This window comes from Psittacula echo (genome assembly GCF_963264785.1).
Source record: "Psittacula echo genome assembly, chromosome: 5".
NCBI lineage: Eukaryota > Metazoa > Chordata > Aves > Psittaciformes > Psittacidae > Psittacula > Psittacula echo.
This window is the reverse complement of record NC_137739.1, coordinates 28,678,065-28,966,422: the sequence shown is the minus strand read 5'-3', so window position 1 is coordinate 28,966,422 and position 288,358 is coordinate 28,678,065. Positions and strand designations below refer to the sequence as shown.

The window sequence follows — 288,358 nt, the reverse complement described above, 5'->3', positions numbered from 1 at the left end:
CTGAGCAGTTCGTTCTTTATTGAACAGACCTGGTATGATATTTCAGGAACCAGTCCTTGAAGAGATGAAGTCTGGCCTCTGACAAGTCTTTCCTGTGTTATGGATGATAAAATGAAGATTTGCAGGTGGCTTGCCAAGCAAGCAGCTGTTACTTGTGTTATAAGGTGATTGATAGGCAGAAATATAGGAAGATATTTTCCACAAATCTACTGTGAGTTCAATCATTAAAACATACAGTTAATTTACAGCTATGGAGATTTTTAACTCTTTATTAACTCAAGTAGCTAGAGGGCTTCTGGCAGGAGCTGTGATCCTATGGGGAAATCTTGCTTGAGGAGTCCATTAAGGAGCACAGTCTGTGGAAAAGCCGTAAGGTGAAGAGTGTGAGGAAGACAGAGCAGCAGACACACAAAGCGTTACGAACTGTCAATAGGCCCCTGCACTGCTGGTGGGGGAAGGAGTTAGAAGGGTTGAGAGTGAGGTAGAATCTAGGAAGAAGGGAGGAGTAGAGGGAAGCTGGTTTTAGATTTGCTTTTATTTCTCATCATCATACTCTGATTAATTGGCAATAAATCAAAGAGATTTCCCTAAGTCAAGTCTGTTTTGCCTGTGATGGAAATTGCTAAGTGATGTCGCTATCCTTATCTCAACCCACAAGCTTTTTTGTCCTGTTTTTCCACCCCTGTCGTATGAGAAGAGGGGGAAGTATAGAGCAGCTTGGTGATCACCCAGCAGCCAGCCAAGGTCAACCCATCACAGTCTGGTGCTGCAGAAAGCCCCTTCTCCCTGAGAAAGAGTTTTTTAATGGGTATCCTATTATATCACTGCTCCTTTTATCTTCCTCTGCATGTTTTAAACCAATTTTTCACTCACCTCCTCCTGGGTTTCAGGATGGAATAGATACACTGTTGTTACAAACAGTCCAAAAATTCCTCCTTGTTTTCTTTCGATCTTTTCCTAAGCAAACAAACTATGGAGATCTGTAGCAATTTGTTCAAGCAACCTCCCATATTGCCATTTCAGTCATAGGTTTGATAATTTATTACAAATTTAACCCCATTCGAGTCCACCCCATGCACTACTACTAGCCTAATTCTTAAAGAGATTTGGCAGGATTTTCCCTGGTACCCACTCATAAATTCTTTTCCGCCTTGCTCAGGCTTGTACATTTCTGGTGCTCTTAATCTCGGATTGAAAGGATTTTTATTCTAATTCTATAATGAATACAAAAAGAACATCAGGTAGGCTATGACAAAAGAAAATATAACTTTTAAGTTGGTTTCTGTGAACTAGTTATTTCAAAACATCTGTATTACGATGACCATTCAAGACAATAAGAACTCTAATAGCATACTGTAGCACAATACGAATGTATTCACGATGCAGAAGGATGTGACATTGGCCTATGCAGTATATGCTTTTATAAGGAAGGAACTGAAGGGACCCACATCCCCTTTTAATCTCTGTCAGAAGTGTCATATCTTGAATGAACTCTGCTGAGTTGTTTGATTTAACATTCTCCAGGTAGCTTGCTATAGCCATAGTGGGGAATAACATACATGTAGCTCTGTCCATATAGGACAGATATATAGGTCTTGCATTCATCTATGTACAGCACTTATTCCCAAGGGCATAGCTAACTCAGCTTACTGCTCTTTAGCAATGTTGAAAATCTTGGGCTGAGAAGCAGGGCTAATTCACCTGTGAGGAACAGATGTCTCTGTATAGCACTTCATTATGTAGTGCAGACAGACCTGTAGCACAACAGGAGTCCAAGACCCTTTCAGAGTGTCGGGGCTCAGTGCACACGCGCTCCACCCCTCCTGTGGATTTTGCTGTTTGGGTTGAAGGCAGCTTAAATATGGTGCGGGTACTCTTTGCTTAGGAGTAGTTTTTCATCTGAAGCTCTCATACACAGTCCTTGCCTAATCTGTGTTTTAGCCATTCCTGTACCTGGCTGATAAAGACCCTGATTTTGTCACTTGGTCTTGACAACCTGACTTGATCTCAGACCTGCTTCATTGCTCTGAGCTTGTCTGGAAATGTGGACTGCTGGCTGAACCTGGTTACCATCATTGTACCTGTTCTGCTCCTCTTGCTCAGGTACTGTGGGACTGTGTCCATTTCAGTGTGGACAGTGCCCCTGGCTTCTCACCCTCAGCTCCCAGCTGCTTTCCCCTGAGACTTAGCCCATCCTTGCCGCTCCCTGTCACATAGTGGTTGGAAAGTGAATGATTTTGCAACATAAGGCTGAAGTTTTCCACCTGCCCTGACGGTGTCTCTATGTGCTAGGAAGCACCCTCTCCCCCTCAACCCTCCCCCATCTTATTAACAGGCATCTGATGCTTTGCTTTGTAGGAGAAGGTTTATATAAACAAGTTACCAACAATAGCAAAGGACTGAACTGGGTGGGCCAAGAGGTTTATGTTGTCTACTACCCCTGAAAGTAAATCCTTTAACCTTGCTGTGCAATTCTGCATGCTCACTGCCAAGTACTGTCTAACTACCGTCTGACCTGCCTCTGCCTGTCTAAAAGCTGCTTATTCTTGTTTAGCTGGCTCTGGTGAGAACTACAGTATTCTGAGAATCAGTCATGGAGTTCAAATCCAAGTGTTGGGCACCCCATAGGTAATTTAGTTTTTCCCTGTTCATCTGCTTAAAGGCCACTGCCTTGTTACCAATACAGGTAACAATTGTAAGGTGTTGTAAAACTTAGAGAGGTTAAACTCAAGATCTTTAAATGGGTCAATGAGGTCAGTAGAAAGGAAACAACAAAGTTACAGAATTATAATTAAATCTTAAGTGAGAAAAATAAAATTGAAGAGGAACAGAATATGTGAGCTTGTTTTAAGGAGAAGAGGGGAAAAAAAAGCCTCGTGAAAAAGTAGACTAGCTGCTCTCCTGTTGTATATATGTTTTAGTTTGCTGATAACACCAAGCTGTGTGGTTTGGTTGATACGCTGGAGGGAAGGGATGCCATCTAGAGGGACCTCGACACGCTTGTGAGGTGGGCTGATGCCAACCTTATGAAGTTTAACCATGCCAAGTGCAAGGTCCTACACCTGGGTCGGAGCAATCCCAGGCACAGCTGCAGGTTGGGCAGAGAAGAGATTCAGAGCAGCCCTGCAGAGAAGGCCTTGGGGGTGTTGGTCGATGAGAAAATGAACATGAGCCGGCTTCAGTGAGCACCCGCAGCCCAGAAAGCCAACCGTATCCTGGGCTGCATCAAAAGGACCGTGACCAGCAGGTTGAAGGAGGTGATCCTGCCCCTCTCCTCTGCTCTCATGAGACCTCACTTGGAGTATTGTGTGCAGTTCTGGTGTCCTCCACATAAAAAGGACATGGAACTGTTGGAACAAGTCCAGAGGAGGGCCACGAGGATGATCAGGGGGCTGGAGCACCTCCTGTATGGAGACAGGCTGAGAAAGTTGGGGCTGTTCAGCCTGGAGAAGAGAAGGCTGCGTGGAGACCTCATAGCAGCCTTCCAGCATCTGAAGGGGGCCTACAAGGATGCTGGGGATGGACTATGCATCAGGGACTGTAGTGACAGGACAAGGGGTAACAGGTTCAAACTTAAACAGGGGAAGTTTAGATTGGATATAAGGAAGAAATTCTTTACTGAGAGGGTGGTGAGGCACTGGAATGGGTTGCCCAAGGAAGTTGTGAATGCTCCATCCCTGGCAGTGTTCAAGGCCATGTTGGACAGAGCCTTGGGTGGCATGGTTTAGTGTGGGGTGTCCCTGCCTATGGCAGGGTGGTTGGAACTAGATGATCTTAAAGTCCTTTCCAACCCTAACTATTCTATAATTCTATAATTCTATATGCCTAAGTGAGAATTTCTTTGTTGTTAGACAAAAGGAAATTGCTGTGGGACACAGTGGTGTGATTTATTTTTTTCCACTAACTTGCTACCTTCTGAAGAGATGACAAGCACCAAAATCGCATCATTAAATAGTCTTTCTTCAGCGTGAAGAACTCCCACATGAATAGGGAGTGATTTATGAGTGGAATCCTTATGATGAAGAGCTCATATTAACCACAAATTAGATAGCTAGAAGATGACTGAATTATTACTCACATGACTCAGTCACGTAATTATAACAGAATTGGTGCGATCTTTCTACTTCATTTGGTCAAGGATAAAAGGCCCAATTCTAATACTTTCAGTGGAGGTAATCTTTGATTGTGCACATAGTGCCTTGACTTTACAGGGGATGACTTCTCACTTAGAAGTAATGAATGATTTTCATTATGTTTCTTGCAGAACAGCCAATGTAGAATACTGTATTCTGTGAAATCTGTCATGGCTAGAAGTGTTTGAGTAGAATGGGAGATTTACAAATCCAAATTCGCCCAGGCTTGGTTCCATTGATCTGAAATACACTTTAAATTGTCATACTGTTTTTCAAGTATCAGCTTATTGTCAGTAAAATCTCGTAATAAAAGTGTTTTTCCATATAATAATTGTTGAGCTACATGATTAGAAATGAAGTGTCACTTTATGTGTATCCTAAACTCATTTCCATCTTCTGGAAATTCTTTCCATGCAGCTTTAACACCAATGTATTCTTTGGAGTCCACAGACACTGATACACAATGTTTAGAAACACTTTTCTGCCAATTTATCTGAATTATTAGATAACTGACTTATTCCTGGGACTGACACACTGCCTCCAAACTTTCATATCCAAATGTATGACTTTCTAAATTAATACATTTGCCTTTGTTGTGGTTTAAGCCCAGGCCGTAAATCAGAACCACGAAGTCCACTCCCCCCCCCACCTTTCTTCCTCCTGCTCCTGGAGGGACGGGGAGGAGAATCGAAAGAATGCAACTCCCACGGGTTGAGATAAGAACAGTTTAATAACTAAGGTATAACACAAATCACTACTGCTACCACCAATAATAATAATGATAAAGGAAATAACAAGGCAAGAGAATACAACACCTCACCGACCGATACCTCACTCCCCACCCAGCAGTGATCCAGCCCTTCCGGGGACTTTCAGTTACATCCCCGGGCATGACGTGCTGTGGTATGGAATACCTCTTTGGCTAGTTTGGGTCAGGTGCCCTGTCTCTGCGTCCTCCTGGCTTCTTCTCCTCCCTGGCAGAGCATGAGACTCACAAAGTCCTTGATCAAACCAAACATCAGTGTTACCAGCTCTGTTCCCAGGCCGAAAGTCAAAAACACAGTGCTGCAACAGCTACTAAGAAGGAGAAAAAATGACTGCTACTGCTGAACCCAGGACAGCCTTAAAATTATATATATATATATGTTGGAATTTTTCTGGTGCTTTTGAACACTGGAAGCTTTCCCTCCTTGAAGTCCACCAGGATTTTGGATGACCAGTGTCTAATATCCTGCATTTCGGGTTTGAGGCCTCTCAAAGTGAGTGTATACTTGTTCCAGGTTAGATACTCAGAGTCACCATCATGTCTTTAAGGGTGTAGAGAGTAAGGACATGGGATGGTCTATATCTCTTCCCTCTGTTTAGTTATGACCTGTGTGCTGTCTAAATCTTACAGTCACATCATGTCTTAATCACTAAATTAGAGGATTTATGACACCTTCAGACACACGCAGAAAAGGTCAGACCCAAACACAGAAGCTAACGCCTGTCATCTTCACCCTATAACTTCCTGTCACTGACTGCAGTCGCACAGCTTCCAGATTCACAAATGGGACCTGCAGGATCATCTGTTGCAGTCAGCTGGGACCTCTTGATCCCCTCTTCTTCTTTGGACTCCGTGATGAGATTGCCTTTTCTGAGACCTATGTATGACAGTTGTGGCTATGATTCTTTACATTTGATGAGTAGTCCTAACTTGTTTTACAGACATCAAATACTGCAATCAATGGGGTACTAGAAAAAGGATTGTTTAGAAAGATGTCAGTGTCAAACAATAGTTTCTGCTTCTGGCTAATAGGGAAATTTAGCTCTAGATTTACATTGAAGTGATCAGTGATCCATCACTTGAATGAAATTTCAGGTCTCAGCTGCACATTTTCCGCTTGTTTTCGCTAGTTATTTGAGTGAATGATAAACATTATATAATCATCGTAGAATGCTTTAGGTTGGGAGGGCTTTCAGAGCTCATCCAGATCCAGCCGTCTGCCACAGGCAGGGACACCTTGCACTAGACCAGGTTGCTCAATGATACAGTGCTTACTGATGCGGTGGACCACATTATTTTTGTGTCTGAATTTTCAAAGCTCATAATTCATTTTTAAGTACAATTATGTATCTTACCTAAAGTGGTGTTCATACTGTGGCCATCTTGTTTACATTTGCCAGTACCATTTTACTATTATTTGTAACTCATTTTTTGAGAAAAGATTTAAAGGCACTTTTAGAGCCCAAATTCTTTCAGCCATCTTTTTTCCAAGATAGTGAGTCAAAACCACTTCCTGCAGATAGGAGAGTAATGCTAGGTTTAGTTGGGACAGGCATTCAGCATAGGAGTCTGCAGGAACATCACATCTGTCCTATCTCCTTATTTCACTCATCCTGCTCCTGAACTAACACTTCAAAGAAATACAAGTCTGTCTATACTGGGATGTCCTTTCTTGCAGACATCTCTGGGTTTTGTATCTTCAAAAAACACCTTTTTTTAATGTTGTTTATCTCAGTATGTCTTGAACATTGCTATAATAATTCCCTTTTGAAAACTATCCCCATCCCCAAACCTTCTTGCACATCAGTGGTTATCAGGGAGCGGTATGTGCAAACTGGGTCCCTGAAACTGAAGCCCTTTATTGCAAATATTCAGCTTTGAACTTCTGTCAAAGTCCATGTTGTTAGTCCACAAAAGCAAATCTAGGAATCCTCAGTGTGGAGAACAGTAAGTTGCAGAATCCAGAGAACAAGTGCCAAAGGTCTGACTGTCATAAAAACTTATGCCTAAATCCAGATGTTCCCTGTCTCATTCAAGTCACCAACCCCATATTCTGCTGTTTAGATGCAGCCTGGGATTGTTGTTTGTGAGGTGATTTTTATTTTCTGTATGTAATTTATTTCTCTGTATTTAAGCTGGTGCTCTGACTAGCAAGATACAAAAGTTGCCTCAAATAACTAAAAATAGGAAATATTCTCACCCAGTCCCTTGATGAGATATTTATAAGAAAACTTATTTGCACTTTGAGATTGGCACTAACAGAAAGACATACCTCAGAAGCTGCCCTGTAACTTCTTGATAAAATTGTTTTCTAGAGAGTGGACTACACTGTAATTTTTCCTATTCATAGTGTAAAACAGGAGTCTTTTCCCCATTGTTTCTCACTAAAACAATGATAAAGCATCCAGACAACCACTGCACAAGACTCTTCTGGGTTTTATTACCTGACTTATGTCCTTGATTTTTGTCATACTAATAGAAGGATGTTTTTAAAATAACAATATACAGTGGGTATGTATGTATCACTTAGTCACTGCATTTCTCTCTGTTGATCAGTACACAGTGTTTTATTAGTTCTCTTCTCCTGCTTTCTTCGTCTTTTCTAAAGCAACTACTGTTCTTTGCAATTACAACTCCAGGTAAATCAGACATTTGTATGTCTCTAAATCTGTTCTGTTAGGCACTCTTTATAGAGTTTTCTTGTGGAGCGCTATTACCACCTTGTGGCCATTTAGGCCACGTATTATTGAAGTCCAGAAGAATAGGGCTTGATATACTGCAGCCTCCTAAATTGGCAGCCTTCTCTGCTTCATAGTTATCCTTTGCTTTCGTCTGGCTGCACAAAAATAAGAGAACGAAAGAATAAAGAACAAACAATCCTAACATGTTCTGTGTATTATTTGAAAATCAAAACCATTTCTTTAAGAGAAAAAAAAAGAGAAAAAGGCCTTAAATCTTGATCCTGCAAATACTTGAACCTTTTCTTCTGGAACCCCTTCCTGTGTTTTCCCCAAAGTTTAGCATGTTGTGGTCATTTGCCTTTCAGAAAAGAATCCAAAAGGGTTGTAAGAAATGGCATAGTAACTGTCTCAAGACATTCCGAGGGTTTAGTAACAGCAAACGGAAAAATTATTCAGAGAATCCTCACAGAATCTCAGAATAGTTTGGGTTGAAGGGACCTCAAAGCTCATCCAGTTCCAATCCGTTGCCATGGTTTGGGACACCTTCCACTAGACCAGGATTCTCAAAGCCACGTCCAACCTTCTCATGTCTGTGGTCACTAAAATACGTGTTTGGTAGAAAGGCAGAAAGAAAATTTCAGTTCTGTATCAGGAAATGCTTTCTAATCAGAAGCACTCACTGGCTGGTTTGTGCAGACTTTAACACTGGAGGTCTTTCAAACTGGCACTCTTGAGATGTGGTTATAAGCAGCTGATCTTGGAGAATAATTTAGATGACCTCGCGTTCGTTTCCTGACGAACAGTTTATGATCTGAAGAATTATTGGATTTGCAAGTGGTAAAAGAAGTCCCTCTGTGAGGAGTTCTTAGCATTTCTTTGGTAGATTGGTTGGCTTGATTGTGTGTATGTTGGGAAGGATACAGTGACAGAATAATTTCTTGTTATGTAAGAACTGGCTTCTGAATGAAATGAAGTTTTGTCTAGAATTCTTCCATAGATTTCTTCTGTCTTTTTTTCTTGTATAAATCAATAAGTATAAGGCTACCAAAGCTACAAGAAAGAGTTACCAGGGGCTAACTTCTTACTTGTGTTAGAGCCATAGAAATTTCCTCTTGACACAACTTTAGTAGCTGTATTATGTATCTCTCACCAACACCAGAGTCAGTCTGCAAGATCTCTCTCCTCTGCTAACTTAAAAAGAAATTGTCAGCCTCAAGGTCAGCACAAAGTTAAGTCCCTGCTGATACACACTTACTTCTAAATACTGCAGTTTGAAGACTATTTGTAGCTTTGTCATTGAAAAAGATATCCAGAAACCACAGGCATGGCCACCTGTGGATTCCCAAAATCCTGGCAGCACAGTGTATCTTCCAATTTCAGCTATAGGGGCTTGCCTCTGCTGAGGCTAAAACCCCAAAGGGACAAATAATCCAGGTAGCAGTATGAAGTCATTCTGTTTAACAGCTGTTTGGATGAAACGTCTGCTCTTACATTACCTCTTAACACTGGCTTTTCAACTGGTATAAATCCATGCTGTTTCCCAGAACTCAACACATTATTTTAGTTTGTAGCATTCCAGCCATTGGCGTTCTAGCTCCTCAGCAGTTAGCTACCAAGCAAGTGGAGCAGAACCCTTGCTTGGCTGAACAGGGATCTTCCTCTTGAACTTAGGTGGAAAACGAAAGTTTATGGACATTGGAAGAAAGGACTGGTGACACAGGAGCAACAGAGACACTGCCACTATAGGGAGAAAATTCGCGCAGCCAAAGCCCACTTGGCTGACTGTATTTGACAGTGCAAGGCATTCTGTGTTGTGGAAGCAAAAGCCCATGCTACAGGTGGGCCCAGACCTTGTAATGACGATGTTGTTATGTGTTTACTCTGACATTTTGCTAGGAGGTTTTTGTCCTTGAGGTGCTGGCGAGATCATTTTATTTGCTGTGAACATCACATATGTGCTTAGATATATGTAAACTAATAGTAAGACCAGCTTTTGATAGCTCAAGTTAGTAGTGTTCTCCAGGCTTTCACTTATAAAGGGTCAGGGTTTTGACTGTATTTTGGCATCCTAGGATTCCTATTGGTATCAGGTTGGATTTATAAGAGCGCACAATTTCTTGCTTTAATAATGGTTGAGGTTGCATGTGAGTAATTAAAATGTCAAATTTTTTGGTAGGTCAGCACCTGACCTCTTTTCCCATAAGTCCAGAAAAGTGTGTTCTGCATCTCAAAATGAATTCATGCCTCCAAAAAATCTGACTTTGAATCACTTTTGAAAGCAGGGGAGTAGAATCCTTTATTGCTTTGATTCTTGTGAAAAATCTATCTCAAGTCTGTCCACAGGTGTGATTCCACTGAGTTCACAAAAGGTAATGTGGTAAAAATTGTTTTGTTTTATTTTATTGTGGGGGGCTTGGCTGGGTTTTTTTGTTTTGTTTTTTGGTTTGTTTTTTTTCCATAGTGGAAAACATTCTTTCTGTCTGTCTGAGGCAAAGAGTAATGTAAATGAGTAATACCTACTACAGGTCATAAAAGGAAAAAATGTGTTACATCTGCTTCCTTTTACCCAGCCATGAATATCTGGCTTGTCAACATTGTCACAAATATGTATTGTTGGTAATGACTGTGCTTTATGCTAACAGACAGCTACAGTGGGAAGAAGAATACCAAAATAATGATTAACACAACTGAACTATTATGTTTAATCAAACTGAGTTTTGGAAACATACGTTTGAGGGCTGTGGTGAGAGAGAAAGTACTGACTATAATGAGCTCTGAAAAAGGAATTCAAATGAAAATGGACCAAAAGGCAGAGAATAATGTAAATATATTTTTTAAAGGGGTTATATAGTTTGAACTACAGAAAATTAATTAAGATTTCACAGGTGTGGGGACACTTCTAAATAATACACAGACACAGTATCATTTCATCATTTCTTTAATAGCTAGAATCACTACATTGTTCAGAAGGCCCAAAGTGACAGAAGGATTTAATGAAGAACGCACTTTGCAGCAGGCAGGCAGGGGAAATGTTGTTTATGAAATAAGTGTGGCTGCAGCTTTTAATTCTGAAATTATGTTCAGATCTGAGATTTATTAAAATGAGGGTTTTTTTAATAACATTGCTCCACTGGATAAAGTCAGTCCTTAACTGACAGAATTAAACCTGCTTTCAAGGTCATCACTACCACTAGACTGAGTTTCTTAGGTCAGGATTTGGTACTCGTATGTTGTCTTTGAAGAGCTGTGACCAAGTATGTGACCAGGATGAAAGCCAAGCAGGCACAATTTGCAGAACTGTGTATTGAAAAGTGGTGCAAAAATGTAATGCTTAGCTGTAAAGCCACAGTTATTTTTCCAGTCTGTTCCTACTGGTCCTCTACGTCTTAGGGCCTAGGTTCATTATGCTTGATTGGATGAAGCAAACCAAAATGCCTAATTTAAATGGTTACTCTGGATTTGGGGCCAAGGTGCACACTCCAGCTAGCAGAGAGAGAAGGTGATTCAGATCTTCGCTTAGCAGAACTAATGTTCAAGTGCCTAGAGCTCCTGTGAATAGTCCTATAAAGAGTTACCCAATATGTGTCCCCAGACACTGGTCTGCAGAGGAGGTACATAAATTCTCACACAATTCTTTGTAGACTCCTTTGAGTAGTGTTTTAATAGCTGCAGAGAACAGTAGATGTGAAAACCACCAGAAAGCTAATGATTCCTATATCTACTATCTTTTAGATTAGGAGTTCTAGAGAAATAGCACAACCCTAAGAAACTGAAGAGCTTAGGGAAGCAGGATGTTATTCCCCTACACTGACATCTGAATAAAAAGTAAGCAAAAAATACTCATTCTACAAATATGACATAGGAACTCATATTGAAGTAAGTAATCAGACCCTCAGTTTTGAATCGTGTCAAGAAATACCACCTCTAATATTGATAAATGTAAATAATAGTAATAATATTAATAAATCAGATCAATTATTTTCAAATAGAATGATTTCTTATTAAATAATAGTATAATTTCAAGGAATCATTTGACCTCATAAACATTCTGAAAGGGAAATGATAGAAGCAATCCATTCTGAATTAATTATTGAAGTGTAAGTGGTAAATAGTCAATATTTATATTAGATACTGTACTGAAGGAAAAAAAATATGCAAAAGGAATGGAACATTTTATCTTGATTTGAGATAGGTAGCATTTTAGAATTTCCCCTCAGACAGATACTCCATTTGAGATTCATGTCTCCCAGCACTCAGGCTGTATGATTTATATGTACTTAATTAGTAGAGAACCCATGGAGATTAATTCAATTAGAAATACCACAGATGACAGAACATGCACAACTTGAATCTCAGGAGAATTCGATCAATATTTAGGAATAATGTAGTGCTTTGCAAGCAATGAGATTAATTCTCATCTGCAGCTCAACTCGAGCTTTTTAAAGCTCATTTCTGGGAGGTGCCAAGTGTGGCACATGAATTGTTGAAAACCCTATGCTCTGAGGTATTAAAACTCGTAACAACTGACATCTGTATACCCAGCTACTGAATCTGAGTAATAGAGCAATCTGTGGGTTGCAGTTTTCTGTGGTTGGTCCCTATCATGCTCAGTCCTCACAAAATTAATAATAAAGAATTATGTCAAGCCCATTATCAAGCCTCCTCAGACATTTTCAGTATTCTGAGTCCTAGCTAATTTTTCTATGCTAATTTTGCATTCTGACCTTTACATAAGTAGACAGGTGGGAAAATACATGTATCCTGTCATCTGCTTAATGACTTCCTAATCTGGATAGACTGATGTTGGCTGTGCCACCAGGATTTTCCTTTTTTACACTGCACTGATCTTCATTTAGACAAGTTGTAGTGAGACTTCCTGACAGGTGAAGCACTGTGTGAAATTTTACCTTTCCAGTTATAGGGAATATTCTTTTTTCTGCAAATTTTTACCCCAAAATGTGTGATTTCAAAGTTTCTTTTGTAAGTTGGCATCAGATGCTGTGTAGCTGAAGCCCTATTTAATTTATTTCTGAATTATGGATTAGGTTGTTTTATAGCTCTGTGTGCACATGTCCATAATGTGTTCTATAAATCAGATTTTTTGAGGTAGTGGTTTCATTTGGACCTAAAAGGACTTTTCTTCCGTGAATAGAACTGTTTGTTTCCTTTCAGAACCTGTGGCCTCCACAATGTTCTGTGCCTGTCAGTGCCACAATTTCATCATGACATGTATGGAAAATGACTTATTTTTCTGAAGGTGGAGTTTTAAAATGTTACTTTGTCATTTTATCAAGTCATCACTAAATCCTGGGTTACAAGAAATAGTGAATTCTGCTAAGCACTTTTACCACAACATCTAAGACTCGTCAACTCTCTCCTTACTAGTCTCTTGCTAGCTGAAGTTACAATATGTTTAGTCTTTCTCTGTGTATAGAAGTTGCTCCCTGTCGCTGAAGATATTTATCACTTCTCTCCACAGCTTTTCTGATTCTGCAGTGGGTATCATTTTTGCAATGAGCAAACTGCAGCTGGTATCAGCGTCGGGAACAGTGGTGTAATGATGTTTTCTGGTTTGGGTTTGGTTACTTTCATTATAATTCCTAACATTTCATCTGCCTTTCTAACTGCTGCTTAGGTTTAAAATGACATTATTTAGAGGACCATGTACCAGGAGTCTAAGCTATTTTTTCATAGATAATTCAGGCCATCATTTTGTGTATGCAAAATTAGAGTTGTTTTTCTCTGTGTATATACATTACTTGCATCAGCATTTAATTTCATCTGCCATTTTGCTGTCCAGTCACTCAGCATCATGCAAGCCTTCTGTTCATTGTCAGAGTTAAATTTGCATGCTGAGTCATTTCAATTCTGGTAAATACTATAACAAAGTTTGGCTCAGTTTTTAGACTTTGCCTTTAGCCTTTGGTGCAGATGTGTGTTTCATCTAATCCTACACAAAAAAGAATACAATGTATGGAAATGAGAAAATAAAATCATAGAGAGGAAAGGGTTAGGGATTTTTTTGTTATTTTTTTTTTGCTGGAACTTGTGACATCTTTTTATTGTCTCTTCCTGTGGAAACTAATTGATTTCAAATTGTGGTTTAAAGGCCATCCTTTATCAGGTGTTTGAGAGGCTGATTATAGAGATATTCCAAATATCTGAAGAATGTGGGTCTGAGATGTAGTGATGTAAGACATGTTTTGGATAAATAAGAATGTTAATACAATAAAACTGTTACTGAAATTGATCTAGAAGGACGCCCCTTTATTGTTTTTTGCTCCTTTGTTTTCGCAAAGAGCTCTAAAGGGTGAAGAAACATTCTGAAAACTTTACCCCTCTATGTATTTGGAATATTACCAGTATGTGTTTGAATGCCCTAATTATTAACTGAAAGGATAAGGACTGCCTTTAATAATTAGATTATAATGATCCTTTGTGGGTTTTATAATGTATGCATACAGCACTGCAGCACAATGAGTAAGAGCTTTTGGGCCTCCCTGCTTAGACGGTGATGCAAATTTTCCAAGGAACTTGATCCTATGAGTTTTCAGTATTTCAATCTCAAATTTCATAATTTCAAATAGATATTCTAACAAGACCATTTCAGCTATAATGAGCTAACAGTATTCTAATTTAGGTTTCAACTTGAAAGAGCTGGTAATATGCTAATTTTATGTAACTAATAACTGTTTTCTAATTTAAAACTTAATTTCTTATCTTATTTCAACAGAAAAAATATTCAATGCTAAGATTTTGTTCTTTTTATTTGATCATAGATTCAGCTGCTTTGCCATAGAAAGATGATTTGCTATTGAGTTTTGCAAATGGATACTAGTACTCGACAGTCAATGAACCAAAGTCCATGGAAATCAATGAAAAGAATGCCTCTGTATTTTAGTGAGCTCTGCTACAAGTTTATGGTGGGAAATGTGGGCATTACTACTGAAAATGAGCATTAGGAATTACTGAACTCTACTGATGTAGAGAAATTAAGTTTGACTCTACTTTTGCTTTCACATTTTTGGAAGCCCATAAATTTACCAAATAATGCTGAACTGGCAGCATGTGTGGTACCCACAGTGCACACTTTTTTATCACATAAAAAAAGAATAAATCTGAAACAAGCAAATCAAGCTTAATAAAACCTTGTCTGAAGGGCTTGTTCAAAATCTCATTGGATCTGATGAAAAGAATATTTTATACACCTTGGAAAGTGAACAGCAGACATTAGTTCAGAGGATGAGTGATTATAAGAAGAAGAATGCAGGCTGACACATTGAAATAACCTTGGGGGCTCAAATTAAACATTAGCAATTTAGCATCTGGGATGTATTCGCTATGCTAAATGTGAGATTATGTAATAAAGTTCTTAAAAACTTGTCGGTCTCTACACTCCAATGCATAGCAGCATTTTTAAAGGATGACATTTTGTTGTGCTATGCATACAATGAAAGTCATCTGCATGTGAAAAAGCTAACATTCGGTATCCTCTCAAACCTTCCCTCATTCTTAATGTGACAGTTATTGTGTATGGGCCTAGCTCTTTTGTATGGATTAAGCATGTATTCAAGTGATTGCTGGACTCAGACTAAAGCATCTCATAAAACATGTTTTTTAGAGTGGACTGAAGAGTTTCTTCATTAATGAGCACAGATCCACTATTCTTGGTGACATAGAAATAGAAGTCCTACACATAATTTTTGTGTAAATCTGTTAATTTAACCTGGGCTTTGTCTATGATATATGGTGTGCTGGTATGTATTTAATTTTAAAATGAAACAATGTAGTTGCTCTTTATTTTTATTTTAGCATTTCCCTACAGAAAAAACATACCAAGGAAAAATTTCACACTATAACATTACAGGGGGCAAAGATGGGGGGTAAAGAGGAGGCAAACAGAGAGACACAAACAAAACAGAAGGCAGAATGCTGTTTACAACTGACCAGATTAATGCAAACAATATTTCTCATCTTTCTCTCCTTTGGATCTTCTGTTTAAAATTCAACCTAAATCTACACTACAACAAAATAAAAACACGTTCTTCAAGTCTGGTTTGTTTCCTCTGATGAAGGTAGCTTGTCAGGTGCTCCTACCTCTGCAAAACGGGAAAAATAAAAGTAGTAGCACATATATAAGTACGCATATTAATCTTGGCAATTACCTAATGAAACACAATTTCAGTAGTATACACATTCATATTTTTCTTCTCAGCTATAAGAGGCAAATCCGTGAACTTCTCATATTTTAATGTATAAACTACTGTTGTTTTTTTTATGTTAATAATTTATAATCTGATAATAATTATATCCTGATATAATTTCACCTTTTTAGATACAGCAATGACAGAATGACAGCATTTCAAAAGTTTAATGTTATCCAGTTATGCCTGCCATCCTACAGCCTGCTCCACATGGGAAACCTTTAAAGCTTGAGGGAACGATTTTTAAGAGCGAAAGCTGAAGGCCACTTTTAATTATCACAAAAGTACTTCTTAGCAGCTAAAATGTTCACTTCATCTTGCAGATCAAAATGCATTCCTGATTCTGAATGCCGTTAGTGGGAATTTGTCCCCTCCCCTCAAAGGAACATAACTAATATATCTAATGTAGTAAAGTTTCATTTGAGCAAAAATACTAAAGCATCTCTACCATAATAAAGCTTGGTTTTTCACCTCCTAAATCTACAGTTCTGATTTTGTCTAAGAGTCAGTACTGGGTCTTGCTAATAAATATTGTTAAGGGATAATATAACATTCTGTGTCTTCTGAAACCTGGGAATACAAGAAATACTTCAGGGAAAAGCCATTTTATATAATCTGGAGATTCTGTTATTTATTAAGCCAGATAATAATACCATCTTTTCTGAATAAAGACAGCTGTTTATCATCACTATCCTAAACAAGCAATTGTTACAATGCAACTTTCTTCACTCATTTGTCCCAGGGAATAAGTGATTTGTATTTCTTCCTTTCTGTTATTTTCTTTGCAAGCCTATGTTATATTTTTGAATATTTTGTAGACAGTTTCAGAAGGGCCAAAAAGATTTTTAAAAGCTCAGAATTTTGTTTGAGTTTAGCATAGTTTGTTTTAAATAAAAACTAACGACAACTCAGAAGCAGCCAGATTTCTCCTTCACGTAATGCTATAATAAAGTATACACCATTCTTATAGAATCAGCGTAAACTCAGTTTTACAATTTCTGTCACAATTTTAAGACTCCACAGAGTTATTACTAGCAGCATTTTGAGCTGTTTGCCAACACTGAGCTTACCATTCCTGCAATTTCATGATGTGATTTTATTGCAGAGCACATGTGAAAGGGAACTGTATTTCTTTTGTCACCAACAAGTCTTTCAGGATTTCAACCAACTGTTCTTGGCATTAAAGTGAAATCTTATTGAATTGATTTATACTAACTCCCATGTAATCTGTCTGTATTTAGTTTGTATTCACCTCTTCTGAAAGCTGAGTCCACACAATTTTAATGGTAGCTGTTATTATTTTCACAGTGTCCAGAGTAAATTAAGTGATATTAGAACCCTGCTCTATTGGATATTCATTGACCTGCAAATTGGCAGGACCACATGCACTCTTTAAATCACGCCTATTCCTAAGTGCACTAAACTGGAATTAACAGTTCCTCACTGCCTCGAGAGATGTTGCTCTAAGTCTTGCACACTCAAATCTGTAGCAGACATGCACGTTCAAGCATAAGAATATCTTTCCACTAAGTTTCACACCAGAAAGTGAGAAAGATTAAAAAGATATTCACTAACCTTTAAGATGCAAGTAAGTCAAAAATTCAATTATTGTGCGCACAATGTTTTCATCAGCCAGTGGTCTTCCAAGATTCTCTATAAAACAAATCGGTTTTTACTTAATGTTAACATGGTAAAAGATCTGTTGTATGTGACATTGTGGTTAGGTTTATGAGTACTCTGAAAACAAGGCTATCTGAAGTCTCTTTTTCCTTAAAATCCTTAAATGAAACACCTCCTTTCACGGAAGAGTAAAGCCACATAAAGGTAGGTAACTGCAATTCTCAGAATCAGAATTGCCCAGCTTGGTATGCTATTGCTGCATAGGAGCTGCTTTGACACCTTAATGGTCACGATGTTTAAGGCCTTATGAGTTCTGCTGCAGAAAATTTATCCTCTGTTCTCCACTCCCTCCTTTATGTCCACTAGCCTCAGACTGAAGGGAAATGTAAATTTAGCAAAGTCATCAGCTTTGCAAAACAGAATTTCTTTGGGTAGTCTTTGTTCCAAATAATCCACTCATGATAAAGGAGTGAATTGCAGCCCAAAAGCTCAGAAATGTATGTTTTTGTATCTAGTACAACATACTCCTCTGATCTTGTGCAAGTAGACCTTTTGATGCTTTTTAAATGGCCCAGTTTATCAAGCTCCCTGGGAGCTTGTTATTGCACTTTGGGAGGTGGAGAAGTATGCTTTCTGTGTCTACTAAAAAAAAGAAGGGGGGGAGGGCAGGGAGAAGTAAGATATCTTGCTTTTTATCAGCAGGGTGAATGATTGTTCTATATTGGAGAACAAAGGAGAGGTAATTTCCATAAGATTTTTAGTTCTCTACATACTGATCAGATGGGTACAAGTATCTGGCTGACACTCCATTATTACATCACTGAAAGTACCATCACTTGATATTACCACAGGGAATGTGTTTAATCTCAGAGAAGTCTGAAAGACTGACTTTGCAGCAGGGGGAGTGCTTCCATAATGGAAAGGAAGATTTTAGGGCTCTAGTGGCATACAGGTCAAAAGCTTAGCACAAATAAACAATATTGATGGGGAACTGTGAGGGACACAGAGGTTTCCAGTATGTAGAGAATCAGCATTTAAGAATGTATTTAAGGAATTTGCATCTAAAAGTCTTGAAATCTAGTCTTTGAACAGACACAAAGATGTTCTTATTACATACATTGATAATACTTGTGGTATTTGAAGCTTTCCTTAATTTTTATTCCCAACCTAACCTGTTATGGGTCTTTGTTATGATTAATCATTATATCAGTAGGTTACTGACCCAGAATTTTTTACCAATTCATATCTGTTGGATGAATATTTTTCTTTAGTGACTCAAGCATATTGTACATGAATATTTCTATATACTCTATTGACCTTAATTCTGCATGGCAGAATAGATACTTGCAGGTTCTAGTAAAGAAACAGCTATGCAATTCTTTGCATGAGTTCTTTTACAGTAATAACACGTTAAGATATTTTTAAGCAATCAGTAAAATTTAGCTTAATAAAATTTCTTCTTTTTCAATTAAAGTAAGAATCCCGAGTTCCTTACCCAAGTTTTATATTCAAATATCCTTTGCTCTATCATAAACTTCATAAACTCTACCATAAACTTCAGCTTCTAAGAAAATTTTGGTGAGAGAAGAGCATCTAAAATTATGTTCATAACAGAGGCAGTTATATAAATTTTCGGGTTGCACCCAGACAAGTTTGATTGGGTTTACTTGTAATTTTAGAGGTGTAGCAGTACCTGGCAAAAAGAGTTCCATAACTCCTAAAAATCATATTCATGTAAAGGAGTTGGTAGTATACCCCCAAATGGCAACATGCTGCTACGTGAACTGCTCTATTAGAATACAAATGCCTTCCTTTCACACTGTTTCTGACTGCCAAAGTATTATTTTTACACCAGTGTTTGAAGTAGGTTCTATTTTTTTCTTTCCTTTTCTCTTAAAAACAAGAACACCAAACCACCACCACCAAAACAAGAAAACAACTGCCTCCAATGCAGCTACACTATACAGCTATGTACCAGAAACAAACTGACAGACTATTCAGAGAAAGTAATAATTAGGAACTAAATTGACAGTCATTCTGAGAATATAACAACTAGGAAATATATTAATGTTACTCTTCTACTTACAAAGTAATTATGACCATAAAGTTATAATTGAGCATATTTCATTTATGAACTTACTTAGCATTAGACACATTTACATTTTGCTGGGTGGATTTAAAATAGCCTGCAAGAGCTCAGGGGCTGGGACTTTGTCTTCCCTCATTGGTGCAGTGATGAACGCACTAGTACTGAAGTAAGCACTGCTTTCTTCAGCTGAGTGAGGAACAGGTCACTCTAACAGTCTAAAGATGAGGTTCATCCCAGCCCACTTTAGAGGTCTGCAGCAAATTCACTTTCTTCTTAGGAGAAATAAACTGGGTTGTTTTTTCCAGAACTTTCTATATCTTATTCTGGAGGAGGCTGTAAAAATAAATCCTAAGAGTGTCAGCTTCTCTTCCTGAGGGAATCTAGGCATATACTGTAGAGGTCCAGCTTTGGATGATGAATCCAGAACCAATGAAAAATCCTTTTCATTGTCATTTATTACACCCTGATACATGCAACCTCAAAACAATATGTTGACTTGACTTCGGTTTTGACCAGGTTTTCAATCTCTTGATGAAGATAATCCATCTTGCTTAAGTATAGGAAATATTGAGACTTAATATTGACTTCAAGGCAATAAAATCTCTTACAACATGCGCCATACAGCTTTGGAGTCTAGTTTCAGCTCTCAAGTGTGGAGGGAGAACCAAAAATAAAACCCAACACACACAACATCCCAGTTTCTATAGCTGTTCTTACTGGAAGATTTCTTTGTGGCTCACTTTGGTGGAAAAAAAATGTCTAGGGTGACATTTTAAATACTTATTCAAACTTATGAAAAGAAAAATCTAGGTTTATTCAAAGTCATATCATAGAATCATAGAATAGTTAGGGTTGGAAAGGACTTTAAGATCATCTGCCATGGGCAGGGACACCCCACACTAAACCATGCCACCCAAGGCCTCATCCAACCTGGCCTTGAACACTGCCAGGGATGGAGCATTCACAGCCTCCCTGGGCAACCCACTCCAGTGCCTCACCACCCTCTCAGTAAAGAATTTCTTCCTTATAGCCAATCTAAACTTTCCCTGTTTAAGTTTGAACCCGTTACCCCTTGTCCTGTCACTACAGTCCCTGATGAAGAGTCCCTCCCCAGCATCCTTGTAGGTCCCCTTCAGATGCTGGAAGGCTGCTATGAAGTCTCCACGCAGCCTTCTTTTCTCCAGGCTGAACAGCCCCAGCTTTCTCACCCTGTCTTCATATGGGAGGTGCTCCAGTCCCCTGATCATCCTCATGGCCCTCCTCTGGACTTGTTCCAACAGTTCCATGTCCTTTTTATGCTGAGGACACCAGAACTGCACACAATACTCCAAGTGAGGTCTCATGAGAGCAGAGAAGAGGGGCAGGATCACCTCCTTCGACCTGCTGGTCACGCTCCTTTTGATGCGGCCCAGGATACAGTTGGATCTATTATACTTTAAAAGCAACATAATTGTACTTTTCCCTAGGCACCAAGATGTCTTAAACAATGACCACGTACAAAGAGCACACTGAATGACCAAATTTCATTTTTCTCCTTTCAGGTGGCTATTAGGATTTCTGTTAAAGCCTTGTGCCTAAGTAGTCAGATAACTCAGTAACAGTGAATAAATTACTAAACATGCAAACTAAATGAAAAATATCAGCTTTCAGAACTTCATTACCGGGTTTAATATCCTCCTCAGGCTGTATTTCACGTTTGCCAGTGAAACCATATTTGTCATTAAAAGATCTGTGGTTATCTACTGCATCTGGTAAAGGAAATATCAGAAGAGTTAATTGACTTAAAAACAGCCTTCGCTATATTGCTTGCTTTTCATGGATTTCAAAGATCACAATGGGGACTTTTGATGTACGAAATGATGAAGCAGGAATTAATACATCAATAAAGAACAAATTCAGAAGAAAGGTTATTTTTTTAATGATTCATATAATTTACAGACCCTGACCTGTACTATGCACTTGCTGAAGCCATTCAGAGGAAGTTGTAAAGAAAGTGTAGGTTTGTACATTCATGTGTAATTTGGGAAGTTACTTTTACTACTCTTTCCTTTAGTTTTAGAAAATGTTGCCAGTAAGTCTGCTTAAAAGAAAACTGCAGATAGATAGTTTTTGAAGGTTATTCACATAAGCTATCTTACATGCCCCTGGTGCCTCTTCTCTCCCCCTTGCAGTGGGCATTTCGTTTATCAGTAAAAGCTGATCAATACGACCTGCAACAAAGGATGATTCCTATTATCCAGTCTTAGATAAATGGCATTTTGACAAGTACATTTCCCCACAGTGTGTTAGATCTGCTTCAGGGCAAATATACTTTCAGACATTTAGAGACGCAGTTAATATGTTTAAGATGCATTAATCCTCGTTTTAGCTAACTTTAAGGATACTTACTGTGACTTTGCATTCTTTTTTTAAGGTACCTGTAGTATTTGTCATACATAACAGAGTGAAAAATATAGAAGCATTGCTAATGAATGTTATTACATTAACAAGAAATAATGGTAGAAGGACAGATGTTTGAGACAGCTTAGCACTGCATGTCACTTTTCTTATGATCTACATTTGCGATTCTCCATCTTTGTAAATCAATGTGTTCCTATATTTTAAAAACCTTGTACAGTAACTATTTTTCACATAGTGAACTGTTAATATTTAGTTGCGAGTTTGTATGTTACGGTTTTAATTTGGTTTGCTTTAATTGGGAGGGTGAGAGAGGGAGTAGTATAGAAAAACCAGGCAGCAAAGCCATTTTCAAATAGAATTAAAGGTGAAATCTGAAATACTTTGAGAAGTTCCAAAATACCACATTTTGTCATTCTTATCTTCACATCTAAGGCATTAGAACACTTTGGAAGGGGGATGGTATTTGTCATATGAAAATTACATTTCAGAAGCACAAAGAGGGACCAGATGTGCTTCTGGATATAAAGCATCACAGCACAGCCCTGTTTTAGAAAAAACAAGAGCTGGCCAAGATAATTCTATGATATGTGCAATAAATATCTAAATGAGTGCTCTCAGAAATTAGTTTCTTCAGTCTCTCAGGTTTAGATGGAATTACGCTATTCATAGGAGAGTAATCAGCACACTAAAGTAAACTGGTTTACAAGGAAGAAAAAAGCTAAACTTCCAAATTTTGAAATGACAAAAACCACACAAGTGCTTGACTTACGTGGCCCAAGCAGGTAACCAGCGCTATTCAAAGTCCAGCCCCTTTTTTCTTTTGCCTTAAAGAAAAAAATGCAGGTATGCTATTGCATGAACTACATACACAGTGCTTCCTGAAGACAAAGCAAACAGCACCCAAATTGACATTCTTTTCGCAGAAAATATCTTCTGAAGGCTCCAAATCAACAAATATTGTAGAAAATAAAAGTCAATCTTGAAGCAAACTGTGAACTCTTGCCCTCTCCCCACCTAAGTCAATGATTCTGCTATTGACAACATGTGGTGTGCAGATTTCACACCACGTAAGTGAAACTGCAAATCACACTTTGGAGGCAGAAATTTTGACTCTACACCCCCAGTTTGTGTTACTACCTGATAATCACTTTAACAAACAGCAATGTTTTGTTTTAGTTGTGTGGACTTATACATGAGTCTCTATAAAAAAGTCCATACATACACCATCTTTTCCAAGTCAGATGGGACATTCATTCAATTTTGTTCTATAAACTAGACACTCCTTTCCCCCTTTAGTCATATTACTTGTTTACAAGGGAGCTAGTATTTAAAATCCCCAAATTCTTAACTAAAAACCTGTTGTACTCAAAACATTTTTAAGTGCTGCATCTTGCCTAACCTCTACGTAAAAGTACAGTGCAAATCACTGCAGGGTTTACTGTTACTTGACAGCTGAAACATGAATGCTGCCCAATGGATCAGGACCTCCAATGGTGAAGTTAGTACTTACTGAAAAAACCAGTCCAACTGTTTCTGACAGGGTGGCACAAAGGATTAAAGACAGAAACAGGAAACCAGTGCACCTCTGCATCTGGAAAGAAACAGTGTTATAGTAAGTGCTCCGAGATACCGCTTTTCCTGGATCCCCCGGGGCAGTGCGAGCATCCCCGCCGCGGGTGCCGATTTGGCACCCAAATTCCCACCGGGAAAGAGGCCGAGAGGGGAAGTACCTTGATCTGGAGCTCGACGGGTTCTCCCTCGCAGCGGTCGCCGGGTACTGGTGGCAGGGCTGCAGTCCCGCGGATGGTCGCTCACTGCATGGCCGCGAGTGCAGACCTGCACTCCCGACCAGGGCTTCCTCAGCGCTTTATGGGCTGCAGCGCGGCCGCGCAGGAGGGGCACCCCCAGAGGGTGGGAGGGGAGCCAAGAGCCGCCCACCCCCCTGTCCTCCGCCTCCCCTGGGTCATCTTCCCCTCGCCAACCCACCGCATTAGGAAGGGCAAACATTATAGCAATTCAATTAGCGGTATTTGGGAGCGCGACGCAGGCTGCAGGGAGATAACAGCCCGGGCAATTACGGCTGATTACGGCAGCCTTGGGCAGGCTGGTGAGCAGCGAGGGGAGCTCTCATCTGGGCAGCCTGGCCTGCGCCTGTCACCTTCTGCAGCTTCAGCAGGGTTTGGGTTGGCATCAAAATGCATAGAGTGAATACAGGTCACTTCTCAGAGACCGGGGCACGGAAGCAGAACTGAAGACAAACATCTGCTTGTGATGCTGGCGTACAAGATTCCGTGTCTATGCTTTGCATTTGGGAATACTGAGGATGTCACACACCCCTGCTCTGTTTGTGATCACCGGAGCTCCTCTGGTTCAGGCCCCTCACAGTCCCTTAAAATCCCTTTGACTCACACTCTGCTCTAGCATCAGAGCAAAAGGAGTTGAGTCAAAGCTCTGTTGTTGCACTTTCATGCTGCTTTGTAGCTCAGATACTTTTTTTCTTTTCTTTTTTTTTTAATGTTATATGTGAACGGGTAGGAATGGGGCTGTGATTAAACTAGCCCCAGTCTGTTAATTCATAACCAGTGAAGTTTCACCAGTTTGCTTATCTAAGTGGTGGTTGCAGCTGGCACCAGGGTGTGCAAAATTGAATTGCAAGGCAGAGATTTCGATGTTAGTCCCCTTTTTTTCTACTCCAAATTGTATTTTCTTTGCAACAAATGAGTTTAGTCACCACAAGCCTCTCATATTCATCTTTCAGTAAGCAAAACATCAGATGTTGCACAGCATAAGTTATACTTCCAGCTGCTTTTCCTGAAGCTGCTTCAGATTAACTGCAAACTTTTACATTAATGTGGAGACAAGATGGCTATTAAATAGTGTAAAACATCTATCATTCACCAGCTTTAAAGCAAGCAATATTTTAATTCAATGTAGCATAACGTTCATAATCCGAGCTAGAAGCAGAAGCCTTGTCTTGTAGTTGTGTTTCCTACTCTCTTTTGGCAGGAGCAGTACAGTTGTAGTAATCCAGCCATGTCACTGGATCTCTAACCTAAAACTGCTCAAATAAAGATTATTTTATACAGTTCTTACATGCTAATACATACAAATGGGAAACTCAAATTTGCAGGTTTCATTTGATGCTTTTTAGCATTGCCAAATCTGTTACGTCAGCCATTGCATGATCCTCACCCTTCAGACTAGACAGATCTGGAAAATAGCAATGTGATTTTTGCAAATTATTGTTTTCCTTCACCTTATCAAAAATGCATTTCTGGATGAAATTGCCTGGCTTTCAGCTCTTAACTCCCCAAAAGTAATTTCTGAAACTTGAAGCTTCTGTGACACAGAATGTTTTCTTTGTGTTATTCGAATAAAACCACAGAAGTTATATCGAGATGTCAAAATTTGCATTCAAGCAATAAGACAAAAAACGTGTTAATTCTGTTATCTTGGACCATAGTTTATTCTTCAGGTTCCCATAAAAAGTATCTGAGACCCTATATTTTAACATGTAATTTTCATTCCTATTTTTCATCACAATACTTGCATTGTCTTGTCAAATTATAGAGTAAAATGGTCTCTTCATCTCCACTAGAGTCAGATGCGAAAGAAAGCCTCTTTGTATACTCAAAGGCTTAATCCTTCACTTGCCTATCATACTTTTTGTCTAAATCTATCTTTAAGTTTGTGTAATTTAAATAATTTTATCACCCATTCCTTCAACTGATATTCTCATTCTCTCAATTTTCCTTGTCAAGAATGCTATTAGTCTTTTTCTCTTCCATAGGAATTTTATATTTGAATGCTCAGACAGAATAATTAGAATTGGTTTGAATCCTGCCTTTTCTAGCCTAGCTTGAAAATAGGCATCTCTATGACAGCCTGGTTTATTCTCTTATTGAGGTGACTTTTCAACGTACTAATTCCTCCACTGATTTATTTGTTTGGTTAATTGTAAAGGCTGAATGCAATTTGCAGTAGCTGTTGGGTTATGCCTAGTCCTCACCAGAGGTTCACCATCAGACAAACTCACAATGAAGCTCATCTAAAATTTACTCAATAGAACAATAAGCATTGATAACAAACTGTCTCTAATGTCTCTAAATTGATAGATGAGAGACAGGATTACCATTGGCTGTCTCACACAAGAACATGTATTCTGTTCTAGAATTGTAACTGCATTTCATAATGATTAAATGAAAACAGAGTTTAAGTACTGTTTTCAGCCAGAACAAAAATCTTTGATTTTTTAAGGAAATAATAATAATAATAAGGATTAAACAAGATAGAGTATTGAAACATTGGGCTAGGGAAAAAAATTAATTGCATTTTTGTCACTGGAGATTTAATTTTGAGAACAAGGATACTATTGCGTGTTTAATGGTAAAAAATTCCCTTATATACAAATGATGAGGTAGGATGACCTATCTTATTTTTAATTAACAAAAGCCATAAACCATCAAGAATGGCTACTTTTCATAATATTCAGGAAAACCACTGAATAAAAGTGGATTTTGTGATATATTTGGAAGGGTCTGGAGTAGCAGTGGCTCCCTTCACTGTCCATTCATTACTGAGAGATAATGAATGAAGCGGGAAAAAGCGTGTCTGCTATTTCTTTGTTGAAGCTGTAGAATCACGTTTGGTTTCAGCAACCCAGCAATGAATATCAAAATCAAATATTAAAACCCACTTCATCCACAGAGTGATGTCCATCTGCATGAAAAAAATGTGTGAGGCTTTTTCCCTACTTCCTAGCTTCCTAATTCTAGGCTAGGGAGATATGTTCCAGAAAAAATGGTCTCCCATACACTGAAGTAATTCCTGTGAAACACTGACATTACAGAAGGTAAAGGCTTTATTGGGGGAGTGTCATCTAACTAGACACGAAATTTGAAGATGTCTATCTTTGAATCTACTTCAATATTTACAGAGGACCACTAACATTCAGTGTCACCAGTAACTCATGTTACTGTTTTTTTCTTCATTGGAAACAATCTTATATTTTTGAGATCAGTACTTTAACCCTGAATACAGAGGTATATGCCATAACTGAGCATGGAGATCACAAATGCAATGTTTTCAATGGCTAAATCTAATTCTGAGTGGGAAAGGAACCGATTTCTTTCCAGCAGTATGGTCATTGGTAGATCTAAGCATCCAGAATCAATGAGGCATTCCAGCTGCCAACAGGGCTGTGGATTGCTTCACTGAGCTGAAGATTTGGTGCTATTTTGTAGGTAAATGAGGACACTGTTACAGAGCTGAAAAGTTAATGTAGTGTTTCTTGCTGTTTAACAGCATTACCTCGCCCTTCAATATTCGTATTTCAGCTGCTCATTGTTAACCTGAGCAGAGATAAGTTGCGGATGACACTGCTTGCCTTTGTCTGAAGATGACATAGAACTTCAATATGCAGCTATCATTTTGAAAGTAGTTCGTTCTTTCAGTTTCAAGAAACCCCTTAATTATTTTTCCCTCCCATGTATAAAACTTGTTTTTTCTTTAAGAGCAGAGAACATGTTTTGTTTTGTTTAGATAGAAATAGAAGGGTCATTCTCCTCATCCTCCCAAAGCCTTTGCTATTATTTTCTTTGTTTTCCCATTTTGTAATTTATGTAAAATGTAAGTAATTTTCACTGAGTGAATCTTTTGCCCATTTTACCACCTGCAGCTCAGTGTTAAAGAGAACTGAATATTTAGATAGCTTCTGAATGAAAGGTTTTCTGTTCTGAATTACACTGATATGATGGGGGTTGGAACTAGATGATCTTAAGGTCCTTTCCAACCCTAACTATTCTATGATTCTATGATATCAACTAATAATTTCCTCTTATTACATCAATCAGTGTGCACAACATATATCATTTCAACATTACTGGCTGTCACATGTTAATTGATCTTATATGTTTTAAAAGTTATTTTGGTTCAAGAAGCACATTGATTTTAGACTGTTTATAAAAAAGAAACAACATAATGAAAACTTCAGAGGAAAAAATCTGAAAGTTAATTACTATGCACATCAATAATAATTGTGAGAAATGAGAAAAACCACTCAGTCTTGATTCCCACTTCATAAATCTTAGAGGAGAATAATGTATCTGTCCTATTTGGTTAAAATCAGCCAACAGGTTCAAACCTATCAGGACAGGTTGCTAGCCAGTACAACCACACAAGCTTCATATCCTGAAGAAGTCAGACTAAACCAGCAGTTCTCTTCATGAGGTTTATCTGTGAAAAGCACTGAGAATTTGAAATATCCTATGAAATACCATTTGCATGATTTCCAGTTCTGATACTAGTGGATCAATACAGATTGCACACCCTACTGCCATTTCTAGTCTTATGCATCCCCAGACCACTGCTATCTGGACCAGGTGGCTCTATGCAGCCTTACTGAAATTCCAGGAGAGCCACTGCACCAGCAATTCTCTTAGTAGGCCGGGGAGAAGGATGGCTTCAGAGCCACTGCCTCAGCTCTGTAAGAGGCAACAGCACCTGGCTCTCAGCTCCTGCTGAGGTTAGAGCTCAACTCTTTGGGAGGCACAACTCTGAGTCCTGCAACTTCTGGGAACCTCTGGCTCAGAGAGCAGGTTCAGGACTTGCAGATGCAGAGGCTCCTTTCCCAAATTCTGAATTCTGATGCTTGCCTGAAGGAAGTTGGTTCTTGGGTTAAGCTTCCATTTAATTCCTAACTTGCCAATGACTTCCTCCACCTTTGACAGTAAATGCAGTGGAAGCTCACACCTACCAAACACAACGGAGCTGTTTCTTCTCCTGCAAGTTCTCAGGAAGACTTACTGCCTACCCACTGATAGAAAATGATGTGAGGAGCAGCTCATGACAGCTACCTGTCTCCTGGTAAGCAATGTCTAAGATGATTACCAAAAGTTTTGAAACTTCTCTTATTTAGAAGCAAGAGACCTGAAGTATTTTGTCTCAGTGTCCTACTCAGTATGAAATTATATGCTTATTATATCATTTCTCATTTTGATTACTAAGGGTACATATGTGAATAGCTCTACCCAGATGCACTATGCCATATGATACTGTGTTTTTTACATCAAGTGAAATGAACTTTGTGTATTTCGTCCTTTAATGTTAAACAATCTGAGATTTTTCTGCTTTTAAAAAATCTTGCCTATGTTAAAAATAATATTTGCTCTTTATTTGAAAACAACATCATCATAACACAATGAGGATTTCTGTAGTGGCTTTGATAGCTCAAAATGTGCTTATGAGGCATCATGCAAAAGATTTCTACTGTTAAATTATAGTTTTGCATTCAAATCAGAATTCTGCAAATATTGTACATTTTGCATGGGACTTTATTTCAGCATCTCTGGATAAGTATACAATTCTGCAAAATATAAACAATTACCACACATTTTCTTAAAGTGTAGTTTAGAATGGAGTGTTACTGGTTTACATTTTGTTAAAGCACAAAATTGAATTAGTAGGATGATATTACGCAGCCTTCATTATCCTACTTTAAATGCATCCAATTAGTCTTTTTCTGCTTTGATAAGAAATGACCCATTCCATCTTACAGGTTCACTGTGTAATCTGAAAATAGGTTAGGAGAAATTTGGTGGGTTGCATTGTATTCCAGAAATGGAAAGGCTTGGAACATTTGATATCAGATCAAATACAGATCAGTCCTGTACGAATTTCATGTGTTCATATGAATGTTAAGTATGTTCTCTTACCTTCTTTCAACTTCCACTTGTGCTTTTAAACTAGTACTTCATTGCTTTGAAGGTTAAACAGCATCAAGGGCCTGTTTTTCTATTATCACTGCAGACAGATCATGCTGGTTCACTTTCTGTCATGCAATCCAGGAAAAATCATACTCTTTATTCTTTGGCTTACAGGTTCTCACAGATTTGTTCAGTTTACTGTATCATCCCAAGAAATTAAGTGAAAGAGGCTTTCTAACTGCTTATAGACATGAAATTTGAGTATTAGATGTCAACTCTTTAATATCAAATGAGAAAGGGTTTCCAGGAGTCTACTTGTTCCTGCTTTCTACTGTGAGAGAGATGAGAGCCACAGAGATGATTAGATGACAATCAGGGGTCTGGAGTATCTCTCTTATGAGGAGAGACTGTGGGAGCTGAGCCTGTTTAGTCTAGAGAAGACTGAGAGGGGTTCTCATTAATGCATATAAATATCTCAAAGGCAGGTGCCAAGAGGATGGTGCCAGACTCATTTCAGTGGTGTCCAGTAACAGGTTGAGGAGCAATGGCCATAAACTAAAACGCAGGAAGTTTCACCTCAACATGAGGAAGAACTTCTTTATGTTGAGGGTAGCAGAGCACTGGAACAGGCTGCCCAGCAGCGTTTTGAAGTCTCTCTCTCTGGAGACATTCAAGACTCACCTGGACATGTTCCTGTGTAACCTGCTGTAGATAGCCCTCCCTTGGCAGGGTGCTTGGACCAGATGATCTGCAGAGGTACCTTCCAACCGTAATGATTCTGTGAGATATTTAAGTCTAATCTTAGGTCTGCCATGACTCTCCTTTCATCAAAAGAAAAGAAGTTACTGGTGTAATAATCATAGAACCTTGTGAGTTTAATGTAGCTGAGGGACTAAAAGCCTCTAACGGAGATAGAAGACCCGAACTATGTGTGTGTATTATACAGAAAGGACATAGGTACATATACCCAGCTTTAGATCAGGGACACTCACAATGGTTGGTTAAACTTTATGTTTTGGAGAAATCCCAAGAGCTTTTATAAAGACCATGTCAGTAATGGATTTATGTCAGTACATTTCCTACATTTTCCTATTGAAGTTTCACGAAAAGAAAGAAAAGCTTCAAGTCATAGAAAAGTGCTGATATGACATGTATTATGAAAACCTTGCAGGGTCCTTTTATCATGTGAATTTAACAGTTTATTCTGTTCAAGATCACATAGTTTGTAGGTTGACACATTGTACACCTCTTACTTCTCTAGACTCTTGTTTTTAAACTCCACTTTGCTAACTTTTCTTGTGATTGCTTTGGTCACATAAGTTATAGAGGTGACTTCTGTAAATACTCAAGTTTCATGAAAGAAAGAAAAAGCAGCAATAATTGTCTTCTCATGTTAAGATATTCTTGATGTATTCCTCAGAAAAAATTATCTCTGTCAGGTCTTTTTTACATTCTTTTACATTCTACAAAAGCAGTTTAGAAAAGCATTGAAGAGATGATTACATATATATGTACACACAAGACAGCAATAAAATAAAAATTTTTCTTAACTGCAATAGACTCAAAAAGTTTGTAAAAGTAACTAAATGGATTAATTTCTATAGACGTTTTGCATATAAAACTGCTAGATTTTCTCTTCTGGCTCTCCTCCTACTAGGCAATTTAAAAAGGCCCTTCAAAGAAGGGTGCTCAGCCAAAGAGTTACGAAGGATGTCTCTGAACTGTGGTACAGTTCACTATCATTCTTCAAATCTTGTTTTACCTCTAGATATAACCCTCTATGACCCAGAATTTTGATCATGCTTGTTGAAATTCTTTAAATAATAAGAATAGAAGAAATGTTGCTTTCTAGAGGAAGGTAAATGATTTCTGTCATTTATCATACCAACTTACAATCAGAAGAAAGCTTATCGTCCAGGTTGTTGAATAAATTCTTGTGTATATAGGAGGGAATGTCTTTTGATTTTATGATGATTTCAATTCCCAAATATAAAGGGATTTCTGTTAAAAGTGTTGTAGGAATACAATGCAATCTTTGTCCAATTTTAGTAGAACTGCTATAATTTAATTTCTTCATCACAAGGGGGCCTGACTTCTTCCTTCATATCTTCACACCTTTTTCAATCTTTATTTCTGCTTCTTAAATGGATTTATTTTTCTTTTTTATATTTCAAAATTTATTTTGTCAGGTTAAAGGTAATTTTTAAAACTTACTTTACAGTTCAGTGTGCAAAAACCGTAAGATCAGTGTATCATATTTATCTTCATGGAGTATGAAAGAAATACTGTGACAGAACTTGTGAACTTTGAATACAGGAAAAACTGCTTGGCAGAGCAACTTATTTGTTACTAAGCTAATCGTCTTTCTTATAACAACACCACCACCACTAAACCACTGCTTCTTCCTGAGTCAGCTTAACCTCTCTACATAGAAACTGCAGAAGCTAGCTCTCTGTCTCAACAGTTCTTTGCTTGTAATCTTCTGGAATGCAATTAAACTTTCTTATGGCTCACCTAAGAAATGCTTCCAGGAACCTGATGATTCAGGATTTCAAGGAACACCTCAACACAGAGCAAAATTAAAAATAAAATTTAAAAACCATACCTTTTAATGTGCAATATGAATTTGCTCATTTGGAAAGACTGATCATGCTAGATGTGATATTCCTTTGTCTTGGCTCCTCTTCTCAGATGCACCTACAGTTGCTAAAATTTGAGCCGATATAATTTGGACTGCAAATGTAGTGAAAGATGTCTTCTGGAGAGATTTCTATAGCAGAAACCTTTGCTGTTATTGAAGGGAAATAAAAACATCTTTTACTGAAATTTCAGTCTACCAAATATAGGTAAGTAGCTTAGATAAGAGTGGGAAAGGTAAATATATAATATCCTCACAAGTGTATGATATTAGAGTCATTTGGCAGTAAAACTACAGTTAGGATGATTCAGAACTCTTTTGGAACCATTATTTCAAGCTATCTATAGTTTCAAGGAGACATTATTGCACAGGTCTTGATGGCTGTATTCAGAACCATAGCTTTGCCCTTTTCGCTAAATGAGCTTCAGGCAATCTAACTTCAGTTGTATAAGTACCTAAATTAGGAAACAGTGATGCCTCAAGAAAGTGATTATGAGTATTTGTTAGTAATTTCTCTCTCTCTGCTGAAAATATGGGCAGCTAACATCTTGTGCAGCTAAGATGCTTAAGTCTCATTTAGATGCTAAAGGAAGACAGCATGAATGCCTCTTTACGCGTAAGAATCCACTTGCCTACATTACCTAGAAGCTTTTAAAAATATCTAAATGGTTTACAAAAGTACAGGTTTGTTCTTCAGGACTTCAGACACAAATGCCTGACTTTATAAGCCATTTCACTGTGTTCTACTTTTTATTTTTACATAGAATATAAAAGGTTTATTCTTCATCTGAAATTTTAATTCACTAAATGTACAAATGCTGAGGAAAAAGAAAGGGTAGTCTTTCTTCAGATCAGTTCAATGGTTAGATTCCTTCCCTCCTTCCTTCCTTCCTTCCTTCCTTCCTTCCTTCCTTCCTTCCTTCCTTCCTTCCTTCCTTCCTTCCTTCCTTCCTTCCTTCCTTCCTTCCTTCCTTCCTTCCTTCCTTCCTTCCTTCCTTCCTTCCTTCCTTCCTTCCTTTCCTCTTTCCTTCCTTCCCTTCTTCCTTTCTTCCCTTCCTTCACTTTCTTCATTCCTTCCCTTTCTTCCTTCCTTCTGTTCAATTATTACTGAAAATTTACAGACTCCATTTTCCCTAAATAATCAAATAAAGCAAATTGAATAAACCAGAAAATCACAGAAATATGCCTGGCAGACAACTAGCTTACTAGTTTTCTTGTATAATTGAATAATATTTATCAAATAAGCTTCTATATACTGAAAAACCACAAAACACTATAGACTTTTAAAATACTTATGCCTGTTTTTCGTTAGATATCTACTGTCTTGAAGAGGTAAATGGTGTGCATTAACACTTCAGGAACAGAACAAACAATTTCATAAACATTTCTGTAAAAAATACTTGTATCAAATGAAAATGGCTTGCTCTAGTCCTTGAAAGTTAGGAAATACAGACTGGTGAAGGTTGAAAGGAAGTGTTTCATAAACAAAGCCCTAATACAATACTGAAAAACCGCACATTTTTGATATTCTGTGGGAGGGAGAGTGTTTATTCAATAGCAAGTTTTAAATTACCAAGGATTTTGAAGATTGTATCTGGTATTTTGAATTAGGAGCAACAGGTGGGGGAGCAAAGTGAATTTAAGGAGGGCAGAAGGAAAAATGTTTCATTTTTACTTGCAGACATATCTCTAGGCTAAAGAAAAATATATTCGAAAATTTACTTTGTCAAAATATGTGGAAAAACTAGGGGTAGGATTTATTTTGCCCACCTACTTTTAGGCAGATGCATATGAGCTACTCAATTATCTTAGCTCCGCTAGAGTTAAGAGACCTCTTCAATATGACCATTGGAACCTGGAGTGCAAATACATCTAACTGTAGATAACTGTGTACTTTAAGATGAGATAGGTCATTTTCTAGACTCCACTGACTAGCTGTCTTCCAACTATAACAGTAGTTTGAACAACTAGTTCTTACGTAAAATACCTACACCTACACTATGGACATGGGAAGTTACTTACAAAGGGGTCAAAATTATATCTTGCAACATGCCAAATACAATTACTTTTTGGAAAATGAGAATATAATGCTTGTTTAGAAGGGGAGCATTTTGTGCTCTATCAATCAGTTTTCGGTTGTCTAACTCTGACTTGTTTTCACTTTTGTAGGTGTACAGGTTTTGACTGGGGCAGATTTTATTTTCTTCAGAGCAGCTCATATGGTCATTAAGACACCAGTGTTTCAGCTACTGCTGAACAGTGCTTGCACAGCATGGAGGCTTTCTCTATTTTCTTATTCTGCCCCATGGGGGCGTACAAGAAGTCAGGAGGGGACACAGCGAGGACAGCAGTCCCCAACTTCAATACATGTTCAATGTATTTCAAATATTCCTGAGATCTGACTGGCGTGGCAGCCTGTCTGCACTGGCTTCCTGAGCGACTTTCTCAGAAAGTTTGTTTAGTTCATGCAAATGTAGCCTACTTTCAAAAATTTTTACTGGTAATTGATGTTCTGGTCCTGTGTATTACTCTATTGGTAATATGCTTACCCTTGTAAGCAGAATTAGTACAGCAGCCAACTACTAGAGGAAGTACGCTCTATATGCTTTGTAAGTAGGCATTTATTCTCACTGATGAATTCAAGACTGAGGTGAAATTGGACTTCAGCTGAATGTAAAGAAAGATGATGGATGAAAGATGATGAAATAAGAAATCTCAGGGTATTATCTCAATTTAGCTTAGAATCTTCCATGTTCTGTGTATTGACGTTAAAACAGTATTTTAAGTCCTGGTGGCAAACAGCTGGTAAGTACTTGGTGAAATCCTTGGTATTTTAAGAGCTAACCTTGAAGCACAGCGGGTTGGAAGAATTCATTATATAGTGTGAGGAAACGATGTAAACGCTTTTGTTAGCTTATTTAGCAGCAGACATCTTTTGAATATATTGAAGAACTTTCTTTGACCTTCCTGCAAGGTAAAAATAAGACAACGCTTTTTGTTTGCTCCCCTTCAGATAAACTGAGATGTCTCAGTTTTCAATTAGGTTACTCCAGGTTTTCACTGGGAAAAGGAAACACTTCAACAATAGGAACAGGATGGAAGGATGATCACTGTCCAATCTGCTAAGTGGCATGTATGTCTTGATTTGACACTATGAGTCACCATTTTTGCCTTATTCATTTACCATGTAAGCTAACTGAACTGCAACAACACCTTTACAAAGTAATTCTGAAAAATGTTACTGCCTATTAAATCATGTTTCTGTTAGCAGGCTTCAACCTGAAGCAAACTGGCTTGTTGACAAAAAAAACCCCTAACCACAATGCTGAAAAACCTCATTTTGTGTCGTCCTAAGGTTTCATTGGATTGTTTCAGTTCATGGATGTTTTATCAAATTCCAAGCAGCGCTTGTTAAAATCGGATGTTTTCCTTTTTCACTTCTAACCCAGGTATGGAAAAGTCAGCTAATGAAAACAAAACCAAACCCCAAACCTGGAAGATTCACTGACTGCATGAATAGCACAACTTGTCACATATTGTATCTAGTTTCTTTTATCACAAAGGTCCTACGGACACTGTGTACATAATACTGGCAATTACCGCAGTTTCTGAAGACTAAGAAAAACCTGACCCTTTGAAGTGGCATTTCTGCTTTTTTTCTGATCTGAACCTCAGCTATTAGAAATAGCTCAACCATTTTCTTTTCCATGATTACTGTCACCACAGAGATGTTGCTTTTGGTTTCAGAAATTCTTACCATATCTTTGAAGAGTGTCCCATTTTTCTGTCAGCTACCACTGTATGGCCTGGAGTTAGAAAATGATTTTCATAGTTTATATAAATGAAATTTACTCATTTTGTATATATTTATGGTTAGCTTGCTTATTTTATTTTCATTTTATTCCTGCATTAACTCCTATTTGAAGAATGTATGTGATATTTAGGGAAATTTTAATGCTTTGAAAGTCATTTCAATATTTAGAGGTGTCTAAAATATTTTTTATTAAACTTGTGTAAACGACGACCTTTAAAATGCAATGGTGCCAACCATGGAGCCTTGTGAGTCATTCTGGGCCATTAAGAAGCAGACTCATCTTTTTTCAAGATAGCATTTTTATAACAAAGTACTAAGTCATAGACTATTCAGAAAACATTAAATAGTAAACCAGTCCTCTCACTGGCAGAACAATTCCACTGTAAGCAATGAGAATTATATTCATTTGTGTGCATTTCCCTGTATCCTTATCAGTCTGTTTTCTGGATGCTGTTTTATTGTTCAGTCTGGCTCCCTGGATACTCTCCATATTGAATTTTGCTGAAACAGTTCTTACCCTTTGCCTTTTTCCTTTTCTTTTATATGTTCTGAACTTTTTCCTCTTCATTCCTTAACCCTACCATGCCAATATGTTCATAAAGCTTGAGGGAATTGAGCAGGACTTGGCTTAAGAATATATTAACACTGGCTAGGGGTGGGGGCTATGGAACTATTGTCCCAGTCTTAAAAAGAACATCAGTTCTTTTTAAATAAACATTACCCTTATACCAAATGCAGTACGTGGAGGCGGTAACCACCAAGCTTCCTTATTAAGCAGTGTTTAAATACGTTTCAAATTCAAAAAATAAAACAAACAAAACCCCCTAAATTTAGGGTTCTAGCTCTGTATTTGGATACCTCAATATATTATTTGATCACCTATATATTCTAATTAGCCTCTTCTGCATCCATGTGCCTGTAATATTAAGTCTTCAAGAAGTGGTGTTTGTTGTTTGTGGTTCTACAACTAGTTGGGATCAGACTAAAAAAAATCTAAACCTTCAACATGTGCCTAACCTTATTTAGGAAACCTCTCCAAGCAGTTTTACCTCATAACACATTTATAAAGCATTTATAATTTATGTAATTTAAAACTGTTACAGTCAGATCTAAGCAAAAACACAGGATTGCTTTTCTTTCCATGAATATGGCTTTGGAAGGAGAGCCATCCTAAGAATCTTTCATTCTTTCTCACTTTCCCCTCCTGCAAAGATTTTTAAGAAGGCAAATCAGGTGGGGATACAGTTCTTCGTGTGGTTAGGTTATAAATTGCATTCACTGGTGTTGCTTTTTCATGACATTCACTTCGATGCAGCACATACATAAAAGCACATAATTTGATAATACATCTTTGTTAGGCTATTGACAACCATATCTGAGTAGAAACTGCACAGGAAAATTGGGATAAACTATAATTACTCAGACTGGCCTTTGAGCAAGACACAGAAATCCGTGGTGTGTTCATGTGGTGAGTATTATGGGATGCTGATGAGTGCAGGCACACAAAACAGCTCATTCGGCAACAGAGCCACATGAGCTTCCCCTCTTTGCCTGTGAATGCTTACCACACCCTTTAGCAGGGAGTCAAACTGTAGCTTTTCTACCTTAGCAGTGGGTGCTGGGTATGAAGCTGTGTTTCTCCATGCACCCTGAATACAGCTCTTGTGCAAGCTTTATGGTCCCAAGTTCCCTACAGTCATTCAGCTGTATTGCAGACTTTTCCTTGAAACCACCTTCACCCTACACCTTTTATTTTTAGCATCTTTTCTCCTACAAAACCGGCAGCCTCTAGCTTTTGTCTTCCACACCAGTTTTCTCCCACTGAATTATTTTTTTGCTGTATTTCCTTGCCAGTTATCTTTTTCTTTAATTTTTCATCTTCAAACTTTGCCCATTCTGTTATGGGTATATTCCTATCATAGATGTTCATTATTACTTTTTGTACTGTGTGAGGATTTGGATTCAGATCTCCTTCAGGTACTGTAAGCCCCAGGATATTAGAACGTCTCTGGTACACATCCAGAATTATCTTTTTGAGAAATATGTTGGGATGTAAAAGGCAGCAATCCTTGGAACCAATACTGAGCCCTTCTTCGTTTTTATCTGACTGACTTCCTGCAACTTGTAGCTGCAAACAGGCTGACATTGCTCACTGCTGTGAGTTGTTAGAGGCGACATTGTCCACCCATATTAGCTTTGAGGTTCAGCTTTTTCGTCTTCAGACTTCACCACCATTCAGCCTATTCCCAGATCTGTTCTGGAAATTCAATTATTTCATCCTCAGTATCCTCTATTTTGTGGCATGGCTGCTGGACTGCTTATGTAATTAGAGAAAATGTTGTGGCTCTGATCCTGAGTTACTTCTTGTATCTCAGGATGAGTAGTTGCCCAGTGAAGTATCAGCTGTGACCATTTACTTTCTATTGATGGCTTGTTGGTGTTTATTCCCCACTTCAACCCTGATTCTTTTAGGGGTCTGGTGAGACTCTTTCCTTTAGTTGGAGACCCTATATAATATACATCTGAGTTTCAGTACCACCCCCACCACACAGGACAATACTTTAATGCGTAGCAACCTAATTGCCAGTACAGTTTTCACTAACATTTACAATTAACGTCTTTTAACAGAACTGGGTTCACAGAACCAGGCAAAGATTCCCCTGTCTTTGTGTGTGATGACTGCTTAGACACCAAAGGGCCTGGATACCTCTATTCAGGTTCTGTAAAACTGGTAAATAGGTTGTGTCTTATTTACCAGTAAATATTTGTTGTGTCCTATTTATTTCAGTAAATAAATTCTGAAATATAAGTAAAGTATTATAAATACAATTCAAAGTATTATAAATACAATATATATAAAGTATTATATTATAAGTAAGTAAGTAAACCTGGGACTCAATCTGGGAGGCCAGGTCTACCGGAGACGGTTGGAGCTGGTCTGACAACGAAGGGGAAGAGCGGTTTTGGTAGGAGGCTTGCCAGGCTGGTCAAAGATGCTTTAAACTAGATGTGTTGGAGGAGGCAGGCATAATTCCACCCCAACACACCCAGTCAGTTGCCAGCACTTATAATAAATGCTTGGAGCAATGCAGAGATATTCCAGCTGCTCCAGCCAATGAGCCGGCTTCATTTGGAGCTCGGCTCAGATGCCTCTATACAAACGCCCGTAGCATGGGGAACAAACAAGAGGAATTAGAGATGTGTGCATGACTACAGGGGTATGATATAGTAGGCATCACAGAAACATGGTGGGATGGCTCCTACGACTGGAGTGTTGGAATGGAAGGTTACAGGCTCTTTAGAAAAGACAGGCCTGGCAGGCGGGGAGGGGGAGTTGCTATTTATGTTAGGGATAGGCTGGAGAGTATGAAACTCTGTCTGGGGATGGGTGAGCAGTCAACAGAGAGTTTGTGGGTCAGGGTTAAAGGGAGAACAGCGATGGGGGACATTACTGTTGGGATCTGTTACAGACTGCCTGATCAAGAGGAATCTGTGGATGAAGCGCTCTACAGACAGATAGGAACGGCCTCACACTCGCAGGCCCTTGTTCTCATGGGGGACTTCAACCACCCTGACGTCTGTTGGAGTGAAGGTACGGCCTGGCACAAGCAATCCAGGAGGTTCCTCGATTGTGTGGAAGACAACTTCCTTCTGCAAGTAATAGAGGAGCCAACAAGGAGAGGTGCCACGCTTGACCTCGTGCTCACCAACAGGGAAGGGCTCGTTGGAAATGTGATGCTCCAGGGCAGCCTTGGATGCAGCAACCATGAGATGGTCGAATTAGAGATCCTCGGGACAGTGAGAAGAGCGTGCAGCAAGCTCACTGCCCTGGACTTCAAGAGAGCAGACTTTGGCCTCTTCAGGAACCTGCTTAGTAAGGTTCCATGGGATATAGCCCTAGAGGGCAGGGGGGCCCAAGACTGTTGGATGAAATTCAAGGATCACCTGCTCCAAGCTCAGGAGTGTTGCATCCCAACTAGAAGGAAGTGCAGCAGGAGGGCCAGGAGACCTCCTTGGATGGATAAGGAGCTGCTCAGGAAACTTCGAGGGAAAAAAGAGGATTATAAAAGGTGGAAGCAGGGACAGGCGGCCTGGGAAGAATACAGGGATGTTGTCTGGGAAGCAAGGGACCAGGTTAGGAAAGCTAAGGCCCAGTTAGAATTAAACTTGGCTAGGGATGTTAAGGATAACAGGAAGGGATTCTATAGGTACATTATGAATGAAAGACAGACTATGGACCATGTGGGCCCTCTCCGGAAGCTATCAGGAGAACTGGCTACCCTGGATTTGGAGAAGGCTGAGGTTCTCAATGACTTCTTTGCCTCAGTCTTCACTGGCAAAGTCTCTGACCACACCACCCAAGTCCTGGAAGGCAGACACAGGGACTGTGAGAATGAAGACCCTAGGCCCACTGTAGGAGAGGATCTGATTTGAGACCATCTTAAGAACCTAAATGTGCACAAGTCCATGGGACCTGACGAAATCCATCCGCGGGTCCTGAAGGAGCTGGCGAATGAAGTTGCTAAGCCACTGGCCATAATATTTGAAAAATCATGGCAGTCAGGTGAAGTTCCCAATGACTGGAAGAAGGGAAATATAACCCCCATTTTCAAGAAGGGGAAAATGGATGACCCGGGGAATTACAGACCAGTCAGTCTCACCTCTGTGCCTGGCAAACTCTTGGAGCAGATTCTCCTGGAAGGCATGCTAAGGCACATGAAAAACAAGGAGGTGCTTGGTGACAGCCAGCATGGCTTCACTAAGGGGAAATCCTGCCTGACCAATTTGGTGGCCTTCTGTGATGGGGCTACGAAACTGATGGACAGGGGCAGAGCAGTTGACGTCATCTACCTGGACTTGTGCAAAGCCTTCCACACTGTCCCACACAACATCCTTGTCTCTGAATTGGAGAGACATCGATTTGATGGGTGGACCACTCGGTGGATAAAGAACTGGCTGGATGGTCTCATGCAAAGAGTTGTGGTCAATGGCTCCATGTCCAGCTGGAGACCAGTAACAAGTGGTGTCCCTCAGGGATCGGTGTTGGGACCGGTCTTGTTCAACATCTTTGTCGGTGACATGGACAGTGGGATTGAGTGCACCCTCAGCAAGTTTGCTGATGACACCAAGCTGTGTGGTTCGGTTGATACACCAGAGGGAAGGGATGCCATCCAGAGGGACCTTGACACGCTTGTGAGGTGGGCTGATGCCAACCTTATGAAGTTTAACCATGCCAAGTGCAAGGTCCTACACCTGGGTCGGAGCAATCCCAGGCACAGCTACAGGTTGGGCAGAGAAGAGATTCAGAGCAGCCCTGCAGAGAAGGACTTGGGAGTGTTGGTCAATGAGAAAATGAACATGAGCCGGCTTCAGTGTGCGCTCGCAGCCCAGAAAGCCAACCGTATCCTGGGCTGCATCAAAAGGAGCGTGACCAGCAGGTCGAAGGAGGTGATCCTGCCCCTCTACTCTGCCCTCATGAGACCTCACTTGGAGTATTGTGTGCAGTTCTGGTGTCCTCAACATAAAAAGGACATGGAACTGTTGGAACAAGTCCAGAGGAGGGCCACGAGGATGATCAGGGGACTGGAGCACCTCCGGTATGGAGACAGGCTGAGAAAGTTGGGGCTGTTCAGCCTGGAGAAGAGAAGGCTGCATGGAGACCTCATAGCAGCCTTCCAGTATCTGAAGTGGGGCTATAGGGTTGCTGGGGATGGACTATTCATTGAGGACTGTAGTGACAGGACAAGAGGTAACGGGTTCAAACTTAAACAGGGAAAGTTCAGATTGGATCTAAGGAAGAAATTCTTTACTGAGAGGGTGGTGAGACACTGGAATGGGTTGCCCAAGGAAGTTGTGAATGCTCCATCCCTGGTGGTGTTCAAGGCCAGGTTGGATTAGGCCTTGAGTGACCTGGTTTAGTGTGAGGTGTCCCTGCCCATGGCAGGGGTGTTGGAACTAGATGATCTTAAGGTCCTTTCCAACCCTAACTACTCTATGATTCTATGATTCTATAAATACTAAATATGTAGTAAAATAATTTATAAAATAAGTGTTCTTCCATCACCTGCCTTAAGGATGAAATTATGGAATCTTTGGCTCACTCTGAAGAATGATCCCAAGTTCTGATCATACTTAAGGGCAAAACTAAAAATAAATAAAGAAAAGGAGTGGGTGTTATTCCTTTTGAGTCTTTTTTAAGAGACTGCCAGAATCTGGCAGATTACTATCCCTGACTTCAGTATGATGCAAGTGGCTTCTTCTATTCCTCTCTTCTCTCTTTCTTTCCTTTCTTCCTGTTAGCCTGTCTTCCTTTTTCTCAGCCGATTCCACCACTTTCTGGACTGCAGGTCAGATCCTGACCTATTCTGCCTTTTTGTTTAGCTGTCATCTGTTATTATATCTGCTTTTGATAGTGTATTTCCTTCCCACATATAGCTATAAATTTTCCTTTTATTCTGTAGTTATGCCTTAAAGGAACTATATTCATTTTAATGAATGGTGCCAAGTTTCCTAGAAACATGTCCTGGTTTTGGTTGGGATAGAGTTAATTTTGTCCCTAGTAGCTGGTGCAGTGCTGTGTTTTGGCTTCAGCCTGAGAAGAATGCTGGTAACACACCAGTGTTTAAGCTGCTGTTGAATAGCATTTACCCCAATCAAAGACTTTTTAGTCTCTCATGCTCTGCCGGTGAGGAGGGGCAGAAGAAGCCGGGAGGAAGCAGGGACAGGACACCTGACCCAAACTAGCCAAAGAGGTATTCCATACCACAGCACGTCATGCTCAGTATATAAAATGTGGGGGAGTTACCCAGGAGGCACAGATCACTGCTCAGGTTGGGCTGGTTATCAGTCGGCAGGAGGTGAGCAACTGTATTGGGCATCACTTGTGTTTTTTCCCCAGGGGGTGGGGTTTATTCCTTCTTCTCTATTATTATTATTATTATTATGCTGTTATTTCAATTATTGAACTGTTCTTTCTCTACCAGTGGGTTTTTACACCTTTCGCTATTCTCCCTGGGTGTGAGGGAGCAAGCGGCTGGTGGCAGGGTGGGCTTAAACAGTGAAAAAACACTTTTTTATTCACGATTAGACTCTCACTTAAAGTTACACAATATGTATAAATGCAATAGAGAAAACAGGACCAATAATTTAATTAATAGGAATGTTAGGGGGTTTTATGTGCTGAATGCAGGGTGGATATCAAGCATTAGCCCTACTGCCTAGTCCTTAACTCTCAAAAATACTTCCTACTCCCCAGACACATAGCTTCTAGAAAATAGGGTTCCTACTATGTGGGTTCATCTTCATAAACCATAGTTATTCCTATGACTTAGGTAAATATTAATTATAGCAGAATATCAGGTACTCTCTGAAACAATGTTTGGCAATTTAGCATATAAGAATAATAAAGAAATGTTTCATGTCAATGGAACATCTATATGTAATACTCCTATAGTAGTCACATCTTCCCTGTGAGGGTGGTGAGGCCCTGGCACAGGTTGCCCAGAGAAGCTGTGGCTGCCCCATCCCTGGCAGTGTTCAAGGCCAGGTTGGACAGCGCTTGGAGCAACCTGGTCTACTGGAAGGTGTCCCTGCTCATGGCAGGGGGCTGGAACTGGGTGGGCTTTAAGGTCCCTTCCAACCCAAACCAAGTCTGTGATTCTGATTCTATGGAGAATGACTCCTGAATCAAGCTCAAATTATCTACAGACTTAAAATATAGGAAAGGTGAGTTTTGTCTTTTGAATCTATTAGCTTTTGACTTAAGAACTAACAATTTCAAGTATACAATAAAGCCTTAGGAGAAACCCACAAAGAAAAAAAAAAATCTTAGTTTGAATTCTTGTTTCCAAAACATCAACATTGTTTTGTAGCAATAGTTTTGTGAGCCAGTGTGGTGGTACAAATGAAATTAGCTCGTAGTTGCAGCTCTGTTTCATTTGCTATAGCGTTTCCGAGTAAATATACTTGCAAAATGACTCTTTTTACATTTTGCTAATGAAATTATGAATATTCCACCCTTTTAAGATTGTATTTTCATTATGCAAATTTGTATGAAAAATTATTACTTGTGCCACACGTCAACAAACATCTTCATATGATAAGAAAGGAAGGAATAAGTTCTGTGTTTCTTGTGCAGCTTGGAGTATGTTGGCTTGGGGTTTTTGTTTTGGTTTGTTTTTTTTCTAGGTACCCTTAGCCTTATTTGTGCTGCACACCTTCACAGGATTTTTTTTGCATTGCTACCACCTAATGGTCATAATGTCTTGCCTTAACTCTAATGGTAGTAATTTTGTCTTACTCATGTACAGCTTTCAGACAGAAATCATACAATGGCTTTTGTCTTTTGATCAAAAAATAAAATAGTAGTAAAATACTAAAATTACTGCCAGACTTTCATCAGCCAATTTTTTTCTGTTTGCATGGTACAGTCTTTTTTCCTCAGTGTTCCTGAATTTCTAATGATAAAGAGGGTCATGATTAATTTGCAGATAGAATAGCCCTTTTCTAAATGCATACTACTCAATAAATGAACAAGCTGCTAACAGTAATTAAAGTAATGTCATCCTGTGCTAAAATTGCTTGTGCTAATAAAGTTAATTTGCAACAGAAAGCATTAACTCTGATTAGTCATATGCATCTAATGTCATCACCAGTGCCTATAATTTTCTACGTAGATGGAATTTCACATCTGTTTTAAATCACTTGTCTGTTGTCTGCCTGGGTGTTCTCTCCTATATTATTGTACCAAAGATTCTTTTACTACAATAGATGATAGAAAAGTTGATTTTCTGTTTCAAAGAACTGCACAGCAGAGCACAAGATACGAAGCATTCCCAAGTCACTTATTATGAAATAAATGTTTTATTTCAGATAAATTAATAAATCTGCATTTTCCTTCTTTTGCATATAGTCTGACACCTATTTCTACAGCACATATATTATTTCCAACAGAACATTCATCTAATCAACTTAGACCCAAGCTGTATTTCACAGTAAAGCAAATGAGTCAAAAGATCCATTTTGCATCTGTTATGGAAATTTGCAAAAAATCACTATCAGGAAGACAATCTTTCCAGACTTTTGCATCATTTATGATAGACAAATACTTAGCCACAAGAAGAACACTAATTTTTTGCTGTGTCAATCCAAAAGGGCAGACCTTAAGTTATCAAGAGCCAGGTGGCTGAAAACACAGCTTTAGAGACCAAAAATTTACTACTTACTTTTTTTGCAGCATTCTTTTTTCATATTTGAAGATTTCCTCCTCCCTTCGGTTGTTTAAGAGTTCATCAATCACTTCTACAAGTGCTTTCCACAAATTACATTTACTAGGCCTAATTCACACAGCTTTCTTTGTTCTCTGTCCAAATGGGTACCTTTTCCTAAAAACAAAAAGGTGTTCTCGAGTTCTTCAGCTGAGGATTTTTACCTGTGCTGAATGGAGTAACTATTTCATCTGACCCCCACCATTGGCTACACTTCCTAGTTTCCTTTTATCCAGCTGCTTAGAATTATGGATTGCGTTCACCTGACTATGTTTACATTGACTATGTAAAATGTAGAGCTATCATATCACCTCAGGATCAGCAAAGGCAAACCAACTGATTTCAGCTTGCAGAGAGATGTATAGATAAGAGTAAAGGGAACATCTGCTCTTTGAACAGCTCCAATGAGCCTTTTTTTGTTTTGCTGCAATTACGTGGCTTTTTCCACTTCAGATTTCAGGTATACGTCCATTACTCAAAAAGCTACCTCGCTACTTGGGATGTTTTTTTAATCCCATTTCAGAGCATGACTTTTTTTCATTATTCTTAATTTTCTAAGACTAGGTTCCAGATCTACTCATAAAAATGCTCATAAGTTTGAAATTTGTCACGCTATTACTCATATGAATTAAGATGCATCACTACGACCTGCCCTGTGGTTAATGTGACATTAATGTCAGTACCCTCACTCTTTCACAGAATCATAAATTTCACAAAATAAGTTAATTGTAAAGATATGAAGCGCCTGATACTTACCCATATCAAAGCATTCTTAATCAGATTCAATTTCTTGGATTGTATAGACCACAAATGATTTTGTTTTGTTGAGTTTTCAGGTTTTTTGAGAGATCCAGTAGAAATCAAAGATACAAATTTGAAATCCCACCTAGAACTACAGGTATTAACATTCATTTTATCAGCTGACAACACAACCTTCATGATAATTTGTTCAAAAGTCCGAGTGACACGTTTGGGAGCTCAGAAGAGTTACCATATTGGCTCACTTTTACGTGTGCTTCTCAATTTCAGAAAACGTTCTTTAACTTTCAGATGACTTAGTTGGCAAAATCCTCCCATTTCTGAGAGGCCAAAGTGGTTCTGTTCTGGTTTTGGCTGGGATATAGTTAATATTCTCTCTAGCAGCTGGCGCAGTGCTGTGCTTTGGCTTTAGTCTGACAACAACGCTGATAACACACTGATGTTTTAGCTGTTGTTGAGTAGCACTTACCCCAATCAAGGACTTCTCAGTTTCACGCTCTGCCAGTGAGGAGGGGCATGAGAAGCTAGGAGGAAGCAGAGACAGGGCACCTGACCCAGACTAGCCAAAGGGGTATTCCATAGAACAGCACGTCATGCCTAGTATAGAAACTGGGGGGAGTTACCTGGAAGGCCCAGACCACTGCTCAGGTCAGGCTGGGTATTGGTTAGCGGGTGGTGAGCAATTGTATTGTGCATCATTTGTGTTTATTGGGTTTTATTCCTCTCTTTTTCCTTTTTGTTACAATTATTATTATTATATTTTACTGTTGTTTTAATTATTAAATTGTCCTTAACTCACAGCTTTTACCTTTTTCTGATTCTTCTCCCCATTCCATTGGGGCAAGCAGGGGACTGAATGGCTGCATGGTGCTTGGTTGACAGCTGGAGTTAAATCATAACAAGTCCACGGAGATCCTGGAGATTTCTAATTTTTGACAGCTTGGATAAATTTACAAGTACCCAACTCCTTTGTAATGGCAGCAGTATGCATAAGAAATAGGCACCGTGTCTGTTTGGGCACATACAATCAGTAATACACCTCTGAGAAACCTCTAAAAAAGCCCCAAGCTTTTGCCTGTGTATACCAAAGAGTAGTATGCAATTGTTGTTAGAGCTCATGACCACCACTAAAAACCAGTTCATCCACTGCAGTGAACTCAGATACTGACAAACCCTGCCCATGGATCACGGTTAGGACTTCTGGTCTTGTGGCTGACAGAGCATTTGCAAAAATGTTTTACAACCAAAGACTTCAGGACCCAAGTTTAGATGCTCTTTCATCTCAGTTAGAGAAGTATATGATCACTATATGGGCCATATAGCTAACAGGTGGACAATTCACCAGATTTTTTAATCATTGATCAGAACTGACATGCGCCTGAGGCATGTTGTAGGATAATCATATAGTAGTTATTTAATTCCTTGGCATTCTTCTCATCACTGCTTCTTCATATCACCCTTCTCAGATTGAAGTTTTGTAGTTTTATGTTCTAAAAGCTTTCTGGTTCTTGCCCTCACTTCAGATCTTGCATCCTACATATTTATCATTTACTGGTCTAATGGATAAGTATAGCAGTAAGAGGCAAATTGACCTGCCTGAGAAAGAAGAGTAATACACTGCTACCTATGTAACTGCTGCTCAATTTCCCAGAATATCACTTACATTTTATTTGTATTTATTGTTCTTCTGATTAGTAAGCAAGAAATTTGCAAGTGTAACTACAAAGCCTGTCTTTCTCTCACATTGCCTAACATAGATACTGATTCAGTCTATCATCCAAAGATTGGTGGAACAGGAGTAAGGAGTATTTTAGGGAAGAAAAACCAAATAATTTTTGATGGAAGAACTATCTGTATAGTTCAATTTTAGTTAATGCAACTATATGGCCACATGAGCCAGCTATTACCCTAGGCTTTCCCAATAATCACTGGAGAGGAAGGTTCCCCTGCAGGAACACTGTGTCTACCTACTGCAGGTCATGAATGCTGCCTTTTAAAATATAAAAACAATTATCAGACTAAATAAATATGAGAAGGTATCAATAGATGCTAATTAGACATCATTCTAATCTTTAGAATCTATTAATATGCTAAAGCTTAGACATCACTCTAAGCTTTAGATATGAAAAGTGTCAACACAATGTCACCAGTAAGTAAAACACAAAAGTGTTACCCTGGTCGTCATTTAAATGTATTTTCTACAGCAAATGTTTCACCAACACAAAAGTGACAATTCTGACTAAACCTCAGCTTAATTACTTTGTTAAGAGCTTTTATTTAACTGCATGGGGAACATTACAAATTCCCTGACAGAATTCCAGCATTACAGACAAGACTGCTGATTTTTAGGGCTTTTTTTTGGTACTTCTTTTTTCACCATGGAGTTAGCCCACACCAGGCAGATGATTCTGGTGTACTTCATACAGAGTTTAAAAACTTTTCTTGTAAGATGAATCGTCCAGCTTTTCCTTATTCTTTCATGACCACGAATGCCATAGATTGGTATGAGTGATTATAGAGTGTGCAACTGAGGAGTTTCACTATGCTGTTTATTATTATTTATTATACTAAAAATCTATGAAAAGGAGGGATTTTCCCTACACTGTTTATGAAAGGGCAGGTATATCTTTTAATATCAAGTTAACAGCTGTTTGAGAACATGCCACCCCTATTGATTTTCTGAAGTCATTAACAGTTCTAAACCTGATGGAAAGAACAAAAGCTTTAATCTCAAATCCATTTAAATATTGATATTTTTATTTAACACCTGTAACCTATTACAAACAAGTTTTTATCTTTAAACTGAACAAATGTCTTCATTTAAAGTAGTAAAATATATTATAGGAAATGCTTTAGAATACTTTAAATCCTTAGAAAATGGGTAGAAATGCAGAGTGGAAAGAAAACCAGATTACATGTAATGGGACAAGTGGTCACGTTTTCCCTCCTGGTGACAGTGCAACTTGGCTGTGCAGCTCAAAATTTTGAAGTGTTGGCTCCTACCAAAGGGAGCTATTGAACTGTGCTGAGCGTCAACTTCCGTGGGGCATGAGGACCCTGCAAATTAAAACTCAAGCTGAGCATTGAGAGTCACAGGGGCTGGAAATGTGGGGACTCTGCCATCCCTTAAATGTTCTGCATCATCTCAGGCATCAGGTCTCAAGCAGGCCTCTTCCCATTGCCCAGCTGTCAGTTCTTACTCCTCTTGCAGCAGGACAGGCCCTTTTCTTCCTCATAAATGCACAGGGTCCCACACCGGAAAAATACATCCCATTTGTATTTCTACCATTTTGCTAGTTTTCAAGAAGTGGGCAAGGGAGGAGAAATAAACAAGAGTTTAAGCACAGATTACCTGGAATTGTGCTGTTTGTAACTCAAAAGTTAAACCGAGCTACTCACACAGCATGTGACAGTTCGAGAGTTCCAGCTGATCTGGCATGCCTAAGTGGGTTACAGAGGGTGAAAAGAAAAAACACACCACCTCAGAATCTAGGGTGCAAGAAGTTTGAGTTTAAAGGCTCAGCAGTAGGCAAGTTCTGGGTTGCTAGAGGACTCCCAATCAGTGCTTAGGTATTAGTTTTATTTCACATCACTATTAGAAATAAACTAAGCAGTTCTGACCTAGCTCCTCATTGTGACAAATTAAAATTGCAGTATACCAAATCATATCTAAGAAAAAGGTAAGTATAATGCATCACAGATGTGGTGATGTACACAGGTTTCTGCTTTTGCTTTGCAGATGCAAGGCACTGCAGTTGTACTGATAGCTGGTAAACTGAAGATAAAAGATGTAGAAATTCTTCTGGCATAATTTAACTCTTCAGATACAGGGTAAGAACAGCTTTATTTCAGTTAGATCTACTGCCTGGATATGTAGAATATAATATATGCCACTTCCGAATTTTAGACCTACTATCAATTACAAACTGGGGTGCTAATAGTGCATGCTTTTTTGACTGTTACTAGTAAGTTATTTTATCCAGATCTATTAAAAGCCTTCAGCTAATATAACTAATGCTCACCAGTCTGAGGCGAATTACTGGACACAAAGCATGAAGTGAAATTGCAGTCTTTGTTAGACAGCTCTGTAGAAGAAATGTTTTGAATTGCATCTTTCAGCTTTAGACATACATGCTTTTCCTTATCAGCCTTCATCTCTATTTAGCTTCTAACACCCATTTACTTCATAAATACCTATGTCTTAAATACGTGATTTTTGCAGTTCTAATAACAGTTCATTCTATCTTTGCAGTCCCTAGTCTTAGTTCTGAGAAATTTTCCAGGCAGTATCAGGCAAAAGAGAATGCCACATACCACACTGCCAGGATTCTTAATACATAGAAAGCATGAGCTAATCAAACTGTACAATATATCTGTCACTCTATTTGCAACTGTCATCTTTTGAGTGTAGAAACGCCCTCATTTCTGGCACTGCTCTTTTTCCTGAAGTTCTGTAAGAAATTATCCTGATAAAGCCCTCACACAAAAGGGACTTAAGTACCTTATAATGAAGGGTACTAGGCAGCGTTGACATAGATTCTGCTCTCTCCTCCACTACTTAGAGTAAGAGGAGTTTGTTTCAAAGTTCAAGTACTATATATCCACTGCCACTATAGATACTACTATGACAGCAGCAAAGCAGTGAGCAACCCTTACATATATATTCAGTAAACCAAAAACGTAATAAATGTATAGTAAATATCATTACTTTGTTTCTCCTCAACAGAAAAGCTGTAGTTAATAGAAAAGTTTATGTTCATATTTGAATTTCTAAAACATTCTTAAAGATTTGTAGCACATCAAGGCCCTTCTGTGCTTACAAAACAGTAATTCTTGCCCCATTATGCTTTCCACTCTGAGGTCAAAAAAGCTTTTTTGTCATGAGAACATACAGTGAAGATTGTCAAAGGAAGCAGTATGCAATCAGAAACATACTAGCTTGGAACAAAGGTGGAGCTAATCAAAAGTCCAGAGGCCATATTAAGTTCTATAGTGGAATACCTTGATGATACATATGGCTAGGTGTTATGACAGTCTCAAAATAATCTTAAAAATTAATTAATTACCTTTTTAAAAATGCCATATTATCAGTTGAAACATTTGTGATATGTAAGACTAAATCTGCAGTCCTCATAGCAAGTCTAGAGAGAAGAGTCTCAAGACTATTGATGTAATTAGAAAACTGTATAACCCTGTATTTTTTGTCTAGCAGCAGCAATCATCTGAATTTCTCCATCTTCACATTCCAAAGGGTCAGATTTCAGTACATAATTCCCAGCCCATATATAGAGCAGTAAGGGGCAAACTGACCTGCCTGAGAAAGAAAAGCAATACACTGCTACCTGTGTAAATGCTGTTCAGTTTCCCACAATATCGTAAAATCGTTTTAATTTCTCAGTCTTCACATTCCAAAGGGTCAGATTTCAGTACATAATACTCAGCCCATGCCATCAGTATAAGTAAGAACAACTTATTCAGAGGATTCAATTACTTGGCATCCTGCTTCTTTTTTCTAGTGCATCTCACAACTTCATCTTTTTCCCTAATTAACTTGAGACAAGAATCATGGCCATGAACTATCTGAAGAAAGTTCTCCCAGGAGCACATGTCCATCCTGAGGTTCTTGTTTACATCATTTGCTCATTATTTTACTTAGCCAGCTAGAAAGATTCAACTTTCTTTTTCTAGCTCATTTAAAGTATTGCAATGATCAAAAAGAAACAAAATCTTTCTTGAGATCAAGATCTCTGAATCTCCTTCACCTTCCCTCAAAGCTTAACTTCATAATTTATCTCCCTTACTTCTTTCAAGCCAGTATCTTGACATATGCAATACAGATGATCTTCTCATTTGACCGTGTTGCCTACCTATAACCTTTTCGTGGCAGACTTTGAACATTTGTTAACATGAAGAATTTCTTGCTCCTAATGTAAGTATGTTTTAGTGTAACTGACTGATCTAATGTCTGTATGAATATGCCACACTACTCCAACACCGCTTTCCTTATTCCTCTCCAGACACGTGGCACAAGAATGCATTTGGAAGTACCAGCTACCCCTCTCAGTGAAGGAACTGTTACTTTGTCATTCAGAACATAGTTCACACTTTCTCATCTAACAGAAAATGTTGGACGACAAGTGAAAGAGCACCAAGCATCCTCATATGCAAATTCAAGTCTAACATAACCATTAACCTTCACCTACTTTTATGATGAAAGCCTAGTTCTGATATACTCTGGTCTACATTGTAATTGGAGACTTGCACTAATCATGCTTTACCATGTGGAGAAAGCTTCCTCCAGAGCTGAGCCATCTAAAAGGCGGGGGCAGGAGGTCCCAAATGCAGTGTGTTATCTGTAAGCCACTGGTCTCTGGACTTAGTGCAAAGTCAAGGGCAATTTGTCCTTCCAGCAGAGGCTGGGAAACTCCTAGAGAACTACCCGGATGAGTGTACTTCATCTGGACTATTTTCAGAATTCATTAGACCACTCTTTAGAACAACTGGAGGCTTCTTCCACCACATCAGAGACCTTCCTTTCTCACACAGGATGTCAGGATAGCTTACATCTGTGCAACACCAAATTCAAAAATGTTCTTGAGGACAGCGCTGATGGCAGTTGCTGATGCAACAAGGTTTCACCATTGAACTGAGAATTTAATGCAACTTGCAGAAGCACAGCAGTTAATAGATTAACAACATCAGTGCAAGTTTACAGATGAACCACTGCCATTCCATCACTTCTGGTGGAAGCCAATAGTGTTGATTCAATAATTACAATTATAAATTCTTGGCTTAGTTTCTGGGAAGTTATAAACACATCAGCAAAAAGGCTCAAGTAGTTGGACTATGATGGAAACAGAGAAATCTTCTTTAACAGAAGGTGAAGCTGGTGTCAGAAATCAGAGACACCAGTTTCTTCTCCTGTGATGTTACACTCAGGCTGGCTAGAGACCACTGATAGTGTCTACACATGTAGGGACGGGACCTTAAAAACATTTTATACTTACTGAAGCGCTCCAGAATGGGCTGTACCATAGGCACAACTACCTCTTTCTTCTTCTTAACATTCTACAGATCAGGGAATTCAGGAAATGCACCACACACACTGCAGCTAGACATGTTAAGAAGAATATACCCTACCTATTGATGTGTGCGCATACAAGTCACTACCTATATTATACAGCTTAGTTAAAATCTGTCTTAAGTGCTTGGACATAGCAATCAATACAAATTATGTATGGATCACGTAAATTACACACTTAAAACAATTTAAGTATCTTGAAGTCACCCACCACTTCCGAGTTCAATGACTTGTTTTTAGAGTACTTCAAAATAGACAGCATTGAGAAGAGCTACACACTTCCTCAGCCCTTTTACCTTTTTAAGCTACTTAACTCCAAAGAGACCCTGGAGAAAGAATAGGACCCCAAAATCCCGTGAACATCTCACAATTCTTAGTTACTACATTTTCTCATTTGAATGCTGGCTGATCAATATGCACAGTCCCCCTGCTGTGCATACTGATCAAAAGCAAAACCCTTCTAAATAAAAAGCACGTGTCAGAACGACGGCTCAGCAGTGACTACAGAAAACCCACCCTCTTTAACAGCACTAACAAGTGTTTCTAGAACGATAAAGCAGGAAAAGTGTTCTGGAGAACTCTGGCAAAAACAAGGTCACTTGAGTTTTAGCAGACACTCAGTAGGCTTATCTTAGCAATCTTGTGCCACTGTCTGATACAAATATCAGCAGAAGACAGCCAACATCTTTACTGATTATCTGGATGATGGGGTCGAGTGCACCCTTAGTAGATTTGCAGACACCACCAATTTGTGTGGGAGTATTGATCTGCTGGAGGATAGGAAGGCTCTGCAGAGGTATCTGGACAGGCTGAATCCATGGGCTGTGGCCAACTGTCTGAGGTTCAACAAGGCAAAATGCTGGGTCCTGCACTTTGGCCACAACAACCCATACAACACTCCAGGCTTGGGGCAGAGTGGCTGGAAAGCTGCTCACTGAAACGCACCTGGAGGTGCTGATTGACGGAGCTGAACAGGAGCCAGCTTGTGTCCAGGCAGCCAAGAAGAAGAACAGCATCTTGGCCTGTATCAGCAATACTGCGGCTCTCAGGACTACAGAAGAGACCATCCCCCTGTACTTGACACTGGTGAGGCTCCACCTGAAGTCCTCTGTTCAGTTCTGAGACCCTCACTACAAGAAAGACATTGAGGTGCTTGAGCGGGTCCAGAGCAGGTCAACAGAGCTAGTGAAGGGTCTGGAGCACAGGTCTGATAAGGAACAGCTGAGGGAACTGAGAGTGTTTAGTCTGGTGAAGAGAAAGCTCAGGGGGCACCTTATCACTCTACAACTACCAGAAAGGAGGTTGTAGCAAGATGGAGGTTGGTCTCTTCTCCCAAGTAACAAGCGATAGGACAAGAGGTAACGGCCTCAAGCTGTGCCAGGGGAAGGTTTGGATTGGATATTAGGAATTTCTTCTCCAAAAGGGTGATCAGGCATTGGAACAGGCTGCCCAGGGAAGTGGTGGAATCACCATCTCTGGAAGTGTTAAAAACCCAGGTAGATAAGGCCCTCAGTGATACAGTTTAGTGGTGGTCTTGGCAGTTCCAGGGTAATGGTTGGACTTGATGATCTTGAAGTTGATTTCCAACCTAGTTGATTCTATGAACGAGATTCTTTGAACCATCCTGTTGTCTTCTCAGTGACTACCTGTGAACTCACTGAACAGGGGGAATGCTGGCTTAATTAATGTTAGTCAAGAAGACTGTTTACATTTTTACTTAAGTAGAATAATCTTGCTATAAAATCAAGTACAACACTTACACTTAAAGAAGTTTAACTGGTTAATAGGGCATGAATCATGAACTCTGCCAGGTAACAAGAGATATGGGTCTGAAAAGGCAATGAGCCTCTTGCAATGCACTCTTGCTTGAGTAGAAGAGCTTTACCAGAAGAGGGCTGTTGCCCTCATCAACTGACATTTTTATGTATTTATGCATTTATTCCATCTTCCTCAGTTTGAAGTGACTGAGCCTCTACGCATTTCAAAGAGCACTGTGAAATGTGCAACGCTTATTTCATCCTAGCTGCAGCTAAATGCTCTGTGCTGTAGGAAGTCAAACCTGTACAAAGGTATTGGACTTTAGTCCATCTCGCAAATGGATTAAAATGCCTTTTAATAAAGACAACTCAAATTCCATTGCATGCAAGTAAAATTTCATCAAACAGGTTGGGTAGCACAGCCATTCAGAAGAACTATGAGCTCTATGAACATAGAGCTATGTTCAAACCTTTGTAAGCCTACCTGAGCAGCATAAAGTGTTACTAAAAGACAGCAAAAGGCGCGTGTACACCCTCCCCTATCTGCCATAAAACTTTCAAAACACACCTCCAAAACTTTCTCTTCAAGTTCAGGATTCCTATACAAGTAACAATAAAGTTAGCGGGTAAAACACATCCTACATCTCCTCAGAACAAACTCTCACTACATCAAATCTAGGTTACATCCCAGGCTTAAATTCCGTCCCCCCTCACAAACTGTTAAAACCAACAATAATTGCAACAGTACAGGAAGAACTTCTGAATAGTACAGGAATTAGCATTAGGTAAGCCAACCTAGTTTACCTCTATTGCACCCTTTAATTAGAAGGCAAACTACACTGAAAGATGAATTCCACTCACCACCACTCCTCACACCTCCACTCAACTGGTATTACCTATCAGGAATGGAGGGAAGTGGGACAAAATTCTCCCCTTGTCAATTTTGATTATTCTGATTATTCGATTTTGAGGTTATTAACTGGATAGTGGACGGATATGACCATTCATTAGCAGAAGAAAGGACAACATACTAGAAGACTGTGCTGAACGGCAGACAACAGGGCTGAAACAGTTTCAAGTCATTTGCTCCTAATATCTCCATCACTTTTAATAGCTATGAAGCTAGATAATTCAACTTGTTTGCAAGGGACAAATAGCTCCACTGGAAAGGACAAAAGTTTTGCTCCTTACAAGAGTCACTTCTGTAAGCCAACACACTGCTTTTCTGTATTTGGAATTTCTACTTGGATTGCAATTCATATGTTGAAATGAGTGGTTTTGCTTCCAAACCTGCTTGTTCAATAACAGATCAGAAAGTGGTAAGAGGACAGCTGCCAACCTTAAAGCTAATACACAGAACATTTTTGGTCAAGCTGATCTGAAAGTAATTCTGAACTAAAGTAAAAAAGCAACTTAGAAACCGATTAGATTTCATCACCTATGAAGAACAAAGAAAAGGACAACCAGTTACCAGTTCCATCTGTGATATTGTGGGGTTTTCCCCCTTTCAATTTTCACACAACTTCTCAGTTTGCAACAATTTGCAATGACAAGTGGCACTGAAATTTAATGTAGAAAATGCAAGAGGAAGCAATAAGGGCAATGCCATTATACATATGTAGTTTTTGTTTGTTTGTTTTATTATTTCTGTATGCAATGTAATGTTTAGGCACGTTGCTTGGGACGCCTTCTAAAATAAATCATTGGCCATTGTTTAGAGTATCCTTTTGGCTTTAAATACTGGTCAAGAAAACAAATGATGTAAAAAATAAATGAATATAACTATTACAGAAACAAAAAAGGATTTGCATCTAAAAGTGCAGGAGGTGAAGTACTTGTAACCCTTTCACCAGACAAGGTGGCAATATACACTATATTGCTTCTGTTTGTTTGAGAAGGCTGTTGGAATTTTACACTGACATAGAAAATTATAAATTACACAGAATTAGTTTCCATAATCACTATATATATATACACAAACCAGCTGAGAAAAAACTGGTTTAGAACATACAAATGAAAGCCTCACACAGATCAGTACAGTGAAAATAACAATTAACATGCTCTGCTGCCAAAATTTGTATTAAAAACACTATATACTTTCAAAATGCATGTACTGTAATTGCATTAGCAGCACAGGCATTTCATTTATCTGACTTGTCTAAAAGGTTTATAGCGTTTTAAATACACAGATTGTTCTGAAATGTTCCATTGTATAATGCTTGGTATTAAACTAAATCTTGGTGAATGGGTTAAAAGGCAGGTGAATCACAAACACAACAAGCCATGTGCACTTCAAATATTCTAGTGTTTCACCTGTAAGGTATTGTTTCAAGCAAACAAGACTTAACAGAACATATGGCTTTACAGTAACATCAATTTGTCAACTAAGTTGTAGCAATAAATACTTAAAATCTCTACCAATAGACTTACATTTTTGATCTGTTCTGAACAATACAGAAAACAATTACCAATTAAAAAACCTGTTGTAAAATGTTGAACACCAAAAAATTCTTATGTAAATCACTTTTGTAAGCTAAACCAACCAAAATACATTTATAGGGCATTTCAGTTTCAGAAGAAACATGAATTAATTTTTTTCTTTTCTTTTTACAAGGTGAAAAATGTATGAAAACCGCTAAATACTTTGGTCACACTAATTGTCAAATAGTAATGTCTCAAATACATTAGATTTGTGTATCCACTTTTTTTTATAAAACTATTCTTACAGCCATTTTAACTATAGTAACACTACTGTCATCATTACGTGGGTAGCAGGATCTTATTTCACAGGCCACCCATTATTTAGAACAATACAATATAAACATACGCAAAAATTATTGGTATTTCTCAATGTGCAATATTTTTACACTTATGAATTTCTGTACAACGTCTTAAAATCTAGAATATAAATGTTGCTGGTCCTGATCCCTTGCGAAATTAGTGCAGCAGTGACTGGCTTCAACAGGGTCTAGATGAAATCCTCAAAGAAACACTCAAACACCTGGATATCAGTTCATTTTCTTCAGCCAAGGTAGTAGACATCACATATCATACAGGGCCATTAACAGATGCCTCTCCTAAATGGGTGTGTTGATCAGTCCTAAGAGGCCAAAAAAAGATGTAAGCATACAAAAGAAAGATTCAAAACAAATTTCGGTAGATGCAAAGAAACCTCCCCCCAAAACAACCACCCCAGATCATGCGTAGCATGACCCTTGAGCTGGAGCATTAGCTTATTAATAGCTTATGCTTCCTCTCATCCCATTTATTTTTCTGAAGTCCCCACTGCCTAACTAAGCATAGCACTTGAACTGAGCACACCACTGCAGAGTGTTTGGCCTTTATTAACTGAGCTACTAAGTGATCTCTAGACATGTGATACCTCCCCAAGAGAGCCACTGATAAAAAGCACATTTATGATAGTTCTCCAAATCTTATTGCAAGGTAAAATGTAGTATCAGGAGTATTTAAGGTTGCATTTCAACATAAGCAGCTAAGACAACAGGAAAAACAACAGCGTCTTAAGAAAACCCCAAAATCCTGCTCTAGTTCCTAATCTAACCTACAAACTGCTACTTCACAAGTACTTTGAATGTCAGTCCATTAGCAAGAAAAGTTCAGAAGTACGGAGGAAAATAAGGAGCAAACCTGCAAAAGTGAAAACAACAACAGTATATACATTTCTAGATAACAAGTTAAATGTAAACGTGGGCTCAACTGCTCTGGACTAACACAAAGATTAAATCAGTAGTGCATGAAAATATTAAGAATTGTACGCAAGAAAGGCAAAAAAATCTCAACTTCCATTCAGTACAGCCTACTGAATATATCTGAAGTGTTCCTTATAAAATATAAACCCATTTGGAACTAACATATGAGAAAAGTTACCTGTAACTCCTGTTCTCTGATGGTGTACATCACACAGAAGCCACTCTTGGGTCCGTGCTCTACATGCACATGACCAGCAGGAGTCCCCTAGCTAAGTCTTTGGCTGCTAAGCTCTAAAAACACTTTTTAAGAAAAATATGTACACATTAGACAAATGACAGATAGAACTAGACAAAAGTAAACACTTTTTAGGGAAACCAGGAAGGTAAGAGTAATTGCTGCATGGACAGGAAGTCTGATGGTCTGCATAGCAGTAAGTCACTTGTTAACTGGAAAGCAGTCCATGACAGTCCATCTCCTTGCAGATATTGCTGGCCACCAGCCAAAGACCTACCTAGGGGACTCCTCCCACTAATCATACATGCATGGAGCCCCAAAAGCACAATTATAGTCATCTTGGTATTTATACTGCGCTTATACGAGTTTCTGCTGTGACAGCCACCTTTAGAGAAAGCCCTGAGATCCACTGCAGTCAGCGGGGCTCGAGGGCAGGAATCCATCGAGATTCCATTCGACTCCAGAGCAGCGCAGCCAAATGCTGGCTTCGAGCGCCCCCTGTTGGTTCACACAAGCATCGTGACTCAGAAGGCAATTGGCTGGTACCCAACGGCTTCTTCCCTACAACTTGATGCTTATCAGCATTAAACCCACTGTCTTGATAAAAACAGTACCTCCAGATAACAAAGAGGCTGTGAGAGACAGTTTAGGGGTTTCCCACTTTAACCAAGGATACATGATTTGTTTGGTTTTTTTTCTTATTGGAATCCACTTCTTGATTAAATTCATGGGATTTATGCAGAGCGGGAAGTTCTGTCTTACAGGAGAAGGTATCAGAGTTTTAGCATAACAGCCAGTACCACAGAGGTAAGACATACTAGCCCATAAACAATCCTAAAATCCAGAACTTAAATTTGTCAAACATGCTTGCATCTTTCTTAGTTTGCACACAGTATAACCAGAACATGTAGTTCTTCTGGGTTGTAACTAGAGCTGTACTCAGTATCTTTGCTTACGAAAGCATTTCAATTTTACCTTCACTAGAAATCCAGACACAGTGCCCACAAAGTCTTCAAAATTATTACTTTCACAGGATTTGTGAGAGAAATACTGCATTTCTCTAATAGTTTAAAATCTATTAAAGTCAAGAAACACAACAGCTTTTAAACTATTAAAAACATCTAATTAAATACACATTTAGAAAATGTGTATGTATATTCTGAATTCTGATTTTCAGAATCATATCCATGTGACTCCAATAATTGCTTCTAATTAAGTAAAATCCTCTCTCCCTTCAGAGCATCCTCACCTCCTCAAAAAGAAGGCAGCATACCCAGCTCTGACCCCTCAAGCCCTGCCCTGCAGGAAGAGAAGCAGACCTTACAGGTTATTCAAGAGTTTAGTAAATACACACTTAGATTTTCCTACACAGGGTTTTCTTTGAGATAGCACAGTTCCTCTGGGCACCCTTAAACTACATCTCAAGCAGGAAAAGTCAGCATACTCCTCTTTGTCTTACCACCAAAAAAAGCAAGCCTATGGGATTGTGCCTGACGTTCAATAAGCAGTTGGTAGTGCTAGAAAACCAGTGAACTCTTGCCTAGATATTAATTTTAAAGAACTTAGGAATACTTAAGTTCCAAAGCAAGGTCTTCACCAAATATTGCCTTCAATGGTCAAAGTCTTCTCACCTACTTTAAGCTCTTGATTATTTCAGGCTTTTAAGATAAAGATGAATCCTGCTCTGACTAAACCCTAGAAAGTAGCTCAGGTATGAGATATCTGCATTAAGCATTTAGAATACTTGGTGATTAATGTGTTGCCCTATGTGCATTTGATTTTGATGAAGCCAGTTTTAAGTTGGGAGGCAAAAACCACCCCAAAAATTTATACTGAATTACTATTCTCCAAGACTGCACTAGCAGCCAGAGGCCAAAAAAAAAAAAAACTAAACACCAAAACCAACAAAGCACAAACCCTTCTTTCCTCCAGTAAGTGTGCTGAGCAATCCAGGCTGCTTCCATATTTCAGAAAAGTTTTATTTGAAACAAATTATTTATGTACTTTGAAAAATCTTCTCATCTACAAGTATTCAGATTAACCTCTGATGAAGACTAGGGAACAAACAACAACCGATTCACAATCAAGCAAGCACAACTTAAGGCATCATTTCCTTTCCATACAGCTGAACTAGTTAGTGGACATCCCCAAATTGTTTTATGGTATAAAACGCAGAATAAAAAAAAAGGTAGACCTAAATTATATACATTTTCAGGACAAAGTTAATCATATTCCCCTAATATTTTCTTTTAGATCACCATTTTCATAACTGTATCTGTTCACTATTCTAACATCACAAAACAGAACAGGGATATTTACAACACCCTGCAAGACAAACAGTACAAGGCAAATATATTTCTGACAACTCAAGAGACTTAGAATCAACAGTAAATATAAATTATGAGAATTTTATAAACAGATGCAAGTACATGTTTATATCAATCCAATGACAAACAGGAATTCATTAATCTCTTTACATTGATCCTATTAGAAAAAGTTGCAAACTGATATTTATAGTATTGAAAGCATCCTTGAATGCAGTTACCTCTGTTCTGGACTGCTGTTAGTAGGCTGCAGAGCTGAAGAAGCCTCTTCCGTAACCTCTGCATTCTCTTCTACTACATATTTACAAGAAGCTTCCTGCGAGGTAGACAATTTTCCTTCCTCACTTAGAAATAAAGAAAGAAGTTATTTAGGTTTACTTGTAGGGAAATTTCAGGCAACAGGAGAAAACTCGGAGACAGGTCTGTATTTCACATGCAAATGGATTTTAAGTTATGATTGCAACATGAAGATCAAGCACATGGCTCTAGACTTTACAAACACCTAATAATGAACCAGTGTTTATGTCCATTAAAACTTGGCTGGGTAAAAGGGCAGGAAATACATTGATTTTACAAATACAAATCAGAAAAGAAATAAGGAATGTGTGTGATGCCTGAAGTGGTAACAATCACAATCATGATCCTTTACTATACATACCGATAGGATTTCAACACTCTGAAGCCAGAAGTATGCAAAAATGGAAGAAAGTATAAAAGAAATCAAGATTCCCTCAGAAACTGGCATTAATAAAGTCTGTCCATGGAACATATCAGCAGAATCATTAACTCATCACCATCTTCATTAATCTCCCTAATAATTCCACAGTGAGATACGATGTATAGGTTATGAGGTACTAAGACTGCAGCCCAGACTATATCATGAACATCCCCACGGAGACAAAATCAAACAATTCAGTGAAAAAGCAGTACACTCACACTACAGAAGGCATTACCATGTAACTAGGCAGCTTCAAAAGTAATTAGCAAACAAACACTTGTGTTTTGCCTCCAATTCAAAGCTTTTCTGCCTCTATCCTATACACTCCCACCTCAGCCACACCATCATGAGTGCACTACGATACAAATTTGACCATCTACAGGCAAGAGAGAGTTACAAGGTATCTCTGAAGTAGACACAAACATCAACCTTAAACTTCTGTGGCAACAAACCTATTCATACAAGGAATTATGAACATCTTAAGGCTACTGATTTTTCTTCCTATTCTTACATTCCTCCTTTCAACTGATCCTTTAAATTTCAATTAATCCTTTTTCATCCTGTGCCTCCTTGTATCTGTAGAGCCTGCAAAAAACAGTCTTTTGCATTGCAATCTCTCATGAAGATCCAGTTTTCCCCACCTGAGCTCTCCATCTCATTTGCCTTAATGCTCTTTGCATTTATTTGAAATAAATCACTTGTCACCATCAGAATGGATCCCCTAATTTTTATTTTTTTAAAAAGGCATACTCTCTACTAGCATTCTTCACTTCATTTTGAACTCAATTCAGAAACCATACTCTTGAACTTTGCAGCTTTCCACAAAAAAACCCAACAAACAAATCCTAGTGTGCTTATGATGCTTCTCCTTCCCTCAACACTGACTTCAACACTATCAGTTTCCTATTGGCAGAAACCTATATAAAATTTGGGTCTGGAAGCATCCACTTTGCCAGGTACACAGGCCAGAGTAGGACCTCCTCTCGCTACTCTACTTGTCTCTTAATCTAGAATCCTGCCATTATTTTACAAATTTATTCCAAAAGAAATACTACTTTTCTATCCCATTTTTGTTTTGGCATATTTGAAAGTTGAAGAAATCCACTTGAGCATTGACTCAGTAAGAGATCGCATACCTCTATCGCAGTAGAACAGCCTCTGTATTTAATACCTCACCTTTCAGCTTCCTACATTCCCTTTATTTCCCCTTACCAACCAAACTAAGATCCCAGCGTCCAATGAAAATTGCTACAGGTTTTCAAGATGTGACTGGACAGAGTGCTAGATAATTTCACCTGGGATCCCTTTTCCACGAAAGGTTGGAGCACATTACCTTTTGAGATCCCTTCTGACCTGGGTAATTCTATGATACTGCCTTCCTTTGCATCTCTGTATCCTTTCAACTACAGGAATTGATGTACTTACACCACAGCTCAAGCAAGAACTGGCACCACATGCTTACTCCTCACCTTAATTTCTGCACCAGTATCAGAAGTCACAGAACTTTAAAGTGCGGGTGAACTAAAGCAGCTAAAAAGAAGTTAAAACCACCATTGATAACTAAATCCAACTGTAAACATCTAACACAATAGCAGTGCAGATCATATAAAAGTGTTCCCATAATACAAGGATAAACTGCAGAGCAGGTGCATAATTTACTAAGTCAGCAAGGCACTACAGTTCCATGCCACAGCCAGCACTGCATCACAACCCTCCCCTAAACTGCTTTGGTTCAATTTCTCTAACAACTCCTTTTGATTTGTAAGGGCTGTGCAGCCATTAACACTCCCTTCTCTACACTGAAAAAAATACCAAGTCAAGTTAGGTGTTAAAGACTGGTGGTGTTATTTATTGCTTTGATAATCAAAAGGATGGAAATGAGAGTAACTGAAAGCTATCCAAAACAAATACTACTTATCTAATAACACTAAGTAAAATGAATTTCAAATAAGGACAATGAAAGGACAAACATTGGGAATTTTTTTCTACTGAAATAGACTGACTTTTTTTTTTTTTTTTTAAACAACTTTCAAAATACACAATTTCTTTTCAATCTTTAAAGCTAGAATAGGGACAGATACTAGGAAATTATCCTAAAATAATGAGAAGACAGTTGCATGTCAAAATGCTAGTTGTATGTTCAGATTTGTCAAGACTAGGGGAAGTGCAGGAATACACCAGCTCAAATTAATATGGGCATTAATTATTTTTGCAGGTCAGACTTGGTAGCTTCTGTTTCCCTACAGAAAGATTTGATGCCACATAAAAAGCACCTGATCATTAAAGTCACAAAATCTGAGTGGACAAGATGGAAATGTGCTTTATTCTCTTGAAAAGATCAAACATTGATATATGCAATATGGAATATAACCACATTGGAAGTCAGCTATTTCTGAATCAAGCATTTTGTATCAGAAGACACCAAAATTAAGGAGTTTGTTCTTCTGGTTATTCTAAAATTCTATGTACCATCAGAACCAGAACAGATGTGTTTGCTTTTCTGTTCATGATGTGCAGGCTTTTTAGAAGTAACAGTAACACTGGTTCCTGTTTTAAACAGGAAATGATTTTAACTAGTCCAGAACAGATTTAACACCATCATCCATACCACCAACAGTGATCATCCCAAATGTCTGACAAGTTACTCAACAGCAGTGCCTGGCTCGCCTTCAACTTCTGTCCTCCATCCTCCTATATGAAAGGGATATGGAGTTCCAATCCAAATCAAACAATTCAGTGCAAAATTCAAAAAGCTTAGCTTTGACATGCTATCAATGGCATGTTAAAAGAGTAACTGTATATAAAAAAAAATGCACAATAATGTCCATTAGGGTCAAAAGTTAGCCAGTCTTCCTCTAATAAGCTTCCACTAAAAGCTTGATAAGGAAAGCCTTATGTTATAATAACTAACTGAAAGGAAAATTTCAAAACAATTACTTTGGACAAAGGTTTCTAGTTAAAGCCTCAGGAATTACCACTTGTAATGAGCTTTTTTTGATGATGTGCAGTGTTCCATCAACAGTGCTTATTTGACAAGGGTGGGAAGACAATAAATAGGTACTCTTACCTTTTGAAAACAGCTGTTTCAGTTTTAGCATCTACAGTAAGGCTCAGTGTCTCCTTCATGCTGCCGTTCATTACTGTTTCAGTTACCTTGTCTGCATTTTCTATATCGTCCTCTCCATCTGAGCTGGCCTCCATGGCAACACTTCCTGGGGCTAGATACACAGAAATAACTTAGTACATAGCTCATTACTTAATGAGGAAGCACAGAAGCCAATATACCCAGAACAATATTTTTGCAGTTTTGTACACTTGAATTCTTCCTTACAGAGAAAGGCACCTTTCTGCAAACTCCACTACATATATAGATATATATATATATATATACACACACATATACAGAGAGAGAAAGCTTGAATACCTACAGATGCTTAAGTCAGGTTCCATAACTATTTTTCTTTGCTACTGCAACAGGTTTGCCTGAACAAGGCTTTAGCAGGATTACAGTAACGTATTTTTCTGTACAGTCAAATTTGTTACACAAGCCCACACAGTACAAATGTGACAGGAAGCTTTCAAAGTCTTTGGGAAGTCAGATGAGCCTTTGGGGAAGTCCAGTCTCCCTGGACTTCTCATCTGCACTTCTCATTCTGTTTGCTATGCATGTATAATATACACAAAAAGCTGAAAGCCAAACATGCTAATTAACCAGTTCATAAATGAAGAAAGAATTATTGCATCCATAATGATGGTAACTTGGAAAGAGATGAGCAGGAAGGGGAAATTTTAACACACTGAGACTACTGGCCTACTGCCACATAGTAGGAAACTAACGGCTACCACTTGTCTCAGGCATCAGCTCAGCTAATGAAGCACTGATACAGGTCAGGATTTTTTAACAGAAAACACTCAGCTTCTTTGTAATGCTTTTCTGTTCTTGAAGTGCAGGCTTTTTAGAGGTAAAAGTAACACTGTCCCCTGTTTCAAACAGGGGACTATTTTAACTAACAGTGACCACCCTAAATGTCTGACAAGTTACATTGGCTCTGGTTTTAAATAGGAAATTCTTTGACAAGTCATTTTCATTACCTGTCAGAACAGAAGCAGAGCCAAATGAGAGGTCTCTGAAAACCCAAATTTTAAAGTTCTTTTTGGGTGTAAGTCTTAAAAAACAATTTGTTTGCATTTTAGCATACTTACTCTCTAGGTGTGTTGCAAGAGCAGTTACATTTGCACTCAAGGGATCAATTGGGTCTGTGTTTGTTTCCATTTCCACAGGAGAATTACTTCTTAAGGAATCTTTTGAGCTTCAAATACAAAGTAAAAAAACTTTAGAAACACTTCTAAACAGCAGAATGAAGTGTTCTTAAAACAGTATTTTTAGTTCTGTATCAAACCTATGAGGCCTACAACTCTACTGAAACTAAACGACACCAAGTTTGTTTGCAGGAGTCATGCTGAACAGAAGTTTAGTAACGCAAAATCCACCAGACCTGAACTGAGTGTGTGTGTTTGCTGCTAGGTTTATTTTACCTTTTATTTAGTTTGATTACAAGTAGTAACAGACATGTAAGTAAGATGTGACTCGTTGTAGTGTTTCCAACATTACATGAAACTGACTTTCTAAACGTACTCTTTACAACTTGAAAGATGATTCTCTGCTGAGACTGCCAACACAGCTCTCATTGTCCACTACAGAAGTAATTTTTGTAGCATAGCTATGAGTTTTTCATTCTGAAGGAACGCAAAAGACAAGATTTGGCCACTTGAAACACTTCCCACCGTTTACAGAATGTCTTTCTAGTCGCTAAGGTGGCAACTCCACGACTTTATTTTCTAAACCCTTAACACTGTCATCAACATACCTGCCTCAAGCAATAAACAATACACTAGTTTACACTGGTGTGTGCATGTGTGTTGAGTAATTCTTTTATCTCTAAGCTCTTTAATGCCTGAACAGACAATTAAGAGCCAGATATATAATAGGAAGAGTCTGACTGGAGAAGGAATCTGTTCTTGACAGCTAGTATCTGGCCACACAAAATCTGCATCTATATGATTAAGTATTACAAAGCAGACTTCGGTTATGTTTCATATGGAGTTCAAGCCAAGAACAGAAAACGTACCACAGGCATTCTCAAAACACTGCGGAACTGCCTAACCTAGGTATCACAGCTGTATAACCATGCAAGTTTAAAATAAAAGAGAACACTGACAAAACCCCAAACCTGTTTGTCTTATCCATGAAACAGAATCATCACAGACATTTTATAACCCTTAAAGCCAGATTTCACTGGGCTCAGTTTAAACTAAAAAATTAATTAAAAAGGAAAAAAAAGAAAAAAAACCAGTCCAAATTCTGGTCAGAGATCAATATTAAAAGACCCAAATATTCTTTAGAAACCCTCTAAAATAATGACACATTAGCATTTGCCCATCCTACAGACATGGGGCCCTTTGGACACTACACACCTTGTATTCCACCAGAATACTATCAACACAGGCTTGGGTGGAGACAGACACCCCGAGGAAACCAAGCTTGCCCTGAATCACTAGCAATTCTTACCTCAAAGAGGATGCAAACTCAGAAAAGGAAACCCAACCAGTTTCTTTTGCTGGCATAGGTTCTTCTGTACTCCACACATCAGACCCAACAGAATCCAGACTGGCACCATGTGCTGTCTCCATGGGTACATCAAAGTTAGCCGACCAGTTTGGTGCTGAAAAACCAACAAGTTCATTAGGAAGAAATTTAAATAAAGGACATGAGTGCACATACGCCCAACTCACTGATTCTCTAAAATGTACATTCCAAAAAGAGCAGCAAAATTCACAACTAGATTTTAAAGCACATGCAGAAGAATCCTCTTTATACTGTTAAAAATGAATGCATTTCCCAAAAGGGAATTCTGCTAGTAAAGCAGAATTTTAAAAATAGTAACTTGGAGTGTTCTGTTAAAACCTAATATAGCTTCTCTGAAAAACAAAAACAATAAACCGTACTAGATCAGAAGTATAATCCCACTTCAGTCTTTAACCTAGCAACATTTGTTATAATTTTTCAAAACAGATATCTTTAATAATAATTAAAAAAAAAAAAAAAATCTTAAGAGCTTTCAACCCTTTTTTTGGTTTTCTATGCACATTTTCCTGAACACAGAAAATTAGCATGTCAATAATTTCTCATGCACTAACACCACTGCTAAGTTTCAGAAAAGTTTAAGGCTTTTTACAACCTAAAATACTTATTTGGATTTTAAATTTTGGAATAACTTAACAGCATCTAATTTAGGATAGGTCAATTCAAAAATACTTCACCTACCCAAGGGAAACATTTTTGTTAACACTTACATACAAAAAACCAGGCTGTAAAGGAAGCTCTGACTAGCAATTAGAAATTCCAGCCCAGACAGATATGGGAGGAGACCCACATGGATCAAAACTTGTTTGACACACAGATGCCAACGACACCAATCTGACAAAAGAAAAGAAAACCCTTAACTTTTCCTTCTATTTTAATTTAATTCAATTCCTTACAGTCTAGATAAACACAGGGTTTTTACCTACTGATGTTGCCAGTTTAACTAATGCCAATTTAGTCTACTGTGACTTTAACAAGGAAACTTTAAAACCAGTTACATCAGTTAAGATTCCATGTAAGAGCCTACTGACTCACATCTTTCATTCACATATGAAACCAGACCACTGCAAATTCACTTGGCTTTGTGTAGGAAGTCTTTCAGAGAACATTGTTAGATGAAAAGTTGGTCTGAAAGGCTTCCAGTAAAAATAACAAGGTGTTCGGTTTGACAATTAACCTATTAGTTTTTGCAGGCATTCAAGATGTATAAATGATTACATTTCATCCTTTCCTCCTTTTTTCCCCCCTCTTTAAGAGTAGAAACATGCATCTTAGAAAGACTAAGTAACTTGACTCAAGACATGTAAGAATTCAAACTTCCCAACATTTGCATGCTCTGTTGCAAGCAGTCTTTACAGTGGGTAAGACTACTTTCATAGAATCGTACAATCAACTAGGCTGGAAAAGACCTTCAAGTTCAAGACCAGTCGTTACCCAAAACTACGAAGTCCACCACTAACACTTTATTAAGATAGAATAAAAATGGTAAATGAGGAAACTACTACAAAATAAGACTGCTAACACTTCTATAACCCAAAGCAGCTGGGAAAAAAGCTACGTACGTTCACTTAAGTCTACTTCCATTTTGTCCTCTGTATTGGTGTGTGATTCAAACAAGTCTTGTTTTGTTCCATCCTCTTCTTCAGAATCTGTACTTTCTTCACTGTCAGTGCTGCCCGAACTTAACATACAAAGGCATAGTTTATATTCTGTATTTAGTATCAGATCCTAACCACAACGAAATACTGGAGAGTTTGAGGCTAAAGAGAATTACAGCAACTAAAATTTCCGATAGATTAACAGAGGTATAATTTGTCAGATGCTAATATTCCCCTCATTTCTCTGTCAAAAACCCAGGACTAATAGATTTTCACTTGATCATGTGAAGAGGCTGTCTCGTTTCTCCCCACTTTTAAGACAAAGACTGGTTCTATTCTTGCCATGGAAAAGGGAACAGAAAAGGAAAGAAAGGAATCAGATATGTTTATAGAAATTGTTGGTCTATTTTGTTTCTTCACATTAAACTGAAGCACTGAAACACAAAACTTTGTTCAAATTATATCTAAAAAGATATAATTGACTTACGGCAACGTATCTAACAACAAATCTAGTAAATCTATTTTAAAGTATCTCCCAACTGTACTCCAACTACATACATGCTTTAAACACTACCGGCACCCCTCTCTTTCCTGGTGAGCACAACACAAAAAGTGTGGTAATGCGAGAAAGTAGGGATGTTCCTGAAACACATCACAGTAAGTAGCCAGAATACCATCAGACAAAACAGTTGATTTTGTAAAGAAGGTATTTGCAACATGCATTTCAAAGGTTGCAAGGGAAGAAGAGATTAGGTTTGTGACTAAAGCCATAAGAAGGTCAGAAAAGCCAAGACTACTGTGGGACAAAGTTCAGTAGATATTACGGAAGGCTGCAGAGCCCTGAGAGCTTTGGGGACCAGATGCTCCTTTCCTTCAATGCAGTTTCCTATGCAGGTTTGTCCACAACCACTCCAGTACTTAGAAAGGTCAGCAAGCTCTGTGGACTGTCTTGCTCAAGGCAAGAATCATATAATGGTTTGGGTTGCAAGGGACCTTAAAGCCTATTTAGTTCTAGCTTCCTGCCACGGGCAGGGACACCTTCCACTAGACCAGGTTGCTTCAAGCCCTGTCCAACCCAGCTTTGAACACTGCCAGGGATGGGGCAGCCACAGCTTCTCTGGGCAACCTGTGACAGTGCCTCACTACCCTCACATGGAAGAGCTTCTTCCTAATACCTAACCTAAATCTCCCCTCTGTCAGTTTGAAGAAATTTGCCCTCGTCCTATCACTACACACCCTTGTAAAAAGTCTTTCTCCAGCTTTCTTGTAGGCCCCCTTTAGGTACTGGAAGACTGCTGAGCCAGAACAACGGCTGAGCAGATCAAAAAGCAGCAGGAAAAAAAAAAAAAAAAAATCAAACCCAACAAAACTAACAAAAGCTGAAGTACAGGAAGTGCCAGGGAGGCAGGGCAGCTGTTGTCACATTCTGCAGATTATGGCTGGAAGACTAACAGTAGAGCAATCGCTCAACTGATTTCTCCACAGAATGGAAATAAGCTAGTTATGCTGGACAGCCTGTGCTAAAAGTCAGCTTGAACCAAAAGACCTGCTCAGTACTGATGTTTCACTGCAGTGTTGTTCAGACGAGAGAAATATTTCTCACCTGGAACGCCTCTGGGACTCTGGTGTAAATGCAATATGTTTTTCTTCCCAAATGTCTTCTTCATCAGAGCCACCATCATCAAACTGCTGTATCCGCTCCTTACAGCATGCCTCAAACAAAGCTATATTGCCCTAAATACGTCAAAAGTAAAAAATCCGTATTTATGATTAATCATTCTACTTACATTAGTAAACCCTTTTTATACTATATGCCTGTTCTGAAAAGAATCTTAAACCAGTGGGGGTGGGGAAAAAAACCCAACAAAAAACCAAGCCCAAAACATTTCTCTAAAAGCAGCAGAAACACAGAATGTCTTAACGACTTAAAGCTCATCAAGAAAATATTCAGCGGTGCTTGTTTTACTCAGATACTAACAAGCTGAGTGGGCTGTCAAAGAACAGCTAGGATTAAACATTATGTTTAAGAACAGCATATAAGAATGACACTGAAATACTTTTCAGATAACCAGGACACCAAGTACTCCAGCTTTACTTTCTGTACCTGAAGTTTTGTTCATTACAGCTCAGTTAACAAGTAGTATCTAGAGTGGAAGTCTCTGTCCTTAATTTCGTGTCACCGCAATCCCACTGGAAGACTGAAATAGCTTCTATCTGTAAGTGTGCAACATGCACAAGTCAGATTCAGGCCTGTTCTTGAACCTGGCCATACAAATTAGAAGCAATTTTGTTGAATAATGATCTCAAAGAATCAAAACAGTGTCTTCCAATTAGAAAGTCTCATGACACAGGAACAAGGTAGGGTAGTTATGTTCCAAATATTACACAAAACAGTAAATATACCAACCACTGCCAAAACTTTGAGGCTGAAGTTTAAAAGAGTAGTTCTTCAGAGAGTACAGGAACACATACTTACACTTTCATTTGTATTGAGGGTAAAGTTGATGTCTGAGACTCGATCAAAAGAAACACTACAAAAAATAGCAGATGTATACAATAAAACAAGTTGTTGTATTATGACATGAAGACATTTCATGTCTCTTATGTTTCTCATTTTCCAATAATCTAAAAAAGTAAGATTAAAGACAAAGTAGTTTCTAAAATTAACAGAGTCAAATTCCACATTGAGGAGGCCTGGCATTCAAGTGTGAAATATGCTAAACAAAAATACAAGACAATGTTGTCTCTACCCTATACAGTTAGCTGTGAAAATTCAACAAGCCTAAACAAGCATAACTGAAATAATATATGCAAATCTCAAATACTGTACTGTTATGCACTGTGGAAAAAAAAGTAGATCTCAAGAGTGCCTAATCTGACTATATTCTACCACAATACAGCTCAAAACCCTGCAAAGATCAGTGTTACAGTTCTAGTACCTTCTAGCTCTATACAAGGACCTTCTCAACAGGAAGAGAGAAAGTGGAAAATGTAATATCAACTCCTGTCTCCTAAAGAAAAAAAAATGATTTTTTTTTAACCAATCATTGCAGTTTTTTTTCAAACCAAACACTAACTACTAGGTTTTACACATCTTCATGTATTATCAAGCAGTTTCACTGAAGTGATTACAAAAATGTCTTTGACTAAGATCAGCATTAGGCAAACTGATTTTCTAGGGGAAGCAAGGCTATACAGTACCAAGGGCATGATCTTAAAGAAATTCCAACTCCTATCCTTGTCAAAATCCAGCTGCTTCTATCAAATTTAAAGTTTAGAGTTGCTTCCTCTCCCATCATATCTTAATCTCAGAAGATTACGTGGTATAAAAAGGCAGCAATGACGACACATGTAAGCTTCAGTAAATGATCACTTACTAAGCATGTTTCACAGAAGAACACTGAGACACTTTACTGTATTTTACCCTCCTCGAAACTATCGTGAAGCAATGCTTTTTACCTTTATCTGTATGTTTTTGCATCCCAAGACATGAATTCTTACAAGAATCAGTATCAACTCTATTTTCAGGAAGAACTCCCATTCTTTCCCTTTCCCCTTATGGCATCAGTTTATTTAGAACTGAAGAAATATCACTTTGCGGGGGGGGGTGGGGTGGGGGGGTGTTTTTGGTGTTGGTTGGGTTTTGTTTTGGCTTGGTGATGGTTTGCTTTTCGTTCTACCTGACCAATATTCTCCTCATTTCTTCATCACTTACCCTATTTGAAGAAATGAGTTTCAACTATCTTGACCCTGAAAACAACAGCAGATTTACATGCCCTTCCTTAACTCTCCCCTACAGAAAAATACACTCACAGATCTGTTGCTCCTGTCATCTTTTCCAGGAAAACTTAAAAGTAGAGCTATTTATCTTTTCTGGTACATAGATTCAGCAGAGAGGGGATGGGGAAGACAAAATCACTTCTGAGGCACAGAGAAAGTGAAAATGCCCCCACAATGCAATGGCATTGGACTGGCAGACCTTACAAAAGATAAGTTATATTTTAGCTATTTATGCACAAGTGCTGTGTTCTCATGTAGGCAAAACCAGGACATTGTAAATGGAAGATAAGCTGCTGCTTTCCTCTGCAAACTGTTCAGGGAAGCTTCTATCAATGCACACAGATGATACAGAAAGACAGGACTGATTGACAACTGCCTCACATGAGTAAAAGCTTGTATTTATCCTCAGCAATAATACAGCCAAAAACACATTAAGAAAGGAAACTCCCAAGACTACAGTCAAAGCCAGTATAACATTATACTCACTTGCCGATGTCATCTTGATCAGCAAACTTCTCATCGTTGAAGCCAAACTGGTCAATAAAATTGGACGTCATTTGTTGCATCTGATAATCAGAAAAGGCCTGGCAACCCCAGGACCAACGACAGTGATATAATGATTCTAACAATACTCTAAATCCTACTTGCCCATTTTGCTCCAAAGACATAAAAGTCTCTCTAATCATAACAAAGGACAGGAAAAGGATTTGTCTTAACTTCTGAATTTTAACTGGTAACGCTGACTACACACCTAGTTACATCTACTGCCTTGAAAGGTAATAGCAGCTCTCAGTAAGAAAGTTAAATCTCTAGTCTGGCCTCCTGTTAATCAGCACATTTCCAAATGCACCCCAAAACTAGTGAAACACAATACACTGCACAAAAGATAAAGCTGTCTTTGTTCAAGATAACATGGATTTATAAATGGTAAGAATTAGAAAATTACATCATATATAGGTACTACACCACACCTGCAAATTTATCATGTAGTTATCACTAGAAATATCAGTCTCAGTCACACACACCAGCAGCGTCTATTCAGTATCTAGAAGAAGGAAACTATTGAACATTTTACATCTCAATGCAGTGTCACTGACTTAACTGTGCCTTTTTTTATTTAATAAAGATGCCAGGGTCAACTGCCAGCAGATGGCACCCATTAAGGTACACATGGGCATGTTCTCCTATTCATAACAGTAGTTTTGTCCCTTATTAATGACAGTCTTGGGAAAATTATCACACATTCTTTAAGGACTTCTAGTAGTGTTATTTCCATGGGTAAAGCTAGCCAGTGCTAAGATATCCCAAGAAATGTAATTGTCAACTGTCCTGGTTTCTTGCCCAGGGAACTAAACGGACAGAGTATATAGCCAAAACCTCTGAAGAAGGTGGTAAAGCTGAAAAGTCTGGATTAAGGCACTATGAAAACTGGACGAATAAGGAGATCTATAGAAGGATTAGGTACACAGACATGATCAGGGCTGGGAGCAGGTCTGAACAACCCTCATAAGTGGTAGGGCTAAACCAGGCCAAAACAAGAACTCTTTTGCATTTTGATCCTAAATTTTAAAAATCTGATAGTTAGTTCTGATCAGGACTTGATACTCACACAGTTTATCAACATTACACAGGTAGACAATCAATTACCAACTGTCTTACCTATAAGTCTTCTGCTTTCCACTAGTTTGAACTCTCTTTTCCTGTAAAGTATATTCACTATTCACAGATATTAAAAAGTGCATGTGACTGAAAGACATTAGTGAGAATTACCTCCATGGGAAGAAAAAACCCATGTAAGTTAAGCAGACTTGTTTTGTTTTACAAAAGGTATAACTATTAAGAACACCATTTTACAGGATAAACAAAATTAAAGAATTTTATTACATCAGTTAGTTAAAAATTAATGTGAAAGCTTATCGCTATGTCAAAATTGTATACAGGAAGTATATGAAATGTAGTTCTTAAACTGTTAGCATATCTCAGACTCTAGGCAGTACCATCCTAATCTCAAATCTCCCTCTCGTGTCTTTTCAATGCTTAAGAGACAAAAAGTGATACTGAGCTAGTGGAAAACAGAGGAGCAATGCTGTCCTGGAGTAGAAGTTTCCAGAGCCACAGCAAGACAGCACATCAAATGCTGCTGGCACAAGAAACCTTACAACCCTGAACAATGTGACAGAACATTTTCAACAATGTCGGTTTTGAAGTGTTATTTAGAAAAAGTGTCTCCGAATAAAAAGGAGAGGAAAAAAAAAGAAACCTTCCTTTCTGGAACAGAGGGTCTTCATTAGAAGACAACAGTATCAAACTAGATTTGGAAAAGAAAGAAGGCATAGCAAATGTAATTCTGCACAGGCAGAAGTTAAATTTGACAAAAATAAACCAAAGATGAATGAGTTCCTCAGTTTTTTCTCCCCTTATCCAATTCCTAATGGGTCCACTTGAATTTTGAAAATCTAGCTCCCATTTCCTCCCGTAGCTACTGGTCTAGAATAACATATCCTAGCTGAAGCCAGAGACACCTTCATGAATGAATTTGTACAGCTGGAGAATGCTCTAAGTAATTTCAATGCATTTCCCATCAGGGACTTATCTTGGCTAGTATCATGCTTTCTTCAGAAGGCCACTTTAGAAAATATATTTCATAAACAGAGTGGGGCGGGATGGGGTGGGAGGAAGACTAAAGAAAGTGGTGACAATCTTGAAAGAGAGAGTACTTCACCATCTGCATTTTTCCAGATTAACTACCTGGAACTGCGGGGAATGCCCAGGCACAGCAGACATTAAGTGGATGCAGAAAAAACAGAGGATTTGAGGATTTTACTTTCTCACTGGAGCTGCTACAGATACCACCCAACTTGCCAAGTTTGTAGTCAGGTGCACCTTACATGTACAAATAAAAATAAAATCACTGAATCAGATAAAAATGCATCAAATTCTTAAAACTTCAGCCACCACCCACAACTCAAGTTTTGACAAGCATCTACTAACTATCAAACCGTAAGATGCATAAAGTTCCAAAGCCAGTCTTAGGCTAGGTATTTACTACACAGCTGTTAGTGAGTGCTGAAAGATTTTGATTAATAATATGTTTGGTATAAGAGATCTATTGGCAGTCATGTGCCATGTGGTTCCCCCACTTTCACCACCAGTGAAACAGTTGGAAGAGATGCATATTACAAGTAGGACAGCACGATTACAGAAATGCTGTCATTCTTCATCAAAATGGCATCCAGGTTCTCCATAATCACTCGCTGCAGAAGTACTGTAACATCATATTAAACATGGTGTAGTTATCCATTAGTCAGCTTGAAAGCATTAAAACTTGAAGATGGACACAAATCTGGTTGATGGGAAAATTCGCTAGGCATTCTTCTTTTTTTCATAGTGCCAAATGATAAATAACTCCTTGAAACACTCATAAATGAGTTGACAAAAGCATATACTGCACTAAAAAATAAGGGATCAAATTGATCAGAAATTTAGTTCAGGAAGATATGGCTATGTACACTCACCAGGTACGAAGTTAAAAACACTCAAGCTGCTAGATACAACCTATAGCAAAAGCAAACTGAAAGCCAGATTTGCTTTCACAGCAATTCAGACTTGCCAGAAAACACAATCAGAAGCCACCATTTCAAACTTCTGCCTCTAGTAAGAACTGAAGTTACTATAGAAATGACATCTAACTTGGCCAGACAACTGGCATATAAAAATGTGTTCTTAGGCACAATGAGCAGAGATCTGCATCCACAGTATGATCCAAGACTAACAACTGGAAGGAACACCAAGATAGAGATGTGTTAAAAACCATACCTCTCTGATCACAGTTGTGTGCATGCATGTCTAAATAAAGCTTTCTAGATTTGTATTTGCTTCTGATAGAAATACAAGTTCCACTGTTTTTTAAAAAAGTCATTTATTTTTACAAAGGGAAACTTATGCTGTTAAAAGAATTCAACTCACCTGCTGCAAAGAAGAATCCTGTGAAAAGCCAGTTTCTTTAAAGTCAATTTCATCATCACTGGAAGAATGAATGTGGCAGGTAGTAACCTATACAAAGGAATTCAGTCATTAGCACAATATATGACAGCCATTCAAGTATATCTGTATTATCCAGCTGAATCTTCATTTTTGTACCAAAACAAGAAACAGTTATTCTCAGTTTTCCAAACTGCTACACTGCATAAAACAGTCCCTGTAATATACAGGGTGATATGGTCCTCTCTGAGCCTTCTGTTCTCCAGGCTAAACACCCCAGTTCCTTCGGCTGTTCCTCATCAGACTTGTGCTCCAGACCCTTCCATGGATCTGCTCCATAGCATCCATCTGCTCTTGTAGCGAGGGTCCCAGAATGAACACAGGATTGGAGGTGTGGCCTCACCAGTGTTCACGAGCAGATGATCATTTCCCTGGTCCTGCTGGCCATTGTAGCAGAACCTTTTATTGGTTAGAAAACTGCTCTGTAGCAGTCAAACCTTCTACCAGAAGGACAATCAGCAGTGGAAAAAAACCCCCACAAACAAACCCAAGAACCTTCCTGTAAAGTTTGTTACATGTTCTGAAGTAACAGAGATAGTTCTGCTACATGCTCACTTCTAAATCTCCAGTTACTGTTGTTTTAGAAAACGTAGTAAGAACTTGTTTGAAAGACAAAAAAGCCTACAAAATACTAGTCTCATGGCTATAGCAGCAGTTCATTATGCAAAGGACCCTAGGACCACATACCTTGTTCTATTACAGTAAAAGAGTAATCTTTGTTGAGCACTAAATGGCTGAAGCATTGAAAGTATTCATGAGATCAGTTATGTCCATAGCCTTCACACATCTAACTTATTTACATATCTTTAAAATAAACTACACAACATAGGAGTATGTATACAGACCAGATCATATGAGCATAGTAAATCCAGTAAATTGACTGAAGAAGATCACATGTAACAGTAGACCAGTGCAACAGTTCTGCCACTCAGGTCAGGAACTACGTGCTTAACTATTTGTATCACCCACGACTAGATTCTGCTCAACAGCTTGCTTAGGACAGGAAAACCCTGCATCAAAAAAGTCTACCCATCTACACAACAATAACTTTAAGGCTAATCTACAGAAAATTAAGAAAGGTGTGCTTAAGATCTTACTCTGGAGACATTATGAATTGGCAATTTAGATTAGATATAAATACTAGTTCTAATAACTTTTGGTTTAGCCCAGGATACTTTCTTCAACTTTAAGAGCTCAAACACTCAGATATACCTAATTGTCCAATTTATAGGTGGAGAGTACATATCTATGGAAACCTAAGCACGGAAACATGGCACAGTACCTCTGGGAAGAAATACTGCAGGGCTGTGCTTTCAGATGTACCCACACAGTAATCGTAACTTAAATATGATTCAGTAAGACAACAGGCTCAGTTTTCCATTAAGATTTGTCTTTTAGTATCTCAAACATCACACTGCACTATACATTACTGCTTATCTTTGAGCTAAACGCTAATCCAAGGCTCATGAGAAGTGATCACACAAGCAGTAACAAAGCCTCCAAATTCATAAATTCAAAAGACACAGTATTTTCCAGATGGCATTTTAGCTACAAGAATTTATTTTAATGTTTTGTGTTTCTACTCCACTGAATATTGTGGAATTTGGAGATAAGTTGTAAATGAGGTTTTACTGCTGTTACATCAAGTATGTCCAAGTAAATGATCACACACCTAAAGATCTAATTATAATGTTTTTAACTATATATCAGCTTAAAATTCTGCCTCTTCAGATGACTTGACTCTTGGCCTTGATGACGAAGTAGCTTCTAACAAGAGGAAAAAATCATTATTCTAGGAGCACTATGAACTTCTTAGCATTTTTGCCATGAGGCTGTGAATGCCATCTGTACTATCCTGGTCATGTCCACAAGTTACACAGTTTCAGATTAATTTCCTATTGCTTCTATTGCCACACACCGTGTCAGCATTATGTTCCAGTTGCTATATTGTGCTGAAATAGCAAATTCAACAGACTATTAGTATTTCAGACCAAATATAGCACCAGAACAAGTTAAAGAAGCCACATGCAAAGCACTCCAGTCCTGGAGAAGTCAGGTATACTCACTAACTCATCTGTTGACATCAGAACCAGCCTCTGCTTATTAAAGTCTCCAAGTGATTACTCTCAAACTGTAGCTTTAACATGAGCACACAAAACCTCTTCATACTTACACTTCAGTTTACCTTTTTCCTAAAAGTGGAACCACTACTGCTGTGCACATAAATGTAACAGATGCACAACAGAAGTATGCAAAGTTCCTTAAGCTAGGTCAGTGACATATGCAATGGGATGCAGGTAGCATTTTCCCATTAAATTTACATAGGCTCATTTACATATTGTCAATAAAGCAATTTAATATCAGCTCCTGCACTTTCAGTTTGGATTCTTCAAGCAGACAGAAGCCTTCAAGGTCACTCACTTGAAGCTGTATAGAAAACTTCCTTCTTGGTCTGGGATAAATGATACGAACTGAGGTACTGCAAGATTCCCATGCAAAATATTAATGATACAGTGTGAAAAGTAAAATAATTATCAGCTCAGCAACTAGATGTACTTGTTGACACACGTACATTGTAACTAGAAAGACTGGTTGTGCTGCTGACAAAAAGAAACTGGTCCCAAGTAAACAGCAGCAACTTCGATACCTTACCCACCCTTACTTACCAGGTCCACTGTATTCCTCTTGTTAGTTTCTCCTAAAGAGTTTGTGCAGAATGTCTCCCATCGCTCTCTGACCTCCTCTGGAAGCTCTAGGGTAGGAAACAACAAGACAACCTCAATTTGATACTACTGACAATGGAGCATGACTTTAATTTTGTCTTCTGCTGTACCAGAATCCTCTTAAATCCTTAAGGATTATTTAATCTATTTAAGTCTAAATAAAGTAGGTCAGCATTTCATTGCATTTAAGCATATATTTAAGGGTCATAGAATCATCACAAAGCCATAGAAAGGTTTGAGTTGGAAGCGACCTTAAAGCTCATCCAGTTTCAACCCCCTGCCATGGGCAGGGACACCTTCCACCAGACCAGGTTGTGCCAAGCCTCGTTCAGCGTGGCCTTGGATGCTGCCAGAGATGGGGCAGCCACAGCTTCTCTGGGCAACCTGTGCCAGCGCCTCAGCACGCTCACAGGGAAGAATTTCTTCCTAAATCTCCTCTCTGTCAGTTTAAAGCCATTCCCCCTTGTGCTGTCACTACATTCCTTTGTAAAAAGTCCTCCAGCTTTCTTGTAGGCCTCCTTTAGGTACTGGAAGGCTGCTTGTTTAAGGACATCTTGTTTTAAACAGAATGTGTCAAGAAAGTTTTCTACTTTTACCCAATAGCTGCCTTTAATTTACATTTGATTCATTTCCTCAAAATTTGATAATGAAAGCCATAAAGACAAACATAAGGCCGTTAACATTACCTTTAATGAGCTGCTGAACTTGTGTACTGTTTGGCCCCTTATCTGTACTGTGCACAATGCAGTTTGCTATCCGTGTCAGATGACCCATATAGCCATATCGTCTTCCTCCTTCAGCCCTGCAAGAGACAAAAGGAATTCAACTGCCCACATTCAGAGCAACTGTGCCACTGTATTTCATTATGCAACACTCTAGCAGAGTCAAGAACCTACCCATGACAAACACTGCAGCGGTTCTTAAACAGAGGAGTTGTATTCTAAAACCAAAGGCTCCCAAAAGGCTCAGGAATTAAAGATACCAACTGGTTTGACTACACTAAGCCAGTTTGGAAGACTTACTTATTAGGAAATTTCTGTTGCTGAGAGTATTTTTCTAAACCCCAATGCACCAAACATTCTCTCAGAGCTTTAAGCTGTTGACCAGAAAAGAAAAAATTCTTAAATCCTAGATGTGCTCCTAGCACTGCAGATTTTACCATTTCATTTAGCATACAGAGCTTGAAAGGTACAACCAACTGAAACTTGTTTAGATCACTGTTTTTTTAGGAAGGACATTTAAGTAACATACCAAAAGTACAATTACAAGGCAGTCCGCATATTTTTTTGTAACTGAACTGCTTTGCAGACACAGGAATTACCAGTTTTTATGATATGATGATGATCAGGTGGAGCCATCCTATATCTGATTGAAAGAGCTAAAGTGAGAGCTCTGACTTAGACTGAATTTATAGCATCGAGCTATAAACTAACCAGACATTTGCTGCATCAGCTTTTTAAGGTTTTGTGGTTTTTTTAAAAAAAAAAAAAAAAAAATTAAGACAGACCCACTCATTTAGCTAGACAAATCTCCCATAAACTTGATTGAGATCTTTATAAAGTGACAGCAGTCCAGGAAAGAGATTATATAAACACAAATGACATTTCTTGATTTTCCACCATTATAATCTAACACAAAGTAACTGAAATCATGTTATGTCAGTGCAAGATGCTGTAAGTAAAGCATTTTTTACAGGAATAACTTGAGAAATTTCTGTCTTATTTCTACAACTGCTAGGTCACAAGTACATTCAAAACAAGCAACATGTGATGATGGCAAAAGGTTGTAATTCCTAACACATGATATGCCATAAAGAGTGCTCGAACTGACTTGTAATTGCCTAGCCAAGAAATCTGGAATATGATTATATTGTCTATCAGCAAATGATTATTAATACCAGTGAAATAAATAGTTTTTTACTACGTCACACTTTCACCAGCAGAAAGCAGTCACTCTCAAACTTCTAGAGCTGCTCAACATAAAGTGACAGAATAAAAACGCATAAAAGAAATAATCAGTTTCCTGGAGCAGCTAAGCTAAAACATACCTTCATATTACCTTACCGACTTATATTTTATATTTGGAGTCTTACTTGTACAAAATTGGATAAAGAAGTGAATTACTTACAACAGTCTGCTCCCTTCTCACAAATAAAAATTCTTTCCGGATAAAACCACAATCTGAGGTTGATAACAACATTTTCCACATAAATATTTGCAAATGTGAAATTATATGTTTCATTCATCCATATGGAAAGTGCTGGATCAAGGACATTCTTACCCAAAGAGTAATTTTAGGTTGCATTTATGGAAATACCTTTCCGTACTTCTCTCCTATGGGAGCCTAATTGGACTCTAAGACCTCATGAGAACAATAAAAAGAAAAATTTGGAAGACATTTGGGAAAGCATGTTTTCTACAGTTCAGTTGTTACATTCCCTTACTTTTGTACCATCCTCTTCATACATACTTGAACATCCTTATTTTCAAGTCAGTTACAATCGCCATGTATTTACTACATGATTCACATCAAACAGAAAGAGGAATATTTTGAGGAGCAGACCTGTCTCAGATAACACACCACCAAACCAGCAACACTATCCCAGCCAGGTAGTTCAATATTTTGACAAGTTAAAGTTAACATTTAAAGTTCAGTGTTTCCTAAGCCTTCAAGAGAGCTGTTCTATCACCTCAGGTGAAGACAGAGGTGTTTTTTCCTCCTGCTACAGTTTCAGATAATGTTAGCTACTTGAAACTTCCATCCTTTCACAAACATGCACTTTTAGAACATATTTCATTGTCAAGGACTTGGCTTCTACTACTTAGGACTCTGTTGCTCCCCAGTATGTAATATGCTTTGATGTGTTTATGGATAATTTTCAACTGCTTACTGGAGGAAAGTATTTCGAGAGCAGACTTTGGCCTCTTCAGGAACCTGCTTAGTAAGGTTCCATGGGATACAGCCCTAGAGGGCAGGGAGGCCCAAGACTGTGGGTTGATATTCAAGGATCACCTGCTCCAAGCTCAGGAGTGTTGCATCCCAACTAGAAGGAAGTGCAGCAAGAGGGCCAGGAGACCTCCTCGGATGGATAAGGAGCTGCTGAGGAAACTTCGAGGGAAAACAGAGGCTTATAAAACGTGGAAGCAGGGACAGGCGGCCTGGGAAGAATACAGGGATGTTGTCCAGGAAGCTAGGGACCAGGTTAGGAAAGCTAAGGCCCAGTTAGAATTAAACTTGGCTAGGGATGTTAAGGATAACAGGAAGGGATTCTATAGGTACATTGTGAATAAAAGACAGACTATGGACAATGTAGGCCCTCTACAGAAGCTACTGGGAGAACTGGCTACCCTGGATTTGGAGAAGGCTGAGGTTCTTAATTACTTCTTTGCCTCAGTCTTCACTGGCAAATGCTCTGACCACACCACCCAAGTCTTGGAAGGCAGATGCAGGGACTGTGGCAATGAAGATCTTGGGCCCACCATAGGAGAGGACCTGGTTCAAGACCATCTTAAGAACCTGAATGTGCACAAATCCATGGGACCTGATGAAGTTCCCAAGGACTGGAAAAAGGGAAATATAACCCCCATTTTCAAGAAGGGGAAAATGGATGACCCAGGGAATTAAAGACCAGTCAGTCTCACCTCTGTGCCTGGCAAAATCTTGGAGCAGATTCTCCTGGAAGGCATGCTAAGGCACATGAAAAACAACAAGGTGCTTGGTGACAGCCAGCATGGCTTCACTAAGGAGAAATCCTGCCTGACCAATTTGGTGGCCTTCTGTGATGGGGCTATGGAACTCATGGACAGGGATAGAGCAGTTGACGTCATCTACCTGGACTTGTGCAAAGCGTTCAACACTGTCTCACACGACATCCTTGTCTCTGAATTGGAGAGACATCAATTTGATGGGTGGACCACTCGGTGGATAAAGAACTGGCTGGATGGCCGCATGCAAAGAGTTGTGGTCAATGGCTCGATGTCCAGCTGGAGACCGGTAACGAGTGGTGTCCCTCAGAGATCGGTGTTGGGACCAGTCTTGTTCAACATCTTTGTCGGTGACATGGACAGTGGGATTGAGTGCACCCTCAGCAAGTTTGCTGATGACACCAAGCTGTGAGGTTCGGTTGATACACCAGAGGGAAGGGATGCCATCCAGAGGGACCTTGACATGCTTGTGAGGTGGGCAGATGCAAACCTTATGAAGTTTAACCATGCCAAGTGCAAGGTCCTACACCTGGGTCGGAGCAATCCCAGGCACAACTACAGGTTGGGCAGAGAAGAGATTCAGAGCAGCCCTGCAGAGAAGGACTTGGGGGGTGTTGGTCGATGAGAAAATGAACATGAGCCGGCTTCAGTGTGTGCTTGCAGCCCAGAAAGCCAACCGTATTCTGGGCTGCATCAAAAGGAGCGTGACCAGCAGGTCAAAGGAGGTGATCCTGCCCCTCTACTCTCGTGAGATCTCACTTGGAGTACTGTGTGCAGTTCTAGTGTCTTCAACATAAAAAGAACATGGAACTGTTGGAACAAGTCCAGAGCAGGGCCACGAGGATGATCAGGGGACAGGAGTATCTCCCGTAAGAAGACAGGCTGAGAAAGTTGGGGCTGTTCAGCCTGGAGAAGAGAAGGCTGCGTGAAGACCTCATAGCAGCCTTCCAGTTTCTGAAGGGGGCCTATAAGGATGCTGGGAAGGGCCTCTTCACTAGGGACTGTAGTGATAGGACAAGAGGTAACGGGTTAAAACTTAAACAGGGGAAGTTTAGTTTGGATGTAAGAGGAAGTTCTTTACTGTAAAGGTGGTGAGGCACTGGAATGGGTTGCCCAAGGAAGAAGTTGTGAATGCTCCATCCCTGGCGGCGTTCAAGGCCAGGCTGGACGGAGCCTTGGGTGGCATGGTTTAGTGTGAGGTGTCCTTGCCCATGGTATGGGGGCTGGAACTGGATGATCTTAAGGTCCTTTCCAACACTAACTATTCTATGATTCTATGATTTCCTGTCCTCTTAAAATTTACAGTGTGTTCCTGTAATTTAATATACATGGGTAGACTTTAAAGTCTTTAAATATCATAGTAATATCTTATGTATGACAAGAATGACAAACTAGCATATTTTCCAACAGTCACGGGAAAAAGCATTGCAATACTATCAAAATATAGTATGAGAGAAAGCTTTAATCTAAATATTAACATTTGAGTGGTTTAAGAACACTGCCAGTGCAGCTATGAATTAGTCATACATCCATTTCACAATTCAAGTCTTATGTAGACTATTGCAGGTAATAAGAAAACTAGTTACTCACTGTTTCTTCTCATTCATCTCCCATGCTTCAAGTATTCGTTCTATTAATTGGCACTTAAGGAAGAGCTGTCAAAAAAAGAGCAAAGAATGCTTAGCAGCAGTAAAGTGGAATGCTCTAATGCATTTTACATTTGCTTTTAACAAACACTGAAGCCTTACAAGACATCTAATTTCAGGTTCAGGATAAATAATTTCAAAGCGTTTTAAAAGTTCAGAAGCAGCAGTCATATTCCAGCCAGAAATCTAAAAGCTACACCTACATTATTTCGACTTCTCTTTGCAGTTGCTGAGTTGTGGTAGCATAAAGCTACTGAAATAGCAATTTTTATTCTTAAAGTAAGAGAACTCCTCCTTCAAGGAAAATAAGTATTTGCAGGTCTGCACTCATGCCAACTTCAGGGCAGCAAATCTACCTTATGGCACTTTCATGTTTAACATCCTAAATGGACACAGTAAGGGAAAACAGAGAAATATTCCTGTTCATTCTATAAATAAAGTAAAATCAGGGTATTTTTTACATAAGAGAAACTGCTACCACAGCTGGAAGATAGGAAAATTCAAGAGATTCCCCAAAACCCAGAACTTACATGTTTCAGCAAGAGATTGTCCCCAGTGGAATCCTGATCTGTAATTGTGCCATTTTCCGTGCTTTCAAGAGGATTTGCAAGAATCAATGCAATACAGATTTCTACTTGTGTATGCAAAAAGTTATTCCATGTGTACTTAAAGAACATGTCCTGAAAAAACAAATTCAACAAGGTTTACACAAACCATAGTCTTTTCATTAAACACAACCAACAGTCTCGCCCCAGCAAGTCATCTGTATTATTACACAGAAACAAATTCTGTAAGTTTTACAATAAGTATTATTGTGCAAGAGAAACCTTGTAACCTACAAATAAAGTTAATTATTGTGCTTGCTATAATCTGAACACAAGGACTAGAATATTGGATCAGAACAAAAACTCAATTCTTAATTTTAAGCTGTGGTAACCAATAATGCATGTTCAGAGAATGAAGGGAGTAATGACCTTCCCTACTTACACTGCTTTTAGCTGCAGTCCGGAGTCACTACAAGTCAGAAGTATAATTAATGACCTGAGCAGCCCTTGAGACTTCTCTTTGAGTTCACTTAACCTTCTAGCATCTACAACACCATTTATAATGTGTTCCCCTCTTCAGTGACATTCCTTACAAAATTATATCTACCTGTTTTAAACCCATCATCCACTAATTTTATTCTACTATTACAGAAGGCTACCTCAGATAATCTAGATGCAGTTTAAGATTATTAAATGCATTACACAAGACAGACAAATACTGAAGTTGAGATAAAACAGTATTCATCTAGTTGTATTCCTGGCTCTCCACATTTTCCCTCTTAAAGATTTTTTCAAGCTCTATGTCCAGTTATTTTAGACTACTACTAACTGCAAAACTCAAACTACTGCTGTCAGTAGTAAAACAAAATTAATATATGCAGTGATTGAAACAGTATTAAAAAATTTAAGTCTCATTCAAAACACAGCTAAAGATTTCAAATCCCTCCAAGTTTCTTTCAGTCCTCCTAAACTAAGGACATCCTTCCATATGCTACTAGAGCTAAACAATTACTTTTCCTAACAGTCAAGTCTGCACAGTAAAGCATTGGTGTTGCAGCAAATAGCATGAAGCACCAAGAAGTTTATATGGCTATAATTATTTTTTCTTTCTTTATATAAAACCTTAATAGAAGAGCATGTTCAAGCCTCACTGAATTTGGTTTACAAAATAACCTCCTTATAAGAACAGGCAGGTGTTCACAACACGTAAATTCCCATAGACAACACACCCAGGAAATAGATTATGGCGAGCTTAGCACGTGGTTGCAAACCCAAGTTATGCAGAGGAATTTCAATGAAGACATTATAAATGTAGTTGTTGGAACAAAAAGTGATTTTAGACTAAAACCATTTGGGGCAAATGGTTTATACACTGGTACTTACACTGTAAGTTTGCAACTGCCTACTTAGAAGTTTACATATTGTATTCAGAAGCTACAGTATAAGTTCCAGCATTTTTTGCTGGTTATTTTTTTTATCCAATTACCAACATTTGCATTGTTTTGGTCAACCTAAACACAAAGAGTATGTCCTGCTACAGCTGAAGTACAAAGCAGGAAATACTTACAGCACACAACCAACATTTGCAAAAAGCGAGCTAACTGACTGAAAGTTTGGTGTGCAACATATTGGTTTTAGAGGACTGAAGGCATACAAGCCACCAAGAATATCTGTCCCTTTATAGGACAATGCCGAGATATCATTTGATGTGATGTGTATTATTGAGAGGAAAAAAGATTTTGAGGGAACAACTTAGGAAAAGAATGAGAACAAGCAGGGGAAGCCTTGAACATGGCTGAAAACTTGAGAACATACAGGTGAAAAAATAAGCCTGTTAAGAAAACCACTTAATGTATTTATGAAGACGTAGAGGATAAGAGCAATTCAAGTGGTCATAGGAAAATTCATCTGTCAGAAGTCAACATTTAACAGTAAAATCCACTATTAAGGGTTCTTCAATGGTGCAACAAAAGCCGTAACAGTCTGAAAAATTAGGCCAGTAAATTATCTGCAGTGCCAGAAAAAAATACATTAGATCTTAATAACAATCCATAAAAATAAAGGCAGCATAAAGTTCTTACCAGTATTACTCCTATGCTGTTAAGCTCTATAAGCTCCTGATTCACACTGCTTGTATTCATCTGTAGAAGGCTAGATATTAATCTAATCACATTTAAACGGGTGTTTCCCACAGGTGGATCCAACACACCCCAGGTTGTCTTCATGACACTTTTCTGAAAAAGAAAATTGCACATACATAAAATCCGTTAAAATACCAGCTCATCATTACTATGCACGAGAGAGTAGTGCTTAAAATATATATAATTAGTCCTTAACTCTTGCCTTCACCCTGCAAACCCCCAATTTTTTATTCTGAACACTACAGCTTATTTTAACTAAAATTAGCCACGCAAAACAGTAAAAACAGACACGAGACAAAAAACATTGTAAAAATTTATTGTTGACTACAGAGAGGATCTCAAAGTAGATGCATTCTACCCAATCCTGAAAGGAATTAGGAGATACTTCCTAGGAAATGCTTCTTGCTAGTCAATCCAGCTATAGTCTACATTGCTACAATATACACAAAACAGCTAAATGGAGAGTCTATGAATATTGTAATGAAATATTGTAAGAACTCAACAAACCAACCCTAACTTAAGAACAACTTCAGCAAGCAACAAGCTCCTCTGGTGTCTTATTTTCATTTTAGCCAGTTACATAAGAACTGTGTCACATAACCAGCCAATAAGAAAAACTGGTATTAGCTACTCTAATTAGACCTAAAAATCTTTACTATTAGATCTAAAAATCTTGTAGAAAATATGCAATGGGCAGGGAAATTCATAATGAAAATATCCTCCTGTCTTAAGGTACAAACACATTTTGACAAGACCACTATCACTGGATATTATTTTTGCCTGACCAGTGCCACCCCTGCACCAGAAGCTGACATCCTGCTAGTTTGTTTATGCCATTCCTTCCATACGACAAAAATCTAAGGATGCTCAAAATGAGTATTTTCTGATAGTTGGACATAGCTTTTGAATAAGTCATCTAGTGAAGTCACTGAATATGTTGCTCAAGTATCTAATGTGACCCTGCTTTTATTTTAATATAGACCTGTACCTTGCCAGGTTATTGCAATAAAGACAAGACAGTTTCTTTATTACCTCTTCAGCATTTGGAAATTCTGAGGTCTCATCTTTTTTATGCCAAAATAACACTACTTTGACACACACACACCACACCCCCCCTTGTGGTACTTCATGCACCTCTGGTCTTTATTTTCACTTTGGCACACAAGTCCTTTTCCCTTACGGACTGTGGAATGCAGTTCAGGGCACTGTGCTCCAGCTGAAATTCTGCAGTGACAATGGATCATAGGCAAACACCCTGTTTATGCATCCTGTATTAATCTTTTGCAACAGCATGACATAGGTGAGCTGCCTGAATCAGCTAAAAAGTCTAAAGAATTTAACATGCTTAGACAGTGCAGGGTATGTGCTGTGGAGCTAGTCTACTCGAGTTGTGAGCAAGTGTAGGGGAATTGTGCAGGCCTCATCTGGGCGATGCCAACGTTCCCAACAACTACTGCGTCCACAGTCCGTATTTCTTACTCAGATCAGATTTCCAAGCAGAAAGCAGGACCCACCTTAAGCATATATGGCAAATCTCTTTTCACTGCTTTCTGAAAAAAGTAATTGCTTCAAGGTTATTCTGCCAATTAAACAAAGTTTAAACTGGAAAAGCATATCAATTAGCAGAACACGTTGGCTCAGGGACAAGAATAATGAAAGCAAAGCTCTCAAGAGGCTAGAAAAAAGCCTGGGCACTTGCCCAAAACTTGTCAAACTGGGTTTGTTTTGTTATTATCACCTGCCTGAAACACAGTCACACAGTGACAGTCTTGTCTCAATTTGTTAACACAAGGTTTCACTTACTTTTGGAGGCTCAAGTAGGAGTTCATGGAAGGATGAAAGTCGTGCTTTTATGGCTTCTAAAACACTTTTATTGACTGAATATTTTGAATTGCTCATGCCAGGAGGACAGATCTCTATATGGCCTTCAAATCTAAAACACACAATTAAAATCTGATAATTAATATCAAAACTAGTTATAAAACATCTTTAAAGTATTGAGTGTGTCATGGTTCTGAAGGCATGTGAGAATAATGAAGAAGCAAGTAAAAACGTAAGGTTACAAACACAAAGTGTCAAGTAACAGCTGAAAAAGATCTTTCCAAACACTAGCCCTAGTATTTTTAGGTTTATTGTGCTTGAAATCTCCAATACGGTTTTGAGATTATACGTTACACTTGTTCTATTTCCTCTTCTGAGGCAGATGAAGAGTTTCACTCATCTATCATAAATCTATGATATAGTGGTACATAAACAAGTTGAATGTACCACAGAGAACAGCAGTTCAGCAGTTTCTCAACATTAGGCTGTAATAAAATCAGAAATAACCTTTTTAAAAGTCAATACCCCCTCACTGTACTGTATATATTTTCATCAAATTCTTTCTGTATACAAGGTAGACAGTAATGTAACTAGCCTGAGCTGTCAAGTGGTACAAACTAGCTTCTAGAAAAAACAGCAGAAAGACCAATCATTTGGTGAAAGCGTAATAATGCCAACTGCAATCACTTGGTTTGCTCTTTTACCTCTTCAGTTACAACAGGCCACAAAAATGATTCAGTCATAAGTATGTGAAGACACTATTGCTGAACAGTAGCTACATTATGCAGGCATAATTTAAGTGAAAAAAAGAACACTTACGTCTGTCGTCTTGTCTCAAGTAAAGTCAATAGTATTTGGATTGCACTGACTATTGCAGATTCATTTTTTTCTTTATGAAAAATATTAGATAGCAGCTGCTCTATGATTTCTTGCCTGAAAAGCAAAGTATTGGCATCAGATAAAACACTGCCTCCAAATACAGCTGTAACAGAAGTAGCTACCAGTTGCGCATGTAAAATTAATAAAGGAATAATACAGTGAAAACCAGTAGCTATTTCAAACTAGCAAGTACCACTAGGACAATCACTCCCATTCTCACTGTCCTGATCATATTTTCCTATTCCTTCCATTGATCTAGGTTTAGATCCTTCCATAGGATCTACTGAGAAACAACACTACAAAAAGGAACTTTTCAGTCAGACCAAAAAACTGATTCAGCTTCCCACAACAGCCTCACAAACCTAAACCTATAACCAGCAAAAGGAAGAAGGGAATATAGAAGAATCTTCTCTGGCAGAAACACACACTTGGATTAATTTACAACAAGTAACAGATCAAAGCAAAAGTCTCCCTTGTATACTCTGCAAAGTGTCAGGCTGACCTCCACGTTTGATCCCACTAACTCTGGCAAAGCAGGAAATATTTTAATGAGACACATCTCATCCCAAGAAGTCCTCCAGGTGGGCTCTGCTTACTTGCTGAATTATTTTGCACTACACAGATGAGAGTCAAGAAAATTAAACTGAAGAGTGGAGCTTGCCATTTCTAATGGTTTTCATAAAAAGGTTTTTAATTTCTGACCTTGAACTGTAAATACAATCAGGAATGGAGCAAGCCAACTTACTTCTCTAGACTTGCAAGCAGTGGATCTGGTTCTGAACTGTTTTGTACTTGTAACATCTGGTCTCTGCTTAAACGAATAATTTCACAGAGTGACTGTGATGCATTTGAATGCCTCTGGAACAGAAAAATAAAGCTATTCACTGTAAGAGTAACAACAAGCTGGACTGTAACTCTTCAACTAAAAAAGGTGGAAGTTCCACCTCAGACAAATCTCTCCTACACAATAAACATTCAGACAATAGCTTTATGCTGTAACAAAACCTTAATAGGACAAAACAAACTTGAAGCATTAGGCAAGAATATTTCTTATATTAAGGTGGCAAAACTTAGAATATGTACAAGGCTTTGACCTGGATTGAAGTGAGACCAAAAAGGGGGAAGGGGGGGCACAGCTTACTGAAAAGAAGGGCAGAAAACAGTAAACCCAAAAAACTCTAGTACTATGTTGTACAGCAACTTGCTGAAAAGACAGACCCAGAAGAGCTTCAGACCAATACTTACATCTTCATCTTGAGATGGATGCACAATTTCCACAAGTCGCTGGATAATTCGCTCCTCATTTAGCCACTGTAAAAGTGTTTGTGAATCTTAGTAAGAATTCTATCCATGTGAATGAATTAAAATTAACAAAATTAAAAGTAGTCATTTGACAATTGCAACAAGTCATACTATCAACATTACTAAACAAGGACTAACAATACTTCAGAAATAAAAGGTAAAAGTCAGTGTTTCTAAGCAATTATGAAAAGGAAAGCCTTATTTTTAAATAAACAGCCAAAAATATAAAAATATGTTCACTGAAGTCCAAAACTTTTTTAAAACTGCATCTGACACTTGTAAGTTATATATTAAAAACCAGGGGAACAGATCAGCCTCTCGGGTTCTAAGTCATCTCCACCAGCACAGTGGCTGTGCTGGAAAACTACTGGCAGCTCCATGAAAAAACAAGCAAACAAAAGCAGCTGAAAACCCCACAAAACCAAACCAAAACCCACACACTGAACTTCAGCACACTGAAGAACTAAACTTAGTAAACCCAGCAGAATATAAGCCATTTTACAGTTCACAAATGTCAGATGAAAATCCTTTGAGACACTTTACTTACATTTAACACTTCTTGCCGAGGCTGAGGAGGTTCTATGCAAGTCAGTAGCCTGAGCAGCAAGTCCATGATAGCAGAGGTCCCTATGTGCTTAATAATGAGGTCTACAAAATCATGTTTCTTCTTTAAAAAATCCACAATCTAGAAATTAAGAAGAATTAAGCTTGTATTTACTTATCTCTATGTTACATGGTAAATTATACCAACCAGATTAAGCTTCTCTCTCCTAGCAAATGGAGAAAATAAGTAAGAAGTTCTTAAGACACTTTTGCTACTTAAAGCTTGCAGTACAAGGCAAGATAAACTAATATACATGTATAAAGTAGCAAAAGCGGCACAGGACAGATCCATACAATGTGCAGTGTGTCTTGGACCTCCTCTCAAGCCTAACTGGCTGACCATAAACTACTTATAATCCAGTGCACTGTCAGCTCTCCTTTTTGGTACAAATTACTCTCATTCCTGCTTAGCGAGCAAAGCCTGACACAGCAAGGCCTTAATATAATGCAAAGAAATACAGAGCTTGCTAAATTACGGAACAGTCATAAACTTAATTTTCTGAGGTCTGACAGCCTGTCATTGCAGCTCTTTGCAGTACTGGGCCACATGAACAGTTTAACAACATTTATGAACAAGGACTCCAAACATCTGTCAACTTGTTCTAGACCAACTCTTCACACCAAGTTGGATGCACTCCTACCGATTTAAATCACTTACCTTCACCTTTAACAATTAATACGTATAATCACATAAAATACTGAGCTAAGCTAAGCCAAAGGGTAAGTACTCTTATATTGATCGCACACATAGCTCAGGCAAATGCAAATCAAGTACATCGTACTTATCCAAATACATTTTTTAATCCTGTGCATACCATTAAAAATGGTTAGCATCTTCAGCTAGTATAGAAGTTGAATGCCCTCTTTTGACTTTGCTGCTATCCTTAAACAGGTAGTCTTTAAGCAGCATTGCCAAATACAACTTTATTAGAGCACTTGTTAAATTGGAGAGGTTGCAAATATTTACCTCTTCCGGTTTTCTGCTTATAAGAATACTTAGCACCTTGCTGAAGAAACTGGCCAGTAAAGGGTTTAGAGGAGATTCATTTAGGAGGAAGCTGTACAGTTTCATAAGTAAGGATTCTTCTTCTCCCAGCCTATCATTGATCTGTGAGACATCTGATGTAAGCAGCTCACACGATATGTTTGGATATCTGGGGAAAAAAAAAACAAAAAACAAAAAACAAAAACCACAACAACAACAACAACATACTGTTAGTCAGACTTCAAAGTTGTCATACTCCCAGCTCAGAATTCAGAATCTGGTAAAGCTTCTGACCAAGTTTTCAAGCAGGGTTGGTCTGCACTAATTAAAGCAGCAAACTACCGCACTGTAACGTAACTGTACATTCAGCATACAAACTCTATTCTTTCATTTAAGAAATGGACTACTCTGTTCTTTAGTAGCAACAGGACAATACTAGGGAAGTGGGGAAAGGAAAGGGCAAACTTTTATCTTAAGATCTACTATTAAAGTCTTCTGTTCTATCATTAAGCCTATCTGTTCAAGTCTTCTTGCAGAAGCAACTTTTTTTGATAGGAAAAAGTTAGTTATCAAGAAGTTAAGCAGACTGAAGTACTGGACTAATACTGGGGAAAAAACTTTGTGTTTGCCTCTCTCTGATATAACAGGGATTATACTAAAATGGTCAAAAGGAGTAGTTTCAGGATATTAAAATATATATATACATATTGCAGTTATGTAGAAGTTCAGTAAACTAGTCAGTCTGACAAAACCTGCAAAACTAGCTAGTACTGCTTCATGACACCTAAGCAGAAGTATAGTTCAGAACACTGAGTAATTCAACCAAGAGGCACACAAGACCAGTAATTTCCTGCATTTGATGTACTATCACCTACTCAGACTAAAGACAATTTTGACTGACAGCCTAAGGTTTTTAAATGAAAGAAGCTTAAGTTTCAAATGCTACTAGAAACACAGGAGGCTTGGTTTACCAGAAATGGTGAAGTGCTGCAACTAACAGTGTAGCGTATTATTCTTCCCCCCCAACCCTTAAGAAAAAAAGCTACTGTCTGCATAGGCAACTCTAAAATAGTCCCAAAACAGTACAAATTCTTTTATACGAACTGCTAGATTGACTTTTGAGTTTGAACCTTCTCAGCAAGCTAGCTGAAGTCATGGCCATAGTTAATTAATTCCTACAAAGGAATTCCTACAATTCCTCTGCAAAGGAAAACACTAGTAATCACATGTTAAGTACATTCTTCCATAAGCATCTTCAAAACATCTTTCCAATCATCAATAAAACAAAGCCAAGCACTTAACTATACTACCAAACAGGGGTTTTCATTCAACTGTTTCCTTAATCATCACAACTACAAGATTCTTCATGAGAGCTCTGATATTTTTTTTATTTTTTTTTTTTTTAATTTTTTGTTTAAACCTCCTTTGGACAGCAATTGGGTTTGGATGCATTTGTGGATAAGAGGTTTCCATGTGAAAAAAATGCAAATACTAGACTGATTTTTAAGTTCTACAAAGCCTCCTGAAAAAAAACTTGCTCTAAAGATAATGGTATTGTACTGGCAAGTACAAATGCAAAACACACTATCAAATTAACCAGAGTAAGATACCCTTCTTTCCACCTTCCCAAGTCTCCCCCACCCCAAAAGTTTTCCTACTTATATCGAATTTGTTCATCCATGTCTTGAGGTGGCTCTTCGATAATAAATGAAACCAAGTCTTCCAAACATTCTAACTTCAGTAGAAAATCTATAAGTTTGCGATTCTGAGCCTTGCACTCTTGCAGAACATCCTCTTCATCCATCAATTCCTTCAGTGTTACATCTTCTCTCTCTAGAAGTGTATCTATGTGGGATGACGAATGGAGGTCAAATTTCCAAAACATGCTGGTCTGGATAAGAAGAAAAAAGAAGAAAACAAAGCATTAAGTTTACAAATCTATTTAAGCAGTATTTGTAGGTAACACTTCATACTTTATAGCTTCTAACCCCAAAGGTACCTGCATGCATAGAAACTTCTAGAACTCAAAGGAGACACGACAGTAGATGCTGACAATCAAAAGCTACAAAATCAGGCTTGATTAAAGATGACTGAATACTCTAGTAATTTTTGTACCTTCAGCAATGGCCAAAATTCTAACATCCAAATATAAAGTTAGACTGCTCCAGGGTTTTACTTATGTGAAAGGAACATGCTACTCTGCATTAAAGAAATAAGGGTAACTTTATTTTTCACCTATGGACCAGGTTTCAGGTTCAGAACCACGTGCTCAGCAATTAATAGAGCTGGGAAAGATAAAATGAGCACTGCATAAATGCACTTGAATACTACCCCTACCACTGAAGGACACACCTATGAAGGTGAAGGAATTATAACACATTTTAACTTGCCGGCAGTACACATCAAAGTGCTGGAACTAATTTCAACACAGGACCTACTCACTCACTGCAACTCCCTCCACAAACTTGACACAGGAGGAATAACATAGAATCATGGAATAGTTAAGGTTGGAAAGGACCTTAAGATCATCTAGTTCCAACCCCCCTGCCAAGGGCAGGGACACCCCACACTAAACCACGCCACCCAAGGCCTCATCCAACCTGGCCTTGAACACCGCCAAGGATGGAGCATTCACAACTCATCAGGAACTGTAGTGACAGGACAAGGGGTAACGGGTTCAAACTTAAACAGGGGAAGTTTAGATTGGATATAAGGAAGAAATTCTTTACTGAGAGGGTGGTGAGGCACTGGAATGGGTTGCCCAGGGAGGTTGTGAATGCTCCATCCTTGGCATGGGACAATAAAATATCTTATGCAAACATGTGCAAGAGCAGTGGCCCCAAACACAAACATTGCAAAAGACCATAAGAGAAATGGGTAAGGATGAGCATCTTTACCCTTCCTTATAAAAGGCTTTGGCATATGTTAATTCTGTTGCTCTAAGACACTTCACAAGCAGTTTCTATCGAGATAACTGTGCTATCAGAAAAGAATATTTCAGTCTATGATAGAGTCTGCTTTCACTTCACATAAAGCTCAATACAAGCATGCACTCCACCCCCTCCTATCCAAAACAGGTCTTGGATACGACATTTAACCTCTGACACAATATCAGCTGGTCTTACATGAACGCAGAACGTGGACTAAAAGATACTACAGATACTAGAGTGCAGCAACAGAAACTTTCCTTTCCTTACAACTGGAAGCAGTAATTGGTTTTTAAGCAGTACTCATAAGGAAACATTCCCTTTGTTCCTTTAGTAACTGCCTTCCAATTCCATCCATTAGTTACTGCTGTGCATTAGCCACATCAGCTGTGAGGACATGTGGTTACTGCAAAGAATATAGATGAATAATAGTATTTTAGCAAGAATACATCTGTAAGCTGCAGGGGGTATGAGGCAGCAAGCTTAAACACTTTTGCTGTACATTCTTATAAAAACCTACTAACCTCCCCCCAAAAACCTATCTAATTCTTATGCAAACTAAGATAAAGACAGCTTTAAGCATTTATTTCCAAGTTAAAAGTGGATTCAGCATCCACACTAAAGCTATTTAGAACAGTGAAGTGTCAAAACTTAGTACTTGAGCAGTTTAGAAAACAGGTAAAAGTCCAAGCATCCAGCAAACCCCTTATGATTATCTTCAGCAGCAACACTGCCAGTATTTGGCCTAAACACAGAAAAGCCTGGTATATTCACTATAGAGAAGTTTTAATTGCTTTCAGGATTTTCGCTGTTGCTTTAACCATTACACACTGATCACTTAATGCCATGTTGTTTTGCTTAGCCTTTTGTCAGAAGGCATAAGTATACATAACTGCCCCTAGATTACATAGCTTTCTGTTTAAAGATATGGGAGTCAAACAAGTCAGGAAAAGGTACAGCTAATTTCAGTTGCAGTATCAGTACTTATAATCATGTGAGATCTCATGCAAGGATTAAGTGGTTAAAAACCAGAGAAATTATTTTCTAATAAAAGAATTAGTAAATTTACAAGTAGGGTTCAAAACATCTGATCTCATGAATTAGCTTAAATCAAATTATAGAAAGTTGTTAAACACACTAGCTTGTGGGTGGGTATTCAGCCTACACACAAACTTACTGTAAGCAAGTGAAACTAAGCGCACTATTAGTCATGGGATAAGTTTTGTTTGGTTTGCCTTTTTTAAGCCTCTAGAAAGCGGATCAAATCATTCCCATTGCCACAATTAATGAAAGCAACATCTTTACAAGTAACAACCATTAATGCTAATTCCAGGTGTAAATCCCTCCGCAGTGAATAAAGCTCATTTCAGTAGCTTCAATGTAATTCTCAGTTACTTATTTCAAGAGAAATTCAACAATGGAAAATAGGAAAAAAAAAAAAAAGAAAAAAAAAAAAAAGGCATACTACTGCGAACATGTTACTGCGTTATTTCACAAATTGTCTCGCAGGCAAGCTCTTTTAGAGGTGCTCCCTCAACATGGCAGGTGCCGGCCAGAGATTATTCCGTCACTTTTCAACAGGAGCCCAGGTCCTTTGAAATAAGGAAAGATAAACAACATAAAATGCGCCAAAGAGGAAGTCCAGGAACCCTGGAGGAAAGAGAATTTTCTTAGGCGTTATCATCGGCGATAATCTAGTCGGTCTAACATAGCTCTGAATGGAAATTTAAAAAACAAAGTTGTTATTCTTCCCACAGCCTACTTTTCTACCCCCCCTCCCCAAACCTACCAATTCTGAAATTCTTAATTATCTTCATGTTTTTCAAATTTCAGTCCCATTAACGTAGTCACAATTACACCTGATGTCCACAAATCAGGAGTGCTCCTCCTAAATTTCACTATCTGCAAAGATAAACTCTGCAAGTCAACTGGGTTGTGGTACTGCCAGTGTTCAACTTCACTACCAATATGAGCAGAAAAATCACGTTTGGATTCAATTAAAGATGTAAGAGACTGCTAAATACTAGACATGCTCAAGATTAGATACTTCTAGAAGAAAAATAATCCAGGATAATACTAAAAACTCTCAAGTGTAGAAAGAAAAAGACAGTAAAGGTGCTGCAGATATTTGTCTTTTGTAACTTGAGTTAGCTTTCCATAATCTCTGAAAATTTCCAGATAGCAAGACTAACAGACTTCCAATTCATGGAAACAGCACTTCTGAATGTTCACATCAACTTGCTGATGTACAAGTTATGTCAATTCAAGATTTTAAGGAACACCCAGCATTCAGAAAAATACTGCTTTGTTTCCCTGGTTAATACTGTTTGCAGATTCTTCTCTGAAAGAATGCTGAAATAACATTCCACATGGTAAACACCTAACTTAAATCTGAAAAGAAGAAAGCATCCCACCAAAATGCAGAAGGCCTGCCAACTGCTCTGAGGTAGAGGCAACTGAAATTCTCACTTGAACTGTTTACTAAAGGGAAGAAACAAAGCTTAGAAGCAGTTCTTTCAGACCAGAAAAAATTTGAAGCCTTCTGCCTACTACAACTGAAGAAAACCACACGGTATTTTGTTTAACAGTAATTAAGTCTGTGGCTCTTTCTAGAGGCCGAAGGCTTAACTGGCATCTCCATCAAAACAAGCTGGTAACAAGTGTCTCAGTAAGTTTCTGTAGCTTCCAGTCGACACAGCTATCTAACACCTTTCCTGAACACAGACATTTCTGCTTTCAACCTACAGGATGAAGATACAAATTCCAGTCAGACAAGCAATGTGGACAATGTCTCCTATACTGAACTTTTTACAAAGCAGACACATTACTTTAAAGCATCCAGAAGTCTCTTAAGCAAATAAGAAACCTATTAAAGTTAGCTGCTCATTTAAGTTTTAAGCATCATCCTCAGGTAAAACAAACACAAGAAACACACTTTGCATGGAGTTACTTACAACTTGGTGCCTCATACCTCTATGTAACAGGTGGGTATTGGTAGCTACAAGGGATCTAGACCAGTGCAGAAGGAAAACTGAGGGACCTCTGCTAGTCAGATGAAGGCTGGTTTTACCTGACAACTGGATGTTAAAAGCGTATAGAGCTTCCAGTAGGAACTTCATAGATTTTACAGCAATACCTAGTTTCATTTTTCAAGCAAGAGAAACTTCTAAAAGAAAAACCTTATCAGTGTCAAGCTGAAGATTCCGCAATATACCAAAGTCTGAAAAATACTACATGGAGAGTTGCAACAAAGACTGTTATAAAAAAACTAACCTGTCAATTTTTTTTATGTAGCAGCCTACTTTCTTACTAGAGGGTTCAAGTGCACAGATGATTTACATCATTTACTTTTGCAACAGCAAACTTTCCCGTGACTAAAATACATCCTAAATTATTCTGCCTACTTCAGCAAAACAGGGATTTACAACTCCTGTGTAGCAACTAACAAAAGACAACTTAGTAGTTGGATGCAAGGAAAGCAACTAGCAAGAAAGTCCCTGGTACAGGCTTTCAAGAAGGTCTTGTATTTCTTAATGATAAAAGCATTTCTGATGCAACAAATTCATTGCATTCTAAAAACCAGAGAGACAGGTAGGTTTGGGGAAGGACAAAGTAATGTTGAAGACAAATTATTACACTTTTATCATTAAAAGAATTTACCCATCTTTTTAAGACCTTTAAATGCGCTAAATTTCTTTAAAATGCTAAGCATGCCCTTCTGCCAGCTTCAGCTTCATATAACCTCAGTTAGTCTTGAGGTACCTTTAATTAGTTTCCAGTTCAATCTTTCCCCCCCTCCTTTCTCCAAACAACAGACAGTAATTAGGCATCATAATCATTTATAAAGTGCTTATGCTTACACTGGAAGCAGACCATCTGTTCAAAGCAAAGCTAAGCACAAGTGCATGTCTCAAAAAATTTTAGAGCTAAACAGAATTACCAGTCACCCCAATGGAAAGAGAAGACACTTGAGTGGCTACTTTTCAAACTGTATTTCACTCAGCCAGAGCATTACCCACTATAAGTCTACTGCCTACAACTGCCTGTCCTTCAAGCACCAAGAGGGGAGGCAGAGAACAGTCCCTGTACCCAAGGTGCAGCAAAATGGCAAAGGGGAGCAATCCTCAGGAAAAGAGCCCTCAGCCCACCTGAACCTCCTCCTCCTCCTCCCATGCGAGGATCTTTCAGACCACTGCCACTCCTCTCCGCTCCCAGAACAGTCATATTTGTCCGCATACATTGCCACCACAGTGGCCCACAGATGCCACAAGCTACCTCTGCCTTTTGTTCCAGGCCCTATAAATACATAGGCCCTGACAGCTGGTCCAGTCTGCTGAACTTCAAGGCCCTCAGATTCAAGGATGATTGGAACAAAAAGTTCCCAAAGCAGCAAGGTGAGTGGCTGCCCACTTTTGCATGGGGAAGGCAGATGGGTAGTTGCAGGAGACACAGACAAAGAAAAGGCAGCATCAGAGGGAGTACACCATGGTAGAGCGATGGTCATTGCTCATGCAGCTGATGGTGTGTAGCCCATGGAGGTGGATCCACCCAAAGACCAAGAAGAAATGATGGAAATGGATCTACCTCCAGCATGGCTCCCCTGGCAACACTGCATCACGCCAGGGCTCTTTTCCATAACACCATAAACACAGCATCACCGGAGTACTCAGCCAGCACCCACCAATCAGCACAGACTCTGTACCTCTGGAGGTACATGGTACTCTGTACCATGGAGACCCAGCCTCCATGCCTGGCTGCCCTGAAGGCTTACCCATTCCACTTCTTAGCATTAACAACTATTTTATTGATTGCCACAGGTCGTACAAGCCCTTCTCTTTCCCGTCCAACATGCTTCTGAAGGAAGGCTGGACTAGATGAGCTTTAAAAGTCCCTTCCAACCCAAACCATTTTATGATTGTATAATCATCTTAGTGAGACCTCACCATCGAGTTGTAGCATTCAGGAATTGTGGGGGAGCATTCTTTGCACATAAGCTAGCAACATTTCAGTGTTTTGAACAATTTGCAGGTAAAGTTTCACTTACACCAAAAAAACCCCAAAAAACCACCAACAAACAACCACCCCCCAAAAAAAAACCAAACAAAAGCAAAAAACCAAACAAAACATCACAACCCATGGTGTGTTAATAAATTAGATCTTCATTACCTGAAATAGGTACAAATTAGACACTGATCACCCCAGCCCAAATAAAAAGGATGAATTATTTTCTAGTAACTCCACTTCAACAGCTGAATATTCACACATTTAAAACATTCACTGGTCACAAAATTCAGTTATATTCTTATTTTGAATTCTCCCAACTATATTCAAAATGAGCTGCACTTTCAGAAGACAGCTCCATAATAATATAAAAAGCAAGCTAAACAGTGCATAGCTATTCAGAGGACAATTTGACACTGAAGCATGCAGTTTAGTACCAGAAATTCAGTTGCGAAAGACAGTATTACCACACTTCAATATTATAACCTATAGTGCTAAATAACATTCATACCTAATGTATGTCAGTTCATGAACATATTTGCTTTGAAATTCTCCTAAAGATGAGAAAGTGGGCAGCAATTACACCTCCTGGCACAAAAGCAAAACACTTTAAAACATATTCTCTGTAAAACAAACAGAATAACCACAGCAGTGTGTCTAATGACCCTTGATTCCCATTGTAAGACCAAAGCAGGGCTGAGAATGAATATAGTGTAACAGCAGGGTGGATTAAAGACAAAGTTAGAAACAGTCAGCTAGAAAGCAATCCAACAAAAGCTGCAAGGAAAGGGAAGGAATGGGCACAAAGTCTAAACTGCAGAAGGAAGAGCAGCTTAGAAGGTTGTAAATGTGAACCTACAGAAATCAGGTACGTAAGCCTTTAGTGGACATCAGGAAGAAGAAAAACTTGAAAGCACTCAGGAACCACTTAAAATGCAAGGCTTTACAGATGCAGAAGCTAAATCTACTGCTGTAGGTGAAGTGTAAGTTTCTTACCTGTAAAACACAAAATTTTTTTTTAAAGTTAAAAACCAGTGATTTGTATTCTTTCAGGCTCCTTGCCCATTACAGGGGATTCTGGCAACAGCAAAAAATTTTTCAATCTACAGTATTAGCAGATTAGCAGGACTGAATTAGCAGTGAATTAGATGGAGTAGATTTCTTCCTACAACAAAAAAAGAAATATTATAATTTGATACTGTTTAATACTTATTTTTAAACCAACTTGAATTAAACATTCCCCTTTATTTTTGGGAGACAAACAAAGAAACTTCATTGCCTCATTGAAATAAAACTGCCTTTAAAATCTGTGCTTCACTGTGGAACCTAACACAAATCCAGACTTTTTTTAATAAACAATTAGCAATTGCATATGAAGTAACATATTCAGAGCTAGAATAGACATTATTACTAGTTTTTTTCAGCAGTCTTTTATTTCCTTATAACTATTCTTCTTATATTAAGACCCAATCTACCCAAAAATGCACAGAAAAAACCAAACATCCAAACATTAAGAATGCCAGTTATTTTGGTGTAAGTCTGTATAAACAATTCAGCCAGCTTCAATTTGAAAGCAGCCTGACTTGGAAAGAAACAATACAGCCCACATACGAACTTATAACAGAACCGCATTCAGTCATGAAGCCAACTTGTGGTTTTTAGAGTTTAATTCTTCCAGCGTAAAGCAAAGTACCATTAAAGAGCTTAATTAGATACCCATAACTGGTTTCAGAGTGCCTGTGCTTTGGTCAAAACCAAAAAGGCAAGAAAAAGCATCTGATGCTTTTGTCTGATGTAGCTGTTTCTGGCAGCTGGAAGATGAATTTGTAACACAAAAATTCATCTTGCTTTTCCACCAGTTACATAGGACTTTTTGATTTTGTTCTTCAATGTAGGTTTTAAGCAAGACAAGATGTTTATTTCTTTCGAGAAAAAAAAGGACTAGCAACTAAGGTGGCTAGCAAAGATTTTAGCACATTCATTAATTCATGTCCATGTCTACCTAGCACTTGGCCAAAAAGCTCTGCTATCAGAGTTTGTCATGAATGTATCTCCAGCTAAAAAAGAAATAAAATATTAGAAAAAAAAATACAACCAAACCACCACCACCAAAAACCACAAAAAAAAAAAAAAAAAAAGAAGAAAGCACCACAACAAAACACAAAAACAAACAAACAAAACAAAACCAAAAAATAAACTACACCAACCCATATACCTTAAAAAAGCATTTCAAGTATCCTGCCAAAAAGAAGAATTATTCTTTTTCTGACTTGAAATACCAGGTTATGAGCTCCAACAGTTCTGGAATCAAACCCAACACACACATATTTGCATTTTTTTCACAAAACCACAAGGACTCCAAACCTTTGTACACAAACACTAAACACAACATTTTAATGCTATTTTAGTAACCAGGAACCTAAAGGCAATGTAATATTCATTATAAGATCATATAAGATGATGCTTCTCATCTGCAGATCTCTAGGTCTGTATGTCTGGTAGACTTGCCAATCCCTTGTGCGTCAAGTGCCTAACTAGAGAAGAAAAAGTAAGGGAGTTTACTGGACTTAAGTTTGCTTTACTCAAGTCTCCTTGGTTATCACTTCTGCATTTCAAATGCACACCTATGTTCAAAAGTAGAGCTCCAAGAAGGGTAGTGTCCAGGAAGCTAGGGATCAGTTCAGGAAAGCTAAAGCTCAGTTAGAACTGAGTCTGGCCACAGATGTCAAGGATAATAGCAAGGTCTTCTATAGGAATGTTGCTGCCAAAGAAAGACTAGGGATAATGTGGGCCCTCTCTAGAAGGAAATAGGAGACCTGGCTATCTTGGATTTGGAGAAGACTGAGGTTCTCAGTGAATTCTTTGCCTCAGCCTTCATGGGCAAGTGCTCTGACCACGCTGCTCAAGTCACAAAAGATGTATGCAGGCACTGGGCGAATAAAGCCCCTAAGCCCACTGTAGGAGAAGATCAGGTCTGAGATCATTTAAGGATTGCCCAGAGGTTCTGAGGGAACTATCAGTGAAGTTACTAAGCCACTGTCCATCATATTTGAGAAGTCATGGTAGTCAGGCAAAAGTTCCTGATGACTAGAAAAAGGGAAATATATCCCCACAGACCAGTTGGTCTCACCTCTGCCAGGCAAAATTATGAAGCAGATTCTCCTGGAAGCCATGCTAAGTCACATGAAAAGCAATAAGGCAACTGGCAACAGACAACATGGCTTCACTAAGGGCAAATCCTGTCAGACCAATTTGGTGGCCTTGTATGATGGGACTCCAGAACTGATGGACAGAGGCAGAGCAACTGACTTAGTCTACTTGGACTTTTCACAAGTCCCACACAAGACAGTGTCCCACACAACAGCCTTGTCTCTAAACTGGAGAGGCATGGATCTGATGGATGGACTACCTGCTGGATAAAGTGGCTGGATGGCCACACCAGAGAGTTGTGGACAACTACTCAATGTCCGTCTCCAGACCAATAACAAGTGGTGTCCCTCAGGGGTTGGTGTTGGGACCGATCCTATTCAACATCTTTGTCGGTGACATGGAAAGCAGGATTGTGTGCACCCTAAGCAAGTTTGCCAATGACAACCGTTTGGTGCAGTTGACATGCTGGAGGGAAGGAATGCCATCCAGAGGGACCTTGACATGCTTGAGGGCAAATGCAAACCTCATGATGTTCAGCAAAGCAAAGTGCAAGGTCCTGCCCCTAGGTCAGGGAAATACCAGGCACAGCCACAAGTCGAGCAGAGAAGTGATTCAGAGCAGCCCTGCAGTGAAGGACTTGGGGGTGTTGGTCAATGAGAAACTGAACATGAGCCAGCTTCAGTGTGTACTCACAGCCCCGAAAGCCAATCATATACTGGGCTGCATCAAAAGGAATGTGACCAGCAGGTCGAAGGAGTGATCCTATCCCTCTACTCTGCTCTAGTGAGATCCCACCTGGAGTACTGTGTGCAATTCTCAACATAAGAAGGGTATGGAGCTGCTGGAGTTAAGTCCAGTGGAGTGCCACAAGGATAAGGGGGCTGGAGCACCTCCTGTATGAAAACAGGCTGAGAAAGTTGGGGCTGTTCAGCCTAGAAAAGAGAAGCTGTGTGGAGATCTCACAGAAGCCTTCCAGTATCTGAAGGGGGCCTACAAGGATGCTGACAGGGACTCTTCATCAAGGACTGTAGTGATAGGACAAGGGGTAACAGGTTCAAACTTGAACAGGGGATATTCAGGTTAGATATAAGGATAGATACAGGGACACTGGAAAAGGATGTCCTTGTTGTGAATGCTGGCAGCATTCAAGGCCAGGCTGGACAGGGCCCCTGAGTGACCTAATGGGAGGCTGTCCCTGCCCATGGCTGGAGGTTGAAATTAGATGATCTTGAAGTCCTTTCCAACCCAAACCATTCTATTATTCTACATAGAATGTCAGGTAGTAGATGCTAAATAGGTGGATTACCTGATCAAGACAGAGACAACTGAATTGAGACTCAGTATCTTCCAGAAGCATTCTACCACCATTTCTGTCATATAAAGTGGTAGAAAGCCCCCTGCCTCATGTTATTTAAACAATGAGCACTTAGTGAAACTACAGATAGTGGCATGACTAGCTTTCCTTTTCTGAGAGAATCAGCTTACAAAACTAAGTAAAAACTGCTTTGAATAAGAAGATTGCACCAAGTCTGACCTACAGAAGTTAAATGATTTATAATAATTTTTATCTGGGTATATGCAAAAATAAATTCTAGAAGAGAAATTAGAGACCATCAAAACAACAAAAGTTCACTGACACACAAGAGTTGGAAATGGCTATCAAGATTATCTTTCTTCCTCCTTTCCCCATACCCCAGGACAATTCATACTTTGAGCAAATCACTCTGGCAATCGAAGTTTTGCCATGCTGTGCATTTATAAACGATACATATTGCAACTACACCACATTTTCAAACACAGATGTCTCTGGTACCTCCACTGAACAGAAGTATGACTTTCCCACAGAAATCTTCTACTTTGATGGACATTACTAGAAAAACCAAGACTGCCTAGCAGGAAATCTTTTTCTAACTGCAACATGCACCCTACTTATTAAGAAAAAGTCAAAAAATCATATGGAAATACCAGATCCACTTATTCTGTTTTCTCTGCAATCTTAAAAAAAAAAAAAAAAAAAGAAAGAAAAAAAAAGAAGTATCTTTTTAAGCTCTAGTTCAGTGCTTCTCTCTAGAGTATCAGAAGAGTAAACATGTTACACAGTGTCTTTCAAAACTTTACCATAGCTGCAAGTGGTAAATACAGGGCAAGTCTACCTCAAAGATTTAGTAGCATTTCTTAAGAAACCTGTTTTCAAAGGGAGATTACTTTCATACTCTAAAACTTTCCACTGAAGTGATCATCACCTGTGCAATATTTTAAGTGATCAACATGTACATGCAAAGAGAGTTTAAAAAAAGCCATTCAAGCAACATGTCATAATTTCGGGGTACAATCTTTTGGAATGACCCTTATTTGAACTGGCTATGTTTCCTCCCATTTTCTTCATGCCTTTTCAAGACAGGGCTACAGCAATTCACAAAAATACTTCTGGCACCCATTCCTTCCTACAAGTCCCTTCTTTAGCTCCCAACACATCTGTCAACAGCTTTCTCCCACTGCAAGAAGAGGTCTCAACTTTCATCAAGAAGTGCTACTTCATTAACTAGAAATTACCAAAATAATGTTATAATTAATCCAAATGCAAAACAAAGTTACTGAAAGTTACATTCCTATGTTATAGGTATTGAAAACTACTGTGCTGCATGCCTAAAGCAAGTAATTTAAAATGCTAGCTCAAAACTTAAAATGGTGAAGTATTTATTACACCATTACACAATTGGGCCCTAAAAAAGCAATACCCTGCTGGCCAAAAACTTGTAAGTCAATTTACTTAAGACCTGAACTTAAGTCTTCTATCCTTTTAAGTAATATTCAGAGTTCCATGCAGATTTTGTCAACTAAATCTTATTACCATTCCATAAAGTGAAATCACTAGGGCAGCAAGCAGCACAGAAATGAAGTTAGTCTGAAACATTTGGAAGTCTAGACACAAAACTTTACAGGTGGTTTAGCCACAACAAAAAAAAGGCAGTTTCAACTCTCTCCCTCTCCAACACTTTTTTTCAACTGCCAGTTTGCTTTCAGGGTTATTTTGGGATGGATTCACTGGCTGTTGCTTGCAGTTAATACTAATAATAATAATAACAAGAAGAACACCACCACTGCTTTTCATTTTTCCTCTACAGAAACCCACTCTGCAGTAAAACACATTTACCATTTTCACTTGCATTCTGCTGCTTTGTAGTTCCACTATATAGCATCATAGTCACCAATTCACATTTCCAGAGAAGACCTTAATCTTCACAATTTCAAATTAAAAAAGTTATAGACATGGAGATAATCTATAATCCCTCCCTCTCATACAGATCAGTACTGTAGCTGAATGTTACTGTTGACTCTATTACAACTTCAACATGGTAGGGAATCGGAGGGCTGGAGCACCTCTGCTGTGAAGAAGGCTGGGCTTGCTCAGCCTGGAGAACAGAAGACTCTGGGGAGACTTTAGAACAGCTTCTGGTACATAAAGGGGCCAACAACAATTCCAATCTGGACAACTGAATTCCTTATTCCTTAACTGGAGAGCAAGGGATTAATTTATATTTATAAATTCCATTTCTGAAGCAGAGCATCCAAGCAGCATGGACTCAGCTGTGTTAAGGTTCATTTGAGTTTTTTGGTTTTTTGTTTGTTTGTTGGTGTTTTCTTGGGGGTGTGTATGGATTTTTGTTTTGCTGGGTTTTTTTCTTGTTTGGGGGTGTGCTTTTTGTTTGTTTGTGGGTTTTGGGTTTGGTTTTTTTTTGGTTGGTTTTGGTTGGTTTTTTTTTTTAGCTTTCAAAATAAATAAGTAATACTGAAGCACAGCAGGAGAGCGATGCTGTAACAGGTAACAAAGCCACAGGAAAAAAAAAAAATAACCAATATGCTCATCTATGACTGAGATTATACTAATAAGACAACTGCACCTGGCACAACTACTGAGAAATAAAAGCAATAAAACATTTATAATGGGTCGAGAAAGAGCAAAGTTGCAAGTTCAGTCCTCAATCACACACTACTGGTTTCACAGCATAATGTGTAAGCTTTTGGATTATAAATGACTCCAGAAGAGAGCCTCAGCCTGAAAAAACAATGATGCTACAGAAGTAGAGAAAGAGCTTTCATAATCTGATGGCAGAATAGATCCCTTTTAAATGAGGGAAGACATCCCATAACACCACTGGTAAAGCAACAGGAAGGACTCAGTAATTTCACAGAAGGAATTGTGAAGTTTTACAAGTATCTAGCAGTTAATTAAAATTAAGCACTGAAGCTACTATGAACTCATAGCCACAACAGCAATTATCTTTTCTTGCAATCTACAGAGCTCAACAAGTTATGCAGTGGTCTCACACCAACTTTTATCAACTGCTGCATTTTTACCTGTGTTGCCTTTAAATCTTCCTTCATTTCCCTTCTTTAAAGCAGTTGTTAAAACAAAACCAGCACACTAATCACTACAGTAAAGGCAAGTAGCATAAGAAGATTCATTTAGTTCTTTATGTTGACCATTAAAAAATGTAGACCTTTCATTAATGTTATCTTTACCACCTCATCAGCCAAATTTCAGCTAAACAAACTCAATGTTCAGCATACATGTTTCTGCCATTAAATGTGGCTTGAAGCTGTAACAATGAGCCCATCGCAAGTACACACACAGAAGGATCCTTTGATGGAATGCTTGCTTGTCACTTTCCTTCTTTTTTTCAAGATGTTTGGTGACAGCAGCTAATTTTCTCAAACAAATGTCATCTACTACTAGTTTTCTAGAAGTTAGCTTCCAAAGATACTTGGGTATTTGGCAAGTTTGCCAAGGCAGTAACAGAAGAAATAATGTGAATTACTGCAGTTCGAACCAGTCCTAAAGGTTCCAGCTAATCTCTTTTATATTAGAGACTGGTCAAAGAAGTACATGATAAGCAAGAACAGAATATGAAGACAGTCCTATGTCTGTTCTAAAGGCAATGTTACAGTGTATTTCACAAAAGAAGAGTTTTTTTTCCACCAGGGTTTTTTTTCACCAAGGCCTTACCTATGACTTTTACCCTATTGTAACTTAGTAAAAAACACCAAACAACTCACAAGACAGAGTTTCCACCATAGTTACACAAAATAAAAGCTAATAGCATTGTATTTTTACAGTTTCTATGTAAGAAACACTAACTATATAGACATTCTGGTACAAAGATGCAGAAATCCACCCTCTGGAGCAGTGGCTGATACTCCAGGTATTGAAATAATACCAATTTGTAGCAAACCTAGCCGTTTTTCTGTCTATTACTCCTTTGTTTTCTGCTCCAACTCAACCCCTCAAACCAGTTATGATACATGATTAAAAAAACCAATGGAGTCACATCCATACTAGCACTGCCCACTACTTGGGCTTTCATTAACTTGCTTTTTGATTTATCAATTATGGCACGACTACAGTGGGAAAAAAAGTGCATCACCTATGCAGGTACTAGGGTCTTACACTCTGTTCTTCTAGAGGTGACTAACGTACATTTACAGGAAGCATCCTTCTCTCTACTACTAGTTTGGGAAACAAGGAGCTTCACTCCAAAAAAACATCTAGAAATTCAAATCAGGACAATAGAATTTTACTTTATATACTTGGATCCAGTTAGAAATCCTGCCTATGGTCATTGAAGGTAGGGACTTGTGGCACTGCACAGCAGGGATAAAAAAAGGCCTAGGATTCATTTCATACATACTAAAAATGAGAATGCTTTTAGTATTGGAAATGCTATATTCTAGAACATATTTAATAAACCTAGGAACAAGTCACTAGTTTGTACTAAAAAACCCTAGGAGTTTCCATCCTCAATCCCAACCACGTTTTGCTACCAAACTGGAAGTCACATGGCCCTTTCACAAGCCTCACCCAGGACCTGCTTTGTCATCATTAAACAACTTTTTCATGTTTAGAAATATATTTCAGCACAACTGACAAGCACTGGCCTACGGTCTTTCAGTGCTCATTTTCCAGAAGACTCTGTGAACACAGGATGGAGACCACTAAGCCATGTACTCCATCTCCTTGCAGATGCGCAACCTAGACTGCATCACCAGATTCAAAATTAAACAGAAATGTTCTCAAAACTTTGGCCAAAGAAACTAACCCTTTAATCTCACTATGGGGGCATTTCTGCTTGTGTGTACATATATGGTTTTTTAATGCAGCTCTGCCTCCCTTCATGCCTTCAACCAAACTCTCACTACCAATTTCACAGGTTCTCTCCTTAGCCGTTTTGCCTAACAACGTATACCACCACTTCAGTACAGTGTATTACAGCTTCACAGTTCCATATGGTTGTATGCTGAGGTCCTCTTAGTACTTTTTTTCCCCACTGCTGGCATGCAACACATTGTATAGATAGGTCACTGAGCATTTTAAGTTCTTAAGTCCCATGGAAGAGGAAAAGATACTCCCATTTAACAGGATTAGCGGTTGACTACAGAGAGTAATGAGAGAACAGTCAAAGGATCAGTCAGGAACTTTTGCTCCCACTCCAAACCACATACACCACTGCAAACATGTTTCTTGACACTTTATGGAAGTTACTAAGTAAACACAGGTCGTGAAGACTCTTGCATTTTACAGTAACAGATATTTTTCCCAAATATTATGTGAAGAACTATTCCATAAACAAGCAAGCTGTTAATAGTTTATAGATCTTTCTGATCCTACCAATTCAGTCTATCCTATTTCCTAAGAAATGTCCCAAACTAGCTATAGAGCTGCATATAATATCCAAGATTAGAAAAACATTTTATTTTAGCTGCTTAGTAGCATATGGTTTCTAAAACAGATACTGGCACCCTGACACACCACAATTACACATGCTGTGCAAAGTTTTCAACATTATGTTTGTACTCTCTACATATTTTTTGATTGATCTTTCAGGCTTGCCTCCCACCCCAAAGTATCAGGATCAAACTTGATCACTAAGTAGTTTTCCAAGTTCTTTACTCTCTTCCTCCAACTTGACAAAGGAAGATGAGACAAGCAAGATATTATTCTTATTTATCCCTACATGTTTTATTACTGTGGAAAGTTTTTCCACAATGACTCCCCATCTTGCTCTTAGGATAATCCAGTCAGACATCTGGTCTTCTAGAATTTGGATGTGGTGTCTACTTTGGAATAACACACTATTCCTAAACCTGACATATGAAATAACATAAGAGTACCCAGCAATCTTAAGAGTCACAAATAAAGGTGCTACTATAAGAACCAAATCTAGACAGCAGAAAACATGCTTAAAACATGCTACATTACTACAGAAACAGATCATCATGCTCATACCAGTCCCTCAACTGTGCAAGCAGAAAAGGCATGGTTTTCATCATAACTTCCAAAGGCCACCAATAAACCCAATTATATGTGAGAAGTGAATACACAAGCCTCCTATCTACAAGGATGTTGTGTAGTATGCTAGAACACTGAAGCTAGAAAGCATCTTATTTCAATATACTGATACTAAGTAATCCTAAACTGCAGAGTTAAGTAAACACTTCAATGCTTTTTAAACACATGGATGAAAGAGGACACCAATGGAGAGAAAGGAGAGTATACCAGACAGTCCTTCAATGCATTTCTCCCTTCCACTGTTTCAATCCCATGCTATTTTTTTTTTGAGCCAGCTTCTTAGTATTGCACAGTACATGCATTTCAAGCTTAAGCTGCAAAGCTGTTGAGCCATAACAATAGACTTCAGTCTCTAACAGCCTGTTAATCTGTTAATACTAAAACTACATACATATTTTTCTGCTTTAATACTGCTAAATCCAAGTTCCATTAATTTGAATTACACTCGTAGAATATCATCTGATTCTCTGATTGGTATACAGGTTATAGCATCACCTCTGTAAGTGCAACAGAGAAGGGTTCTGAAGGAAACAGTCATATCTGCTCACTTCAGTATATCCACAGCAGTACAGTGAACAGTTTGCAGGGAGTGTTGTGAAGAAACATGCAAACTACTCAGTATCTTTAGTTTCATAGGGAATAAAAATGGCTAGTTGATTTATGTTTAAAAGAATCTAAAGATATTACAGTCACAGCAATTTACATATAAATCTAACTTGCTTACAAAGAAACTATAATGCACTACCCTGCTTAAAGACATTCCTGTTAGGCTGTTTTTCCTGAATTTCTAAACTACAACTTTCAGTTTAACTCTGTGTTTGCCTGAAGTTCATTGTAAACAAACCTTTTCAGCAGTTTTTCCAGCCAAAATAAAGTCTAAAAGTTGTAGAAGATAAATTTCTTTAGTACCTCATAAAGTGCAGAATTCAATACCACATATGTATTCTGCTTTCACTCAGAAAGCATCACATACGCTCAAGCAACATCACAGGTAGAGAAAACAAATCACTTAAGTGAATTTAAACAAGCACTACAATTACAAACTGGTAAGAAATAAACATACAGACTAGATACTACATTTGCATGAAGTCTCGATAACAAGTTATATATAAAAAATAATTCTGTATAGTTCTTTTATATATGTACAATAAAGACTATTGCAAGCTACAGGGAGTCCATGCCTCACTACTGAAACCATAAATAAGTAATACATAATCACAGACTCTTACCAGAATGTATGCTGTACTGAAAATACACATTGCACTTCAAATAACTGCAGTAATCTATTTGGAACGCTGAAACAGGGACACTTCTCATCTTTCATCATTCCAAACGGGGAAAAAAAAAAAAAAACAGAAAAAGAAAGGCACACGTACTTGTGCAGTTCACAGGTTACTTTACTACCTGGAAATCTTAAGCCAGCTTAATAGTCATCAATTAAAATAAAACCAAACCCACACCATACACACCCCGTGCCATTACAGGACATTTAGAACCCTTTCCCTGAAGATTTTAAACTTAAGAACTATCACTAGCAGTAACTTCATCTTTCATTTCTAAGTTGTCAACATCTCACAGAGAATATTTTCTAAAGCTATCCACCCACTCACAAGTTTCCTGTACTCCTCCAGTCAGAACAATTTCTTTAAAATAGCAACACACCTATAACAAGTATCCTACTGATCTAACTTACCCTCACAGACGTGATCTTTAGCCTCAGTTGTACTTGTCAAAGAAGCCTATAACATTTTATTCCCGTTTACACTTCAAAAAGTTCTTAGCGACTAAAGCAAAACAAAACCTGAAGAACTTTCAGAACCCAAACACCGCTATGTTCTTAAAAACTTCTAACTGAAAAAATCTGTCTGGTTAATAAATAAATGAAACATCACAAACTCCCCCAAAAAAAACTCCCTCACGTCCCCGACAACAAAAAAGCAGCTACGTACTCAGAGAAATACTGAGGCACTGGTTTTGGTTTTAAAGAAGGAAAGCAAATGCAAAATTTCCTATCAGTAACGCTTATCTGGTTTATTACGGGAGAGATAACAGTAAAGCCAGAATAAAGTTCTCTAAGTTAAAGAAACAGCCCAAGTGACTGCCGGGCGACAGAGTTCTGCAGCCAGCCTCCTCCACCACTTAGACGACACCATTCACCGCGCTCGGATCTCCTCTGCTCTACCGGGGAACAATGCGCCACCCGCCAGAACCAACCGCGCCATGACCCGCTCCCGCGCTGCCCGAGGCCGCCAAGGCTCCGCGCCCAAAAGCTGCCGTGGAAGGGCCGCGGCGTCCCCGCCTCCCGCGGCTACCGGCCGGCTCCCCAGCCGGGTCGAAACCACAAGGATGCCGGGAAGAAGCTTCGGGGCAGCTGCCGGAGGACCTAACGTCACGGTCGCGGGAAGAAAGAGGCAGAGCTCCCTCCAGCGCGGGCTAGGCCTTCCCCACCGCGCCCAGGCCCGCAGCAGCCGCGCCGCGACCCGCCGCGCCTGGCCCAGGCACTGGGTGCTTAGTGGGCGTGAGCGAGGCGGCGCCGCACGCGGCAGGCCCCGGTAGTTCTGCCAGCCCGGACCCAGCGGCTCCTGAGAACCGTCCGCAGCTCTCTGCGCGGAGCGGAGCAGGCACCAGGCCCGCGCCGCCGCCTAAAAGTCACCACCGGAGCGCTGGTCCGCCCGAAGCTGCGGCAGGGAGAGCTCACCCACCGCCAATCCCACCCGTACCTCGGCAAGCACGTCCCCCCGCCACAGGCCCCAGGCTGCCTCCGGTCAGGCCAAAAAACCACCACTTGCCACCATCACCGACGCTCCAAGATGGCGGACATATCAGCTCCTGGGAGCCCTCCTCTCCGTCCGCCCCGCCTGCCAATCATACCGCCCCAGCTCCACCCCCCTCCTCAACTCACGTCTTTCTACTGGGCAGTGTGCGGAGCTCGGCCTCTCACTGGCAGTCTGGTAGATGTCAGTCACTCAGCTGCGCGGCTGCAACTGGGTACGAGGGGCGACGGCGGCGGGCTCTCGGCTTCATATTGGCCAATCATCGCATGGGGCGGGAGCGTCTGGCTACCCACCTTCCTGACTTAGCAACAAGGTGACGTCGCCTGACGGGCGTTCCCCTCACCCAATAGAAAGAGCAGGTTCCTGTTAAGAATAAACCCTCTCCGCCCAATCACGACAGGCGGGGCTCAGGCCCGGCACCAGCGGGAAGTGCGGGCCCTCGCCCGCCCGCCCGCTTGTGGCTATGACGTCTCCGTAGCCTCGCCCCCCCGCCTAGCCATTGGCCAGCGGGCAGAGCCCCGCCCCTCAGGGCGCGGCGCGGGCGCCAAGCTGCCTGACAACAAGCGGGTGAGGTGGGGAGGGGGGTTCCGGTGAGGGGAATTGGGTCAGGCGGCAGAGCCTGCGGGGTGAGTGCGGCAGAGGCGGGGGTCGCGGTCCTTGGTCTCCCGGTGGACTTCTGCCTGAGAGCCTGCAGTGTGTTTTAACGGCAGCGCACCAGGATACACGTGTGTGAAAGCCAGAGGACGTGCAGGCGCCCGGGCCCCGGCCGCCTTACCTGCCTGCCGCCGGCGGTGCTGCTGGCTAAGGCAGCAGCTTTGCAACACCTCTGGCAAGGGCTTCTAGTTGGAAGCTTGGGCGGCAGGTAGCTGGGCAGGTGGCCTTGTGTGTCCCTCAGCTGGCCAAAAAACACTCATCGTGTGATTCACTCCATGTGTCTTGGAGGGACGAGTGCACTCTGGCCACGGTCTTCCCTCACAAACCTTTCCGAAGTGCTGACAGGATGAGGGGAACGGCTTTAAACTGACAAAGGGGAGATTTAGATTGGTTACCAGGAATAAATTCTTCCCTGTGAGGGTGGTGAGGCCCTGGCACAGGGTGCCCAGAGCAGCTGTGGCTGCCCCATCCTTGGCCGTGTTCAAGGCCAGGTTGGATGGGGCTTGGAGCAACCTGGTCTAGTGGAAGGTGTCCCTGCCCGTGGCAGGAGGTTGGAACTGGATGAGCTTTAAGGTCCCTTCCAACCCAAACCATTCTGTGATGCTATGAACTATCTCTTATCTAAAGCGGCAGTGACCCCTCTGGCTGCTGCTCTTTCACCCCTCAGCACAGATCTCTAGATTTCAAACTGACAGGATGAGATCCCAATCCCTGGAGAAGACTACCTCACTGATCAACAGTTCTTCACCTGTGGGCAGCACAAGTAACCACTGTGTCTGGTTGCATTTTGTCTGGTTTTGGTGGGGTTTTCTCGTCCAACCTGCCCTTGAACACTTCCAATGGTAAGGTAGTTCTTGCAGGCACCTTACATCGGACAGATGAAAACTGAAGAGTAGCACAGATAGCTCTGTTTATTTCATATACCAAAGTAAGGGGAAGACAATACATTTCTTTGACTTCATTGTGAATCAGCAATTTAGGATGAAGCAAGTCTCCTTTGAATAATGTATCTTCACATCTTTCACATGCTCATCTGACATACAAAGTTAAGCTCAGTACAACTGTACTTACATCCTATTGTAAATCAATGTCCAACTCAGCAGATCTGCTCCCATTAAAACAAAATTATTAATATTACAAAGAGACATAAATATTGAGGGTGCTGCTGCAGAAAGCAGTTTCTTTTTCAGGAGACAAACAGTGAGTCAAACTAGAAATAGGCTCAAATTTTGAGCTACAAGACCTGTCTATAGAGACAGGTCTTAATGGGAGCCTGTCTCTGCATGAAACATCTTCAAGTTGTTTTGTGGACAAAGGGAAGATGTAACTGGTAAAGCTGTGTGCTTAACTTTCTGTGTGTACTCTCTTTTTCACAGTAAGGACTGATTTTTACCTGCAAATCAGAGACAGTCCGCATCTTCCAGTTCACACTGGTATTGTGTTGAGGAAAACTTTAAAGCAAGACATAGGCTGCTCGGTTTTTATCACTTTAAATACAGAAAGACAGGTTAAGATGCCTACTTCTAAAGAGTAAGGTAGCCATTAGATTTACAACAGCTGCAAAATGGCTAACATGTCCTGGTCTTTGTGCTGTGTCCAGGCACTCACACAGCAGAAACTTGCCAGCTACTCAGGTGCTTGGTTTTGTAATGCCTGTTGCATAAAAGGCTGGACAGAGTGCCAGCTTGCTTTTTGTTCCTACATCTTTCCCACCAGATGACCAAGCTTTGGCTCCTGTGCTGTCTGTAGGCATTCCTGGTTCTCCCAGAGATGGACTCACAGCACACTTTACCCTACTTGTTCACGTTACCCACCAGTGTAGGATGACACATCCTTATTTCACAAAACATCTGTGAACAGAAGACATCCCCAAACCATGGGCCCACTGGGTTGCTTCCCTTAGGAGGAGAATGTTGGCTGCCAGCTCAGACACATGATCATCTTATTCTGCCTGAATAAGTTAGTAGAGCTGCAGCAATTATGCATGCGTGTGATTTTCATGTGTCGGAAACACATGGTAAAAACGCAGCAGTGTGAAATGTATTGATCCACAGAGTTACACAGTTAGGTCTCTGAGTGTGAAGCTTTTTTTTTGTTTTCTTTTTCACTCTAGCAGATTTATTTAGTAAAATATACTGAAAATGTTTATCCTCAAAACAACCAGCATGAAATGGGACATTGTTTCTTTTTTCACTATTTCAGCTGGTGCTCAGTCCAGAAAGCTCTCTAGACTGCATTTGTTCCACATTTATTTTAGCTGTCTTCTTTTTCTTTCACTGGGTCTGATTTTTGTTTTGTTTCATCTGTGTCATGCCCCTTGCATGTTCTAGCAGTGAGTACCTGCATTGACTACAACAAATGGAGATTTCACAATATAAAGTGTATAGAGGCAATTCTGGTGTATTGTCAGTTGTCAATGACAGTCTATAGGAGAGATATTGTACTGGAAACTGAGAGCAGGGTGTTAATAGGAAAGAATGGTGAATGAGTTCAAATAATGAATAAATGAGAGTACAAAGTTAAATGTCATTCTCAGGACAAGCAACTAGGTTTTTAAAGGGGCAGGATGATGTTTGTACTGGCACATTCCTGGTTTCCAAGGGCTTTATAACCACCATCTCAATTCTGAAAAGGTTTGGGGACAGAGTTCCTGTCAACATATTTGTAAATCTTGATTTTGTATAATTCTTTTTTAAAACTACAACTGTCTAGCTGACACTACCATTGCCATAGCAGTTGGTAATGCTAGGGTGCTACTACCTCAAGGCAAAAATACTTCATGTCTACAAGGAGGATCTCAAAGCACTGCTGAGAAGTTGAATATGAAGAGGCTACATGGCTTACCCAATGTCACACAGTAAGCTGAACCAGAGGCAAAATTCTGAAATCACAGTCCTGTATCCCTGGGACTTGTGTGTGCAAATTTGAAGACCTCCACACCATTCCTGTACCTGTGATTACAGGCAAATCAGATAAAAAAAAAAAAAAACCAAACAAAAACCTAGCATGCTTTGTGTGGCTGTAGCATTGAATCACTGGCAGAGAAACTGAGAACTTACAGGCATGGTCTGTGACCTGAAACTTGAGAATGTTTTACTAAATGGGTTATTTGATTGCAAATGTCAGTATCTTAACATTGTGATGGCTGCTGCCTGTTGCACTTCCAGAGACAGCCACTTCTGATGGGTTCCTCTAATAATTCAAGTCAGCCACTTCCTCAAGATAAAGTGGTATGCAAATAAAAAAAACTATGAGCTTGCTCAGTCACCACCAACCCATCAACCAATGCTGAGCATGTTTGCTCACTGCACACCATTAACCCTCACCCATAGCTGCTACTATCTCCTACTATCTCCTGAAGCTGGTTGGACCCAAGTACAGAGGTGCCAAACACTACAGGGAGCTTTTGCTGGGGGCTCTGTGACTCAGCAGCTCTGCCACACCTTGGAGAACAAGCTTATCTTCCCAAGCAGTGGCATAGGCTGCCAAGCCAACTCATCCTGTGGCTTTGCAATTGCTAGATAATGGCACCAGAGGAGGGGAAGCAGGACTGTACCCCTTCAGCAGCATTGCACCGCCAGTTGCTGCATAGCCATAATAAAAGACCGTGAGCATGTGGTCTCCTGTGCCACCTATGCCAGGATGACCCTGGTCCTGTCCCTATCAATGTGTTGTCTTCCCTTTGGTCATTCAGGACAGGGGGGTACCCTGTGAAGTGTTACTGGTTTCCAGTTGGCAGAGCTTGCAGGCTTGAGTTTCCCCACAGGAGCAGGCAGTGGGAGCACCTACATACAGGTCTGGAGCTGAACTTCCCCACTGGTGACATCTGGCCATTTGATCAGCTCAGACATGAAACCATAATCTAAACCGGTTTTAATCTGATTGTAGTTAATTATTCTGGGCACTGACAAGTTCCACTTATGGAACAGACCTAGAAAGAGTGGAACAATTGGGTGCCTTGCACCAAAAGGTCCCCAGCTGTGTTAACACTAGATGAATACTTGTAGAGTAAGGTCAGCTGAGACACAAACACATCTGATTTAACCATAGCCCTTACAAAATCGTTTATCACCCTCATAGCTCAGGAGAGAGTAAAGCCCTTTAAAGAATTTTAATTACTTAATGTTTAGCCCAACATCTTGTTAAAATTGTGAAAACTAAGTAGCTTTAAGAAGAGGAAAGGAGCATTTCTGAACAATGATTTCATAGTTATGCTCCTGAGGGTGAACGTGGATGTTTGGCTGTACCAAACTCACAAGTTAATCCATTTAGTTGAAACAAAATGTTCAAAATTCAGTTTTCTAATCTCATTCCCAGCACTGATCCTATTAGCATTTCTGAGACAAATCTGTTGGGGAATAGGATGGGACCTCCATACCATCCCTGTGGGCCTGCTGGAGAGAGCATAGGCATAGAGGGAAGCTTTGGCATCAACCCATTTGATTTTAACCTGAGCCTTGAGTGTTTTAGCCATCCCGTTTCCCTCACTATGGGAGGGATGATATCAATGCTATAATTAAAGCAATTACATTGCCATTGATAAGTGCCTGCAAGTATCAGTATGTCTAATCCACCTGTAGAAAATCCTCAGTGGACCAGAGACTGTGATGTCTTTTATCTGGTAAGTTTAAGGGCTGCTCAGTATGCTAGCAACAGTGAATTGGACTGTAGTAAAGAGCTGTGAGGGATCCTCTGTCAGGTTTGACGCTGTCCTGTTGCCACAGGTGTAGTATATGGTCTTTTTAAATGGTTTGAGCTCTCTGAGGTATCTTGTTTTTGCATGCTGGTTGTGTGCACATACATATGTGTGGTCTTTCTTGCATGTATTGCACAACTAGGAAACTTAGCTCAGTACCTCTTATGATCTCTTCCCATCCATTTTCTAAAGGAACAGAGGAAGCAGGGATGTAGTGGGTACAGCATGGTCAAAACCTGTGCAGCACAAGGCAGCATGACATAGTTTGTTGGAGACTCCTTGTACTTCATTGCATGGTAAAATGGATGCAGAAATAGAAGTCCTAGCATTGCTTCCTGTGCTACCACCGACCCCATGTATATATGTCAGGGTGGTTTCACTTGAACAATGACCTGTGGGGATTTTTGTCCAGATAAAAGGACTGGATGTTTACAGTTTATCTCCCATCCAAATGTAATAGTGTTAATTAGAAATCGTGGGGAGCAGGGGAAGACCCTGTTACATCAATTATTAACGTAAGAACCAAATTATGCTAACAATAAAACAGATTGTGCTGTAAGCAGAATAAAGAATTAAGTATAGTTTCCAATAAACCTCTGAGGTTAAAACCTAAGTCTAGGGATAAAGGTGAGCAGACCTGAATTAAATATCCATTAAACATTCAGCAGAAAACATACACTTGCAGCACCCAGAGTAGGCTCAGGTAGTTGGCTTCGATGACTGGGCTACAGCAGCACTCATCTTACTCTGGTCCTGCTGGCCTGACAGGAGGTTGGCAGCACATTCCCATATCAGGAGAGCTTGTAATCTGGTGGTTATAGGTACACTGCAGAGGTGCAGGTTGAAATTCCCATGGGCAAAGAAGGAAATGGGAACTTGGTATCGTGCAGCCTCGTTAGGTGGACTAAGACCTAGACTTTTGTATGTAAGGAGCACCCATCACCTCTTTCTTCTCCCTGTGGCTGTGCTTCAAAAGAAATCATTGCCAAGGACTATAAATTGTGAAGAGTCCAGTACCCTGGAAGCATGCCTAGGACCTGGGATGCTGACCAAACTGAGCTCTTGGGGACCCAGACTAGGCAATACAGAGTTTCTTCATCATGATTCAGATGCAAGTTGCTTGACCCTCTCAGAGCCCTCACAGGGTTTTTTGATACCTCAAAGCTTGTACAGCAGCTGAGCAGGAGGATTGCAGGATTGTAATTTTAGACTGGAGTGTCTTAATCTCAATTCAAGCAGTTAAATGCTTTGGATATAGATACTAATATCACAGAGGAGAAAAAAGGGAAGAAAGCTGCTAAAGAAATAATTGAATGCAGATTCGGGGAGTGCTCATTTTTCTTTTGCTCCTTTAGACGTGCAGTGGGCACTGTTTTTGTTATGTAGTTACCTATTAAAAGAAAAAGTAACACTGAGTTCAGCAACAGTGCTAATTACCAGCATAACCACATGACCATGCTGGGCTAATGATAGCCCTAAACCCGTGTTATCTTTTAATAGCTAAGCTGATTAAACTAGCAGAAAGGAAAAACAAGTTAGAGAAATTACCTTCATGGTCCTTCTCCTAGGAAAATGAAGGTGCTTTCCAAGTGTGCAAAGTGCATATATCACATGTCATTTCTCAATCAGCCAAGGTAAAACTGCCTAGTAACTACTGAGTTCACATTTCTGTGAAACTATAGCACAGGACTGAAAGAGATAAGAGAAACAGGCTGGATCACCCAGGCAAACTTGTGAACACAGGGAATAATCATCTAATCCCTTGCATGACATAAGCAGCAGTTTCAATTTATTTTTGCTTTAAGTTTTCCTCTCCCTTCTCTTTCTCCCCCTTCAATTCCACTCCAGAAAAGGGTGTTTCATCCCCCAAAGTGGTTAAGATAGGAGCTTGTACAGAGTTTAAGTACTGCAACCTTGAAATACAAAACCAAACTCTGGTTTTACCCCCATGTTCTACAGAGTAGGAACAGAAGAAAGAGGAGGTATTTCACTGTTCAAAGGCCAGAAAGGACAGCTATGGTCAGCTAACACATCTTTTGGTAGCTGGAACGATTAAACCAGCACAGGAAATACAAGATGAGAAATTACCTTTTATGGTACTTCTAGGAAAATGAAGATGCTTTCTTTAACTCAGCCCCTTTCTCTCCCTATCTCTCTTAACCAGCTGCCCTCATAGTATGGTACATATAGGCAAACATGAGGGGTGCCAATCAAATGGATTAGGGTCCTAAAAAGTGTAAGTGATTGCAATTAACTGTACAGGTAGTTTCCACCTCTGTGATAGGGAATGCCCTGCAGAGACGTCATGACCCACTCGGGCAATGCTATTTAACCCTTTTTAAGTTACAAAAGAGGGACAGACATAGAAAGGATGCCATATCCAGTCTGAACAGAGCTTGAGCTAACCTTGGCATGGATTAAGACAGATACCAGGATGTGAGGGATAGTTTTCCAGCCTCTGCTTGAGATTTTCATGAGCAAATATCTCCAAACTCAACTGATCTCACTAAGGACTTGACTTGTAACAAATGTGAAACACTTACCCTTTGCCCTTCAATCTGGCCTTCAGATATCAGATTTAATCCTTTGTCTGAGGATTTCATGGGACAGCATCTTTCCCAAGACTAATTTGGCTGTTGGTGTGAAAGAAAAAGGAGGACATCAATGGGTAAGAGTTTTGAAACTGAGCTTGGATCATCCTGCACCAGAGAGCTGTATAGAGTGCCTGAAACCGTTCTGTGATACCCCCAAACAAATACCCCCCCCCCGCCCATGTCTTCTGCAGCATTTAAAATTTTTCAGAAGTTTCTAATTAATACCCAGACTGCTTTAAAAATCTGTGGAAGTTACAAATATTCTGTTTTCTGAAAAAATTGACAAATTTAATATTTCTGAATAAATTAGAGACTATAAATACTGAGTGACTCCACTGTGACTTGGCCAGAGAAACCCACCTAACTTAATGTATCTCATCTCCGTCTCTTCCCGTCTCTCCTTAAGTGCTGCCCTCCTAGCATGACACAAGTACTCAAACATGAAGCTTGGCAGTCAGAGGGATTAGGTTCCTAAAAACTGTACATGATTGCAATTAACTGTTCATGTAGTTCTAACATCTGAGATAGGGAGTGCTTTGTAGAGACCTCATGACCTGCTCAGGTGATGCTGTTTAACCTCTTTTTATATTAATAGAGACCTATGCACACCAAAGACTACAACCTCAGAAGGATTTGCAATTTTCTGTCTTCCAAACACTCTCAAAGCCATCGACAGGAATTAGTGCATAGCCTTGAGAATTTAGGCCAAAATTATGTGACTGAGGGTGCTGAGGAAAACCTGAAATAAAGTTTGTATCTGTCCAAGCCTTCTACATTGGTAGTAAGAGAATTTCTGCTTTTTGGGGGTTTGAAGTTTTTGAATGTTTTTTAATGTCACTACCTTTTTCCCCACATTATGTGACTGTATATATGTGCAGGTAAAACCACATTTTTTAATTAGACAGTCTTAATTAATAGATGTATAAGGTGTGTTAGAGGAGCCATGTGTACTTCAAGGATTTCTGTCAGGTTTCTGAGAATTAGTTGTATTCCCTGGCGTATTTCTTGGCTTTGTTTGTGCACTGATGTGTTGGTTTTCAAATTGCTTCCCACCCCCAATCCCTTTCCCAGCAGTAATAGGTGACCTACTTTCAGCCCTGGACATCTGCTAACTGTAGCCCATCACTCCCTCTGTCCTTTAACCCCTTCTTTCCTTCCTCCCTCCCTCTCTGCAGAGCATCTGCCATCTCTCAGCCCTTCCAGGGAGCTGGGGCTGTCCTGCAGACTGCTTTAGGGCTGGGGGCAGAGACCTTGAGACACTGGCTGCCTGAGCAGGGGTTTCTGAACCCCACACTGAGAGAGACTTTTGCTTCCCCACAGACTTCTTAGGCACCCTGTCCCCATGCTGAATAGGGATGCTGTGTTTGCTCAGCAGTGGTCTGGTCAGCAGCACCCATGAGGTAAAAATTCATCCTGCTTCTCATGAATAGAACAGTTCACTTGGATGGGACTACAGTGAACATCTAGTCCAACTGGCTGACCATTTCAGGGATGAACAAAAATTAAAGCCTGTTTTGAAGACTCTCCATGCAGAATTCTCCCTTTTACAGAGGCAGTGTTTCCTCCCAGAGGCCTCCTGTGCCATCACCACTCTTCTGAAGCAGCCCTTGATGCTGCCTTGCAATCTGCTTCAAGACCAGTTTGTCTTATCCCTCCTAGCCGCTTCCCTGCCCTGTGTTGGAAACCCTCAGCTGGAGGCAGCAGTAGTGTTTGCTTGCTTTGCAGATTTTTCAGGCAGTGCCAGTTGTGTGCCTTGGTTCTGGATGGTATGGTGGTGGTCTGTAAAGTTGCCCAGGCTCTGCCCTTTCTCCTCCACAACATTTGCAGATCAAGAGCATAGTGTTGCAGTGTGCTTCTTGCATGGCGGTAGAGAGCAGGTGTGGTACTTGTGGTACCCCGGGCCTTTGGCTAGTTTCTCAATGGAAATATGCTTCTAGTTTCACTAGTTTATGTACTGGCTTTATTGACTATACAATGTATGCTTCTAGTTTGGTTAATTTATGCACTTTCATTGACTATGCAATGTCTCCCTTCTAACGAACAGTAGGTGGCATGTTTGGCTCAAAAATGTATGTGCTCTGTCAGGTTTGCGAGGCAAGGGAAGATGCTTAGGGATTGGGAGGGAAATAATGCAGTACAGATGCCATTTCACTGATTTTTTGTCGTAACTTCAATCTGCAATGGTAAAGGTCAATTCTGGCTGGGCAGTCCTGCCTCTTCTTGCTAGCAATAGTCCAACCTAAGGGTAGTGTTTCCCCTTGCAGCAGCCCAAAGGCATTCGGGGGATAGCGTGAGAGTATACTCATTCTGCCATTGGAATTTGCCCATGCTGATGTACTGCTGTTGCTTTCTAGTCCTTTGGTGAGGTTTGATGGAGAAAGCCCACACAATGTACAGAAGGAAATAAGAAGAGGGACCAGGAGTAGACACTGGGCTCTAATTACTTCTGTGTTCTCATGTAAGTAATGCCTCGTGGACAGGGTATGAGTTCACAGACATTTCAAGCTTCTGATATCCCATGCAAGGAGGAGGAAGTCTACCATTCTTTTGTCAATTAGAAAAAGAAAGGCCACTCAAAGCAAATCCTGCCCTTTGGACTGGAGAAGCAAAGCAGTTCCAGAAATTTGAACTCATTCTTTTTGAAATGAACTGTGGGCTTACGCAACTGCATGATAAGCACAGTATAGAGCAGGCTTTGCTTGGACAGACTATTTGCAAGCGCCCAGCCCTGAGTCTGGTCACTCCATCTCCTGCCAGCTCCCGCAGCAGCCTTGAAACCCCACAGAACTGTACTCATGTCCCTCAGGCCTGATCTGCCCCATGCATGAAGCCTTCACTAAGGAGAGGAAGCTCAGCAAAGCCATTTAAGCCTGTGGCATAAAGCAAAACTCAAAAAAAGGACAGTATAGAAGTGATGGACAGGGAAATAAATGTACATTTTCTTCCTGGAAATCTGATCTGGCTTGGGGAATATGCAGGAGTAGATTTCAGTGGACAGAGTCAAGGTTAGTTAGTTAATACCCCAGTATTCCCAAGCACTCCCATCTAAGCATATGTAGAATTTAAAACTATAAATCTAGAGAGATGTAATATATGTAGAGATGCTGTATATATAACCTCAAAAAGGGGATAGTACAGAAGTGAGGGACACGGAAGCAAGTGTGTGTGTGTATAGACGTATAGACAGTAGATACTTACTTTCAACAATGCCAAGGGATCAGTTGTCAGAACTGTTTAAACACCAAGCACTAGTCAAGAGACACATCATTGCTGGCTGTCTTTCTGTTAGAAGTGACCAGGAAAACAGGCTGCTCCAGACCAAAGGACCAAGGTGTCTGTGGGCAGGTCAGGCACTGGTGTATTTCCTGTTACAGACAAGCAAAAATAAGCGGTGTACATGACAGAAATTATTTCTTCCTGCTGCCAAACAGTACCAGGCCTGCAAACAGAAGTCTGCACTTACCCTGTGGCAGCTGAGAAGAACAGAGGGAAAGACAGACATGCTGATGATTTGCTTTACTGCGTTGCTTCTTCCTGGTGATACTAAATCCCCCCTGTGCCCCTACCTCACACAGGTGTCCCTGCAAACAAGGGATATAAGAACAGCCTCTTTTTTTTTCCAAAAGATCCTTTGATCCTTCTGGCCTTTTCATGATTCTTATACCTGGATTTCCGTACCTTCCATGTTTCCATCCAAAGAAGAAAATAAAGGAGACAGATGATTAACTTGGTTTTAAAAATCTGTATTGATCTCATTATATTAAAGCTGAAGTCAGGCACCAAACAAGTTGCTGTTATAGCTACACAGATAAAGCTGACTAGCAGATGTTCTGCTTCCACCACCAAAAAAGGGGTTTTACTGTTACAGATTTTCTAGGGCTGAGGAAAATCACCGAGAGCAGCAAACTGTCTATTGGCATGTAATGGCAGGGCTTTATTCTGTAATAAAAATCTCATTCTGAGAAATCTACAGCCACCATCAGTGTTTAAAAGGTAGTGCAAGGGGAGGAGACAGGGTAATTCCCTGTGGAAAAGGGCAGCTCTGGAACTGTGCTTCCCTTGAGAAATGAAGTTTGGTGAGCAACTCTCCACACCAGATGACTGTGCCACTCGTGGTTTACAGTTAGTGTTAAGCTCTAAGTATTTTGTTTGTATTTTTTTGATACGGATGTCTCCCTGTAAGTGACAGATCTAGTGAAACTGCAAGAAAGTAGTATTGTGAGAAAGGCAGTAGGAGTCAAGAGCCAGCTCTAGTAACTACAGTTGCTGTTCCTCCCATCCCATATTAGTCTGCCGATATGCCCAACTCAACCTACTAGCTTAAAGGGGGTCAAACACTCGGTACGAGTAGTTGCCTGCCATGCTGGAGGCAAGGCAGTTTATTCTTGGTACTTCTTAACCTGAAATCTTCGAGGTCAGATAATCTTTGGTCACTGCAGTTGTTTTTTAATATGTCACCTGAAACTCCATCCCCTTGACAGCAGAGGCACCACCACAAACCATCACCATCTCCGTGCTGCTTTTGCTCAAGCAGGTGCCTCCTTGATGTCCAACCTGCCTGCACCAGCTGGATTCTGCTGCATCCTAGGAAGGCACATGGGAGAGCTCTATAAAGAAAAGGCCAGCATCTGTTTCAGTGGCCTTGAGCTTGAAGTGGAGTATCCCTGGGACCAGGCTGTGTGCATGGACAGAGGCAGTCTGCCCTGTCTGCATATCAGATGAACAAAGGCAAGGCCAGCAGAAACACAGAAGGTGATCCAGCCTGTGAAGTGAGGTCACAGAGCCACATCAATCACAAACAGAAGAAAAGTCACAAAGTCTTTCACCTTGCAGTGTGACCCAAATGATACTGAATGCTCAAAGACCAGTCTCTTCTCTTTAAAACATGCCACTGGCTTGTCCTAAGTAGTGTTAGCACACATAAGACAGGCCAGGAGTTGAACTGCCATTAACTCCTTTTGTTGTTGTTTAGGTAACTAAGCAGCCAGGCAGTGAGCAGAGGGCTTGCCTGTCCTGGTCAACTGGTTACAGATAGTGAAAGCAGCAAAAGGGAAAAGCTGAAATGAAAACAAACAAGCAAAAAATCACTCCCACACTTCCCTAAGAAGAGGAGGAAATTCTTCATGCTGATTAGCTAACTTTAGGAAGAAAAAACCCCACATCAACAGATGCCACCAGGTGTCCCAGCCAGTCAGGAGAGCACCTGTGCACTGACCTGTGAATGCATGTGTCCCACTGCAGCTGAGACTTTAAAGGGTGATGTATTTCAAACATCCCATACCTTGGGATGTTTAAAGATTTACAGAATTTACTTGTAAAATTTCCACTTTCAACTGAGGCTCCCACTGACAGACATGGACATCTCTTACGAGCTTAACTACCTTTTTTTAAGGGTCTGCTACATAGATAGCTTCAACATAGCCATATTGGCATTCTTCTGTTCAGGAAGAATGACTGTAGGTTAAGATGGTAAATTTCACAAATGTGAGACCACCAATATTGACTAGAGAAATCAAGACCAAACTAAACTCACTGGAACTGGTTTTGAAGTATATTCACGATAAACACATAACAAAAAGTCATTAGTTAAAAAAGATTTACTTTGACATCCTACAGCATCAATTTAAAAGATACCATACAATTAAAAAAAGAAATACAGAGCTGACCAGGTCTAATCAAAACACAGAGATTATTCCTTTGTAGTGTAACATTTTTGATAAGGTCATGATGCTGACAAACTTGTGGGAAGTTCTATAGCTAGCTAACAATTGTAATTCTAAGGGCGCTAAGCTTTCCAACCAACCTCTTTACCTACTTGTTCTTGCTGTTATTGTATGTTTTAAAATAAAAACCAAGGACGCAACAACACTGCCCTTAGGTAGCATCTAAACGAATTGTGATACTGGCTGATTGTTTCTACTGTAGGTGATGAAACAGTTTCGCTCATAAAAAGGGCTGCTAACCGAACCTTTTAAAAGTATTTATTATAAAATCTACAGAATCTATAGTACAAATGCAGAGTCTGTTATCTGTACAGATATTTATACAAAGTATCAGTTACTTCAAACAAGACTTTGGTTTTGTTAATATAAAGAAACACTGCAGTTTCATGACCAGAAAATTGTTAACCTATAATGGTCTGAAGTGATGAAAGCCTCAAAGAAGTTTTTCTTAAGACAGTATTACCAAGTTCATTTGTATGCTAGAAAGTCAGGCTTGAAAAAAATACTTGGTAAAGACTTTCTGTAACACAAGACAGATTTTATGGCTCTAATGAAAAGTACTGTAGTGAAAAGCTGAAAATAGCATCAATTTAATCCCCAGACACATCAGTGTCAGTGACTGGATTTTTTTTTAATGTTACGTATTTTTTACAGGTATCGAGACTGCTGTTGGAACAGATCTGAGTGCATAAACCAAAGTTCACTTGAAATAATACATTTGAGAGAAATTCCAATATATTACAAATTCAAGACATGCATGCTCTAAAAATTTCAGTTGTCAACTTTCAGTTAGTTCCAAAACTTTTTATGTATTTTAACTGAAGAGAAACCTCAAGATGATACAAAGTTTTGTTAAAACCAGTGGAATACAATCTACATATGATTTGGGGGCACTTGTGATTTAAGGCTTTTTTTTTTCCCCAGTTAATATAGTGAACTGTTTAAAACATGCAAGGCACTGAGGTACTGGGTTTGGTTGTCTTTTGTAGTAACAAATGCTACAAAATGATACACATGCAATACTGTAATTGTTAGGCTGTTTGCAGCATACACATTTTAATAGAAAAAAGATTGTGTGAGGATTTTATTATAAAAATTCTTGGTACTCTTTGTATATTCATGTACATTTACAATAGCAGCAATTGTGATACAATTAGGTAAGTAAGAAAGCAGTCTGGGTTAGAGTTTTGTTTCTGAGATTTGTGATCCAAATTTCACATACACCAGCACAACAATCCTCCCATTTTCAACAGTTCATGTTTTATCTCTGTAGGTGGATGAATTCTCTTTACAGGTATTGTGCTTGTAGTTACAACCAAAATACTTTCATACTTATTTAGGCACTGCAGGATCTTTGTATGAATAAAACTGGAATATCATTCCCTTTGTCAAACACAGCTACCTTGGGAATACTGTCACAGGAGCAGCATCATTCTTATTTAAGAAAGCTACGTAACTGAGGAGTATTTGCTTTTCAAATATGTGAATGCTGGTGAATTAGTCATTTACTGTAGCTGTCAAACTTGCTTTTCTCCCCTGGTAAGTCCTTCTAGGCACATTCCCTGCACATATGTTGTGGACTTATTTAGGAATTGCCACTGGGGTCTTCCATCCACCAGGATTCTGTGTTGGCTGGAGAGAACCCAGGCCCAGACTGCAGAGGTGGGCTGAAGGTCCATGCTGGGAACAGCCAGGATGTGGCAGCATGCCGTCACAGGTGGCTGGAGCACTGCTGGCATGTCAGGACATGACACTGAAGGATTTTGTGGTGGAATGCAGAAGCCGTTTGTATCAGACTGGTTTCCACCATTCCTATCAGCACGCTTAGCATTCAAGGCAGGGTTGGACCGGGCCTTGGGTGATATGGCCTAGTGGAAGTCGTCCCTTCCTGTGGCAGGGGGGTTGGAACTAGATGATCTTGAGGTCCTTTCCAACCCAAACCAGTCTATGATTCTATGATTTAAACCCAATTTTTCCTTTTTTTTCCCCTCCAGGCAAGTATGATCTTATGTCAAAAGGCCCACAGCATAGTTGGCCAGCCTCAAAATATATAAACCAACCAAAAATACTCTATACAGAAACTAGAGTAAGTGTTCTCAGGAAGGAGAGCTAGAAGACCTGACAGGATGGAATATACCTATGTATATTAATATTTCTTTTAACATGTGGTAAATACCTTAAGCTGTTTAGCTGAACTTAGAGTAGCTGAAGAAAGGGATTTTTGCCTTTAACACTGAGCAGAAAATATTGCAATTCCTAAGGGAACAGCTGCAGAACCAGACACTTCTCATCATTTAGGATTCAGCCTTCCCTGAATCTTCTACAGACAAGCCAAAATTATGGCAAGGACTCCACTCATAATTCATAATGGAGTCATAATAAAACATAGAAACAACTGAATAACTGATCTGTAAAAAACTACCATTGACTGGGGCTTGTCTAAGGCTCTGTCCACACATGGACATTTATATAATGCCCTCCAGCACTGTAACAGCAAATACGTTACTTCCAAGTCAGGGCTCCATGCCAGACACTCTTGTGTGTTACTAGTTATTGGGAACATGCTTGCCTTCTGTTTTCATTTCCTGACACTAATGGCTATTACTTGTAGTACAATTATAAGCACAGCTAACCCACTTGGATGGACTCAACATACACTCCACCAAAATGACTGACATCAGAGAAGACCTGCTTCTGAAAGTGCTAGAAGCAAACAGGACACGCAACTTCTGTGGTTTGACTGACCACAATTGTAAAGTAATACAACGTGCTACAGAGGCTCTGATGAAGGGTACCACAAGAGCTCTCCCTAGGAAAGGGATCTGACCTCTCAGGCAATGGAGGAACATTCTTGTGACTGCCACACCAGACCAGTGTGAACAGACCTTACGGGGTGCTCCTGCTTCCAAATCCTTTCTCACTGCTGTACACAGAGGTTCAGAATTTTGAAAGCCCCGGAATCGAAGAGGCACCAGATGGCATAAAAATGGAGATAACTCAATGGGTCCTACTAGTATATGATCTTCTAGATAGCAGACAGAAAACAGGTCTAGGATAAATGGGCCTCGATATTTCCAGAAGGCCCAACCTAGGTGTGTAGAACATATACTGAGGGAAGAGACCATTTAGTCATTACACTGAAAAGAATCAGAGCTTTTAGGGAAGTGCTTGCACTTTCTGCAAACCAGAGAGATCAACATTTATTACTGAAAATCAAACCCACTATTCCAAAAGAAGAACCTTATTTCAGCCTTCCTCTTTAGAATATGATTATGGCACAGTCTCATTTTTAGACTTGGAACACTTTGTATTATAACACTATCCTAAAGAAAACATTATTGGTCATAGATACAGGTTTAGCATTATCTTAGCCTAAGTGCTCTTTAGCGGTCTGTCCAGACATAAGAAAACCAGTAAGACAGCTGGGAAAGTGCTAATGAAGTTTCCTCAAAATCATCCAGCAATAATGAACAAATTAATTACCTCCGTTGCAAATGTCAGGGTGTGGTGGCTGTTGACCAGTCTAGCTGAAGTCAAGCTATAATTTACACAAAACTTTTGCTTGCAAGTAAAGTATACTTCACTGTTGAAGATCATGACTTGTCCATTTACCTTACAGCTTCACACTGCTGCTACATCTGGCCTGCGGACAGGATAAATCCTGCAAAAGAGAAGATGACCCCAGTAGCTGCTTTTACAACTGCACTGGAAGGCAGGTAAGGTGCTCTCTGCTAGGACAGCTCTGCTTTAAATCTAACACAGAATCAACCATATTGTTTGCCTGTTACTAGCTGTGCTCCAGACACAGTTCTGCATTACACCCTGAGCAGTTTCAAGTGCTAATATGCAGTCATATTGGGCTTGGAAAATAGTGGCTGAAAACACTGATTCAAATACTCACAAACACATGGGTTGCCCAGCCACATGCACCCCCTCTGCAGGTTCTCAGGGGAGAAGTCAGCTTTCTCATGAACAACTTTTGAACTGCTAAAACTATGCCTAAACCTCACCAAAATGCAACTCTACCCCACATATTTCCTATTCAGCCACAACTTGTCGTATGCATTCACTAATTCCCTGCAATTCTTTCATCCTGACCTAGAAGAAAATGGCACCTACTTTCTACAATTTTGCCTGAAAGTTCACAGGATGGAAACCACCAAGAGCACTCTGAGGACACTTCTGGAGAGAAGTAGCTCCTGTCACTCAAATTTTCTTTCTGGTCTTTTCTAACTCCAGGAGGGCAGTCATCCTTTTAAAGTATATAATCTACAGCAATCAAGAGTTATTATTTAAACATTAGATAGATTTCTATACAAATTCGTTTTAGAAGAGGCTTTTAAAGTCAGTCTTATGGAGCATTGTGGGGCTTAAATTTTGACCACCAAACTTCCAAGTGCCTCAGAGGAGTCAATTTCTTAGCAAACATCAGCAGCAAGAGGCTATGAATGCTCAACTGAACTGAAATCAAAATGTACATGCCTAATTTACCTCATTCAGTAAATTCTTCCTTCCTTTTGAATATCTAAGCTCCAAAAGACTTTGACTCTTATGATAGTTTAGCTCTCAGCAAGAACGCTATTTTCTTGGACTCAACTCCAAAGTTTGGATATAAGTTTTCTGATACAAGTCTTCAGATGAAGTGGTTGGGATTGTTAATAGTTGTGGCTTTCTAAAAAAGATCAGTGGTTTAATGAAATACAAAAAAAAACCCAAAACCACCCAACCCAAAACAATGTAGTTTTGCATTCAGTGTCATCACAGGGATACAGGAAAATTAACGTGGTATGTCTCCAAGCTAGACATGTAACATGAAACAACTAACCTAATGAATTAATTTTAAACGGTGAATAATTATCATGCAGAAAATTACATATGATATGAAACTGGTCTACCAACTGCTGTAATGCAGAACAAGTACTTCTTTATGTGATCAATGTAGTACATAAGGTATCCTGTGGACCTACACTAACTTAGTTGACTGAAACATGATCACGTGAGAATTGCTTTGTTTCACCAAATCATTAACAGTTGTTCAGAGACCTGCTAAGAGTAACAAACCATGGCCTTGTCCCTCTTGGTATACTATAGAATCACAGATGTTGATAGGGGATGGGGAAAGAACACATTCTTACAGTTCAAAGCTGTAATCTCCAATTCTGTATTTTTCTCCTAGAAAAATGGTGGGCATCTTCTTTGTGCTCAATGTCTCAAATGAAAATTTAGACAGGAAGGTAGTAAAAGCTACTTTAAGAGTTTTAGCAACACACCACTGGCAGCACAAGTCCTGTCCTCAGGAACAATGCAGACAGAAAGAACAGATCTGGACTAATAAATCTGAAAGCACGAACTGGATCAGAACACTGTGGTCCCAGCCCCTCCACCACCACCACAAAGACCTCTGTCCTGGAGTTGCACAGTTCCTCTGATGTGCTCTCAAGTAACTTGCTAAAAAGACCCCAAACCAAGTACAGTTTAAGTTCAAACAAGAAAAAAAGCTTGCATTGTTGCCAACAATATTAAGGCTGTCAAGAGCCCAACACATATTATTCAGCAGCTGCAGAAACAGCTGAGAATCTACATATTCTGAACTTTCCTCAAATCTCCCAAGCAGGCGCTAACATTATCATCATCAGAGCTGAATATATGAAGTGCCATAAAACACCCAATCCCTTTTGTTACAGCAAAAGAACAAGCAAAACAAAAATTTATCTTCTGTATTTTGAAAGGGACTGATCCTAGCCACCATTCCTTAAGTAGTTTTTTGGTAGGAGTTGGGAATATGAGCACTTTGCTGTACATGATGTCCTTAGGTTACAGCAATTTGTATTAGACTTTATTTTCGTTATTTCAAATGAATTAGAAATAAGTATTTGTCTCCTATCCTTCCCCTGCCCCTTCCCCCTTTTCTATTTCTAAATCTGAACTAATTGTGTGGCTAATTTTATGAGATCTAACTGTTTGAATAGCAGATGTTTTTGCTTTGAGCTATGCAGATGCCATTTTCTATGAACACCAATTAGAAACCAAACAACTTTCCCCATTTAAATGCATGAAAGTGACCATATCATTCCTCTTTGTAACATGAACATTAGAAATGAAGCAATTCTCTGGTCAGTCAATATAAGTGAACATCTCAGAGACCTGTCACATTGAATTAATGGACTTTTGGAAAAAAGAGAACTTGCCCTGTATTACGAGAAGCAGCTGACTATTACAGCCTCTTCCCAGATAGTCATCAAAGGAAGGACGATGGAATTTGGTTTCATTACAATTCAAACAGTGAGTCTGACCAAATATGCACTTTTTGCAGACATTTCTCATAGCTGAAATACCACTTTACTTGCCCCTTCCTCCAACCCACAGGTCAATATGACTGCTTCTGCTACCATTCGCCCACTCAAGTGGGGAACTGACTGGTGCTAAACCAAGTTTTTTAAGGCTGGTTATCTTTTTTTAGCTTGAATAATTTCCAGAACTAGCCATGTGCAGTGGCACTGACATGAGGCATGACATGACAGCTTAACTAGGCCTGTGAGCCTAGTTAAGCTGTAAGGTTTGGCCAAAAGAAGTGTTCTTCCAGTTCAGTCCCAAGCAAAAGGAGAGAGAGGTTTGAAATCCAGGTCTCAGCATGTGAGTTCTGCTCATGGGCAAACAGGAGCATCTAAGGGTTGTGACCATTGCATGTGTTCTCCCAGTGGTGGGAAGGGGTGAGATACTGACAATTTTATTTAAATATCTTTTTCTTTTCTGCGAATAAACTTACATCTTTCTTTAGACTCTTCCACAGGCCACTTTGCTTTCTTGTCTCACATTAATAAAAAGAATTACATACACTTCGCATGTAAAAAGGTGACTTAAAAATGCAAGAAGGCTCAACATTCCCTCCCCAAATCCTTTGGAGACTGAGTAATTTTTATGACATCAAAAAGGCAAATATGGCACAAAAGAATGGAAATTAAGTTAAAAAAATCAATTTTATAAATATTCTTCCTCTGTACAATTTTTCACAGCCCCATCCCTCCCACCCATTTTATTCACATTTCTTTTTTTTTAAATTCCCACCCCAATTTATTTTTAAATCATAAAATATATATTTTAAATCTGTTCATATTTTAAAATATTTACAGGAAGAGTTCCTTCTGTTGAGGTCATGAGGAGTCTGTACAAGGAGAGGGTGGAGGGGGGTACAGGTGAAAATAGCTTCTTTCCGTGGCAGGAGACGGAGGGCAACTTTCTTCTGCTGACATGTACTGACTGCGAGGTGTGGGTGGTGGGGGATAAGGGTCTGAGTCTGAATTTAAATCGATATAGTATTTATTGGCCTTCCATCGACTAGTAGTATAGTCACTGTCACAAACATCTGTGCTGCATGGGGTTGTGGGTGGAGCTATCCCTCGTATAATGTATGGCCTGCAGAAAGAAAATAAAACAAACAAAACCCCACATGCATTAGTTGCAATCTAGGGAAAAAAGAAAAAAAAGACAGATTGGAAATGAGTAGCTCTGTGTCCTCAGTCAGAGTGCCTGCTCATGAATACTGTTGTGAACCTTAACTCATATTTTCATAGGAAAACAAGAAGAAGTACCTGAACTGTGTTAAATTTGACTGGCACAACTACAACTACCCTCTGCCAGCAGTACATTCTTCCGGGCCCTGACCAGCCAGAGGAGACCACCAGGAACATTTAGCCCAGTCACTAACAAATAGTGTGACTCATCAAAGAGTTTTATGAGGAGCTTGAGGAACTGAAAAGAAACCACCAATTTTCTCTATACAGGATGGTAAGGCACTTACATAGCAATATAACCTACATATATTTCATTATTGCCCAGCAACACTGTATTGGAAGGCACTAAACTCTGTCATGTCAAAACACGAAAATAAAGCCAACATTTAAACTTAAAACTGGCATAAACTCCATTTAAATGGTCATTTATTAAGAGAAGGAAAGTTGGGGTTTTTTAACAAGGTAAAGTCTGCTTAAGTTCCAAAACTAAAGGACAGATCAATAGAAGATTTATCAAAACTTTTTATATGAGCTATACCTGTAAGATCTTGTGGTTGAAGGAATGTTTGAAGAATAAAACATCTCTGCATTATACAGGGAGCGATCGGTAGCTGGGGAAGGAGGTGGGTTCAAGATCTAGGAAAAAGAGGAAAAAGTGCAAATGTTTGGATTAATTCTACAACTACTTCTTTTGAATATATTATTTATGCCTTCACCCTGTCACTCATCCTTATTTTATTTTCCTCTTCTTGGTGCTTGGGTGAATTAAGGCATTTTTAAAGATCATGGAAGTTCATTATGAGGCTTTACTCTGGGCTCGCATACACTTCAGGCCTTCAAAGTTCTCTCAGTATACAGCATTTTCTTCCTTGCCACATCCATTATTACACTGGAAGGTTGTGGTAAAGCTGGAAATGAGACACAGTTTTGCTGAATTTCAGTGTACTTTGCTGGACCTAAGAACTGATATCATCCTCAAGGAAACAAAGTCTGTTCCAATTCCAGCCCCTAAACTAACACTCAGGTTAGTAGCAGGATCAGGAGGCCAAGTTCCTTTACCATAACTAATACAACTCCATCCTTGCCTGAATACTTTTTTACTGTGGTTCTATAAGCACATGATTTTGACACAGTTCACAATGCAAAGAGCCTAAGAGCTAAAAAATAGTTACAGCCTGCCCTAGCCTGTGTGTGCATATAGAGAGTTGCTGGTAACCCTCACACCAGGAAGAGTTTGTTGCACTTCAGAATCCTTTAGGATCCTTCCCATAGCAGGAAGCAGAACCTCTGACATGACCAGCAGGATACTGGCCTAAAAACAAGGAGTGCACTTCATCCTTCCAATGTGGAAAATTACAGCATTGCTACTGATGGTAGGGCCTTGCTATTGATGTATCTTGTACACAGTCTGTCCTGGGCATTCTGCCAAGCCATGGCCTGCCACAGTGACCACAATAGCATCCTTCCTCTGCCTCTGCTCTTCTCTCATTATAGTAACTGTAAAACCACTGGAGTGGAGATCATTGCTTTGGTCTTCACTGTGCAGTGTCTAGCGAAAGGATTCCTGTCCGTTGAGTTGACCATATCACTATTAATCATAAAGCCATAGAATGGTTTGGGCTGGAAGGGACCTTAAAGCTCGTCTAGTTCCAACTCCCTGCCATGGGCAGGGACACCTTCCACTAGACCAGGTTGCCCCAAGCCCCATCCAACCTGGCCTTGAACACTGCCAGGGATGGGGCAGCCACAGCTTCTCTGGGCAACCTGTGCCAGCGCCTCAGCACCCTCACAGGGAAGAACTTCTTCCTAAGATCTCATCTCAATCTCCTCTCAGTTTAAAGCCATTCTTTCCTCTTTCAAGATACATTTAAATATTTTTATATAAATTCAGCTAAGTTTTTCTGTTCATCCTTTTTAGTGTGGTATTGACACATCAACCCAGTATTAGCATTAAATTGTTCAGCATGTTGCAGAGATACTGGTGAAGCATGAGACAAGCTAATTAGGAGGGCTGCTGACTTCTGAACATCTGCTAGCTGGACTAGCTGCTTGATAACTTCATTGAGAAGGTAATGCAAGAAATAAGTAACAGTTTTACCTTATCAATAGATAAGCTCACAAGCCTCTCTTTTCTATTCTTGCCCTTTTTAAAGGGGAGAGATACCCACAAAGTACATGGGCTCCCAAAAAATTACCTCAATAGCAAGCAGATTGACTCTGCAAGCTTGTGTGAACAGAAGAATGAGTGCATGTTTTGCTTGGAATCACTAAGGAAAAAAACTTATATGACAAAATGCTGGCTAACAGTATGTAATGTTTCTCCTACATATTCTTAAAGAATAACTCCTATTCATGGCTTTTAATTCATTCAGAGAAATGGGGACTAAAATTCTTTCACTTCCAACAGCTAAAAGCCAGAAACTGAGCTAAATTACAGCTAAAAAAACCCAAGCAAAGTAATCCCTGCTGGTACAAGTGTTTTCTCCCAGTGCAGACACTTGGTTTTCTCAATCAACAATTGACACTATCTGAACAGCAAGCCAAGCTTATTTCTTATGTGTTTGCATTCCAGTCCTGTTGTGTCTTGTTTGTCTTTTTATTCCATGTGTGCCTGCAGCATTACACAGTGCAAAATGTCACTGGGCCACTGACATCAGATTTTACAAAGAACAAAGGAGGTGGCATCTCCAAGGCAGTCAAGACATAAGAACAGAAGTGCCCAGGAAAACCCAGCTGAATACCACTTCAGTAGCAAAACATTTTAGACACCGTATAGCACTGTGTAATCCTCATGGACTACAAAAAAGTCCTGTCATGGAGTTCAATGAGTGTCAGACTGCGCCTGTAGATCATAAACAGTAATACCTTAGAATATCCATTATTCTATTAAGTAGCATAAATGTTCATCTTCTCTTTCTTTAAAAGTGGGAGTTACTTAACTCAAAGGTATATTTTCAAGACATACCTGTGGGTAGAAAGTGGCTTTAGTGCTGGATGAGCTACTTGAAGAGGCTCCAGTAACATGGTTTCTGTCATATAAGGGGGCACCGCTGCTTCCTCCCATGAGACTCATGGAGCTTATCATGGACTTTCCACAAGAGATGCCTGCAGTGAGACAGAGAGGAAAACAAGGTTAGGTAAACCACAATTCCATCTACCAACGCAAACCAGAAAACAAATCCACAGCTTGGCAAACCCGTGCAGCGCTACTGGTTGTCACTTCGGGAACAGTGTTTTACGTAAAAACAAGGAACAACATATTTGGTAAAACAAAACATCTTGCCCCCACACCACTTAATGTCTCACTGCAGCACTGAACTCCTCACAACCTGCTCTCAGCACTCTGCTAAGAAAGGAATCTCCAGGACAGTTGACCCAAACTTTTCACCCAAATTGTTAACTAAGAAATTTTCCAATTAAATTCAGGTGTTTGCAAAAAACCATTATACACTGCCCAAGAAAAACAAGCTAGAAAAACAAGCTACAAAGTTTTCATTTCCAGCCAAAGAAAGTTGATTGCCAAGTACATGAACAACAGCAAAAAAATCATTATTTTTATTTTAAAAAAAAAAAAAAAAATCAAAATCACAATCACTGCTTAAACTGAAACCAGCAGTGGCACAAAGAAGGAATCCTGAGTGACAGGAAGAGGGAAGACAACATTCTCCAATCAGTTTTGCTGCAATATACACTTAAATCAGATCATACATTTTGAGCTTCTTCCTGTCAGACTACTCAGTGCTAATGAAACAGTTTAGTTTGGGAAGGTTTCAGAAAAATTTCAGATGCAGGAAATGTTTATTACAAGCAGAGTGGCTCTATCTAAGATCAGCACTCATGACTAACTGTTTTGGAAATGGCATGGTATTAGGAACCTATGTCTTTTCTTTAGAATGAACAACAATAGTAACATTTTCAGCTGCTGTAACATGTCACAGCAATATGGATTTGAAAAAAATAAGAAATACAAATGAGAATCAGAATGACAGCTTGGTTAACACCTACAGAGGTACAGACAAAAACTACTGATACCTGCTTTAATTAAAAAAGCTTCAGTGTGAAGTCCAAATTAGAACCCTCCTGCAAAGACTTCACTTGCAATGATTTCATCCTTAGATTTTATTTCCTACCACAAAAACCTTTCAATAACCATAATAACATACTTTAAGCAGGAATAGTTGACCACAGCCATTAAAGTGTGAGAAAGGCTAAACCTAAGTTACATCTGGCTATCTTCAAAGCCATGGCTAGAAGAAAACAACAATTAGCACATCTCACAAAGTTGTTTAATATGAAAAAGTGCCACATCTTTTAATTTGTCTTTAAGTTTATCATCCATCTGATTTCAGCTGACATGAAAAGCAGACTCCAAATACTCTTAAGCATGGATTTCCTATATTGTGACCCTGTCTGGCAGGTTTACAGATGAACATTTACTTTCCAGCTTCCTGAACAGTATGAAGATAAATTCCTTCTTCTCAGGGCTCTATAGTTAAGACTTTGCTATTTCCTCCATGAAAAGTATGTTTTACTTTGCAAAATGATCTGAGGTACACCATTTAAGTGTTTACTTTGATGTCTATTTGAGGTTTCTGGGTTCTTATTTATTAGCTGAATATCCTAAGCTTTTATGTATACTTCAAGTCTTCCTTCGGTCTCAGCATCATAGTTGCATGCACTTCTCCAATGGGACAGTTTGAGTCCTTTGTGAGGTAGAGAAGATCTGCTGTTTTAGAGATGAAGGACTGAGACACAGAGAGAATAAATGCTTTGTCCAAAAGCAAACAGGAAAGCAGTCTCAGAGATGGGCTACAACAAAAGGCATGTTCTCATTACACTTCAGGCAACGAGCAGCCAGACTACAATGCCACACCCAGGCCGCTTGTGTTCTTCCACATCTGCTGCTGTAACTTTGGGAAGTTTATCCCATGCTTTTTTGTATTACGGTAAAGTAAGCTGCTTCACTTCTTTCCTCTGCTTCTTTCCACTGTGGAATAACATCTCCATCTCGGGCAAACAGGCCAAAATGTGTGAAGAACTTTAATGGACAGGACAGACAAAAAGAATAACTCAACAGAACTTTCACCAGAATGCTAAATGGCATTCTAGGAAACAAGAACATGTGTTCCTGTTTCCAATATTGCACACGGTTCACTATTCTTCATAGTGTTTTGCAGGCCTTAGGTATGAAGTACTATGCAAAGCTCAGGCTTTACTACATAAACCAGAATGTGCTATTTAAAGAGCATGTTTTCTCTGGCAAAATACAGTTAATTTTCTATCAGAAAAGTTAAATACCTGTGCAGATGCAGTTTAGCATGAAAACTGCTTTTGAAAAGATGGCAAGATGCCTACTGAAATGTGTTTTTGCATATCTGATCCAAATGACAGATTTATACCAAAACCACTGATCTGATCAACAACATCGAATTTCTGCACTCTAAATAATGTGTATAACTCCAAATCCAGACAATGTAATGGTACTGATTAGGTGCAAGGTCCTTACCATCCTTACCAGTAAAAGTGCCATGTTGGGAACTTCCTGGAGCAATAAAATTAAGAGGGACGTGAGGGGTGCCACTGACATACTCATGTGGAAAAGGACTATTGGGCCCAGCATAGCGCTGACACACCACTCGCTGGCAAACAAAGTACATTCCTCCCATGACAAAAAGTGACAATATTATACCAATGACAGGACCAATGGCACTACTGTGTGGCTGCGACTCATCTGAAGATGGCTTTGTTTTTTCTGGAAAGAGAGGAGAAAAAAATAAAGAAGGGCATTAAACATGGAGCAATATATATGTTGCTGTCCTGGAGCTGGTTACAGCAAGTAAGTCAGCTCAGTCATTCACACACTGTCTTTGGAAGCATCTGCATCAAACTCAGGCATCTATAGCTCCACATATTCTGATACCATGCACAGGACTTCATGCCTCTTCCTCCCCTCCATGTAGTAAGCAGTATTAGCAAGGTACTCTCCTTTGTGTCTAGCAATTCATCTCAGAACAGGATTACTTAGCATCTTGATAAGAACAGTCTAGGAAGTTTTCTTCCCCCCACAAAGTCTACAGATTAAGAATATAGGACACTTATAAACATGAAGTCCTTACTCAGAGAGGACTCTGCTCTCTCAAAAGCCGTTTGTGCTAGCTTTTAAAAAAATTAAAACCCACTAGAAAATAAAAACTTAAAAAATAATCATTAAAAAATTAAAAGGTTTTACCAATAGGGATGCTGCCGTATGTATTAAGCAGTGGATGTCTTCCTTGCTAATACAGGCCTTAAAATAGTATAGTTTGCCTTACTAAAATATTACTTGCTTTCTAAAATAAACCTTACAAATTGGAAGGAAAACAAAATCCAGAATATCTCAAATACTTCCTACTTCTTATTTCTTTGTTCCCTATACAGCCGAATGTTAAACCATAAAAAGTGCTGCAGTATTTGAGATGAGCTATGTTTCCTATCTTCCCTTATTATGGGTAACACATTCAAAATTATTGCTAAATAAACCTGACACCTCTATGTTTTTCATATATGTGACATTCTTCAGGGAAAAACAGTTTTTCCATGTGATTCACACAATATATATAGTTCCTTTTTACATACACAAATATACATTTATATTCGTAAAGTGAAAAAAATCAAAATAAACTTGGCCAAAGCCTATCAATTTTACGCATTCAGATCAAACTTTCCCCCCTTAATGAAGCTGTAAGAAGTGAAATGGTTCATATAAGATTCAAGCCTTCACTTTATAAAATTTTTCTCCAGTGGTTCTGGTTTCATTCCCTTCAGTGGAAAAACAACTGAAATTGGAGAAGGAAGATAAAGGAAATACAAAATTCTACCGATAAACTCTTTAACAGCTCAAGCATAAAGAATTCATTTCTGTTTCACAGTCTTCACACTTATTAGCGCGTGACAGCTTTTATGCCAGCTAAGTCCCTAATTTTCAAATAGATTAGATCAGATATGACACCAGAAAAAAAAAAAAAAAAAGCCAAAATTAAAACTTGTTCCCAAACTAATTAATTTAAAACACACAAGTCTCATTTTGGTTAAATCTAGCTGCTTCTGAATGCAAGATCTTTATCTAGAAAGTAGCAATCATTCTTATTCCCTGCTTGAGTTCCTTCCCTCAGTCAGGCAAGAAACCACAGAATGCTCTGTTCCACGAAGAGACTCCAGAGGAGACAGTCTTACATCTACATAAAGACACATTTAAATCAGTTACGACCTAATTGCAGGACTGGACCCTAACTGCAACCAGGAAACAGCTGCATTAACTTGGCAGAACGAAAGTTTGTCAAGTGCACAGTGAAAATAAACTGAAAAAGAAAAAAAGCGGAAGAAGTGGCTTTACATTATCCAGAGAAGTAAGGGAACAGGGTGAGAGCCAAGAGATAAACGGAAGATGTGGGAGAACAGTTTTTGTGGCCATTCTTTTAGCCTTTTCTTCTGTTCACCACTTCAGTGGGCTCCCGTCACCACTTTTGTTTATGAAATACTTTTCCTTGCTGTACCCCCCATGAGGATGGAAGGAAGAGACAAGGTTACCCAGACCACCTGGTGACCCCTCTTCTCATCACAGCAGTGGCACACCTTCTGACAGCTGGTGCTTTAAAACCTGACAAGACTCTTAAGATATTAAAAACCTTGCAATTAGCCAAGGCCCTATAGGCAACATCATTAAGCAAAACCACCCAACAGGAGGTGTGTATGTTCAGAATGAATTACCAACAGATCAGCACATCTATTTGCGTCTTTTCTAAAATGCTATGTTCCAACTGTTTTGCTAAACGACTTGTGAGCTACTAAATGCTCCCTTTATCTACCCCATTGCCTGAAAACTTCATGCAGTAGTCACCCTGAGGGTGCAAAAAGAGAGAAACTGCAAGTAGAGCACAGGTAAGTGAATTTCATCATCCACTTCGGATTGCAAAATAACAGATCCCGCTAAGGACTAATACAGCAACAGCCATCAGCATGCCTGTAACTTGCATAAACCTACTGGCATAGGAATGGCAGTTCAAAGTAATATTTTGCCCAGAAGAATCAAGGTCTATCTCTTTATATTCTTTTCCTATCTATCTGCACTTTAAGAGACCAGCTTGTGGTCTCTTGTGGACATTTGCTCACTGCATGCTAGTTTCTCCACATAATTATCCCGCAGCTTGACCCTGTAATTGCAGTGGATTGGGCTGTGCACTTTTAAAAGCCACCCCAAGCTTAGCAGCAGCTCTGCAAGTACCAAGGTGCTGAGCATAGCAGAATCAGATCCCCTGGGTATAGATCTGAACGCTCATCTAAAGAAGGTAGCATTGTATCCCATGTAGCATTTTGTAACTAGCTTGAAGTAACACTGGGATTTCAGATCATCTTCACTAATGCTGTATTGCATTTCCTGGAATAATAGCATTACATACTTTATTACATACATATTACATACATACATCTCATACAACTATGAGAATATATGGCCAAGATTCACTGGGCTACCCCGAAAGAATATTACTGTGCAAGGACTGGGACTCTGCATAGGACATTATGCCTGAACACAGCACTTGAATCTCAAGGAATGACATCTCACCACACATAAGCTCATCAGAACCATCGATGCAATCTGGAAAGGAGTCACACTGCTGCTTCAGGAGGATGCACTGGCCGCTTGCACATCGGAACTGATTGGGTAGACAAATTGCTGCACAGAAAGAAAGAAAAGATTACGTACTACTTGCATGGCAGCAATTGAGCAACTTAAGAAAACAAAAAGTGAGACATGACGCCTCATGGTATTTTTGAGCAGGTAGGCACCAGAACACCTGCTTTGCTGCTGTGGGGAAAATGCAAGTCTGCATTATCTCTTGATTCTTCCTTCTTGTTGTTACACATCCTAGTCAGCAGGGCTAAAATAAAATTCTGATCCCAGTAACTCCCCATCCTTTCTCAGATCAGTCCTGTTGGGGCAAAACTGGGATCAAACCAGCAATAAATAATCTTACAATAACTAATAAAGTGTAGCTTATCACCTGACAGGTTAACAAAATGTAATACCTTGACATATCATAATCTTATATAGTGTATAGTATGTTATGCAGTTCGGTATAATATAACCTTGCTAATTAACTGATAAATTTCTTGTCTATTTGTAGAAGCCTCTGATTCAGTGAAAATTACTTGTTAATTAACTTTGGAATCTCTGTCAAGTCAAAGCATATAAAAAGACATAAAAGACAGACTGTTGTACAAGGGCTAGTAACCAGCAGTCCTGGAAGGTTCACAGTACAGGTTATTTAATGCAAAAATAAGACAGGTTGTTTTCTTCTGGAGGAGAAGATCCAAATTCATGTTTCTGATCACAGCACTGGTGGTGGTTTGATGTGGACCTCTCCTCAATAGCCATACTTACTTTGCCATGGTTCATTTTGCAGAGCAGTTCTCGTGTAAGAGAACTAAATTATTTATGGAGAAAACTTAGCTAGAAGCTGATATGCATCAGCTCCTGATTTGGACTGTTATGCCCCCAGTAAGCTGGATGCAGCTCCACAAGGTCTTACAGTGCATATAAAACATTTACATGTTAACAGAAGGCTCTAAAATTATCTAGAGCTCCCATCACACCACTTAGGTTTTTGCACTATGAGAAGGGCCAAGTTCTGTGTGCACCTTCCTAGTTACCAGTGACTATCAGCCCTCTACTTATTCTTGCAACTGTCTGCTTCTCCTTTGTCTTCTCTCAAGTCTTCTGTCTTAATATCCTTTCTCACATGCATATTTTCTGTTGCTGTCCTGCCTTGTTGAACTTGTGGTTTCTTCTTGATCTAGCAAAGGACAACTTGGTGTACTGAACCTGTGTTGTTCAGGTGATGTAGTCTCTTCAGTGGCATGGTAATCCAGATGCAATATCAAGACACTGTTAACCTTTTTGACTTCCTCAGGATAAGACAGAACTAGCTAGCAGTACTGTAATAGATTCAACAAGATGAAGGGCACAGTCTTGAAGATGTGGGACATATCCAGGGACATTTCTTTGGCCACTTGAAAGGTCTGCAACCCCTGTGCCAATACTTCAGGCACAACTCTCCAAAAACATGCCTTGGGAAACTAGGAGATAGGAGAAGTGGCTTCTGAGAGAATCGAAGCATTGAACTCAGACCTATGGAAAGGCAGTGATTATCACTGCTCTGAGCACAAGGCTATTCCTCTGATGCATGAGGTGGAGTAGCAAAGTTCTATTAAGCCCAGTTAGCCTCACTACCTGAATAAACTTCATATCAAGAACAAGAATGCACTATATACTACCTTCCCTTCCCCAAACACAGTGGGTTATAGGCTGACATATGCTAAGGGACAAGAAAAGCCTAATGGATTTTAACTTTCTTAGGAACCCACTCTGGCTTTGGCCTGTAAAGATTCCTGAGGACTACACAGTCCACGTTCACCACATCGCCCTCAGTCTAACCCTGGACACTGAGTATTTTCATAGCTCTTCTAGGGAAGTGTCACCATCCTGGACAAAAGTTTAGACTTGGATGGCTCAAGTGCTTGCAGAAAACTAGGTGTACAACCACTGAGCATTCAATAACTGAAGAAATGTGTCTTCGACTATTCTAGATCAGATGGCAATGCCCATCTGTGCCCTTAAAGAGGCAGTGCAGGGCAAGGCAGGCACCTACAGTTCATATGATGCCAGGAACATTGGCATAAAGTTTGTTTAGCAGTGCCCACCATTTCACAGTGAGATGACCACATGCACATTCCACCTTGACTCTGAACGTGTGTAATGGCACTGTTAGGTTGCATATGCGCTCTATGCTGAACAAAGCAGGGCCTCTTGATGAAGCAGTACAGTTAGTAAGTACCACCTCCCATAAGAATGACAGGAACTTAGACATGGCTGATCCTCCTTTTCTTTGCAAAGGCAGCACTGGTGTTCTGGTATCCAGGCTCAAAGTTACAGAGGAGGCATTGCAAATCCACAGAATTACTCACTGAAATGTTCACAGAAGTCTATCCTACTGGCCCAGTGGCAATTATTAGTCACTGAGTGGGTAAGGCCGATGGTCCTGAGGCTTCAACAGATGAAGAGCAACACTACTGAATAGGCTCCTGAAATTCTGTACAGCAATAAGAAGCCATGGTACCAGCTCATAGTCAAGTGTCTGTTTCAGCTATGCTTTGATACTAGATATAGAATATGCAAGGTTTCCATCAACTAAAGGATGATGCAAATGCACCCACCCATGCTTCTCTTTGGGACCCAGATCCTATGGCTGACTGCATACAAAGCAGCTGCAGCAGTAAGAGTTCCTTGGATGTCATTCCACAGATTTCTCATAGAAAGGTGTATCCAGGATTATAAACATCAGCTTTCTAAGAGTGAACTCTCAGAAAAGTCAATTCAGCCACAGGATTAAGGTGTCCTGTGGCACCTTGCTGTGACCACTGTCCAAAGGTGAAGTGGACACCCAGGAAACAGTGCAAGCCAAAATGATAATTATCCTGAAAAAAAAAGCGTATGTTGAGTTCTGCCAGTTTCTATCCTGTTTTCATTCAGGATACGTATTAAAGATACTCTCCCCAAAACCTCTCACACACCTGTAGTTACAAGGTCAGAAATTTAAGTAGCTACAGAGAAGTTTAATTTGAGCAACAGAATAAGAAAGAGGGAAAGAAAATCAGTGGATAGTTTAGATAGGCTTATGGTTAAGGCTCTTTTTCACCATTTGAAACTAAAAATCCTATACAGACATATGAAGAACACTTAGAATCCCAAATGGATGCTTATGTTAAAACCACAAGTTCAGGAAAATCAATCTTACTATCACAATCTGCTTCATCAGATTTATCTTGGCAGTCAATTTCTCCATTACACCGCAAGTGTGCATCGATACACTGTCCTTTCTCACACTGAAACTGGGATGCAGAGCATATTGGGCAACTATCTTCATCACTCTGGTCATCACACTCTGGAAATCCATCACATCGCCATGCCATTGGGATACAGTCAATCTCTCCAGTTGCACAGGTAAATTGGTCTGGGGAACAAGTCGGAGGTTCTGGAGAAAGAGAAAACAAATCACATTTGTATATTCAATTTTAGCTCTTACAACAAAATAACAATGTGACGGACTTTTAAAAGAAAAAATGCACGTCCCTGAACTGAAGTTCTATCACAATATTAAGATTCCGGCAAAGAGGAAAACATGATTATGCACAGGGTATGAAATTTTGCCAACTTCATGTCAAAAACTGGATGCTTGCTGGTTGAAGAATCTTGCTCTAGCAGTTGAGCACTGAACTAAGGACAGGAACTACAAATACTTACTTTGGCTCTTACAGTCACCCTTTGGAAGACACTGCCATGCACAAATTCAAATAAATACTCAAGCCACAGTCTACACAACTCTAATCCCTGCAAATATATTATCCTGGAACAATTCTTCATAAGAAAACTTGGCACATTGGGTTAACTGACAATTAATCTACTTAAAACATACAACATCTGCTTCTACAATATCTGTTTCTCTATTTTTCCAGTGGTTTATCCACAAATTGCTGAGTTAGGTATGAACTGAAAAATATGAATGTAGAAAAAGTATCTGTAAAGGTATGTTAAACATTAAGCTAAGTCCTCTTGCTGGAAAGTCCTGGGCTGTAGGTCACTGGAGGTTCAGAAAGTAGTCTGGGGAGCACCACAGGCCTGCCTTGGTCTTACATTCTTTCACTATCGTTAGGGACAGAACTCTGGACTTTTTAGTTTTTTTGTTTGTTCGACCTAAGAAAGCCTGGACTTCCTCCAAATTTGACTTTTCATGGACCCCAAGATCCTGGCATCAATCCACTCCACAAATATACTGTTGCCCAATCACACGCTGTTAGCATTTAGCAGCAGCTACAACCTCATCTAGAGATGCTACAGTTATGCTATAAGAAGACATTCGTTGTTGCTTTCTTCAGAACGTGAAAAGACAAACTACATCAAGAATCTATTGCAAAAAATGCTGCTAATTCTTGCATACATCAAATTAGCACACACTTTTCCACCATTAATATCAACATATAAGCCATTAGCCAACATATAAGAACCTTCAGTTATTGAAGTAGCAGTTATTTATGTTGCAAATGAGGGCAGCATCTCAAAACATCGCTGCAGCGAACAGACACATTTCCACTGATTTCAAAAGTTGCTGGGTCAGATCCCTATGATGTAATTAAACCAGTTAACACAGGTAGTCACTGATCCCCATAGCTGCTGTTGCCAGCAAATGCTCCAAGTAGATGCTTTACCACTTGATTAACAGGGTACCACATCACACCCTGTCTATGACAACAATTACTGAGCAAGCTGGAGGTGTGTTCTGACACTGGATGGCAACAATTCTCTGAAAACCGAATGAGCTTTTATTAACATCCAGGGTCAGCACTGGACATCACAAAGAACCCAGCTTAAGGAAAGCTTTGCAGCTGTAACCAATGACAAGACTTTCGTATGAGTATTTTTTTCCCGAAGGTAGTGTAGATAGATAGATCATAGATCCTACAGCTATGCAATTACATGCAAACCATTTTAAAAGTGTTGCTGTCCTTCTTTCATTAGGGAGAAATGTTCAAAAATGAGACTCAAGTATAATCAAGAGCCTGAAAAACAGAACACAAATAAAAATCCAAATGCATTTTATTTTCGAAAATGTCACGATTTTAAAGTTTCTGATTTATGATTATTTGGTGAAGCAATATAAGAATTGCAGCCAGGGACCTGACAGCTGTAGGTAAGACAAAGATGCCAGATACGCATATTAAGATAATTCTTAAATTCTGGAATGAGTGTGCTGTTTACATAATTCAACAGACAGATTACTACTTCTGCATTTAGAGCCACATTTAATGTTGCATTATGGTTGCACTTGGCAGGCACAACTTGCATTTAAAAACTTGTCAAGAGCATTCAGAAGAGTACATGGACAAACATTCTCCAGCCAAAATAGCTATTAATCTTTTGAAATATTTTGTTATTTTGAAATAATGTTTTGAAATACTGGCTCTTGGCTGCTACTATGGCAGACACGATAGGTTAAAAAGTTGTTGTGGCTTAGTGAAGGATTAGAATACAAAAAAACCAGACACTGATGGATGCCCCTGGATTTTTTGATTTATAACTGAAGGTAACAAAGGAGTGGGATGTAGGAATCTCATGCTGGCCATGTTGTGCAACAACAGTAGAGCAAGAAATACAAGTAGGTTGATTCCCCACATAAATGTAACCACCACTACTCTAAAACCACATAGCCTGTTGTGGTCATGGGAAAGCAAGCAGTTTATAATAGAAATTACTGTCCCTTGCGAGGTCAGAGTTCAGCCAGAAAATGAAATCCATGGCAAAATGAATACATAAAAGAAGTCAAGAGGACGAACAGAGCCAAATGATTTAAGATATGTTGCCTCCCAAAAAGAAACACTGGTTTTTTTGTTTGTTTTTAATTCCCGCTGCAAGCATAACAACAAATCTCAAAAATCCAGGAATTGTGAAAGAGCTGTCTGCAGGAAAAGTCTACTGTGTGGAAAGAGGAGAGCTACCTTAATTAAATTAATTAAAAAGGATTGCAATGAAGCCTTTGGCCTACATTTTGTAACTAGACAGTACAGTGCTTCATATTATGAGGCCAAATTCATTTGAAAGACTGGAATATGACAGAGTGGGAATCATATGTACATTTACTGCTGCTAGGTCATTATGGGTTGATGCAACATCACCTTGTAAGGTTTTGTTTAAAGCACAAACCTTACACATCCTACAATTATAAAAATCTCAGTAGAAGATACAAGTATTTTTGGGTCAAACAAGAATATTCTGCTCACAATCAGAAGTCACATATGTTCAAAAACTGAAGCAGAAAACAGATGGCAGAAGAATCAAAGGTCAATTTAACACATGATGCAACATGCCATGTGTAGGAAAAAAAGCAGTGTGTAATCCACATTTCGGATTGGAATGCAACCTCAACTCCCAACTTTTTTGATGTAAACTGCTCAACAGTAGAGTTAAACATAACTCACCTCCACATGTTAAGAGATTCTGCAGAAGCACAAGGTGCTCAGGGCATGAACACCTTGGAGTCCCATCCCCTTTGGCAATGCAAATGTGTGAGCACCCACCATTGTCACGGGAGCATGGATGCACAGCTGGAGAAACACACAGAAAAGAATATCAGAAAGCATAAAAGAAATGATAACTAGTCCTAGCTACGGCAAACTCACCAAACCACTCACAAACCAGTTCTATTTGATTAACAAAGATTTCACTACAAATTAATGGGAAGATAAATGCAGGATTTTTCAATTCAGTGCTCAAAAGCTGATATACTACTTCATGAAGACTACATTTCTCCCAGTTAATAGTGATATGGACACCTTTAAAGGACTCCTAAAAAGAATTTGGGAGGTAAGGGGAAAAGGAATGAGAAGGCAGATTTCAGAAGGTCACATTTACAGCATACCTAGACATCCCACCTGCATTTCTAGAGTAGCCAGGCATTAAGAATGAACACACATCATTGCAGAATGCCAACCCCCAAATCTTTCAGGAAGTCTCCTTTAATCTTAAAGAGCTCGTAATATCTAGCCCCTCAGCTTCCCTGTTACTTGCAAAACTGCAACATAAAAACACACAATTGATTTATTTTTTTTTTAAGGAAGGTATATGGTTGTGTGCCCAAATCACAAAATATATAAATTCTCTTTTATATTTCTGTTAAGCAGGAGGAGGTGTAGGATGTCACTTTGAGGAGTGACTACTTTGAGAGATTTCTGCACTCTCCCTCCGGCCGCAGAACTTGGACCATTAGTCCAGAAAAAGAAGGTCCGGCATGCATAACCCATTTCAGAAGGGAGGACCTAAAATGGCTCCACCTCTGACAGGAGAGAAATTCCACTTCCACAATAATGCATTGTAGGACTTTTCTGCACATTCTCCCTCTCTCACTGGAGGTTTTTACATCATTGATTGTGCTGAGTCAAAACACTCATGCTGTACACAGGGATCCAAAAACCCTGGAGAAAAGACAAGTACAATACTCATTCTTTTTAAAGGTTTTTCCAAGTGTTATTACTTGGTTGTACTTTAAAAATTAGTAACCATTATTATAAGTAGTTTTTACAGTGAACTCAGTATCATGTACGCTTCTACAAAGCAGGTAATTAAGTGCCATGAAATCACATTTTCTAGCTGCAGAAACACTCCTCTAGAAAAGGAAGAGGAACTTTTTTCTCCTCTGTTTCTCGGATCCCAGCTGGCTGAGTTGAAAGCACTCCATGGCTTACTTTCAGTCCACTGGGCAATCTTATTACAATATTCAGCTAGATAAGGGCTTTGAGAGACAGTGACTAAGAGTGAGAGACACCAGATACTGAAATAAACTCACAGAATTCTTCCATATCAAGCTCTTCTACAGCATGAATACCAGTTAGGTGAGCAATTCGGCCTTGAATTCTAGTCCTTTTGTATCCATTTATTTTCTCCACTCTCTCAATCATCTGCTGCTGACGATCAATCCAATACAAGTGATTGCCCAGCACAGTAAGTCCCATTGGCTGAAGGATGTTGGAGTCCTCCAGGGTCACGCGGTTAGCACCTGAGATCAAAACCAAAGACTAGCTCTATACCAGTTGACTTTGAAATAATTTCTTAAAAAATAAGCAGCAACCGCATCAAACCAAACCAAATATAGTTAGCTCTAAGGTATTCGGCTTCATCTGTCTATGCAGATCAAGGCTCTGTTTGTTCAGCTTCATCTCAAGTAAATGCAACCAGTTGCTGTGTCATGAGAGCAAGTAGATACAACATGAAACAGAGCTCATCCTTGCATACACCAGCTGGCCAGCCAGCCAGCCAGGATCATGTTGACATCCTATCACATGTATCTGCGCACAGTCTCCAAAGCCTGTTGTCACTGACAGACTCAGCTCTTGGGTCATAATTTTTACAATGCATTCACACACCAAGCAACAATACACTTTGTTGGAATCTACAACCACGAGTGAAATACAGTCAGTTAACTTCACTGCCATTACCCAGGTAAAACACATTCACTATGTAAAATAAGAGGCAAGTACACAAGCCATGTCATACGCTACATCACAAACACAAAGAAAGGATCACAAAAGAAAAGCTCGTATTCTAACAGCTATGCTTCTTTCTTTGCCTTCTCTTTTTTCTTCAGTAACCACCCAGAAAACCCAAACTCCAAGTAACTCAGTATGCTCTTAAACATGAAGGCTATCAAATGCTCAGGTTTTCTGTTCTGCAGAAAGGTGCAAAAGTCTGCTCTCAGCCAATGTGAAAAACACATGTTAAGTAAAAATGCATTTATGAATGCTTTTAACTTTAATTGCTTGCGGTCTTCTACCGTCTGCTGCCCTACACTTAGTGGCATTTAATTGTTGCTTTTGTTACGCTTTTCTAGGGTGAACAAGAGATTCTGAATTATTCTATCAATTCACAGAAACCATTTTGAGGCTGTGTGATCCTAAGCATACTGGGTACATTTGATTTTAAAAATGAGGTATCAAAACAAAATAATAGCTTGGTGCTTCTTTTGCTTTCGTATTTCATTTTGGAATAAAGACCTTATGTCTGCTTGGATTTAAAACAGAAAAGTTTTGAATATCTACACAAAATGAGATTATAGAATCTGAGATACATAATAGAAATGCTATGAGCACTGGATTCAACTGATTTGCTGCATAAATTACATAAAACTCAGCCAAGCAAAAGAATGTAACATTTATTTCAATTACAGATTCTATCAGTTTTGCACATAAAATTACCATCTGCAATGACTCTGGCTGTTACGACAAACAGCATGCATTCAAATCAGATGTAGTTATACAGAGATCAGAAATCCTCAGACTTGCAGTTGGGGTTTTAGTTCTTTACCCCTGAATTTCTTTTGTTTCCAAACCAATGCGGTTTTCAGGAGGTAGCCAAAGTATCAGTGGATTTTACTTGTAAAGAGTAAAAGAACAGATGTACCCACATTAGTGTCACTAAATGGACACTAAACCTGACCATTACCACTACTCTCCAGCAATGCAGGTCCTGAGATGTTCTTTGTCTTCTCCTAAACAGGTCTTAATATGCAGAAATACTAGGAAAACTTTTGACAGAAGGAGGTTCTCAAAGAACAAAGCACAGGGCGCTTGTTTATTTGTCCTGCAACCTGCTGAGCAACCTTAACTCCTATGAACTTAAGTGTCATTGGGTTTTCAAAGATGACTGTCCTTTTTCCAGACTAAGCAAATGGGACATTTTGACTCAAAAGTACAATTTTCAGCTGCATGGAAGATACAACAAAAATAGGAAAGTTTCATTTCAGCTCAATTTTTTTAAGTGCTAAATTGCTCATCCATTTAGAAATAAAAGGCAAGTTGGTTTCCTGTAGGATTTCCTGAAGGCAGCCTGAAATCGTGAATACATGAGGCATCAGGTGACATTTGCAATCTAGCAGTCCTGTTAGAATCCTAGCCTCTTTGAGCAACCTACCAAATCCAGGCCTAAACCAGGCTAATGGTTTGGGGGTTTTTTGGGTGAGTAGATCAAGCATCATCTTTTTTTCTCCCTTATCTGTAAAATACTGAACATTGGTGACTTGGGAAGCTGTAGAGACAGCAGTGGGAAAGGTGATTAATCTATACTATAATTACACTGGATATCATCTTGATTAAATGACAGTCCAAACTATTAATGAATAATTTTAAAAGGAGATGCAAAGGGTACCTATGGCACTGGATGACACCATTAAATCGTTCTTTAGAAGAATGATCAAAATGACAAACTTGATCTAAATAAAAAAAAGGCTGTTTTCAACAGTTATGGTTAGAAACAAAGATGATAAAACATGTTACAGGTAAGGAAGTGCTGAATTTCCATAGTAATTAAATACTTTGATTCCCAGAATGAAACAGATGTGTAGTTTTTCAACATAGAAATCAATAGTTAAATGTAAACTACATTAAACTGGAAGGACACACAATTCCTCTATTTAAAATCTAATTGAAAACAAAGCATGTTCTCATTGCAGCAATTTTGTATCTTTTCCAATCACTTCAACAATAATATAAAATACCACTTTTTAATTGCCTGGTGTGGCAGACAAGTTATTTGTGAATGGTTTATGAATGTCTAAAACACATCAATAACTCTAACTGAAAAATCCAAGAAACTCATAAAGAAAACTGTTAAGACAGGTTTATGGTTCTTTCAACACTCTCTGGAAGTTAAACATTGCACATCTGTGGTTACTTCATGATTTAGCAGTATGCAGTTAAGCAGGATACAGTGCAAGCTTCAGAATCCTCCATAACAATGTCCTCTCACCAAGCCTATGAGGGAATAAGTTGTCCAAACCAGTCCAGTTGGCATAAAAACCATTATACACAATTTTGGTCAAATTTATTCAGCAGCCTCAGTTTACACCAAAATCATTTTGCTCATGTATTCCCATTTTAAAGTGCTTTTCTCAGAAAATACTTTTCAGAGGAACTGATTAAAGCCAACAAAATTTTGGCTGCCAGATTTCTTCTGAAGCTGTGATGCAAGTCCCCAAAATAGCTTAAAATAAAAATATGCTGTTAACTCATTAAAAAAAATCAACAGTTCAGTGAATCACATTACAGAGAGCTCAGCTGGATCAAATACAACCATGACTTTCTGGCTACATGACACATATTCTCTAGTTAATAAATATTGGTTTTCTTCTAAACCTATAGCTTTCCCCTGCATTTATCTTATCTATAGGGTTTGGTTCTTTAGCTGTGGCCTGATCAAATAAATGTGCACTAAAGCCTTGGGTTCAATAATAACCAGAGAAAGCTTAGTTTTCCCTGTAAAAAGATCCAAAGAATTGGATTAAAGTATGTATTTAGTATGCAAACATACGCTTACATGGAGTTTTAATTCCATGAAAAGGAATAATGCGCACAAAGGAAGCTGTAACCACAGGATACCACTACCAGCATGTGATGGCCTAGCTGCTGATTTATTCGTATGTCAGTTTACCCAAGTCCTGTTCTCAGGTCTTATTTATTCGAGACTTAGATCTAAAATAACAATAAACAGACACCCCTGCATTTTATGCTGTACTATGCAAAGACACAGTCCATCTTTTTTTGTACATACACGCGCTTTGTTCCAAATGTTTAACTGCGTATCACGCACCTGACAAGTCACAGCTTTCGATGCGCTTCAGATCTGCATCCACCCAGAAAAGCTTTCCAAGTTTGTTGTCAATCACCAGTGCTACTGGTCGGATTAGCCCAGTAGTAAAAAGCACTTCTCTCTCTGTGCCATCAAGGGCTGCACGCTCTATCTTGGGAGCTCGCTCTTGCATGTTGGTGAAGTACATGTACCTGAGAACAAAGATACCAGAAGCTTCAGAAAGGAGGCAACTCACCTTTGCACATAGGTTCTGCGTGTAAATGGGAACGGTTTACACAGGGACAACTGTGGTGACTGTTGCTCCCAGCCACAAAGATCCAGATCTGTCAGCTGTAGAACCCTAAACATTTGTTAACTGGCATATTGAGATAGCCTGAAATTAATAGCATTTTTCCTTAATACAGGTCATAAAATGCCTCAGCACTCAGCACTGCTGTGCTGGCAGCACTGCTGAGGTGAGGGCTGTAATTGACTTGCACAGACTTTCTTCAACCATCCTTGGGTAAAGCTGCTCCCATCTGTGAATCAAAGCCCAGAAGCTGTTTCTGACAAAAAACCCAAAACCATTAGCCACCACCTCCTCTCTTTCTGGGTTGCTTTCCTTCTCAGCAAGTAGAAGTTCCTACCAAACTTGAGAGGAACACAGATCACAGAAGGAAGAAGAGCTCAGGATGGCATTGTTCTTTTTTTTTTTGGTTTTTTTTTTTTTTTTTTTTTTTTTTTTTTTGTTTTTTTTGTTTTTTTTGTTTTTTTGATGCTTTAGTACCATCAATTCTTTTCATCTGCCTAAGCCAATTCAGCTGCAAACAGAAAGTCTCTGCCTACCCCATGCATACGGAAAAAAGGGCTTACGCACCCACATGGCAAACTAAGAACTCCCTCAGGAAAAAGTCAGTGATTTTTTCAGTGGTGGATAACATGGGCACACTCCCTAATACAGTGGTGTGCACTGTTGCATAGCCTTTCATGTCAGAATCAGGAGGAGAGGCAGCAGTCAGAATGTGCAGCCAAAGGAGAGGTGGAGGGCAGTATTCCTGTAACTAAGGCAGAAGTAGTTCAGAATGCAGAGCTGACTAGAAAATATGAGAGTTTTGGAGGTCAACAAACTCAAACTTCTGTTTAAATGGAGAAAGCAGATAAGCTTTTAACAAATGCAAACGGAAAACTTTTATAAATATGAACAAAGATGTCCAAGTGACTTAAGTACCAATAAGTTTAGAATCTTTCCTCTAATCCTCCACTCCCCACACCAGTTTTTGAATTATGCAGAGTACACTGAGTATTGTATAAAATACCAACCCACAACAGAGTCCCTGGGTGCCTCTGTATCCACGAAGTTACAAACCATTCATACTACATCTTTCAAGCACATGGTAAGTAGTAAATTGAGATTTAAGCATCTATTTTATTAAAGAGAACAGTAAAGGACCATCTTTGACCTCTGAAAATGAAGCTACTAACCACCTGAAGTGGAGGTGAGGGTGTGCTGAATCTAGCTAAAACTGCTTTACAGCAAAACAAGGTATTTTCTGCATCACTTTAGTGTATCCTACCTGTTTAAATTAATTTCAGACATTTTTGAGATACACACCAAGGCGGAACTAACTTAAAAGTGGACAGAACACAGGGGTTGGTTGGTTTGTTTCTTTGATTTTATACTATTAGAGTAGATCATGAGAGACGCTTTTTTTTTTTTCTGAAAGCATTTGTTTTATGATGATAAAACATTTATAAGCCAGATTCCCAGCTGATATAACAGTGTAAATTTTCTTGCTTGTCCTATTAGGTGGCTGGATTGTGCACAGTAAACAGGATAAGGTGGGTTTACTTTGCTTTCCTCACCTGAGTTATTTCTGTTCCTCACTATAACCAACCACATGGCTGTGTTAACATCTAAGCATACCAGAGTAGGCAGCCAAGGAGAGAACAGGAAGAGAAACCTGGATACCTCTAAAAGCCAGAATTGGGCAAGCAGTCAACTGACACCCTGAACAGTAAAACATGCAAAAAGTCTCCTTTTCAGAATATACATATGCAACACAAGATTCACACACACAGCTGGCATACATCCCAAGAATGCTCTGTACAAGGTACAGAGAGGAATCTCACCCTCGTTCTGCATTTACTGCAATGGCTCTGGGCTTGTCATGATCCCCACGCAGCACCATCCCAATTGACTCGCCGTTCAGCCTGTGGACATTGACTGAATTGGTGGCCTCGCAGGTCCAGTACAAGGTATGGCTGTATATATCGATGCTAAGGTCGTGTGGCTGCTTCTCTGGGTTCTGGCTTTGGTTTGGAGTACTCATGACAGTGAAAGGCTGCAAGACAACATGTGGGGAACAATTTGCATTAATTATTGTGATTATTGACTGAAGAACACTGATTGCACAGAAAGCATGGTTTACCTACCTACCTACAGCAACAACAAGGAAACAACAAATACAAGAAATGCAATAAAGCTTAACAACAACAACAAAAAAAGATTCAATTCAAACTGTGGATTAGAAGAAAAACATCCAGAGAAAATCCACAAGATTATGCAAAACTCCCCAGAAAGCAGTTGTGGGGCCTCCTGTAAGCAGAATTAATTAGCAGGAGATGGAAGAAAACAATACTGAATGTTTATGCATGGAACAAACTTGAATGGAACAATGCAAGAAACAAGGCAGCCATCTGGCCAGACCTGCACTGTTACGCAGGCAACTGAACAAATCTCTACCTTTTGCTAAAGTCTCCTTACTTTATTATTTATAGTGTTGTAGATACTGATTTTCTTTAAGTCCTGGCTTCTCTTAAAAACTAAGGTCTTTTAATGAAACTTGCTTCTGTTTGCTCACATGTCAAATGGCTACAGCTCTGTTTCACACCCATACTAGCAACATTATGTTGCTTTTACCCTCATAGTCTTCATGACAGACCTTACAAAACTTGACATTGCCAAGTTCCTGGAAATGTTACCCTCAACCCCTTCCAGCATACTATTTACTACACTTTTAACTCTATGTTGAATACTAGACTTCAAAACTATTTCTGTGAAAAGCACTAGAGCATATAGAACATCCCCAAAGGCAAATAATCTTTCTATTGTTTCTTTAACATTACATAGGCTCCACTAGCGTACAGCCAATTCCAGTGCCCTTGGGACAGTATTACTGCTGGCAGGACTCCCAACATCAAAGTAGCCTTCAAAGGTGACTGCTTCTGGTGACATGATGATGGTGAGGGGGCAGTGGTGGCTTCCTTAAGTTTCCTAATACAATGCTGCCAATCCAAATACAGAAACAATATCAGAAAAAGTTCACATGGGTCAAGAAAGCTGGAGACACCATTCCATGCTCAACTTAAGACAAATGAATTACAGAACACAGCATTACTCGTGAAAGTTATATTTCAGCAACTTGATTTTAAGCCACTAAGTTCTGCATAGTAACACAGAGGCTTTTTTCTTTTTATATAAAGCTTTATCTCTATTTTGTCTGGACAGTGTGACTAAAAACCAAAAGAAATCGTTCTTTTCCTAAAGTCAAGGGTGACATTACTCAGGTATGAAGTTCATATGCACCATCTGCAAACAGCACAACTTAGCAAAATTAAGTAAAAATAATTAGTGAAAATTGGAAAGCCAGAATTTGCAGGGGATCTACATCTTCAAAGCTGTGTGACCAAGGTAAAGGAAAACACAGAGCAAATGAATCTCCGTTGCAATTTGCACCTAGCAAGTACCAAAGAGAAGCTAGACTACAACAATTAGCACCTAGCATAATCCCAAAAAGCAAGAGCAAAACTTCTTCAAAATTCATCCACAACCCAGCTAGCTGCCCAGCCCAACATACCTCCTTCCAATCCTAAAAGAAACGGCCAAAAAAATAAAATTTCCTTTACAGGAAACCGTTAAACCTCTGAGTCCCTAGATGCATGACATTGATAGCATGTCATATTGCTCAGATATGACTGCCCAAGAATGAGGAAAATATAAGTTGCCCACTGTCCGTTTCATTTTACATTCTTACTCAAACCTTAGCTTTCAAAGAGTAAGTGTTAGCTTGACCTGGGAGCTATATGCCAACACATAACACTGCCTGGAAGAAGAGTACACTTCTTCCCACTGTTGAGTGAATAACTAGCGCAAAAAGAATACTGTCCCCAACAGATTTAAAACAACTAAGCATGTAGATAAGCCTATCCCTGTCTGTCACGGCAATCAACTCTGCATTCACTCAGGGTTTAACTAAAGCTGGGATAGCTGAGAGTTTTCAGTCTGAGAGAGCTTTACAATGATGAAAATATTATCACACAATTGGCATGCACAATATTAATTTTTAGAATACAGTTTATCTGGGCTGAGCATAAAGCACAGTAGATAAACTCAGCATACTGAGTCTGCCTTACTTCAGTGCTCAGCCTTTATTAAAGATTGCAATTCAAGGCTTAAAGTTTCAGATACATTTGATGTACTGCATTTTATTACACATCTTCGTGTATAAATTAAAATCATCCTAAAAGCCCTAAGTACTTTTCACACATAAATAGCATATAAATAAGAAAGTGCTTGAAAGAGTAAAGTTTAAGCCAATAATTCCTTGGTGCAGGAGATGGAAAGGGAAAGTTAAGCATAAAGCACAAAGCACACAAGAAGATCTGCACAAAGCTACACCATGTAAACTTGCCTGAGTGCCATCATCTTTGGCTCTTTTTATAATATTCTGACGTCCATCCACCCAGTAGATAAATTTATCTAAGGGATCATAATCGATAGCCTTAACATTCCTTAGACCATGCATAGGCAGGATGATATCTGGACTTTGCTGATCATCTGGTATCATCCGGCTGATTGCAGATTTCTGGCTAAACAACAGGAAGCTGGCAGGGGCTAAAACAAGCCAAAACAGAATGCATAAGAAAATGCAACTCACATAGTCAAAACTACATCCACACAGAAGACAAAGAATATTCAAAACAAAATCCCAGAGAGGCAATTATATTCACAATGAAAATGAAGGTAATTCATAATTGAAGATTTTTGCTATGAAGTTGAAAATGTTTCTTTATGTACTTCCGGAGGGTAAATGTGCACATATCCTCACCCAGAAAGTATTTCTTTTCATATTATAAAATAAGTATGTTCCCCATATGGAATTTAAACACCAGTGACAATGGGCAATACACAGTCAAAGGTTTCCCTGTATCATCATAGAATCATTTAGATTAGAAAAGACCATCCACTAACCCAGTAGTGCCAACTCCACCATTAAACCATGTCCCTAAGTGCCACATTTACACATCTTTCAAATACCTCCAGAGATGGTGACTCTACCACTTCCCTGGGCATCCTGTTCTGATGCTTGACAATGCTTTCAGTGAAGAAATTGTTCCTAATATCCAGTCTAAACTTCCCCTGGTGCAAGCTGAGGCCATTTCCTCTTGTGTTCTATCATTTATTACTTGTGAAATGAGACTGAACCCCACCTTGCTCCACCTTCCTTTCAGGTAGTTGCACAGAGCAATAGGGTCCCCCCTGACACTCCTAGACTTGTTCTCTAGACCCTTCAACAGCTTTGTTGCCCTTCTCTGCACTCACTCCAGCACCTCAATGTCCTTCTTATAGTGAGGGGCCCAGAACTTAACAGAGAACTTGAGGTGCAGCCTCACCAGTGCCCAGTACGGGGGGATGATCACTTCTCTGGCCCTGATGGCCATGCTATTTGTGATACAGGCCAGGATGCTGCCAGCTGCCTTGGCTGTCTGGGCACAAGCTGGCTCCTGTTCAGCTCTGTCAGTCAGCACCCCCAGGTCCTTTTCCATGAGCAGCTTTCCAGCCACTCTTCCCCAAGCCTGGAGCATTGCAAGGGGTTGTTGTGGACAGAGTCCAGGACCCAGCACTGAGCCTTGTTGAACCTCATACCGCTGGCCAAAGCCAATGGATTCAGCCTGTCCAGATCCCTCTGCAGAGCCTTCCTACCCTTCAGCAGATCAACACTGCCACCTAACTTGGTGTTGTCTGCAAACTGAGGATGTGCTGGATCCCCTCAGCCAGATCATTGCTATAGATACCAAACAGAACTGGCCTCAGTACTGAGCCCTGAGAAGCATCACTTGTGACCAGCTGCCAGCTGGATGTAACTCCATTCACCACCACTCTTTGGGACTGGCCACCCAGCAAGTTTTTTACCCAGTGAACAGTACACCTGTCCAAGCCATGAGCAGTCAATTTCTCCAGGGAATGCTGTGGAAGATGGTGTCAAAAGCTTTACTAAAGTCCAGGTTTACAACACTTACAGCCTTTCCCGTGTCCACTAAGTGGGTCATCTTGTCATAGAAGGGGATGGTTTAGTCAAGCAGGACTTGTCTTTTTGTAAACCCACTCTTTCATCCAGCTAAAATTTCCTTATATGCTACTGTGCCAGGACGCCCGAAGGTTTGTTGGTTTAAGTCTACAGTACATTTTATATTTATCTGCTATTTTCACTAGAAGCTTACATTCTTACTGGACAACTAGTGAACTGGCAGGCTCATAACATCTATCACACGCAGAGGGAAAACAAACTTCTATGGATTTCAAGTGCATGTGCACATTGCGCAGACTACTTAGGAGGCTGTTTTACTGGATGTTATTTTTGATGATTTTATTAAACACTGAAGAGAAAAAGACATTTTTTTTTGTTTAGAATTTCTCTTCCACCCACCTACACACTTAGGTAAGGACAGCGAAAGCTTCAATCACTCAGCTGAATCACCTAGAAGGCACTTCTACTAAAACAAGTAAGACCAGACTTGACAGTGCTGTTATTTCTAAGATTTGAAATACAAATATTCAGCCCTAATTCATGTCAGAAAAATGGATATAAAACTCCCTACTATGTTTTCATATTTAAAGCAGAACCTTTGAAATCATAGAATCATAGGATCACAGAACAGTTTGGGTTAGAAAGGACCTTAGGATCATCTACTTCCAATCCCTCTGCCACAGGAAGGGGCACCTCACACTAGACTGCGTCACCCAAGGCCCTGTCCAACCTGGCCTTGAACACTGACAGGGATGGAGCACTTACCACTTCTTTGGGCAACCTGTTCCAGTGCCTCATCACACTCACAATGAAGGACTTCCTTATATCTAACCTGAACTTTCCTGGTTTAGTTTAAACTCATTGCCCCTTGTCCTATCACTGCAGTCCCTGATGAAATGGACTTGAAATATCTCTTCACTTTCTATACTGAAAGGGATCATGAACACCTGGGAGCCACAAGCACTGAAGAACAGAGTAGCAAACAAAAGGCTTACAACTACAGTTCCTGCTGTTGGGATCCAAGGTATAATGAGCAGCACAACCACACCTAAATCCATTTGGTATGGCAAGGCACAAATGACCACAATGGCCATTATTTTGCACACAATCATTCAAGCCATCTTGACGTGAAGAATGGAAGACTAATATATCCATCACAAAATCCAGATGGCCCTGAATAAGTGTCCGGTTCTTCCCACTGGTCTTGTCTGCTCTTTCTATGCTGTGAAGATTCCAGTCTGTCCAGTAGATGTAGTCATTGTATTGCGTTAATCCGAATGGATGAGGTAGATCATCTGCTATGATTTCTCGCTCTTGGCCTGCAAAAATAAGGATAATAACTAAAGGACAATTCCCAAGTCATGAAATGAAGAGTGTGACTGGCATCAAGAAAATGTTTTTGATTCCTTTTTTAACATATAACCCCATTTTCCAAGTCAGCATCATTGGATTCATTATTAACCAGTATCTGCTCAATGGGTAACCTAAACATTTGCATTCAAAAATCTTATCCTGATACTGTCTTGCCTATAAAGCAGTCTGAAACTGTGCCAGTGCATTGCCATTTAAATACTGCCCTGTACGTCTCACTCTTATCATCCCGAACAGATGTGGAAAAACATATTCAAGAATAAAATCAGCTCCAGGAATATCTTAGGCCAATAAAACCCTCAGTTAATACGCATGAAAGCAACAACATACAATAATCTCAAGATTCACAGAGAAACAAGTATAAGAAATTATGGTGTTTCACTCTAGAAACACAAATCTTTTGCAGTGCAATTTAACATACCAGGAGATCAGGAAACCATTTGTTTGGCAGAAATCCCAATACTCCCACACTCAGTGGCTCAGATAGCAACATTCATAACAGATTTAACACCTTCCAGAGCATTAGAGGGCCTCTGCCACAGATACACTGCTAAGTACAGTCTTATTGTAAATCACCTTCCTAAACATTTTCAAGTACAAACCCCTATGAATCTCAGCCACTTTACATGAAATGAAGATGTAGCCTTCATCAGCATCTTCTCCTCCACAAAACATCCAATGCTAGATTTCTACAGAGCACTTCATTTTTCTTCTCCTGCCCTACTTACCATTGTGCCTTCTCCCATCTGGCCAAGACTGAAGAAGGCATGAAAACCCCCAAAACAAGAACATGAAGCCATTTCCCTATAAAGCACCAAAAGTAAATACAGAGGCAACCTTCCCAATTACTTTTAGGCATCTGAAGTGTTCAAGTTAGGGGCACAGATATTCTGCACACTCTCAGGTACTTCTTAAGAGCAATTCTGGTCCACAGTGATGAATTCAGGGGATAGGCTCTTTTGAAGGAAGCAGATAAGCTGTCTAATTGAATTTTGATAGTCTGTAGATGGAGGAATATCTCCCCCCAAAAAGTGATTTTTTTTCTGTCTGGGTAATGTTTATAATGACCAAGATCAAGCTGGGACAGCATTCATTCATTCATTCACTTAAAAGGGCTTCATTCATTGCTGGTGGGGTAGGAGTTTCTATCAGCAACACTCATTCAGATCTCTCCTGGCAAGGAGACTGGCATGGCATAATGTACGCCAAGTCTAATAACATTTCCTTAACTGATTGAGCCTACTTACCAGAAGTCTACCTGAGTCTTTAAAATCTGCCAACTAAAAAGACATCATATAATGTTAGCTTCAGTGCTCATCCTTTTACTTTCTCATCACAAATAACAGTAACAGTAGGTCCAGCTTGAGAACCAGTTTAATTTACCACAGATGATTTCAATATTGCGTTTCTTCTCAATGCCACAATCAGTTTCTAGTTTAACCTTGCCTATGGCTATTTTGTTTCTCCAAGTGTAGTGTAGAAGCTTAGTGACAGCTTTAATAGATCATGGACACTGGATGGAAGAATAAGCAACTCTAGATAAAGGCCAATCTTACTGCAACTTCTAAACAGTAATACAACTACAACAGTAATCCAAAACCAACAAATACAAGAAATACAAAATCAGTGATAGCATTGGAATCCAAAACTGCATCGCTTTCTCTGTTTTCCCAAGCTTAGTAGATTCTCTGGAGATAATGCACATACAATAAACCCTTTAAAAAATAATCTAATATTCTCACTCTAATGATAGCTTTTCACAGATTAAAGAAAAAAAAAAGTTGCAGGGAAGTTACATCAATCAGAGCATTTGCTGTAACAATCATGTATGAGTTTGCTTAAATACTGTGTTCTGCCAAATAAACTTTGATTTTAATTTGCAAACCCCAGAAGCATTAATTCCCATCTCACAAAGGCCTTTCCTTGACAGTGGTACTGGGATAGGATATCAGGTCAGGAATTTCTGGATTCCATTTCTGATCCTATCGCTGATCCACTGTGTGGCATTTGGAAACTTATATTAACTGTCTTTTCTCAAAAAATCTGCCTCAGCTAAAACCTTGAACACCATTTAATATTTACAAAACATCTGGGCAATACAAAAGCTCTATGTCAGCTGCAGAAACCAAAATTTCCTTCTTTTATCCAGTTAGTTATCATGTCAAAATCTGTATGAAAGTTTAGTAAATCTCAGCACACCCCTTTTATGTATAAACAAAATTCCAATGGAAGATACGAAAATGTGTAAAGTTGTGTACAAAACATGTTATGATATACTGCAGAAGTAGCTGCACAACACTTCAGGCTGCAGGAAATGCAAGCTGTATCTTGGTTTTGTTTTTCAGCTAATACAACTAGTCTAAAACTGGAAACAGAGATAATACTTCAACAGAAAATGAGTGTCCAGCCTGAAAAGTCAGAGGTAGTTTAGAGTGAACCTATACGCTGCCCACACTGAGAAACTCAGAGCTCACCTCTGCTTTGGTAAAACACAGGCATTTTCATACAACACATAGAAATGACATTCTATCTCATCATCACTGTAAATCATGATATGGTTATTAATTTAGGAATATTTAAAGAATATTCTTAAACATTTAACTCTTCATTTCCTCTCGTAAGAAAAATATACACACAAGTTCAATATCAATTATATTATTCCAATTTTGTATTATTCAACTGTTTTACTATGGCCAGCACACACTGTACTGGCTGGTGCAATATAACACTAGATTACCTAGCATATTTGATGACTCAATCATGCTTGTGTCTAAGTCAGTCCAGTATAGCCTTTGGTCTGCATAATCAATAGTGAGGTCATTGGCACGACCCACTTTGTCCACCAAAGTGATGCTGTTTGTTCCATCCATATATGCTCGAACAATTCTAGGTTTACCTCCCCATTCAGTCCAGTACATGTATCTGCAAGGACAAGTGGAACAAAAGAGTACATCAGCTAAGATCGTGTTTAGCTGCATGCTTTGCTTTTTCTACATTTATTTTCTTAATAATAATAATTAAAAAGAAACAGGAATAACCCATGCGGTATTGCAGTACATAAAGGCAGAAAAATATGATTGACAATTCTTAATTTTTCTTTGTAACCCACAGGATTGTGGAGCATTTATCATCTTCCCAAAGACCGTAAAGAAATGGAGCTATATAAACTGCCAATTAACTTGTCATGTACAAGAATATGCACACAAAGCTTTGAAAAACAGCACTGTCCCTTACCCTTTGGTAGGATCAAGAGCCAGAGACCTTGGGTTGTCCAAGTCCTTCCACACAAGGACCTGCCTGTACTGTCCATCCAGGCGGGCTACTTCAATGCGATTCGTTCCAGTATCTGCCCAGTAGAGGTTCTTTCCCATCCAGTCTACAGCCATTCCCTCAGGATAATCCAGCCCAAACTCAATCACATGTTCAACAGAGCTCCCATTCATGAAAGCTCGGCTTATGGTCTGGAAAACAATTGTGTAAAACTATTACAGTGTTTACACATAGCCCACAGAAATAAAATGAATGATCACTATCAAGTTTAGTGTACAAAAAAATAAATCAGTAAAAAAATATCGGCCAGGGTTACATTTTCTAAAATAACTTTCTGTTGTCAAAAATGACAGAGCAGTTCACAGAATAAAAAGATGTGAATTTTCAAAGCTGATGGTTTCTGATGGCTAGTCCAGGACACGGATTAAAAGGATATGATTCTCAGAAAGCGCTATGTATCTGTAGATTCTTCCTTATCTCTTCTCCCTCCTATTTACACATACAAAGTTCGGTGGGTTCTTTTTAATTACTTCATTCACTGTAATGTTTTAAGTCTCTGAAACAAATCTCAATTCAGAGAAATATGAATTAAACTGTTTCTCATGACCAGTCACCAGCAGCAATTTTGCTGATCCCATCTACACTTTAGCATACTCAACAAAACAAGTCATGGGGCAAAGACCGTGAACATATAAAGAAGCCACTCCTAACAAGGAGCACCGACACAACTGTCAACTATATCACTGGTAACTTTACTTCCAGGACCAATGTACAAGTACCCACCCTTGTTATCAACACTAAGCAATCATGCTACATACCTGCTAATATTTCAGCTATTAATTTCTTAATGATTTGATAAATGAATGTGTCAGGATAAGAGACATTTTATATTTTATCCTGTGGCAGGGGTGGTTGGAACTAGATGATCTTTAAGGTCCTTTCCAACCCAAACCAGTCTATGATTCTGTGATTTTTTAAAGGTAAATCTCAAAACCAGAAATCATGTAGTGTATCTGTGCAGCTATAACCCACGTCTCAAAAAAAGTATAATTGTTTTTGAAAGTGGGTCCTCATACAACCAGAGGCAGGAGTTGATCAGGGAAATGGTGGTCACCAAAGGAAACGGAGAAGGCTATGGGCTCTGAAGTTACACTACCCGCTGCTAAGCTGCAGGAGGCGGGAGGGCGGAGGGAATGAAAACCCAGATGTGCCAAAACATACACTGATATCTATGTGTAAATAGAGTATGCTGGATAATTCAGGAGGCCACAAACAAGTAACATGTTTTCCAGTTCTGCACAGAGTGAGACTGGGATCTTTGCACTGATGCAGCTGAAATAATGTGTTTTCCACTACAAATGGTTAAGGTGACCACAGTCCAGCTCTCCATGGGCTTGTGGGAGATTTATTTAGTAACTGTGTCTGCAGTATGCTAATTTATTACATTGGCACTGTTCCTGAAGGAAAGGTATCCACACCACAACCAGCACTGTTGAAGCTAAAGCACAACCCTCATTAGTCTTCACAGAGAGGCTATGGAAAATCCACATGCCCTGCAGTCACTAAAAGTGAGCTTTTCCCTATTATGGCTTAGGCACATTGGCAAGGAAACTTTGATTGCTTCTGGAAAACCTATTAAAAGGCTAAGCAGAGGAATTCAGTTCCAGTGAAGTGAATCCATCATTTTCTACCATTACTTCACTTCAAAAGCGAAGTGACGCTGATGACCAGCGCGACACTTATTTTAGCATGCACCTGGATATGAACCAAACATGTCACAGGCAATGTCAAACTCCTGGGGAACACACTGAGACAGAACTGGGGACAGGCTGGGGCTTAACACAGCGTGGAGGGTACTGGACAAGTTCCCTGGCCTTTTCTGTGCCAAGCTGGAGCCACAGACTAACAGCAACCAGTCCAAAGTTCACTTGCCAAACGTTAATATTGAGTAAGATTGCCTTTCAAGTCAAAACTGGAAAAGGATAGAAAGCTGGGGTGGCTGCCAAGCTCAATGTTTAAATTACTCTGTGACATGAAAACAGCTTTTCTACAATAGATGCATATATGGATGCAACACATGCAGCATCCAAGGCATTCGGTATGGGCAGACACTACTTTGGATTTTTCTTTGAAGCAGGAAAATGCTTGTCACCCAACTGTGCATTCAACAATGCAACTGTCTTCATCTCCAAGAGCCTCCTTGGATGCAATTCAATGACAACATTAGCAACTGCAGGACAGATCATGTAACAGAGACCTTTGTTACATCAAAGTAACTGCTCTGTGGCTTTATATTCAGGGAATTCACATGTCAGTAATACCTTCAGACTAACATCAGTCCAATAGATTCTGTTATCAGAGACATCAAAATCCAGAGCAGATGCTTCCTTGACTCCAGTAAGAGGAATAGCAACATCATTATTATTTGTTTCAAGGGAAATCCGATGAATTGCTGCTCTGCTCGTGAAAACTAAGAAGGCTTCAGGAATGATGCAAGTCTTCATGTCACTCAACAGCTCAAGGCCAATGGGACAGGCACACCTGGTCTCTTGGGGTGTAAAGAAACACAGATGGCTGCAGCCTCCGTTGTTCTCTGCACATGGGTTACTTCCTTAAAGAAAACACAAAACAAAACAGTTACTGGTGCAGTGTGGAGGTAGGTGGAGGCTGAATGGAAATGCAGTGTAATTATAATTTTTCAAACTAAGTTATCACTATGGGTTGTCAACAGGGAGTTAAAAAAAACCCACAAACCCAACAATCCAAAACAACATTCAAAACTGTTTATTTCCTCCTATCCAAGGATTAGGAAACTGGTCCTATCCCTCCTATAGTACAAATAACACCTACAAACATAGCCCTCTCGTTTCGCCAAAGATTGAGTTCCTTCACTGAAGGGCAATTACATACATGTTCAGCTTAGCTATTTTTGGCCAAATATCCCATCTTTGTATCTCTTTGAATCCATCAGTTTTTCAAATGTTCACTGATACAAAACAATGAGAAAAGAGCTGGATAACCGCAGTTCTTTCTCAGCTGCTTAATTTAAAGCTGAAAAGATTAATTAGCAGAAACAATTCTAACCAGATCACCACAATCTCACACTTATTTTTCCTTGTGAACAGCCATGACCAGATAGGAAGGGAATGTGGAAGACAGAATAAGGACCAAAAGATAAATAGGTGCTATACCCCATCTGCTGCAACCAAGGTTTTGGGTATTTAAAGACTTGTTACCACAAGGCAATCTACAAGATCAGTCTCAGCCAGGTTTCTTTCCCTTTTTAGGACATACATATTTCAGGCTAATGCCATAACTTCAGCTTGAGGACTTGACTTCAAGTAAAACTTCCTGAAAGGCTGAATATCCATGGACGAGCAAGGTGTAATTTGACAGTCTACTGCACGTGATCCTGCTGCAACTATTCTCTGCTATGCCCAGACTCCAATATTCCAGGTAGTCGACAGATCTGTGGTGCACATGCACCTCTCACGAGTTACTAGGGAAGCCAGGAGGTCCTGTGACATACTGCCCTGCAGAGTGCTAGCAGACGACCTAGAATGCTGGCTGCTTGTTTCAGCTAATGCAGTGGAAGAAGGTGGAGCTCTAGATGCTGATCCCATACTAAGGGCAAGATTTAATTGTTAATATTTAAGTATGATTTAGGTGTTAAAGTTAATAGTGTAGTGCCACAGGCAATGCTGTAATGGCCACTAACTCTGCGTACACTACTCAACCTAGTAAAAAACATTCTGCTAACAGAACGTCACTGAGACTTTGTACCAGAAGAAAAGAACATCAGAAAATGGAGCAATTCTGTGAGCACCAAAAGTAACAATTCCTATTACTGGAGGCAGGAATAAAGTTCTTCTCATAAAAATTCAAAGAGTGCAGTGGGAAGCTGTGGAAGACTTACATCAAATGTCACTATGAAGTAGAAGCCCATACTTCTTTTGTAACGCTGTATTTTCCCAACTTTAGAGAAAATAGCTGCAGTTTTCCTTTAAAATGATTAAAATATATGATCCCACAGTTATTCTCAATACAAACGATCAACGGTTGTTTAATGAAAGCAAACCCATCTAGAAACTGTTATAGATTCATCCTGTGATTGCTCCTGCTTACCGAACACTTTGGTAACACTTGTTGCTTTAAGACCCATTAAATCTGGCAGCTGATCAATAATGATGTCTCTGCTAGCCTTTATCTTGTGAACCCTTTCAATGCTTCTTCTCTGCCAGTCAGTCCAGTAGATGTAATCTCCCAGCAGTGTGAACCCAAATATATGTGGAAGCTTATCTTCTAGGAGGGTTTTCCTCATTGTTCCATCAACATTTATAACCTGTGGGATGATAAGAAAAAAAGAATAATTAATCTTCTCTAATGCTGATACAATTAAATGGCAATATCAACCACATTTTGACAACTTCTCTAGTTTTACACAAGGACCTCCTGAAATTCACAGCATGCTGCTTTGAAAAGAACATACTGCTAATTTTGTTGAAAGATAAATATATTGGAATGACAAGACTGAAAGTGGCTTCTCTCACACCTTCTCCATGAAAAACCAAAGCAAAGTGAATTTAACTTGCATCAGTTCAACCCTGCAAACAGCACTGCAAAGGGACTGTTTTTTGGGGATGGGAGTGAGACTCAGGAGATTTTCAATCTCCATTCATGCCTTCGTCTCAACTGAACTCTATCTGCAGAAACAAGGGATGGCTGGACTGACTTTCAGTACTAAATCACAGTGAACAGAAGCCATCAGAATTCTTTCAGGGAACAACAAGGCCTGCACTTATGATAAGCAAGATCTTTAAGATGTGGAATAAGTGTTGACTTATGTAAATTTGTATTCTGAAAATTGCAGAGAAAGCAAGATAGTACTGGAGATGGGATAAGCAAGCCCCACATATATATATATATATATGTACAATATATATGCGCTATTGGCTAATTATTTCATAAGCAATTACTACAGTGATCTCGTGCTACTCCATGTTGCTTGGCATAACAAGATATTCATACGGTCTGACCCTGACCAACAATCATTGGGCAAGATGGGAAATTAAAATGTCCACATACAATTCCCCCTGCCACATGCCTGAAGTCACCTCCATCTACTACACAAACTGCAATAACAATTTTGAGTATTCCAGAAATCTCCCATCCATGGCAAAGAGTGTATGTTTATGACACAGGCAAAATATTTACCTGACAAATACCCAGATTCCTCCCCATCCTACTTCTTGCAACTGGTAGCTGCAATGTAACTACAGTATTTTTTAAGGTGCTAATTGAAAATTTATACTGTAAGCAGCATCAAGTTCAGTGTCGCATTAAAACCAAAGCAAAAGACCACAACTGAAGACAATTTATTTTCCAATGTGCTTTGATGCAATTGCTTCTAGAAATGCTTCACAACTGGACAATTACTGTCCTTAAATTTAGGCTACCACGGCTTGTGATTGATGTTTTAAATAGTCTCCTCTTCACTACTATTTGGAAATTATTTGTTTATTCAGACTCATACTAACCCTGTTCTTTGTAGGTGATTAAGTTGCCTTCACTATGCAACGCTTTTACTTTTGTGATTTAAAGATAGCTACAGCCATTTCAATGCCATATTCCCCTGACTTTTAAATTGCTAAGTGTTTATTTAAGTGCAATATTTATTTCTTACTTTAAAAATGTCTATAACTTACACGCAATGTAATAGCAAACCATTAAATGCCTAACAATATTGTAGGCAGTCAAAACCAACCATCAGTTTTAGCATAATACAGATATTATACAACAGTAAGTTGCAAAGTTTTCTCCATACGTGGTAGGCAGCAGAAGCACCTACAATTTCTTTTTTCAACACAACCAATGACAACCACATCTGACTAAATTAGCATGTGAATTTCATGCTGTTCACACACACCCATGGTGGATACCCAAATAAATTAAAAAATGAAATCTCCATTCTGAAACCTTGCAATACTTTACAAATTTGTGAAAATAACATGCATCTCTTCTGTGACACAGTTAATTTGGGCACCACATTTCCCCTGTAGAGAAACACCAATCAGATGTGGTCAACAATTTTACTATGTGAATTTTATATTAAAAAAATAATTAAAAAATTAATGTTAAATGCTAGCACACTGTATTGGGTTTGCACGGGAAGGAGGACTGTCTCCCATGGGAAAAACTCGACGCTGCAGCAGGGGAAGAGTGTGAGGACTCCTTCCTTGAGGAGGAAGAAGCAGTGGAGAATGTGTGATGAACTGACCACATTCCCCATTCCCTGTCCCCAGCACCTCTCTCTAGCAGGCAGAGAAAACCGTGAGTGAAGTTGACCCTGGGACAAAGGGAGGGGTGGAGAGCAGCTGTTTTAAGAGTTGGTTTTATTTCTCATTCTTCTACTCTGTTTTGATTGGCAATAAAGTAAATTAATTCCTCTTGAGTCGAGTCTGTTTTGCCTGTGACTGTAACTGTTGATCGGTCTCTCCCTGTCCTTATCTTGACCCACGAGCTTTTCATTATGTTTTCTCATTATGTATGTCAAGCTGAGGAGGGAGGATGGTAGAGAGGCTTGGAGGGCACCTGGCACACACCTCATCTTCCAGCCACCACCAGCCAAACAGCAGAGGTGAGCAGTCAGTGACTGTGTGCTATATTTGCCTATGCTATGAACAAAAATAATCACTGTAACAGTCTATCTTGCAATGCTACATTGCAGATGTCTTCAACAGCAGAGGAGAACAATTTCAGGAGAACTTTATCCAGCAGCTTATGTGAATTTGAACACAGTCTACAATGTAAACAGGATGCAGAAACACACATTATTTAAAACCATATGTTCTTGAATCATGTGTTCATGAACCTCATGAAGTTCAACAAGGCCAAGTACAAGGTCCTGCAAAACAGGTCAGGGCAATGCTCAGGATCAGTACAGGCTGACAGATGAACACATTGAGCAGTGCTGCTGAGAGGGACTTGTGGATACTGGTGGTCAAAAAATAGGACATGACCCAGCAGTGCGCGCTTGCAGCCCAGAAACGACCCATGTCCTGGGATGCATCACCAGCAGCGTGACCAGCAGATCAAGGGAGGGAATTCTTCCCCTCTGTGCTGCTCTGGTGAGACCTCCCCGCAGTGCTCATCCAGTTCCAACCCCCTGCGACACGCAGCGACACCTTCCACTAGACCAGGTTGCTCCAAGCCCCATCCAATCTGGCCTTTAACACTTCCAGACATGCCACATCAACTCATCATTTAATACCTGAAATGGTGTAGTCTGCTGATTGCAGTCAAAGGGAAACTTTTAAGGTGCGTTTCTTGTCATTTAGCACAGAGACTAAAATACACTTCTTTTCTGCTCAGGGTTTTCATCCTCTTTCTGTAACTGATGAATAGATCTCAACTTGGGTCAAAGGACAAATGCAACACTAAATCTTCTGTGTTTTCCATACAAAACACTGAAAGCCTCTCTTGAACAGAGGCATACACTAAAAGTCCCTGATTAGTCTCAAGACTTTGATGACGAATCCCCTAATGAGGCATCACCAAACTCAGCTAAAATCTGCTGTGGACAAAATGAAATCAACATCAAACCTTAATGAGCTGAATTACACAAAAAAAACCATGGTAAGGTGATAAGGTGTGATTTTTTTTTTTTCAGATGCTGTGATTTGTTTTTTTAGATGCTGTGGCAGTGTATGCAAAATGATTTAACAAACATTTCCAAATATAATGCTCAAAAGCTCTTGGCTCTTTGAAGAAGATTAAAGTAAAACAATGCAATTAAATTCTACACATCAGCACGATTCATGTAGTCGAGTTATATTTCAAGTGCACCTGTGAAAAGAAAAACTACTCAGCATATGTATAGGATGTCTTCTGACAGAAAGCAAAGAGAAGAACTCAGACACCTTGCTCCTATATTTAATTCATTAAGATAAAATTTATTCAATTGCTACAAACAAAGCTGTAGTCAAATGGAAACCAATATTTGGCTGAGCTAAATCACTATGTGAGCAGTAAGCGAACATAACAGGTTGTCAATATTAAAATGACACGAATGCCATTAAGAGAGAGACCTGTGTGGTAGGCTTGTGTCTATGAGCATTCTCTTACGGATCTATTCCTCTTCCCCTATGGAAGAGAAGAGCTACCCTTTCTTTTGCTCTGAGGGTGACTGAGAACTGGAATAGGCTGCCCAGCGAGGTTGTGGAGTCTCCATCCTTGGAGCTCTCTGGTCGTGGTCCTGGGCAACTGTCTCTAATTGGCCCTTCTCGAGAAGGGTGTTAGCACCAGAAGACCTCCAGAGGTCCCTTCTAAGCTCAACCGTTCTGTGATTCTGTGAATGGCTTCTAACGATTCTCACCAGAATGTCTCAAAAGGCATCTCAAGTGAACAATGCCCAGTCTTCTTTGGCTGAAGAAAGAACTTGTGAGACCAATCAAGTGGGTGGCAGTCAGCAGGGAAACAAAAACATAAAGAAAAATAGAGAGAAGTGGAAAACTCTGGAGGATAAAGAAGCCTGCCTCAGAGAAGAGTGAAGCAGCTGTAGGCAGTCTATACCACAGCCTGTATTCAGCTGAGTGTAAGCCATTTGTTAGTATTTCCAACAGCTGAAACACAACCACCTTTCATCAATGCTTTGGGATGAAAGTGAACCCCTTTTTTATTTTCTGGTCTGAAGGGACTCAATGTTAGGCATGTACTGGCAGGCACTGGCAAGCTGAAAAGAGAATAACATTAAAACTAACAGTACCAGAATCAATATATATAAAAAAGTGTAGGGATGGATAGACAACAGATGTATCTGGCTATTTTCCACACAAAAAGACTACCACGTCTCTTAGCAATCTGTTGCCTCAAGCACTTGAGACTCGAGAATTTAGAAAGCAGTTCCTCACTGTTATCAATAATTTCTGTCCACCTTGACAATATTTAAGCTACCTGGTAAAAGCTGCTTCATAAGTAAAATTCATCAGGTTTCTATCGTCATAACATTTTGTGCATTAATCCTACATGTATATTGTGGCTCTTTTTCAGATCATGCTCATTTCAGTTAAGTTTTGATGTTGATGTACATTTTTATTATTTTCTGATCTCTCCCACTGCTAGGTGTTAGTGTTCATTGCCAATTGCAAACCATCGCTTGTTTCTCGCTGCAGAACATGCCATTTAGCTTGTTGAGGATGCAGTGTAACAAGACATTTCTCCTAGGACTTCACAAAATCTTCTTAGTTCCAGAGACAGTATTGCATTTTTGGACAAGACTTTCAAACATGAGCACATGTAATAAACTCTTAACAGACACTGATGGATAAACTTCCTCTCGTTGGAAAGGTTAACATGATTGAGATTCTGAACCTGCTTATATTTTATAAACCTCATCTAGGAGCAACTAATGTTCTCCATATGAGTTACATCGGCCTGGTAGTTCAGAACTTTGTTCTGTTCACAGGATATCAAAGGATTTAGGGTGCAGCTGGTGAATTCTTCAACTTATCTCTCATAAGCAGGAACACAATGACACGCTTCAAAACTCCTTAAAAGGGGAAAATGTTAAACACAAACATTCTCAAAATAATTTATGGCAACTGGTGGCTAGACCCTAAAACATAGAGAATCTACTGAATTAGTATTTCAGTTTTATTTTTAGGTATAAGTTTAGTACACTTCAGGGAAACTTTACCTTCTGTAAATACTTTTTCATTCTGACACATTGACCACCATGAGTTAAGTTTAAGGGGGCATGTGACAACCCTACAATTTAGCTAACATTCATTATGAAAAGAATATGCCTTTCCAACTTAACTTCATCACAGCACTATTATCAGAAACCATTTGTAGCTCTTCACATCCTCTTCTTAAAATGATAGGCATGTACAGTGCTTCTGAGAGCCAAATGATGAAACTTTAATGCTCTAAAGTCACCAAAGTGTCACATATGGAAATGCCATTGGAGGTCAAAGGTTAAAATAACAGAACCTACATTAGCTAACGTGTCCATCTATTCATGGTAGTACACCTTGAAGAATGGATGCTTTTATCCTCATTTAATAATAGATTAGCTAAATCTCATGTACCTCCCTTCTTCAGAAATTGAATCAATCTCTCATTAAACAAATATTTCTGTCAAAAGAAGTCAGATGAAAAATTAGTCCAGTGCAAATACAACCTAAGGCAGTAGGCATATGACAACTCTTTGGAGGGAGATAATGGAAGGCTAAGGGCGTCCTGTATGCATCTACACATATTCATTCAGTTTATCATCTCATGAAGTCTCCTGGCCCAAGTTTTGGATGGGAGAGCTTGTTTTTAGAAGGATGTTTGTTTCTAAAACAGCTGTTTCTGTAGCATACAAGCAACTGCAACATTGCAGCTCAGGCTAGAACAGCAGTGCTGGAGTATTAGATTTTTAAATCTGATTTTATTTTTTAATAGAGCATTCATGTGAGCCACAAATACACTCCTCTAACAGTACATTTTAATATAAGTAAAGCACAAAGACAAAAATGCTGATGACTAAACCTTTAGCTCCTGAGCACCTAAACTATATGGATCAATTGTTGCCCTTCCACGTCAAGGAAAAAACCCTGAGCTTAAAAATAATTGAAAGAGGAGAGACTTGTTCGGGTAAATAGCATATGCATACCCAGCTTTTCCTTTTCTGTAGATACCTGTTTTGGTTCACTGTTGGACTCAGATACTAGGAGCAGATGGACTTTGGCCTGACCCCTGCTGCCCTTTTTTAATTTCTCAGCTCAGAAGAGGTCAATGGCACTACTGAAAGATGTAGGGGTATTCACAGAAGTCCATCCAGGAATCAGATATCTAATATTAGGAATCATGTTCTACTGGAAAATGAATCAAAAAGGCTGCTTCTGTGAGAAGAGCTATATGATCCAAGAATGTTTTCTGAAAGTATTTGTATGTACAAGTTAAAAAAATAAATCTTACCATTTTCCAGCCAAGAAAATTTGAAGTATGGTAATTCAAAAAGTATTATGGTATATTTGCTCATGGCCTGGATAGGTGGATTCTTTGCTGGCTAAAAAACTAGCTACATGACTGAGCCCAAAATTGTAGTGGTAAATGGCGCCACATTAAGTTGGTGATTGGTCACTAGTGGCGTCCCCCAGGGTTAGGTATTGGGGACAGTCTTGTTCAATACCTTTATTGATGATCTGGCTGAGGGGATCAAGAGCACCCTCAGTAATTTTGCAGATGGCACCAAGTTGGGTGGGAGTGTTGATCTGCTAGAGGGTAGGAAGGCTCTGCAGAGGGATCTGCACAGGCTGGATCCATGGGCTGTGGCCAGCGGTATGAGGTTCAACAAGGCTCAGTGCCGGGTCCTGCACTTGGGTCTCAACAACCCCTTGCAATGCTCCAGGCTTGGGGAAGAGCATCTGGAAAGCTGCTCATGGAGAAGGACCTGGGGGTGCTGACTGACAGAGCTGAACAGGAGCCAGCTTGTGCCCAGACAGCCAAGGCAGCCAATAGCATCCTGGCTTGCATGAGAAATAGTGTGGCCAGCAGGGCCAGGAGAAGTGATCATCCCCCTGTACTCAGCACTGGTGAGGCTGCACCTCGAGTCTTGTGTTCAGTTCTGAGCCCCGCACTAAAAGAGAGGTATTGACGTGCTGGAGCAGGTCTACAGAAGGGCAACATCTGTTCCCACATCGATCATTCTATGTTTCTGTGTGATTGCTGTTTATGAAGCTTTTTTATAAGCAGAGATGAGTGCTTCTCACCTCCACTACTTGCACCCCATCTTGTACCCTGTAAATCCCTCCACACTGTGGTCTCCAGCACATATGGAATGCATTTTGAACACACAGTTTGCCAGCTGTGGTAACTGAGAACCACAACACTCTTATAAAACAAGAAACATCAATCCCAGTTTTGGTGCAATTATCTTAATAAGCTTCAAACATAACCATACGGAAAAGAAAAAAACCCTGCATTTTCTTTGGAATTATTTAATTAGAGTAAGAAAAAAGAAAAAGCTGCACCTTGGTACATTAAGTTCCAGAATTTAAAATTTTTCTTCTAGATTAAAAAAAAGAAAAAAATCTTTTAAAACCTAGGTTTGTAAGGTAAAGTTAACATTTCAGATATATTTCTAGATATTATTTAAAATATATGTATTGTTAAGAACATACCATTTCTGTTTGGCTTTGCTATCTACGGGTTATTACCATACCATAGGTGTAACGCCCCCATATGTAGACAGAAGCAGCACCTTTCTAGATAGTGTTTGTAAGTGTATTTTTAAGTAATAATCCCATAATAGATGACACATCAGCTCTTGAAATGTTATTTTCCCTTCATGATCCCCCATCTTTTCACATACTTGATGAAACATTTACCAGTAGAAGAGGAAGTATCACAGATCTAATCAAGACTTCCTTTTTGTCAGATCTGTGTTCCATTCAATTAAAAAACTCACCTTAGCACATTAGAAAAAGCTTATGAATTGCTGAAGTAGCCGGGCAAACCTGCATGGCACATGTCAGACTAGCAGGATACAGACTGGTACCAAAGAGAGAAACACATTTCTCCCAGTGCTGCGCGGGCTCAGAAGACTCTTGTGATCTTCATTTGGGATACCTGTATCACACCCAGCTTTTGGAGTATCAGAGAACAGATGTCTGGTTAACAAGTATTTCTCAGATATATCGCTACCAGCATCAGAGAGTGCTGGCTGAGATGCACCTCTTAAGAATGTGCCACCTGTGGGGCTCTAGGTATAAAGTGACAGGTACCAACTGAAACACATTAATGGCCTGTGAGTACACCCCTTCTACCCTTTACCAGAGACCTCTGCAACCCCATGTGTTGGTAATCACTCATTTAGCAACCTCAGTAACTGCCAATGTTTTTTGGTTTTATGATCATCTCCACCAAGTTTGCAGGCCTGCAAAAAGACCTGGTTTCAGTTTTCATGGATACAAGTATTTAACTTCTTTTCTAAAGTTAGATTTAGACTTTGGCTCAAAGTGCAGGGCCCCAACACTTGTGAAGCATGCTACCCCTGTTCCAAAAAGGGCTCAGCATTCCCACTTTAGCTCCAGCTATCCTTTTGATCTCTTACCTTGCATAGCACTCCTGGTTTTAAGGCTGCTGTATCATTCAGTGGCAAACGCAGAATGAAACGATATCAGAAACTGAGGGATGAGACTGTCCTCATCAAAAAGCTAGGCCCTGCATATTTGTTTTTTGTGGGTTCATTTATTTATAATTAGCTGAAAGGGATTCATTTCTATACACCATTTCACCAGTACTGGTTTACAGCTCCATTGTAAAACACTGAAATAGCTACAAAACTGAAAAACACACCACGAAGTGGCCATTAAGGCATTCTCCAAACAGACCAAACATTTAGAAGGCTCTCTGCAGTCAAGAAAACCCCACAACCCTCTAGATAGCTAAAGATAAAATACAATTTTTAAGGTCTCCATTATCCTAAGGGAAGGAAAAGCCTACAGCCAGCTGCATTTTGATGTAGTTCTGCTTAGCACGGCTTACAGAGAAAAAACTACCTCAAGATGAGACCTGGTTAGTTTACAGTCTCTGAGAATGACTAGTAGGTATGTGTTTCTTGTTCTGGGGAGGACAGAAGAGAGCTGGCAAAAAAACAGCTTACTGCAAGCAACAGCCAGTCAGGACTGTGGGATCTGACTGGGCTCACCTTGACTTCTGAGGGCCACAAGATGTTTCTCCTCTTCACCAAGCCATTTCTGATCTGAGCGGGATCCACATTACCTCCTCAACCAGAGCAAAAAGAGGAGTTAGGCAGAGAACTTATGTCCCAGCAGAGGGAAGCAAAGAAGAACCACAGTGACAGACGGAAAGGTGGCCAACAAAAATGAGCCTACTTGTCTGGTTGAGGCAGAGAAGATAAAGACAGACTGCCATATACTAACTAGCTGCAGTTCTGTCTAATCTGGGGAACAGTAGACCAACTGGATCTGCTTTCAGAAGATGCCATCCCCTGAAGGCTGCAGAACAGGACACAGAAGGGCTGCTTCTGTGAAAACAGTTTGTTGAGCTGACAGGAAACGTAAGACCATCTTTAACTGACAAAGATGAGGATCAATGTAACACAAAGGCTGTACACCCGTTGTAATGTTGGAAGGCTCATGTTCCCTCAGACAGAGGACAGGCACTCAGAAGAGGTAGGGAGGTAAGCTTACTGTAGCTGGAGCAGAGAAATGATAATGTTCATAATTCCTTTTCAGAGTTCATCCATAAACTGGGATGAAACACATTTTAAACATACATAACTTCCTCTCATGCTTCACAGGATGTCTATTTGCATACACAGCTCCTAAGACCATTAACATTCCCTCAGATCTTGTAGCAGGTTACACAAATTATCATCATCGTACCTATTAAGTAGTAACTGGGGGAAGTTTCTGGCCTTGGTTTTCACTTATCAAAGCACGAACAAAAATCCTGTTTTCCCAGTGCACTGATACCTCAGCTCCAGAATGATGTTTGTTTATTGAAGCAGAGTAGGTAGAAATAAAGGGCAAAAGGGGATGCATATGAGATAGATCCAAATTCCCTATTTAAGAGATGTTTTGGAAAGCTGAGAAAGCAAGCAAGGAAAAACAATGTCCCTGGGTTTGTTTTGATAAAGAACAACTTGACTAGACCAACACAGGTTTTAATATCTAAATTAAAGAATGTGAATAACATCTTCAAGAATGGGATTAAACAAAAGATCTTGTCAGCATGGAAAAGCGGAGGAAGGGACAGAACAGAATGTGGCTGGAACACAGCCAACATCAAATGTTTACTAAAGAACCCTGCAAACAAGAGCTAACTCACTAATTGTACCTACAGTGATAACACTCATCACTTTCTCCAAATCCCATACATCCTTCTGATTCTATAAACTTTTTCCAGAAACTCACAAACATTCTGTTTTATTACATGTGTGGATGAAATGGGATGCTAGAGTGGGAAGACTTCTTCCTCTCTACTTCTACTGGCCACCTGCAAGACTGAGCTAGTCTCTTCGTTTCAGTGCCTCTCTCTCCTTCTCCTCTTTTGTTTTGTCTGTTTAGCTTTGGGGCTTGGTGGGTGGCTGCTTGGGTGTTGTGGTTGTGTTTGTTTGGGTTTTTTGTTGTATTTTTTTTGTTTGTTTGTTTTTTTTGTTTTTGTAACTTGCATTTGGCATTTTATTTAAATCTTCAGCTCTTGAGAGACACCGACTGGGTGGGAATCTTGGCTTAAATTCTAATATAAATGTTTGAAGTGTTCTGGGTTTCAGAGAAATTTAAAATATGTAACATGAATCCCCAAAAGGCTTAAAAGAAAAGGGCAAGAAGCAAGTTACAAAAAAATCATTTTAAGTCCCCGTTTTTAAGCAGATCTCCTTTAGAGAGAAGAGCTGTTTCATGCATGAGCTGCACTGCCTGGGGCAATGGGACAAACCCATCGTCTGGGTTTAGTCACACTGGAACAACCACACACTGTGTTTTCAGGCTGTGACTGGCATTAGCAAGATTCAGAGTCTTCATTAGGAACCGAAAAAACAATCTTCACTTCCTCCTTATCAGGAACATTCTCATGGAAGCAATGCCTTGAGTAAGGGCTGAGAAAGTTTCAGGATTTGGCTACATGTACGCATGTGCGTATGTATAACACAGATACACACATACACACAGATACTTGTATGTGTGCGCAGATAAGTGCATACGTCTGTGTTTCTTGTATGTTTTCAGAAATCCTGTTTCCTGCTGGAAGATTTAAAGATGGGAATCCATGGGCAAATCAGTTACATATTCTTTACTGCTCAAGCCAAATGCTCCTAGTGATACATAATGAGATTTTACATACTTTGTGCCTCATTGACTAATTAGATCAGTGCAGGCTACTCCCCCTGTCCCTCCCTTTTTGTACTAGGGACTTTCATTGCCTGTAGCTACACAAGTGTGGTTGCTTTTGCCAAATACTTGTAGATACTGCTAATGGCTTCATTTGCACTCCGCATTGCTGCACATTAGTATGGAGGAGTGGGGGTTGGTTGTGTATTTTAATCCATATTGTGATTGCTTTGATGTTGTTTGTAACAAGGAGTTTTATTTATACATATCAGAGCTGTTATAGGAATTTGTGCTTCCCAAAGGATTAGATTTCCACTATCAAACAAACACAGTGTATACTTAGAAGGGGGACACTAACTAAAGGTCAATTTTCCACTCACAAACTACAGTGCTTAACCCTTTTTCAGTTTGTTCCATCCATGGATCCAAACAATTTGTGCAGAAAGCTATCAGTTATCCCCACCTCTCATGCAAGGAAACTGAATCAGGACACTGCCACACACTGCTGTCGGAGACATGGACGGTTAATGCAATGTTAGTAGAGTCACAGGACCCGCTGCTGCCTCTGGATTGACACCGACATCCCACACTTTGAAAAAACACACAGGAACTGCCAGAAAAAAGGATCCATAATTTTTGCATCCCTGACAGGCAGTGCATAAGAGGGCAGAAAGAACAAAGTTGAGGGGAACGTTTGGCTGAAGATACTTTTAAAATTGAATCATGAGAATATACAGAATCACAGACTGATTTGGGTTGGAAGGGACCTTAAAGATCATCTAATTCCAGCTCCCCTGCCATGGGGAGGGAATGTATACGGCTCCTGTTACTTCTCCTACTTCCAAAAGCTAAGACCACAAACCACAGCACCATTTTCTTCTCCCTTCAGAAGCTCAAAGTCCATGTAGAAATTATTACAGTCTCTCGAAATCAAGTATATATGCCAAAGTCAAGAATGAGTCTGCACTTCCACAAAACAGAAAAGTGTTATCTCATTGCTAACCCCCAAAGTCATACACTTAGTACCCAAGACAGAGGTGACTTTTGGGGAAACAACCCCACTGCCATTTATCGAAGTTTCTGCTGCAGCTCACTTCCATGTAAATTAAAATCTGACTGCAAAGTCTTACTGTATAAATGCCTGGAAAATAAATCTGTCTTGCCAAAGTAAGTTTAGTCTCCCAGTTCTCATTCTGAGAGTGCTGCAGGAGCCTTTATTATTTGAGTTCACAGATTCCTCTTACCCTCAATAAACATTTAATTTTAACATGAGTATCTTTTAAAATTACAATATTTGATCACTTGCAACGGAAGAACAACTTTTCAGAGTACTTTGTGGACTCTCCACAGCTTCCCCTTCAAAATGAAACTTCAGCTTGGGGTATCTGTATCTCTTCATGCGCATTCAATGTTTTGCTTTGACTGATTTAGTTGTTCGTTATCACTGTAGCATTCTGGTGGAAAGAAATTACAAGGGTGAAAGCAAGGAGAATGACACTGTTACAACAGTCCACATCTGCTAGAAAAGGCACTTCTACAGACCTTTCAGCATCTTACAATAGAATCAGAGAGCGGTTTGGGCTGGAAAGGACCTTAAGGCTCATCCAGTTCCAACCCCCTGCCACGGGCAGGGACACCTTCCACTAGACCAGGTTGTTCCAAGCCCAGTCCAACCTGGCCTTGAACACTGCCAGGGATGGGGCAGCCACAGCTTCTCTGGACAACCTGCGTCAGGGCCTCACCACCCTCACAGGGAAGAACTTCCTGATATCTCATCTCAATCTCCCCTCTGTCAGGTTAAAGCCATTTCCCCTTGCCCTGTCACCACAGGCCCTTCTGAAAACAGTCAGAATCACTGCAGAGCTACAGAAAGAAGAGGGCTCATAGTTAATACGTGGAGAACCTGGATGCTCCTGCCTGCCAGAACTGCACTCTTCACTCATGGTGTGTGAGAAAACTGGAGCTTTTCTCTGACTCAGTGAGTGGCACATATTCTAAGCACTTTTTAGAGACTAAGAAAGCTGCTGCAATCACTCATTTAGTTAAAGAATGCAAGCTCCATGTGACTAACATTTCCCAGTACTGCTACTGGACAAGACTGAACTACATAGTTGTCCTATGACCCAATTGACCAAGATGAGGTGGCACTGCACCTCACTCGTGAAGAGAGGTAAGGACAGATGGAAACCAACCCAGCCTGGTGTGCCAGCCACTGCGATAACCCCAGCTGAGCACGTAGGGTCTTACCTGCTACAGAGTATGGCTTAACGCTATGTCTTAGCCTTCTGCAAGTATGACAAGACAGGTCACAGGGATGCTGCAGAGAACCCTGTGTGTCAGCAGAGGTACAGACTCATGGAGGGCCTCACCCCCTGATGTTATTAAACAAGGCTGAAAATCTAAGACAGTAATCTGAACAGACCAAAAGAATTAGTTTTCTACTCAAGTTACTGGGTTTACATAAAAGAATAGCATTTATACCAAGTGCTCCGTGCGTCTATTGGAAACATATGGGTTTTTTGAGCCCGAGGACACGGGAAAAGGCAGCCACTGTGACTACAAAAATGTCAGTTTCCTGTTTAAATTTGGGACTGTATTTAGACTTGAAGGCTTATCATCTGAGAGGTTTCTCTGGATAAAGGGAAGGTTAGTTTGTTTGTTTGTTTGTATTAGGGATAAGGCAGCTTCCGGATTGGGATCACAGTGTTTATATTTGTCAACTTTATGCCAACTGTGAGTAAAAAAAAAATATCAACAAATTTACTCAAACACTGTCCATGGTGAATTTGTTTCTGTTCATCCAAACCCAATTCCTTTGGTTTTGTTTTTGGTGGTTTTTTTTTTTTGTTTGTTTGGTTTTTTTTTTTTTTTTTTTTTTTTTTTAAGAAACGGTCATATCCACACAAAAAATATTTAAAATTTTGGGAATACCAGGACTACGCAGCTGCTATATAGTAAACTATTAGATACTTTGTTCCTCTCAAAAAGGAAGCTGAAGCATATTTGATCAGAAATAGAAGATTTCCCATGACCTTCCATTCACTCCCTGTATCTTAAAGCCGATACGTGAGTTCCAACTGTATATTCAACATGAGACTTTTACCTACCACTTGACTGTGAACAGCTGGTACTGCCTACTCAGTTGGTTCTCTAAGGAACTGTCAAAAGCAGCTGTAACATGGAGAAAAAAACATACCTGCAAAAAGCTAGGCTGAAAACTTTCACCCACTTGTTTGGAAAGATACCAGGGTGAGAAGTTGACAAGTAACATGGCTTTGGCTTGTCTAGTATCCACTTCTCCAAAGCAGAAGGAATGTAACTTACTGAAATGAATTTCATCTCACTCTTTGCTGGGGTCTCTAACAGAGAAGCTCGAGTCCATTCACTTTAAAAGACAAGGTTGAAAAGGACAGCAGTTCTCAAGCTGCCTCACTAATGGATTAGTTGCTCAAGAAATCAAAGACAGGCAAAGACCTGGATGTTATCAGAATAAACAGCTTGAGCCTCATCTGCTGATATAAACTTGTTAACACAGTATACAGATGCATAAGACCTCTTCACTCTACCTATGCCTCTCCTCCAAATGCTTATTTCAGCATGGAGAAACTGAATGACAAAACATGTCAAGTTTAATTGGGAGAAAACCAAAATTATCTCACCTGTTCCAGCATTCATTCATAGCATAAGGTATTCCACTCCACTTTGGAGAGTGGACTGATCTGACACGTTTAAGAACTTAAGTTTGTTTCTCCAGGTTAGACAGGGCTTGGAGCAACTTGGTATAGTGGAAGTTGTCCCAGCCTGTGGCTGGGGGTTGGAACTAGATGAGTTTTAAGGTCACTGCCAACCCAAACCATTCTGTGATTCTGTGAATAATCTGTAGTAGCAGATTATCTTTCATTTCAGCCTATTTTCCCCCTCTCAAAACTCATTGTCAAGATTTTCTCTTTTGAGAGCCATTTGATACGTGCTTTCAACTTCTTTCACAACAACTAAGCAAGCTGGGATATTCACCAATAAAAGCATTTAACTTCACATTGACAAAACTGTCCTGTGCCAGGTGCCCTATTACAATCACAGGTTCAAACTTTCAAAAGCCAGGAAATACATAATGGAGGAAAAAACTGATGCAACCTTTAATTTGTTCTTAAAAAATGGTAAGTAACAGCTAGCATTGAGTTCCATATGTTGTAGCATCATCAACAGGTTACTGATAACTATGAAAATGAAGGAAAAAAAGGCCAGCTATCTTGTAGGTCCTCCCATCTCAGAGGTAGAAGACAACAAAAAACATGTATGAGAAGCTCTCTTCAAGTGCCCTCATTAAGTAGAACAAATGGGATTCCTCCTCCCTGTGAACTGTTTCCAGTTCTACAGTAGGAACAACCAACTGACAGAGCAGAACTGTTGTGAGAGTGTTACTTATACCAGAAGAAGATCCTGTTAATGCATAAGTACCATACAAAGTCTTCAGACCAACATTTCATAATGCCATGAATGCAAAGTGTCAAAGACAAGGAGGAAGTGATGTTCTCGCTGCCTGTATGGCCATGCTAGAAGCATGTTGATAAAACAAGAACAAAGACAAATGCTTGTATCAAGAACCATTTTGACATTTGGTCTGCTACTGAATCCTCCAAGGCAGATTCACAAGATGGGAACATTAAAATCCTAAGAAAAAACATAGGGAAGAAAGAGCAGAGGCTGAAGGAGAAGCAGTGGCACTTCACAGAGATGCCTTGAATCTCCCCATTTCCTGGCTTCAGTCAGTTTGCATTTACATAGCACTTCACAAACCTTAAACTAGTAAGGCATCAACAAGCTGGAAACACTGATCTTCCTCCACTGCAGCAGCACATGATGCTGAAACACCCAATCCAAGGTCTTGCAGCAAGTCAATACAAGGACTACCTATTTACTTTTGTCCCCTGGGGATCTGCTTTATGCTGAAAGATTTCCCTAGTTCAACTCTGCCAAAAATGCCCACCCAGAGAGCAGAGGAACATCTCACACTGAGGGAAGGAGTGCTGGTGCTCTCTGGATGACATAAGGATGACACAAGGATGACACTGAGCAAATGACCTTCCCAGCTCTAGCACAGGCTGAGGGGCATGACTTCTTCCACACTTCCTACCCCTCCCAACTCTTAGACCTGGCCGAGTCCCAAATCTAACTGCCTCCAGGCAGTTCACACAGTTGAAACATGTCTCAATTTAATAATCAGTAACAGGAAAGGCAATGATGCTCCCTACATACAAGAGCTCTTCAACCTTCTAGAAGTGGGTGCTGCAAAGTTTAAACCTTCCCGAAAAGGGAAACACATTTCACTGCCTCACAGGATGCTCTTGAAAAGTCACTGCAAAATACAGTATCCCTCTAGGTGAGCAAAGGCCCCAGGCTGGGCCTTATTCAGTCTCTCCTGGGCCACCAGAATGCAACCAGCCCTTAAGAAAAACAAATAAGCAAATACGAACAACCTAAACCTGGGAGTTTTGTAATTACTACTCTAGAAGAATCTTCAGAATGCTCTGGTTCTGACCTCTGTCACCTCCCAGATTCCCTGTGGAACCTGTCATTAATTGCTCATTCTTCTCATGCCCAACATTTCCAAATCATAGAAGCATAGAATCAGTCTCGTTTCTGTTTGAAGGGACCTTAAAGCTCATTCAGTTCCAACCTCCTGCCACGGGCAGGGACACCTTCCACTAGACCAGGTTGCTCCAAGCCCCATCCAACCTGGCCTTGAACACTGCCAGGGATGGGGCAGCCACAGCTTCTCTGGGCAACCTGTGCCAGGGCCTCACCACCCTCACAGGTAAGAACTTCTTCCTAATGTCTCGTCTAAATCTCCCCTATGTCAGTTTAAAGCTGTTCCCCCACTAAAGTAGTATTACACCTTAGACTGAGCCATGCTATTTTAGAGTAGTTCAGCAGGACAAAGTACATCTCTTACATCACTTTGGAGTAGCGAAAATGGTACCTCTGGAGCATGGCATACTCTCGAATATTCTGGAATAACTTCCGATCTAAGCATAAATTTACAGGCACAAGATTTCCCAGCTGCAGTGACTTCTACACAAGTTGTCACAGGTAGTGAGATAAATTGGATGTCGAAAATTTGCTGAAGTTGACATTATTTTGGTGGGAGGTGTGCAAACAAACCCAAGCAATTCTCTTTCTAATGCTCATGACAAATATTTCACTTACACTTTAATGAAGACATGCAAGTCTGTGCTTTCAGTCCAGGTCCTCCTTCATGTTGCTACATGCAGGTAGCACTGACTCTACAATCAGCTGCTGATTGCAGCTTCTCTTTTAAGCATTCTTATTAATTTGATTTAATAATACATTGCCTTCTAATATTCTGTTCTGACAATTGAATTGGGCAGCAGTATTTTCGATTATGAATCTGCATCGGTAAATCTGGTGTTCAGAAACAGTTACACAATGAGCACAGTGACCATGTGGATTTACCTATGCTAAAATATGATGACACAATTTCATAGATTCATAGAATGGTTTGGGTTAGAAATGACCTTAAAATCATCCAGTTCCAACCCCCCTGCCATGGGCAGGGACATCTCCCCCTAGACCATGTCACCCAAGGCTCTGTCCAACCTGGTCTTGAACACCGCCAGGGATGGAGCACTCACAACTTCCCTGGGCAACCTGTTCCTGTGCCTCAGCACCCTTACAGTAAAGAAGTTCTTCCTTATATGCAACCTGAACTTCCCCTGTTTAAGTTTGAACCCATTACCTCTTGTCCCATTGCTACAGTCCTTAAAGAAGAGTTCCTCCCCAGCATCCTTATAGGCCCCCTTCAGATAATGGAAGGCTCCTATGATGTCCCCATGCAGCTTCTCTTCTCCAGGCTGAACAGCCCCAACTTTCTCAGCCTGTCTTAATATGGGAGGTACTTCAGCCAAAAGCAGAGAGGAAGCTGAGAAGATAAACTAGAATATTGAGTCTCGACACTCTTTCAGCAGTTTTGTAAAATCCTCCTTATTGCTATCTAAGTAAGGGGAGAGTGGCCTCAAACCAAACAGTTCTTTCACCATAGACAATGGTGAAATTGATGCACTGAATTTATTAATTCTTCCTGATTATATGATAAACTGAAGATCCATTCTGAGATGTTTTCAAGAGACAAGGGGTTTGAGGGAGGACTCTCCTCATGTAGATCTATGCTAACTGCCTGGGGCTAAATCAGAAGGACTAACTAAAATTAAATGGAATAACTGAATAAACAGAATAACTAAACAGAATACTAACTGCCTTGGGCTAAAACAGCAATGGAAGATGACAACAGGGTAGCTGGGTTCTCAACCTTGCTGTTTTAACCAGCCTGATGAAGAGAAACCCCAGGGGAAGGAAACAAAAACCAGTTCTGCTCTCCTAGAGACAGATCTCACCTGCCCTGTCTCCAAGAACACAGCTTTCATGACCAGTGGTTTCTAAAGCAGAGGGGCTCTCCTGTGCTTTACCTGCTAAGTGAGAGCAATGGGGTGTTCAGGCATTCAAAGTTAAGTCTAAAATGTTAATAGCACATATGGCAGAAAGGAGGCAAGTTTTATGCTAGAAGCATCTACTGAGATTCTAATGATATCCTTCACGGAAAGTTTCTTCCTGCCTTAAGTTTGACAAAAATGTTTGATATTTTAACACAGAATAAAATCAGGCCCATAGCTAGAAGAAAGGTGCATTCTGTGCTTGCCACCCATTATACAAATCATAATGTTTTACTTTTCAACAGGATATATACATGTATAATTATTAAATATACATATTACATATACATAGACACTAAAGATCTTACTTATAAGTTAAAAAAGCACATGATCCAAAATTTCATACAGTCATGAACTAGTGGGCAACATAAATAAAAATAAGCCAAAGCAGTATCTGATCTAAGAAAAACTGCAAGTGGGTTTGTTGTTGTTGTGAGGGTTTTTTTAGCTAGAAAGTAACTAAGTCAAATGAAGAACTAAAAGGCAACTCAGATGAGTAACTGGCAATATATAATCTGAGCAATTGCCTCTCCTTCTAAACTATGGGCTCTGCTCAATGAGATTTAGAAAGGTAAAACATCCCATGAAGGAAAGGCACTCTAAGAGGCATGAAAAAATTACTGTAAAAATACAAGCTAAAATGGGAAATTTTATAACTGTCAGTGGATGGTAGGTGACATTCACAAAGTGGCTTGAAATGTCGGACAAAAGTCACTGGAGACAAGGCAAAATGAAAAAGCCCAGCGTGTTCATACAATGGCTCACAAGAGGTTCCTGCGGGAAAGGGAAAAGGCAACAGAAATACCTACGCAAGCTGCAAACACCAAAGGACAGCAGGGCCCCATCATAGGTGAAGTCAGTCACACAATAAAGGTGACAAGGGAAACATATGGCACCCAAGACAGAAACCAGCACACAGACAAAATGTAAAATGACAAGAATAATCAAGATGTCCCAATAGTCAGGATCAACAGAAGGAAACAGCCAACTTGAATACATTTCTCTGCGAAGTTTTTTATTCATGTGGGCATCCAGCTATGAAAAATCCTACTAAGAGTGACACTGGCCATCAGCTTTAAGCTAGGAAAATTAAAATTTAGAAAACTACAAAGATATTAGATATTATAGAATATCTTCTCTCCTTAACCTGTTTAATCCCTTGCCTGCTTAACTTCTTAAAACTGTTTTCCTGGGCTTGCTGAAGAGCACATTTCTTTTTCTGCTTTCCCCCCTCTTTTATCAGAAAAATGAACAGCAACCTCATATTACTCCCTTTATTTGCTGTCCATTCACTGTTGCTTTCATTTCTGCATTAGCGCTAATGCGAAAAGCAGTGCAAACCATGCACAGGCTAAGCTATAAAAACTTACGGTGGGTATTTGTCAACCTTTTAATTCCTCCGTTAAACAAATAAACAACAACCCAAAAACCCATACAACTAGGAATCCATCAGTAACGGAAAGAGCAATGCAGGGAATCTATAGACCCATTCTTTAAAAACTATGAACAGGGAGAAGAAGACTCTATGAAGAAGGCTGCCCTTGCTAGGTTTTTGAAAGCAGAAAAAAAACGTGAAACAAAAGGTCTGAGGAGAATATTAAAAGCAGCTTTCAAAATAACCCCACACAAAACACCACTGTGTTAGGAGGGAAAAAGAGGGGGGACAAAGAGGGGGAAAAGGAAAAAAAAGGAGAAATAAAAGCAAAAAAAAAGGAAAGGAAAAAAAAAAGAGAAAAAGGCCAATCCAACAGCTCAAGTGCTAGGCTCTTTAACATTGCCAACTCACAAACCCATCAAAGTTTTCTCCCCATCTACTAGGCTTCTTTTTTTAATACTACAGTCTTTCTGAAAAGGGGAAGCGGAAGAAAAATGACTGTGCTAAATTTGCATAACTGCGCAACACAGGAGATTTATGAGCATTTTTTAACAGCCAAATCAGCCAAACAAATTGTCTGCAGGACTGCAACAGTAAGCTATTGGGGTTCTTACCATCGGCAACATCACAAGTGAGCTGGGAGAATCAAATCCTTTATTATAAAAATCAATCACAATTCCCATTCTGTTCTTCAATCCCTAAAAAAGAAACCCACCCCAAAACCCAAGTGCTGCAAATCTAGCCTTCTCACTGAAGAATGAATACCAGATAAAAAGAGAGCCGACAGCTGGCCCAGAGCCAAAAAGAAAGCTTTCAGGCACAAAAATTGCTGAGAACAATGTTTGTTCTGCGCTCAAATTTTTATACATGCAACTCTGTACAGACAAGACGGGCACATCTAGCGACATGGCTAAGAATATACATTTATGATGGAGGATACCGCCTTTTAAAAGCAGAAATAAATTACAGATTAATGCCTTTTTATGCAAGCTGCAAGGAGAAAAAATTCCTGGAGCAATTCAATTCAGCACAAGGAACAAGGTTTCTTTCAAAAAGTCACCCTTTAACTGGGAAGGGCGCTTCTTTGCAGGGAGTCTGAACTGAGAAATACGCAGCTCCTTGCTTTCTATTTATAGTCATTCAGGCAGTGAATAGTCTCATTCCAAATGCCACAAGGCATGCTCACAGCCTTTTATTCGAGAGACCTGATTTGTGTTTCATATGAAAAAGTCCAGCCCGATGGAAAAGAAAAAAAAAAAAAAAAAAGAGGGGGAGGGAAAGAGGGAAATGGGAACGCAACACGCAACAGAAACATTTTTTTCCCCAGCATCTCCTTTATGAAGCTGGTGGTGGAGAGTGTGGAAAAGAGGGGTTTTTGAGAAACTTCCCTGTGGGAAGGAAAAAAAGTGTGAGCTTTGGAAATGCATGCACTTTTACTCATTAACACTGAATAGCAGTTGCCCTGCAATTTAAGCAAGTCTGGGGGAAGGAGGAAAAGGAGCGAGGGGTGAAAGCATTTCAATTACTTGGCTTTGAAGGACCCTTCTGAATGAGAAAGAGACAGAAAACACTTGTCAAATGCAAGTTCAAGTGAAAGCCACTTCTGCCAATGAAGTGTGCAGATGGCTGTGGGGGTTCCGCTGAACCCTAACTGGGCCTCTATTATGTCTTTATTGCTCACAAAAAGGCAAGGGTCACCTTCAGTTTAGAATAAGTTAGCATCCTTTCCCACAGAATGACTCTGGTCAATCAAGCCAAGCAAAGGAAGTCTTCCTTTGAGTGACTGCTATCCCATCAGCGCACTGAAGAATTTTTAGAAAGGCTAAATAGACACAAAAACCTTTGGTCTCATCTACACTGACATTTATCAGAAAAAATTCCCACCGTTGCAGGCAATCTTGGGAGAACTAGGGTAGGCCAGTGGTGGCTGTCTTAGATTTCTTTCTCATTAGGGATGGATGATACAAGTCTAAAAATGGTACTGACAGCTTTCAAAATTTCACTAATAAGACATGGCATGAAAAGGAAGTTCTACACGTCTATGTTTTAGCGTGCGTTCTTCCAAAAGATGGGAACCCCATCAGGCCAGTCCATTACATCAGGTCTCTTGTTTCTAACTGCATCCAGGTCTGCATGTTTCACAGCTGAAAGCTGCAGAAATTTTTGCTGATAGCATGAGTGGTACCACCACCTGCCCTCCCAGCATCGCTCAAGGCAATCCAGCCCATGCTTTCCAACACTATCTCCTGTGGTGCTGGGAAATACCATCACCAATGCAGAACCTTTAAAAAACCAACAATGCTGAAACAGATGAAAGCTAGAATTTGTGTTTGTGGCACAAAAATCCATATTTTTCATCTGAAAAGCTCGTACCCAAGGTCACTAGACACCAAAAAGTGTGTGCTGTCCTTCCCAGTGGGCTCAAGGGATTACATATGAGAAGGAGAGTTCCAGACGCTGAAAGGTCAAGTATCTCTAGTACTTTCCTTCCAAAACAGCAGCAGGAAAATAAGAGCAGGGGAAGGACTTTTTCCCAGTGAAAAGTTAGTTCCCAAACTAAGAAAACTACAATGACAAACCAAACTACTTGATAAGATACACAGTGCATTATTGACACAACCGTCCACAAAGTATCAGAGTTAACACTGCTATGAGACAATATTCACAGGATCACAATTCCTGGGCAGCACAAGTCACCATCTCTCTAGGTCAGAGGTAAGCTGTATGGTGAAGCTCAGTATTATTCTTGGAAGAGAACAGGAGAAAGCAGGAAAGAAAAAGGGGAGTAGCCTGCAAAGAAAATTCATCGTTACTACTGGCAAACAATATAGCAAGTAACTTTGAGATTATGAAGTTTAAAACTCTCTTGACTACCCTACCTGCTAGTTTGACAAAGGAATTCGAAGTTGCTTCCATTTCCACAGAAGCCACCTTTTTCTCAGCAATTGGAAAGAAACATACTTACTCTGTGCCAGAGAAGACATAAGCTCTCATAAAGGGGGGCCCATTTCCACACTTCATAGGTACAGAAGCCCTCATAGCACTAAATACAAAATCCCTCTTTTAAATACAGGAAGTTGATCCCAGCAAGGGAAGTAAAGCAGAATTCCCTCCCTAGCAAGCAGAAAAAGGGTGATTTGATATAAGATAGTCTAAAATAATCCTTCAGGGAGAAAGGAGAGCCTCAAACATGTAAAATTCAAATTATTCTTCAACTTTGTAGTTTAATACATCCTCAGGATTTCCTCTTGGTAAATACAGCAAAAGCTGCACACAGAGAAGTAATTCCTGAGCACTCCACAAAGACCAAATTTAGAGGCTGTCAGTTGCTTGTTTTTTAAGTCATCCCTTTAAAAAAAGTAGTACAAAACAACACAGTCCCTGGAAAACCAACAAGATTTAGAAGTCTTTATGACTATACAGCAACCAAATCATAAATGGTTGTTGATGAAAATAAGTTCATACTGGTACAGATTCCACTGTGGAAAGACTCAAAGGAGTATTTAAACAAGCAGCTGCCAGTATATGTGGATTTTTCACTCTGAAGCTAATGGATACAGTATCAAGCTGGGCATATAAAAGTTTGTGAGAATCCCTGATCAAGAGTATCCTAGGAGGGTCATTCAATCAAATCATTATTTGAGAGTTTTCTACTACTGGGTTAAGCGGCATGATTAACACAGGCCGCATCATCTCCTGTATTGCCTGCCTGGGACAAGAAGCCCATGCTGTGACTGCTTCCACACAACGGCGTTTTGCTGCAAGGCTGGTATTGCTCTATTTCTTCACAGATAAATATTTCTGGTTATTTATGATGCTGAAGGCAAGGTCAGCTAATATGAACCTTGCACTCGGAACACAGAGTATTAAACTTTTTGATGGTTTTGAGTTCCTGGATATTGGGAAAAAGGGGGAGGAGGGAAGGTTTATCCAGTATCTCTGCACAACCTTTAGGAGAAAATTCTCTTTACTACTGAAAAGATTTGCCTTTATTGTGGAAAATCCATTTTTGCTCAACAGTACCCCAGATAGCAGTCTTCACTTCAGATGTTCAGCTGCCTTTTCCATGTGCATGGCCTAGATGATGGAGAAAAGAACCAGAGTCAAAACTGCTGAAGAATGGAAAATAACATGTATCTCCAAGAGCACTACTGAACACAGGATGGAAGTGGCCAAAGTTTGCATGTGTCCCTTACACCAAACACTTTGCTGTTCAACACTGCAATAACTTTCTCTTCCTCAGGGCTCAGATACAAGTTCACCTGCTAGCTAACTTAAAACACTGAAAATGGACAGGAGGGACTTCAACTTGATACATTTATCTTCTTCCATTCGGCCAATGAGCCTCTGCTCTGTGAACACTTCCTTACTACATACTTCAGAGCAGAAAAGTGCAACACGTTCTGATCAGCTAAAGCAACTCATTGTCTTCAGCAGCTCACACACTTAGTAACAATCCTCTTAAAACTTAACAAAGCTAATGTGGTGCAAGGTATAAAATAACATATTGAAATTCCTGATTAAGTGGTAAGCATAATCCAGACAATCTGATCTTGTAACTAGAAGATGGAGGCTCTATGAAGACTAGAAGGCTCTATGCTCCTAAACTGTTTACAGACACCGTGTGTTAGCAGCTGGTTATATTTCTGTGCTCCAGAAAGAGGTAGTCTCACACTGGGAAATGCTGAACCAGAGTTCAGGGTTTGGAAATACATAACACAGCCAGAAGAGTTTAAGTCTGCAATCGCTCAGTGGTCTGGACTGCTGAACATTACACATCATGTCATCTCAGCAGTCTCTGTTCCCCACTACACACTACAGACTGGTGTGTACAAGGCTGGACCAACTGCAATAGAATTATAGAATCACAGGCTGGAGGGGACCATCAGAGATCATCTAGTTCAACAAGGTCACCTACAGCGCATTACTCAGGATTGGTCCAGGCAGCTCTTGAATATCTTCAGGGAAAGAGCCTCTGTGGGCAACCTACTCCAACGATAAGTCACCCTCACAGTAAAGAAGCTCTCCCTTGTTGAAGTCCAGGTAGACAACATCCATGTGTATCACGCTCTGCTCTCACCTATCCAGCCAGTTGTCCCATCATAGAAGGCAAGCAGGCTAATTTCCCTTTGGGTGAATCTATGCTGACTACTCCTGATCACTTTCTTGCTTTCCACATGCTTAGAGATGGCCTCCAAGATGACTCATTCCATCATTACTATGGTAGCAAACTAGTTAAGAAAGATCATTCCAATATGCCTGAACAGAAAACTCTGAATTCTTTCAGCAGAGGAAGTTGACATCCCTGCCAGTCTGAACTGAGGTGCATATTCTTGACTCCAAATCTGGGGATGTGCCTGATGGTGGACATAGCCAACTGGCAGATGAGACAGTGGGGATTCCTGAAGGGAAGAGAATCCAAGATCCTTTTCCCCTAGCTGCCAGATTTCCTTTTTCTTCCTAATGGTGCACACCCCCTTTTCACCGAAGAAGCCCTGTCAGGCTTTAGAAATAGAATTAGTGAGAACCTGTTTTATTCTTTATGCTCTCCACAGATATTTACAATGGTTATCATTAAAGCACTCAAGTCAAAAATAGATATAGCAATCTTCCCTCCCAGAAAGCCTGTGCTCCATCCCAGCAATGTCCCTCTGGGAAAAGCAATCATAACTAATCTGTCATAAGTCTTAACAAAGTCCAAGAAATGGCAGAACCCTGCAACAACATTTTCAGAAAGTCCTTCCTCCAAATGACTCCTCCTGCCCATTACACAATGACTACCTGGTTGCTGGTAAAAATTTGTTCCCAAGGCTACTAGTACAGCTTATTGCTCCTCAGCTTGGAACTAGATGATCTTTTTAAGGTCTCTTCCAACCCAAACCATTCTTTGAGTCTATGACAGGTAATTATATGCCAGGTCTTTGGACACTGCTATGAATATAGCTTTCATACTCATACTTGCTGAGCAACTCCCTTCAAGTAAAACAAAAAACCCCATACACCTACTATAACATTTGTGCTTGCTGGTTCAAGCAAAACACATAGCAATCCAGAGGCCTAACAGCTATTTAAAACTAATAAAAACATAGTGGTATATAATGCTCACAAACCACATACACAACTTCCAACAAAATAACATACCAAATGTCCACAAACATGTACACATGTCCCTCCCGCAATAACATACTTTAATCACAGGCAAGAAAACAGTACATTGCAAAAAGAAAAACTAATGGCTGTGTTTAAAGGAGCAATCCTGGTTGCAGAATATGCTGCTGAACAGAGCTATATGAACAGCAAGGATGCATACATGGTTTGCTAGCCCAATTCTGACACGTGTTATCCATAGAATTACAGAATCATTTAGATTGGAAAAGGTATCATTGAGTCCAACCATTAACAAAGCACTACCAAATTCACCACTAAACCACATCCCTAAGCGCAACGTCTACATGTCTTTTAAATATCTCCAGGGATGGTGAATTTACAAGTGCCCCAGACAGCCTGTTCCAATGCTTGACAACCCTTTTGGTGAAGAAATTGTTCCTAATATCCAATCTAAACCTCTCCTGACACAACTTGAGGCCATTTCCTCTTGTTCTGTTGCTTACTACTTGAGAGAAGAGACCAACCCCTACCTTACTACAACCCCTGTTAGGTAGTTGTTGAGAGCTATAAGGTCACCCCTCAGCCTTCTTTTCTCTAGAACAACCCCAGTTCAACATTAACATATATTTATATCATTATAACATGATACGTATCACTTTAGACATGTAGCACTTGCATCTAGAAAGGATAAAATTTACAAATGTATTAGAAGCAAAAAGTATAGGATATAGCATACAAATGCTTCATCTAGGGACGGCAGTATAAGCTTCAGTTAATAACTTATTTCTAACAATTACATTAGCTGATATTTCTCTGCCAAAATTCCAAATTGAACCAAATGTCACCAAGAAGTTTCAAAAGAATCACTGAAATTAAGGCTCCCTTACTATCATCAATTTAAGTGATTTTACTACTGCAGGTGTCTACTACTGATATCTGTTCTTTAGATCAAAGAGAGTCTGTATTTCTTATATGTACATCCATTTCACTTTTCTGTTCTTATGTATTAATATAAATATGCAGTGTGGGGATTATTTGCATTAATATAAATATAAACTAGGTCTTCTGAAATACACTTGTATTTATAGAAAATGATGCTTTGATTTTTTTGTATCTAATCAGCATGTAGCGAAAATTTTAAATTAGTTGTTCCCTCTCTGAGATTCGCCTGTTTCAATAAATCAGCGCAGAGTATCTCCCAAGTAGTTTAATACACTACATTGTCTTTTTAATCCTTTGGTGAAAAATGTCAATGCACTGAAACACACACACAAAAACGTATTAGTTAGGAGAAAATGTCTCACGTATAAATTAAGTATTACATTTTTTAGGTCAAATGACTGGAAAACAAAGTGTAATATGTAAAGTATACTCAGGCTTGTTTAGAAAAAGCAGCCTTAAATTACTTTAATTAATTTTTCTCCCCACTACAACTGACTTCTGCAAAGCCTATTTAAGTAGCACATTGTTCCAAATATCCTTTTACATTATTTTTGCAGAATGTAATCAACGACAACCTAATTCTAAAGACTGTTGCCTTAAATTACAAGGACATCCCACATAACTGCATCTTGGAATTTTTTTTCAGTGAAATCCGGGGTTGTAATCTGGTGCTGACTTATACTTTAAATACCCTACAAACTTGTAACGAATTATTGCACATAATTATGGGTCTTCTGTCCCTCAAATGAAGGACATCTGTCAATAAGGGGAAAGGGGGGGAGGACAGGGGGAGGACACAGTACAAGCTGTCAGAAGGGATAGTCTGAGTAACGTTGATTCCAAGAAAACTGCACCAAGTTAAGTAAAAGGTATACGTAATAACAGGCACCTGAGAATTCAGTAATTGCTCATTATGCAATTATACCTTAGGCATTTTAAGCAAATGCTGAAGAAATAATACATGGAAAACCTGGCTAACCACAAAATTGTTTTTAAGGAGAATTAGGAAACTCTACACGTGGGTGCCATTGGGTCTTTGCTTCTCTCTCTGCTGGAACTCTGTAATCCTTATTAATCCGCTGTTTGTTCCTGGAAAGTACCTTTTCTCTGTCAGTAAAATCCAGAGTTTCAATTGGATTAATCTATGCCCCTTAGCCGTGGCTGAAGCTGTATGGACAGACACATGATTTTGACAGACACGACTCAAATTTTTTTATGTGTTTTTCCTTGCTGTACACTTTGCCAAACAAATTAAAATAAGAATAAAAAACAAACCTGGGAACAATGTTACCACAGGGTGCCAAATTTGCAGCGAAAGCCCCATAGGCTCCCGTCATGCAAAATTTTGACAAGCCTTGCCAAATGGTTTCTTCAGGATGCAAACTGCTTGCAAAGTGACTGAGCCCTTTGTGTTGCAGCTGAATGGATGGAAAGGTTAGGAAAGGGGTTTTTGTCAGGGAAGCAAAACTGCTGTCTTTACCCTATGAAGTTTCACCCTCACAAATAAAACATACTCTCCTGGTACAGGACAGTGCTTGGTTCCCTCAACAGCTCTGCAGTACTCCTTTGTGAAAGGAGAACACCAAAAGTAACGTCAAAATGCCACTGAAATGAAACAAACCCACCCCCAAAACAAACAAAAAACCCAAAACCAGAGGCATTTACAGTACATTTCAAACCCGAGGTTCAGCAAAAACAGGACAGATGTCTCCAGCTTATCAAATTTCCAAGCTGCACGAAGTTCAGACGCTGTTTAAGAACTTCGTATATGAACAAGCCTTCCCTGAGAGAGTAAGACTCCCTGTAGATCTAAAATGCTAGAAACCAGAGCAGAATGCCATGCAGTGATACACACACAAACATGCACAAGCTATGCTCACTCTTGTTTTTTCCATATGGAAAAGCAGCTGAAGTAATGCCTTGTGATGAAAGTAATTCCCACCTACAAGAAATTTGTCAGAAAGCTACAGAAAAGGCTACATAGCTCACTGTTCACATTATCAGCCATCAGTCTCAATACAACTTTTTCCCCGACAAGCTTCAAGTCCAACCATGCTCTGCACAACAGCAGAGATAATGGTTTCAGTTTACTCTATTTTGCAGTTTCTACACCATGAGCTGGGACATCCTGAGGCAAGTGAAAATAGACGGATAGCAGAAAACAGTGGAGATGGGAATTTTCTCCTTTACCTTACACCTTCTGCAGGAATTTGGTCTCTGCAAAATAGACTCATAAAAATCACAGACTGGTTTGGGCTGGAAGGGACCTTAAAGCTCATCCAGTTCCAACACCCTGCCATGGGCAGGGACACCTTCCACTAGAGCAGGTCACTCCAAACCCCGTCCAACCTGGCCTTGAACATTGCCAGGGATGGGGCAGCCACAGCTTCTCTGGGCACCCTGTGCCAGGGCCTCACCACCCTCACAGTAAAATTTTCACAGTAAAAATTTCTAGTTGCTTCAGGAAATCTGGGACTGGAGTTTTCAGATGAGAAAACTGTCAAGTGACACCACTGCAGAAGCCCAAGAGAAACTAATTACTCTGAAAATAAGGCGATGCAAGTAGATAATACACCTTAACTACACCAATGCAGAGCAATATACTGGCCCATCCACTGTCCCTCTTTATTATCATCTAACAGCATTTTGGCCTCCCATCTTCAGCATGTACAAGGCAACATGCAGGAATCCACATGCCGCTTCTTCGCCTTGTGCAGCAGACTGCAGCTGCGGAGTACCACACGCTGAACCATGTGGGGATCAGAAGATGGCACTTCAACCACTTGGTTGAAGTCTTCCTCCTTCAGGACCACTCAACGTAAATCTGAATATCATTTTAAGTGAAGAAAGAACTCTCTCCTTGCAGTGTAGCAACAGAGTAAACCACCAGAGACTTGATCAACTTTTTTTTTTTGTGTAATGAGTTACAAAATAGTGTTGCAGCTTACTGTCTACTACATCAGTTACACTGATTTTACAAAGGAATTAGCACAGATAAAGTATATCCAGTAATATGCTTCAAGTCAGTTTTAGATGCTTACCAGGAAAAAGAAAAATCCTAATTTAAAGCTAGATCCACTACAGTATAAAAAGCAAATGTGTATCCTCAACTTGCAGTCAGCTGGTTTTTGTTTCCAATGAGCTGTGGATGCAACAGGCATATATACAGTTAGAAAACAAATCACTGAGACACCAGCTGCACTGGCAAGCCACTGTAATGGCATGCTCTTGGCAACAGAACACATGTGTGAGAGAATGAGTTTATGCTGAACAACTTCAACAGTGAGTAAAAACCTCCATACACCATACAGTAAGGGCAACGGAGTAGCTTACTGGGACAATCTAGGGTATCAACAGAACCTCCCAAACACAGAAATCTTGCAGGAAAGCACTGTCAGGTTACAAATATAGCAAGATGGGCAATAAAAGTGAAATACAATCCATCAGATCAATTTGCCTCTATTTTAAAATATTTTCTTAGTGCACTTTTTTTCATCTTGCAGCTTCACTATAACTTACCAGAACAACTTCAGACTGAGGTTCAAAACCCGGTTTTTCCTTCTTAGAAATATAAGCACAAGTGGCCAGGAACCAGATGCACTTTTAAAACAACTATTTTAATTAGAAACTAATCATTGAGAGTGGCGGGGAACCCAGCAAGGTCCTAAGTAACTGTTTGAGACTTCTTCAAAACATCTGGCTATATTCATATTCTGTATCCATAGCCTCATCTGTCTCAAATTAAATGGACACACTCATGTAAGTAAGCCCACTACTATATACAGGTCTTCAGCAACACCATGAATACATCCACAACAAATGTATAAAATGGCTGTTCAACAGTAGTCTTAGATTACACAAAATGCATGTGCCCTCTTACATCACAATATTATCAAGCTCTACCAATATGCTGAATTTCCCCAGTTGAATACTGTTGTTAATAATTCACTGTAACCTCATAATCTCATGAACACAAACCTACAAGCCCCAAAATCCCTTGCCCTAAAAACCTCCATTTTAACCCTTTCAGTTATTTATCACCTTCTGCTCTAGGTGAAACTATTCTGGGACTCAGTTTTCTGCAGCAATATCTAAGACTCGTTTCACTTCTGCGGCAGCACAATTATTCTTTTAGATTAAGATTTAATCATGGATATAATGCAAAAACAACTGGAAAATGGCATCTCTTTTAGGAGAAAGTCTCTTGAAACATGCTTCCGTGGTGCAAGTGTCAATATCCATGACTAGACCAATACAGGTACCTGCTTTGACCATATTTTATATTTAAAGCAGTGAATTTCCAGAGACATTTCATTAACTCCTGGGAGCATGTCATAACAAATGAGCAGATAATTTGCTCAAATTTGTCTAGTGTCTGAGCAATAGGTAGACAGAATGAATTTTTTGCATTTTTAAGATCATTCTTGCCAAAGAAAGGGAGCATAAGGGCATCACACTGTTCTATCAGACACTCTTTTAACAATTAAGAAATAATACTGTCACAAGTGTTTATAAACATTGTGAAGAGGATTTCCTCTCCTCAAATTCAGAGGTAGAATTTCCACATTGTTTTCAGAGCAGATGGCACATTAAAAATTACTTCTTGTGCATTCATCTGGATACCATACAATCATTATGTCCTGAAACGTGGCTCTCTAGAGCCCACACATCCACCTTCTCCTGTACATGAACACTGCATCAAGTCTTTCACATGCAGCCATTTTAGATACTAGTTCCAAGCACCACAGACAAGTCAAAACATCTTTTAAAGAGGCTGTACCTGAATGTCCCAATTTGTTGCAAAAGCCTCAGGTAAAACCCTAGATTTCAAGCAATGAAAATACACTTGTAGCAATGTAGACATAACAAACACTATTTCTTGCAAAAGTTATATGAACCACATGAATGTGTTTCCTTTCTTCTCAAATATGTCTTGCCATGCTAAACATCATGTTAATATTAATGAAACAACAGACTCCTCAAAAAATGCATAAATGTATCGAAGACATAAAGCAGCACATGAGAACTGCACTTGTTTTCTACGAATGCACCCAAGTATGGCTCTATTACTTACCTCAATTTTATCTGTTTTTGCATCTCCCCAGTAAAGCTTGTCTTTTTCCAGATCCAGTGCCAAGCCATTAGGCCAACCCAGGGATGTGTTCACCAGAACTCGCCTTTCTGAGCCATCCAAATAAGCACATTCTATCTTTGGACTTTCACCCCAGTCCGTCCAATACATGTAGCTGTAAAAATAAAAGAGGGGAAATAGTCTATGCATGTAATATGCAAGTCAAACAAGTGTCAAGATCTGTCCTGCTTTTGAAAGAACTTACTAACTTTCTGTTTCGCCAACTGCAGGAAACAAGTTGACTTGAACTACAATCACTGATGACAATCTAAAGTTTGAGCATTAAATAGATTAAACTATTGAAAATGTGCAGTGGACCAATTCTTTCATAGTTATGATAACACTGAAGACACAGAGAAAGGAAAATATAACCAAACACACAATGTACAGGTTCACTGAAGAACACTATTATTTAGAAGTCACTTTTTATATACAGAGTATTAAACGGATAAAGCAAGGGAAATCTAGTTATTTCCAGAACATCTGACAAATTATACACACATCATCTCCCATAGTGCACCAATCACAGGGCTACCAATAAACACAAAACTTACCCCATTACAGGATTGAGCACTATTGCTCGAGGTTCGTCTAGGTTTTCTGAGATAAGGATCTTTCTTGATGTCCCATTCAATCGGGTCACCTCAATGCGGTCTGTTCCAGTATCAGTCCAGTACAGGTTCCTTGCCACCCAATCCACAGCAATACCATCTGGATGATTGATTTCTGTGGTTACCAGAGTCTGTGCTCCAGTGCCATCAAGGTAGGCCCGACGAATTGCCCGGACATCATCATCAGTCCAGTAGATGTAGCCTTCCACAGGATCATAATCTATGGCAATTGCATGTCTGATATTGTCTATCTGCAGAATAATGTCAGTGAAATCTGGCATGTCCAGGGAAATCCTCCTCAAGTCAGTCCTTCTAGCTAGCAGCAAGACTTCTTCAGCACCTGGGGAGAAAACCATTCTGGGTATCATTTCCTTTCTTATTGTGGTGAACACTTCAATACAGCACAGCAGGCCGTGAACTGCCACTGTCACTATAAGAAGAGATTTCCTTGAAATAAGAACATGAAACTTTCATCAAAATGTAGACTTGTTTGAGCAGGGAGTTATTCCTAATCAGTTCTTCTCAACTAGCTACTCATGTTCGCACTCTTATTTCATAAATACAGCTTTTACCCAGCCTCCTAAACTAATATGGAACACAGCAGTCTCTAACTACAATCATAAAAAACCCAATAAATTCGGTGGGTGTAGTTCCAAATATTTCATCATGTTATATAGCATTCCTCAGCCCAGCCAAACTGCCCACTAGCTGTATCAGTGCATTAGATGTACTTTTCACACATGAGCCCCACAGAATAAACGACACGGGCTAACAGAAGACTTGAGGATTTTGTAAGCAAATTACATTAATGATTTACTCCAAACATCCCAGCAAGAAAGCAAGTTACAACTACAGCAAGTATTTCTCATCTGGCCAAAGTTAATACAAAGCTAATTCTAAGGGAGTAGGATTGCTGTTCTTTTCTCACCTCTATTCCTCCCCACTGCAAAGTTTCACTGCTAGCGGAAAGGGTGCCAAACAACAACAAGCATATTTGAAAGACAAATGACATCGTCAGTGACATCTTTCTGGCAACTTCTTTTATCAGCACAAAACAGAACACTCAGTAAAACGTTTAGTTGCATAATGCATTTTTCCCAGATTCACCCCTGCATGCTTCAGCACAGAAAGAGCAATGCGAGTATGTGTCTTTCCTACCCTGTTATTAAATTGATGCCGTGCAGATTGAAAACTGACAAGGAGTTTTCATCATTTAGCCACACTCCAAAACAAGAAACCAGAATAAAAGTCACTTGTAGCACTTCATCCAGATCAGCAAACACCAGCGGGAGGTGGTAACTTCCAGTTACGACCTACAGCCCAAATTGAATAAAAATGGCCAACATGGGACATACTTTTTGAGCCCACCAATAATAATAGAAATTCAGATCCTCATGAGAATATTCTTCTAGAGATAATTCACATCTAGACATGTATATGGAGGTCTGGAGATTTAGAATTTGAATCTATTGCACATCAAAACCAAATTCACATTCACTTTGGGAGCTGTACTGTGTCATTTGCTTATGTATTTGGAAATCAGAGCTTAGTTTCCAAATACTTATCTCAGAAGCTCTGAAAAGAAATAGCCCTCGGACTGCAAGGAAAGGATCTAGGAAAGCAGCGTTGTAACATCCCCCAAACAAGTTCGCTACACGGCACCAAGGACATAGTTTAATGTGCACTTTGAACTACCTCAAGTCACAGCAGCTCCTGAATCAAGGGGTGCTGCACTTCTTGCCATGGGCTACTTGTTCTCACTTCTGTATCACCTCTTCTCACATGCAAGTACAGCATGGTTGTGTGTTGCAAACCACATTAAAGAGCTGATCCAAACAAAAATGAACTCAACAGAAATAAAGCCATCAGCCTAAGTTAACAACCAGACCGGTTTACTGCAGAGTTCACAAACACTTGTTGCAGGCTCAGGGAAGGACAAGAATCATTCATCAAGAATGATTCTCCCAGGCAATGTTAGCTGACGAGGTTTGATAACTACAGCATCAGCTGCACTAACAAACTTTGAGGAAAGGCTTGGGAAGAAGGAAAGAAACAATAACTCAGAGCTCAAAAAGCATGTGGAGAAAAGGGAGGAGGGAGGGCCCATTCTTGACAGCAAAGCAAAGGAGATGTCTACCACCAAACTTATACAGATTTTCTGACTTCAAAAGTTGCAAAATAAAAGATGGTTTTCAGGAAGAGTGTTTCATGTGCTTGAAACTTCTGCGTGCTTCTCGGGACATAACAAAACTGTTGTCAAAGCTGAGAAGGTGACAGTCCCAGGTGACCAGACAACTTAGCTGCATTCCTCTGTTGATCCCTTAGGTAAGCACAGCAACAGTTCTTAATTTTTCAAGATTCTTTTCTGTTAAGGGAACATTGCATCAGCAATCCTTAGAAGGCACTGCAAAAAGCATTCATTTTCAAAAGTTTATGTATCTCCTGGATTTTAGCACCTTTACTAAATAAAAATAACAGGATACCTAAATCAGTATTTGATATTTTACATTATCAAAGAATTATAGAACCTTGACCTTATATAGGCCTTGAACACTGCCAGGGATGGGGCAGCCACAGCTTCTCTGGGCAACCTGTGCCAAGGCATCACCACCTTCACAGGGAAGAACTTCTGCCTAAGATCTCTTCTCAATCTCCCCTCTGCCAGGTTAAAGCCATTCCCCCTTGTCCTGTCACTACAGGCCCTTGTCAAAGCCCCTCTTCAGCCTTCTTTTGGCCCCTTTAGGCACTGGAAGCTGCTCTAAGGTCTCCCTGGAGCCTTCTCTTCTTCAGGATGAACAAGCCCAGCTCTCTCAGCCTGTCTCCAGAGCAGAGCTGCTCCAGCTGTCTGAGCACCTTTGTGGCTTCCTCTGGACTCGCTTCAACAGGTACATGTCCTTATGTTGGAAATTTTATGCCTAAAAATGTTGCTTTACTTCCAGAAGAGTGAAAAAAAAATTAAAAAATCAATCAAGCAAATGTTTTCTTAAAAAAGACCATGGGGTACAGAAATCTAATATATAGCTTATACCTCCTCTTCTACCGTGCTGCTTTGCTAGATGGATATTCCAACAAATAATCTTTTAAAGATTAACCAGGTATAATGGCAAACAGCATGAAGGAAAGGTGAGACTGTCAACTACCTCACTGGAACTACTGCAGAGTACATCAAATGTGAGAGAGTTCCCAGACAGCTATTTTAAAAAGCTACCTGTGAACAAAAGCAGTCCATAGTCTGTGATGCTTTTCTCATTCTCTTCATCAAGGATTACCCCAGAAACAGTGGTCTCGGGGCTACACTGATTATTTCTGGATTAGAAAACCAGTCAAAATCAAGACAACATGAAAAGCATCAACTTTAAGCAGAAACGGAGGATCTTCAAAATAGTAAAAGGGTTGTATTCAAAACTGATCTATGCTGTGTTAAATATGTGGTATTTCTATGGGGCCTGTACAAATAGAAAGCCTTTTAGATCTCTTTTGTTTCATTAACTATTTGGGTGGACATTTTGTTAGAAGTATTTAAATGGTATCAAGTCCCATGGTACTAAGTATTACACAAAGTTCTTTTTTCTGACATTACCATCTCCAAAGAATTTACAGCTCCACCAGACACTGTTTTGTCCAGAGAATGTTAGCTTGACCACAGAAGAAGTGAAAAGGAACATAGGTCTTATTAAATAAGGATTAATATTATCTCCGTATTATCTTCTACAGTAGAGATTGTCCACAACCAAAGAGTCTCTTCACAGAGAAATTTCCAAAAGATCCTATCTCTTAATACATTTAAACACACAGAAAGCATTTGATTTTCTAATGCAAATTAAAATTACACCTTGATAGCCAAAGCAGGAGGGACAGAAAGGGACGGAGGGGTGAATTACTATTAGAGAAGCACCTTCAAATCAGGACACTGATCTGCAACCGCAGAGATTAGAGAGCACACTACAACAGCATAGCAAGTATAGCAGAAGCAAAAAGCATGTAGCAGAGTCTTATATCTTGCTTGTATATTTCTGAAATATTTCACTTGTGGGAGGCAAAATAAAACCTCCTGTTTTGTCCGAGTTCAGTAAAAATTCTGGCCTCAAAACTCAATGTGGAAAAGTGGATGTATCTGGGCATCCAAGCGCCATACAAATTCTTCTGAGTTTTAAATTATAAATTAATTTTAAATTGTTTTAGCTCAACTGTCTTAAAAAGTGAGCAACACTGCAGCTGTTCAGCCACCCACAGCACTATGAGTTTCATATCCACCTTAACTTCTGAATTTCCACCATATTAATGTGTCTGCAATCACAGCCCTAATAATTAAGTACGAGTAGTGTGAAGCAGAGGAAAATTAAATACATGCCTAGGAACTGATAACACAGCAATTACAAATATTACATGTATTTCTAAAGACGACCAACATTACAAGCAACGTTGCATGGGAACTGACAGATAAGAATCAAATGTATACATTTTGCCTCTTCACACAACTGATTGCAGTCTCTGACGTGCTGTTTCTGACATTTTCAGCTGCTCTGGCTATTTCTGTAGGCAAATACTATTGTAGAAATATTCCCAGACTCAGGTCTGTCCCACAAATATGCACAACTGAAAAACGATCTGGGAGAAGACATCTTTTCTCTGCTGACATAGCAGACCAGAAAAAAAACCTTCAGGTGACAACCAGAACAGTAGTCGAACTGGATGATTCTTGGGAAATTCTTCTAATTTCTAACATACCTTTAACTGAGACTTACGGGAAAAAGAAATAATAAGGGGAATGAGCTACTTGGCCAATTTAAAGTTCTGGCTGCTTGGCAACCTCTACTATAGAGATGCTTAAAACTAAGTCAAATAATTCCACAAGATTTCTGACAGACATGCATCTACATCCTTGGACACTGAAAAACATGTGAACAGAGAGAATGTTATCACAGCATATTTCATTATATTCCACCCTCTTGAAAGCTGGCAAAAGAGCATTATTGTGGGTAATTTTGGATAGGTGCAAAAATCCTGGCTTTTATTATAAAGTAGTTCAAAATCAAAGACTTGGTTATAACCGTATTTTGTTAATAAATTTCTGCTAGAGAAAAATGGAGTTGGCAGGAGGCTCTGAGCACATCCCTAAGAGATGAGAACTTGACACTGGTTCTCTCTTAAAACCTGGACAAACACGCTTGTCTGGCTCATTAGTTTTATCTGTATCATGGAGGTATTTTGATTATTAACGTTGGTAGGAATGTTTTCAAGGCTACAGAAGTGTTATGCCGTGACTTGCCTAGTGTTATCCTAGATACCCTAGAACCTGCTTAATACATGGCAGCTAGCTATTTACCTAGTGCTAAAGTGCTACAACATTCATTTAATGAAACTCATCTTCAAAACCTCTCTCACCACAGTCACTTTTGTAACCACATGATTAAGAGATTCCCAGCAGAATTGCTAACTGCTACAACATGGTCATATATAAACACCATATAATGAACAAAAGCCTTTGTTTCAGGGGAGAGGGGAGTGCAAGCTATTCCAACATCACAATTGCAGCAACCAACCACTGCAGCAGAAGTTTCTGTAAAGTCCCCTATGCAAGCCACAGATCAGAAAGAATTAGGTCCCTCTAAAGTCTCCATTCAGAAAGCATTTTAAAAGATTGAAATTAAAATTGTCTTATTTTTCCAACTGTTTCAAACTTTGAACTGTTTCTTTTTCTGTCATCTTTTTTTATTCAGCAAAACCTTTCTGCAGACCTTCCACAGACTTTTCAGTTCTGACGAAAAGCTGATGAACTGTTCTGGTTAACATGCAGAATAATATCTGAACTTAAAATGCAAAGAGAACAGAAAACAAAGTAATACCATTCAAGGCAGTTATTCTCACTCCCTGAAGACTATATTCTCTCTATGCAATCAACAAATCCTACAGAAGAAGGTTAAGAAACTTCTTTTTTTGCTCATATATGTGATGCTTTCCTCTCCTACCCAATAATCACATATTTTTAATATCCATGCTAGGTATAGTGTTTGCTTTGATTTGGTTTGTGCTCTTGTTATTAAAAATCCATGCTTCAGTGCTGGAAATGGCAACTGCACTCTATTTGTAAAATTAAGCGCAATCAGAGCTGACAGCAGCAAAGCAGGCCATCCCACCAGCTTGACAAGAGCCTTTTCTATTCTTCCCTTGGCCCACTTCACATTTGACAAGTGACAAGACATCTATAATACAGTAACAAATGCTCCAATTTATTCACCCAACCTAAACGAATGTAGACTGCAGCGGCTACCTCTGCTAATCTATGCCAGAAAACACCACTCTATTCCTTTCCCATTTGTCTGCCTGCTAATTAGACTTCAACAATGCTCCATTGTGAGACTCTTCCCCCAGTTTTATGCATGTGCACGTGCATGCATCTGCATGTATAGACTCAGGCTATTTACAGGCAACTTTGGAAATCTCGGGGAGGGGGGGGGGAGGGGGGCGGAGAGAGAATGATGAGATAAACTGTAAAAACGGGAAAGCTTTTAGCTCTTCCCTGAAGAAGAAAATAGTAAGCACTTTTTGAAAACAGTGTGTTAGAAGTACCCTGACTGCAGGCAACTCTTTTACAAGCTGTTTGAGCACAGCTATCTCGACAAAATAAAATGATTTATCAGAGAAGCAAGGGATTTTGCCAGTTGCTGTAATACAGTGAGTTACCTGGCAAAGTCTAAACATATGGCACAAAGGGTGGTGTGGGGAGAAGGGTGCGATGCAGAATAGGGGGGTGGGAGAAAAATTAATTATTCTGTATGGAGTCTATAAAAATAACTAACATTGCCATGCAATTTAATAGGCTAGCCAATATTCAAAACAATGACATCTTGCATAAAGGCTTAGTAGTAACTGCTCTTCATACCACAGGAAAATTGAAGTAATAACACTTGCTGTGAGATGTTTAAATCAACAACACTGTGTTAAACCCCATTCCTGCTACTCAGCTTTCACAGAAAATAAAAATATTTAAGGAGTTGAAACAAACTTTGGTAATGCCTAGAAATAAATGGAAATTCTTTTTATATCATAGAAACACAGACTTGTTTGGGTTGGAAGGGACGTTAAAGCTCATTCAGTTCCAATCCCCTGCCACGGGCAGGGACACCTTCCACTAGACCAGGTTGCTCCAAGCCCCGTCCAACCTGGCCTTGAACACTGCCAGGGATGGGGCAGCCACAGCTTCTCTGGGCAACCTGTGCCAGGGCCTCATCACCTTCACAGGAAAGAATATATTCTCCCTGGGTACCTTAACAGAGTCAGTTGCAACATAAACAGCACTATGCATCCCAGTTCAGGTCTTTATTTATCTTCCAGCCTGAGAGGAAGAGAGCACTGTTTCATACTGCGTGATGTTGAAGGGCTGGGAAAAGCTGTCGAGGTACTCTCCTACTTGACACTGCAGACTGGGGAAAGCACGCGAGGTACATCAGGTTTACCACCTTAAAACTGAGAGTTGCATGCAGTGGGAGTATGCAACCAACAAAACAGAAACAGGAAAGGTTTCTTTGAAAGAATGTTTTGAGTGCCCACATTCAGACAGGCCTTGATTTAATTGAAAGGTAAGTAGGCAATAAGGAAAACTAACACTTGTGACAAAGAAAGGAAATACCAGAGCGCTCACGTAACTCATAAATTACATCATATCTGTTTGCATGTTACAGTGAAGAGTTGTCTACTGTTTCTTCCATTATCTCAGTAGCTGAGTTCTAACAGTTACTTTGCCTGAACCAGAACAAACCCCCCTACAATTCAGAGATTTGACACATTTCTACCGCCATTAAAAAAGCCCTGCAAACAGAATATTAAACTGTACAGCTGATAAGATCATTAGCACAAAACAGCAGACTAAGACAAAATTAGTTTCTTCCAGAGGAATCTGCTGCAACCCAGAAGTCAGTTACCTTCTCTAATTTAGGACTGAGCTTATGTGAGACACCTAAAATTTGTACATACCCAGTATCACACATGGGAGCACAAAGCTTTGTAAAGTTACTATTGACAGAGTAGACAACTCAGGAGTTAGTCCTTTTAAGTAAGTCTTAGAAATATTTACTCAATATGGCATTAGTGTAACAGTCATGACTGTATGGGCAATAAACAATATCAAAGGTCAGCACAACTGTCTGGCTATCGCTGTACCAAGCAAAGAATCTGCCCTTATACAGAGGATTCATTCAAAACCTCAAAGTGGTTGAGCAACTAAGTCTTACACCAGACACTGAGGTCTGTCTACACCATACGTGCTTTAAAGAAAGAGAAGAGAAAGCTGGAAATGTTAAGTGGTAAATCTGAATGTTAGCTTATAGGTATCACAGGCCCAGCTTCTACTTTGTATTAACAAAAGAAAAAAATAAAAGAGCATCCCTTTGCACAGAATTCTTAACAGTTCATAAGAAGTCATAGGAAAAAAGATGGGCCAAGAAAAAGTCTGTCAGAAATCCTCACTGCTAGAAAAAAGGAACAGCCTTTAGATTGTGGTATTTCATTCCAAAGCATAGTTTCATAGTTTAAATGCATCTATTCTCTGCTGGAGATATAAAATACCACTGGCTAAAAGTAAGGAACCATTGACTTGAGAAGGGACAGCCATTTTACCACCCATTCTGTTAAACAGAGTTTTGGTGGTGACACCTTCAAATAAACACAGATGATCAAAAATTTATTACAACCTAACAAGATACATACTCTTTTTTTTTTTTTTTAACACTGAACAGGAATACAGTATTTGTTCTACAGCCCTACTGCTGTTGACTTCTAATGGCAGTCATTTCCCACTCACTAAGAGACCTTGAACATGTTAGTGTCTCTGCATTGCTGTCTTCCTTTGCACGAACAGAAATACATTACATCCCATGAGCCCTCTCTGAGGCTCATAGCTGTATAATGCTTTGAAGTTTAAGCATTATTTATTATGTTCCATGTATGATGGCGCCACACAAAACTCAATTCTGACCTAACACAATCACCTGTCAAAGGGTAAACATCATGGAAAAAAGTTACAAACAACTGTAAATGAGGGCTTGCAAATCTAGGGGGCATCCCAATCTCACTGTTGTTACATCAGTGCAGTAAAACAGAGCTCAAGTTATCATTGGGTCTTGGTAACTTTCCATGTGCAGGTACCGTGGTGAACACAAGATAACAAAGTTTACACATAAACCTTCTCAGTGCAGACCCAGGGTGTGGTTCCTCTGCAGCATGAAAACAGAATCAATCCAGAGACTCACTAGTGCTGAGAAAGAAGATACTATCTCTAACTAGCCGGTGTTTCAGAGTCCTGGAAAGCAGTCATCAATCTGAAACAGGTACCAAAGGCCAAAGAGAGTTTCATTAACTAGTCCAGCAAAACCACTGACAACAGAGCTGTAAGATGATGAGATGGCAGGCCTTCTAGAATACTCCTCACTCCCTCCAAGTTTCTTCCTTGTAGTATATTTCTAATAGATTTTATTAAATGAAATTATAAACAAGGCAATTTCCATATGAGGCTGTTTCATTTTGTCACTACATGAAGTACTCTCCATTTATATAAGGATAAAAGTTGCTATGAATAGCAAGTAATGTAATCTTTTCATACAGATCAAATAAAATCACAAACATAACACTAACAAAAGCAAGCAGAAAACAGACTCAAAACAAGCAAGATCTACACACGAATGAAAGGCAAAAAACCACTCATGAAATTTTTATGAAATGGAGTAGAAATAGAAGAGGTAGCATCTAGATTTCCTTGATTGTCAGGTACCCACTGCTGGACAGTTTTCACAACCCTGTCTGGTGTATTGAAAAGGTATCTCAGTGAAAAATAGTTCCATGTAATACTGAGTAAATAACACCTAGCCTATTGTTTTAGTGTTAAAGAATCAACAGGATGTGTTTGGAGTAAGTAGTATATCACAGGCCCAGATGCAGCAAGTAAAATGCTATTTCCTCATTCAACCCACTGCATCTCATTTTCATAGTCACAAATCTGGGTAATTCTCCACCTTGCAGGAACCACCATAGACTACTTGTACATTTGATCTATTATCCAAACTTTCCCTCTCATCTGGTGCAAAACACCTATAGGTATTTTCAGTGAATCATCTGGCTGGAGGGAAGACACCACTATGATTAAGGAACTAATATGGCTGCATGCATTGGGAGAGATTCCAATTACACAATTATCACCTTCAGAGAAGGACCAGAATAACCTTTAAGAAGCCACATCTCAGCCTAACAAAGAAAAAACATGAGCTCCACAATCCCTTGATAAGCAAAGGGAGCACAGTATACTCTTGGGAGTGCAGCAAGGAGAGGGGGAATGAGGAAGAAGCCCTCCAGAAATTCTGGATCACATCTCCCTGTGGTAGTCGGACACCAGGCACAAGACAGAAGACACCTATGAAGTCAAAGCATTTTGCAACCAAAAGACTGTGGTTTCCATGGTTGCATTTCAATCATAGAATGGGCAAGAGGGAGATAAGCATACAAGGCAGCTGTCAAGACTCTAGGAAATAAGGGAAAATAAGATTTTTTCCTGTGTTTATTTTCCTCATGATAAACAGATTAGGACATGAGTGCTCCTTCCCAATACAGCCCCAAACTAAACTCTGATTATTTTTCAGCATTAACTACTGGTATGCAAGATTTTGCTTCCAGCATCTTCCAAGTGCTAGAAGACTGACAGTTATATTAGGTTATTCACGTAAGGCCAGCAGAAGCTTTCTCAGGTACTTAAAAGAGCTGATTTACAGCAATTATCTCAAATAATAAATGTCGCCCTAACCCTTCGCTTTCACAAAGAGGCTGTTCATCTCTAATTAGCAGTTTTCCTACTTAATCAGAATGTCTGGATTAGTCCATACTGTTTCTCTTTATTAATCAGGAAGATGTGTTATAGCAAAGGGACCTCCTTCTCTGAAAATATAATAAGGGAAGCTGACTCTTCAAACACCTAAAGTTAGCGCTGCCTTTTCCAATTATGAAAAAAATTTCCTCTTTTTTCACTTGAGCAAGCAGATTTTCCTAGTTCATTTGATAAACTACAGCTGTCACACCTTCCCAGCAGACAGAAACCCGCTGGAGAAGTCATGACAGTCTGGTGAAGTTCCTGCTAACTGGAAAAGGAGAACTAATAACCCCCTTTAAAAAAAAAACAAACCACCAAAAAAACACAAACAGGAAAAAGGAAGATCCAGGGAATCAGAGGCCAGTCAGTCTCACATTGTTGCCTGGCAAGATCATGGAGCAGGTCCTCCTGGAAACTACACTAAGGCACATGGAAAACAGAAAGGTGGTTGGTGACAGCCAACATGGGCTATCACCATGTTCACCAAGGGCAAATTGTGCCCAACAAATCTGTTGACCTTCTGTGATAGGCCAGAGCAACTGTTTAGAACCAGAGAGCAAGAATGAATCAACACCAAAAGCCAAAATTAAAGAATAATGGACTATTCTTTTAATGCTGACACAATACTTACAGCTTCAGCAGATCAACAGTTACTTGTTTAGAAAAAATGTAAAAGGTGTAAAAGTTTGTTTAGACAAAGTGTAAAAAACCCTGAATATCACAGTTTCAATGCATAGAGACATAACCCACAGCAAAGCAAATAGTGGTGCAGCCTGTCCTTTAGTTCACGTTTCCTTAATTACCTAGGCCCATTACCATTCAACACTGTTCTTAAAGAGCTACAGAGCTCTCACACCTGAACATTACCAATATATGTATTCTTCAATATCCAAGAGAGCTGAAATCACCTAAGAGCCTCTGGGCTTTTCTGCACAAGAATACTTTCTGATAGAGATACACAGTAACACAGTTCTACTCGTGCCAGTAAAGCCCCCATGCAGGCACAAATTTTGAGAACGCAATGATTTTTTCCCTTGCAGACAAATCTCCAGTAGCATTTGAGTAATTCACTTAAAATCTTAACATCAAAGAAGCTAATATGCCCAAGTGACTTTGGCGCTTTTGCTCAAGCCAATAGGAACAAAATGCAAACATGGTGTACATCGTGTACAAAATGCAGACATCTGTACTTTCTGATATGACTTCACTACAAAAAACTTGTACAGAGAACAAAAAGTCAGTTCCTTGCAACCAAGAAGTTAATAAATAAAAGGAGAAAGAGATGCACATGGATGTTGGCATAAGGCAGACAGGACAACAAAAGATGTAGAGCTTGGGAAAGAAATAATCCAGAAAAATGGACCAAAAGGCCACATTCTTATGCAAAATGAGATTTCCTGTTCCCATCCCACTTTTTTGCCCTCCTTTGACAGAATACCCTTGACAGATTGTCTGACCTGACAATGGAAAGGTGAAAGCACAGTATAAGCAGTCGCTCCTGCTTGTGCTATCCGCCAAAACCCCAAGAGCAGGCTGACCTTCATTCCCACTGCCAGAAACATGAGGTCAATATTAACGTTTAAAAAGGTTGTCCTGAGCATTCAGCAACATTTTTTTTAAAGCTGTGAAAAGGCAACTTTCCAAAGCTGGAAGGAGGAAATAGAAAGGTCTTTCAGCAGCTGCAAGAACTACCTTACAAGCCGTTCAATTGCAGCAGGATGAGCTAATAAAACTGGCCCTTAAACCCTAGAGGTTCAGTGTTCAAATTCTGCTTCAAGTTCGCAAATGAAAGGAATATCTTATGCTTGCTAAGTACTCAAAGGAATCAAGCCACATCAGAAAATTACTATACTATTTGACTAGACTCATTGAAAATGCATGGGAGACAGGCAGCAGAGTCTGTTGGCAGAACATTCTCTAAAACCTTGCCTCCTAGTGTCCCACTAGCAGTGTTAATTGCCTGCATTTTTAAAAGAGGCTTCCTGATCAATGCTAATACCAAGTTTTCAATGTGTACTCCTAGACTCATTCAACTTACATATGAAATATGCATATAGTTACACTTTTCAATTAAAGCATATACTTTAGCTATTACCCTTTAAACAGCTTTCTACTGGGTGTCATAGAATCAGAATGGTTATACACAAGCCTGTCCTACTACTCAGTAACATGAACATAGCCACCTAGAAAATTATTTTCTCTAGCTCAGTTATCTCAAGCAGCAAACTTCATAAGCCTTTTCACAGAAAACCTTGCCTCACTTTTAAAAATTAAATACAAGGTCCAAAAAACATAAACTAGACCCAGGACTTAAAAATTCCTAGTGCAAATTTCTCATAAACCCTTCCCACAATGCAGCCCAAAGGGAAACAAGAGGGATGATTAATCTTCAGAACCAGAAAGACAGTATTGTTAGTTTAAATCTTGATTTTTCTGTACAAATTATTTCAGTATAAAACTAACTGAAGCAGGGGTAACTCACTGGATTATCTCCCAAATAGCACCTTGAATGAATTATTGGCACATCTGTGTACAGAACGTCCCAAGCATATCTAATTTCGAGATGCAACTTGAAGGCAACAACTTGGCCACCACTACTGCATCACTGGACAATGAATGGGAGGAACCAGAAGTCTGTCTATGGTCCGTTGTCCAAACACAAAAATGTCCTACAATAGCTTACTTCTAATAAAATTTTTCTACAATGGGCTCCACATACTACTTTATTCCTGCAGAGATCTGGCAACACGTAATACAGTCAAAAGACACAAAATACAGCCAAAACGCTCCAGTTTCTGATGCAATGGATTGCTCTAATTCATAAAAATTACTCTGTGACTGTAGAAAAGACAGGCTCCTACCTGATTTGCATGTCCTGCCATCGTCTTCCAGCTGCACACCAGTGGGGCAGGCACAGCTGTAGAAGGGGTCTCTTGGAGAGAGCAGGCACAGATGGGAGCAACCACCATTGTTTTCTTCACATGGAGTGTGAACTGCAAGAAACCAAACAGACTTATTTTCATATTTCTAGAACCATTAAAGCCCTCTTTTCTCCATGAGGAAGAATATATAGATTCAAAATGACTGGCACGACAAGCAGAGGAACCACAATATAAAGTGTTTGATTCTCTCCTGTCCAGCATCTCACTTCTAGGGGCACCTAAATTGAGATGCACACAAGAGCTGATTTTGAAAGAGCTGACAGCTCGGCACATTCACACTATACAGTTCCTTCAGTGTTTTTAAAGCTGAAACAGCTAACAGCTTTGGACTTCGATTATTTTGTGGATGCTGCGTCTGCTAAGCATCATGAAAATGGAAAACAAGGCTTGGAGGATGGTGATGGGGTGGGGGTGACCAGTTCTAGGAAAGAAAGGAAAATGCAACAATTTGTACAATTCCTACATTACAGTTGTGTTGCATGTTGGAAATACCTTAGAAATCTTTTTCAAAAGCTTTCACAGCAAGACATATCCATGAATCATCAGGAAATGCAGAACAGCAACATGTAAAGTCCTCAATTTTGAAAACAAAAAAAAAAAACTGGGGGGAGGAAGGCAGGGAGAGGATGGAACAGACACGAGAACTGCATGTACCTACCTCATTTACATGGGGGAAAAGTGGCAACAAGAGATCAAACTCTAACCATAAATAATTATGGACAATATTGCCAGCTATTAAAGAAAAGAAACCTGCAAGTTGTGCAAGATCTCTCAGTTATAGTTTGAATAAGCGTCTGAACTGCTTTAATATGAAACTACAAAATTTCCAGCTAATTTGGCTTGTGTTACTTCAAAGAGGGAAAAAAGCGAGAGGAAGAAATCCAAGCCTGATCTTAATGAAGTCAATGGCATCTGAGCTATTTTCAGCATATGCCATTTCCCCGTGCACCATATTTTCTTTGTGACTGACCCAGAAATATGATGACCCAAGGCTGGGACATTCCCTGAGCTAAAAGCAATGCCAGGAATTCAGCACAGACAAACTCTTATCTGGAGCTGTGAGATAAACCAGGGTGCTGTGCAGGCCTGACAACCTCAATGAAAACTTGCACATGTTCCATCACTAAGATGATCTCCAAACTTCTTTTGTTTACTTTCAGTCCTGTTTACTGACATCCTATAAACTCTACTGGAATAACAAACATTATCTTCAGGGAAGCAGACTTTACAGGCATAAATAAATAGCTGGCATAAATAAAGCAGCAAATCCAAAGTACAAAAGTTTCTCTCCTAGGCAAGAGGTGATTCTTCCCATAGCTACTCAATTATATACATTTCCGCCATTGCTTTCAAGTCCCAATCTCACAATACTAAAAAAGACCCAACTAGACTAACATAGCCACATGCAGCCAAGAAAAACCTTAGGCTGCATAGTATCACATGCATATACAAAATATATACAGCATCATGCAAATCTCAATTCTCTTCACCTGCCTTCCTTTGAGGTAGCATCACACACAAAGAAAAAATAGAGGCAGGCGTATGTTTCATATAAAAGCTCAGATTTAAAACCCTTCCATAGTGAAGCATTCATCACCTATTTGTTACATATTGAAGATAAACATGATCAAGCCTGGACTGCAAAAGCTGTACTTATAAGTACAGGAACATTACATATTTTGTGGTAATTCTACTTACTAAAAAAAAAAAAGTAATGATATGCATTTTTTTCCAGTTGTCTTTAAAATAATAGTGTTAAAAAGATGCCAGCTGAGTTTTTATCATTCTCATTCTAATATTTCAAATCAAAAGATGTCACTGAAATACAGCACTGGATTTTGAATTTTGTTATCCCAAGCAGGATGATGATTGAGCTCGTGTCAATTCATGTTGGAATTTTCAAAGAAAGGTACAGGATTCAGATACTTACATACCTCTAGAAACCAATCTCTTGACAAGTATTCAAAACCCCGTGACTTCACACTAACCATTTTGTGATTAACATTTATCCTGATAAATAAGTAACAGTCATGCAAAAAGTTTCAGGGGAAGTAAAACATACAGTATGGCTGCCGGTCCGAGCTTAAAACCTGGATGTCCATCGGTGAATATAGAGAAGACAGTATTTCTCTCCTTTTCTCTCCTGTCCTTTTGTTACAGGCATGAATGGAGCGTGTTTGCCAGTCCGTCCAATACAAAGTGTCCCCAGATAACGTCAGTGCAAAGGGATGAGTAAGACTACCTTCAACAACTTTTTGCCTGGATCAACGAAAAAACAAGGATTAAAAGTGCATTGTTTCCACTTGTTACCATGCAGAAAAAACCCAAACCAAACCAGCTTTGTAAAAACTCATGGGAATTGGGGTTTTTTTAACAGATTCACTGGACCAAGAGATTAATTTGGTGATAAGTGATAAACAGACTGAAAAATATAAAACAAGACTTTGCCCCTTCATAAAAATAAAGACAAGAGCATACTTGATTTCATAGTGATGTCGTATCTGGTTAGCTCCACACTGACCCCTGGAAGACCACACCTAAGTTTCTTAACAAGGCTGTGCATATACCCAAACACAATTGCCTTTTGGAGTCCTACATCTAACATAAGAAGCACATAATGTGTTGGAGCCAGCCCAGAAGAGACCACAAAGATGCTGTGAGATGAAAAAAAGACCACAGAGATGCTGGAGCACCTCTGCTCTGGAGACAGACTGAGAGAGCTGGGCTTGTTCATCCTGGAGAAGAGAAGGCTCCAGCAGGAGACCTTAGAGCAGCTTCCAGTGCCTAAAGGGGCCAAAAGAAGGCTGAAGAGGGGCTTTTGACAAGGGCCTGTAGTGATAGTACAAGGGGGAATGGTTTAAACTAACAGAAGGGAGGTTTAGATGAGATCTTAGCCAGAAGTTCTTCCCTGTGAGGGTGCTGAGGCCCTGGCACAGGTTGCCCAGAGAAGCTGTGGCTGCCCCATCCCTGGCAGTGTTCAAGGCCAGGTTGGACGTGGCTTTGGGCAACCTGATCTAGTGGAAGGTGTCCCTGCCTGTGGCAGGGGATTGGAACTGAATGAGCTTTAAGGTCCCTTCCAACCCAAACCAGTCTGTGATTCTACAATTCGGAGGAAACGCAGGTCCAAAGAGTGCTCCTCCAATTAAAACATTACTTTTTTTGTCCCCCTATCCAATATATCATATTTTTCTCCAGAGCTTCAGTTGTACTCAGGCCTTTCCTATAGCAGAAAAAAGAAGAAACAACCTGAGAGTCTCTTTAAATTACCCCTCTTAACTTGGTCAGCAGCAGATTTAAATGTAGAGCAGTGGCTGTATTCTAGTATCATAGCAGCTGTTTTCCACAATACATTGCCCCTATTTCCATCATTCTTAGATATCAAATCTCCCCTTCTCCTGTAATTACATCCCTTGAAACAGTTCCAGCCTATGTGCTTGCAAATTGATGGCTGCTGAGATGTAACCGGCAGATTGCTCCAGCAACATTCATCCACCATACAGAAGGCAAATTTCATTTTTATTGTAATTCTGAAGGAATTCTGAAGTGATTCTGGGACAGGGGATGGTAGAAGCCTTTGAAACACTGTAAGATTTCTTTATTGGCAAGTCTGGGTGAAACTAATTTAGGAAACTTAAACTCTGTGTTTAAGGAACAGAAGCAATCTCCGTAGTTACCATCTAGTTTGAACCAGTATTGAAGTCTACCTAGACACCAGAACCTGTAACTCACAACTTCACAGACTTTTGTTTCAATGCTTATCAGTAGACGGCAAAAAAGAATAAAAATTTCCTTTTAGAAAAGAGTTAAAAATAAGATCAATATTCATGGCATTTTATTAAGAGGCATAACATTTTAAGAAGGAAGTTTTATCATATCGTAACAATATGAAATATATGAAATATACAATATGAAATATATAAAGCTAAATGACATCAAGCTATTATATTGGACAATGCAGTTAGACACAAGGAATTACCAGAATGCATCCAGCACAGGAATATCCTTAAGCATGCATTTACACCCTCCAGGAGTTAAGTAAAAGATGTAAGAAGTGTACAACATTAAGCTTTTTTTTTTTAATGCAAAATACATTGATTTTTTCTAAAATATTGTTTCATTTACAGTTCAATAGAAAACTGCTTGGGAGGTGGTGGACATGCACTGATCTATCACAAAGTAATTTGGACAGATTGCTGGAACTGGTGTATTCAAAAGCTCGCTCCCTTTTCGGTGGCCCTTCTCTACCTTAAAATGAGCAAAATAAATATTATTAACCAACTGCAACTGTTTACACATTAATGCAAGTAAAGTTTATGCAATTTGCATGTGCACGATAACTGCAGAATCAGTGTGGAAACCTTACTTGCTGCCACCTGCCCCCAAATCAGAGAAATATATTCATGTTGTGTTGTATGAAAATCTCTCTTAGATTTTGAATTCTGAAAGAGCACTTTCTTTCTATGAACCTGCAGCCAGCCTTTGAGCTACTACTCCCTTCCATAAAGGCCTTTTCCCTTGTCTAGACTTCTGACTGTCAGTCGGTACTTGTCACTACAATGCAACCATTATCTATCTCTTACACAGTGCTCTCAAAGGAACTTAAGAGTGTTTTATAAAGGATGTCAATATTGTTATTCCTCTTTGATGAGTGTGAAAATCAGGCACAGAATGCACCTCAGTAAAAAAACTGAAAAACACCATGGAAAATGCAGTGGGACATTTTTCTTTTCTTGAGGGGGGGGGATATTATTCTTTTTCACAGATATACATAAAATGCAACTCCTCAAAGTCTTTACCAAAGCAAAATGATTTCACAACATAGGCATTTAAGATTTTTTGAAATCACAGAAACGAAAATGCCATTTTAAACCACCTGAAGACCAAAGCCAGACCAAAATGCAGAGACTTGCCTCCTCGGCAGAACATTTCACTGGCAGACGACATACTTCAGGGACCAACACAACCTGCCTATTGAACACTGCCCAGAACTGAAGGTGCAGTCTCCAACTTCTAGGTGTGCCCTGTCTGAAGGGTCACCTCTTTGTGCGTACAAAAACCAAAACTCAACAGCACACTTGGTCTGGAGCCACCAACCAAAATTTCCATACTGCTACATACTGCTTCCTTCTTGCTTGCAGTCTAAAATAAGCTGAATTTGGTTAATTTACAGGCATGCCACAAAGGACGTGTTTGGATGAGCACAAGAATAAGTGTGTCTCAATGTATATTTCCTGTTGAAAAAAAAAGATACAGTAACAATACTGTAAAATTCCAGTCACTTGTTAAACATTAAATTGCCTAGGGCCATGGATAAGCATCTCCAACTACTTGCAAGATGAACGTGAGCCTAAAATTGAAAAATCCTGCTGTACAACATGGCTATAAATAGTCTACAGTGAAACACTGACAGAAATAGTCTTACTATTAAAACTATTTTTACAGGACGTAAGGTTACTTTACTATTTGCAAGGCTATTAACAATTGCATTTAGAAAGAACAATAAGGTACTGGCAGTATTCTAGATTACTGAAAAGAAATGCCTCAGTTCAAAATTTATGCAGGAGGTGAGAAATAACTTACACTGTAAATAACATAACTTACCTAAATGAGCCGTCCAGATTTGCCCTGTGAATGAAACTCAGTTTTGCATCAGCCCAGTAAAGTTTCTGCTCATCAAGATCTATCGTGAGTCCATTTGGCCAATAAATATCTGAATCGACAATTATTTTTCGTGTGCTGCTGTCCATTCCTGCCCGTTCTATTCTGGGTGTTTCACCCCAGTCAGTCCAATACATGTATCTGAAAAGGAAAGCAGAGATGCACACAGATTAAATCACAATACAAGTTGGTTAGGTTTAGGAACAGAAGGGATAAAGTATTTGTAGAATCATAGAATTGCAGAAGGGTTTATGGTTGGAAAGGACCTTAAAACTCATCCAGTTCCAACCCCCTACCATGGGCAGGGACACCTTCCACTAGACCAGGTTGCTCCAACTCCTGTCCAACCTGGTCTTGACACTTCCAGAGATGGGGCAGCCACAACTTAATGTAATCAAGTCACAGCTCCAGAGGATGCAAAAAAAGTCCTACATAAGAGCTTCTCTCACAAGCATTGCCTCTGCATAGTGTATTCCCATTCTTTTCCAACATTGGACAGCACCTGATTGTCATAAGCATTTACAACTAAGTATCACCATTGCACGTTCTTGCACGACCAGTTACTACAAGTTAATATCCTAAACCACATCTGAAGCAACTAATCACCTATCCAAGCAGGCAATGACCATAGGTGAATCTCCTTTTGCAAGTCTGTACCTGGAAAAGAATTAGAATCATAGAATAGTTAGGGTTGGAAAGGACCTTAGGATCATCTAGTTCCAACCTCCCTGCCATGAGCAGAGACACCTCACATGACCACATCACCCCAAGACTCCATCCAACCTGGCCTTGAACAATGCCAGGGATGGAGTCGAGTCAAGAGCCCTGGAATCTGTTTCTGACAATAACTAACTCATGAATCCGTGCAGACTTAGAATGTCACTATTTTAAATTTTGGGTGCTTTCTCCCCGCCTCCCATCCATGTCCCAGTTTGCCTTTGTAACAAAAGATGCTCCTGCAAACTGCAGTAGCCCAGTAGCTGCTTCACATGCAGCTGGGGCCATCATTCCAGGCAAGGAAGAACAGGCAGCTGTACAGTTATTCCCAGCACGTCACTCATTGCTCAGGCTTAAAACGCTCTGATCTCCACGTACATACTGCACCCCGATTCAGCTGTACCTCCAGTTCCAGCACCTATTTAGACCATTTTGGTCATAGCAGCATATATGATCATTAGCATGTTTATCCCAATGAAGAGAAGAATATAGATGAAAATACAGACAGATGGACAGACAGATAGAAATGACTCGCAACACAATACACACACACTTCAGTGTGGGAGGGTAAAACAAGGAGTTTTCTAGTTGAAATGGCAAAGCTTCCATACAGATGAGTCCTCAGACTTCTGAGACAGCTCACCTCAGAGTGGCTGCAGCGGACTCGTGTCCCCAGATGCCTTCCCCAAAACATGTCAGCTCCAGCAGCCAGGATAGACTGACTGCTCCTGAAGAAGCGGCAGCAGTCGCTGAGCTGCCCCAGTTCACAGGACAACCTATAAATATAAATTGCCGCTCATTTTGGTTTTCCTTAACAAGTCAGGCTGTAATTTGTGGCAGCTCAAACTGTGTGGGGAAGCAGCTATTGACAAACAACAGAAGCCAGGGAAAAGCAGATATAAAAGAAACTGTCTATGCAACCAGCTGGTGAATCAGACTGTGAAATGGATCTGGCCAAATACTCATTTTTGATCAAGTCAAATCAGTTCCCTGCTCTGACTCACTTGCACTAGCTTGAAATATTCAAAGGGCACACTGAGCCACCTCTAAAGAAATGAAAATATTGAATTAAGAAAAACCTGGTTATTAAAGGTGACTTTGGGCTGTATTACATGGCTATGACAGTCTCACACGGCTATGACAGTCTCACACCTATACGTATATTGAAATGTATAAATGCAGACTAAAAAGGAGCTTAAACTAAAATCAAAACTCCCATGACAGTTGTTTAAAAGCAAAAACAGAGGAGACAGAGCTAGCTAAGTCAAGCTAAACCTTAGAGGCAGGTTAAAATAAAAAGGATTAAAAAAATATCCCCCAAATTACCCTTCAAGCTAAATTCCTTTCCTCAAGCTTCTTACTAAAATAGCAGCCTGCACCAAAGCATAATGCATTCAGGTGACAGAAAAGGGAAAAAAAGTAGGTAAGCCAAACAGCACTCATGGCTTTTATATGATACTAAAGGAGCTCTATCTCAAGAGCCCCTTCTCCCCTAAAAACCCCAGTTGCTTAATTTCATAGGTGATGGTTGTATATCCTTGGCCATGCAGAGGCTGCTGGACAACAGTAGTACTTTCAACTTCACACATTAATTTGACACAGGAAAATTACATTCCTGCATTTTAACTTGCTAACAGATACCAAGCTCAACCCTTACCAAAGCCTGGTCATTCAAAAGTTTAAAACTATACAGTATTAACAAAGTAACTGTACCACTAAGGAAGGCTAGTAGAATGGAGATGGATTCAGACAAAACGCAGATCAACCTGAATGCAGGCAGCGTTCTTTCAAAGCAGTTCTCTCCCAGCGGGACTTTTTTAATGCAACACATGAAAGATTATTTTTACTCTGTCACCACCTTGTCCTGATTGCAGTGTTTCTCTGCAATCCTGCAAGTAGCATAAAGCTGATCTTCCTGGTGAACTTCGTTCAGAGTACGATGAGTCTCTGCAGTAATCAAGCATACTGGAGTAATGGTTTGTTCCCTCACATGCTACAAAGAACCCCTGTGGTCTACCACAGGAAAGCATGCCAAGCAACAGAATGGTGTCCTGGGTTCAGCAGTAGCAGTCATTTTTTCTCCTTCTTAGTAGCTGGTGCAGTGCTGTGTTTTTGACTTTCGGGCTGGGAACAGCACTGATAACACCTATGTTTTTAGTTACTGCTCAAATGTTTACCCTGACCAAGGACTTTCTAAGCCTCATGCTCTGCCAGGGAGGAGGGGAAGCCGGGAGGAAGCAGGGACAGGACACCTGACCCAAACTAGCCAAAGAGGTATTCCATACCACAGCACGTCATGCCCGGGATGTAACTGGGAGTTACCTGGAAGGGCTAGTTCATTGCTGGGGTTGGGCTAGGTGCTCCGTCGGGCTGGGTATTATCAGTCGGCGGGTGGTATTGTATTCTCACCCCTTAGTGAGAGAGCCTACAGTTCTTTTTGGTGCTCAATGTGGGGCTCGAATGGTTGAGGTACCCTTGGGACCTGCCTGCTGATTGTGATGGGGATCACCATGTCGGCACACACACAGAGTGTGTTCTACCCACAACCATTTTGTCTGATCTCGAAAGTTAAGCAGAGTCGGGTTTGGGCCTTGTCTAGGGTTAGACGACGATATAGGAATACCAAGAGGTTTTCCCCAAGGCTGGACAGCCATGAGTGTCATGGTGTGTGGGACAGTATGGGCGAGTATCTAGTCCACTGGGCCCCTCCAGTGCTTTGGAAGTGTCAGAGATGGAAGGCAGCTGTGTGGAGTCCCCAACGACAAGTTGCAGAAACTGCTGAAGGGGAGGGTGAATTATTTTGAGCCTGATAGGCCCATGACACTTCAGACCATCAGGGCAGAGATGCAACACAGAGATGGACTCATGATCGAGGGGTGGACTTAGCAATGGACACTATTGCCCAGGTTATTCACAAGTGTGAACACTGCACACAGCCTCTCCTGCTCTGAAAGATTGTTGCAAGAGATGGAGCCTGACATCATGGACCGAATGGACTCAGCAGCTTTATAGGGATTGGTCCATGCATTAAGGAATGATCTCTCTCTCTCTCTCTCTCTCTCTCTGTGTGTATATATGTAAGAGCGATAGTACATTGAAAATGTGGGATCTGAGCATGACATGAATGGTACGGAATAAGGGGTGGATACTGTCCTGGGTTCAGCAGTAGCAGTCATTTTTTCTCCTTCTTAGTAGCTGGTGCAGTGCTGTGGTTTTGACTTTCGGCCTGGGGATAATACTGATAAAGCCGATGTTTTCAGTTACTGGTCAAATGTTTACCCTGACCAAGGACTTTGTGAATCTCATGCTCTGCCAAGGAGGAGGAGAAGCCGGGAGGAAGCAGAGACAGGACACCTGACCCAAACTAGCCAAAGAGGTATTCCATACCACAGCACGTCATGCCCAGGAGGTAACTGGGAGTTACCTGGAAGGGCTAGTTCACTGCTGGGGTTGGGCTAGGTGATGGTCGGTGAGGTGTTGCATTCTCTTCCCTTGTTATTTCTCTTATCATTATTATTATTGGTGGTAGCAGTAGTGATTTGTGTTATACCTTAGTTACTGGACTGCTCTTATCTCAACCCGTGGGAGTTACATTCTTTTGATTCTCCTTCCCATCCCGCCGGGAGTGGGGGGAGGAAGTGGGGGAGTGAGTGAACAAGCTGCGTGGCTGGGTTTAAACTACGACAAATGGCAGGAGCAATTCTTGTCTCCATTTAACCCCTTCCCTTTTTCCAACAGCTTTCCACTTTTCTCGCAAGCAGCAGGTGCTGAATTGCCATGAAATACAGAAAGAACATCAGGTCTGGTTTACGTGAATTATATGAATATATATCAGTTCTCTTGACACAAGACCCCAAACTGGTAGCTTCACTATCACTGCAAGAAGAGATCAGCTGTACCTGCAGCAGAAGTGGGAGTCTTTGGTCTACATAAGCCTATTTAAAACCATGCCACTTATCTTCTCCAGGCTGAACAAGCCTAGATCTCTCAGCCTGTGTCCATAGCAGAGGTGCTCCAGTCCTTAAGCATCTTCATGGCCTCTTCTGGACTTGCTTGAGCAGGTCCATGTCCCTCTTATGTCAATCCATTCTCAATCCAAGCACAAATACAACCCAGCTTGTATTCGTCCTTGGTATTGCCCTGGCCCAGGTGCAGGACCTTGCACTCGGGCCTTTTCAGCTCCATAAGGTTTGTTCCATCCCACCTCTCCAGCCTGCCCAGGTCTCTCTGGATCCCATCCCTTCCCTCCAGCACGTCAACCGCACCTCACAGCTTGGTGCCATCATCAAACTCACTGAGGGTGTACTTGATCCCACTGTCCATGTCACTGACAAAGATGTTGAGCAGCACTGGTGCCAACACTGACTCCTGAGGAACAACACTCAACACTGGCCTCCACGTGGCATCAAGTTGTTGACCACAACTATCTGAGTGCAACCATCCAGCCAATTCCTTATCCGCTGAATGGTCCACCTGTCAAACCCATGCCTCTGCAACTTAGGCTGCAACCACACAGCTGAAACCACCTATGAAACTTCAACAGAGAAACAGGCATTAACTCCAACTCCCCCTGGATAAGACACTCCCAAATTACAACCTTGGACTCTACAATCAGCTAGGGCTGTCCTCTTCATCCTTCTTCTCCCACCATAACATCTAGGCTGTTTTGACAATTCTGGTTAACACAAGGCACAACACAACATTGGACATCAGACTCTCATAAGCCATAAACCATCACGTTTTAAATGCATGCCTGTATGGGATTGTCAAGAATGCACAAAGTCTGCAGCTTGCTTTCTTTTTTTTACCCTCCTCTATTTTGAGTGACAAAGCTAGTTCAAACCAAATTAAGTACAAACACCATCCTGGCTATGCCACCCTGCACCAAGATTCAGCTGAGGATCAACACCTTTTGGGCAAGTTGGAGAAAAAAGAAAAATCCACAGTTATTATGGAAAGAATGACACAAGCTCAGCTAAAGCAGCACTGCAAATGTAACTTGAATTGTCATACCTTAACATAAAAATTTTGGGGTGGGGAGAGCTTCCTTAATGTGAATACTTATTAAGAGAAAGCCAAAGGCTTTATACCCACCCTTTAAGTTACCCATAGATCTCTTTAAGAAAAAAAGTCTTCTGTCAAAACTACTGAAATGTGTTTGCACTACCCATGCTCATCAGAGAGCGCACCAAACAGTGGAGAAATTATGTATTTTAGTAATGTCAAGTAGTAGCCATTATTACTTACACTTGGCATCTTCCAATGTTCCCCATGGCACAGGATCAATTGTTACACAAATAGCAGATGTTTTCAGTTGGGGCTTTATGAGCGGGGGGAGAACATGGCAAAAAACTCAGAATGGCTTCTCAGAGTTAAAAAAAATCAGTCTGCACACCATGTACATGTAAGGAACTGATTTAAATTGAGCTGATTTAAATTTACCTGTTAAGATTACCTAATTCAGAAGCTCAGAGTGGTAACAGGCATACTATTTCTGCAGAACGAAAGACCACCCATGCTCTATAGTCTCCATTTCTTATTGACCTCAACAAGACCCAAGCACTTTGAAATAATCTAGACATCATCAGTGTTTCTGGAACAGCTGACAGTTCAGGACTGATTTTTTTTGTTTTCAAATATAAACTTTTTTGCTGGTGTCCAGTACATTGGCAATCCCTATCATTTTTATTTCATTATTAAAAAAAAATATATTTAGCCCAGGTAAATTCAGGAAAATTCATCAGACTATGCAAAAAATCTCAGTCCAGTACTGCCTGTGATATTAAACACTCTCTGTTTCAGAAGCCTGTTTAAAAAAATGTAACACATGTATTTGGGTAGTTTATTTGCTTGATTTTGTTGCTGGTAGTGGTGTTTTTCAATGTACATTTCACAGTTCTAAATACCCCTGGGCCAGGCCATACCATAACAGCTGTAAGCAGCTAGAAACATCAAACCCAGTATTTGGTGTCTTAGGACACATTAGATCAATCACATTTTTAGGATTGCAATTAGGCATCCTGGGAGTTTTGCATCCCACCTGGATTGCAACAGGTCAATAAAGTGTAACAACACTGATGCCATAAAAGAAAATTAAAACATAGATTCCTAAAGATTGAATAAAGAATAATAATTTAGAAAAAGTATAATTGTGAGCAAAATTTAATGCTAAATAGCAATCACAAATCAACACTCTTAAAAAAACCCAACCAAACAGCACTAGGAAAGCACTAAACAACTTGGGGTTACTTTATTCAGTTCTTCAGAGATGCCTAAGTGTTTGTTCTGACTGGGTTTTAACCTTTAATTCCAGACTTTCAAAGCAAAAAGGAAAGGAGGGCAGGGCGGAGAAGAGATTAACATCTAATAATAATTTTGCAACAACTGCACCAATTCTGTGCCTAAACTGAACTGCACTTTGCTACACCAAAGAAACCAGAAGGAACGTCGTCGAGCAAAGCCCAAAGCCCCATTGGGGAGAAGATGTAAATGTATACTTTCTGAACACACAACTAACAATCCGTCCAGTCTACCACCCAGAAGTACTACTGGACACAACAGAGTCTGTAAAGTTCTGTTACTGCTCTATTAGTAAGCACAGTAGCCGCAAGCTTCTCTACCATGCTCTCTAGTCCAAGCCTTTCTGTAAGGCAATTAAACAAATGCAGCTCAAATGCAGCCAGCAAGTCACTGGGTTTTGGCACATACTTAATTACCACATCGAATCAGGGCTTAAATGGTGCAGTATTATCAAAAGAATGGGACTGAAAGCCACCTTGCAAAAATAAACAGAGTGTGAAGATGGTAAAACTTTAAACTGCACCCCAGTGGTCTGAATTTTTGTGTTTGTTTTGTTGGGGTTTTTTATTACTATTATTTTTTATTTTATCCTCTGAACTCATTTTAAAATAATTCCAGGTGCAGGAGCAAAAACAGGATGAAGACCGTATTTCCCCACAGTTTTAAAGCAGGTCACTTCTTACTTCCTGGTGCTTCACCTCTTTCGTCATCATTTTTGCAAAAATTGGGAGTCCTGGCCATGCCTTCCAAGAGCAGCCCATCAGCCATCTGCGCTGGAAAGTATCGCGGACATCACAAAAAACAACTGATGCTGCCCAAATGCTTTTTCCACCTCCCGAAATGCGGTGCTGTTGCCAAACCTTACATAACCTGCTTACACAAAGGGAGCCAGTTGTACAGATGATGTAAATCAGCACAAACTTCTCCAATTTCAACTATGTTCTTGAACTTATAGGAGCCCAGGGCACAAAACAGGAGTTTACAGGAAATTGCTCTGAAGTTTAGATTCCTGCATGTTTAAAACTTACTTCCACCATCCCACCTTTAAAATTACAAACACTCCAGTGTGAAACTCAATAGCACCAGTTGTTTTCAGAAGGGTAAAGAATGGTTATTTTGCATAGCATTAAGCTGCAAATTACTCACTCAAATTCCCTCTTTTTTTTTTTTTATTTACTTATTTATTTATTTTATTCCCCCCCAAGCACTGAACTTCAAGACCTGGATGTTCTTGACAAAAAATCATTACATCAAATCCCAAACTATGCCACAGCAAGTAACTATCACAACCAATCACACTGTATTCAAAGACATGTATTTAAAGCAAAGCAAACAAACATACATCCCTCCTCCTTCCCTCCTCTTCTGTCCCTCGCCCCCTGAACCACCCTTCTCCACTGCAGTTTTCCTACAGTCTCTCTTATTCTGACAGGTTTATTCTTTTAAAACATATCCATTACATATACATAGTATACTGTTTTACAAGTGAGAACAAGGAGGAAAAACATAATTGCCTGTCAACTGATAGATGCTCAAATATTATTGCTATAAAGTGCTTGCAAGGAAAAAGCACGCCTTTCTCTGTTCACCCATATGGGAAGGAGTAAGACGCCCCAGTGATTTCTCAAAGGTAAACAAGCATGCGTTCAACAGAGCTTGTTAAAAAGTCAGGTTACACAGAATCACAGGATGGTTTGGGTTGGAAGGGATGTTAAAGCTTATCTAGTTCCAACCCCCTGCCATGACACCATGAAGCTGAAGAGTCCCTGGAGTAAGGGACTCAAGAAGATTTCCAAACACATTAAGCTAGAGAAAGCGGGCAGCAGTAAGGAGATACTTGCAACACTACTTAAGGGGCATTAGGAAGAGAATTTTCAACTTGGAGTGCAGTATTACTGCAAATACCTCTGATAGACTGAGAAAAAAGAAACTGCACTGTTAGGATTCCTTGGTTAAAAAAACAAAACAAAAAACCCAAAACAAAGCAAAAAAAAACCCCAAAACAATAAAAAAACCACACAAAAAAAGAGTTACACGTGCTGTGTGTTATGCATTTTCCCTTCTATAAGAATGACCCACACATTTGTATGCAAAAACTCTACATAAAACAGGAAACCAAGATAAATGAGCCCTCATAACTGCTCCTCATAGTCACCAGATAAGGTAAAAGAGATAACACAATATAACACAATATAACTTTCACTTCACAGACATTTCTGAGCAGAGATGAGGAAATATTATATATAAAGAAATTATTTCATGTTAAAAACACTTCACAAGAAACTCAGCATTATACCACCACCCTAAGGGGGTCAGGGAAGTCACAGTAAACAAGATAGGGAGAAGACATCATGAGATCATAAGCCCTGCATCAAAAAGGCTTCTATTTCACTAAATCATTGAATTCCTGAGGTTTGCAAGGATCTCTGTAGATTGTCTACTGCAACACCACCACTCAAGGCAGGGTCAACCTTCTCTTTTCCAAGGTAAATAATTCCAACTCAGTCAGCCCCGCCTTTTATAATGGATGCTCCAATCCCTTAATTTTTGTGGCCTAGCCCTTTGTGAGGCCCATACCTGCAAGTCTGCATCTCTCTTGTGCTGAGAAGCCCAGAACTGGACACATTATTCCAGGGATGGCCTCACCAGCACTGACTAGAGGGGAAGGCTCACCTCCCTCGATTTGCTGGCAACACTCCTAATGAAGGCTAGGATGCTGTTGGCTTCCTCTGCAGCAAGGGCATATTGCTGGCTGATATTCAGTTCATTGACCTCAGGTCCTCCTTTCAAAAAATACAATTTGTTTTAAGAAAGGGAACAATGGCATGCTGTAGCAACTCAAAAGTCAGGAGATCCTCCTATCGAAAGGTACGGAAACAACTGTTCAGCTCTCTCCATCAGCTTGGGAGATACCTCCCACCATCTGCTGTTTACAGGTAGACCCTAAACTTAGCTCAAGACAATGCATTTTACCTGTTTCAGTGTGCTGATGCAGTTTAACTCAATGTTTGGGAAAAGAGTACACTCAGATGACAGCCAATAATTTGTCAAGGCATGCAATATAGGTATGTTCATTTGCACACTTACAATTACAGGCTGAGAAAGCTGGGCTTGGTCAGCCTGGAGAAGAGAAGGCTCTGGAGAGACCTTAGAGCAGCTTCCAGTGCCTAAAGCAGCCAACAAGAAACCTGGAGAGGGGGTTTTGACAAGGGCAGGTAGTGACAGGACAAGGGGGAAGGGCTTTAAACTGAAAGAAGGTAAATTTAGATCCCAAGCCATTCTCTAATTCTATGATTCTGTGAATTTTAAACATAATTTAACAAACAAAACCCCATTTAAATACAGATTCAAGAGATTATGTGGAAAAACTCTTGTTTCAGTTTATACTGCTGCTTAATTTTACATGAAAACAAAAAATTGAAACATGTTTTGAGTTAAACCAAAACCACCCATTCACGACAAACAGAATGGTGCCAGTCCAGCCACGCTCACTTGTTGCATATGCAATGATTTCCACACTGCCTCTGTGCAGCTACAAACTACCCACATCAAGTTCTCTAAATCAAAGAGAATCCTGCTTCCGTCATCTCTTTGGCCCCAGAGCCAGAGCTTCATGACCAAAAGGTACATTCCTGACTTCACCTGAAAAACGAACATAACACATGGTGCCACCAAGACAACCAAAGCCATTCTCTTGTTCCTTCTGCTCCCTTGAGAAATAATGTAGAAATTAAAAAGATAATACCATGATTATTACCAAACTACTTAAGACTAAACGTATATGGGGCAAAAAAGCCTCAGTCTCCAGCAGTCAGGATATGAGAAATCACAGAACTTGTAACAACAAGACTGCTAACAGTGAAGTGAGTTCTGTGGGGTTATTAACAAGTCTACATATTTCCATCTCTGCCCCATGCAATTCCAGCTGGGGAGTTAAAAAAAAGAAAAAAAAGATAAATCACCTTTTTTTTGTTTGTCTTTCTTTTTCCTGTCTGAACCAGCAGCTCTGCTCTCAAATTAAGCAAATAGTCTTTGAACAATTTATGCTCTATAGTCATATGTATGAGCAGGAAAAGGTATAAAAAGAAATAAGTAAAAGAGACCAATGAAACATTTATGGAAAGGCTGTTACCATCAAGGACATCCATTTGAAAATCAGAGTAAATAACGCTTCCCACAAAAACTTCAATTTTCTCATGCATGAGACTATTTGTAGCAGTTTGGCCACAAACATATCAAAAGCTTTCCAACTCCCAGAAATTACAGCCATATCAAGATACTGGATATGACTTGTAACCAATGTTATAGTTGAGTATTTTTCTTACATCTAAGAAAACAACTGTACTACTTCTACATTCATCCTCATTACAGTGTTTCAAATCATTAATCAAGAGCTTCAAAATAATTTTATATGTGATATTAATCACTAAACAGAGACACACACGATAGAAACTAATCTCTGTTTTCAAGGCGGCAAACCTAGGCTGTCTTCTGTGTTTTAACTAAGTAGCCATGAGTGAAAGTAGGAGTTGCTAAAAAGCGTAATCTTTACCCATACCATGTTTTTTCCTGTCCAGTATATGCAACAGTCTCAGGGTTTTATTAAGTATTCTCCCACCTCTCAAACAGTCCAAAGGAGGTAAGATCAGATGATACATTGCTAAAAACATTTTACCATTCACAGTCTTTGAAATTAAAATACTCAAAGCCTCAGTCTACTGCAGCTCATATGGATCAGGCTTTAGCATTTAGATCCCAATGATTTCCAAACAGAAAGCCAACATGCTTAACTGTAAGTACACAACATACTGTTGTGTGGGACCAAGGTCCTGCAGGATCAGCAGTAAACACCTCTGCGGTTTTATTTAAGTGCTGCTATAAACACAGTTGTGAGTGATGTAAGAACAGTTACTAGGTCTGGCTCTTTGCTGTGACACTAAGGAAACAGTGGATTAACAGCTAAGCATGACTGAGGCTTTTAATTTCAGACTCTGAACTGAGAACTTTTTAACCTTGATAGCTGTCCCTTCTCAAATGTATTTTTTTAATCATAGAATCATAGACTCACAGACTGGTTTGATTTGGAAGGGAGCTTAAAGCTCATCCAGTTCCAACCCCACTGCTGTGGGCAGGAACACCTTAAAGAAAGCAGTCAAAAGACAAGGAACTACATACAGCAGCTTACAAAATGTCAACCTGGTGTTGGTATTTCATAGAGAGTGCCATTTCATTCTCTCTATCTACTTCCGTATAAAATACCTCATTTAACACCATATTTGCTCTTTAAATTACACTAGTGAACTCCAGATCTAAAGTTAGTCTTCAGCATTAATTAACTCTGCATACATTACTTGCTGTCAGGATACACACAGGATTCCTGCTAGTTTATTTAATATACTTCCATACGGCCATTTGCTACGGGAAGAATTCCTTTCACCTTATAAAGGCATCCACAGTGAAGTCAGAATTAACAGGACAAGGTCCTTGGAAAAGTACTTTGGTCCAACAAAGTCACTTTCCCTTTTACTGATTATGGCTGTACCTTTCCACCAGTTATCTGAAGGATACAGGCAGCTACAGCCTTTGACAAGCGAACAAAACTAAGGATTTTGCTTCTTTGGGTCCACACAGTTTCATCTAGTACTTGTAAGTCTTTTATGTATAAATATATAAATTTATAAATAATAATTCGTATAAATAAGGTAAATACATACATTAAAAAAATAAACTATGTAATTAATTTACCCATAACTCCTCACTCATCTAGCACAGCAGATCTTCAATCATCACTGCAATGAATATGAGGCCCGAACTACACAACATCAGTGCTGTTTGTGCACAGGGTTAGTAAATAGCACATGGGAAATGGTGGAGAGTATTGAAGAGGGAGGAAGGAACCAGACAGAGATCCGAGTATTTCCAAGAGCCCTAGAAGCAACACATTCCTTATTCCTCACCTGGCCACCTTAGATCACGAAGAGCCCCCTGAATCCAGAATCACCTGGATTCTTTTACTTGCTGGCACAAAGATGATTATTCAACATTGCCACTCATTGCCACTGATTTTGTTTACTGAAGCATAGCAAGTGAGAATTCCTGTTTAAACTCATGCAGATTTACGCACCTTGCTGTCTAGGTACATTAAATAGATATCACATATCAAATAGAAGTTAGCTTGCAAGACAGGATAACTGAGAAAATGACAATAAAAAAAGGCTTGGAAAATTAATTACTCTTTGGAAGTGCAATGGAATAAGTTAGGCAATCAGACTGTTTGAATATTTGGCTTGGCACCTAAGAACAGCCGTATTTTTCTTTTTGGGTCTATGTCTTGGCAGTTATTTCTTGCCACAAAACACTTAAGCTCAAACATATGTTCACCTACAGGTCTTGAGAAAAATACCCTGGGAAAATGTAAACTGAAAAAAAGGCTATGTTTCTTTTTCAGAGCTAAAAACTTCACATTTATCACCACTGTATCCATTTAAGCATTTAAGTCAAATTAATATTTACCCATGAGCAGGATCCAAAGCTATTGCCCTGGGCTGATCTAGGTCTTGCCAGAAGAGGACTTTTCTAGATGTTCCATTCAGATTAGCTACTTCTATCCTATTGGTTTCTGAATCCGTCCAGTAAAGCTTTTTCCCAATCCAATCACAAGCCAGGCCATCCGGGGAAACCAGACCAGAAATGATGACATTCTGCACCACATTCCCAGTTTGGTTAATGTGAGTTTGCTTGATGGCTTCTTCACTCACATCTGTCCAGAAAACAATGCCTTGCGAATACTGGAAGTCAACCGCAGCAGCATCCTCTAAACCACTGACCACTACAGTGGACTCCAGCTTTGTGCCTCCAGCATCCACGAGTCGAACATCCCTCCGGTTGGCAAAAAGCAGAAAGGGAGATGCTACAGGAAAAAAAAAGAAACCATGTTAGTATTATTGGCATTTATGGATGTTGAAGCACTGAGTATGAATAGGGCAGAGGAGGATTTCTTTTCCCAGGTAAGCAGGACAGGCAATACAGCAGAAGGAATGTGGTAAGTTTCATGAGAGAAAAATGAACACTACCCAAAAACCTCTTCCTTCCACATGTCAGACACAGGAGTAAAAGATAGAGGGAAGTGCAGGCCCAATTCTATAACTACAGGATATGGATAGCATCTTCAACACAATTAAGAGTTCAAACTGAGGCCCTTCAACAGTACCTTCTGTCAGTCATAAACCCAGACTTAGATCAAATTAAACCTTCATGGTTTAAAAGCTTGATTCAACCAGTTGAAGTAGTAATCATACACAGAAGGCAAGTTCTGATGACTTTTAGTAGTAAGCTGAAAGCTAACATTACTAGATACAACACCCTGAACACTCGTACCAAGTGCCCTCCTAGATGGCAAACACTGTGACAGAGGTTCAGAACTACTCTCCTCTTCCCTGCACCACAAGAAAGAAATTACAGGACGAGTTTGAAGAAAGATGAAGATGTGGGTTGTAGACGTTTGTGGGGACTGCCCACAAACAGAGGCAGACAGAGCAAAAGGACAAAGGTTCTTGCTGTTAAAAGCTTGAAGTGGGTGGTGGAAGCTAGAGTCCTAGTACTGAATGACAGGGAAGGCTCTGAAAGGGAAGCTAACTTATGACTGACGCAAAAGGGATGGGAATCTACAAGATAGGTCAAAATGACAGCCACAGAGATATTCCAGCAGTACCTGCACAGGTTCTAAACCTCTTGTCTGCATGATTCAGTTGGATAATGACATGACCTCAGCGGATAACACTGGCATTCACAGGCAGAAAGGAAGGAGATGGGGAAAGAGACTCATGAGAGGCAAGAAAGTTAACCTCGCTAATTTGGATCTGACAGTAAGACAGAAGCAGTGGTAACACTAGCAGAGATTTTAGCAAGACAAGATGACTTTACTGTCACACCAGATCTCATCTGCCATTATACCCAAAGACAGAGATAAATCTATGCTTGCAACTGAGGCTGTCCCTCCACACTCTGAGGAGGAAAGTTGTGAAGGTCTGAGTTCTACAAGTCCTCCCTCCACTTGCCATGCCGAATATTACAAAACTCTAGCAGTGGGAGATTGTAAAGATCCTCTGAAGGACCTGCTATGGGGGGAGAAGGAATGATTCAGAGGCAAAGGCATGATTTGGCCCAACTGCTTCTTCCAGAATTGGACATTAAGTAGACGTACATTGCTCCCCAACCATACCAGCAACAACAATGGCCAAGTTTACCATTCATTTTTCTCCTAAAAGTGCAGGCTTGCTTCTCCATCTAGCAGTAAACAAGAAAAATAGTTACCTGCAGATATGACTGGGAAGGCAGCAGCCATATCTGCAAGCTCATATCACAATGACTGCAAGCTCACACTGAAGGGTCATGGGGAGCTTCTCACCAACCAGCACCCTCAATACAGGTCCAAGTTCCAGCTCTGCTATGCCAGCAGCCTCACCACATGTTATTGGCTTTTTCACAAACTCTGGCTCCAGCTATATGCTCGCTAGAATGTGTGTGCCACCGCATGGGCCAAAGTGAAATACATCTCTGACAGTAGTGTATGTATTTATGTGAAGGCCAAGGACCTCAGAATCTACACCTCAGCTTCAGATGAAATACATGCACAAAAATTCACCATCTTTATTCTGCATGGTCTTTTCCCCCTTCTTTACCCATCTCCTCCTCTTTCCACACCCACCCACCCGAGTCAGGAAGGAGGTGGCTTTGTTTTTCTTTCTGGAGGAAGTCTATGCTAATGAAAGTAATAAGGAAAATTTAAATCAGCTGGTGGTTTTATTGAGGATCTTGGACAGCAAAGACACAACAATTGTTATCATAAGTGTTTCACTGAAAATGCAGTATCTTTGTTTTCTACAATATTTAACTCAAGAAAGTTTATACAGCTTGAGGAGAATTACCTCCTAAGAAGTGAAGTCTCTGTATCACTCCTCTCTCATTTCCTAACTTGCCAAGTCCTCCTCTCTGTCATCTTTGAAAACACTAGAAAAAGTGCCCAACAGGTTAGTTATTGAAAACAGAAGAAAAAATGTCTACAATGCAAAGTACTTGGTTTCTTCTCTGCAACTCACTGGTTCCCCATAACTCTGTCAATTTTAAGTGGCACTGTACCAAACCATTTGAACACTTGGAAAGTTTGATGTTAGCAGGCTGTTGGGGCAGACTGCTTCTCAAGTTATGCACATTGCCTCACAAAACCAGACCCATATTCAGCCAAATATCAAAGCTATAAAAATTCTATGTACAAATTAACAAAAAAAGGACCCGAAACATTGTCCCAAAAATGTGTTTTGAGGAATATGAATAGATGGATTTTCATCCAGACATTTCCCCACTGAAGCCATTATTAATGCTATTACAAAAGAAAAAGGAATCTGAAATATCAAGTCCAATCAACTTCAGAGGACCTCAACAGCTTCTTAACTTAATTAGCTTCTTAATGATCAGATATGAACAATGTCTAATCTAATGCCTTTCAAGAGATTTCTTTCCCACTGATGCACACAACAGGACAATAGCATACAGATAACTCCTGAACCACTGTGTTCTCCATCTCTTCTGTGCTATAGAGTCATCCTGACTGAAATGCAGCCACATTGTGTTGGCTATGAACACCCAGTGGAGAAATCACACTCCCTGCTTGCAATCGTGTTAAAATTCTACTGCATTTATACACCAATGTAAAACTGCTTCTTGAGAATGGCCTTTTAAGAACAAAACTCATATTCACTTCTCTGATCCTCCCCATTGGCCTTTTCATTAAGTCCAAATTTTACAAAAATTGTTTATGAAGAAAAAAAATAGGAACCCCCCCCACCCAAGTGATCCAAACAAGTAACTGGTTCTCAACACTGATTCTTAGAAAGCTGCTGAAGAAGCACAGGGTCTCTCAACTTTGAAAATAACAAATAAGTCATAACAGCAATTAAATGCTCTGTTTCCATGGCCTTACATTTATCACATCAGGATGTGATGGCTTACTAGCAAGCAAAGCTAGCTCAGGCAGTATTTAGTTGAAGCTGCAAAACAAGCTTCAAGATGTCCCAAGAAAAGCTCACAGAACTTCAAATTTCCAGCTTTCCCAATTAAGAAGTAGTAAATCTGAAAAAGGCAACCAAGAAGGCAGATGATCTTCTAGATGCACACATGCATAGCTTTTAGCTTCATAGAATTACTGAACTCAATAGTTTAACAATTCAAAAGGCACATTGACACTCAATGTGATTATAACCAACAGGTTTTTAAGGCATTAGAATAAGAAGGAAAAAAAAAACCTCAGAAGGCAACAAATCAAATGGCCAATTAACAAAAAACTTGATTTGCTGTGCTATCAACAAACTATCCTAGATACAAGATCATTCCACCAACACACAGTACAAGTTTCTTATTTTGAATTCCATACATATGTAGAATCAAGAGTTCTTTTCGAAGAAGGTGCACACTAATCTCCTTTCAAATCATGCTGTTCTTCCTGAACTGGGCTTGAAGGTCCAGAGAACATTCTTATCCTTGGCACATTTAATTCTTTACAACACAACTCTTGCCAAAGCAAACTAGAAGGCCAATTAAGAGAGACAGAGGGATGAAGGAGACCCCAAACCACCTAGCAATAACTTTGATTACCACTGAGCTTCAAATGAGCTTATCTGTTACACAAGAGGCAACATTCCTTGCTTAGGAAGTTATTCCACTGTTCAAAAGTTAGGAGACTTTTAAAGGAACACTTAGTGTTATGCTCTATTTTGATCAGCCATACTCCTGATAACTGCAGCTTGCCTGAAAAGGTAAAGACCAGCTTCTATTTTGAAAAGAGAAGACAATAAACAGTAACAGGATGAATGATGAATGTGAAGGACAAGTTGTTTATATCCAGTCTATTACCACCAACTGAAAGGATAATATTTTAATATAGTTTTTTTTTAAAGTGCTGCATTCTTTTTTGGTAAAACTAGAACAGTTCATATTTTTCCTTAACAGGCAATATTTAAAACCTCCATACATAGCTGGAGTTCACAATCCTTTGACAAAGCAAGAATGAAATCAAAAAAGAACCTGAAATCCCACAAATCACCAAACGAACTCTAAACAGATTACAACCTAAACTGTAGAAAAGTTACAGACTTTGCAGCAATTCCACAATCACATGTGGATCATGCAGTACTTGATCAACGATGCTTCATTCTAGAAAGACGTATTATTTCTATTCAAAAAACCATCAATTTTCCTGTGGTTTTCTGCTAACTGGAAAATACCTCCTTGACTTGATAACGGAGCTATCTACGCAGAGGCTCATTGCACAGCAGTAGGAAAACAGAGCTTCTCGTCAGTCTGTTAGCTGGAGAAAAGGAAACACTCCTGATCAAGTTGGCTAGGAATCAAGTGTAAGTTCAACTTTCAGTTTTGCTCATTATATCCTGAATGCTCTTGGGCAAATATTCTGTTCCCTGCATGGGGAAAGCTGGTTCGTAGAGACATAAGACTGGAGGATTTGTACATTCTACAATGTATAATTCATTTGGTTAACACTATAAACAATATCAGTTTTAGTACATCCACTACAGTTTCCTTACCACCACCTCTATCCCATTCATAAGTGATACAAAAAAGCATTTTTTAAAATGTCTTGTGGCTTAGACTCCTCTGCACTTCACCATACATAAAAAGGCAGCAATAATCTCTCTTCTTTTTTTTTTTTTTTTTTTTATGTTAAAAACATAAGCTCTGTTGAGTACGGAAGCCTAATGCTATCTGCCCAGCTGTAACTACCTTCCAACAGAATAGGCTAATGTGTTGCTTCTGAATTCAGCCATTAACTTTCATTTTTTGTTTTAATTGTACCAATCCCACCCACAGCACTTAAATTTTATGAAGTGCTTCAGAGGCACCCATTAGCCTCAGTAAAGTGACGTGGGACAAGTAACTAAAACCTGCACTATATGATCTTTGCTATTAGTTTCAGTAACAGCTCTAAAAAGCAGTTTGACGGGGCTCAACTCATTTATATATCAAGGCTAAGATGACACTGTGTCTGCGCCATCCCTGGCAGTGTTCAAGGCCTGGCTGGATGGGGCTTGGGGCAACCCGGTGTATTGGAAGGTGTCCCTGCCTATGGAAGGGAGTTGAACTGGATGAGCTCTAAGGTCCCTTCCAACACAAAACCATTCTGTGATTGTATGATCATGAATTGTATCAACAGATACAGACAATTGTGTCATCGGTTGCTGCTGAGCTGCAAAGCTGCAACAGTTCAAAGGCAAGCTGAGCAAGAAAGTTTTAAAAAGTTATATTTATACTACTGCTTGATACTTGCTGACATGCCTACATTTTGCATCCTTCCCATTAAAGCCACAATAGAATGACATGAGTATAAGGGGACATGTGTATGATTCCTACTCTTGAAAGCACCAGAAGCGTAGCATACACACAAATGCTATGTATAGCACAGGAGAAAAGCTTTCTTTAAGAATTGTTAAACCAGTTAACTAGGCTAAAGGTCGTGGAAAGGTTTAACTGTGCTTTTAAGAGAAGTGACCAAGGATCTTGGTATCCTGGTACACAACAAAAAACAAAGATCTCATTTTAATAAGCATACAAGCTAAAATAGCCATTCAAAATTACAGTATGTGCAACAACTTGTATTTTAAATATTATTTCAATTCTTAACAGGACAAACGCAGAGGCGACCTCTGTGGTTAAACCATCTGTACTGCTGGACAGAGAGAATAACATATAATTCTTGCAGCAGTCAATGTCCCAAACCGCAAAAACATTCATTACCAAGGAACAAAAACAACCTCCCCACACCCCTGCTGCAGGCACACAAGATGGTAAAAAACAAATGTGTCAAAACTTTTGCACCCAAGGGTGTACAGTCTTATGGAAACTCCAAGACAGGATATGGAGTAAGCATGCCTCAACCTTCTATACTTAAAAGTAGCTGCTATGTAGAAACAAGACCATATAGGCAGGGTTCTAGCAGCCATAAATTAATCACAGAAACCAGTTGTACAGCACAAAGTGATTCCTCTTGTCCAGCTCTAACTCTTTAGGAGCATAAGAAGGCTTAGACCTTTGATGAGTAGCTTGAGAATCCTTCTAAACATTCAGGGAAGAAAGTTATTCCACATGCTGTCACCCTTTTGGGCATTACCCCCATTTTTAATGGCTTAGCTCAAGAGGAGAGAGACGACAGCTGGTGGCAGCAGGAAGCTCACATGCCAGGACATACAGACGCTATAGGAGCCATAAAAATGCAGGAAAAAAAGTAAGAAGGAGAGAGATTCGGGCGCAGAAAAGAAAGCAAGGTAATCAGCAGTTTAGCCAAACCTGACTCCTAAAATCAAGCACAACTAAAAAACTCAGTCTGAGAGCTTGCTAGGCTAGAAGAGAATATGGAATGTACAAATCCCACTGATACATGAAGGTCATTTTACTCTTAATGCAACTGTCCTGTAATAAGCAGGGGAAAAAAATACAGGGGATTGGAACTAGATGATCTAGGGGTTGGAACTAGATGATCTAGGGGTTGGAACTAGATGACTTTTGGTCCTTTCCAACCCTAACCATTCTATGATTCCATCTTAAATACTGCGCATTCTCAATCCCAGTGCTTCTTATTGGCAGCTGCTGCAGAGAAGCCGAAATCATCAACTTCAAAAAGTACATTAAATGTTGATCTTCCTGTAGTAACCCTAGACACTCACCCCGAGTTTAAACTTGCCAGGTACAAGAACTCCAAAGAATAGAGGGTTATTGCTTTCATCCTCAAAACACATTACTGTAGATAAGGTGGATTCCCAGTGTAATTACTAAATTACAGCATATTCTTGCAGCAACACAGAGGTAGCTGGTAGCACAGGGCTCCTCGGTTTCACTCCCACATATACCCCCTTAATGAACCCAAGCGATCTTCAGCCCGAAGATTTGTAAAAATCATTCCACCTACTACAAACATACCCTTCCTTCTGCTGTTAATTATCTCAAAGGGCTGCTGGGAAGCCTACTCATGCTTGAGCAAGGCACTTGAAGATCTTCAAGAAGAAGGCTCCATGACGCATTCAGCTTTTCATTCCTGACATGGCTAAGACTTCTCTCTGTGAATCAGGGAGTGAGTGTGGGTCAGTGCGCTGTGAAGGAACAGCTATTTAGTGACAGCAGGGTTATAGCACTATTTTAAGAGAAAAACATACTTCTTCCTGAAATTTCATTCCATTCCTGTAACCCTCCAGATCAATCCATTTGAATATAATTTCCCTCTCCAAATCATGAAAGAATGCATTCTGGTTATTAAGTAAGGCACATTCATTTTCATTTTATCTGATTTTAGGTAGAATCAAGGTCTGAAATTCAAGAGGAAACAGGAATGTTATTTTAAACCACATTTATACACATTGTGTGCAGCAGATGTCAAGCAATTTTTGTAAATTTTACTCTTCACCAGCCTATATTTTAAATTGTTTAGATGGTCACGCCAGGAGTAAACCAGTGCAAAATAATCCAGTATAGACTAGCATCCCATATTATAAAATGTATTTGGTGCCAGTTTTATATGTGCTAAGTATTGTTTTGAGTATCACTGCCTAATGCTAGAAGACAGCCAGGATCTGCGTGATCTATTTGCCATCAGACAATGGTAAAATGTAAGGGAGGCTGTTCATCCATCAGTGTACCTACAAGCAGTGACGCAGCTTTAGCCACAAGTATAGGGGGCGGGGAGGATGTGTGTGTGTGTGTGAAAAAAACCCAACAAACCACCACCAAAACAGTTTTAAGTGGGTTTAGAAAACATATGACATGTGCGTGTTCTTCTCATCCAGAAGAGGAGCTGGGAAGGCAATGAGATAAAAAAAAAACAGTAAAAGAGTCCAAGCAATAAATGCTTTTATGAGAGGCTGAAGATCATTTATTCCTAGCCAGTGGAGAAAGGACACACTAAAGAAATTAGATGGGGTTAGCCTTTATGTTTTTCATTGCTGGGGATGGGAATGCAGAGATGATGCAGAGAGAAACATGCTCTGAAGATACGGGAGCACAGAAGATGCAGAATTGCTTAATGCAGGTGATTGTTAACAGCAGTTGGATAACCATTCCCCAGGTATGGTTTTTGCACCACTAATTCCTGCCTCAGTGAAGGAGCTTCATCAGAGCTCGATGGACTGAACTCCCCATACCATTTCACTGAGAATCCTGATACAAGGGTGTGGGATGCTTGTGTTTATGCTCAGGCTTCCACAAAACAGTTTTAAAAATTCTCCCAGTAACATAATACATCACTGTTCATATTGCCCTCCTGGGGCAGATGAATTTAGTAGCTTTATCAAATACTAACATTAAAATATTGCTAGATAAACTGGTAGCTACCTTTTAGTTTATTTTTTTTAAATAAAACAAGCAGTACGTTTTTTGAAGATCTTGTATTTTCTGGACTGTGCGTGTTCGTCCCCCCTCCAGTAATGACAGGGTTTTTGGAAGACAAGAGATTTACTTCAGACTGTTAGTTTTGTTTGGCAGACTACAGTTTTTAAATTATAATGCTAACAGTAACAACAAAATATAGCACTGATTATATACTATTTCATCTCCATTGGCCTGAATTAGTTCATTTCCATTGCTCAAGAGGACTTCTCTAAAGAGCATGCTCTGAAAAAGACCAGCAAAGGTGCATTCTACAAATCATGAAACTTAGGATTTGTTCAGATTGTCTGGGATGGGAATAAAATGTTTCAAAAATCTCCAAACAGCACACTCTGAACTTACTCGTTATTGTTTTATCCTGTTTCTCATTATATTACCTACTTCAAGTAAAAATCTTCACATACCAGAAAAGCCAAATGACTGGATTCAGTGTGCATAATTTAGTGCACTCCCATCTCTGCAGAGGCTGGAAGCAAGTTATGTATGTTCAAGATCACTTTTCTGTGGATGCATTATTCTAAAGGAGGGTTCCTCAAACTCTTCTGTCTTCCCACAGACCACCCATTAAGCATGCCACATGAACTTCCCTCCTGGTGCACAAGGCAATGGCTCTCAGATTGTCCTTAATACCCCTGTAGCAAATACTGAAATTGGTTACATGGAACAGCATATTTCATCTTCTTTTAACACAGTTTAGCAGCTGGAAAGGAGGACAGCCAAGTCCATGCGAGCAGCCAACGCTATACGGACCACCAAGCAGCATACAGAATATGTTTAGCAGAAAAAACAAACAAAACATAGAATATCAGCTGTGATTTGGGGACACTCACATCAAATTGCTGAGATACTCATTAGGTAAGACTCACAAGCACTTTAACCATTTTATTTAGAGGAGAACACATTCACTAGAGCATAGGGCAATTTTCATCTTTTCTGTTTTGTTAAGAGGCAATTTCTAAACATTATTGCAAAACTGGCTCTTGGGAATCTCTCCCTGTGCAATGCACAACTGGTGTTCAGCCAAGTTCAGTTGTGAGGGCTGCAGCCTCATGCAATCCTGACTAGCTAATGCTAAACAGATAATATCTCTGCAGTCTGAGCCCCCACCTCCTCCTGACCTCAGGTTCTCACCCGAGCATTTTACAGAGGTTAAAACACACATGGGACTTTCCCAAAAACAGAATTACACTGTTCACAACAATTTGCTTATTCTTCTGAGGATTCTGCTGCAATTTGCTACTCAAGACCCACAATGCACATGACAGCTTATATGCAAATGTACCATCTACTGGGGATTATGGCATTTTGCCCCAGACATCAACAAGCTTTGAAAACTGGCACTTTGAAAACAGATGTTAAACTGAGCATCCTCCAGTATTATAAGTCAACTTTTTTATTTGGTGCTGGTTGGAGATTATAACCTGCACTGAACTCCACGGGAGGATAAACTGACAACTTCCATCAAACTTTAGTGATGGTGGGCAAAGCTCCCAAGGCCCGCTGAAAATCCCACTCTACATGTAGACAGTAAGCCTTACAAGTAAAAACTTTCCCACTCTTTAAAAACAACTAGGCAACAGGACCTCACAGGTCTGCGCTGTGATGTTTGAGTCTAACCCTGTGTTCTTATGGAGCAAGTGCATAGCAGAGGGAGATCCATCACATACACATGGATGATCTACTGACCTGCACCACTGTCAGCTTTCATAGAATCACAGAATGGTTTGTGTTGGAGGAGATCTTAAAGCTCATCCAGTTCCAACCCCCTGCCATAGGCAGGGACACCTTCCACTAGAGCAGGTCACTCCAAGCCCTGTCCAACCTGGCCTTGAACATTGCCAGGGATGTGGCAGCCACAGCTTCTCTGGGCAACCTGTGCCAGTGCCTCACCACCATCATTCTGTAATACCAAATATTTCCATTGTCTTGTCAGTAAGAAGGTTTCATATTTTGTTTAAGGGTTCTTTAAATTATAAACTTGTATTTTGTCTAATACTATAGGACATCAGGTTCAATTCCGTAACAGTGTTTACCATATTCAGACCGCACTGGAGCTATCTGTCAGCTGACTCATGACAGTTTTCTTTGTGAGAATTAATATGGCACTCTGCTTGTACCCACAAAAATTGGAAACAGTCTGTCCATTCAGATTTCTGGTAATTTCTGATTTTAGAATAAGCAGAAGTGGCACTGGGCTTTGCTAAATGGCTAAGTGCAAAGGCAGTGCTTAAAAACAGGGACAGGGGATACGGCAGGAAAAAACCCCAACACTTGGATGTTTCACATTCTGTGATGCAGAGTACATGGCAATAATTTTGCCCTTGTTATTTTAAATTCGCCTAACCCCCATGTCACGCTCAGTAAGAGCTTTAAAACTACAGAGGAAAATGAAGATTCGTGCTACTTCTGCATGATCTGACGTAGAATAACACAGACGAAGGCGTGACTTCCTTGGCCATCTAAACACAGCTCTTGTTGCAAGTAACAGGTCAATCCAAGAATGGAAAAAACCCCTGTGGTGTCCCCTTTTTAGGCTCTTGATGCCAATGGGAGCAAGGTTCTTTCCTGGTTTTGGTTTGGGGGTGTTCTTTTTTTCAGGGTTTTTTTGGAGTTTGGTTTCTTTTTCTTTCAGTTTATTTTATTCCTCCTTGGTTTGGCAGACAGCTGTCTGGCCAATAACAGTAGATTATGCAGCAATGATGGTTCCAAACTTCTAATGGATAAAACAGTGTTTCTACATTTGGCTTGTAAATTTTCTCCAGGACTTGAACAAATATAGGCTTGACAAAGGTATGCTTGTTTCTGGTCTGAATTGTTTCCAATTTCTAGCTCCAGATGTTACATTAACTCCAAAGGAGCAAATCTTAAGCTGGAAAACGACATTTTACTTCTACCTCCAACAAATGCATTTGTAAAATGCAGAAAACCACTAAGAAATAGCGTGTGCTGGATTCAGCTGCTGGCAAATGTTATTCATTGGAATAAAAGTGAAGTCGAGTCAGATGTGAAAAACTCAAACATAGGTTCCACTATCTGATACGGTTTTCTTCTAACAGTTAAGAATCTTCCCAAATAAAACCATCGTGTTATGGGAACCTGCAACATGGGGCTGGGCAGTGTGAAGCTAAGTTTTTAGTGCCAATCTGTGGACAGGACTTCTGGTTTTTGTGAAGTCTCATTACTCTCTTCCAGTCAAATATTTAAGATTTCAGTTTTGTGAGAGCTTATTAATAAGGAGAGCAAAAAGAAGATGAGGTAAAAAGGACTACTTAAGATAACGAAATCTGTAAAATTCTGCTAGTATTTATATCACCAATAATACTTAATTTACCTCCTCTAACACAGGACTCTAAAGTCAGTGTTTGTCCAGCAAGTTACCTGGAGCATTTGTCCTGCTGGAACTACAAGAAAGATTTTCTGTTCTCTTATTATTACTGCTCTATTAAAGTGTTTTTCAATATTGTGGAGACAAAGACATGGCGCTTCTCATAATTTAGCTTTTTCTCAAACATCTGTTAAAAAAATATTAGATTTGCTAGAAAAGAGAGTATGTTCAGGGTTTCACTGACGTTTCTTCCTTTTTTTTTTTCAAAAGTCAGCCAAGGGTCACAAAAAAAAATAATCTTTCTTTATTTTGGATCATAGTAAATTACAAACCAAGCTGAAGATTAAACTCTTCCAATATCTGAAAGGAAGTGTTAATTAAAAAAGTGTCATGATGCCACTGAACACAGCTGTTTTCATAAATTGATTTCATGCATCTTTGGTGATCAGTGTATGATTCTTAAGAACATAATGGAATGGGATCCTATGCTCTTTGGGACATGCTTGCACTCTGTTGTTAATGCAAATTACACAAGCTTTATCTTCAATGGTGTTGCAGTTCACAAGCTCACAAAGCACACGATTAGCTCAAATTATCTGAGTAAGATATGTAAGGAATATTGCTCATTAACTGATGATATTCTTGCTTTAGAGGGAAGACCACATTCTATTATCATTTACCTGGCAGCTATCATCTGCAGCTGTGACACATTTTTATCCCTGGGTCCAAAAATTTTTGGTAAGCTTTCCACCAGTGACTGTATTTACTTCAACACTGCATCCTTAATACCAAACTAAGATTTGGTAGTATGTCACTTTTAGGCAGAAGAGTTTGAGTGATGTTTTCCCCATGAAACTGTTTTCCTTTTAAACTGGAGGTGCATGTGGCTCGCTCACAATTCTGCTGTATCGCAAAGTAGTGAAGATCATAATCTGGCAAAAATTGTTCCTTCCTTTATCCAGGTATACAAGTCTCCTTGTATCTATTTTGTAGGCTGGTAGTCTGTGTCTCCAAGAAGGAAAACATGTTCTGAAATTCAGCCCAGAATTTACTTTCTCAGAAAAGGCTTTGAGTCTAAATAATTATTTAAAACTGAAGAAAATCTGAAAGAATGGAAATTTGGGGCCTTAAAAGATGAGTTACATAGGAGCTGGACCAATTTTGCAGCTGACTCATTACTGCTCTGTACAATCTCATGGTTATTAATTGGCCACTCTCTTCAGTGCCTGTTGAATTCTAGCATTTGCAGAATTGTGTGATATATACGTGTATGACACCGTGATATGTAATCAAGGATAAAGGTCCCAAAAAGGAGACTAGAAACAATATTAAAGTGGTGATGCTCTGCACTTGGAGAAGGTTGTAAAACTGCAGAAGGCAAAGCAGCTGGAGGGGTTCCCTAAACTCCCAGGGCAGTGTAGGGTGTAGTGCATACTCCCCTGACAAACACGGTATTCCAGGCCAAACCACAAACTCTACAAAAATCAAGCTCCAGCTATGCTGTGCTAGAGGGGATGTTGATTTAAATATGCCCTTTGTATTGGGCTGATCAGATGTGTTTTGTTCTGCCAGAAGCTGAGTCTGGTTGAATTCCCAATGCCCCCCCTAGCCCTGTTCCAGCCCATCCTCAGATGCATCTTGCTCCCAAACTCCCAGTCTCCTACTACCTCACAGATGTTTTAGTGGCCTGAAATCTGCCTGGGTGACTGCGCACATAGTTCCTTTCCTTTAGGTGATCCTTTCAAAAGGATCGCAGTTTAAAATGACAAATAGATTTTAAAAACTACTAAAGCAACTTCTTTGCCCAGCTTAGCTGCAGCCAGAGTATTGCCTAGTTGCAGATGTGCAGAGCACTGACTCTGTGTTGCTGTGTCTTGTACACACAATGCTCAGTGGAAGGAATTTTTATCGGTGGTTTTGTGCTTTCAAAAAATAATATGGTAAAGCAAACGCATGTTTGCTTGTATTTGTTAATATTTTAATAATAGGAGAAATCCTCCTCTTAGGAATAAATAATATTTATGACATGACTTTGAATAAATTACCATTCCATGTTTAAAAGTCATTATAAATAAAGATAATAAAACATACTCATGACCACATACACAACAGATCTGACAACTGACATCGTACACATCAATAACAGCCATCTTACCTTCCTGATGAAGGACAAAGTTCTTAGATTGAACTTGGATAGCTTAAAAGCTAAACTTTCATTGAAAGAAATATTGCCAAGCAAGCTAAGCTTACTCAGCTTACTCAAACACTCACGGTAATCTGTTCCACGTGTCCTGCTGATACTTAAATAAGAAAATAACCCTGCAAGGTTCATTCCTTTTTATAAACAGTCAACATTCATTCAGACTTTACAGTAAGAAACTGGTGCTAAATTTTTTTTTTGCAGTTTTAAGTGTGTGTACATAATGCTTACACATCTCCCACTGTGCATGACTGCTCTATTCTTGTATACAAACTCTTCAGTTAAAAAGTTATCAAAGTCTAGTTTCTGGAGAAAATGGTGAGGTTTTCGTAGAATTCAATATATGACTTCTGCCTCACAAGAACGTGTCAGAAAAGTTACACAGGAGAAAGTACTGCATGCAGCTGTATTTCAGAGCACAGCAGCTGACAAGTTATATTTTTATCCCTGCAACCTCTCCATGTGCCTGCTGATGCTCAAGCCTCCAGAAACTATGCAACAGCTTTTCATTAACACTGCTACATAGACTTTCAATTGCTATGAAGCTTTACTGAACCAATGATGAGTTCCTGTCAACACAGTGGTTTGCAACAGCAATAACAGTCACGCAGCAGGGAAGTCAGACCTGAAGTCATCTTAGTTTCCAACACAGACCAACATTTTATTTATAAAAAGAAAATAAATTAAAAAAAAAAAAAAGTTAACTGCTGCTAGAGTCTAAAACTGAGCATAGGAAAGAATGTGCAAAGCAGCTTCCTCCCAGTTAATGGCCAGGGAGCTAAACAGCTGGAGAATTTAGCCATAATAAAAGAATGTCAGAATTTACAAGTAAAAGAACAAATTCCTACCCCATACTAATACACTGATTCGAGTGCACCTGTCCTGAAGTGTGGGCTTCTAAGGAAATGATTACTTTTCCTGTTGTCCATTCAAACAAGTCCTTCCACCTACCTCTGGCTCATTGCTAAGCAAGAGCCAAAAACACATTTGGAAGACCCTCTTGCCACAAGACCTGAAATGTTCTCATAGGATCTTAGAAATATGTTAAGAGAAGGAATACCTAAAAGGCACCCTTGTCCATCAGAAACTAGTATTTGTGGACCAGAAGATTCTAAGAAGCTGTCAGCAAACATATAAACAAGTGTTATGTTATAGACAACCGTGATAATGAATTATATGACCAGCAGATGATCAGATTCAGTAACACAAGCCTGTTACATAGTCCGAATCCATCCAGCACAAAATGAGTTCCAAGGCTAAAACTGAGAAAAGACTATAATGTAGTATTCCAGAACAGGTCTTTGTGGAAATTCCAAAATACAAGCACCCCTGGGGATGTAACTGTGGAATAGCTGTTAGGTTTTGCATTCATATGCTATTTTAAACAAAGCAAGTTTTGTTACACAAAAAGGCCTTATAATCTGTACAAGGAAGGTGATACTAACAGGTTCCAAGAACATTCCTCAAAGTTGGGCACTGAAGTACATCTCCTTTAAAAAGAAAACCCTTTCTGTCCTGCAACATTGATTCCACAGGATCCTAGGAATCAGAAAAGCACCAAAAAAGCACACTAGAATCTTTACCTGTATCTACCAAGTGCCATCTGGATGGGCACAGTGGCTTTTACATGTGCATTTTTGCATTTTCCCAGTGTCAAGAAGCAAGTATAGCTTGGAGGACTGAGTCAGTTGTATCAAGAACTTACAGTACTCCACATCCTCCCTCATTGCACACAGACTTCCTCAAGGGAACAAAAAAACCCAAAACTACAAAAACACAACCAGCAACTCAAAATAACCAGGCGAGAGGCCAGTGCTTACAAAGATCCCGTAGCCATTGTTCAGAGAAAATAAGTCACTTGCATCATTCCCCACATGCAATAAGCTTTGGGCTGGCTGAATTCTGCCTCTGAGGACCAGCGCCAGATGTGCTCTATCTCCAGATGCCAGGAGTTCCACACCCTGGGGATCAGCAACCAGACATTTTCCATGAGCTGTAATTACTGTAGCAGGATGGAGGAGGGCTGGATGTGTCAAGGTGGTAATCCCTAAGGTAAATGAATCCTAGATCATTTAAATCTTTTGCAGATAACAGTGAAGACCTTAATTTGGACAATGCAAGTTGAGAGATAATATGGAACAAAGGTCACAAGCGCAAAGTACTTCTGGCTGCTCATCTTCTCTCCATTGTGTAGTAGGCTGAATGCCAAGCAGCAATCCTCAAACACAGTCTAAGCTGCAGCTTCTCCAGTTTTACCAATTCCATCACGCACAGACAATGTTAGCAGAGCCACATGCCAAGTGGACAGCAGGCAGCCTCTTCAAACTGCCAGAATTAGGAGGGTGGTCTAGGGTGTTTTGTTTTGGGGGTTTTGGTTGGGTATTGTTTTGTTGTTGTTGTCGGTTGGGTTTTATTTGTGGGGTTTTTTTCCTTCCATTCAATGATGCTGCCTCATCATCCTACTTACGAGACGTAGAGAAGTAACCCAACAAGTTTCCAAGAGCTCTCTTGACCACTGTTTTTAATTACCCACCTACAGACATTCCAGCCTTTAGCAATCTTGGTTCTTGGGAGAAGGGAGGAGGACATGACATAACACAAAGCAAGCAGGTAAAAGGAAAAAAAATACAGAAGATCCCTGCCTAGAAGAGCTTTCAAGCTGAGAAGAAAAATTACCAACACAGGAAAAGAATACAACATGCAGGAATTGTAAAATAAAAACTGAAAGAGGTATGGGAAGTTGTAATGCAGGATCCAAAGACTATAGGGCACAATTTTCATGAATAAAATATACATCACCCTACCTTTTTGGGCATCCCTTACATACCATTCTGTTAGTCTGCAGTTTCATTTCCAGTGAAACACCAGTCACTAATAAAGTAATACGATGGAGTCAAACAAAGTAGGTTTATTACTAGAAGGTTATTTAAACAGCATTATGTATAGGAATAGATTACTCTGAGGTGCTTCTTGTGTAAAACACTCTAAAATGCATTCAGAGAATCCTTTTATATACCAGTGTCACCTTTTCTCAGATGAAAAGCTGGAGTTCACAAACTTAAGGGCATGCTACTGTAACACCACCAAAACCAAATCCAGGTATACTGAATCCCAGTCCCATACCTAGCAGTTGTGAAACTTTCCTCCTTAAAATTCTGTATTGAGATTAAACATCAGGAGTTAAATTCTCCATAAACAAGGTGAGTTTTTTTCAGAAATGGAAAGTTATTTAATAACATAACCACTAGAATGAAAGGGAAAAAAAAAAAAAAAAAAAAAAAAAAAAAAAGGAAAAAAACCAACCCGAAATAACAGAGCAGGAGAAACTGGTTAACCAAGTATTTAAGTACATAAGAACATATATACATATTATATACACACATACATATGTGGAATACCTCTCACCCCCCCACAATATCTTACACACTTCCACATGTACATACTTCATCATAAACTAGCCAGGACCTTATAAGATAATACTTTCCTAGGTCAACACTTCTGCCAACTACAAGAAAACCCGTCCCTGCTCTGGGAAGCTGAGTGGTCTGGTAGCACATTTAAACTGAGTAACTACCAGTTACAAAGTAAAATCCAGGCATTTCCCAGTTCTCTGGCTCATGCAAAACAACTTCACTTTCCACAAACATCTTGAAGGCTCTTTAAAACACTAAGATTTGCAAACAACAGAATGACCTTGGCATTAACAGGTACTTACACGGAGATTTTGTCACAACCAGCCAGGATTACCCGAAGCATTACCACCCCCCAATCCTGAAAAACATGTTGTTTTCAGTTGCTTTGGAAGAGGAAGGAAAGCTCAAAAGTAGCCAGGATAACTCCTTGGCCAACTCTGCCCTTTAAATTAAAATCTTCATAGCTGAGCATTTAATTTTTCAGTTGCAGTTAGATGTGATGGTAACATCGAGTGGAATGACCATAGCCATGAAAACATTTCAAAGAGAAAATTAATCACAACCTATATCACATTTTTGGCTACAAACTGAGTGTGAACAGGCAGCAACTCCTCTGAAAATATTAGAATGCGTTTGTCAAAAAGTTTATTAGGCAAATAAGACCTAGCAACAGGCTGTTAATATACCTACTGTCAAGCACGCCATTTGAAGTCCAAATGGTATGGATTAGTTCTGCACACAAGCTACAGAGCTCACTTCAGTTATCTACCTGCAACTCTTGTAGAACACCTACAGTTTATCTGTTGAAGGGACAACACAGCAGGAGGTTCCAGGAATGCCTCGATGATTACTTCCTTCTCGAGAGGTCATAAGAGGACCCAAATGAGGAGAGTGGCTATGCTGGACCTTGTTTGCAACAAGGAGGGGCTGGTGGGGAATATGAAGCTCAATGGCTGCCTTGGCTGCAGTGACCATGAAAAGTTGCGAGGGGGGGTGCGCAGCAAGCTCACTACCCTGGACTTCAGGAGAGTTGACTTTGGCTTCTTGAAGGATCTGCTTGGTAAGATACAATAAGATAAAGTCCTGGAGCGAACAGCTGCCCAAGAAAGCTCGTTAATGTTCAAGGATCACCTCCTCCAAGCTCAGAACTGATGCATCCTGACAAAGAGGAAGTCAGACAAGAACTCTATTTGAAATAACTGGTTACACAAATTAAAACTTCCAAAGCCCCTTTAAATGATATGCACAATAAACATAGTGATTGATACATTGGTTATGATTCAGTGGTCAAAGTTGACACTTTGTATGTAACAAAGGATTAGGTTTTTGGGTTTTAAATTCTGCTGCTTTGAGATGCTCAAGAAACAACATTATGGCTTTTGTACTAAGCTACAAGTGCTAAGAGAACATTAAGTACGTTATACAGATATCCCCTATAGTCAAATATCAGAGAATAAATCTCATGACCTTTCATTCCTTCTCCTTCTTGAATTATTCACTGTCATCAGCAGGGACAGCTTGTTATCCAAGAGCCAAACTCTTGCTTTTTCTCTTCCTCCATAATGTAATGGAAAACGGATACAAATATACTTCTACTTTGGAATGTATTTTCATGGCATCACCAAGATGCTGGTCTAAGTGATTACAGTAAAACAGTATCTGAAAACAGACACACAGCAGCAACATTTCCCGGTTACTCCAAATGCCATCGCTTTGCGATTGTCCTTTTCAAGCAGTACTTCTTTGCTCCAAACCCCTTCTTTTTCTTTTTGCACGATAACTTGTAGAAGCTGTCCTTTATCAATCATTTTGAAATGTTCCTTGAACAACAACAACAATAAAGACATACAGCCTTTCACATTGCCTCAAATATCAAGTATAAACCACTTCTAAAACTTAAAGCTAAGGAATTCAACTTAAAAGAATTAATAAAGTTCAAGACAGATTTCAACCCTCAACAGCCTCTTCATGGTTAGACAGGAATATGCCACAACTCACAAAGTATCACAGAAAAGACAGCCTGATGGAAAAGGACATGACAAAGTGACCAAGCAACCCACAGGGTGCAAGACCGACCAAAATCTCGTAACAATGAAACAGCTGGCAGACAACTCACTCAGTGTCACCAAAAAGTACCCTTCAGTCTTATCTGAAGAGCCAGACATAAAGAGTAAGTTATTTAGGAAGTCAGAGAAATAAGAAAAAAATAAAAACTCCACTCTACAAAGAAACAAAGCTTCAGGTGGCATAAGGCAGCTACTCCAGAAAGGTACCAGAGATGTGTCATGGTGGGAAACCTGAAAAACACTTTTCTACACCATGCACAACCGAGCTCCTTAGTTCAGGAGCATGTACAAGATAAAATAGGGTTCTTCTGATCACCACTGTCATTGAGTCCACTGAAAAAGTATTTCATCTCTTACAGCAAGGCCAAACCCTAGAGAAAAGAGAACAGCAGAAGTGTGGCATACCAAAGTGCAGCTGTAGGTCAGGACATCCTACACACTAGACAACTGGAAGCAACATAAGACACACAAAAACATTTTGGTTTGGTTAATCCACAAGATACATTTTCATTTCAGCATTCTGTGCTGTTGGTTTTTTAATTCATCTAAAGACAAGTAGATCGAGACAGACTTAGGGGTATGTCTCACTCTCAATTTATAAAGGTACAAAAGGAAGCAACTTCACCTTCTTCATAGCCATGCTCTCTAGTGTGAAGGTTTGCACTAAAAATAGTAATAAATCACATTGCCAAAAAAAAACCAAACCAAACATTCTCTTTCTCCCCTCCTTCAGAAGTCCAGCTAGGATGATTTTTAATTTGGAAGAACAGAAAATAATGTGTTCATGCAAAATGAATGAAAAAAAAGCACAAGAACTGGACAAAGCATCCATGAATGCAGAATCCAAGTAAAACTGAAACTTCCACAGAAGGTGTGGTGAAGTTTTTGACAAGGATTTAAGTGCATTACTGTTGTCAGGCATAATCTGGATCTAATTCGTAATGTGGAGTATATGGCTTAAGCTTAAAGTACATACACTATTCTATAAAAGTTCTCAAATGACATATAAATAACCCATAGATTATAACAACACTGTACACTTTAATTACATTTTCTCCTATCCTCCATTCTTTTCCTCTTTGATTTAGTTAAAACCAGCACTGAACAGCAGAAAAGAACATCCACAATATCACATTTTTGTAATTCTACTTGATTTCCGAACCCAAAAGCCGAGAAATTCACTAAGCAGGTGCACTCCAACCACAGCTCCTCCTCATCCAGCAGCAGGTTTAGGAACATAAAGCAGGCAACACTTGCTCCCACTCTGGCTTTTTTTTGACTCATAAAACACCACAGAAACAAAAGGTCAAGCTTCTGTCTTCACTTGCTGCCACCTCCTACCTCCGATCTAATTCCTCTCGAGGATCAGCAGTCCCCCAGACCTAATTTATCACTTTTACTATCATGTGCAACAAGCTACAAGTATTAACAAATGTTTAATGAATCACATTTAATGCAACAACACAGTGAAGTGAAAGTCAACATACACTCAAGGCAACCTAAAGAAAGGGCAACAGAAAACCTCTGGAATCATCATTGTCAAATCCCAAGCCAAATGAAGAGATGCCAAGGTAAGTAATTCAGTCATTCATCTCCCTCTCAGACAGAAGTCCAGCCAACAAGGGTACTGTAAAAAGGACAGAATCATCAAACTAAGAGCACTGCACTTTGAAAGGACATCATGTGCCCTCTAACAAGAATCCATGAGAAAAAAACCTGAAAACACAGCCACATCGAAAGACAGCAATATAATTTCAATCTTTCCACCTTTCATAATAGATGGAAGAGGTATAACCTAGCACACTTGCCACTTCCTTTCTCCAGCTGCATCATTTTCCATCATAGTTCAGGAAAAGCATACTTCATAGTTTTATTGAACTATTACCTGGTTTACCTCTTTAGTCTCAACAGGAATACCAGAGTTTAAAAACCTTAATTCTGCCTCCACAAAGACAACATTTATTACTGGTCAAAGGAAGTTAGTTATCTTTAACTGGGTAAGCTCAATTTCCTTATGTATATAACATAAATAATAAATGCTGTGTTAACAGAATATTCACGACTAGCCAATACTCATACAGCACTTCAGAAAGCCAAAGTGCCAAACAGTATTCAACAGCTATTATAAGAGGGGACATTTTTAAATACATATGCCAACATTTGAGCTTCTCACACCATTGACAATCATACTAGGAACTTACTACTGCATCTGCTATGAGTGCTGTTTACTACAATAGCAATAAACCTTCATACTGCGAAATGAAGACAATTCTGTAGCTTATTCACACTTGAGAAATTCCTTTTCCCAGCAGACTGTCCCCATTAAGCTAATCCAACAAACCACACTCATATAAGGTATTTATTGGTCTAAAAGCAGTTTCAGTTGCTTTAACCTTTTTATCATCCAGAGCAAACAAACCAATTTAAATCAAGTATGTTTCAATTTACCAACATCCTTGCAAAAGTCCCCCGTGGATTTAACATTAATACAAACTGACACCTTACATCTCCCTATGCTAGCAGGCAAAGTGTAAGTCAAATAAGAGTAAATGAAACAGCAAAACTGAAAGATCCATTTATTACAGGGACCCTCAACACCCATTCTTTACACTCTTTGGAGCTTCTCAGCAGAATTTTGTGGCTTAACAGATACTTTCAATCTTTACTAAACAGAAACCACGAAGATGAGATGCTGGTGATCTCTACATTCTGATTTTTCTGAGAGAGGAGTGGAAAGAATTGTTGGCCCATAAACTCCTAACAAACAATACTTTGTGGGACATACTTCCCAGTTTCTCTCCTCCTCTCACCACAACTGTTTCATCACCCAAAATCTCAAAACGTACTCAAAATACCCTTTGACTCTATCATGAGACTTCCCATAGCCTAATTTAATAGCAGTAAGACTCCCCAGAAGTAATGCCTGCAGTTAGAGGTCCCAGCTGTGGGCTGTCAGGAGATGGCACATCTTTGACTTCTTCAGAAAGTTTCAAGCATCCAAACAGCACATGGTTTTGGCCAGCCAGGGTCCCCAGCCAATAACCTAATTATTTGCTTCTGCCCTAAGCGTACCTGCAGTGTTGTTGGACACATCCTGATGGAAAGCAATATAGCAAAAAAGGAAAATAACCCACATGCCTCAAAATCTCCAAAGTAAATGCTGACTCCATTATGCGTGGTAGAGTTGCATTGCTGCTGGCCTGGGCCGTAAACTGGGGGGATACTTGTTCTTCCCTCAAGGCTCAGGTTGACACCTATTTGAGTTCTACACAAAGGTCTTGAGCAGAAAATAACAACGACTTCCTTCAAATGTTTTCGGTGCTGTTTTTTCCAGCCATATCAACTCCCATGAGAAATTCCAAACTTACAAAAGCCAAACATTTTGAATGTTTAATAGCTCTTGGGTTAAAGACATAATGAAAAAAAAAAAAAATCAGAGGATTTCTTAGGATGACGAAAAATAAAGTTACCTACTGTAACTTCTTTCTAACAAAGAATTTCAGCATAGTAATTGTGCTCAACCTCAAGATGGCAGATTGTTTTCATAAAACACGGCATGTTCACAAAAAATACTGATCGAACACATACTAAACCTTGTCATTAAAGCTATTTCTGTGCATCACAAATAGTGAAATCTCTTTATTTGCACTTTAACAAAAAGAGAGAGAACTACTTCTAACTCTGTACTGCTGGCTAAACTTTAACTAGAAGCAAGGTTACATTAGACACTCTTTGTAAGTCACATGTGTCTATATTCAGAGAGATTTTGTAACCTTTATTTGTTGTTATGCTGCCAGGCCTTACCATAACAATGAAGGGTAACAAGTTCCTAGAAACAACCTCTGTGTTTGCTAAAAAGTTACCTTGGCTTGCATTAGTCAAGAAATGCGCCGAACTGAGAAAATTCATGGGTGGAACAAAACCACATTATAAACCAGTAAAAAACAAACCCCAAAACATTCTTAAGATAAAAGCTAACACAGCTGTTGTTCAAAAAAAAAAAAAAAAAAAAAAAGTGCAAAAATACAAGAGGCAATGGTGGAATTTACACCAGGCTATTGATGAAATGCATTCACGCTCTTCTGAAGAACAGACTTTGTGTGTCACGCACATTTATATATTACAGACATATCTACAGTATGAGTAATCTTAAAGAATCTGTGGATGCTTTTAAATTAATTTAAAATTAAACTGATTTAATTTAAAATGAAATAGTAACAAATGAATGCACATACCATACCTAAGACTGTTAAAGCCATCATACTTTGTCTGGAGACCGAAGATTCCGTGCTTCTAAAGGATTAACTTAAACTTCAGAGTCAGACTGGAGTTGCAGTATTTCCTCACTATTTCAAGAGGATTTATGACCATAATTTGTGACAGACCCTCATATTATGCTAGTAGTAGTTACTAGGAAAATAGCCCCCTAAATCAATGACAGACTGACTGAAATGGCACTGAAATGCAGTTAAGGACTCCTACATATCGCATTTCCCCATCATAAAATTAAAATGCATTTTTTATTCCACCTTCACCTCTAGTTTCAAACTTTTGTAATCACCCTGTCATATTTCTCTGCTCATCTTTGTCTTGTGTTTCTTAATATCAGGTAAATAGAATCATAGAATAGTTAGGGCTGGAAAGGACCTTAAGATCATCTAGTTCCAAGCCCCCTGCCATGGGTAGGGACACCTCACACACAAATAAGTCTTTCCATTGAAGAAATCTAAGACACAATTCCACAGTTTTGGGAAATGTTCTAGTGCACGGCAAGCAACAGCTAACCATGCTGTTGAGGGTTTAAGTAAAAATAATTCTTGCTTGAGATAATTCTTCTCAATTACTTTCACGTTTTAAGAGCCCCACATAAAACACCTACTGTGCAAGATTAAACATTTAGAACTTTCAGATGAAAACATGCTGTTGTAATACCTATCTTGCTCCTTAATATTTTGCACAGGTAAGAAATTCCCCCCTTCAAGGAAGTACTAAACGTAACAATCATTTTGTCTTATCCCATTAAAACAAGAGTCAAGTATAACCCATATCTGAAAGAGGTTCATCATTATTTCAAGCCACATAAATAACATCACTCCTGACACCACCATGTATAGAGCAAGGGCATAGCTCTGCAGCAAAATTATTTCATAGCCAAAATATTCGGGATCCATTGCAACATGCCAAACTTTGCAGACACTTTAAAACTGCAGACGTTCCAGCATATCCCCACTCTTGCAGAGATGTATTTAAATATTTGTAAGATAAGCACATAAAAATAAGCATTGAAAGTCCCCTGAAGTTAGGCATCTGTGTAACCAGAGTGGAGGTTCTCAGAAATTGAACTATAACCATGGAAAGCCTCTCATAAGTACATCCATGCTCCTTCTGACAGGACAGATGAGCTGTCCTTAAAAGTACCATCCAGACCAATGTAACAAAAGAGTCCCATACCTTCCTACTAAATAGGCAGAACAAAAGCAATGTCATTAAGATTTATAACCATGACTCTTTAGCTAATTAGTAAAAAAAAAAAAAAGGTACATTTGTAGAAGAGCTTTTCCATGCACATTAAGGAAGGTGACTCTTGATACAGAACACAGACTATGTTAAAAGAATCACCGTCTCTAAAACAGGGCGAATGAAAACCAAGCTCCAAGTTACAAGTTATTTCTGAGTTTTATTGTGAACTTTTATTTTCCTCAGAGTTCCAAATCCAAAGTTATCCCTTTTTCTAATATTCCCATTAGAGTCTGTTAAGTAAGCGTAAATGGTTAAATCTGTTAAGTGATGTAAAGAAAATCCTCAAGAACACTATCAGTCTGTTCTCTCTTCATCTAAGACTCCTGTATGTTGATTCCCCCACCCCCAAAGCTACATAGCTTCATTCAGTCAAGTAGGAACATGAACATCTTTACACAAACGTAAGCATTCAGAAGGGGACAAAGCCACGCTTCAGGTTTTCAGGCAACATGCACAGAGAAGGTGCATCCTGAGCTGTGAAGGGCATCTTTCTCACATAACCCTGACAGAAGAAGCAACACATAACACACACCTGCACAGAGCTCCAACTAGAAATACAGAACGATGATGCCAGCAGAAAATGGTCTGCTCTCTGGCTCTGACAGTTCTAATAATTACAGACAGTTTGAAAAGGTGGGTGGCCTAATAAAGGAGGCCCCGAGGTGATGTTCTGACAGCCTTGGCCACACTGCCGAGTTTTCTAAACTACATAGGAAATCACAACTAGGCTTCAGCTTGCTGAACCTCGAGGGTGATGTATTCGGGCAGACCAGACACAGCAGCAAAACAAACCCCAAAAGTCTCACACATGCAGCCCTAACTCCCTATCTTCGGTGATATCAAGTGGGGACCGAAGCAGGGATGAGGAGGAAGGATGGGGAACAGACCTCAGCCTCTCCCCACGGGTGCTACAGGCAGAGCACTGCCTCTATTCGTGCTTTTAAAGGATTAACGCGTTCGCTTAAAAACGGAAAGCAAAGGGCAGACTCCGCGCCCGGGATGGGCGGCGGGTGACCGCGAGGCCCAGCGCTCCGCCGGCACGGGGCAGACGGGACACAGCTCCGGCAGCCACTGCGGCTCTGGGCTCGGACCCAGACCGAACCCCACACCCCGGGCCGGCCCGGACGCCGCCCGGCGCTGCTTCCAGCCGGGCCAGCCGGTTCCTCCCGCCGCAGCCCCCCTGTCCCACAGCCTTAAAACGGAGCTGGGGGGCCCGGAGGGGACTCACACGCACACATTCTCCTTCCACTCTCTTTTCCCCCCACCCCCTCCTCAGCCCTGCCAAGAGTTTGATGAGCGACACCCGACACCCGAGCGAAATCCCTGCTCGGAACCGCGGAAGGACGGGAACGGAACGAGAACGAAACGGGAAGGGGGGCGACTTTCGTCTCTCTTGTGGCAGCTGTACCCGTTTACCTGAGCCACCCGCGGGGGGAAACCGGGTTCACCCTGTAGGAGGGACGGGAAGCAGAGGCCTCCTCCTCCGCGCCCCCTCTTTGCACGAACATGGGTGAGGAGGAATAGTTTGGGGGGAAGACTCACCCAGCCTCCCGCCCTCCTCCTCCCGTCCCGTCCATGTGCGCGTCCTTCCCCCGATGCCGGAGCCCGGCCCGGGCCGCCCCCCCACCCCACCCCGGCGGAGCGCGGAGGAAAGTTTGCTCAAGTCCGACAACAAAAGGGACACCGGCTCCCGCCTCCCGCCGCCCCGCGTCCCCGAGAGCTTACCCCCGGCCGAGCCCGGCCCGCACCGCAGCACCGAGGCGGCCAGGAGCCGCAGCAGCAGCAGCAGCGGCGGGGCCGCAGCCTCCATGTTGTGCCGCCGCCGCCGCAGCTGCTGGAGCCCACGGAGCGTCTCAGGCAGGCTCCATGCTCGGGGCGCTGTGCTCGGCGAGGAGGAAGGGAGGAGGGCGGGGAATGGGGAAGGCGTTAGAGACGACCCTCCTCCTTCTCCTCCTCCATCATCCATTTAGGAGCCGCCCCTGGGAAAGCGACCTTGGCCATGGCTGCTTAAGCTTCTAGAAGGAGTCTTCGTGAGGACTGAACCGATAATTTGGTGACTGGAAGATACTTCCACTGCTGTCAAGTGACTTGTCTTAATAAAGATAAATACATGTGTTTATCTGATCTGTTAGAGGGAGTCCAGACAAGGCCACGAAGATGCTCTGAAGCCTGGAGCCACTCTTCTATAGAGACAGGCTGAGAGAGCTGGGCTTGTTCAGCCTGGAAAAGAGAAGGCCCTGAGGAGACCTTAGAGCAGCTTCCAGTGCCTAAAAGGACCGACAAGAAATCTGGAGGGGGCTTTTGACAAGGGCCTGTAGTGACAGGACAAGGGGGAATGGCTTTAACCTGACAGAGGGGAGACTGAGATATTAGGAAGTTCTTCCCTGTGAGGGTGATGAGGCACTAGGAAAAGGGTAGAAACCTTGCCTCTCGACATGAGGCCTTTGCAATGCTGGGGACGGGCGGCAGAGAGCTGACCAGCACCTAGCTCTTCCTGAAGCATGTCAGGTACTGCTCCCACCTTCCTAGCAGGGATAAAATGAAACAGCAGAAGTCAGGAATTTCCCTGAGTCTCCTTTTCCCCTTGTGCTGACACTAATTCTTCAATAGGAAAAGGAGTTGCTCAATGGCCTTGTATAGAGGTGGAAACAATAAGGGTGTGCCTGGCATACCCTTACACTGTTTTTGCAAGGCTAAGAGTTGGAAATCACAAGCAAGTACTTAACAGATGGATGATAAGCTTTATAGTTTTGTTTCATTTAAGAGACAAGGAGTTCCAGGTTTCCCAGTTGCCATGTACTAATTTATCTGCCTTGCTGTAGGTGCTACAGCAGCAGCTGAGATTTCTGCCTAGTGCCCCATGGATGCCTGCCCACCTCAGACACCAGGATCAAATACTCAGGAATTGGGTCCTGTTGCTTACTCCACTGCAGATTTCCCCCCCTCAGACTTCCTTTCCTCAGAAGGGGAAAAGGTGCAGTGGTTTGTTTTCGTTCTAAAGGCAGTGGTATTCAATTTGGCTAAGAAAGCAGTTTAAAATTTCAAGGAGTTACAAAAGGCTTACAATCCTGACCTTGAAGTTGACCTGCAAAGGAAAATAAAGTTTTCTGCTCTATCTTGCTGCTGCTTTAATGCATAAAGAACATGTATTTTAAAGAGGCCTCTTTTTAGGTGGCATTTAAACCCTAGAAAAAAACCTCAGCTTTCTTGAAAACAGGAAAACCTAAAGTTGACCTTTCTTGATGAAAGTCTGTAATAAACTGGAGCCCAACTCTGGGCAAATATAAATCATTAATGGCAAAACTTTGCGTGAACACCAACTGAATAACAGTTTTGTTTTCAATCTGTTTAAAAAAACCCCAAACTGCCTGACACCAGACAAATAACTGGAAGAAAGATTTCTTTGTTGAGGACAGTGAATGGACTTTACTTTTGATGGGTCTAACCTCATGAATTGTGGAACTTAGCCAGCTGCTCCCAGCACTTGGTATCTTGGGGCCGAAGGTCCCATACTAGAGTGTAATGTGGCTGCTGCTGTTCCTGCTCTATCCAAGTATTGCTTCTTTACCTCCCTACCTGACCCTGTCAACCTGCATGGGCAATTTAGGACTGGCAGCATTTTATACCAACAGGGAGAAATAGCAGCATTTGAGCGGCCACGAGAAAGAAGCAGTATTTTATACAAGAGGCTGAAACAGATAAACAGATAAAGACAATGCTGACTGACAAAGGGCTTTGAACTGAGAGATGTCAAAACAGAAATATACCCACTGTAAAAAGAGATTAAACCAGGTAGATCCACTTGTGGCTGATCCAAGCCACACACCAACCTTGCTGTGATGGGTGACTACTCACAGTTCTGGGGAGACCTTATAGCAGCCTTCAAGTATCTAAAGGGCTGACAAGAAATCTGGAGAGGAGCTTTTAACAAGGGCATGTAGTGACAGGACAAGGGGGAATGGCTTTAACCTGACAGAGGGGAGATCGAGACATTAGGATGAAGTTCTTCTCTGTGAGGGTGATGAGGACCTGGCAGAGGTTGCCCAGAGAAGCTGTGGCTGCCCCATCCCTGGCAGTGCTCAAGGCCGGGTTGGACGGGGATTGGAGCAACCTGGTCTAGTGGAAGGTGTCCCTGCCTGTGGCAGGGGGTTGGAACCAGATGAGTTTTAAGGTCCTTTCCAACCCAAACCATTCTGTGATTCTATATAGCTGCCTGAAATGGTGGGAAAGTGTCACTATCACCACCTCCTTATCCATTGAGAAGGTGACAGTATGACAAATAATACCTTTCTTTCTATCATGCACTTTCCCTGTCATTGCACAAGGATAATATCAGATTTTGTTCAAAGTTTGTTCAAATTTTTTTTTGTTCAAGTTTTATTCCCCCAAATATCTCAGCTACCCAACTTTGTTTACCTGGCAATTTTCTTCCCTTTTCTTATGCCTTCCCAAGATAAACTCTTTAAAACAAACTGAACAGTTAAAGCATGGCAGTATAATCTGCCATGTAGACACAAAAGGAGCAACTTCTTCAGTTTATATTAAAATCAGTGATCTTCAGTGTGTGGTTTGTATGCTACTTTTATGGCACTCCTAAAAGCAACAATGAAAAGCAACCCAAACTTGGGGTGCATTTAAAGTTTCTATGCATAATTATTTATTTTTATTGGGAAAGCTTTAAGAGTTGAAAAAGGTTGAAAGCCTTAGGAGACTCAGGGAAAGAATAAGGTTAAAGAAAGTTACTCTTCCAGAGCCTACACAGCAATGTGAAAAAGCGCAGGTGCATTATAGGTGCAACTGGAGAACATTGTGAAGCCTTTCCTTTCCTTTCCTTTCCTTTCCTTTCCTTTCCTTTCCTTTCCTTTCCTTTCCTTTCCTTTCCTTTCCTTTCCTTTCCTTTCCTTTCCTTTCCTTTCCTTTCCTTTCCTCTCCTCTCCTCTCCTCTCCTCTCCTCTCCTCTCCTCTCCTCTCCTCTCCTCTCCTCTCCTCTCCTCTCCTCTCCTCTCCTCTCCTCTCCTCCCCTCCCCTCCCCTCCCCTCCCCTCCCCTCCCCTCCCCTCCCCTCCCCTCCCCTCCCCTCCCCTCCCCTCCCCTCCCCTCCTTCCCTCTCCTTCCCTCTCCTTCCCTCTCCTTTCCCCTCCCCTCCCCTCCCCTCCCTTCCCCTCTCTTCCCATCCCCTCCCCTCCCCTCCACTCCCCTCCACTCCCCTTCCCTTCCCCTCCCCTTCCCTCCTCTCCTCGTTCCATTCCATTCCATTCCATTCCATTCCATGTTATTTACTTTAAGGTTGCAAACTTTCCTGCATAGACAGGGTTTACAAGTGCCACATCTGGAACTGCAGTCCCAGCATTTCCAGTGCAGTGGTTTCCAGTGTTAAGATCCCAGCAAGACTGGTTATGGCAATCACAAACAAGACTGGGATCTCACAAAACAAATAATAATGTGGTAATGGGACTACAGAAGGAAAAAGGCAGAGGATAGCAATCCTTTAGCATTTGCCAGTGCTTGAGATTTCCTGCAATACCCAGAGCCCATCTGCCAAGAGCTTCTGCTCCAACAGGGACAAACAGGACGCACATGCCAGTAACTGAAGTACAGGGAAATCTGGAGACATTGCAAGCCAAAGGATTAGAGTGTTATAGGACAGAGACTTCCTGGCAGAAAGGAGTTTAAGGGGAGAGACGGCTCACAAAGGTTTGTAAGAGATAAACTAATATTAAAAAAAAAAAAAAAAAAGCATGAAAAATGTCCCCCTGCTATCATTTGAACCAACATTTAAGGGGTTTCTGTGTGGGTGAGACAGTGAGGGTAAAGAGCCTGTTCCCAAAGTCTCCTGCTGGCTAGCAACCTCGGGAACAGAGGGGCTGACACTGCTTGAGAAACATGTCACCAAAAGAAGTTCTGAAAACATAAAAATAGTTCAGTGGGTTTTCTTGGTGGTGATTCTTGGACTCTGAATGCTTTTCTGGTTACAACTACACTCTCTGCTTACAGCTACAAGAACAGCAGTCATCATATTTCCCTGCACTGTACAAGCAAGAGTTTCTCTTTAAAACCTCCATGACAGCCACCTTTGAAAACTGCTTGTAAAATTAACTCTTCTTGGCACTGGAGCTACACCTTATGTCTATTTATTAGCCATCAAAGTTCTGTATCGTAGAGAGAAAATATTCCCAAGGGGCAGGGAAATTCCATTGTAGAAGAGGGAGAAGATTACCATCTTCAGTGTCTCAAAGTAGGAGTCCTCTCCTCAGAGCTCTTTTGCCCTATGTTCCTTCTGAAAGAGCATCTTCTATTTCAAGCAATGCCTATTGCCATTGTGGCAATCTAAAGCAGTAGCAGAAATTAAAGAAGTCAGCACAGAGATAAGTATTGAAGTAACACTAAAAAAAATCCCTAGAGTGAATCATAGATTCATAGAATGGTCTAGGTTGGCAGGGACTTTCAAAGGTCATCTGCTCCAACCCCCCTGCAATGAACAAGGACATCTTCATGTAGATCAAGTTGCTCAGAGCCCTGTCCAACCTGACCTTGAATGTTTCCAGAGATAGGGTATGTACCACCTCTCTGGGAAACATGTTCACTGCTTTACCACCCTCTTCATAAAAATCTTCTTCCTTAGATCTAGTCAGAATCTACCCTCTTTTAGTTTAAAACCATTCCCCCTTGTCCTATTGCTACAGGCCCTGTCCCCATCTTTGTTATAACCCCCTTTAACTATTGAAAGGCCACAATAAGGTCTTCCTGGAGCCTTCTTGTCTTCTGAACAACCACAACTCCCACAGTGTTTCCTCACAGAAGAATGTTCCATCCCTCTGATCATCTTTATGTCCTCCTCTGGACCCTCTCCAGCAGGTCCATGTCTTTCCTTTACTAAGGACCCCAAAGTTGGACACAGGACTGCAGGTGGGGTCTCACCAGAGCAGAGTCGAGGGGGAGAATCCCCTCCCTCGATCTGCTGGTCACGCTGCTGGTGATGCAGCAAAGGACATGGTTGGCTTTCTGGGCTGCAAGTGTATGTTGCCAACTCACAACCAGTTTTTCATCTACAAGGATGCCCAAATCCTACTGCTCAGGGTTACCCTCAATCCCTTCATCCCCCAGCCTGTATTGATACCAAGGGTTGCCCAACCCAGGACCTTACGCTTGGCCTTGTTGAACCTCATGAGGTTCACATATGGCTCAGTTCTTGATCTTGTCCAGGTCCCTCTGAATAGCATCCTGTCCCTCAGAGGTGTCAACTGCACCACTCAGCTTGGTGTTCTTGGCAAACTTGCTGAAAGTGACGCGATTCTACTGTCTATGTTGTTGATGAAGGTATTCAGCAGTACTGGTCACGGTACAGACCCCCGGAAGACACCATTTAGGGGTGATCTCCATATGGACATTGAGCCACTGACCACTACTCCCTGGATGTGATCATCCAACCAATTCCTTATCCCCTGAACAGTCCATCCATCAAATCCATGTATCTTCAATTTAGAAAGATGTTGTGAAATAATTTTCTTATGGAGAAATTAAAATAAAAAGCTGAACACAACAAGAAAATATGTTCTAACTCCTCCTTCTCTTTTCCCCAGACTGCAAGGTTGTTGTCTAGCCTAAGCTGCATCCGTGTAAAAACCAAAGCAGGCCTGTTTGTAAAGCAAGGCACTTCCTTTTCTCTGTAGCATCTAGGGAAATAACACAGGAAAAAGGGTAACAGAAGCCTTCTCCAAATCATAGAATCACAGAATGGTTCGGGTTGGAAGGCACCTTAAAAGCTCATCCAGTTTCAACCCCCTGCCATGCGACAAGGACACCTTCTACTAGACCAGGTTGCTCAAAGCCTCATATCACCTGGGGCAGTATTAATTTGACAGAGCTTCCCTTCAGATAGGGAGGATACAAGAACAGATGTTCAATGGTTCATGAGAAATTATGTGATTTAGGGTACGATCTTTACATGCCCCTACACTGCTCCAAGCTTCTCTGCACTTCATGGGTGTCTAGGTACTGAGTAGAGCAAGAAAAGATTCTTTTGAAGGAAGAGTAAACACAATGTTTATTCATATAACAGCCAAGTCCTGTCTCACTTTACACCCCAACCAACTATGGTTGATGGGCACATGTAAAATAATAGCAACCTGTTACAATCTGGGTGGCAGGCCATGGAGTGTGTAACCTCTGTAGTATTATTACTCTTTCAGTGAGCATTTTGGTGTGCAGAAGAAACATTGCAAAACACTGTGATCTGTTAGCAGTAGTTCATTCTTGTCATATTCACACCTTAAATGAAAAAACTCACACCATTAAAAGCATCACCAAGTGAAGTACATGAGGACTGGAAGATGTAGAAATAGTATCATGACAACCTGGTGGTTAGGTGTTCCCTTAAGTAGATTACAGGCAATGTCACAGGCTGAGGTAATTTCTCTGACATTTTCGGTGTCAAAAAAAAAAAAAAAAAAAAGAAAAAAAAGAAAGAAGTTTCTTTTACCTTTGAAAGCTGCTCAAGATAAAGAATGTTGTAAGCAGGGGTGAAGCCATGCTCAACTAGTTACCATCTGACTAATTTTTGTGGGTGTTTAAAGATACCAGGCAAGACTTGCTCTGTCTCAGCAAGATGGGAATCTTTCTCATATGCTGTGGAAAAGGCCTCATGATATGGCTCAGTGCCATGACTACTTAGATATTAAAATGGTGGATGTTGAAACTGATCCTGAGCACAATCTGTTAAATGAACTCTTCCTGCCATCTGCTTGCTGGCAGCACTGGGAGTGGTTATTGCTGGGATTGCACTGTGTGTTCCAGTTGACTGCCAAAGAAAGCAGAAGGAATCACAGAATGGTTTGGGTTGGAAATGACCTTAAAACTCATCCAGTTCCAACCCCCGCCACAGGCAGGGACACCATTCACTAGACCAGGTTGCTCCGAGCCACGTCCAACCTGGCCTTGAAGACTGCCAGGGATGGGGCAGCCACAGCTTCTCTGGGCAACCTCTGCCAGGTTCTCACCACCCTCACAGGGAAGAACTTCTTCCTAATATCTCATCTATGTCTTCCCTCTGTCAGTTTAAAGCCATTCCCCCTTGTCCTGTTACTCAGGCCCTTTTATGGGTTTATGCCCTTTAGGCACTGGAAGGCTGCTATATGGAAGTTAATGGAAGAAAAAAGCAAGATGACCTGTGGGGGAAAGTTACAGACAGGTGTAACTGGGTAAAAGAATGTCCTGATAAAGTTTACTACAAGATTCATGTATTATTAGACATCAACACACACACATTTATTTCATTTAACATTCACTCGAACAGTATCTAGCCAGCATTTTGTGATACATAGGTATATATAAAAATGCCTGTACTGAATTCATTACGTGGCAGTTCAGTTGACTGAAACTCTGCCTGTACAGACAAATGAAGGTATTTGGTGGTGTAAACGGGTGAAGTGCATGTGAAGGTCTGGAACAGAGAATAACAACCATAACAGTGCTGTAGATGGCAGCATTAGTGAGCGTCACTAGAGACAGCAACTTCAAGTAGCTGAGCTAACACCTACGATTTTATAGGAAGGTTTTGTAGTACCTTTCATGGTGGAAAACAGGGTGGGTTTTTTCCATCATTAATGTACTTTTCAGTATTTGTGCGTTTTAAATAGTTAGTGTTTCCTCTCTCACCCCTGTTGTACAAAGTACCTTGGCCTATTGGCAATAGCTCTCTGAACAAAATCAGAACTATTTCAATAGCTCATGGGAATCCCGGCCAGTGATAAGGGACTCACTGCAGTGAGCACTATAAGGTCTGATGCTGTTCCTGGAAGAGAAATATTCACAGTAAGTCAGGAAGCTACCAAGGGCAAATCCGGAGGTCCTAGTGGTCTGTCGACACTATCTAAAGAGCCTCCATTTTCTTTTCCAGGGAGTCCAAGATTAATTATGAAGCAAACAAACCTTTAGTCACACAGAACTGCAAAACCTGCTCTCACTTTAGAGTCAGTATGAGTTTCAGACTCCCTCATGCCGGCAGATGGCTGTTGAATTTGTGTGGCAAACAGGGTGGGAGTCCTGATCAGATTGGACTGTATTCACAGTGATAAGCAAGCACAACGCTGTTTCTGTGAGCTTCTCTATCCTTTAACCATTAATTCTTATAAACTGGCTTTTGGGCTGGAGTTTTTGTTCCTAGCATCTGTTCAGTTCTTCGTACCCTATAAATTGCTGGTGTCCAGAAGAGAAGATGAACGTTTGACCAGGGCTGTCATCCTGCTGGGGCACTTCAGCCACTGGAAAAGTAACATGGTGAGCTGTAGGCAATCCAGGAGACTCCTGGGGAGCACTGAGGATAACTTAAGTCCTACCAGAGGGGATGTGGTACTGGGCCTGTTACTCATCAGCACAGCTGAATTTTAGGAAAGCAAACTTCCAGCTCTTCAAGGAGCTAGGCAATAGGACCCCCTGGGGAACTGCTGTAGGGATAAGGGAGCAGAACAGAGCTGTCACGTCTTTAATGATGCTTTCCATAGAGCACGTGAGCTCTTAATCCCCATGTGTGAAAAATCAAGAAAGGACTGCAAAAGACCAGCATAGTTAGACAAGAGACCTGCCTGTCAAACTGAAGGACAAGAAGGAAATGCACAGAAGGCTGAGGTACTCAACATTTTTTGCCTCAGTCTTTGCTGGCAACCTCTCTTCCCATACCTCTCAAATGGATGGACTGCAAGATGGAGACTGGGGGAGCAAAATTACTCCCACAGTAAGAGATCAGGGTAGTAACCACCTGAAGAACCTGAACATCCATAACTCTATGGGACCTGACAAGATGCATTACAGAGTCCTGAGGGAATTGGCTGATGTAGTTGCCAAGCCACTCTCCATGATATGTGAAAAGTCATGGCAGTCAGGTGAAGTCCCTGGCGATAGGAAAAAGGGAAATATTGCAGCCCCTTTTAGAAAAGGTGGAAAGGAGGACCCTGGGAACTACTGACCTGTCAGCCTCACCTCTGTGCCTGGGAAGATCATGGAATGGATCCTCCTAGGAACTCTGCTATAGCGCATGGAGGACAGGGAGGTGATTTGAGACAGTCAGCATGGCTTCAGAAAGGGCAAGCCCTGCCTGACCAACCTAGCGGCTTTCCTATGATGGAGTGACTATGTCAGTGGAAAAGGGAAGAGCTATGGATGTCATCTATTAGCATCTCTATCAGGCCTTTGGCATGGTCCCCCACAACCTCCTTCTCTCTAAATTTGAGATATATAAATTTGATGGATGGAGTTTTCAGTGGGTGAGAATTGGTTGGATGCATTTAAACTCCTCAGTGTAGCTGGTGCAGAGATGGCTGGGAAAAATTCAGGCCACAAGAAAACAGTTCAGAAATCAAATTGCAAAACTTTAGCCAAACTGAAACATTTCAATGGTTACCTGGAATTGCTTGGGTAAGTAAGAGCCTAGAGAGACAGGAATGCCACAGAACACAGGCTGCTTGGCTGGTTGTTTAGCTTGTATGTGAGGAGAAATCACACAGAGGAGTGAAGTCCTCCCTGTTTGGGCATTTGTCAGCAGGTGGTAAGCAATTACATTGTGCATCACTGTTGTGTATTGGGGTTTTTCTTTGTTTTAGCTCTCTTTGTTATTTCCCTTTTTCATTATTAGTAGTAGTAGCAGTAGCAGCAGTATCATATGATAAAGTCTCAGAGTCTTAGAAGAGAAAGTGAGAACAGCAAAATAAGCTGTTGTAAAGAACATGGAATTAAATGAACAGAACAGAGATCCCATGGGAAAGAAGTTCACAGGAGTCTCCAGTTCTTATCAAAGCATACCTAAGACATAAACTGTCCTAATGTAGAAGTGGCAGGGAGAAAGAGACTGAATCATGAGGCTCTTTGGCAACCATCCCTGTAGAGAACAAGCATGTAGATTGTGGAAAAAGAGATAAAAATTAAAACCAATGATAGTACAGGTGCATAACGATCAGAGAGGCCAGGGCAAAAAGTAAAATACAAAGAATACAGAGAACAAAAGATTATAAAGCTTACATTGCTACAATATTAGTAAAAGTGAAACAAGTGAGGAACGGATCTATTAAGAGGCAGTGAAAGCTCCTACCAAGCAAGCAGTGTTTAATGAATGTTTTTCTTCAGTGTCTATTAAAAAGTCACTGTGGATCAGGTAGGCAGCAGAATTAACATCAGCAATATCAGGGATAACCTCAGGCTAGAATCAGAAAGAACAGACTAGGTAAACTCTATGGGCTTTGTTGGATGAAATTTATCCAGGGAAATTTAGAACAACCCTCAGAGCTGTCAGTACAGTAGTATCTGATGGTTTGTGCAGGACTAGCATGTTTCAGAACAGTTGTAAAGATAGTGTCTATCTTTGAAAAGGGTAAGGGAATGAGTCAGAATTATGACTTGCTTCATTTAACTTCAATTCCAAGAGAAAAACAGAATTAACAAACCATTTGGGAACACCTACCAGCTAATTGGAAGGTAGGTAACATCCAACCCACATCTGTCACAAACATCCAATGAAGCATGTTTAAATTTCTTTTTATGACAAAGACCTTGTAGAGATACAAGGTAAGCAAAAGGAACTACATATGCTGGTTCTGCTGAGGGCTTTAATGCTGTTCATGTGACCTTGGCAAAAACAAACAAGGAAAAATATCATCTGGATGAAAATATTACAGAGTAACTGCAATATTCATCATAAAACTGTATCAGTAGCTCAATATTCATTGGAATTGGCAGTCTGAAGGAAGGAGGTAAGAACAGTATTAGCTTCTGTAAACAGAAAAGGAGTAACCTACCTTCCACACCCTTGGTAAATGGCACAAGAAACACAGGGATAAAATTACAGCAAGAGGGGTGTCCAGCTTAGATAGGAGGAAAAATACTACGATGACATGCATGGCTAAAGGAGATTGAGGCATCAGCCCTACCAGATGTTTTAGGAGGTCAGGTGAGACAAACACCTCTCAGATTGATTGTACACAGTCAGTTCTGCCCTGAGGCTGTGGGAATGGGGCAGCTGACCTCCTGAGATCACTTTTCTCCCTTGTTTACCTTAATCTTAACACTTCTTTGCAAAAGAATTCCATTAGTTTTCTAGGATGTACAGTTAGTATAGAGAGGCAAACCAGTGCTAACGAGCAGAAGTACAAATTGACCAGCTACTGTTTCTAACCCAAGCTGAAAATATTCAAATATTCACCAAGAAAAAAACCAAAAACACAAAGATAAAAGAAGTAGACAAGGCTGTTGAACTGCATGACTTTTGTAGTATCAAATATCCCTAAAAAAACCCAACCCTCAAACATTTTTAAAGAGGGCAATGTCAACACCTAACACAATCTCTTAAAAAGTCCTGAAAGAAAAAAAGAGAAATTTTCAGGTTTTCAGCGATTTCAGAAACTCCCTCTTTCATTTAGAGGACAATGGAAATCCAGGGGAGGATGGGAAGAGGTGAGAATAAACAAGACTCACCAGCCTTTCCTTTCCACCATTTCTTTCCACCATTTCTGTGAATGATCTGGAAGTCCAACACATAGAATCATAAAATCACAGAATGGTTTGGGTTGGAAGGGACCTTAAAGCTCATCCAGTTCCAGCCCCCTGCCATGGGCAGGGACACCTTCCACTAGACCAGGTTGCTCCGAGCCACGTCCAACCTGGCCTAGAACACTGCCAGGGATGGGACAGCCACAGCTTCTCCGGGCAACCTGTGCCAGCACCTCAGCACCCTCACAGGGAAGAGCTTCTGCCTAATATCTCATTTATGTCTTCCCTCTGTCAGTTTAAAGCCATTCCCCCTTGTCCTGTCACTCAGGCCCTTGTCAAAAGCCCCTCCCTGGATTTCTAGTTGGCCCCTTTAGGCACTGGAAGCTGCTCTAAGGTCTCCCCAGAGCCTTCTCTTCTCCAGGCTGAACAAGCCCAACTCTCTCAGCCTGTCTCCAGAGCAAAGGTGCTTCTGGAGCATCTTAATGGCCTCCTCTGGACTCACTCCAGCAGCTCCACATCCCTTTTGTGTTGTTGCCCCCAGAGCTGGACATAGCACTGCAGGGGTTGTCTCATGAGAGGAGAGTAGCATAAATGGATGGCCAGGACAGCTTAGCCAGAGAATTGCAGGGTCTAAAAGGAAGGAATGAGGAATGGCTGCACTGCTTGTGCTTTGACAGCAGCCTATTATGTGGCCCTGGACATGCTATTTCATCTTTCTACCTCCTGTGAACTGCAGGTGATGGTGCATGCCTGCGTGCCAGCACATTTCCAGATTGGACCTACAGACCAACTCTGCACTTCCCTCACTTCCCCTTCTACCCTCCACTTCCCCAGGCAGAAATCTTTGCAAAAACTCGGAACAGCAGGCATAAATACTAACACTTCTTCCACAGTAGAAATCCAAGCTGGCCTGGTAGCAGAATTTAAAATATAATTCAAAAAGCAAGCAACAGATTCTTAAATAGAGACTATAAAGAGACAAGTGGCTGGCCCATGGCACAGTTGGGAACTGCACTGCAGGTACTGCCAGGTGAGGTCAGAAACTTGTTATTTCAGTGGAGATGGGGAGCAAAGAGCAACCCTATGCGAAGTTCATTCAGGTATCACCTGAATGATTTGCAGTGTCCTCCAGACTCTGTCCCCTCTCCCTCCACACTCATCCCTGCCTGCCTTCCTGTATCTTTTACACCATCTCTACCACAGCATACAAGTGTTCCTTGTCACCAAGTCCTCCTCTTGCTCTCTTATAATGAAAAACATCTGTGCCAGGCATGTCCCAAACAAAGCCTTACACATTCCTGGTGGAACTGCCTTCTCACCACCAAAACCCCCAGACTTTATATTTACTACAGAAAATTCAAAACACAACCACTCTTCCCCCTTCAAGCTGTAATTTCCTCCCTGGCAGGCCCGTCAAATTTAAGATTCCACGTCCTATTCTTATCTCGAGTCCTTGCTTTCCCCCTGCCCGCCACTTAGCAAAGCTGAGAGCCCTCCAGCACCATGAACATTACTATAAGTAGCTTCTGTGGAGCAGAAAGGCACATTTTTCCTTCTCTGAAGAAGACCACAGAGGGTGGTTTGAAGTAGACATAGGAAAATCATTGTGGTGAGACAAGAACCTGCCTGAACTGTACTAGACCTCACCAGGTGGACCTCTGTTTAAAATCAGGCAGGTGGTGAACACCTCTCCTCTCTCACTTGTGTTTTATTTTGCAACCTATTTTCTGGCAGTTTTGCCCAGAAAATACTATGGCAAAATTCAGAGGGAAAGCCTGGGCTTACGATACTGCAGCTCAGTTCTGCAAACTAAGGATGTCTGAGTTATTTCAGTTTAAGTTTCAGTACAAAGAAAAGTGATAGGTGCCTACCGTGAACAGAAGATCAATGAGTATTTTACCCTTTCAGTTTGGCTGTGAAAGCCACATCTTGAGCTGGGCCTGTGCTTCCACAAAAGCAATTAAATTCATTTTTGTAGTTTGCACTCTGAAAAACCTGAGGACAACATGCATTGATCTAAACTACTCCGTGAACCAAGGCAAGTTATCACCTGTAATTGTTGCTACTAATAAGTGAGGGGGAAATAACCATATGCAAGCCACAGCCATATGCATTGACAACCATATGCATTGACATAGCCAAGACATAGTGGATGAGTTCAGGCATCAGTAGTACATGTCATAGAATCACAGAATAGTTTAGATTGGAAGGGACCTTAAAGCTCATCTAGTTGCAACCCTCTGCCACCGGCAGGGACACCTTCCACTAGACCAGGCTGCTCCAAGCCACGTCCAACCTGGCCTTGAACACTGCCAGGGATGGGGCAGCCACAGCTTCTCTGGGCAACCTGTGCCAGGGCTCCACCACCCTCACAGGGAAGAACCTCCCTGTGTTCAAGGCCAGGTTGAAGAGGTCTTGAAGCAACCTGGTGCAGTGGAAGGTGTCCCTGCCCATGGCAGGGGTTTGGAACTGGATGAGCTTTAAGGTCCCTGTCAACCCAAACCATTTGGTGATTCTGTGATGTGAACACATGATGGATACAGAATGCAGGTGCAGCCATACTCCCCAGCCCTCCTAAGTTCCCAGCAGCAGGCATATGTGCCAAGTGTGTTTCTACTATACACAGTAGGGTAGAAGCAAAATCCTTTCTCAAATTACATGCTATTCCTTCCCACAAGCAATTACTCCAGCAGCTGAAATGTCTGCAATTAATTTGTGCAGGAAACTGCATCTCGCCTCCTATTTCAGCAGGAGATTTGTGGGGTTAGAGAAGGGCAGGAGCGGCTGCTCTCTGTTTTGAGAGGAAAGTGTGCAGGACACTCCTCTGGAGGCAAGACATTGTAGAATGCGTCAAGGAATAGTCAAGATAAAAGAATAAATGACAAAGGTTTGGTAGCTTCAAACTGTAATCGTAGTAGGAGTGGGGATTTTGACGAGGGCCTGTAGTGACAGGACAAGGGGGAATGGCTTTAAACTGACAGAGGGGAGACTGAGATGAGCTATTAGGAAGAAGTTCTTTACTGTGAGGGTGCTGAGGCACTGGCAGAGGTTGCCCAGAGAAGCTGTGGCTGCCCCATCCCTGGCAGTGTTCAAGGCCAGGTTGGACATGGCTTGGAGCAGCCTGGTCTAGTGGAAGGTGTCCCTGCCGGTGGCAGAGGGTTGCAACTAGATGAGCTTTAAGGTCCCTTCCAATCTAAACTATTCTGTGATTCTATGACATGTACTACTGATGCCTGAACTCATCCACTATGTCTTGGCTATGTCAATGCATATAGTTCTCAATGCATATGGCTGTGGCTTGCATATGGTTATTTCCCCCTCACTTATTAGTAGCAACAATTACAGGTGATAACTTGCCATGGTTCACGGAGTAGTTTAGATCAATGCATGTTGTCCTCAGGTTTTTCAGAGTGCAAACTACAAAAATGAATTTAATTGCTTTTGTGGAAGCAGGGGGATTGGAACTGGATGAGCTTTAAGGTCCCTTCCAACCCAAAATATTCTGTGATTCTGTGATTCTATGAAAGAACACAAAGTGCAGACCAAGCAAGAGACAAGGAGAGTCAGAGTTGCCCCTAGAAAATGATAAAATTGACCAAGTCAGTATTTCTAAAGCCTTGTGAGAATATTCAAAACAATCGTTGTAGCCCATTTGAGAAAGACTTAGCAGCAAGAGAGGAGGGAAAGCTACAGTTTATGATAAGAAGTTGCTGTGGAAAAAGCAGAAGTGATACAACTCTCTTTCCAGCAATGTATATTCTGTGTTCACTGAGAGACCTCCACAGATAAAAACCCTGCAGCTCCCCTGTTTCATGCCCACCAGGCAATGAAATAATGCTTTGCTTATAGCTAAAAGCTATGCATAGGCTGCTCAGCTGCAATGCACATGTATGAGCTGGGCAGCCCACATCATGCTGGTTTGGCAGAACAGATACTGGGACAGTGTCACAGCTGAGTTCTGCTGGTTTTTTCCTCAGTTAGGGCACCAATCTGTGCTCCTCTCTTCTGCCTACCCAGGGTGTTCATTGAATATTTAGGTACCTAACAAATATTGTAATGGCAAGCCCTCCACGTAATTTTGTCATCAGTGAGAATCATAGTTATTATAGGAACCATTCCAGGAAATAAGTGATTCAAGTAGTGACTGGTTCACCTACTGGTTTCAGTAGGGACAGTATTTGGCACTGCTTGAGGCCATGGCAAGTGACAGCCCCCAAAACTGCAGGCATGACAGGCAAAGTACAAGGAGAAAACAGACAAGCAAGCAAGCAAGAAACCTTGTTGTGTCTCCTCTTTCTATAAAGTTTGTCTACTCAGCTCGAGACTGAGCTCCACACAGATTCCTACTCATTCAGAAAAGATCTCATAAATTGCCAGCATATCTTCTGGGCAATAATGCTGCAACCTCTTTAAACAAAGCCAATAAAAGGCAGCTTTAGTCACCAGCGGCTGCAAATACAGCCCCTCTCACCACTACTCTGCTTGCTTCAAAACTGTATCATCCTCTGCCTCCTCACTGAGCACAGGAAGGATGTGGTTCACCAAGAATCATTTTCCAAATTCATCCCAATTGCTCGATTAATTATCCTTTAGCTTTGACATGAGGAACCAGTTTCTACCTTCTGCAGCAGGTCTATTTTTAGTGAAGCATCCATTTTCTCTGTTTTATTATCCCTTACTCATTGCTAGTCCTGCCTACACAACAAATCTGGTATTGATCACTTGTGGTAGACAAATATTTTTGGCTTAGGCTATGAAAGAGGCAAGAGGAAGATTGTAGAGAAAAGGAGCTCTTAATAACCAGAAAGAGCATCACTCTGTAGCAGAATTCACATGGAGGAAGCAAACCTAGCAGAAATAAAAGAAGGGCAAAAAAGTGTTATTAGTATGTAGAAATGAATGTACGCTTGTGAATATAAATCTACATAACTGATAAGCATCCCTCAGCTTCTACCAGTGCAAATTCAGATCATCAAATTCAAGTCCGTATGAAGGGAGGCTTCAGTTTTGACTGGTGTTCCTGGTGTGGTGCCAAAGATGGCCCTGCCTGCTGCCCAAGAAATCCCTTCTTACAAAACCATGGACCTAGATCAACACCAGAGGCAAGACTGATAGATCATTTTGTGAGTCCAGAGGAGGCCACAAAGATGCTTCATAGGGCTGGAGCAGCTCTGCTCTGGAGACAGGTTGAGAGAGCTGGGCTTGTTCAGCCTGAAGAAGAGAAGATTCCAGGGAGACCTTAGAGCAACTTCCAAGTGCCTAAAGGGGCTGACAAGAAAGCTGAAGAGGGGCTTTTGACAAGGGCCTGTAGTGACAGGACAAGAGGGAATGGATTTAACCTGACAGAGGGGAGATTTAGATGAGATCTTAGGCAGAAGTTCTTCCCTGTGAGGGTGGTGAGGCCCTGGCACAGGTTGCCCAGAGAAGCTGTGGCTGCCTCATCCCTGGCAGTGTTCTAGGCCAGGTTGGACGGGTCTTTGAGCAACCTGGTCTAGTGGAAGGTGTCCCTGCCCATGGCAGGGGTGTTGGAACTAGATGAGCTTTAAGATCCCTTCCAACACAAACCATCCTGTGATTGTATGATTCTATGATCCTCATAACAATTCCAGGCTCTGAACAGCTCTCAGACAAGGGATTAGTCCTTAGGTCTCATCACTGTGTTAACTACTTTCCTGCCTGGATGAAATGAAAATAGGTAATAGGGATACTAATGTGACCCAGATACTGCAGAAGTACAGAAAGTACTGTTCTGACTGATGGTCCTGCTACTTTAAATGGGAAAAAGGGAGAAGACAAAAGGAAACATTCTCCTTGTCTATATTCATCCACCTTGTAACAATGCTAACACCTGAAATTATTTGAAGTGAATGGCTTCAAGGCACAGTTCAGCCCTGTGTGTTACATGCAAGTTCTGTCATCCTGAGTGGGTGACACCCAGCACCACATGGCTCCAGCTGCAGCTGCCCCCCAACAAAAGTTTTTCAGAAACTGTTATGAATAGTCTCAGCCTCTAATTTCTGGTCCTGTCCCTCACGCAGCTCATCTGACCTGCCCTGCTTTCCTTAAAGAATGTCTGAAGGTGTATCCAGAGCTGAACTAGATGCAAGTGATGAAGCAGCATAAACTACTCCACCACAGTGCTTCTACTCCGTCATCAGAATTTAATTATAGAATCATTCAGGTTGGAAAGGACCTTTAAGATCATTGTTATCTTCACAATTATTATCTTCACAACTCACCTCATAATGTAGATATTCACTGAGACTGCCTGAGCTGAGTAAGGTAAAACAAAGCAGGATGACCAGCCCCCTTTGACCTGCATGCTTTACAGTGGTGAAGAGATGCTGAAAATTATAAAACCAGCTGGACATTTGGTGTAAAGTCCTATTCTACTCAGCTTCAGCCTGCTTTATGCAAACCCATACACACCACTAGCTCTCTTTTGCAAGCTGTGTTAAAAATATAAGATCCTTGGAGCGACTTGAGCTTACTGCCATATCCTTAAACCCTACCCTGTGAGAAGCAAGGGGGCCTCTGCAAGAAAAAGAAAGCCTGAAACTCGATGACAGTAGTTTATTGGATTTAGGACAGCAAGGAACAGACTCAACTCTGGCTGAAAAAGCCATTAATGCTATAGATCCTGTGACAGACAGAGGAACCCATAGCAGGATGGGAGGCAAAGACCAGGAAAGGCTGAGGGGGAAAAAAAGGAGTGCAAACTGTTCATAAACTGCTTATCACTGTGCACATACATAGAATCACAGACTGGTTTGGGTTGGAAGGGACCTTTAAGCTTATCTAGTTCCAACCCCTTGCCACGGGCAGGGACACCTTCCACTAGACCAGGTTGCTCCAAGCCTCATCCAACCCAGCCTTGCCTACCACTTTTATCCCTCAGTCACAGTTTTGATCCATTCTAGCCTTGGATGTGATCTCCAGCCACAGTGTGTGCATGAAAGGAAAATAATCCTCACTTGATCTGGAATTCTCATATTCCTGACTCCAGCTGCTGCTCTGAGACTGCTGAAAGAAACAGCTCCTCCCAGCCAGGCCAGGTGTTTAAGTAGCTTGGACTGGAATTCACTGCCCTGAGCCACAGTTTAGCAGTTGCTAAACCTGGACATCAGCCAGTGCCCCAGACTATTTAACTGTTCCAATAACTCCATCAGCATTTTTGGACCAGACAAACCATAGAAACAAAATATCAGAGATGCCTGCAATCAGTCCAAATTCATAAGCTGTCTACAGCTACGAATGTCGCCATCCCTTCCAAAACAAAGGAGAGAGGGAAGATAAGCCCTGTGGCAAGACATTTATCTTAGCAATATGCTCTGAAAGAGTTTTCAGGAAAGGAGCAGAGTTTGGGTGGCAAATTAGCAACTCAGCACAGCTTCCATGACTGCTGTTGGTAGCTAAGAGTAGCAGGAAAGGAAGATTATTAGGCTCCACCTAGAAGTCTGCCCCAGAGCCCCAGGCCAAACGCTGCTGCCTACCATCCACTCCCCTAGGTGCGGCCAAACCCGCCGGTATCGCTGTGCCCTTGCCAGCTCTGTACAGGGTTCATGGGCACTGGTGGAGCCTGTGGCAGGTACACCTGCCCTGACAAACCCTGACAAAAGCCTGTGAAAGCTTCCTGCCACAGACAAAATCCTGGGAAAAGTCCCTGCGCAGCTCTTGTCCCACCCATGTGGTGAAGGTCAGCAAGTACAAAGGCAAAGAAGGGATACTGAGCCCATGGGAGGGCTACATGACCATGTCTGACCACAGATCAGGTTTGATCAGGGTATAAAAGGAGCCCCACTGGGGAGCTGTTTGAAGTTGGTACTCCTTGGAGCAGTGGGCCTGCAGTCAGGACCCTTGGGTTGGGACACCATCCAAGGTAACTCCTTGAGGTTGAGAGCCCTCCCTTCATTAGGTGAGTGATTGCACATTTTAGATCACTGGCCATAAAGTTGATTCTGCAAGAATCAGCAGAGTAGTGACGAATCCATGTGACATCCCAAATCTGTAGTTAGTGGAGCTTTAACTGAGTTTGAAAAATAAATTTTGTTTAGTCTTTATTGGTTCCGTGACATTTAACTTGGTGTAATCGGCAGGATGTCATGTTACGGAAGAATTGTTATGGAGGCATGGATGAACCCCTTCTCCCCGGATGTACACTGGGCGACAGAGAAGTGGTTCGACCTGAGCGGTCGTAGAGAGCATGAAACAACGCTATGTGTATGGTGGAGGTGGTAAAGAGAGCTTGTGCGCCACCTTGGGCATGTGCTTGGTAACGGCACAGGACTACTATAATTACTTTGGATGATTAGGAAGGGATGATTTGGAAAAGCAGTTGGAGATAGACTGTTTAAAAGCAGAATTGCGAAGAGAAAGAGAGAGAACATGTTTATTGCACAAAGAATTGAAATTATGCTGCTACATTCATAAGTTGATTGTGGGTACAGACCTGAAGGATTGGGATGGGGATATCTGGGGAGATTGTGATGAGAGTAGCTCTGAAGAAGCAGAGGAGCTGGAGGAAAGGAATGTGTGAGCTCTTATTAAACCACAAAAGCAGATGGGTCCGCAAGGCAGCAACCCCTGAACCGTGGTCCATACGGCTCCCTGGATGGGACCTCAGCTCAGAGAACTGCACAACGCTTTTATGCAGGCTGGGTGACACGGAAAGAGAGTATTTGTGGATAGTCTTTCTGATGGGAGATCAAATGTTCTTAACTGATGATGAAGCAAGCGAGTTTTGAGGTCCAGGAGTGTGTTTGAGCAATGGACTAGCAGGCAATCTGTGGATAAACTCCCAAGTGGCCCATTGGACTGGGGTCATAGAGCTGAGGGAAAGAGGAGAGCCTGTCACTGTTCTAGTGGAAGGACTATCTGGAGGGCTTACAGATACTAGATAACACTAGACATTAGGAAGCTCTTCCCTGTGAGGGTGGTGAGGCCCTGGCACAGGTTGCCCAGAGAAGCTGTGGCTGCCCCATTCCTGGCAGTGTTCAAGGCCAGGCTGGATGCGGCTTGGAGCAACCTGGTCCAGTGGAAGTTTCTCTTCTGAGCCGATTTGCTTCCAGCTCTGCGGCTGCAGCAGCCAAACTGAGGGAAATCTCGGTTGCTCTCTTGGGGGGTAACTCCATACCCTCCACAGACGGCCACGATGGGTAGGCCGGATGGCGTCAGGCCGAGTGAAAGCCGCTTCCTATCTGTAGCTTCGCCTCAGCACAAAGCTCTTCCCCGTTACCGTGTCCCCCGCATTCGGCTATCCCGGGTGTCCCTCCGAAGCCCGGAGCTCATGGCAGTGAGGGCCAGTAACCGGCGAGGCGACCTCGTGAGCCCCCCCCCCGCCTCAGAGGATCCCGGCAGCCCCACCCATCCCCGCCACCTCTCTGGGCCGGCTTCGGGTGGTGCTGCCCAGCGGGGCGGTGCCGGGGGCGGGTTTGGGCCAGGGCAGGGCCGGGCCAAGGGCTCGCTGTGGCGGCTGAAGCAATTCCGTCCCTTCGCCACGGCCCTGCAAGACTTTCGGGTCAAGGAACGGGCGGCTGGGGGCGGCTGGGGGCTACCGGGTGCCAGCGGGCGTGCCAGGGCCCCGCGATGGGGCGGTGGCCGGCTGGGGGCGCCTCGCGGGCCGGCGCTGGGCGGTGGCTCGGGGAGGGGCTGCGGGCGGTGCTTGTCTCCCCGTAGTGGCGGTGTTCAGCGGTTCTGTTTTCCTTGCTGGCTTTCTATTCGGAGCTGCTGCGCTAAGGCAGCACGGGGGGGAGTAGCGGCAGGAAGGTGGCCCTGCAGCCCCGCCTTGTTCTCCTTGTTTTTTTAAATGCCTGTGAAGGTCTGTGCAATGAAATCCTCCTGGGCATGTGTTCGGAGAATGACGGGAACTGTTGTGGCTTTAGAATGCCTTTGGAAGCTGTGCTTGTGGCTGTTAATAACACGCAGAGTTAGGCTGTCTAGTTTGTCTGTGTGCCTGTTTAAGGGCAGTGCAAATTGCTCTGCCTTTGCAGTAGCACCAAGTTTGTACCTCAGCAAGGGGAATCTTTTCTGGGGTTATTTGGTGCCCAGGGGGGAGCTGTGTAAATTAATGACACCATTACGTGAGCTGTCTTGGAATAAAACCAAGTTATGGCTTTGCCTTCTCACCTCTGCTGCAGGCTTTGCATCCTCGTGGGACCAAAGACCAGACATCCATCACTCCCACAAACAACAGTTGTCATTTGGTGTTTCTCATTTATCCTACCTGCAAATTCCTGTAAGAATGGATCCCTGATAGGTTCTGGACTATCCTTCGCTATTATTGTCTTTGTAATAATGTCGTTTCGCCCACCTATCAAGTTGTGTCCTTCCACAGAGATGTTTCCATCTTGAGGGATTTGTCATCACAAATTTAGGATTTGTGAACCTAGAACTTTTTCTTTGGTCCATCAAAACCTGGAACCAATAATGAAAACTGGTTGGCTTTTCTTTTTTTTTTTCCCCCCTTTTTTTTTCCCCCCCTGGTGACCGATACGTTATTCAGAGGTAGAAAAGTAATGAAGCTGAATTGCAAAGGCACAGTTGGGGCATTCCTCTCCTTTTCTAGGTTCAGGTTTTTCACAAGACTCTAATGTAACAACCCCTGGGCTCAGCAGGTACTTGTGCTTGTGAAGGGGTTCAGCCTGTAAAGGAGAGTCAGGAAAAGCGGTGGGAAGGGGCTAGTTCTGTTTGGCTGTGTGGGCTGCTGGAAAGCATGCTGGCTGGAGAAGCTGAGCATTTGCTACTGTCTAGCTAGCAAGTCTTTTTGCTGAGGTTCCTGGAGGAGGAGAGGCAGCTTCTTTGAGGTTAGATTCTCTCACCTGCCCTACTAGTCTTAAAACAGAGGCTACCAGTGGATGGTGGTTGCTGTAGATAACAGTAGCAGTCATCTCCTGCTTTAGCTGTGGTGATTGGCAGCAAGTTCCCAGCACGCGAGAGAGTCCTTAGTGGTAGATTCCTTAGGAGAAAAAGAATTATCCTATCACTTCCTTCTAATGTATTTCTTCTATCAAGGGGAAACTGCGGCTTCTCATTCACCCTTTAGATTATCTTTGGACCATTCAGTTGCTGAGGAGCCATCATTGCTCTTTTTAGGGGAGAGCTTGCTAATCATGCTTTCTTGAAAGCTTTTCAGGATTCCTGAACATGTATCATTAAATTCCTTCAGTTCCCTAGGAAAGAAGCTGATGCTGATGACAACATTCAGCACATTCTCTGTCCTAAAGACACGTTCTCAAGGACCATAATGGTTTCTGTGAGTGAAGCAGTTCTGTATGTAGTCCAAGTTTTGTGGTTTTCTTACACCCTACATAGTCAACTGGAGGAACAAAGTTATCTTTGAAGATGCTATTTTTGTGATTACCATTTGTTTTCCTCCTCCTTTGTGGTGATGACTGTGGAAGGAAAAAAGAAAAACCTAAGGAAGCAGCTTTTTGAGATGAGGTTTTGGAAAAGGAGCTGCTGCTACTCAGTGCAGGCAAGCTTTGCTGAGAAATGTGTGCAGCTTTGCTAGCTCTCCAAGAGTACAAATTCACTGGTCAGTTGTACATCTTTATTAATGTTCTGGCCATGTACTTAAAGGAGGGTTTATTCCCTTATTACAGAGCTGTGTTTGATAGCCAGAACCTATTTGAAGGCATCCTTGGACGCAATGGATGACCCCCTAGCAACTTCTCTTATTTTATATACTTTTTAGTGTTTTGAATGCTGAGTGTCAAAGGAACATATAGTTTGGCTAGATAGGGAGTCAGCAATGTATGCTGTTGAGGTTAAATACTGCTCTTCCTCCTCCCCCTCCCCCCCGCCAACTATTTCCTGCAAAACTAACACAATTTCTATTATTTGCTGTGCCCATAGATTTCCTCTGGGAGGAGCTGTTGATTTAGGCTGGGATTTGAGCCTGAAAAATTTCCTGAAAGCTAAAAGGAGAGCCATCGCAGGTCATTCATTCTGCTGTGGTAGGCAAGGTCACCAGATGGAAATTTTAGGTCCTTTGGCATCTTCTCACTGGCAACCAAGAGCAAGTAACACTAATTCTTTTTTTCTGCAATTACTGCAGCCTCTTTTCTCTGTTTCTTTCCTGGAGCTTTTCTAGTTGT

At 40.3% G+C, this 288,358-nt stretch overlaps 3 protein-coding genes across 20 annotated transcripts; all 3 read right to left on the bottom strand.

Annotated features, from left to right (window-relative positions):
* Window positions 1–15,626: 15,626 nt before the first annotated feature.
* Window positions 15,627–23,484, bottom strand: GAL (galanin and GMAP prepropeptide; the record flags this gene model as incomplete). The annotated part of the gene is made up of 6 exons (XM_080618189.1): window positions 15,627–15,679; window positions 17,360–17,437; window positions 21,155–21,241; window positions 21,632–21,703; window positions 22,663–22,717; window positions 23,404–23,484. The coding sequence occupies 6 exons, from the start codon at window positions 23,482–23,484 to the stop codon at window positions 15,627–15,629; spliced, it is 426 nt and encodes a 141-aa protein (XP_080474315.1).
* Window positions 23,485–56,528: 33,044 nt separating this feature from the next.
* PPP6R3 (protein phosphatase 6 regulatory subunit 3) lies at window positions 56,529–114,922 on the bottom strand. Of its 16 annotated transcripts, none has more exons than XM_080619241.1 (26): window positions 114,457–114,602; window positions 112,966–113,053; window positions 102,235–102,403; window positions 97,703–97,829; window positions 94,969–95,201; window positions 93,293–93,479; window positions 92,270–92,407; window positions 91,666–91,731; window positions 91,166–91,278; window positions 90,361–90,474; window positions 89,524–89,653; window positions 87,661–87,813; window positions 85,565–85,714; window positions 84,979–85,043; window positions 80,371–80,486; window positions 79,628–79,713; window positions 76,887–76,973; window positions 73,407–73,504; window positions 71,617–71,671; window positions 70,744–70,874; window positions 69,105–69,223; window positions 67,468–67,621; window positions 66,102–66,208; window positions 64,966–65,116; window positions 61,402–61,524; window positions 56,529–58,011 (listed from the first exon to the last, which is right to left on the bottom strand). In XM_080619241.1, exons 4-26 carry the CDS (start codon window positions 97,712–97,714, stop codon window positions 57,960–57,962), a joined length of 2,640 nt encoding a protein of 879 aa, XP_080475367.1. In that variant the 5' UTR covers window positions 97,715–97,829; window positions 102,235–102,403; window positions 112,966–113,053; window positions 114,457–114,602; the 3' UTR covers window positions 56,529–57,959. The 16 variants fall into 16 exon arrangements, 15 of the variants coding, with proteins under 15 accessions (XP_080475367.1, XP_080475368.1, XP_080475362.1 ...); XR_013956996.1 differs by lacking the exon at window positions 112,966–113,053 and adding an exon at window positions 64,507–64,589 and having other exon boundaries at window positions 57,996–58,011; window positions 114,457–114,603; XM_080619242.1 differs by lacking the exons at window positions 112,966–113,053; window positions 114,457–114,602 and adding an exon at window positions 114,639–114,922.
* Window positions 114,923–135,325: 20,403 nt separating this feature from the next.
* Window positions 135,326–264,604, bottom strand: LRP5 (LDL receptor related protein 5; the record flags this gene model as incomplete). Of its 3 annotated transcripts, none has more annotated exons than XM_080619946.1 (23): window positions 135,326–135,590; window positions 136,227–136,324; window positions 138,654–138,793; window positions 141,204–141,440; window positions 144,288–144,398; window positions 147,520–147,756; window positions 150,755–150,880; window positions 152,119–152,328; window positions 155,913–156,103; window positions 158,022–158,233; window positions 160,583–160,785; window positions 163,195–163,518; window positions 166,308–166,492; window positions 166,805–167,031; window positions 169,162–169,451; window positions 170,966–171,182; window positions 203,690–203,861; window positions 204,301–204,697; window positions 218,071–218,202; window positions 220,214–220,410; window positions 223,753–223,950; window positions 237,340–237,736; window positions 264,517–264,604. In XM_080619946.1, the coding sequence occupies 23 exons, from the start codon at window positions 264,599–264,601 to the stop codon at window positions 135,329–135,331; spliced, it is 4,848 nt and encodes a 1,615-aa protein (XP_080476072.1). In that variant the 3' UTR covers window positions 135,326–135,328. The 3 variants fall into 3 exon arrangements, with proteins under 3 accessions (XP_080476072.1, XP_080476070.1, XP_080476071.1); XM_080619944.1 differs by having other exon boundaries at window positions 141,204–141,429; window positions 144,262–144,398; window positions 264,517–264,601; XM_080619945.1 differs by having other exon boundaries at window positions 141,195–141,440; window positions 264,517–264,601.
* Between the last annotated feature and the right edge of the window lie 23,754 nt (window positions 264,605–288,358).

Coding starts and splice junctions, on each gene's coding strand:
- PPP6R3 (XM_080619242.1), bottom strand. Junction 71,672..73,406: donor GATCAAGATGACATCGGCAA/GTGAGTATAATG, acceptor TATTTTTTGTAG/TGTTTCTTTTGATCGAGTCT. Junction 58,012..61,401: donor AACAGCAGTCCAGAACAGAG/GTAACTGCATTC, acceptor TTGGCCTCTTAG/GACTGATCAACACACCCATT.